The 237,486-nt window shown below is 37.6% G+C and overlaps 3 protein-coding genes across 6 annotated transcripts; all 3 read left to right on the top strand.

The window, feature by feature from the left end:
* Positions 1 to 18,023: 18,023 nt before the first annotated feature.
* negr1 (neuronal growth regulator 1) lies at positions 18,024 to 209,381 on the top strand. 3 transcript variants are annotated; one of them, XM_084426160.1, is made up of 7 exons: positions 18,024 to 18,573; positions 45,105 to 45,343; positions 56,700 to 56,825; positions 68,997 to 69,128; positions 88,690 to 88,810; positions 98,836 to 98,984; positions 209,303 to 209,381. In XM_084426160.1, the coding sequence occupies exons 1-7, from the start codon at positions 18,218 to 18,220 to the stop codon at positions 209,350 to 209,352; spliced, it is 1,173 nt and encodes a 390-aa protein (XP_084282286.1). In that variant the 5' UTR covers positions 18,024 to 18,217; the 3' UTR covers positions 209,353 to 209,381. The 3 variants fall into 3 exon arrangements, with proteins under 3 accessions (XP_084282286.1, XP_084282287.1, XP_084282285.1); XM_084426161.1 differs by lacking the exon at positions 209,303 to 209,381 and adding an exon at positions 208,621 to 209,237; XM_084426159.1 differs by lacking the exon at positions 209,303 to 209,381 and adding an exon at positions 151,474 to 156,427 and having other exon boundaries at positions 18,029 to 18,573.
* Positions 209,382 to 215,790: 6,409 nt separating this feature from the next.
* Positions 215,791 to 223,157, top strand: zranb2 (zinc finger, RAN-binding domain containing 2). 2 transcript variants are annotated; one of them, XM_084424858.1, is made up of 10 exons: positions 215,791 to 216,337; positions 216,878 to 216,930; positions 217,846 to 217,954; positions 219,899 to 219,981; positions 220,096 to 220,172; positions 220,287 to 220,433; positions 220,666 to 220,811; positions 221,307 to 221,372; positions 221,828 to 221,980; positions 222,180 to 223,157. In XM_084424858.1, the coding sequence occupies exons 1-10, from the start codon at positions 216,282 to 216,284 to the stop codon at positions 222,232 to 222,234; spliced, it is 945 nt and encodes a 314-aa protein (XP_084280984.1). In that variant the 5' UTR covers positions 215,791 to 216,281; the 3' UTR covers positions 222,235 to 223,157. The 2 variants fall into 2 exon arrangements, with proteins under 2 accessions (XP_084280984.1, XP_084280983.1); XM_084424857.1 differs by having other exon boundaries at positions 221,828 to 222,212.
* Positions 223,158 to 223,947: 790 nt separating this feature from the next.
* On the top strand, positions 223,948 to 226,585 carry ptger3 (prostaglandin E receptor 3 (subtype EP3)). The gene is made up of 2 exons (XM_084424856.1): positions 223,948 to 224,948; positions 225,878 to 226,585. The coding sequence occupies exons 1-2, from the start codon at positions 224,094 to 224,096 to the stop codon at positions 226,232 to 226,234; spliced, it is 1,212 nt and encodes a 403-aa protein (XP_084280982.1). The 5' UTR covers positions 223,948 to 224,093; the 3' UTR covers positions 226,235 to 226,585.
* The last annotated feature ends 10,901 nt before the right edge of the window (positions 226,586 to 237,486 follow it).

The following is a 237,486-nucleotide window of genomic DNA, read 5'->3' on the forward strand; positions in this document are numbered from 1 at the left end:
ACATGTATCCTTTTCATCACGCTTCTTTGCTGTTGGATGAACCTGAAATAGATGGAGGACATATTTGACCTGGTACTATAATATCTTCACACACACACTGTAGAGAGTTTATTATAACAGACTACTTGTGCTTAGTACGCCAGACAAAAACATTTAAATTCATTTCAGTTAGCAGGTTTCCGCAGTCATGCTGAGATTTCATGATCTTTCATGTTCCTAAATGAGGCTGACTTGTTTTTATCAGCATATCCCCTTTTATTGAACGAAATAAATTTGGTTTGTTTGTACAACTTATTGATCAAATTAGATGTCAGAATCAGGGACATTATTAGTACAGTTTAACGTACCATGTTTTTGAGTTGTTTCAAGAAACTGAATTGAAAATACTAGTGGAAGATCCTTGGGATTTTATTTATTAGATGAACGGATGTGTGTATGAGCACAGATTTATGTTTAGTGTTTTGCCATAAAAATGTCATGTGGTGCAGAACAATACCTGCCTGAGGCTATTGCCACATGCTCTAGAGACTCAAAATGAGTAACTACTCAACACTGGCTTTTTTGAACTGATAATATGTTTATCTTGAAATGCAATGTCACTTTGGATAAAAGTTTATCAAGCAGAATATTCAGGCAAAATCTTAAGTGAATAACTTAAATATCTGTCTGTTCCCCACACAATTCTATTTTAGGGTCACCTTTTTGCAGTTTTATCAGCTTTGGTCCCCCATCCACTTTTGGTTTTATGTAAGAGAGTAGAATGTCTTGTATTGGAATGACCTGAGTAAATGATATCAGAATAAAAAATTGAGCAAACCATTCGTTGAAGCCTCTGAACCCTGTTGAACATAACAACAAACCTGTCAAACATCTGTCATGCATGGAATCTCCGAGAGCTCAACCCAGTTAGTTAGTTACCGAAGGTTAATTAAGCCCCATTAAACAAACTAACCCCTTCTATTGAGGCTTATCAGGAATTAATTATTATAAATCAGCCGTAACAATATAATCAAGGGGATTTGGTCATGGAGAGACTGACATTATCCTCATTTGAAACAATATTAGCAGAATCCAAAAATGATTTGCTGAGGAGAAATGGTTATCAGTTTGTAATTAAAATGAGACGAGAAACAGAATGATTGATTACTCGACGCAGTGACAGAAAAGGTTATGGGAACAGGATCTCTAAAGTAGTCTTTTTATAGCTGGTTAATTTCTAGATGAAACAAGTTAATTCCAGGAATATGTCATCCATCAACTGCACCACGGCTCTGTGAAATATTGTGAAGGCTTGTCACTGGCAATAGGAAGTGACAGTGTTTTAACATCTTTACATTCATTTAGTAAATCCACAATGCATTAGAGATGCATCAGTCATCATCTGCAGGACAGAGCTGCTGTTCATTGCTTTGTTGTGCCTTAAGATGGCACTGTTCACATGTGTTATTACTGTAAATGGTGAAAAAGATCATCTTTATTCTTTATCTTTATCCATGTGATAACAAATCATGGAAAAAGTTTTTTGCAGTGTGCCAATAAATAGTCCGTTTTATGCCAAAAAGGCCCAATAAAACGTCTTAAATTATTGCATAAAACTTTCATGTTTAATTAGCAATTTAATTATTTATGTTTTCTTGGGATAAAGCAAATTTTTTAATAAATTAAAATGTAATAAAACAAAATAATTAATGGCCTGTCAGATCCCTTTAAGGTTATATTCTTGTAAGAGTGCATCTTCAATTATTTAAATATACATTAAAATATGAATATATTGAATATGAAAATCTTTACATTAATGTTCAGTGACTTTTGTAATTATTAGTTTTGTAATATGTTAAGCACTATTTTATGTTATAATGTTTCTCCAAAATATTATTATGGAAGTTTATTATAAAAATGTATTTTAGTAGCTGCAATTTGTTTTCCAATTAGGTAGTAAAATATATAATTCAGGTTTTTCTACATGTCCTCTAGTTACACTGTACGTTTAAAATAATCTGAAACAAATGAGGTAATATTGAATTTGTCTTTCTAATAGCAGGATACTGCTGGGAAAAAAAATTCAGTTTCTGTACATTAACATTCTGACCTAATTAGAAAAGAATCCACGATAAAACATGATCTGCATTGCTGTTGCAGTCCTGTAGGGGGCAGTATCTCATCAGCACTTTGTTTCAGATAGTTTTTCAGTTCCACCCAGAATTGAAGGTTTCACACATTCTATTTTTACACTGCTGAATAATTCAATACAGAGCCATATATGATCAGTGACATTTCCTCTTTTCTAGCAGTCTGACAATGGGGTTGCATCACTTGATCCTCGATGTGGAGTCTAGAAAGTGATATACAGCTGTGAAACTATGAATATCTTTGTTCTAGAACAGAAAATGACATTAATAAATATACACAATGACCTAAAAACCACCCTCGATTTTCAACTTCAACTGATTCTCTGTTTACAGAAAGGATATAATGATGCGAAACGAGGCTGCCATAATAGATTTCTTTGAGCATGCTCTGTAATGGTCTGTTGCCATGCTTCTGAACCCCCACTAGATCAGTGACACAGTATTTCATCATTAAATTCCAATTTAATATGTTCTTTATGGCAAATAAGGACAGGAATATCAAAGAAGGAAATGAACTCTCATAGGAAGAAAAAGAAGTGTTCAAATCACATTTTTGATGCTTACGAAGGCCCTGTATTTCTTTCACTTTGATTGCATTTTGTGGGAACGTTTTATAGGAGTTACTTCAGGAAGTATCGAGGGAGTAATTCTACGCATGAAATCTTGGCTTCTGTTTCGTTCCTGCAAGGGGAAGCCGGGGTGATTCTTAAACTTGTAAAGTGTTGTTGCCATGGTAACGTCACAGTTCATCAAGGTTCCGTGTAATAAAATGAGTCAAAGTTTAAATGGCATTTATGGACAAATGCAATAAGAACATGCTAACATACATGCTGATATTCATCAAAAATGGTAATGAAATCATATTAATACTAAATTTCACCTCTGAAAGATTTTGCCTGTGCTGACACTTTCTAGCCGTTATTCAAGTAAACATTGTTAGTACTGTAATTATTAGGCCTATATCCAGTTCTCCACCAAGAAGTGAGGGGGGAAAAGCAAGCAACATCTGCACTCACATTTTCTAATTGTGCCTGTTACCATTCTCACTATGTGGAGCTCATTTTGGTCAGGAATTCAAATGTGTGTTGGTCGCATCAGGTGAGATACGTCTAAGAAAACGAAATAAGCTTTACCTCCATTACATCAATGCAGTTAGGCTCAAAACTCAATGCTTAGGTCAGTTCTGTGTTCAAGGGCCTCCTCCAGAAAAATAACTGAGTCTACAGCAGCAGTCTTTTGGGAAAAGCCTTCATCTCTTGCCCTGTGGGAAACAATGAAAGCTGAAATGAGACAAAAATCAAAGTAGTCATCTTCCCAGACCTGCTCTTCACTCAAGAGCAGAACGAGTCCTGACAAAAACGATTGAACTGGTAAAAAGTCTTTCTGTATTACTTGAAGTTGTGACTGTCGGATATTTCTGACCTGAAATGAATTACTTTCTAATATTTTTTGGTATTGAGACACTGCAGTGTGCCGACAATAATTAAACCTGGAACATGGGAAGTAACTCAAACCAAGGAAATCAAATTTTAAATCAGATTATTCCAGTTTATGAATCATTCCAGATTCCCCAGAAACAAACCCTCAGAACCACTCAATCTCTTTCTGAAGCCATGTTTCATGGTTTATTTTAAACTTTCAGTTTTTTTTTTTTTTAATAGCTGAGAAGGAAGAGGCAGAGCTTTTCTGGGAATGAAAACAAGTCACTGTCATTTACAAGGATTACTTTCAGCTATAGGCTAATATTGCATTTTTATGTTTGGCAACATGAGCATGAATGTCTGGTATTCAGACATTTGGATATTTTATACAAGTTCAATAAACAAGAAGCTATACAACTAACATTTTACTGACATATTGGCAGTTACCTCATACATTTTTACCCCAAATATATTTCAGTATATGTTCCAGACTAAATGCATGTTTATATCTTAAAATATGTCAGTGCCGTTGTTTTGTCTCAAGATGCACATTAGTAATGTTTTTTTTCTAAGGTATGTTCATAAAAGCTATTTAAATGCTCTAATTGAACTAAGGCCCAATCCTGGCTTAATCTAAGCCCTGTCTGTGAAACCAGGCCATAGAGTCTTAAATCAACACTTAATTAAATTTGAGGGGGTTGAAGAAAATATACCTCATGGGTTCCAACTAAGCAGTAAGCATCAAAATAGATCTATTGAGTTTCTGATTTATTAAAAATATGATTGAATATAAGCTCTCAATTCTATAACTAAAACATATCTCAAACTTTATTACAATGTTCTTATTCATGTCTTCCTGTGCCCCAAGGCTAGGAATTGACATGAATGGCTGTCCATTATAAATGAGCATAGTATGGAAAACTGGGTCAGTGAGTGGAAGGTGAAGGATTCCATACATATTTTGCTCATGTGATGGAATGCCAAAAGAACCATTAAAAATCTATCTATCTATCTATCTATCTATCTATCTATCTATCTATCTATCTATCTATCTATCTATCTATCTATCTATCTATCTATCTATCTATCTATCTATCTATCTATCTATCTATCTATCTATCTATCTAACCACCCACCCACCCACCCACCCATCCGCTTTCTTTATATTCTTAAACTGGAGCCCAAAGCAAATCCTGTATTTTTCTAACATAAGGCATGAGTATCACACCAACCTCTGGCTCTTCTTTCCAGCTGAAAAAGGTACATTTAAAATAGCAGAAAAACACTCATGCCCTACCGTGACCCCGTCCTGTTATAAAGAGATGAAAGAGAGAGAGAGAGAGAGAGAGAGAGAGAGAGAGAAAGAAACGAGGAAGATGGATTAATTACCACAGTCAGTTTCCACTGTCTGTCCAGGGGAGTCTCTATAGGAATGTGGGTCCACCCAGACCCCTGCTGCTCTCTCCATCTGTTCAGCACTGCTCACTCCCTCAACAGTAGGCATATCAAAAGGTGCATCGTTTCTGATGTGCCTTAATTTCAGGGAGAGTAGAGTGTCAAGGATGTGGGGAGGTTGTCTTCTGGCGTCGAGATCAATCATTTCCGTACCATACGCTTTACTGTTGCATCGGTTGCTTTTGCTCATTTATATAATCTTTTCATTTAATGTTTATTTTTTCACAATAGACAGCGTTGGAATGTCTCATACATTTGTAAAGGCTGGATTCAGTCTGTCGTCAATTTAATTTCACCTTCCGCACACAATTCGCAGAAGGGATGAGATCAGGAGATCAACTGTACCAGCGAGCCCTGTAAGGATGTGGGCATTTTCTTTATAAAACGGCATCACAAGTAATTTTCAAGTATTTGCAGAATGTCATTTTAGATGGAAACTTGTGGAGACACCGTGTTACAAATCTGCAGAATCTGAAAATGAGACATTCGAACTGCAGGTGGCCTCCAAAGATGACTGAACGTGGTGACACTACAAGGTGACATATTTCCAGGTCATTGCTTTGATGAAGCAGATAGGGGAAATGAAGGTGTTGATCATAACTACAGCAAAAAAGTTGTTCTCTAAGCGGCTATACTGTATATTGAATACAGTTGGATAAAAAAAAAAAGGAGAGAGATTCAAGTCGTATTGGCAAATGTGCACAAGATGTAGAGCTCATAATCTAACAGCCAATGATGTGTAACGAGCAGACTTTGCTAAAAAAGGATTTTATGACAGCATCTCTATTTATCTCAAGTTAAATGTGATGCTAATTTGGAATTAAATAATTCAATGTGAAGAAAACTATTTGCAGTTTGCCCTTGTGAATCCTCTGTGCTAACTTTTTCAGTATGTACATGATTGATGGACCTCTATGTGCCAGCTGAATGAGAACTTTTGATCATTTGGAACAGAAATAGGAGCATTTGCACACATGAATGATCAAACTAAAAGGAGACCCCCTTCCTTTTTTTACGTACATACACCGGGAGCTAAATGTTTTTCCACATCATTTTAACCTAAATCAGTAGAATAATGAATTTTACAATCCACTGCCTTTTTCCTCTTCCTTCTAACAGTTCCTAGGCGTGTGCTATCATTGACTGGCAAGCAGAAATCTCTTGGGATTACAGTACTTTGTTTAATAAATGTAGCATATAATAGAATCACAATCTATATTGAGATGCACAATATGAAGTATACATCTAGCGGTTTAATATTCATGATCTTCAAGATGATGGTTTTAAATATTTATAATATTTATAATATCGTCGAATATCATCAGTATTCAGAGAAGTAAGTCAGCCGAGCCCCAGCAGTAATCACCTGGCTGAGAGGTTTAGGTTATAACTTTATGATAACAGAATAGGTCATTTAGCAGTTCTTTGTAATTCCCTGTGGTCATTATATGCAATATATTAAAAGGAGCTCTAACCGAAGGTGATGTGGGCTTTGACATAAATGTATTTGAAAAAAAGAGAAAAAATGAACGCAGTTATTGGAGAAGACAGCGAGCAGCTTGAAAAGATTAACAATTTGATGCAGATTCTGTCATAAATAGGACATTGGTAAATTTGTTGTCTTGAATGCAATGTGACCCAGGTTAACACGAGACCTCTGTTGTCACGTTATCTGTGAACCTGCGAACAAACGAATGCAGCTCAGACAACACTAATACATAGAGGAGACGTCAAATGGTATTCTAAAAACAATACCAGGCACGTAAGTAGAGAGTTGACTATGAATTGTGTGCTTGGAATATCAGGCCTTATTATAATGCAGGCAGCAATTCGTGTAAAAAAAAAAGAAAAAAAAAAGAATTACTACTATAGAAGGAGGACAAAAGTACCAAATCAAATCTTATCCCTGGCGCTTGTTTTCATATGAGGGAGGTGTGATCACAAAAAGCATGTTGAATATGAAACATTCAAACCTTCATTCAAAGGCCGTCCCAGAGGGCACATAACTGCCTGTGTCATCTACGAGTATCTTTGAATCGCACTAAGACGCCGAGGTCCCCCTGCAGAGGAAAAAAGAAAACCTGGTTGAAATGCATCAGCTGCATTTAAATGAAGCCAAAGTAAGGAAATCAATTCAGGTGGTAAACTGAATTTACCACATGGAAACACCAGCATACATTTAAATTGGCAAGTAAAAATTCAGTGCATCTCCTGAACCGGCTCAGTGAAGATGAAATGGACTCCAACCGGCTCTTCAACTATAGCACTATATGGCTATTTACTTATGCTCTGCTTGTGTGTCTGCAGATATTGGGTCCTTACCACAGGGACCCCACTGGAATTGGATAGCATTTCTCCTCACACAAACATGTTCACCTCCATTGCGTCTACTCCGCAGTGGCTCGCGGAAATTGTCAGGAACTACAAATAAAAGCTTGTGCTTATGTGGCAAGAGAAGCGGCGGACAAAAACAACATGGGTGGATAAAGAGTTCTCTTGAACGTGAGGTGCGAATCGTCAATGTGCCCACCTTTAAACGGCTTTCAGCATGCCTGGAGGCCTTTTATCTGGCCTGTCTGCCTTGCCCCATCACTTCTCATTATCTTCTGCTGAATATCACAATCTAGCCAATTCCAGACTGAATAAGTTGCTTCCTGCTTTCTCCTAGGGTTTATTTGCCAGTCACAGGAGCGAGAAGGGAAGAGCCTAGATATTGCTGGTCATTTCCTGAACTACTCACAGCCCTCAGATGTATTTTATTTCCCGTTTTAATGAGCCCCTTGACAGCTACCGCTAAAAATGCTTGCAGTGTGAGCTCTGGCTTGGTCACTGTGTATCTCTGTATAAAGTGGAAAGCAAACTTCTAATCAAAGATATGATCTTGCACAGAGAGCTACTTCGTTTTTTTTTAAATCTGTGGACCAATAAGGCCTTATCGATCTGAATTAGGTATTCTGAAATGATCAGGCAGCACAAAAGACCTCTGAAAGTATTTGAAAAGACTGCTGGAGGGCAGTCCTTCTTGTCTTTGAATGTGAGAAGGTCACCACATTCATATGAATATATTGATCTTTGCTAAATGTGTGACATGGCCTCTTTAAATAGCTTCCTCCTCCCTATTCACAGAGTGCCAAAGTTGGTAGAAACGTACAGTAAGACGGTGAATATTCGTTCAAATGCGGTCACTCACATTAGTGAAATTTCCAACCTTATCACACGATAAATGTAAGGTGATTTTGTATTAATTCGTACTATGTGAATCATACAAAAAATGTACAATTATTAGAAAAAAATAGTAAGCATGAAGGTCCACCCCACTCCCCAAACGTAAACAGATTACAAAACTGTGCGAACGAGATCATATGAATGAGATCATGTGATCATATTCGCTTAAATGTAAAATAGTTACGAATTAACATGAGATTGTGTTGAAATTTCAGTGAAATTTTGTAGCAAAAAAAAGGTTAGCTGTCTATTGTAAATAGTGTAGCCTACAGCTCACACAAACCAAGCAGCTTTCTGTATTTTATAATATATATATATATATATATATATATGTATTGATGGAGTTATCTGCCTTTGCAAATTAACTCTTCTGTTGTATTCCACAGTTGGGAGAGGGTGTGCAATTTTCAAAGAGTTTAATTAACGTTACATGTTCATGTTATATATTTGTGTTGCATTTGTGAGTTAATAAACGTAACTGGTTGTGTAAACTTGCCACATTATATCTAAATAACGATAAATCAAACCCTATAGCCCTGGCAAGGCACAGATCTGGCCAAGGTTACAAAAACATTTCTGCTGCACTTAAGGTTCCTAAGAGCACAGTGGCCTCCATAATCCTTAAATGGAAGACGTTTGGGACGACCAGAACCCTTCCTAGAGCTGGCCGTCCGGCCAAACTGAGCTATCGGGGGAGAAGAGCCTTGGTGAGAGAGGTAAAGAAGAACCCAAAGATCACTGTGGCTGAGCTCCAGAGATGCAGTCGGGAGATGGGAGAAAGTTGTAGTAAGTCAACCATCACTGCAGCCTAGACTTGTAGTCAAGACCGCCTAAACCGAGACCAAGACACTACCAAGACCAGAGGGTATCGAGACCAAGACAAGACCAAGACCAAGACCAAGACCAAGTCGAGACCAAGACCGAGACCAAGTTGAGACCGGAGGAAAAAAAAAATAGACTAGTGTTGAAGCTAAAGCAATATGAATTCAAGAAAAGCAGCATACTAGGGTTCAGCCGCAGTTTACATTCAATACATATTAGATGGTATTACTTCAACTACACAGGCAGAACAATACAGAGACAGACCATGTCATGTGTGTGACTGTGAGCTCACTGTAAATGTTTTTGCAGGGTGAGATCAACTATGTGTATAGCAATTGCATGACGGCTGTTACTGCACTATTAGAGAATTGAGACTCCCTTAACTTTTGTGTACTGTTGAGGACTGACATGACTGGTACTGACTGGTTAATCTGACAAAACATCAAACACCTCCAACACCATCTTGCTCCTCCAACAACTGTCTAAAGAATGAGAAATATGTAACCAATTGAAATTATACTTAATGTGTAGATGAAATCGTAACATCAAATTAAAGATACGCAATTATAAACTTGGATTAGGCCTAATGTTTAGTCAACACAACGGAGATATGCAGATGATATTTAAAAGACCATTTATTAGACTAACACCATCTTAAATAATACAATACTGTAATCAAACAACACATACACACACATAGAGAGATATCAAAGACACACATTCATCTAAGCAAATGCCTGCTTATCTCTGCCGATTTCGGAGTCTCCAAATTAATCCATTCTGCAACTTTTAAATACATAATAAAATGTTTAAAAACGAAATTATAGGCTTGAGTGCAGGATCCGAAAGTTGGTCGTTTTGTCGCTATGGTTACACACACACACACACACACACACACACCGTTGGCGGTGCGCTCAAAGTCATCTGTCAGTTGTGCAGTTACCCAAAATCTCCTGAATGAAGTTAAAACCCATCATGTCACTGATATGTGTTTTTTAAATCAAGTGATCAAAGTGCTCGTTGCCGCTGCGATCAGTGGCGCGGATAAAGTGTTTTCTCGTATATTGGGCGCACACGCCGCACTGTCTTCACTCGGACGCGCGCTTCAATCCGTTCCGTTACGGATAATAATGCAACAGAAGCCTCTCCTCAGTGCAAGACACATGAAAGCACACCTGAAGGACTCCAAGATGGTGATAAATAAGATTCTCTGGTCTGATGAGACCAAGATAGAACTTTTTGGCCTTAATTCTAAGCGGTATATGTGGAGAAAACCAGGCACTGCTCATCACCTGTCCAATACAGTCTCAACAGTGAAGCATGGTGGTGGCAGCTCATTGTTGTGTGGGTGTTTTTCAGCTGTAGGGACAGGACGACTGGTTGCAATCGAGGGAAAGATGAATGCGGCCAAGTACAGAGATATCCTGGACGAAAACCTTCTCCAGAGTGCTCTGGACCTCAGACTGGGCCGAAGGTTCACCTTCCAACAAGACAATGACCCTAGGCACACAGCTAAAATAACGAAGGAGTGGCTTCACAACAACTCTGTGACTGTTCTTGAATGGCCCAGCCAGAGCCCTGACTTAAACCCAATTGAGCATCTCTGGAGAGACCTGAAAATGGCTGTCCACCAACGTTTACCATCCAACCTGACAGAACTGGAGAGGATCTGCAAGGAGGAATGGCAGAGGATACCCAAATCCAGGTGTGAAAAACTTGTTGCATCTTTCCCAAAAAGACTCATGGCTGTATTAGATCAAAAGGGTTCTTCTACTAAATACTGAGCAAAGGGTCTGAATACTTAGGACCATGTGATATTTCAGTTTTTCAGACCATTTTTCTGTCAATATGGGGTGCTGTGTGTACAATAATGAGGAAAAAAAATGAACTTAAATGATTTTAGCAAATGGCTGCAATATAACAAAGAGTGAAAAATTAAAGGGGGTCTGAATACTTTCCGTACCCACTGTATACATACACACACACACGCACATATTATATATTTACAGACTTTTATATTAGATGTGATTAATTGTGATTAGGCTAATCGATTTGACAGCGCTAATAAAAATAACATAAAAATTTGAATAAAATGAGTTCTAACATAAGCATACTGAAAGTCTGTGCTTTGTACTCACCAAGACCTTATAGGCTACTCGTTGTTTCAGTATTGTATTAGTATGGACATTCAGCTCAAGGCAATGGATCTAAATTGCATTTAGGCTGAGCTCTGATAAAGCCGTTCTAGGTCTAAGTGCACTGTGGGTAGTCTACCTTTCCACGTGAGAGGGTCAGGCAGATTAAAACCTGCTTTGAAAATCCCAGTCTTCCGCAGCACTATCTGCAGGGGAAACTCAGCCTCTCTGATCACTGGCTTTAAATGAGATGTAAAATTAACTTCCAGTCTGGCATATGAAGGTCAGACTCTTGAAGTGGTTATTTCACTGAAACACTGTCTATTTTCATTGGAAAGATTTCCCTCAGTATGTGTTGTAATTTAGAGAAGGAACCTGACAGTGTAGGTTTCAGCATTTTTTTTTTTTTTTTGTGTTCAAAAAATTGTAGCTAGAGATAACTGATCAACAACAACAACAAAAAACTACAAATGGTTAATAGGAATGAAGTAGAATTCTCTTTTCTTTTCTTTTTTGAAATCAAAAGTCTTCCAAGTTTATACTTTGCAGTCACAAAAGATCCAGTGTATTTGTAAAGTTTTTAATGTTTTAATCAAAGAACTGCAAGACTCCAATTGTGTTTGTGGTGGGCAATATCCTGTTGGCATCCACTGTCACTCTCTTTGATGATGCCAATTGAGCATAATGCAGGATAGAATTTTCTTTTTCATTTTGGCAGAACAATAACTTGTCAGTGTGCATGGATAACTAAATTCATCCCAATCTTCCTCCTGTAGACCATCTCTGTTTACAGAAATGAAGCCTTTTGATGAACATATTAACGTTCTGAATACGTCTTTAAACTACTCTCATTATGCATTAATTATATCTTGCCTGCTATGTCTCCATCTACTAATCAAAAGTGAAAATGTCATCAAAATGCCATCTTGATAATCAAAAAAGTTATATAATTCTTGTTTATCTTAGCTGTATAAACACTAAAAAATAAGTTCATGGTTTTATTGCAGCATTTACAAAGGGCAGAATCCTTTTCCAGAATCCTGAAACTAATATAATTCGACTCAAATAACTTCAGTCCTTCTTGACTTGGTATTTTACAGTTTAAAATTTTGTTATGCATTTATTTGCCAAACAGCATAGGCCCCTATCTACAAAGAATAATACCTGAAATGGATTTCACCAACCACATCAACCAGTCAACATGCAATGTTTAAGAGAAGGTTATCTCTAATGACCCCATTTGTCACTGTTTGATGCATCTTAAAGGTCATTCTTGGATCTTGAGATTAAATGAAGGTATAAATCAAATACTTCAAAGCTTGCAGGCCATGATTTCTACCATGGAAAACATATACTGCTTCTTTGCAAATAACAAATTATTACAAATAATTACATTTTTGTATGTGTGATTATAAACATAACAAGGCTGTAAAAGTGGACTAGACGAGTTTAACTTTTCGATGTGATGGCGTTTAATATCACTGAAAATGTATTTAGCAAATTGTTAGCAACTGCCTTCAAGACACGTAAAAGCTTTAAAAAATCATGAATGGGGTAATATTGATGTTTTTTTATGTCGTAGAGTAAAATGTGAAAGTGTCTTGAGCTTGTGTTCACCACAGACCTTATTTCAGCCATTCAAAAAACCCATTGACTTTGGGACGATGGAACCGGAAGTGCTAAAATGCTTCCGCGTTTTGGCCTACAAAGTGATGTCATACCTGTACCATATATAGGCTATGTGACCTATATAGATGTCCTCAGGGCTGGCACAAGCTCAACTGCCACTCTAGACAAAATACCGTCTTGCCACTTCACACTCACAATTAAACACAATCTTTGAGATTCTGTTTTTCACCCCATTTCGCAACGTTTCATTCTGCAATGTAAAATAAAATAAAAATCAGCACGCAACCACTAGCTGCAAAAAGAATGGGTTTGGGGTGGGCGGGGTGGAGCGGGACTGGCACTATTTTTTTTTTTATTATTTAGATTTAGATTTATAATAACTTATGGGGTGATAACCTTTTGATATACAGTAAGTGTGAAGGGAGTGGATTCTGGAATCCACTGCTGCTTCAATGTATAACTAATGAGTGATTATAATCAAGGTATTAATCAATATTTTTCCTTCTAAATATCAAATGAGTTGGATGACTTCTCTAAGCTTATGAGATTTTTCATTGTCATTACTGAAATGTTCTTTCATGTATTCTCTAATGTCTGTATTTGATATCTGAGAGGTGACTGAGGGTCTGGCCCATGCAGGAATGCAGTAACAGCCTGGCTTCCAGAGATTAAGTATGGACTCGTTTTGTTTGAGAAAGGTCTTCAACGTGTTAAAACATATATCTGTTCTTTTAGCTCACCATGACAACTATAGGTCACAAGGGTCATTGGAACCAATAGTTTGAGTGACCATTTCTTAGTTAAAGCATTTACTTTATGTTCTATACTCTCACTGAGAGCAATAACATGTTATCTGGATGTTTGGGAAGAGTCTCCTGGTTATAGTTAGAGCCCGACCAAATCCAACCTTGAAGAAGCTGTGTGTGTGTGTTAGTATTCTTGGTTACAGGTTAGGGAACAAGTGGCATTATTGGCGATTGACTGACTTGTTTTCTTCGACATGTTGGCGACTAGACACACAGTCTTGTGACCTCGGAGGGACACTCGTACCTAACTCAGGGTCCTGCTGGCAGCCGTACAGACTATGGAGATGTGCTACTGCCCATCAGTCCATGTGTGGAAATGTTTATCTATTTCTTAGCCAATCAGAATCATTCAACCTGAAGCAATGACGTAGTTTAGACCTTGGTGAAGGGTATAACTGCTGTGATCTTTGTAACTGTAAGCGGGACGGCCTACGAACTCCTTGTGAGTCTTGAAGCTGACTTCTGCCTGATGAAACTGCAAACTATCTTCAGTAAAAAATGTCTTGCAATTTATTATAATTCTGACTCTTGTCTTAAATTGACTGCACTTTTAACTCCTGTCTTCATTAATCATATCTAGTCCTTGGGTCTTTAACTGTAAATTTCCTTAACAAGTGCAATAATTCCATACAAATGTCCACAAAATAAATAAAATTAAAAATTAAATATCTCTCTTTCTTGCTGCCCTGTAGTTCGCCTATAGCCACGCGCTTGCCCTGGATGTCCTCTGACTACATAACATCACATTTATTGTTGAGTTCACTGCTTATTCTTGGACTGCTCATGTCAAGCATTTAACCGATGTCATGCAAGTGTGAGGGGGAAAAAAAATCCAGGCCTTCAGCCATGCAGGCTTACTTTTGGGTAGCTAGTGCATGAAGAGATGAAAGTTTCCCTGACTAACACTGTACGTTATTCTTTGAATCGTTCACATTCTTTTAGGGATACAGCTTGTTTAATACACGGGGGTAAAATAATAAGGACTATGGAATCAAAATGTGTTTTTTTGTTTTTTTTTTATAAAGGTTTTGGCAAGACAGCACAAAACAAAAGACCCTGCCACTGAGGTAGAATCCTGGGCGTCATTTATCTTGTCCATTATTTCAGGTGCTGCATTGTGTAAAAGTGTGAAAAGCTCCCATTTCCCTCACATCTTCACAGAACTGTGTTGAGGATGGGGAGTAATAATAATCACAGCTTTCATGCATGAGCAGGTAGACTCAGTTCTGTGTGCTTGAGAGAATTTCAAAAGCCATTCTAGTTATTAAGTGAGAGTTTTGCTGTATTGTTTTGTTGGGAGACTCAAACCTGTTACCTTAGAGACCCTGTTGAGACTGGGGGCAATTGTGACACACCAAATGTCTTCAATCAAAATATAACACTTGCTCTGCAAAGTTCTCTCTCTGTCTGAGAAAAATAGAGTGTGATTAATTCATTCATTTATTCATTTCTACTACAATCTAACAGTTGAATTCAAACGAATATCTTTTCCATCTCTCGGTTGTTGATTAAAAGTTAACATTAACCACACTGTTATTCACTATTTGCAACTAACCGAATCACTGAATCTAAAAATGGAATACCTAAAATATGTAATGAACATTATTTGATTCAAGTAGTTGAATAAAAGCAAAAACAGTCCCTAAAGGTGAAAACTATTCCAAAATATTAATAATGTAAAAGCACTGATATTATTATTTTGCTCTTATTTGAGATACATTGGATTGATATATTTAATTTTTCAAGTTACAGATGGATGTTCCCAAGTACTATAATTGGGCGAGTGCAATATAATCTTATATATGATCAAGTCTAGTTATTTTGGCACACATAAATGTTTCGTATGCCAAAAGATGGCAAGCAGTAGTCTGAGAGTTATGAAGGAAAATATAAAACATTATAATTGGCCCCAGCCTCTCACAGCAGGTGACAAAATACCAACATGATTGCATTTATTTTCTTTTTAACATCTGGTTTATATTTTTCTGTCTCCGTTATTCTCAATAACCCATTAATTCGACATCCCATTGTCAATATTATCAATATAGTTGTTACTTTTCCCCCAAAAAATAAAAAATTGAACTGTATTTAATATGCATGTATTCTTGCCCTATTTAAGGCATGATGCTAGAATTACCTAGTAATGAGTGTTTGGCTTTTGGCAGCATAAATGATTAGCACAGACCAACTATGCCAGTCCAATTTAGATACAGAATGGAATGAAGGGACTTTGGTTGCCATTAACGCTAATGACATTCAGGCAATTATATCCAAACCGTGTCTTTCCCAATTAAAAGGCAAATACGCAACAGGAGCAGGTTCAAAATGCTTTTATCAGAGCCGTTTTACAAATGGCCCAACCATGTCAGTGAGTCAACAGTAAATATATTCCTTATTAGATAAATCCATTAGTCCAATCTATAAAACAAAAGGCATGAATACTCTAAATGTGCTGATAGACGCTGACATGTACCTTAGATCCACATCTAAAAGAGAAACCTTTGGCTCCACTGACACTGAGTGTTGTGCGATTGATTGTACATCGAGTGTATTATTAAAAAGAAAGAAGGCAGTACCACAGAAAGCAGGGAGAGAGCAGTAACAACGAAAATATGTATTTTTAAAAGGAAACAAAAAGAACACCAGCGAGAGGAAAGGAAATCAAAGGAATGGTCATCATCATGAGAAGAAAATGGAAACATTCACTGAGCACACATACACCACAAGAAAAACTATATTCCATTTTAAAGCATGTTTGTGCACCTAGAAGATTATTCAACAACCTGCACATCATCCTCATCAAAGAGAGGCGAATGTGAGCAAGCATACAAGTTGCTGCTGTGCAAAGTGCAGTGTTTCAAATGGCGCCAAATAAAAAAGGAAAAAACTTGCAATGAGTGCAAGAAATTCCCCTAGCTTATTAGTGAAAATGCTGATCTGGACCTCACTTTATGTTTTAAACTATACTAGCTGTATTGTACTCTACTGTGACTCCTAAAACCGAACATGCTCTTCGTCTTAAAGAGAGGCTATAGAGGAAAAGCACTGGCGATTATAGCCTTGAGCAGCATGGGAAAAAAGAAAAATGTAGGTTACTTTAATGAAAGATTTTGTTGTAGCCTATAGCTTCTATTGTGGGAACTGTCGACCATTATTTAGCTGTGAATGATTTTTCCTTCAAGCACTTTTTCCTTTGTTCTAGCAGTGGCTTTCTCAACTGAGGTGCCGCAAGTCTGTAGTGATTGGGTCACGGACAGCAGGGGAAAAATTCTAAGTGAATATAACAAAATGAAAATATATAGACTAATTGTGTGTATTGATTGCCAATAACAAACTAGTTTATCCTCATTTGAAAGGCAGAAAATGCTTCCATATCTTTTGTTGTTGACATACAATGTCATTTAAGACCCAGAAACTACCACTGTAAACTACCACTTCGATGCTTCAAAAGGTTCATAAAGAGATCATAAAACTAATCCATATGAATTGATCGGTTTAGTCCAGATTTTCTGACGAGACTCGATCACTTCATATGATGAACGGATTGAATTTAGTCTTCAGGTTTACGATAGTTTTACAGTCTCTATGAACTTTTTGAAGCGTCAAAGTGGTAGGTGCGTAGGCTGTCAGTTTTCGATGTAAAGCTTTGAACTGACATACTCCAAATTCCCTGAGACACTTCGCATTTGATGGTTTTTAATTGTAATAATTATGTTTCTTCTTTTGTTATCACTTATGCACAGGTTTTATGTTGCGTCTTATGTTGTTAAATGTTCATGTGGTTTACCATGGTGTTTTTTAATTGTGTTCATGGCACTGTGTGCACCTTGTAGTTTTTACCTCAGCTTGTAAAAAAAAAAAAAGTTAAAAAAAACTCTTGTGATGAACTCTACTTTATTTATAGCCCCAGAGTTATTGTGGTTGTTTGTCTGTTTGAAATAAAGGCTTTTGTAGTTTTCAATTGTAAAGTTTACAGGTTGTTCTGTACAAATGTTTACATTTTACTGTATCTTTTACAGAAGTATTCTGGCAACCACAGCCTGCCAGGGTTTTTTTTTTTTTTTTTTTACAGTGTGGGCTTAGCTATTTTTAGTGTTATGTAATATCAATATCATAGGCCTGTATGGAATGTTTCATCTAAGGACATTTTTGTTTCATTTTGAAGCCAAAAACCACGTGCTAAAAAGAGAACCATGAAATACGTCAAGCTATAGCCTACTGATAATGAATAGCAGCCTATTGCAGGGCTGCACGGGCCACTGATGACACAAACAAGACCTGACCCCTGTCATTTTAAATCTCGCCCTTTTCAATGACTCGTTTTCGAGACGTTACACGCAATAGGCTAATCCTAAAACAAAGTGCGTGTTTGCAGGAGGACGTCTTGAGGTTGCAGGACGTTAAACCTCGGGTGGTCAAAACTCACTCTTCTTTTTTTTAAATAGTATTGCCGTATCAAGAATAAGCACCCGCTTAACTGCTCCATCACGAGCTACAGGGAACAGGTTGCCTGGGAAACGGCCGCATGGCAACAGGATCAGAGCCGGGGGGTTGTCTGCTGCTAGCTCTGCTCCCGTTTCCCATTTCCTCACTAGATGGTGTGCAAGCCACTGGAGAGTCGACTTCCTCCCGCGGTCTGGTTCCGATCAAAACAAATCTGGAAAACTACACGGAACGCCATTTCTCGGGGTTTTCGCGGAGGATTAATATATTTTCATCCAGATATTTGTAGCCTATTTGTATTTTTGATAACGGCGCGGATCGTACTCCATTCGGCGGTGATGGACATAATGATTGCAGTGCAGGATGCGTGCGTCTCCGGTCAGTGGCTCACCGCTATAATTCTTAGTCTTTGCTGCTTTTTACCATCGTGTTTGCCCGCAGGACAAACTGTGGACTATGCGTCCAGCGAGAGTGTGGTCAGCAGACAGGGGGACACCGCGCTGCTCAGGTAGGAGACTCAAGTCACTGTAGAAGTGTTCAAACTAAACTTGCCTGGCACCTGCATCGGTCGCTCTGCTCTCAGTTTTGTAAACAACACTCGGCAGATTCCCTCTGTGCCGCTCCGTCACTTTTATTTGGGTCACAATCCCTGCTGGTTCCCATACTGACCAGAGCAGGCTGGGACTATGATGAATTTTTTTTTTTTTTTTTTTTTTACCGAGATAGGCATATACATATATTTTAGTTTGGGAGATGCACTGGCTCAATCATACATATTGAAGTGTAGGGTACAGATTGTCTCTATAAGGGGTTGCATAAGGAGCAGGGGAAGGGGGTAGAGTTTTGTAAACCCCGCCAAGCGGAACACTTTGCACAATTACAATGAAGTCATTCATGATTCCCACCGTCGGAATGAGCCTCGCGGTTGTTTGCGTCCTGGAGAAAAATAAAGATAGAGAAGTTGCACATGATTTTAAATGATGCATTTGAGTCACACGTTGTGATTAAAACATGTTATAATGAAATTTAACCCGTCCACGTTGATTGAAATATTTTTTCATGGGTGTGTCTGACGGTAGCTAATTGATGCAAGTGTCTGACTCTTAAGTTTTTATTTTATTTTTTAAGTTTCATATGTCCATTCTCGTCGTTTGCTGCTTGATATTATGATCTAATTTAAACAAAATGGCTATTCACAATATCAGAAATTGATTGATTCCCCCACTGATCATTGTGCATTTTGCCTTCTTAAGAATTGTTCCAAACGTCGTTCACATATTGCTACAACTGCAAAACCATTTAAAATATTATATGACGTTTTATATGCGTCAGAATATATTTCTGATGTCATTTTGACTCGCTTTGCATATGTATTTTGTCTCCCTTTTTATTTCCAAATATATTTTAGCACACATATTTTTAGCACAGGACCACTAGTGGTGGGAAAAGTGATGGGAAGTCCGATTCATTTCTGCGAATCGGCTCTTTTGAATCAGTTTCATTGAACCTGTTCAAAAAGTCCATTTAGCAATATATATATATATTTTTGTCCATTTAGCAATACTTTATCTAGGCTAAGTTCGTAATCACGTTGTTCACGTCACACTGGCATGGCACGTTGCGCGCGCTAAAACGTTCCAAAAAGTACATGTTGCTCTTTAAAAAACAATTCATTGAAAAGATCCGACTCAAAAGAACAATTGGTTCATAAATTGTTCATAAACCCTTTATAAACACCTTTATCTGATCCATTCGATATTTCAGTTCTTAGGCAGCCTAAAGGTTTTCGTATTATCTGTGTTGATTGTCTCAAGTTTTGGCAAAATAGTTATGGTCCAGCAGCCTTTGTTCACCTCTTGCCATAAAATTGTTTGCTTGGCTTAAGTAAGGGTCAACTTCCTCAATTGGTTAGGCTGTGTTTACAAGGCTATTCATGCATCAGTTGTGCACCTTGCTGTTTTTTCATTTTTTTTTTTTTTCATAAAGCATTGATTGTTATCTTAGATTTTTCGCTTTAACTAAAGTACACCCTAGAATGTTTCTTGTATTGTTGTTACATTTTCAGAAGTGAAGGCACTTATGCCAAGTAATTTCAATGTGACAACATTATTGTATCTCAGAATTGGTTAAAAAAAAAATGCAATGGGAGGCTATTGTGTACTGTGAATAGGGCTGTCATCGTGACTGTCCCAGATGTCCAGAGAATGTCAGTTGGTGGTCTGTGAATGCTTAGTGCCTATACTTTAACCAACATCAGTGCTTCTTGGAGCCGTGGGTTCTGTTCCTGTTCCTTTTCTCCTCAGGCCACACCTCTTACTGTCAGTGCTGATTAATCCCAAGGATGTCACCAAGGATGTGACGTTTTCCCCTATGTTATCTCCTCTGTTTTATTATTGACTTGAACTGCAACTCTCTAAAATATTTAATGGATGTGGTAGAAATATTGCTGTTTTGCTGATGTACAGCTAGTTATTTCAGATGAATTGTATCAATCATGTGGGAGTAGTATAGGCCTTCCGTATTGATAGATCCCATAGATCCCATAAATATATTTACAAGCAACTCTTTTGCTCACAAATTTAATCATGTATTAAGGAGAGTGTTTTGGATTTAAAATGTTAATGACTTCTTAGAGTGGATCTAATCTGTCTTTATCCTTGACATTGTTGTTCTCCTGAGCTAAAGAGCATAAATTATGACTGTGATCTTCCTTAAATGGTTCTTGACTTTGTGCCAATGATCCTACATTTAATATTTGCAATTTGGCTTCAATAATATATTAACATATTCTACAGATATGATACAGCTTAACATCACAATAATCATGCTGTTCTTAAATTAAGTAAATAATAGCTCATGATAATAGATTATTAGCTTCAATATTTATTTTGTCAAGGAGTCAAACTAAATTCTGTGTAGTGGTTCACCGATAGTGTTTTTTTTTTAATGACCGATGCTAATATCTCAGAGAGAAGGGTGGCAGATGGCTGATATATGTGTTTATATTTATTTTATTTATTATTAATAATATAAATGTACTTTCTATTTAACAGTTCTATCTAACAACGTATTAGAAAAAAAACTGTTAAACAGAGACGGCAAACTAATGAAGATGGAGAATGGGAGCGCGGTGCACTCATGTGCTGGCGTTCTCGGCACCGTCAAAATAAAAGTCCCACTTCCGACACATCGGCCGAACAGAAAAAGTTACAAAAATGCCAAATATCGGCCGAGGAGATATCTTGGTCAACCACTAGGCTAATTCTGTGAGGTATTGCATGATGTTTTATTAACACAGTTTGGGAGAAGCGTGTTCAGATAATTAATCTAATCGGCATGGGAGGAGCCCATCCAGTCAACTCAATCAGGAGGTATACAGCAGTTTTTACCGCTGATCTATGACAGTTTTCCAGCATCCCTCCACCACCCCATCTCCTCACTTACTAGTCCTATCCCAAACCTGGGAGGGGGGAGTACTCTGGGTTCGGGCCAAATTCCGAGCTCAGAGCCCTCCCCTCGGAGAGCACGGCAAATATGCATATCCTTTACTCTATCTAATTGTAAGTGTGAACTCGTGAAATGCTGCTCTTGTAATAGAGAGAGCCCTGGATATTAAAGGTGATACAGTTATTAGAAACCAGGCCTTAAAGGAACACTCCACCGTTTTTTGAAATAGGGCTTATTTACCTTCTTTCCTATACATTTAGATAGGTGGGCAAATGCATGTTTGTCTCAGTGCATGCATTGTTTTAGTTTGACAGGGTCGGCCCTAGCTTAGCTTAGCACAATGAATGGAATCCTTTGTTGCCAGCTAGCATGTCATGAGTAAAAGTAATATATAAAATAAAAAAAACCCACCTAATTATTTCTTGTGGCCTGCGTTTTCACAACAAGTACAAATAGTGATGCAGATTAACACTAGGCGATTTCCTATGCAGATATTGACTTGGGACTATATTAGGGGGAAGCACAGGCGAAGCACTGCTACTTGGGTGCAGAGATATCACGCCCAAGTAGCAGTGCTTCGCCTGTGCTTCCCCCTAATATAGTCCTTAATATATAAGTCAATATCTGCATAGGAAATCGCCTAGTGTTAATCTGCATCACTATTTGTACTCGTTGTGAATACGCAGGCCACAAGAAGTAATTAGGTTGGTTTTTTTTATTTTTTATATCACTTTTACTCAGGACATGCTAGCTGGCAACAAAGGATTCCATTCATTATGCTAAGCTAAGCTAGCGCTGACCCTGTCAAACTAAAACAATGCATGCACTGAGACAAAAATGCATTTGCCCACCTATCTAAATGTAGGAAAGAAGGTGAATAAGCCCTATTTCAAAAAACGGTGGAGTGTTCCTTTAACATCAGGTATCTGACAATTACCAGCCACGAATACCAGAAGGCAAGATATAATATTGTAATATTCATGTTTTTTTTTTTTTTCTATGTTGAAGGCACTGAAGGAATGTAGTAAATATGAAAAAATCTAGTTTAGTTGTTACATTGCGACAGAGTAAATGTGTATATGTGTATATGTGTGCATATATGCAACAATTTAATGGAATATTCCTAAAGAAGCCCCCTTTCCCAGTTGTGGGAGAAGTCATGAGTCTATGGATAAAATATGCAGGAAAAAATAGTCATTGCCACCAGATAATGGTTATATTCAAAGCAATTATACCTGAAGCACTTCTGAAAAAAACAGTAGTGCCTTTTAAGTAGATTTAACCTCCCTTCTCCTCAACCTGTCACTGATTTTCATGGCTTTTGATGAAGCAGGCTCACTAGACACCAGATAAGCTTCTTTGTCCCTCAGGTGCTAGACACCCACTCTACTCTCAAACTGGAGAGCATACAGACCTGCGCAGTTCACCTTAACAGTAATCCTATCATCAGTCCTCACCACATTCACTGTTAATATTGAAGGCTCATTTCTCTTTGGCTCCATACTATATGGCTAAGTATTGAGTTTCAGCTGTAGACATCTATCTATCTATCCATCCATCCATCCATTCATCCATCCGTCCGTCCATCATATGTCTAACTGTCTGTCGACAAATGGGTTTAAATGTTTGTAATGTTCTCTGTTCAGCATTAAAAGGAAATTGTCTCTCAATTCAATTGTGCACAGTGCATTGCCTTGGCTGCAGGTTTTTAAATGGAGTCATGTAAGCAAGCCTTAAATTAGTCCCTGTCATTTGCATAATGAATCAATGTGTGTGGATTGCACGTGGCTGTAAATGTTAAGTAGAGCCGAGTAATTGGAGGGACTGCATTGGTAATTATTAGTGAATGGAATACAAAGCAGTGAAGCAGATCAATAGCATTTAGGCTTTCTTTCCCCCTCTGAGAGCTTAATGTGACATATCACTACGTTTGCCAACAAAGAAATCAAAAATTGCTTGATGTAAGGCCATGTTGATTGCAGTTTCCCACAAAAAATGTAATATTCTGGATGATTGGGCCCTTTTATAGGGATTATTTATTTAACAGATTCCTATTTCAGCTACCAAATTGTTGTATTTTGATTTTTGTATTTGGTTTAGCAATCTCAGGTATAAGTACAAGCTTGATAGTCAGTGCAATTTTCCAAGAATGAATTGTATTTATTTTGCAGGCGCTTTTATCTGAAACTACTTCCAGTGTATTCAAGGTAAACTTTTAATCAGCATGTGTGTTTCCTGCAAACCGAACCCATTTAACTTAGTTTCTAGCAGAATACTTTAACAATTTAGCCTGTAAAGCTCCTTAGAGTTCTTGTAGAGTTCAAATGTCTTAAGATTAGAAGGTCATGTTTTAAAATATGTCTGATTGTGTGTTGTTAGCTTTCTGCTAAGAAGATTGGCAAAGCTTCACACTGAGTCTGGTAGTGTTTTAAAATTTTGAATAGCCATTGACCACTTTAGTGTTACATAACAGACCTAGATTTGTCTGGCTGGATGGCTGTTGCGGTTTTACTTTGTTAGTGTCTGTGAAAAGCATAGGGCTGTATCATGTTGAAAACACTAGATCTTCCAGAAACTGTTTTCAAATCTGAATTGACAATGCTATATTCACATTATCAATTTATATATATATATAGCTTAATTTGTTTTACTTGAATCTCTTATCAGATAAAAACATAATTAGCATGTGATTCCAACTAATCAAACAAGCAAAAGTAGATCATGTCGCTGTGTGATTTTTGTCTTCTGGGACTCATTAGGAACAAAAACATCTATTTCACCATTTCAAACAAAGTTCAACCTAACTATACTTTAAATGAACTGTAACCCGCAAGCTTGATCAAAACATCAAAATTGGAAATTTCTCAGAAATTACATGCCTGACACAGGTTTATTCAACAGCCTCTGCAGTGCACGTGACACCTTACCAGCATGACAGTTCTGGACGTTCATAAATTGAACCAATTCTGGGCAGTTATCAGTGGCTAATTTAGTGGACCACAGTCTCAGAGAAGGAATTTGCAAGGTTGTCCAATTAGCAGTGAAAAGTGTTGGGTTGTGAGTGCATGTCAGCAGGGAAGAGAGGGCCAGTGGAGGCGTGTCATCAATCATCTCAACAGCTTTGCCTCTGCATTCTTGGCAGACTGGAGGCCTTGCTCCGACTGGGAATGCCACACCATCATCACTGACTGTCAGCTGCTAAGATGCTCGTCAGTTCTTCCAAACCTTTTTTTTTTTCTTTCATGCGTTGCATATCTCGTATTGTTTTCGCGCTGCTTAATAGGTCGCGTAATGTTGCATTTTCCATTTGTCAGAACCAGAGAGGATTGGCATTATGACACAATATTAGCTGATGGGAAGTGAGCTTATTTATGAAATTAAAGCAGTTGCCTCTTGAGAGATGGCAGCGCCTGGTTTCCTTCAAGAACATGAGAATTTTAATTGCAGCTGTCAAAACCCAACCAACATGAACAATGCCATTTAATTTGTACTAGCTCACTACTTTAACTTTTTGGATCACCCAACTTTTCTTTGTTGTCAGTTCTCTAATGCTTTAAAGGTGTTTGGTACATCTATAAACAGCTTGAGACTCTTTTAAAGGCCATTAATGAAATTGTGCTAAAAGCAGTGTACTCAGACTGCAATTATTAAAGTGCTGTGCTGAGATTATGTTTTAGTCATAAAAACAAACTCACAATGCTTGCCATTTTTCACACATTGTGGATAGTGTAAAAGGCTTCTATTGTGTCAGTTGGATGACACTTGTGTGCTACATGAATTTCTCGGATAATGGGATAGTTCACCCAAAAATGATAATTCTGTCATCGTTTACTCACTCTCATTCCAAACCTGTAAGACTTACATTCTTCTGTGGAACACAAAAGAAGGTAATGTTTCAGTTGTTTTTGTCCGTACAATAGAAGTCATTTTTAGGAATTGCGATTCTACAAGTATTGCGATTCGATACTGCTATTGTGATTTTCTTTTTTTTTCTTTTTTTTTTTCTTTTTAACTGTAAACCATGGGGAAAAGTTGAATACATTTATACATGATGGTGCAGGTCGTATATTCTTTCATGTCTCCATTCTACGTCCGCCATTTTTCACTTTCTCGTGTCCGAGTAAGAGATATGACGTCATGTAATACTCAGCGCCCTCTCAGGACTTTCTCTGGATTTTTTCTACTGGCCCGGCCCCACCACAAAAAATAATAAATAAATAAAATAGGCCTAGTTATTTGTTCCTTGTTTTTGACCCATAACCTTAATAAATAAGGTTGTGACACAAAAACTACTAGCCTAACTAAATTAAATATATTTCAAATGTTGTTAAAGACAAGTAAACTGTCAGTAATAAAATAATCAAATTACGAGCAATAGCACAAATACAATAGAACAAACATACAAATAAAATAAACAGTGCTTTTCATGTTGTCTATAACAGTAATTTTCAGGTAGAGAAAATTAATAATCAAATGTAAAATAACACTGCATAGACTTCACGTTATACATACACTGGAAAAAATGATTCATTGAATTTAATAAAAAAATGTATGGTAAGTGGTTGCACACAATTGATTTTAGCTACATTTAAACAAATGTATTAAGTTTAACTTATTCAATTTTAGTTCAACTTAATGCATTTGTTTAAATGTAGCTTAAATCAATTGTGTGCAACCACTTACCATTAAAAAAAAAAAAGATTAAATTCAACGAATCATATTACCGGTAATCCTTTTTAAGTTACAAAAGTTATTCAGGCAGCAGTGAGTGATTTTTTTTCTTTAACCGTTGCGCTCGAGCCTCATGTCTGTTGCTGCGTCTCGTGCATGACACGACTTTCTAAAAATGTGGCACTCAAGTTAAAATAAGTTCAACTTTAAAAAAAACGCGTCTCAAGACCTTGCGCTTTTCCCCCATTCCACTGCCCACGTCTTTTTTCTGTTTTTCAAAGCAAAACAACTTTCTGTGTGAACCAGCCCTAAGAAGCAGAAATGGCCAAATACGTATTTCCATGCAAAATACAGCTGTACCTTAATTCCAAGTAAGATAACCATCTCATGTGAAAGAGGCCACACATATTAGACACAGGATACCACACTGAGCAGAAAACGGAGAAAAAACACAAATAGCCTGTCTAGCCCACAAATAGACGTACATTTGTCAGAGTAGAAGTAAACTAAATGTCTAGTCTGCATAGAACACATGAATATGAGTATATGATATTAAAAGATGCAATTGACAAAAAGCATAAATGGATCAACACAAGAATAATGTTTGAAAGGATTAATCATAGAAATAACCATAAAAGAATAATCATAATAATCATACGCATATTTTTTTTTCTTTTTTTTTATAAACCACGTTTAATAATATATGATTTTTTATATGAATGACTATGAATGAATATTTTTTACTTTTAAGTTGCATTTGTTTGGTTCTTTGTTAAATCTCAAACAATTATTTTATTTTTATTATTATGAGGTTTGCACAAGAGTTAACTGTAAACTGCAAACATTAAACTTAAATGTCTTTAACTGGAAGTGTTCTGTTAACGCTGCTTAACTATAATTAACAAAACTATATATTCATATATAAAAACTAAATATAAATGTGTTCACAAAATAAACACTAAACTAAAACTAACAAAACCATTAATGAAACTGAAATAACTTTGAAAATGATATTAAAATAAAAACTATTTTAAAAATGCAAAACTATAAGAACCTTGCTTGTGACCTACCAGCGTCAGTTGCATCGCTACAATACCATTCGTAAATCCTCTCATGTGGCCTCATGGGATAGTAAAGTGAAATGCGCACTTCAGAATCTCGCCAGAAGTAGTAAGTCATTCGGGTAGGCCTACTTTTTGTCTACTGAATTCTACTGAATTGGTGATAAACATGATGCAGGGCAACAACTCACTGGGTGATATAGCCTATACAATGCAGTTAGAATGCCCCTAAAAGGTATCAGGGTAATCATGGCCCTGTATGAGTTTTTGTCTCATAGGCCTGTGATGTGATATATCACACAAGTAATAAGCACAATATCGCACAAGTGCTGTTTTTATCCTGAATAGCATGAGTGCAAATGTGATATTGATTGAACAGTTCAATAAATAAGAAGTTAATATTGTGATATACACTCACCTAAAGGATTATTAGGAACACCTGTTCAATTTCTCATTAATGCAATTATCTAATCAACCAATCACATGGCAGTTACTTCAATGCATTTAGGGGTGTGGTTCTGGTCAAGACAATCTCCTGAACTCCAAACTGAATGTCAGAATGGGAAAGAAAGGTGATTTAAGCAATTTTGAGCGTGGCATGGTTGTTGGTGCCAGACGGGCCGGTCTGAGTATTTCACAATCTGCTCAGTTACTGGGATTTTCACGCACAACCATTTCTAGGGTTTACAAAGAATGGTGTGAAAAGGGAAAAACATCCAGTATGCGGCAGTCCTGTGGGCGAAAATGCCTTGTTGATGCTAGAGGTCAGAGGAGAATGGGCCGACTGATTCAAGCTGATAGAAGAGCAACTTTGACTGAAATGACCACTCGTTACAACCGAGGTATGCAGTAAAGCATTTGTGAAGCCACAACACGCACAACCTTGAGGCGGATGGGCTACAACAGCAGAAGACCCCACCGGGTACCACTCATCTCCACTACAAATAGAAAAAAGAGGCTACAATTTGCACAAGCTCACCAAAATTGGACAGTTGAAGACTGGAAAAATGTTGCCTGATCTGATGAGTCTCGATTTCTGTTGAGACATTCAGATGGTAGAGTCAGAATTTGGCGTAAACAGAATGAGAACATGGATCCATCATGCCTTGTTACCACTGTGCAGGCTGGTGGTGGTGGTGTAATGGTGTGGGGGATGTTTTCTTGGCACACTTTAGGCCCCTTAGTGCCAATTGGGCATCGTTTAAATGCCACGGCCTACCTGAGCATTGTTTCTGACCATGGCCATCCCTTTATGACCACCATGTACCCATCCTCTGATGGCTACTTCCAGCAGGATAATGCACCATGTCACAAAGCTCGAATCATTTCAAATTGGTTTCTTGAACATGACAATGAGTTCACTGTACTAAAATGGCCCCCACAGTCACCAGATCTCAACCCAATAGAGCATCTTTGGGATGTGGTGGAACGGGAGCTTCGTGCCCTGGATGTGCATCCCACAAATCTCCATCAACTGCAAGATGTTATCCTATCAATATGGGCCAACATTTCTAAAGAATGCTTTCAGCACCTTGTTGAATCAATGCCACGTAGAATTAAGGCAGTTCTGAAGGCGAAAGGGGGTCAAACACAGTATTAGTATGGTGTTCCTAATAATCCTTTAGGTGAGTGTATTTTGCACACAATATTGTCTGTTTTTGTATCGAAGTTATAATAGTAATAAAAAAGATCTAACAATATGGATTATAAATGCAATATCTTTGTTACTTAATGGAGAAGAGGAGAGAAGCATCCTTAACACAACAGAGCTGGTCACATGTTCTGTTAAATTAAAAATAGAAAAAGACATGATTGGTAGGAAACCATTTACAAGACAGTGAGGTGGCTTTGACAGTTACAGATTTGAAAAACAAAAAGGCGGGAATAAAGAACCCTAAACTCCTAAAGATCATAAAACAGTTTTTTCGGGACGATATGGTTCTAAATAGAACTGCTACTACGTGTAAAGTTTGGCACAACACGAGGGTAAGTTAATGATGACCAAATTTTTATATTCAAGTGGACTGTTCCTTGTTATGTAAATGCCTACCAAGGTGTTTGAACTAGTGTTAGATAGCAGAGGCTATCTAGTGCATGTCCATAGGGTGTGTTGCCATGGTTACTTTGGCTGGGTGTCATTTTCTGTATCGGGAACACAAGTGCTAAGAAGAAACCAGTGACAGTGTCTCTAATGTACATCATGTTGCTCACTGTTTCTTAAAGACATCTTAGCATGGACGCATTTTTAACGGATCTTCCTTTGATTCAGCCTCCCTTCTCTGCAGCATTTCAATTTTCCCCTATTGCAGCATCACAGCACCTATCATAGTCCCTTTAAAGAAAATGGTCCCCCCTGTTGACTCTCATCTAGTATTGAAATGCTCTGCAATTGTTTTCCTATTTGACTGTCAGCATGGTGGAATATTTTCCCCCCTTCTTTGCCACTATGCTATTACAGCGTAGCCGGGTTGTTGTTGAAATGCTTTTGTATGTGAACGCATTAATGTTTTAATCACACTGATTACATTTTAGTGTTTCTAATCCCTTTGCTCTGTAGCTGTATCTGATTAAAGCGTTCTCACATGCACTAGTTACTCGATGAATGTAAGTGTGCTTTCAAATCTCTGTTATGAATCAGAGACCTTTGTGGGACGGACGTTAAGCTGGGCATAATCTCTGCCAAATGGTCTCTGAAAAAGCTTACCCAAGGAGGTTCAGCCCCTGCCAAAAATGCAGCGTTTGTGAGGGTGGAACACTCATTAAATTTCCTTATTCATCTACCTTCCATCCCAGTCAAATGAAGGGGTCTTAACACACACGCCTTCATGTTGTACGTCTTCCTCTTGCTATAAATGGCAACCTAGTACATATCTGTTGGTAGTTTGTTATGTCATGATCCATCAGCGAGGCTGATTTTTCTGACAGTTAGCACCTTCAATACTGGCACAGAAACAACAAAGAACGGGTTTCCTTCACTCGCTGCGTCTTCTTTTGAAGCACTGAGATGATATCTCCCAGCGCAAAGAAAACATCAGGGGTGAATGATCGAGATTTTCTATAGCCTAGTTCTTCCACTACATTAGGTGGCAAAGGGTGTGCTGGCTTGCGAGAAATATGTCACTTAAGGAAGGCGGTGTGCAGAATTAGGTCATGCAAAATATGGCAGGGTCCCAGTGGGCCCTAACAGACATAATTTATCCAGTATTTGTTGTATAGGAATTAAAATTAGGCCCAAAGTTGAGAGACACTTGCCCATCTCTGTTGATTTATGCACATACTGTTAGTCTCAACAGGCGTCGAGTTGTAATACAGTGCTGAACGCTTCTTGTTCACATATGCTGTTTGTCATGTTCGATTCAATTCAGTGATATTTGTATGGCGCTTGTCATAATTCGAATCATTTCAAAGCAGCTTTACAAAGAATTCAATTCAAATCATCCTGAGCAGGACCACTTGTGTATAATCATTGGAATGATAGCTTGTATAATAGCTTTTTAGGGCGTAATTAAAAGGCCTAGCTCTATTTAACTCTATTTAACAACAGACTGTTGCATCTCTTCCACTTTGACAATGTGGCGCTCCGACACTTTTAACCTGGTATCTGAGAGATTGGCACAAACCCTGAGATTATGGAAAAGCTGCACCTTCTAAAGGGAGAAAATGCTGCCTAGTTGAACACACTTGAAACCTGATGATAGTCTGGAGCTACAACAAAATGGCATAAAAGGCTAAATACACAATTTGCGCACCTCAGTTACTAGAATTTATATTGTGTACCTTATACAGAGAAGCCTAAATCTCTTAAATAAGTGTGCAGGTAATGCAAGTCATAGTTTTTAATCATTTTTACTGAGCACTTGTATTATATTGTATTACATTTTTTATCCTTTTAAATATAAATTTACTCTGAAATGGTTAACGTTAACTTAACAACCCTCTACATTGTAAGGAATCACTTTAGAGGCTAAACATAAGTTAAGCACAGATATATTTATCCCATACGACAAGTTTTAATTTAAAATGTTTGTGATTTTAACTTTTTAACTTTAACCGCATCACCTACAGTCCCCGATTATTGTTGTTCAACATTCACTGCACGTTAATTCCTCTTCATGCAACCCCCATTTTGGCAAGGGGGGCATAAATGACATACCCAAAATAAAAAGGCCGCTGCTCAAAAGTCATTCTAGAGACAAAACCAACATATAGGCTAGGCCAAGGCTAGACACAGAACCAACATATATTTAGAAAGCCAACACTTAAGAGTTTACAGTTCAATACTCAGAATTCCTCAGACTGTAATTAATATGGAGATATATAAGCTCAAACATAAAAACAAAAATACAAATATTAGTATGTGGCTGTGTTTTAGCAACTTAGAATGAAGCTGAAGCCACAAGTCTGCTCATGCTTCTGTTTTAATCTGAGGATGTTATCTCTAAAATTATGAATATTATTAAACATTTTCTAAGACTATGTCATGTGTGTTTTTAGAGAAGGCTAATAAAAGGCTAATGAAAAAATGTAAGCTCACTTGCAGTCTATTGTCCGTGTCTGGTGTGGCAAACTGCCCCATTCATGTTTCTATTGTTTTCTCTCGACAAACGTTTCACACCTCTGCCGGGTATGAGACCTAATCTTTATTAGCCTATTCTTTTGTTTTTATTCACCGGCTATTAGCCTTTACTCTGGCATTATGGCTTTCCCATCCACATCGGTTTGATTTCAATATACATTTATCCACTTATTATAAATAGTCTCTCTAGAAAACAAAACAAAAAATGTTCTTAAGAACTTGCAAGAATTCTTTTGACAAAATACATTATGTATAATGGCACCTGTGCAGCAGAAAATACAATTAATAATATGCTTTTACTCAAAACTCACTTTAAACCACCAAGGAGTGTTTGTAATAACTTCTGATTGTGATCTAATGTGGATTTTAGTCATATAATTTTGTTGAAATATGGGTTACACTTCATTTTAAGGTGTCATTGTTACAGTGTAATTATATATTTAAGTACTGAGTAATATTAATTAACTACATGTACTTACTACAGGGTTAGGGTTAATTGCATGTATTTATGCGTAATTTACTGTTACTACATGAAACGTGTAACAAGGACACTGTAAAATAAAGAGTTACAGAAATATGTTATGTATAGCGTTTTATAAGCAGCTAATCGCTACACCTGCTTAGCATATATAATCTAAACATCCGTTATTGATATGAAAATACTCCAAATGGCATGAAAATCACACAGAAATCATATACTGTCGTAATCGTGTGTTTATTAGCTTCTTGTTTCATGTGTAGTAGACATGTGTCTGGGTTTTTTTTTTCGTGCTGAACTACTCATACAGGTGACTTTATTTGACAAATTAAAATTGTGAGGTAACGTAGTTCTGTTTTACTTGGTCAAAACAATCATACTAAAATACATTTTGAGTGTGTTGAAAGTTATGACATTGTTCTGTGCATTAGCTCGGTGGCTGATATGAGACGCTTGTAAGCTAGATAGATATTAGAATAATATATTAATAAAAAAATGGCATGACTTGTCTTGTGTTGCTAAATGGCATGCAATTCATTTTAAAACATTGTATGGTGGAGAAAATGCTGTATTACTGTTTCTACAAATAAAGGTCTTTCTGATTATGCCATGTCACTTGGCAAAATAGTGTTGTTGGATTTAATTTTTGGATACAAACGTTACTCGCTGTACATCAAGAAAAAGAGTATAAGTCTAACTAATAAGATAACAATGATTAGTCTTCTGTCAATAAAGATGTCCAAACAGTTGCTTACCTGTCTGATTAAACTCGTGATATATTAAAGCATCTTTGGTGTTTCCATGGTTTTTACGGAAGTAGAACCGGAAAATTGGGGTAACGCGGATATGACGTCATTGACCCTAATGACTAAATTAGGGAATTAACTTGCGCTCCCGGGGCAGTTCAGCAAAAAGAGGAGGCGTGTTCCAGCGCAAACGTTCCGTGGTGCTATTTTGCAGTTCCAGAGAACAATTCCGCCACAGACCAGGCATTTTCAGTGGCGCGTTCAGATGCTATTTTAAGGGGGCATGCTTGGTCATAATGTAGCGTGTGCAAAACGCGCATACACTTTGCTTCTCTCATCTACACACAGATGCAGCAGTTGCCATTTTTGCAAACCATACATAATTACAAGGAAACATATTCCACATGAGGGAAATCATTGTGGTGTCCATGTGAATTTTATTTTTTTTATAAATCTAGCTTACACATTTACCAAAATTATTATACGCCTGTTTAACCTAAGCTTATTTGGGTGGGTTTCTCCCATCCCCATACAATGTCACTTCTCTGTCTTTTACGGCCCTGACGAGAACGTCGGTCTCCTCGGCTGTGAACCGCTCCTGTCGTGCGTCTGGCAAATCCGCCGTTATAATAGCAAGCCGCCATGGAACAAGCACGCCTGCTTTTAAAGGGAATGTGAGATGATGCTCTGATTGGTTTATTTCACGTTACGCCCAAACCACACCTATGAGTAATGTAGCTACATCAGACCAACCCATTTTAGAGATCCGCCCACAAAGTTATTTGCGTTTCGCGTTTGATACTTGTGTTTTAGATCGTTAAAATAGGGCCCAAGATGTTAAACTAAATTCACACAAGCTGATTTCTCTGGATTTAATCATTGTTGGAAACATTTGGGATAATGTAGGTACACAAGTCAACAAAATATATAACATTGTTCTAGTGGTTTTTTGATGAATTGAATCCAAAATTTGTACATATTGGGCCTTTAAGATTAGATTTTATTCTGTTTATTAAACAGCTTCATACATAGCAGTGGTGCTAGTCATTATAAATTAATTTAATTGTTGAAATCTGGAAGCCATAGAAAGAATACTTTTTTTTTTTTTTATTACAATATATATTTTACATTCATTAAAAAACGTTATATCATCACTAGGCACACAGCAGTCATAAACCATTACAATTCAAGTCTAATTTATTTGTTGAAACCTGGAAGCCATAGATAGAACACTTTTTTTTTTTTTTATTAAACAACATACAATATAAAACAATATGTATAATTAAATTATCCATTTTCTTTTTATTCATTTAAAATGCATTATATGAACATCATAGGTAGGCTATGGCAGTTATAGTCATTACAATTCAAGTCTTATTTTAATTGGCAAACATGAAAGCCAAAGAAAAAAAAAATCAATATTGTTTTATTTTCTTTAGACATTAGACATTATACAATATCACATTATATTACAAACATCTATTATTAAACAGTACAATGCCGTAAATGAGTCATAGCTTTCACAACATTCTCTACTCTACCTTCTCTTATAAAATAATATTTTATCATAGTACAATTTACATAGTTCTCAACAAAAGTATTGTTTAGTGTAAAACATGTTGGGTCCTAAAATGCCTTTTTACGAAGTCTTCAGTTTGTTTTTGGGGTGTACTAGAACAGGTTTTAGTGCTTGATTGTTCAAAAAACATATTTTTTCACATATTTGACATTATTGGAAGCTGTCGTCCGTAAAATGTGCAGCACAGATAGATTTTGGGGTTATAATGTTAAGGAACAGTGTTTACCCACTGTTTATCCACCTTAGGAAGGCAAAACAAAGGGGTTTTGGTCTCTCGCTCAGCTCAACCATCGCCCCCTTTTTTGGCATATCCTGTAGGATTTTTGAAATGAGTCACATTGTGACAATCCGAAGACTTCACGAGATCTGAAAGAAGCGCATTGTAGTCCCAACGAGCCATTTGTTGTAGGCCTAGTTTTTGAAAAGTGTTTTCTGTTAAAGAGAATATCTCCCATTGGAATGGACTTTGAGCTTTGTAACCTTGCAGATCTTTTTTATGCCCAAACAGCAACATTAGGTTATGCCCAAACAGCAACATCAGCTAACTAAAGCTGAAAAAGTGGAAAAACCATAATAGGACCCTTTTAAATAAGCCATTTCCTCAAAAAACGGCCACTGGTCTCCTTCCCTGCAGCGTTAAAAAGGCGTTATGCTTCTTCTTTTTTTTTGCTAACCTCGCAGACTTGTCTTAAAGTGGCTTTGGTTGCATCTTTACTGTGCTCTATTGCCGTTGATATCAATGCAGTGTGCGGGATTAGTGTGGTAACCCCATTCATGTTTTGATTTTAGCAAATAAATACTAATATTCATGAGACCAGCAGCCTATCAGACTCTTATTTCAGAATTATTGTTAGTCTTTTTTACAGAAACATTGAATGACAAATGTCTTGAGCACCAACACCAGCCCATAATTATCTCTCTCTAGTGTGTTGGGCGATCTTCTCCATGTCTTCTGATGTGTATGGAAGCAATAATCGAAATAAAATTTCAAACATAATTTGACAGTTTTATTCAAGCCAACATTGTGTAGGTAAATATAAAGTTTACACTGTTCTTCTCTCAGTTCACCAGCCACTTTCACGTTTTTGGGAAGAAGTGGATGAATATAGGCCTTCCTGTAAATCTGACCGGAATGACATGTAAATTGAGTCCAGGGGCCTCATGTATAAAACTTTCCATAGTTAATTTTAAAAGTGTGAGCGTACACACAAAAGCTAGATTTTGCATACGCACAACAGTTTTCAGATTTATTAAACCCTGTGCACGCCAGAACCTGCGCAACCAGTCAGCTGAAGATTGTGCGTATACATGCATCTCAACCCCGTCTCCTCCCCGAAATAACCATATATGGAGCTTACAATGCCTAGTTTTACTATGCATAATCCTCATTTTACTGGCCAATGGTGATTCTGTTGCCAATGTGTGCTTAAAAGGATTTAAAAAAAAAAAAAATTCAGTTGTAATTTTGACCAAACAGCTTTTTTGCCAAATTGATTCAGAATGTTTTAAAAATCTAGATTTTGTCAATGCACGTTTGTAGTGAACACGGAAAAGTTACAATTATTTCATATGCTCCAATAATTATTGGTAGTTACTAGTAATTGCTGTCTATTGCTAAAACATTTTAAAACATGAAAAATGTCACATTCGGTCAGTTTACTACTACATTGACACTATATATATATATATATATATATATATATATATATATATTTTTTTTTTTAACATCTCTGCACTATCTGCAGTTATGCTTCCATCACAAGTCACAAGGAAGGTTTGAACAACGAATCGAATAACACTCTTTAGGAAACATAATGGCCAAATTAAAAGTGCATTATTAAATCATTGCTATATTTATAATAAGGTTGGCAGTACATTATGGCCCAATTAAATAAGCCTGTGTCTTAATATACAAACCAAAAACTTTTTGTCAGTTTATTAAAAAAAAATAAATAGTTGGATTTCATGATTTCTGTTACATTCAGTTTGGCTACTTTTTTTTTTTTTTACATGTTTTTTATATCCTTTTATGCATCCTGTTCATTTACTTTCATTTTCTATTAATCAAGCTATAATTAATACTGTTAAAGTTTAATTGATAAAGTTTAACTTCTTTCTTAAAATAGTACACAAGCATATTTTGTTCTCTTGTTTTTTTTAAAGTTCAAAAGGTACTGCATAATTGAAATGACCTGCAAAATGTTATATTTAGCACAAAAATATACAATACTCCAGCCAGCCTTAATTATTAGTTTTTTTTTTTTTTAGTTTGTTAGAGAGAGAACAGTATCTCACCATGAAATTAATAGTAATTGGAGCGATGAACTTGTCTTGCATAAAACCAAACTCAGCCAAAATGCCTTTAGGCAAATAGCAATGAATGATTTATTGAGAAAATGTGACATAATTGATGATTGATGATATAGGATTTTGGCAAATTTTAGATTTAATGAAAATATGGCTCACCATAATGCTCTGCTCCCTGACTTAAATGTAAAATGAATAAAACACAAAATACACAAGTCAAACAGAGTAAAGACATATTCAGAACAAATCACGTTGACAGGAGAATATCCTGCAAAAGCTTGTTAGGTGAGTGGAATCTGAACATGATGTAAATCCAAATGGAAACTTTAAATTTGTCCTTTGAGAGGTAACACCGTAATAACCATAACTATTAGCTGTCTGATGGTTTGGACTGAAGCACAGATGGCTAGGGGAGGCTGAGATCCCTAGTGGATTACTTGATGTATTTTTGCCGGTTTTGAATGGGTAATTTTGACACAGGAGATACAGTGTTCATTTGAAATAGCAGATGTTGAGATAATATTGTGCATGCATGTGAAAGTATGTGTATGTGAGTGAGGGAGGTAGAGGTAAATGGTAGTTAGCTGCAATATAATGTGCATTTTACTTCATTTATTAAAACTGTATAAAAAGAACTCTGTCCTTTAGAAATGAGAGCCTATGTGCACTTAGGCAGCATTTTAATAGCTTCTCCACATTCAGTGATCTTCATTAGTTTTGACCATTGTTTGGCATTTGGCAGCCAATAGCCTCTGTTTCCATGTCCACGTACATCCAGATGTAATTATCATCATTTCTCATTGCTAAGGGCACTTATGGGAATGTTGCCAGGTGGTTTTCAACACATTACAGACAATATTATAGCTTGGCTTTGACATTTAATCTGGTGTTGAGAACTTGTGGCACATTGTGAGACAAGATTTGTTGGCTGGGATCAACTTAATCTTATTTTAATCCTTGGTCTTCACAAAAGAGTACCTCTCTTGCTTTAGCTCTTTGGTACACGCAAAATCAACAGTGGGGTCAACAACAGGCAGGCACATATGTCTTATGAAAGAAAAAAAAGACACAAATAGTGTGTGTGTGTGTGTGTGTGTGTGTGTGGGGTGGGGGTGGGGGAATCCTCCTTTGGGGTTTGAGGAGGATGCTGCAATCCCAGTGACATTCTCCGTGCTTGAATCCCTGTGATGTTTGATCTAAATGCTCTTCCCGCTCTTATTGTGGCCGATTCATCTGTGCATGTCTTTGCAATCTTTAAACAAAATGTAACAACATGCTTCGTCTCTGAAACGACTTCTCATTTCGCCTGACATCATCATGATCAGCAGGGAAAAATAACATGTTTCAAATACTGTCTGCTGCTAGCTGCAGCCACCATATGAAACTAGCGTAGCGAACACAGATATGGCTGGAAGGTGCGTTTTCAGCTTTTTCCCTCCCAAAACTCTGTTCCCTATTCCCACTCCCAAACTAGCCTGGATGTGTGCCTGCTGGCTTGAATTGTTCCGCTTTGAAGAAGGAAGAATATCACTGAGTTTGTGGTTTAGTTTGAGGCATTTCACTCCTGAATGCTTCCACAATTTGTGTGTGTGTGTGTGTGTGTGTGTGTGCGCGTGCCGACAAAGATAATATTACTAGCTACTAGTAATTTTTGAACTTGTGGGGACATGTTTTGGTCCCTATGGGGAAAACAGCTTATAAATCATACTAAATTATGTTTTTTGAAAATGTACAAATGTAGAACGTTTTCTGTGAGGGTTGTGTTTAGGGGTAGGGTAATAGGGGATAGAATATAAAACAACTTTTTGTGCAAACTGTATAAAACATTTTTTTTCCAGGATTATTTGAAATAACATATAACATTATAAATGTCTTTACTGTCACATTTGATCAATTTAATGCATCTTGCAAAAAATATGCAAAAAATTACTGACCCCAAACCTTTGAACGGTAGAAGGGAGAAGGAAAATAAACACATTTATTCTGGTAAATGCACTTTTTTTTATATATAAAATGCACATCTTTCTTAAATAAACACATCGTGTGTTCAGAGTTCTTTAAACCTTAATGGAATCCCTCTCAAAGGCTTTGCCAGAAAACATACCTTAAGTGAATCATTCAGCTGGAAAGAGGGATCAGAAGAACAAAAAAAAAAATCTGGGTCAATCTGAAATGAAAAGAAAATCCAGTTTAGATTACAGAAAACACCCCCTGTACTGTAAAAGCAACTGTAATTGGTGGAGCTCAACGTAGTCAGTGTTTAAAGGATATCAGTGTGTTTAACTTATGGTGGCACGATTCTTTAGATGCGTCAAATCCGAAAACGTGCACTTCAAGCCAAAAAAAAAAGACAAAGGCCTCATGAATCTGCTTTTCAGGAAGCATGTTTTGAATCAGAATAAACCAGATGAAGACCTAATCAGTGTTTCACAATGTGTAAAGCCTCTGTGGATTTTGAAGAGATCATGAGATGAAAAATCCCACCAGTGAAGAGGTTTGCCCTTATGAGCTTCATAGAGCAGTGCTTTGAAGGGATGAATAAGGATGATTAAGGGAAATTTCAGGGAGAGAGGAAGAACAAACATGACTTGATTACAGTCTCTTCTCTCTGCTGTTTTGAGACTTTGAGAGCACATGCTTATTTAAATTAGTAACAATGCGAATTGGCCTGGAAATACAAATCTGGATGCAAAATATACAGGGCTGCAGTGGTTTTGGGATAGGGGAGAGTGGGGTAAGATGCGACAGTGGGTAAGCTGGCATTTTTACCATAGACAGCTGCCTGTGATTGAGAGAGATTCATGAAAAAAATATATTTTAAGAGAAGTGAGGTTTTTTTCATGATACAATCTACTTTGCATGTCAAAGTAAATTTTCTACATGGAAGGTAAGATGTCAAAAATAAAATAAAAAAATATATATATCATACATATCACAAATGTAAAACCAGTCAAACCTCGGCTAAAATTAGCCATGAATTGTTAACGAAGGTTATAGTGAGCATATGGTTTAATGATCTTTTAGTTAAAAGGCTTCCTTCCGCATTTCCATTAAATCAATATAGTTGTGCTGGTATTTCTGCACTATAATATCATATTAGGCCTATATTTTTTAAGCATTAGAAGCACAATTCACATTTTATGTAACAGTAACAGTAACATTATTTTAACCCTTTGAACCGATAAGAAGCTAAATAATCTCATTCTGTTTTATTATTGAGTGTTTACTGCATTTTTCAAGTTCAAGTTACAGTATTGTAAGATAAAATAATCTTTAATTATTTATTTTAATTATTTAACTACAAACCAAACTAGCTTGCCCTCTTAATGAGTTATAGTGTGCACACACACAGAAGTCCCACAGAAGTCCAAAGGTTCAAAGACTAGGCTAACACATGCTAGTAGGTGCATAAAATCGCCTTTGAACCTCTTCCACTTGTTTCTTTCAGGTAGCACAAAGGAAATATAGCACACATGGAGGTCCGTACTCTTTCCTTCACAGTATCCTACACCTCAGTGGGAACTACTTACACCTTTGTGTGCAGGTGGTGGGCTTTGTCTGAGTAGATCTTTGCAGTGCTTTAACACCAGCCATCTTGCTTTTTCAGAGGTTAGAATTGGTGATGAAACCTTCACTGTCAGGGATGTAGGGAGTCTGCCTGAGGAGCTTTTACAAGAAGATCAAAGAGTTTAGCTTTTACCAAATAATCAGACAGTTTTTATCAAATAATTTATTAGTGATTGTGGTAGATTCTTCCCTAAACCTAACTATCTGAGGCGTCTCCAAATCGATACCCAATTGACCTTATTAACTGAGGCGTCTCCAAATCGAAACCAATACCTTTATCTGGGGCGTCTCCAAATCGACACCCAATTCCTTAAACTGGGGCGTCTACTAATCGAATACCTTTATACTCTAGCTCTTAAGTCTTCAGTCGACAACTGGCCGAGTCTTACTCTAACTAACTTGCTTCCCTAAACTAGCTTACGTCCTGCGCAGGAATAATCGACAAACAGACTTAAGCAAATGTCCTTCAAATGCTTTAATCACAGCCGGGAGATCTTCCCGAGCAGTTCTCAGGGAATCTCTCCCAAGAAGCAAGGCCGGAGGATCTCCGACAAATTCCATTGAGAATCCCACCAGATAACACGGACACAACAGTTTTTATAGAATCGAGAAAATAAATAAGACTAACATGTCAGCTTCAATATGATTGGTTCAATCATCCTTTTCCTCTGTCACTGGCACAAGCAAACTCTGTTTTTGTGATTACTTATCACAAGGTTTGGGAACTTTTCATCTGTCTAGTTTCACTTCCCCTAATTGTTATTTATACATACACACACACACACACACACACACACACAATCAAAGTTTTCCCAAAGAGTTTGGAAACATTTAAAAGCATATGAATGTCGTTCCTGCAAGAAAAACAAATGTTAGTTGATTAATTAAAGTTGATTAATTAAAAAATCCATCAGTAGATCATTAACATTGCAAATCACACTCTTAAAGGGATAGTTCACTAGGAAATTCAAATTCACTAGGCTTCATGTTAATCAAAACCCTTGTGACTTTCTTTAAAAAAAAATGTTTTTTTGTAATATCTCAAATAGTAGCGAAATAACATGAAACCAATCTGATAATACTGGCATGAAATATGGAAATTGCATAAAATGTTAAAATCATGTCAATCAAAACCCTTGAGACTTTCTTTCTTCAAAATGTTTTTGTAATATCTCAAATAATAGCGAAATAACATGAAAACAATCTGATAATACTGGCATGAAATATGGAAATTACATAAGATGTTAAAAGCCCCTGTGGTGAAAATCAAGTTTTTAATGTTGTTTATGTCTGTGTGATGATTTTAATATGCTTTATGTGCAAATTCAACAGTCAAACCATTGCTTAGTATTTTCTTCTGAAAACTGCAGTGTATCAAAGTCAGTCTCAAAAACGCAGTTTGGAACCAGCCGTTTCCTACCATCACAGACGTGTAACCAGTACCGACAACGTGTGGGGCGGGGTTTTTCCACAGTGAGCACAAGAACACCTTTAAGAAGGGACTGGAAAAACCGGGTACATATAGCAATATAGCTGGTGAATTATGTATGATGTATATTATGATGCTATAATGAACTATATGCCTTTCACAGACTTTCTTAATGTTCAAAGCGTTTCTAAGGATGCTGATATTTAGAAGGCATGTTGTCTGGCGAAAGGAACATGGTTTGTGTAACATTAGCAACACGTAATTAGCTGTTTGATTACGTAGTCAAGCCAAAGGCTAATCATATTAATTACCACTATGTGTCCGACATTGTAGAGAGCGATACATAAAACGCATTACCATTCTGATACATCGATTTGTAGACGACCCTGTATAATTCACTCTTCCATTTCTTCTTCTAAATCATGTTTCCTTTTCAAACATATATGGCAGAATTAAACCAGTATATCCACTTGCTATGTGTAGCGTTTACTACAGTTGACCGAGTAGATCAGGTAGTCTGAGCTGGTGTGATTGATTGAAGGCGGGACTAATTTGCATATTAGGCTAATGGTTCCGTGTATGCTAAATGTAGAAAGGGTGTAGTAGAGTTACATTCAAGCTATTTAAAGGCATGGAGAAATTATTTTCACAGGAAAAAAAATATTTAAATATGTCATTATGATTATCAAAGATGAGTTTTAAGGGATATAATTATTGACTGCAGGGGGATTCCAGAAGAAGAAGAATTATGGCTTTTGTAAGAACAAGTTGAGCATTAACATTTGCCAGACCCTAGGAATGTGCTTAAGTGTGATTTCATGTTCTGCAGTCACTTGTAGATGTGCATGCTTGGTTGAACACTTAATGTGAATTTATGGCTATATACTGTATGCTGTAAGTTTTTATTTATTTGGATAATTATTTATTTAAGTGTAAAAACTGTTGCAGTGTCTCATATCTATTATGATATTAATGCTAATGTGAAGGCTATATCATCTGTATTGAAATGAATTAGTTATGCTTATGAATCTAAGCCTACATAAGTTATACCCTATTATCTGTCATTGAAATTCAGGGATGTGGCATGCAAGCTCTGGGCAAAATATTATCACTAATATTTTAGATGTTTTTTCATACATTTCAGATTTAAGATGGTACTAGGTACTAATAAAAGCAACAATTAATGTTTTAGTTGTTACTTTTATTGGATTTATGATGCTGTACACAGCATGCGATTTGACATTATGAAATGTTTTTAATTTAGGAGGCTGTATTCTAGAAGCAGCAATACATTTTTTAATAAGATCTGCTCTAAATCACATTCTCCAGTGGGCTTTTCTCATGCATAATGGTAACTCAACTGTGTCATCTTGTCTTATCATTGTGTGTACACTTTTTAACAAGCCCAAGTGAAACCAAAGTTAAGTCCCGTTTCATAACATCAGCCTCTTTTTTTTTCTTCTTTTTTTTTTTTTTGTGGCGTGTCCATCACATTTGAGAAATATCCATTCAACTTTGAGGAAGTGCGCTGAGCCCCTCAAGGTACTGACGGATATGTTGACTCCCATCTCACCTGTAACCTCAAGAGTATCCTGTGTGAATAACTCTCATCACTGCTGACAAACAACAAATATGTTAGACGTGCTACCAGATTAAAGTTCCAAGCTGCATCTTTTTTTGTTTGTTTGGTTTACTTTTTCAAAGTCTTGTGTTTGAAGGACAGAACTGTAAATTTGAAGATGTCATGTTTAAATGAATGAGGGCGAGTAATTATGGCAGAATTGAAAGTTTTGGGTGAACTAGCCTGTTAAATATATGCATACCAATCTCTGTTCAGGTTTAGGATAACAGTAAAACAACATACAACATAAGATGATATTAAAAGGATAGGTCCCCCTTCCTCCCCCCACCCCTCAATTATGACTCTCATGTCTTTCCAAGCCTGTGTGACTGACTTTCTTCACAATTTATTTTGGTATATCTTAAATAGTGTATCTCCCAAACATGAAAATAGCCTGATAATACTGCCATGGAATATTGAAATTACATGAGATTTAAAAACATTAAATATTTGTGAGTTGTGTTTTGAAATCAGAACTGTCCATTTGAAGATGTTTAAACACGTACAGAAGATAGAAATCAAAAACAAAACAGGATGACCTTGAAATTAAAAAACAAAAACATGGTTTTTGAGAGAGAAGGAATGTCATGCAACCTGTCCATGTTAGGATCTGCATAATGTGGCTTCTACGAAGTGACAGTTGGATTTGCACCAAAATACTGTTGGTTTTAATTGGGCTGCGTGGCTTTTGACATCAACAGCAAAAGATATGGGAACCACTTTCTCCTTCCTTTAAAAAGTTGATAAGCCTATTTAATTTGCTCTCGTAAATGGATGATTATACACTTAGTTGCATTTTAGTTTGCATTTAGCATCGTTTTTTTTAGAACAGACGTGTGACCCATTTTTGGGTCTCGACCCACCATCTGGGAGCTACTGCTTAAATATTAAATAGTTATTTTGTTGTTGTTGTGTTTGACAGTTTCTTTTGTGCACACCAGGGACTGATGTCGTTTGTATGAATTGCACGTGGTGTTTATTAAACAGTCAGAATGACTTTTCCCACTGTCTAAAATATATATATATATATCTTTTTTTTTTTTATTCTAGTCAGTTTGGAGTGTTACGCGTGGAAAGACGCATTGTGTCTTGTAAATCACGTTCTTGGTCAATATGTTCTGTGTAAATCTGCTATTTCATTCATAGAGCCAGAATTACTAACAGCTTGCTCCAGTGCAAACCCTCTTTTGGCGTTTAAAAACTACTGACAGGATTTACTAAAGATACGCAGTGAAAAACTAGCGCTAAATAGGCGTGGACACAGTTATTTTTTCGGCTGACATTATTGCATATGTAGGCTATTTGTAGGAGTTTCCCTTTCAGATGCAAAATTTATGGGGGGAGAGTTTTTAAATGAATAATGCAAGGTGATTTATTAAGGTTTGTGAATTTCTGCTAGTCAATATACTGGTATTTGCGCCATTATTTAAACCAGACTCTAATTTGTGCTGCTCTTGGTACATTGAGTTGGTCATTATGGAAATGATCTGGCTGATGTTGTAATATCTGTCGCCCAGGTCCTTAGTTTTGAAATGTCTGCCTTCATTCTGATTTCAGATGCTACCTGTTGGATGGGATCTCAAAAGGAGCATGGTTGAACCGTTCCAGTATCATTTACGCAGGGAATGACAAGTGGTCAGGGGATCCTCGTGTGTCCATCGTATCGAATGTGGGGGATAAACATGAATACAGCTTACAGATACAGAAAGTGGATGTAACGGACGAGGGCTTGTACACCTGCTCGATACAGAGTGAACGTAACCTACGCCCAAAGCTCATTCAGTTAATTGTAAAAGGTGAGTGTTTCATCAGATTTCATATCAACCACTTTTTCCATTATGGTTTGCCATGTTTTTCATTGATAAATAACTACTTTAGCGATATATTACTAAACTAGTTTGGTTTTTAGGGGTGAGGGTGGCTTTGAACTGCATTGCATTAACAATATTTTTCCTGTTTGCTGACTATATTTATTAAAAGAATCGATAAATTTGTGTTGAACTTACATCCATATTCATGAAAGTATATTTTGATTTCAAAGGGCCCAAAATGTCAAACAAAATTTTAATTAAAGCTTAGAGTAGTTTTTCATACATGTATGTTTGCAGTCTTACTGAAAATATGGAATGAATGTGTAACTAATGACTATGAAATCATCAAACGTTGGTGAAAACCTTTTACATTTCATTATGTAAATTGGGATTCTAGTTCTACATGTGTGTTCCCCTTTTAAAAAATGTGCCTATAGGCTATAGATAGAAGTTGGAGTGTAGGATGTAGTATGAGATTTTATGTTACGTAATAACATAATGATTAAATACTGCCAAGTTCAAGTGGATCTAAATATACATTTTATGGGGTTTGATTGTTAATTTTTATATGTATTGATGTTTTTTTTTTTTTACGGTGGGCAAATAAGTCAAAAGTAAATTAGACTGTCTTTAGAGGAGTGGCTCCATTTATGGTCCAAATTTATGCTGTAAAAAATGAAAAAATGTTCTCCGTTCTGCTCAGCAGCATAATTACTGATAATGTCCATGTGAAATAAAATTTTACATCATAGTAACCAAACAGTTGATGGGCCCCATTGACTTACATAGTATGGGGGAAAAAATCAATGGGGCCCATCAACTGTTTGGTTACCCATATTCTACAAAATATCTTTTGTGTTCAGCAAAAGAAATCCATTTATACAGGTTTGGAACAACTTGAAGGTGAGTAAATACTGACAGAATTTTCATGAGATGCCACCTGGGATGCTTTTTAATTTCTATTGAAGGAGTTCCCATGTATGCTGGTTCCCATGTTGGCTGCTTTTCCTTTACTATCTGTTCCAACTCTTTCATTTTTTTTAGCTCATTTAAATTGATTACAATTTTAGCTTTATAAAGTAGTTCATATTTAGGCATATAAATATGATATCCATTTTTTCAAATTTTTCATTATTCTTTTGAGCTGTTGTGTAGATATCTGCTTTGTTTATTGGCTTCCCCTCACATTCCAGTCATTAGGAGATAGTTGCATGATGAATATTTGTCTAAATTCTCTGGTAGGCTGTTATTGTGTGTTTCTCCGGCAAAGTAAACTTGGTGTTTATGGTTGACCCCTCAGTAGGAGGTGCTGACTCTCAGCAGTGGCAAATATGCTTATTTTCTATGCGCTCTGTTTTCTAAGTCCACTGTCTATAATTAACTAGAGAAAGATCACTGTAAGGACCCTAACCCTCTTTGAGATAAAGCAAACTAATACGGACCATTCATATCTGAAGATGTGTAGTTAGAGGCTGTAACCTGTAGCCCATCACTGAGTCTCTTCTGTGTAATTATAATCAACAAAATGAATGTCCTTCTTTTTCACTCTCTTAGCCGAGGGCTGTTTCATGATCATGATGGATCTTTTGTCCTTAGAATACATTACTTGCATGTATCTCTGCATGATCTAGGATAATTAATAAGTACTGCTAAGAAAATATACAAGCACTGTTGGGGTAACGACAAAAACTAAAGAGAGAGAGGAGAAACGACAGGAAACACATGATGAACAGCAGTCTTGTAATAGGAATCGGTGAGTGGTAAATTTAATCTCCTGCAGAATTGTATCAAAAATGAAATTGCTAGATTGACTCTTACAGTGGCACAAATCCTAGAACCCCAAATCGTACGTAATGCGATTAAAATGTCTTATTTGTCCTTTAGGAAATTTGAACAGACTGTACTTGCAGGCTCTTCGATATATCTTGATGTATCCTGAACGTTTGTGTGGACGAAACAGTTTTGCTAGGTCATTCTTTCTAGCCGACGGGTCAATACTGGGCATCATCAGAGAATGAGTGTGCTTGTTTGTTTTGTAGGGATCGAATGAGGATAGCCCACACACATTTTTTGGAGAATAATCACCTATCTTCTCCACCACTTAAATCTTAGCCTTGTTTACCAGACAGTACCATTTGTCAAAGTCCTTGGTGAGTCACCATTAAATAGAGCAGTTTGAGACCACCACATTATTCTTTTATAGATGTGCTTAGTTTGTGAATGACAGATAAATGTATTGCTATTCTGCACATAGACCCTATATATCTAACTTAGCTAAATATTAGGAGCGATGGTCTGTTTGTCATCAGCAACCACCATTTTGTTTATTGATCAAGAAGAAGCAAGGCAGCCTGGCATTGCATACTTTCCAGTATAGCGGCAACAGTAAGACTGAATAGAAAGGACTTTACTGTTTCTATACGTTTTGTTCATGACTTCTATGGAAGTGATTCAGTGATCAGTCATGAAATATTGATTGTCTCACATCTAAATTTCAAGGGCTTCTAACCTTATTTAACATCGAAATTCCAAGTCTTTTAAAGTCATACAATAGTTTTGTAGACAAACAGACTGAAATTTAAGACGTTATTCAGAGAACATGATCTCTCCGTGGCCTCTCTCAAATGCCATTCCCTGTTTCACATTGCCAAACTGGTCTGTCATGTTCAGTTACATCAGTGGCTTCAACTTGGCTTGATTGTGTCACTGACATCAAACTAGGGGTCGGTGATATACCAGTCGGCATGATAAACCAAAATAAATTTGTAGAGATTTTGGACTATCGTCTCTATCGCGGTTACGCTGAAGTGACGTTGCTGTGCTGTGCAGTCACGAAAGCTTATCATTTGCATATGTTTTTAAGCAAATGCCTCGTAAACAGTCATTTATGTCTTAAAGGTATTGCGGAGGATTTTCTTTTTCCGGGTGGATCATCAAGACTATTGGTCCTCCTAAGTGTCAATCATTCTGGTGATATGTTTACGTAAGGCCGTCGTACGTGCTCGTGCACACGATTCACACGATGGCGTGCGCTCAAAACATAGGTTGGGCTTCCCACTGATGCCTCAGTCGCGAAGTTTCTACTTGACAGGTAAAGTTTGGCATGCTATTTGGAGAAATCCATTTAAAATCACTGCTAGTAAAAGTTGATGATTAGCTCGTGCATGCTCTCTCGTGCACACGTTTAATAGGCGTTCCCTCTCGGGAGCAGGTAGAGTGTTGCGCATGTGCATTTTTCCAAAAAGTGGAGAGGGCGGTTCTTTTCTAAAATTCGGGGAAATCCTTCGCTTTACCGAATGAAAACAGTTGAGAAAGAAAACACATCTTTAACAGTATACTGGATCCATGTAGTCTTAAAGTGACAGCAGCCTAATATACCTGCTGTCATGTGTGTCATTACTGTTAATCAAACAACAAAAATTAGAAAATCTCTCAATGCTCTTGACTAAATCACTTTTGTAATTTTAATAAGAATAAATGTATATTTAATTTACACAGTAAAAACTATGCAGTGTTTTTTTTTAATACATTTGATTAATTTATACAATTTAAGTTCAAGTTATTTCTAGTGCTTGAAGTTTTCAGGTAAATCTATTGAATTTTTGTCTTTGTTCTATTGTAGATTGGTGTCCTTTTGCTGGTAATTAGTTTCTTTGTTCTTATTTTATCACTGACAGTTTACTTGTCTTCAGTAAGCTTGAGAGTTTTTATTTTATTTATTTTTTATTTTAATTTTTTTACTTATGCTAGTATTAGTTCTTTGTGATATTGAAATTGGTAACAAGACTTGTAAAATTTCAATGGTATAAAAAAAATGTATATCAAAAAAAAAAAAAGATATATATTTTTATTGTGACATTAAATTATCGTAATATAAGATTTTGATCATATCGCCCAGAAGTTCTACACTCAAATTATCTTTGATTTCTTCCTCCCCCACTGAATAGTTCACACTTATGTTTAGAATTTATTGGAATAATTATTGGGCAAAAGATTTTTAACTGAAATTATTGTTATTTTTGCTTCTGCATTATCCAGTAGCATAGTAAATAGTTTTAATTTTTTCAAAGGCTACACAATTTGTTTTATTGTTTCAATATTTTGATCTACTGCTGTTTTGACATTTAAATTTCTGCATTTTTACAATAAAAAAAAAGTATTTACTTTTATAAAACAAATTACAAATAAGGACATCCATGAAAGTAGTTTTAGTCATTTTAGGTCACTTCTGGGTACAGATTTGTCCCCAAAATATGGCTAAGAAGGCGCGCACACACACACACGCGCAAAGTTTTCTATTCATACATTTTAAAATGTAATTTATTTCTGTGATGGCAAAGCTGAATTTTCAGCAGCCATTACTCCAGTCTTCAGTGTCACATGAAATCATGTGAGCCTATCAGAATGAGTACATTTCAATATACATTTATTAGAATGAGTACATTATTATTTATGTGTTTAAAAAAGAAGCAGAAAACAATCAGAATATTGTACCTGGTGGGAAGTGCCCAATGTTAACATTACCTATATTGCCATTACCTATATTATTATACAGTGCTGCAGAGGCCCTTCATAATGCAGAGGGTAACTGCAATGGCCCTATAGTATGTAGTGTTTAATAAACAGCTGTGATACTAAATTCTGCTGAGGTAAAATTGCTGCAGACCCTTATCATGATATACGGGTCTTAATTAATTAATGCAAATTAATGACTTAAAAATCATACAATGTGATTTTCTGGATTTTTGTTTTAGATTCCGTCACTCACAGTTGAAAAGTACCTATGATAAAAAATTACAGACTCCTACATGCTTTGTAAGTGGGAAAACCTGCAAAATCGGCAGTGTATCAAATACTTGTTCTCCCCACTGTATATGGTGGCCTGCATCGTATCATGACATTGTTGCTGATACACAGCCCTAATATTTAGGCATGTATGCATGTATGTGTGCATGCATGCATGCACCGATACCACTTTCTATAAACAATCCAAGACCAATACTTTCATTTTTGGTACTCGCCATTACCGATCACCGATACGATGCCTGTATTTACATTCATTGCATTTAAAATGTTTTCAAATATTGGCCATACCAAAAGAATGTGAATTATATTAGTTGGCTTAATTAGTTTAGCAAATAGATATTTCCTTCAGTTATTTTGTCTTTCATTTAATAGCACTGCGCATATATAGAGATTCTCCAGCAAGGCTCAAATCTAAGGATTTTTTCTACTGGCCAGTAGGCCCAGTGGTTTAAATTTTTACTGACCCAGTAATATCACAATTCTGTAGTCCAATGTAGACACTACTGCAAAAACTATTAGCATAACTGATATAAATTTAAAACATTATTGTGTATACAATTATTCTGAATTGATCAAGCAAAAAACAACACTGGTATCACAATCATTAGTCCTCAGTTTTGCTGGAACATCGTTAAGCTAGGTTAAGATGTTTTGAACTTCATCTAAAATGTCATGAAATATTAAGCCTCATTTTAGATTCTGTACCAGTGAGTCTGCACCTCACAGCAACTCTGCAAAGTCTTTAATGTGAAAGTTGATCCTTTCATGAATACCTAATATTCCTCTCCCTGATATCTCTGTTCATACTGTAAGCACTCTTGCCTATGATACAGTGTGCTGGGGAACAAAGCAGTGTGTCTATGTCAGAATGTTACTTGTATACCTTTTATATTATATTAATATCTTAAGTGAGACATAAATAAATGACGAGGAGAATATTTAGAAATATCATCAGAATATTTTTTTTACTAATTTCATTTAATCAAAGTACTACATTTCAATTAACTCTTCAAATGGACACGTTGTACCAAGAGAGCTCATGTACTGGGTCGTGCACAACCTCACTGTCTCACGTTCCGTGGCATTACCAACTGAAGAAATCCCTGTGGGTTGAGCAGCCTGTCAGAGGGTTTGTGTTTCGTTTCTGTCTATGACAACTAATTAGGGATCTAAGTTGGTTGGTTTTAGCAGCCTTCAGGTTGTATGGGGAATTGGGAACCGCTATGAATGAATGTGAAATCTGGCAGTTTTGCAAGTGTAGCGTATTTCCACTTCCAGCCACATGAGTATATTTAAAATACATGTGCATATTTGTACTACAATATAGTCTCTGGATCAAAATATTCAGTATTCCCTGTAATGGTGTGCATGGATGAATCATAAGGAGTATTCCCAGTATGCACTCTGTTTTAAAACCTGTTACGCTTTCTATTAAGGATGCATCCTAACTGATTTGGAATGCTTTACATTTGCAGCAACTCTGCATCATACAAATAGCAAGACTACAAAAAAAGAGACTAATTTGGTGTTAGCATGTTGCTAGGCTAACAAAATTATACTCTTAGCATAAAAATACATACAGTAGTTCATAAATTATATTTTAGAATATATTCGCTGCCTCAGAGCAATTAGGAAGTTGACTCTCTTGTGAAGAATACCTGTGACGGTGGATTATAATTAGGTTGTTTCTTCTGTTTTTCTTTCCTTTTCTTGTTCTTTTGGTTTACATTATTATCCTAGAAGGCAGCAAAATCATGCTTTCTACCTTTTGGAACAGCCGTAGCATTGGGTTTGCGCCTAGGATTTCTTCAAGTGCTGCCTATGCTGCCTATGTTGGCTCACTAGCTTTTGGAAAAGAGCCGCATAGTGAATCACATTGGACGCTCAGGACACAGAAGTTTATTATTATGTTAAAGTTGTTACTGACCCTCTGCCTTCCTGATCTCACTGTCTCTTTCTAGATAAGTCAGTGTGAGCTTGATGCAGTGAATGTAATGTCCTTCCTAACATTTCGTAACTGAAATCCTAATATATTTTTTTGTCAAGTGATTTATGGCAGGATTTTCAGACTGAAGACCCAACTGCATTTAAACCAACTGTACACATGAAACATACTTTTTTATACATACTGATATGGTTTGATGTGCACAAACCAAACAACTTTAAAAGGTTTACCTTTGTACCCTAAAGGCAGAGGCGGCCTTACCTATGTTTCAACCGTTTCAATTGAAACAGGCCCCGCCCTCCAACAGACCAGCAAAATCCCATTCATTTTCGCTGTAGGATATTGATTTTCAGCCATAATGTCTAAACCATCCAAGGTAGATTGACCACGAGCTACGAGGTTGTGAAACGAACAGCTTTATTCAGTCTAACGTTACCAAAAGTAAGTGACCTCTTTCTTTGGTCCAGCATCTGTAACGTTAACCCTACCGGCGACAGCAGCGGCCGAACCCCCGTCACAGGATGCTAGCCAAAATAAAGATAATCCGTTTTCAACAAACATCAACTTCAAATATCGTTTTTTATTTATTTATGAAGTTCGGTTCAGTGTAAGTCAGACACTTTTTCTTCTTTGCTTTTGTTAAATAATTCAAGTTGAAGGGGATGTTTGAGCGTTTTTTTTTTTTTTTTAAGTAAGCCCAGACAGCTGAAAATATAACGTTAGCCTACTGCGCAAATCAATTAAGCAGTGAAGTTGCCCTGCATGAAAGGGCGAGGCTTATTCCAACGTAAAACGCTGTATAATTGTATAGTTTAAATCAAATATGGTTGGATTATTTCTATGTTGAGCTGCCTGTTCATGAAGCCATTGATGCAAACCAACAGGAATCCTTGCTTTTTCTGCTCTATTATGTTTAAGTTTCATGTGGGTAGGGCCCCATATTAGTTATTGAAACGGGCCCCCAGATGCTTATTAGTGCATATTAGTACCTTAAACGTACATATATTAGTACCTAAAAGGTGCATATCAGTACCTAAATTGTACATATTATTACTTTTACCACCCCAGTAAAAGCTTTTATAGCTTTTTTTTCTGAGAGTTCACTATAAGTTCATGAAAAAAATTTCTTTCCACTGACCAAATGAACTAAAAGCTCTTGTGTGAAAACTCATAAACTCTGCTGGCTTCAACAGTAATAACATACACGTTCATTTTATTATACATCCGTGTTAACTTGTTTTTTCATTATTTTTCCAGCCAGACAACAACTAGATAAGACTGCATCTGATTTCTTTGCCTGTCTCTCCTTGGCTCTTTGCCTATGCTAGTCTGCATCATGACAGGAGCCCACTTTTCCCTCAGCTCTGTAATTGGAATGTGGGCTGGCAGTGTGTGAAGCAATGGGGTCTTGGAATTGGGTGGCAACAGTCAGCCCTGGAGAACCTGTCAGAATTTATAGAAAGGCAAGCCATGTACTCCACTTTATTCAGAGGAAACTCTGCATTTTAATAGCTGTAAGCGTTTCAGTAATTCAAGGTGGCGTCATTAGAGGCTTATTTATTCACTCTGGGGCTGAGAGACAGAAAATGCCTCCCCCATCAGCTGTGGCAGCTCCATCTCAGCGCCTCCCGCCGAGGAGAGGAGGAGGGAGAATTAGAGTTGAATGGGCAAACATGACAATCGTGCAACAGTTAATGAATTAAATGGAAAACAAAGCATCAGGTTGTCTTGAATGGGGCCTTGGGGTAGGGCTTTAGCATTGTCTTGTTTTTCTCTTGTCATCATTACCTTACCAATTGAACAGACATAGTGGAAATAAACAGGTTAAAAATAACTATGGCCAAAAGCATTGAGGGTGACAATCGGAATGGATTCATAGAAGTCAAATTGTGGTTAGACCTTGAGATTAAATAACACGTGCTTTCATTATGAATTTAGTGATAGTTAAAAGAGCATGCTGGGATAGGTTGTTGACCTTTACATCTGTTTATGTTGCCATTTCAGTGGAGTGCCGGGGCATACCAGTCCTCTCGGCTTTTTTAAGCTACTTGAAAATACAGAGAGGTTTTCATTTCATCTGATAATATACTCTGTATTCACAGGTGGTACACACAAGACCAGTAATGAAAGTCAAAACTGTCTCGGGCTGTAATGAGAGATATTCCTTCAGTGCATCAAATCCTCTGGACTTTTTCACTGCCAACTTATAAGCTCAAAAAGCTCAATTGTTTCGACACAATTTTGCTATTATTGCATTGTAATAGTAAAGAAGTGTGTGTGGGGGGGGGACACAATAATAAAAGACTTCAAATCTGATGGTGTGCATTCACAGAGAAAGTTCTAGGATATATGGCAAGATGTTTCTTCGAACATGTTCAGCTTAAAGATCTGCAAAGGCCCCACATCTCATTTAAAGGGCCGGTACCTGACTCCTCAGGCATTGACTAATAGGGTCTTGATCCTGTTGAAGGCAGATATGATCAGTAGACGAATGCAACATTTTCCCTTTGTGCTATCAGTGATTGTGGACATTTGTCAACAGTGGGAGGAAGTTCAAGTAAACCTGCAGTGGAGAGCATGACCGTCAGATCAGTGCTTTCAAACAATGAAACGGTTCATTGGAATTTCAACCATCCATTTAGTGCCAACAGATTACAAAAAACATGATAAGAAAGACTTAAACTGGAGATCAAATTGTGTAGGAGTGAATGATGTTGCTGTTTGTTTGCAAGGTACAAATTCCTGAATGTTTGATTTCCTTTTGGAAGTAGTGGCATTTCATTGAAAACTTGAATGCCCGCTCATTATTTCAGTCCAGTATGTTTTAAAGGCTCTTATTTTGATTCTGTCAGTGTCTTGTTTTCTTCTAATTGATTTCCCCCAGATGAGTATCACTTATTCTATAATAGCGTAATTCATGTATATGTATGTGTATATATATATATATATATATATATATATTGCAGCTGGTTATACATGGATGCAGTGGGGAGGATAACCATTAAGTGACATGTACAATAAAATACAAATTAATTACAATTCAATTTACTGTTTGAGAAAAACAAATAAATATCTCTTGAGAAAGTTCAGCCATTATACATGCATCTCCAGTAAATGCATGGTGTTTAGAATATTATATTGGAGGTAGAGAGGGAAAGGATCAGAACTGGTCTAGTTAAATGCTAAACACTTCAAACAACCTGAATCATAGCCGGACCTCAAAAAAATGAACAAAGGGAATAGCTGATTTTGCAGACTCCTGACAATTTATTGCCTTTTTATGTAGGAAAGCAAAACCAGGAGGTTAGGCATTAATTCATGAACCCCTTGACAACTTACGTGTTTTTTAGAAAGAGTGAAGGCCGTGTGTGATGATAGGTGTAAGGGACTAAGGGTAAAGACTTATTTTTTTAGTTATTCATCTGCCAGAAAACCATCACTTTAATTTTAGCACCAAAATGTTACCTAAGATTCCATGAAGAATTCCAAATCAGATGTTTTATTCAACACATTAAATATTACATATACGTATGTAATATAATGTATTTCCATCACAGGTTTGGTCTTAAATTTCACACAAGGTGGTATTAAAAAGATCTTAAAAGTCTTACATTTAACTTGTTTATATCTGTAGACACCCTGTATTCGAAAATGCTTGACAATACCAATTCATTTCTTCTTTCTTATATTTTTGGGGGGTCCAGTCATACAATTCTGAGAATTATTTTTTGTCAGCATTGTTACTGTATACTTTTTCTGCCTTACAATAAAATATACTGAACAACGAAAAAAAATTATTTAAAAAAGCCTGCACTGTAAAAAAAAAATTGTATTTCATTGAACTCAAAATTGTAAGGCAACCAGTTACTTACTTTTTAAGTTAAACCAACAATATTTTTTTACAGTGTAGATAGTAAAAATAGGGAATACATTAACCTGATGTTGCAATAGTTTTTAGTTTTATTTAACGTTTTATCTTATCAATCTCTTGGCTCATGGACTATGAATACCCTTATTATTTATTTAAATCATATTACCCTTAGGCTTTATAATTGTGAAGTAAGCCTAGGATTTTCACCCTGTCAGAATGAAACCATGGAAGATGATTTTCTGGTCTCCCAATGTCAATAATTATCAAAAACAAGTTGATATTCAAAATGAATGAGTGATCATGGATATATCAGGTGGCGTCTAATGTAAATGGTTGTATCTCCTTAATTAAAATGACAGATTTTCACAGAATTTGACACACATACCATACGTAGAAATCATATTCTGCGGTGGGACCCTTCCAAAACTAAATAGGCTTATCTATTCTAAACTATATGGCTATTTTTAGCCATCAACAATAATTACAATGTTAACAATGTCCAACAAAAAGATTAGAGCAGAACAGTTATTCTTTTAAAATATGAATGGCAGACCTATGACCTTGTTGGGATAAAGTGGTATTGTGTTTGGACCTCTATAATTGCTGTTTGCAGCTATATTGACTCTTGTTGTTGTTTATACTTGACATTCTAGATCCAGGCATTTGGCATTGAGCTCATTTGCAGCTTTGTTTATCTAACTGTTTGTTTTGTTTCACAGTTCCTCCCAAAATCTATGACATTTCATCGGACATTACAGTAAACGAAGGCAGCAATGTTTCACTCATCTGCACAGCCAGTGGGAAACCAGAGCCCAAAATCTTTTGGAGACACATCACCCCATCAGGTGAGTTCAAAGCAGTTACTGTAAAATATGTCACAATAGGGCTTTTCACACCAGGTTCTCGTCGTTGTAAACCTAGTTTCAGACTTAGTCATTTAGAAGCGAGATTAGCAGGGATAGCACCGTTTTTGTGGTGTTAACCCTGCATTGCGGTGTTAAACTATAGTGTGAAATGATGTAGTGTTAGAATGGTACACCAGATGCTTAGCAACAGACAACGAATTGCGTGTCTCATATTCATGTACTTTGAACAGTCTCGGAAACACAGCACATTGAATAAACAGTCGTTTAAGCATTTGAGGAGAAAAATGTCAAATGGTGACAAGAAAATGTAACAACTGGACTGAGGAAGACACTATTTCATTCTTGCCTTTATAGTTTGAAAAGCCCGTTCAGGATAAACTTGGTAGTACAGTCAGCAATATATAATATGAGGATGCACAATGCTAGAGCCTGTATGTAAACATATCGTGTGTAGCATTCATCAAATCTGTGACACTGGCATTGCAATTGGTTTACAATGACCTAGGGTTAACTGTTTAAGTGTGAAACCCCCTAATATGTTAGATAGAATTTCACATCGTTTTTAAAACAGAGTAGAAATGTCTGTCCTGGTTGTTCAATGTGGTGGAGTTTGAGGCTCAGAAGATTATGAAACTAACATGTTTCTGTTCTAAACCCTCCATAACTGAGTTTAGGAAAGGCTTTTAATCAATTATCGCTTTATTTTTCTGTTGCTCTCACAAAGATGTCTTAGTTATCACTCTGCTGCAGCGTAAACAACATGTTGAGGAAGCATCAACCTCATCTTTACCTTTTATAGTTTGTATTCAGCTGTTAAAGCAGAAATTCTGGCACATTTTCAAAGCAAATTGAAAATTCAGTACAACAGCAGTATTTTTGAGTGGTTGTGAATTTTATTGAAGTCGGCTACACTTATCTTTGGACTGCCATATTCATTTCATTCTCCAGTGTATTTTGCGATTGAACTGCTTTTTGAGATTCTGATCAAAAGAATCATAAAACCCACTTCTTACCAAAGGTAGGATACTTCAAATTATAGAAACATAGAAATTCTGTCATAATTTACTCACCCTCAAGTTGCTCCAACCCTGTATTAATTTATTTCTTCTGTTGAACACAAAAGAAGATATTTTGAAGAATGTCAGTAACCAAACAGTTGATAGGCCCCATTGACTTCCATAGTATTTATCACTCTAAAAAATGCTGGGTTGTTTTAACCCAATGTTGGGTCACATATGGACTAACCCAACGTTGGGTTAAAAAATGCAGTTTAAAAATGGACAAATTGCATTTTGGACAAAATCAAAAATAGACAAAAATGCAATAAAAAAAAATGGACAAAAATGCAATAAAAAAATGGACAACTTGCATTGGTTACATTAAAAATGTAACCCAATGGCTGGGTTTGTCCATTTTTAAATTGCATTTTTAACCCAACGTTGGGTTAGTCCATATTTGACCCAACATTGGGTTAAAACAACCCAGCATTTTTTAGAGTGAAGTCAATAGGGCCCTGGGCCTGTTCGGTTACCGACATTCTTCAGAATATCTTCTTTTGTGTTCAGCAGAAGAAAGAAATTCATACAGGTTTGAAGCAACTTGAGGGTGAGTAAAGGATGACAGAATTTTCATTTTTGGGTGAACTATCCCTTTAACTCCATACTCAGACATCTGTCCTGCATATGGTGAACTTTTACTTTTGATCAACAGATTCAGTCTGGCTCAGATGTGACCCTTTGTGAGCCATTTGTCTAAACTATTCTTCTTCTGGCTCATTAACGTCTGGGTGGGAAGAGAGGATGACAATGAGCGAGAGCCAGTGAGAATAGAAACTTTTAAAAAATACTGAAGGTTGTTATTTACTAAAAAGATTAATTTACAATATTTAAACGGCTCAAACAAATATGCATGAAACTGATGGTTGTAAGAAGCTACAAAAATACCTGGAAAAATGCTAAAGGCTCAGCCTTAAAGTAGACATTTTTCCTTTGAACAAGCCAACATTATGTTCAAACTGATATCAGTATCTACCATCAAGTATAACAGTATTTGATGCATATATGGCAACACTGTAGTAATAGTGCAGTTCTGTAATCACAGTAGCTCATGGGCTGTGATTTCCAGTAGTTCTCGAATGACGCTGCAGGAGGCTGAACCTTCAACCCAGAGCCACTAGATTTAATTGCCGAAATACTCTAAATGCAATTAGCCTCATTCGTTTTTGTGTGTGTCATCAGACCTTTGACTTCTGTGCCTCTAATTATTGCTTGGCATATAGTCTTTTCATTGATAAACCTAAGAGTTAATTACTCTTAAAGACCTTTTAAAGACATTATGCGTTGAAGACCTCTTAAAGACCTTTCACTTATAACGATGAACAGCTTTCCATCTGATTCAAAGGTTTGGTCCACAAGAAGTGGTAGTTGACTGAGTGCATTATTATGCTCAAGTATTCACAACGCTTGTAGATTTTAGACTAAAACGTACAAAGATGATGTATTCGCATCATCTAAAATATGAATGTATTTACATATGCACAAATTTAGAAACGTTAGAATTTTACAGTGTGAATCGTTTTATATTATAAATATATTTGTATAGTTACGTTTTACTATGGTATAAATATTTTGATTAATGGAACATTTGAATAAAACACAGAACAGAATGAAACTGTTATAACGAAAGATTACATAATGCATTCATTAAATGTGATGCTATTGAAAAAATGTGTTTAATGTCATTGATTAAATACAATAAAATCGACCTATTAACGCATGAATTCAAAGATTTTTTTAAAGATTTGTCAATTTCTAAAGCTATACATATGCAAAATGTGTACGTTTTAGATGCTGTAAATAAATAACTTGCACTTCAGTTACTAAAACTAGAACCACACTACACGCAAACACTTGCAATCATGTTGGACTGACTTTCAAGTATGCAGCACACTCTCTCCAGCGCTGCAGATTTTGAATGATTACTGAAGAACTTTAAATGAGCACTTCCTTGTCTAAGCTTTAAATCACACTCTGTATTTTAATACTTTCAGTACTCAGGGCATTGAAAATTGCCTTATAGACATGATTTCAAATGCTGTATGCTAGATGATGAAAGTGAGCCCTATATAGGGGTGTATTGAGGCTGCAGGGCGGCCTCATGCTCTTCGTACAGCCTGGCCCAGCACGCTTGATCCCAAACATGCTTTCATAAGCTTTTTCCATTGTGATTTAAGGCCTCGGGATATAAGGAACTCTGACCTTTCAAATAGCTGACTATAACACTTCAGATTTTATTTTTTTTCTCATATGATAAGGCTACAGTGAAGCGTTCAATTGTCCTTTTGTCAATCCTTTGTTCGTGCCTCAGCCTCCAAAAATTGTCTTTACTCTGGTTTATTGTTTCCCGAACAATAGCTCTGTACTCGGCACTGACAGTCTGTCTAAACATCGCCAAATGGTTTCAATACAAAGACCAGCTCTTAAAAAGTGCTCGGACCGATATTCAGCAATTGTTTTGGGGCACTTTGGGACAATGAGGAGGCTATCAGGGTTAAAGTGAGATACGGGGAATGGAAAAGTGGAGGCGGTTCATGTGCATGTGCGTTTTGTGTGTGAGAGAGCCAGAGAGCGAGTATGTGTGGCGGTTGAATGATGGTTGATGGTTCATTGCTGACAACTCAATGAATGCCTGGGGGAAGACTCTCATAATGCAACATTTGGGCTGCCGCAGTGTTCTCTCACAGGTTAAGGGAAGGGATGTACAGAGAACCGCCACCTTAGCCCATAATGTATTCTTCACCAGCGCTCATCATATCAGCAGCAGGCAGACCTTAAGGAAATGTACTTTGTGCTCTCCACACAATGTGGGAAAGTGCTTACTGTGACTGCACTTAACACAGAGCAATGTGGAATCCTAGATTAACCTTGCTATGATTTGGCTAATTTGGCTGGAGTGACATTTCCCAGAGGCTATACGACGAGTCTCTCTTGAGCTTTTCAAATAACTCTCAACATGCACAATTCGGCAGCCAGCCGAGATTGCGGATGATAAGGGGCAAGTTTACATTTGAATACGTTTCTGGCACATAATCAGTGTCTTTTGAGCCTTTAAAATGCTCCAGTGTGTGTGTTTTTATGTAGTATAGCAAACAAGTTGGTTGATGCATCAAAGGTTGATTTCACAAAGGATCCATTCTTTATTAAATGTCACTAAACCTTGGTAATTTCCTCTTTTGGTGTAATCAGTAAGATAAATGATAGTTCATTGTGAAGTCTCTGTTAGGAAAAAGAAAATAAATCACTGAACTAAGGGAATTATGGAGTGAGTTAATCACTGATAATGATCCCTCTGGTTTTTAGCTGGAGGAAGAAATATGGTAGGTTGTAGTCAATGTTTGTTCATTTTGTAAGTTCGCCTCTTACCTGAGAACAGCTGTTTTAATAATGTGACGCATACATTTACTTGCGTTTCCATAGACAGTGAAATGTACAATATTGATGTATTTACAGGACTAAAATGTAAATTATTTTCATATGAAATATATTTCATATTTCATAATATACATTTCATATTTTCATATTATTATAATTATTTAATAGGGTTAGTTCACCCAAAAATTCTTGATTTTTTTTGTCATAAATTACTCACCCTCATGTCGTTCCATACCCGTAAGACCTTTATTCATCTTCAGAACACAAATGAAGATATTTTTGATGAAATCCGAGAGCTTTCTGACCCCCCCATAAACAGCAACGTCATTACCACTTTCAAAGCCCGAAAAGGCAATAAAGACATTGTTAAAATAGTCCATTTGACTACAGTGATTCAAACGTAATGTTATGAAGCGACGAGAATACTTTTTGTATATTATTTTTTTTAATTTAGTTTACATTTTAGTAATTTTGTTTTGTCACATAACATTTATTTAGCTTAAGTTTATTTTATTTTAGTAATATTAGTACTTCAACTTTAGCTTTTTTTCTTTTAGTTGCTAAGGCAACATTATTTTATAGAATTTTTGTTTTTTTACGTTTTCATCTTATATTTTATTTTATTTCAGATTTATTTCAGTTAATGGAAACAATTTTAAATAGTTTTAGTTTAGTTAACAATAACAGATGGATTTTGTTAATCTTTTAAACATTTTACATCTTTGAAAAGCATGCATTATGTCCTGCTTGGCTTACATCTTTAATTTGTGCTCGGTCAAAGGCTATTAGATGTCATGCTAAACAACAGTTTTTATGGTAAAAGAAGCAAACATTCCTTAAGTTTTGGGTGAGCAATCTCATACTATAATGTTTACTTCCTCTGATTTCCTATTTTTCTTTTCGTCTTTGTACATTTGAATATGGGTTGTTTTTGCATGAATACGTTTGATACAATTTATCCTATTTTACAGTCTTTGCCTCTATTCATTTGTAAAGCATTGGGAGCCAAATAGCACCTTGTCAGCTCAGATACACGTCTTTATCAGTTTCTTGATAACCCCAAAGCAAACTATTTTGTTCAATTTTTCAGTTTGTTACCTACTATACAGATGTAATTGTTTTCATGCAACACACAAATATTTATGCAAATTACACAAGGATCGAATAATTTGGTCTTGGAGCTCTTGTATTTCTATTGGTGTTGTACCAGCTAGTCAGAATAATGTTTTTTTTGTGTGAGGAGCAGTTTGAAATGGAAGTTTATGATGGAAGTAATGTCTGATTTGTTAAAAAAAAAAATATATATATATATATATATAATTTGTTTTCAGTCAGATCCTTTCAGTGAATCAGTGATCCAGTTTACAAAACTGATCTGAATGATTCTTTCTTGACTCAGACTGATATTCAGTTAAATTAACTCCAACTTCATTAAACTTTAACAATTTTGTCTCAGCTGTAAAAGGAACACGCCGACTTTTTGGGACTTTAGCTTATTCACCGTATCCCCCAGAGTTAGATAAGTCCATACATACTAGGGATGTCCCGATACCACTTTTTCACTTCCGATACGATACCGATGCCGCAGCTTTGGCTATTTGCCGATACTGATATCAATCCGATATTTTTATTTTATTCTTGAACTAATACTACTAATAATAAAATATATGGACGCACTTTGCTCAATTAGTCACATACAAACATCTTACTCAAATGGAGAACAAATACTTCTCCAGTATATAGTCCACAACAACAGTTGATAATGAAAGACTGCCACCCTTTATTCAAAAGACCTTGAGATATGTTTGGTAATTGTACCTGAATGAATTTTAAATTAATTTGCTATATTTCAAATCAATATATTTGTTTCCTTAAAATTTTAATTAACTTTAATGTTATTCTCATCTGAATTATAAATAATTTATTTCTGTATAAAATAATACTACCATTAAAAACACATTTGATTTTCTTTTTTAAACAATGTAGAATGTATAACTTCAAAATAAACAGATTAGTGCTCTGTTTTAGGACAAGAAATGAAAACCAATGCAATATGATGAATGTCCAAAAGATGAGATAATTTTTGCTTTTAAACAGCGTGTGTGTGTGTGTGTGTGTGTGTGTGTGATTTTGGTTGGGTGACAGTTGTAGGTTACAGTTTGACAAGATTTTACAGTTTGACAAAAGCACAATGTGTTTTACACAAATATAAGTAGGCTAAACACTTTTTGCAGTTTTAATGATGTCCTGTATGAACAAAATGACGGAGTATGTTTTTATGTTTCCACTGTTCGATCGCGCCCGTGCCTCTCTCTCTCTCTCTCTCTGACACACACACACACACACACACACACATTCCAGCATTGCAATCTTGACATCGCAGCCTGTTCATTTTGCTGCGTTCACACCAAACGCGAATAGAGTGTCAAATTCGCGTCTATCGCATCTAGTTCGACGCTTGAACATTGTGAATCCATTCGCGCGTATAATGATAAAGCGAGCGTTTGAAGCGAAATAGACGCGCGTTCAGAGCTAAGGTGGGGCTACAGATTAGGTGTCCCTAAAGAACCCGCATATGTCTATGCGCGTATCTAACAGTAGTTCCGCGTTAAATTAGTTAATGTGCATGCGAGTTTTATTTATTTTTATACCGTGTATTCTCCGTGTAAATCCATGCACCGAACCGTGACACACGTACCGAACGTTCAGTACGAATACACGTACTGTTCCACCCCTAATAGGTATCGGATCATAGGTATCAGATATATTTTTTTTCTCTCCTCCGATATCCGATCTAGCGTTCTGGGCCAGTATCGGCACGATACCGATGCCGTGGATCGGATCGGGACATCCCTAATACATACCCTTCTCATCTCCGTGCGTGCTGTAACTCTGTCTGACGCACCCACCGCTAGCCTAGCTTAGCACAAAGACTGGAGGTAAACGGCTCCAGCTAGCATACTGCTTAAAGCCCTGCACGCGGCAAAAAATCCAGCCCTAACTGAGACCTGGCCCGTGGTGTTCAAGCCCTAATCCGGCCCCAGCCCGAAAACGTCTGCAATTTTTCAGCCCGAACCTGACCTGAGACCAACATCAATATCACTTTAAAGGGACAATGTGTAGCTTTTTAGGTATTTTATTATCTAAAATCAATATTTTTATTCATAAATATGCCCTCAATGGTGCACAAATACCTCTGCCAATGATCAGACTAATCCTCGTAAACGAAGAATTTATTATTTTTATATACATGGGACGGGTAGGTCCACGGAGGCTTCCATGTAGTTCCGCCATCTTGAAAAACTATAATAGCAGAGAGGGACAAAAAGTACTAGGCCAACGCGTTTCCACAACGCGTTTCGTTCAGAACCAGCGTCACGTGACTGAACCCAGCAGAAGCGGAGGCGCAGAGCAGTTGAGAGGCGCTTGTCACTGCACCGGCAAGTTTAAAAGGCTGCACTGCACAGTTATTTATACACCGTTCATTCATACATATGCTGAGTCACAGGATGAGTCCTCGTCGTCGAAAAAGTCCAAAATAGACCGTAAAAGGAAACGTGACCGGAGATTACAAAAACAAGGGTTAATGTCGGGATAGCTAATGCAGGAGAAAGCTTTCAAAAGAGACGCTGAAGTTGCCTGCTTTCTTCTCGACAGGTAAGTCAATGTTACGGTCGTAATTACAAGCTTTTTTTTCATTGCTTGGTTGTGTACTTTATTTTATAGACAGTAGAACATTTATAGTTAAGTTAAACAGGGTCTTTGATGAATAGCAGCTATTGAGTAAAGTAGAGAAGGCGCTGATGATGATGATGATATCTAACAATGCACGTACTTCAAAAAATATAACGAATAAAGAAGGCATTACTACTAATTACCATAGTTAATGTTTTTCACAGTCAGCAATTCATACTGTAACATTCTTTTTTTCGTTGTTTCAAGTTGCAGTTTGTTCACCCGATGGAAACCAGTTCACCCGAAGGAAAACTCGATTAAGTAGAAGACATCCTGTCATAGCTTTTTGGTACATAACGGCTACCGTAGATGCAACACGCATTTGAAAAAGCGAGGCGCTGGAGAGCACTATTCGTTTGAATGCAAAATACAATTTCACCACTAGATGGGAGAAATTCCTACACAATGTCCTTTTAAGCTCTCTCTGACGCACTCTCTCTGATGCACGCTGTCTCTGCTAGACGCACACACATACACACACGCTACTAGGTAAAATTTTATTATAGGCCTCAAACATAACTACCACCACCGACAATTATGCCCACAAATATTAATACAGACTGTCCATTACAGAGAAACATAAGCATGCAGTAGAGAATATTATATAGCCAAATGTGATCCAGCAGTAAATAAAGATTTACCTACCTTTTTTTAATGTTAAGTAACTTTACTGAAGAACAACGTTTCAAAGAACTCTTCGCCAACTGGCTAACGTTAAATAATAATAAAAATATAATAAATGAATGAAAATCCATTGAACTGAGTATAGGCTCATTCACTGTTTATTCGCGAGTGTTGTGAAGAAAAAGAATAGCATCCACTGTTGAAGGCTTCAGGCTCATTGTTTGTTGTGGTAATCAAATCAAAACTCTCTCAAAATGCAGCTTTTCCTGAAGTATTGGGAACTTTTAGTAACTCCCCACGCTCCAACTTCTCCCTGATGCTCTGCAGGTTCAACTGTCACCTAATGCATTGCACGCGCGTCGCGTTACTCACGTAATCTCATATTGCGTTGCATATTTATAATATTATCAATATAACAATATTTCATACAGTAGCCTGCGCTCTGCTCGTATATTATGGGCACGATGAAAGGAGAGAAGCTAAATGAGCCCGAGTCCGACCAAAGCCCGATCTGTAAAAAAATATTTTAAAAAAATGGCCCGACTGCTCCCAATAAGTGTCAAAATAACGCCAACATTTTCCTATTTACATGTTGTGATTTGTATTGTCACAGCGTGTACAAATAACAAGGTCACATGAGACACAGCAATCTTCTAACCGTATACATACTGGGAACTATATTCTCAGAATGCGAAGCACTGCTATTTGGGCAGAGTGATTTGCTCGCAGCACCTGAGAAGCCCCGTGGTGAGGAGCAGAGAGTTCGCTCAGAGTTGGAGTAAATCACTCCGCAGAAGTAGCAGTGCTTCGCCTTCTGAGAATATAGTTCCCAGTATGTATACGGTTAGAAGATTGCTGTGTCTCATGTGACCTTGTTATTCGTACACGCTGTGACTATACAAATCACGACATGTAAATAGGAAAATGTTGGCGTTATTTTGTCACTTATTGGGAGCAGTATGCTAGCTGGAGCCGTTTACCTCCAGTCTTTGTGCTAAGCTAGGCTAGCGGTGGGTGCGTCAGACAAAGTTACAGCACGCACGGAGATGAAAAAGGTATGTATGGACTTATCTAACTCTGGGGGATACGGTGAATAAGCTAAAGTCCCAAAAAGTCGGTTGTTCCTTTAACAGCTCACTGGACAAGGATATCAATGACCCTATCCCAAACCCTAATCAACCTAAATATATATTTTTCATAAATACATTGTTTCCCATTAATTATTAAAATATTTTTAAACTTCTCATAACATAAAAATGTTTTATGCCATTGCTTTGGCAATGCATCTGCTAGACAATCAAATTGATCATAATGATTACGATGTATAGAACATTTGGCAGTTGTCATCTGAAGACCTCAGAGGGGTTGGCGTCATCTCTTCACAGCTAGGCTAGGTGTTGGGTCATCTGAAATCTTTATAAGAGGCTGGATCCAAACTGGAGCTGGGCATCCTCCTGAGGTAGAAATAGAAATGCAAATGGAAAATAATTAGCGTAGCTGCTGTACGTAACATTACAAGCAATAGATAGTCATGCACATTTGATCTGATATAACTGTAGTGCAAGGTAATGCGAATGCTTGGCTAAAGTAATGTGTCTTTATATTAATCTAGATTTAAACTGGGAGGGTTTCTATTTCTGTGTTCCGTAGTTCAGCGATGTTTCTGAGGTGGACAAAACCTGTTTTTGAATATGAAGTTGCTGTCTAATATAACACCCAGGTATTTAACTGTAGTGGATGAAGTAACAGTACATCCTTCTAGATGCAAATTGTAATCTAAGAGATTGTGTGCACAGGTTCTTGGTCCAGTACGTAATAACTCGGGCTTATCCGAATTTAATAGAAGAACACTACTGGTCATCCAATATTTTTATTCTGACACCTGAATGTGTTATTTTGAATCTTTAACACACATTGTCGACTTTGATCATTTAGGGATTTCATATGGTTGTGAGTAAAAAAATTATTGAGAATCCTTGGCATAACAGTGGAAATTACCAAGGGGCGGCATGTTTATTGAAAATAGCAGAGGGCCAAAAACAGACCCTTGCGGCACTCCGAAATTTACTGATGTTAACTTGGATAATTCCCCATTTAAATAAACAAAATGGTAACGTAGGTAGGTACGATCTAAACCACCTTAATGCCTTTCCCTGAATACCAGTGTAATTTTGCAATCGATCTAAGAGTATACTATAGTGTTGAATGCAGCATTAAGATCAAGTAAAACTAGTATTGAGATGAAGCCTTGGTCAAAGGCTAGAAGCAAGTATTTTTTTATTTTAATAAGTGCAGTTTCTGTGCAATGATCATGGGGCTTGAATTCTTACTGAAAATGTTCATAGATATAAAAAAAATTTTTAAGGAGGATCACAATTGAAGTGAAGAAGTGAAGAAATTGACTTTTTTGAAATAGACTTTGAAATATTCAAAACCTTTCTAAAGGGCCAGAGGCCCACCATAGTTTCACAAAATCATGTGGAAAACACTACAGAGCAATCTTATGACTAGTGCATGAACCATTTTAACATGCTTGTTTTTATACCTTCTTTTGTGTCCTTTTTGGAACTTGAAAACTCTGATCCCTATTCATTTTAATTGTATGGAAAAGAGCGACAAAAACACTATACAGGACAGGTTTGGAACAATATGAGGGTGAGTAAATGATGACAAAGTTTTCATGTTTGTCTGAACTATCCGTTTAAAGCTTTTTGATGTCAAATCTTGAATCACTTTGATGCTTTACGAAGCACTTGGTAAAAACACATCCCTCCCAAAGCCTCGCAATTCTCTCTCTCTTTTTTTTGCATCGCTCTCCTTGCTTTTTTTTTATTCTGTGGGTTTTTTGCTGAGTCAAAGGCTCCTCTTCCGTATGCCAGTGCAGGATTTACCTCTCTGTGCCACGAGACAGATTCACCTCACTGTAAAGTAGGGTATAAATAGGTTTCACTGAGGAATATTACCATAAGGTTGGATCCTGGTCTGGGGAACCCTGGGAGGTTTTTAGTCCAATAGAAGCATGGCCGCCTCATGCTGTGCTTTATTGCCTCTCATTACTCAAGGACCTCAAGTCATATTTGTCATATTGGCACAGTTCTGATTTCCTCACAGTATTTGACACCAATAATTTTCCTCCCTGTGTGAATACGGCTCATTGGGGAGATGCTTCCCACTGGATGTCTTGCCAACAAAGCAATTATATGCCTTAAACCTTTTTTTTTTTCTTTTTTTTTCTGGGTGCACTTGGGTTTCTTTTACTGTTGTTTGTACTGTACCTTTAAGCATTTAGCCATGAATTAGTACTTGGTTGTGGAAGAACTCTTCTGAAGGATTGTGCTTGTTTATTTTCTTATGTTCACAGCCAGGAAGTACGAAAGTGGGGAGTATTTAAATATCACAGGCATCACTCGGGATCAAGCAGGGGACTATGAGTGCGGCGCCGAAAACGACATTGCTTCACCTGACACTAAGACCGTGAGAGTCACAGTCAACTGTGAGTACCAAATACTTATTTTGTTTATGTTTGTTTACTGTCAGACAGTGTAGAATCACATGCACAATGACATTGAGTCTTTTCCCCCTCTCTTACTGGAGATACTTACTGGAGCTCTGTTCTGAAACCTAGTGAGGCTGTCAACTGTCTGCTGCATCCTAACTGAAATGGGACATTCTAAGTGACCGATTTGGAAAGCTCTACATGAGCAGAAACTCCATGTATTATAAAATAGCAGAAATCTTGCAAAGCACACAGGAAATGTGCCTCACATTTGATTTAAATGGAGTGTGGTGCTAGCATGTTAATAAGCTAACGGGACAATAACCTAATAAAATCTGTTGGAATAGGCTAGTCTTATTTAATTACACTGAACTATTTTATTGATCCTGAATTCTTTTTTTTTTTAATGATTTAGTTTATAACTTTACCTTTTATTATAATTATAATGGTTGCACTTTATTTTACAGTCCTGTTCCCCATGTGCATACTATGTACTTATAGTAATTGCAATAACTGGGTAATAACTGGTACTAACCCTGAACTTACCCCTAAACCTAACCTTAACCCATGTAGTTACCTTATATCACCCAGTACTTTCTTACACTGTAAGTCCACGTAAGTGCATGTACTGTAAAATAAAGTACAACTATTATTATTTTAATAATATAAGGTCAGACTTTAACTAATTACTTACATCAAAAGATATATAGGTGCAATGTACCTATTGTGTTCATGTTGTATTGCAAAACACTTCTGCTGCTATTGATGTGGAATACGGGTAAGGTTAGGGACAGGTTTGGTGGTATGGTTAGGTTTAAGGGTGAATTAAGGTATAAGGGAAGGGTCAACAGTGTTTTACAGAAATTAATTACAGCTGTAATTACAATCAATGTAAAAACATGTATGTATACAATAATTGCAATGTATTAAGTGATTAATTTAAATATTACTACATAGTAGATAAATAAAGATCATTTAAAGTGGGACCTAATATAATATTCTATATTATTATAATTATGTAATATAATACTATAATATATAATCCACATTTCGGTCATCTGCCATCTTAAATTCCGTTTCAGTTCCTTGTTGTGGCATCTGGCTGCTCACTAGATTTTGAAACAGAGCTACGGTCTTACTTCTGTATCTCCAAGGCCGACTGGGATGGAAATTAGAATAGAATTCGTGGTACTGGAGTTCCTTAATATTTAACGAAAGAATTCCCTTTTTTGTCTGGGATGGAATGATTAATTTTCAGTGAGGAATGGTCTCAGTGTTATACGGAGTCTTCTATTATGCAGGTAATGAGTCTCTCAAAGTGTGAAAAGACAGTAATGATCACTCCAAGCATTAATGAATTATACTGACTTTACCCATCATGCTCATAGTGAGGCTCTGCCTCCCACCATATACAGGGGGAAGGACACTTGACAGTTTCTCTTCCTCCTCTGTTCTCTTTTAAGTCATTTTGTCTCATCTGCGGTCACAGGGATCATTAATCTCTTTGTCTCTGTATATACCATATGCTGAATCATGGCACAGCAAGAGCACATAAATCAGATAGCCCGACACTCACACCAGAATAAATGTGGCGTTCAGACCATCAAACGCCAGCTCCCTTTACTATCATGCAAACACAGACTAATGGGCAGATAACCACTTGGAAATGTCAAGATTTGAGCGGGAATGGCTAGATGACAAGGATGAAGTCATAAGTCATATCACATCTCCTCCCCGTCGATTGTATTGACACTCTCTAATGAGGAGTGAAGCTGAGAAGATAGAGGAACAGATCAGTGCTGAGTCTGCTGCTCCGCAATTTCTTCAGCTTAATGACCATTTTCAATGTACAATTCCTTCATTTTATACCCACTATTTTTTACACTATTCTACATATGCTACATACCGGTTTCTTGGGTTGGATGGTGGCAAGGGGTCAGGGTTTGTTGGGACATTTGAGACATTTTTGTGGTGCCATCATCCAATCACCATTGTCCTGACATTTTCCTGTGGCTCAGGAGAGTTTAGTCACGTGCATTTACACAAATGGATGGCTTTTTCCAGGCATTATAGACCTCCCTGGAACCAAGAGGTTGATGTTTCGGTTGATTCACAGTGATTTACAGTGACATCTAATGGAAGCAGTAACAACTGATCTTGTTCCCTTCGAAACATTTTGCTTTTGAGCAGGAAAAGGGATAGACATAATCCCAATGTATCAATCAAAGCACTTTAACCCACTAGAGCTGGGTAAAGAATTAGCTGGAATGGAGGCACCAATGCTTGATTTAGAAGAGAAGTGTTATCTCACCATTATGTCCCAAAATAAAAGTGAGAAGGATGCGAGAGGACTACTCTGCTAGTGCCCATTCCCTTGCTCAAAGAAATCCTTGATGTGAAATGTGCAGAGCTAATATGTTTTTATTCAACCACTCAACAGTAAAAAGAAGAAAAATCTCTGCATCAGAGTATAGTAATATATGCTGTACGGTATCTGAGGATATAACCAGTGTAATGTGGTGGGCATGGTTTCATTGTGTATTTCCGGTTGTATCATTCTGTATGAATTTAGTTTACCAATTCATCTCAAGTAGGCTAGTTGTAAATAAATAAAAATTGACACAAAATCTGGTAAAAAAAAAAAAAAATTGGTGTAAAATGTTGCATGGCCAGACCTGATGATGTGATATCTGTGACACCTTTCTTTGTATTTGTAGTTTTATTAGCCTAACACGACTGCAGATAGTGTGACTCGACTCTGACATTTCAAGGGTAATCAGTGTAATTAAATACACGCGAAAATAATCCGGTTTGAAAATAATTACAGCTTTTAGGTATGTGCGCTACTGACCTTCAGGTTAATTGCAGATTATGACCACTAATTGAAATAAGCTAATTTATTAGATGAAACCTAATTCTGTGTTTTAATGCATTTAACACATGTATATGTTAGTTGTAACTTCATTGAAGCCACAAGGACTTCTGTAGAAATGTATGAATAGGACGTGTTTACATTTACACCATAATAATATCTAAATGAAGACCTACAGGTCAATGTCAAGAATCTTCTGATAAGTAGACCTGCGGTAAATAATAAAATCCCAACTGACCCATGTGTGACAAACACCTTGAATAATTTACTGTTGTTGTTACTCGTTCCCCAGTGAATCCTCAGATAGTCTTCTGTCAGCATTCTGTGAAAGTCATGTAGATCACTCAGCTGACTGAAATAATGTTAACACTTTAAATGCCCATGATGACCTCCACATGTAACCACTCATGCAAAAAAATATATATATATATATATTTGAAATATATTGTTTCGGTTGGTGTGCCGATTTACTAATTCCTAACATGCTGAAATTCGCCCTCTCGTAAACATTACCCAGACCTGGTGCTCAGTTCCAGCCAAATCAAACATTCACAAAAAAAACAAAACAAAAAAAACCCAAAAAAACAGTTAAAAAAAAAGAAAAGCTGTCTGGTCCCCACAGTGTAGGTGATCTCAGGGTTTACTATCCTTGCAGGGACATTTGGTCCCCACAATGTAATATAAACCTGTATACACACACACACACACATATATATATATATATATATATATGAGAAACAGCTATTGTATTTTAAATTTGTACTGTTTTGATTTGAAATGAGATGTCATGAAACTCATTTTGTCTTGTCTAACTATATGCCACAGCGTTGTCTTATTTTCCTGTTGGAATTCGCACCAGATGTTTAGTTTTAAGTTCCAGTGCCTCTAAAGACATCAAGCTATAGAAATATATAAATAAGACAGATTAGGTGATGTCATGTAGCTCACAGATGTTAGAATGTTTATGCAAAATGCAATTGTTAGAGCTTTCGAGCGGCAATGTAATGCCTTTACTTCATGTGTCATTTTGTCAAGTCACATTTTGAGCTAATGTGTCCTGGAACAACCACTTTGTTCTGCAAATTACGAAGAAAGACAGTCTGTTTACATTCAGATTTCACCTTCCTTAAACCTCCTAGTGTTTTATAGGAATTTGTAGTCAGAGAGGGATTGGTGTTATTGTGTTGCATAAGAGGTTGATTTAAGCTCTATAGCTGCATGAATGATTAGTAGAATATTAATCTTTGATGGCTGTTTTATCTTAAGCTGGTTAAGGTCATATATTTTTATGCATGCAATTTGTTTTGTACATTTTATGCATGATGCTATACATAAAATCTCTGTATAGACTCTATGTATAAAAATTTGCTTCAAACTTTATTTTAGTTAAAATAATCACTCATGAAATCCATTGATTCCATGGAATCAAAATTGACCTTATTTACTACGTTTTTTGTAATTTAATACAATTCTCATTTTATATATATATATAATATCTTATTTTAACTAAAATAAAGCTTGAAGCAAATTGGACGTGTGCAACAATGTGTGAAACTGGTGTCATCAAACCAAACCCCAAAAATAATGACAGGTTCTCAACCACTTCCCTGTCTGCCATTGGTTGACCAAACAGATACACTGTTTAAAAATTAAATAAAAAAAAGTTGCTGCCTTTCATTTTTAAGTACAATCAACTTGGATGTCTAAGTCATTACAACTTAAATTACATTACTCTGACTTAAAAAAATGGTTTGAATCTTGTATAACATAAAAAAGTAGAAAATTGCCTAACTTATTTTGATGAGTTAAAGCAATGTAAAAAATAAAAATATATGTAGTCAAAACTTATTGATCATATAATATTTACAGTGTAGCCCTGCCCTAAACTCACATCACTGGTTGAGGTAATGTTGCTGTGGACCTATTGGAATGTCCAAACTGTCTCCATTCATTGTAATTAGATGGAAAAATCAACCAGGTCTGTAGGCTATACGTAATTGTCCATGTCTCTAAAGCCCCTTTCACACAGCGCGATGATCCCGGCAAATTGCCGGGAAATTGCCAGAACGCCTTCTGTGTGAACGCAAACACGACCCGGGATTGATGCCGGCATCGATGCCGGGTTGGAGACCTAGTAACATTGCCGTGTTCAGTCCCGGAACGCGCGCTGTGTGAACAAAAGCCGTAATAATGCCGTGTCGTAGTGATGACGCTGAAGCCGGGATCGTTCGCCAGCTGATTCTGGAAAATCACTGGCAGTGTGAATGTACCAAAATCAAACAAACCCGGGTCACTTTATCCGTGTATTTTCCGGAATCTCTGTGTGAAAGGGGCTAAATAGATGTGTTTACATGACGGTTTCCTGTTACTGCCTAATGAGGCCAAGAGTCCACTTCTGCACTCTGTGTAAACATAGTCATTTACTAAGAGGTTATAGTGCAGCTTAGACTTCAACTATAATTTGAGGTTATTTAAACAATCTGTGAACAATGTTGCAATTACAGTCCCTTTTTCATACATTCTTTCGATTTTAAATTGGCTGTTCAGCCAGTTGCTTTTGGCCAAACTTGTGTTGTTGCATTTTTCATGCACAAGAAAGCTGTCAGAAAGCAGCTTAATTTTAGCCATTTGCATTTCGAGTTTGTTGCTGAAGTTTCTCAACATGAGGACCAAAGACGTGTCAGTTCTGATAAAGCATGTTGTCATTAAGCCGAGCTGCAGGATAAACTGATCAGAGGCAAAGCAGGTACTATATGTCCAAATCACCAGTTTGAAAAACACAGAACAGGGAAAAAAAGAAGTGCTTGTGATCCAAAGCATACCACCCTATTTGTGAGACATGGCTGTGTGCTATGCCCCAGGCATGTGTGGCTAATTCTGTCTCCATTGACTTTAGTGATGTGATTGCTTATTAATGTAATGTGAGCTGTAATGAAGATGAATGCTGCTAATGCAACCAAGGAGTTTTTCAGAACCCAGTAGACGAATAGTATTGACTCTTGACCAACCAAATCATTCCCTAATCCAGTTGTGCATGCTTTTCACTCGCTGAAGACAACTAAAGATGGCTTTCACATGCCCAAAACAAACTAAATCACCATGGTCCTATGGGCAAGATTTCAGTCACTCATTGAATGCTGGGGATTTACTGCTAAGTATGTAATAATGGGACTTCACTCCAGGGTTTTAGTTATTATATTTAACTAAAACCATAATTTTCATTACTTAAAATAAAATAAACTCCTACTGAAGTAGAATAAAATCTCAAAAAAAGATAAACAAAAAAAATTTATGAAAGTTATACAAATAAAAAATTATTCAAAATATTAATAAAAGCTAGGCTAAAAATTGACATCTTTTTTATATTAATACTCTAATAAATACTCTAATAAAGAAATAAATACTCTTAAATTAAAGCTGTGTCATGTATTTTGTTGGTCTTGTTCATGCTTGCATATCTTTTATTTAGACATTTGTCTTAGTCTTGTTTTCTGGTTTGTCATGTGACTCCCTTGCCCCTCTTGTGATCATGGCTGTGTCTGAAATCGCATACTCTCTTCAGTAGGTGTTTATTTTGAATAAGCAATTACTTCATGACTGCTAAAAAAGTATGTTTCATTTAGTATGAATGTGTGTAGTACAAATGTAATCTGGACGTACTACATTTGCCATGTTGTCAATATCATATGACCTACCAGCGTCAGTTATGTCGCTGCACTGCCATTTATAAATCCTCTCCCGTGGCCTCATGGCATAGTAAAGTGTACATTATATGCACACTTCAGAATCTCGCCGGAAGGCCTTCCGGGTACTTTTTGCCTACTCTTTTATGAGTACTGTGAATTCGGACATACTTCTTTTGTCACATACTGTTTTTCGCCTACTATATAGTAGGGAAGTATGTGATTTCGGATGCAGCCAATGTCTTGTGCTTCCCTTATCTAATGTGTCATGTTCTGATTGGTTTATCGTCTTGATTGTTCACAGGTATTTCTTGTTAGTCATAGGCCCATGTATTTAAGCCCTCATGTTTGCCCTGTTACTTTGTTGGGTATTGAAGTAAGTTGCTGTCTTATGTTTCATGTGTCAGGTCATAGTCTATAGTCAAGGATTATGATTATGGTTTATTAAGTTTTGTGTTTTGTGTATAGTTTGTTTCATGCTTTGGATTTTGGATTTTCACCACATTAAATAAACTGCACTTGGGTTCATTATATCATCGTCCTGTTACAAGCTGACTGTATGCACTTTAGTCTTATGGTGATTGTAGATGGGTCATAACAATAATCAATTGTTTTATTTGCACATGGTCTGTGCTGCTGCAGTGATAAACCATCAACAAAATGGCCCTGTTTGTCCCTTCATGTCCCACATGGCGATGCATTGTGCGCTTTTTTTATTTATTTTTATTTAAACCAATCAATGTCAAGATGCAGCCCATATAGATGATGACGACAGGACGCAAGTACGTCATGTAAAGGTCTTTAGTGCGCTCGCATAATTGAAATGTGAAACCAAACCAAAACTAACCGAATGTATCAATGTTCGGACCTTGGTGCGGATTTTCAGGTGTGAAAACACCTTGAGTGAGCACAGCGCAGGACCAGAGACAGAGAGGGTCGAAGAAAGCAGCGGAGCTTAAGTAGTGTTTTCTCGGAGTTCACTGTGTAGCCTGCTCCCTGAATCATCGCGCTTATTCATTTGTGGATGTTAACTGAATCTGTAAGTCAGCTACACTGTTTATTTCTGAATATTATATTTTATTCTGGTGCACTTAACGTTATCGCTACTGTGTAATAGTAGCCTATGCTATTCTCCAACTAAACATATCCTATTCAATGCGTTCACAGTCTCTTTCACGGCCATCACTTGTAGTAGCCTATTCACAAACTGTTTGCTCAAGCGTAGCGTTTTCTCGGAGTTCACTGTGTAGCCTGCTCCATCAATCGTGTAGTTCAATTTTCCATATTTATTGTATGTCATTATGTCAGTATCAATATTTGCTTTCTACCATTGCAGAAATAAAAATGTCACTGAACTTTTGCTGTGTAATTGTAACAATGAGCACTCAAACACACTGAACCAACAATTACTAAAAACACATACAAAAACTGATTTTGCACGGGCACTTTGCACTAGTATTTAAAAAGTCCCAGCTAGGGTTGGGCCGATAGACGATACCATCGTCCATCGCGATGGGTGACAGACATCACGATGTTTAGCCGGTGTTGTATGGCGATTCAGTTTCTGAATTCAGAATTCATCAGTTTCTCCCGAAATACTTGAAAGTAAGTGGCCAGTGAACTGGGAGAAGAATAGAGTAAACTTTATATACTTACTTATAAACTTTAGATACAGGCGCATGTATCTGATATGAATAAAACACGTCGGCAAATATATTTGAATGGATTGTTATTGCTGCTTCCATAGACACCAACCATTGTGTATTTTACAAACTATAAATGTATTGTTTTGCTATAAATTATGTATTTAAATGTCTGAAACCTAAAATAAAGATTATGTGGTTAAAAACACTGAATAGTTGTGATATGACAAGCGCTGAGTGCGTCCGTCTTTGGCTCAATGCCAGCCATAGCGCGAAAGCACAGTTTGAATCTGGCAGTTTTGTCACGTCACTGTACATTCACTCATTAGTGGTTAGCTGCTGCAGAGCGTGCCAAAATCGAAATTTCTGATGAGATGTAGAGGAAAATATCTAGTGGAAAATGAGAATGTTACGTTACCTCCCTGTCATTGTCCATCGCGATGTTTCACTGTAGACATCGCCCAACCCTAGTCACAGCTTCATCAGGGTTGTCCTGATTTGTATTCACATTATTTGTGGTATTTGTAAATGCAATTAAAGACTTTATCCTGTTACTGGCTTGACATTTTACTCTAATGATTATATTCATTCACGGACACATGCATTTATGATTTGACATATTCATGTCACTGAAAGAATTTCCAACATTTACAGCTGTATTCATTGGGCTGTGCAGTACATTGCAGCCAACCAAGCATAAGCAAAAAGCCAGGCTTGATTTCATGAAACATTGAGATTTATCAGAGAAGAAATGCACTGTTACTTGGCACAGTCCAACAGTGACCCATTATTTTTGTATGATTTGAAGTGTGACTGAAAGTGTAGCAGGTTTCCCAGTCAAGAAACAGCAAATGTAGATATACTAAAATTCCTGAACATTGTAATGCAATGAAAGAGCCTTTATGTCTGCAAGACTGGATAAGAAGGATGTGGAGGAGGCCTTTGGATGGCATTCAGTGTCATTTTACTTCAGTATAAACCTAGAATAAAAACTAGCAAGAAGAAGTCAATCTTAGCAGTTGTCCAGGGCTTACAACAGGCTTTTGAAATCAATGAATGACATTAGTTCTGTTCCAAAACCTACTGAACTGCCTTGCTGCCTACTGCCTACTGCCTACTGCCTACATAAGCAGCAATTGATTTCAATAGTGCTAACTGTTAACATGTTGCTAAGGTAATGGCACAACACTATAATAAGCATAAAATATGATATTTTTAATTACAATGAACGTTTCACCAATATATTTTTTATATTGTGCTGTGTGGTTAAGCACGAAGTAATTTTAAATGGCTGCGTCCGAAAGCTTAAAAATGCTGCCTTCTGAGGATGCATTCCAAGGTAGGAATCCAATGTTAGCTTCACTTCCTGTCTCCCGAGATACCTTCATCTGATCGATTTTTGAAGGCAGCATAGATGTATCCTTTGCTGCTTTTGATGTCCCACTATCCTGTGAGCTCCATTCTGTGACATTTGAGCTAAAAAAATAAAGATGACATCTGAATGTTGCATGTGAGTTTGTGTGTAATGTAAGTATTTTGCCAACGTTTATTTACTTGGTTATCATCAAAGCTCTCTCTATTTTGTAGCATTAAACCATTATGATAGGGCAGCGAGGCAACAAGTCAGCTGCCTATAAGCTTGCAGATGCAGCCGATGTCTGTCTGTAAAGGGGTGGTTGATTATGATTTCACTTTTCAAACTTTAGTTAGTGTGTAATGTTGCTGTTTGAGCATAAACAACATCTGCAAAGTTACAATGCTCAAAGTTCAAAGCAAAGGGAGATATTTGCTTTTAAAGAAATTCCTTTTTAAGGACTACAACAAATGGCTGATAGGGACTACATGACATTCCTCCCGGGTTAGTGAAATCACCAACCCTAGAATTTACATAAACCCCGCCCCCGTGAACGCGATTTATAGATTATCATGACAATATGCTAATCAATGACTAGAAAATAACTACACATAAGCTACATAAATTCATCAACTAACCATACAGAAATGTCCCGTTGCTTCTACATTTTGTCACTTCTTCTTGAGTCTCTCCATAATTGTCTGACTCCGATTTGAACATAAAAGGTTAAACGTTTTTGAAATTTTCAGTACATGTCGGTGTGAGGTAAAAGGACATGAGCTCTTGAAGCTCTGCCCCCTGTGCTGGGACCAGCAGCTCATTTGCATTTAAAGGAACAGACACAAAACGGTGCGTTTTTTTTGCTCACCCTCAAAAAGTGACAATTTTAACATGCTATATAAAATATCTTTGGGGTATTTTGAGCTAAAACTTCACATACACACTCTGGGGACATCAAAGACTTATTTTACATATTGTGAAAACGGCATTATACCACCCCTTTAATGTAATTCTGGCATGCACTGGATGCACATTATTCTTTGTCCTTCGTCATTTTCTGTGATGTAAATGTAGGTTTTGAAACTAGAAGTAACGAAAGGCCTCACTGATTGAACCACTTGCTCCCCGAAACTGCAAACTATGTAACTCTGGCGCACATACTAACAAAAGGCTGTAATACATTTTCATAAATTACTCTATGAATAATGCTTTGATATTATAAGGCTTCACAGATAAATAACTGATTGTCTGGAGTGCCCATCTTCCCTGCACAGTACAATATGGCTCCTATTCTTCAGCATGATAGGCTAAAAGCCCATTTGTCTATTTACATAGATTTGTGACACTGTGGTTAATGATTTCATTCAACTCAATACTTTTCTCCACAGCGCATATTCTCTATGGGGCACACAAAGCCTATGTTCCCTTAGCATGAATGTTATTTATAAGGATTGGATGTGTTAGAGAAAGAACATGATGTTATTCTTGAATTTTAAATGGAAAACTTAATGAATTAATAAATCCTGGCTGCTAAACCCAGTGCTGGCGAACAGAATAGGACAATGAGGTGGAGACAGCAATTGGAGCAGTCTCTCTGTTTATAAGCTGATAAGTCATGGACTGATGATTCCATTCCTTAATTGTGAAGAAAACTCATTTTAGCCTCTGGCTGAAGAGGTGGGTTATTAATTGATCTTGTAATTAAAATAACATGTTATACTTGTTGGGAGGATAAAGGTGCAAGACTATATAAATCATCCCTTCCTCCAAAGCATCTTTGTTACATGTGATAAATTAATTATTGTTGGACTGGAGATGTGCCAGTTAGTCATCCTGTACATCCACCCGACACCAACATCAGTGAACTTTAAAGTCAGACATGCTGTGATGTTATAAAACCTATTAAGAGGAAAAATAATAAACTGGATTACCATGCAGTTTCAGTTAACCCATTAACCTCTGTCTCCAGTGTGATAATACAAAATCCTATTTCACTTTAGATTTGTTTTCCCCTTGAAAGACCAGGTTATACCAAGCCAAGATTTATCCCAACAATATAAATAGTATTCAATAGCAGTCTATTTTGAATTAGTCAACCTGCTTTTTTGTATGTGTCAAATCTGTGCATGAAAGAAAAATCACAAAGGCGCTTAAACCTGGGGAACCTTGTTTGGCATATATTGATGTATTCACTGATTTGTGAGGTGCTGTGTTCACAGGTATTCTCAAACATAATCTCTACCTTGTCATTTTAATTTGCGTTTGTGATCAAGCCGCAACTGGCAAATTTGTCAAACAGTAAGCCCCGCAGCATTCATTTTTCATGCCAACTTTGCTATTTTCAGACCCTCCCATCTGGTACAAGCTTAGAAACTCACCAATGATTTACAGTTGCAATCTTTTGTTATGAAGCCTGTAAATGACTAGGATTGTAGGGCTTTTGTGGTTTTTACACCGTGATTTTACATTAGTGAATGCTAGTATGTGATTGGTATAATGAGAGCTCATTAAAAGACTAATGTAATTGTATCTTGGAAGCTGTGAATAGCTGAATAGCTGTGAGAAGCAGATTCTTGTTATAAAAACAGAAAATGGTCTTTATTCACAATTAGTCAAATGAGAATTTTGTCATTTGGCATAAGTTCTGAATTTATTTACTTATTTATTTTTGACCAAATGTAGTTTGTTTGTTAGTTTTCCCCCCAAAATGTATTCAGTAACTCGCTAAAACATTCACTTCTTTTTTACTATAAAATGTATTTTTGATGTTTGAAATTAGATGACTTGCATGAATTCTGTCCCTCCGGACCCTTTATCACTGCAGTATATGTGCTCAAACGATTTTAATTAATATGAAAAGTTGTGGTTGCAGTTGTGGCTAATGCTTTGTTTTCCTCCCTGGGTAGTTCTTGCTAATGCAGCTTTATAATGAACTGGATCATCCCTCAGTGAGGACAGATGCAGGGGTTTGTTAGATACGAGAAGTTAGCTGTGTGGATATATATCAGAGCCAGCTTCTCTTGTGCTATTAGGCAGCCTGCCAAGGCATGCCAATAGCTTACAATACAGCACAAATCTCAGTGATGAATGACACAGGCAGATACATACCATATCTCACCCTCAGCAGATTTCAGCCGCTCTCAAATCTCTGTTTTTATGTGCAAAACACATAAGCTGAATTAACTTGAAATCCACTTGTGTAACCTCCAATATGGAGGTGTTTTTGCAGATTTGAAGCATGTACACACATAACAGACGCATAGATGTTTCTAGTAAAAGCACTCTTGGATTCTCTCGCGTTGGCTCTATATGCAGAGAATTTTCTGATTCTACCTCTGAATGCCGTATTATAGCATCCAAATCCATTTACAGTAAGCTCACACTGATTAACGGGCCAGAGAAGGTGTGAAATATTGCCGACTACAACCCAACTGAAATGTCAGGTAGTGTGGCAAATGTTTGAAGTGAACAGAGCTAGATATTCTGTTTTCTGTTAAAAAATGAACTTGCCATCACAAATCCGAACACTTTCATACCACCTGACTGACACTGATTTGAATGGCCAAAATTATTTTCTCTGCAGAGACTGGCGGTTCTAAATATGCGTTCGCATAATTAGTTGCTTTTGACACTTGATGCCAAGTTACTACATGTATGTATATGTAACTTGGTATATAAAAACTCTGTATCATGTGCCCAGTTTTCACTATCTAACACCCATTCCTTCCTCTTCTTTTCTTTGAATATCATGTTTCACTCAGACATACTGTACAGGTACATCAGATTATGGGAGTAAAATGGGTTGCGAACAACATTTTTATTTTAAATTATCTGTATTCTCAGCCTTGTCCTTTGGGCTCAGAAGTCATTTGTCCTCGGCTTTGTCATCAGCAATGTGTTCCTTTAATCTCTTATTTTATCTTATCCTTATATTTTATGCTAGCGTGCTTCTGTGATGCTCAAGTTATGTAATGCTCCCTAGGCATTTTCATGGGCTGATGCCTGTACTGTAAATGCATTATCCAGCCAAAGCACAAGATTCATCCATTGCCACTTTTTTGGATCAGACAGACTTCTCTTCCAATATATGCCAAAAAAAATCTGCATTCAAGCAGTGTTGATGTGTCACATTGCTATTTTCATTCCTTCCCAGGAGATTGTGGAATGAAGAAATGATGAGCAGCACAGTATCACAGAACAAAATATCTCAATGCAGTGATTATAGTGATGGATATCCATATTCTTTATACACAGTTCTCACAGCCATGAAAACTTGGCTATTTGAACATTTTGATTTCTTGGCCTGAGTAAAAAAATAAATTATTAACATTTATTTAGTGAATATTATTTAGCCTAATTTAAGTCATTGATCACTAATATACAAATAGGAATCTCTGTTAAAAATTCATTATCTAAAATGAACCATAAAAATAGTGAGTTCCCCTTCGTCAGCTCACTATGACGTGAGTCAGAAGTGATTCTGACGAATGGGGAAAGCTTGCGAGAGCCTATCTACTTTGAGTGAAACTAAACTAGCCAATGCACATTGGCATGCGATAATTGCACCAGCTGCCGTGCACCGTGGCACAAGCATATAATGAGCAGCAGGTGCCTCGCATCCTTGTCTTTTGCTTCAGAGCCAGACGGTGTATGCTGTTCTTATCTCCTGCAAAGATTTTCTGAGTGTCTTCGAGTCTCTGCCAAGAAGAATCCCTGGTTCATGGTGTTGGTGTGACGGCGCTGACAGCGAGGGTCGCGATCTCTCTGCGTCTTCTCTCTCAGCATAAACAGCTGTTTTCACAGCTTTGTTGGTTCGGTGGGCGTGACGATTGAGAGTGAGTGCTCACACCTGGGTTGCAATCCTGGTGTGTAGCCACGGCTATCTCCCTGTGTGTTTCAGCACCTCAGAACACTTCTGAAAGAGCTAACACGATCTGTCTGCGTCTTTTTCAAGATGTAATTCAGATCGTGTGTTTCTGGATGCGGCCAATGTTTGACTCTGGCTGACGGGCATGATCGCTGTATCACGTGCTTGGGCTATAGGCACGCTGAAATGGCGCTCATGGATGACTCATGTTCTCATTGCGGCGTTATGGTCGAGACTCCGTTTCCTCGAAAGAGGTGGAGCCCCTTCGCTTATTCCCCGATCTAGCGCTTCTTCTGCCCAGCAGAAGAGGCCTACTTCGGTTAATAGCCTTGGTGACCTGAGGATCACAGTGAGAGGTAATCTGCTGAGCCAGTCGGCTGGGCCGTACAAGGCAGTCCCAGTCGTTTCTTTTGGAGCTCCACCGGATGATCAAATGTCGGTCGCTGCATCAGAGGGTGAGCTAATGTCCTCTGTGGATGAAGTCCCGGCTTTGGGTGTGACAGCATTGTCCGAGTCAGACCCAGAGCTAACGGCTATGCTTTCCAGAGTCGCCGCAAGTGTCGGGCTCGAGTGGAACCCTCCACCGTGTCCCAAACCTTCGCGGCTGGACGATTGGTATCTCAGGGCGGCCCGTGCTGGTTCTCAGCACCCCGCCCCAGTGCCTTTCTGCCCGAAACCGCTGGTGCCTCTTCCTCCCTCACTACTCTTGATGGCGGAGCAGCAAAGGGTTACGTGGGGATCCCCCCTGTGGAGCGATCTGTGGCGATGCAGCTGTGTCCCAAGACTGTTACCTATGTATATATATCTCGATTATACATATATATATATATATATATATATATATATATATATATATATATATATATATATACTATATATATACTATGTATTCTACAAATTGTATAATATCCAAGGAAAACATGTCTAGGAATTGTGCAGTTAATTCTCATACTGTATTTTCAGTTTTGGAATATGTATCCTCTCCCCAAATTTGTCACTAATAAAACACAATAAAAATTATTTAAAGAAAAGGCTTATATTTACCTTTTAATAGTTTGTTTACATCTACCTTGTAAATATATTTTTTTATTAAAAAGGTTACAATTACAACAACAATTCAAGTGTAATCTTTCTTTGTAAAAACTAAAGTATACATTTTATCATACATATTTCAAAGTTAAGGATTCATTACTTAAATATAGCCTACATTGGAACAAACACATAATAACATATTATTTGATTACTTTATTTTTGACAAAACATACTATATTTAACATATGAGCAAAAATTGGCAAACAAAAGCTTATTTGAGGTGGCAGATATTTTACAGTAAAAATGTATAATCTATCCAAAACTAGTCAACGAAATGTTGTCTTTCATATGTCTGTAACATAGGTATTTCGTTTTTATTATAAGAAATATAAATTCATTTGCAGTTTAATACGTTGCTTATACAAATACATTTTATTTCAACATATTTCAGTCGATTTTTACTCATCTCAGTATAGCAAAACAGTTTGCTAAAAGCGGATCATTCATTCACACACAGAAACGCGATTCAAATTTAAACCGTCTTTTTGCGAGTTGTGGTAAACTCTCTTGGTGAGTTAACTTTGTGGTAAACGGCATCTCTACCGTTCATTCATTCACACACAGAAACACGATTCACTTGAGAATGAAAAAACTTACTACAGTATTCCTCAGCTCAGCTGCATCCGTTGCTCCTCGAAATACCAGCACTTCTGAGGTACATTTTCCATTATTATTATTACGATAGTATTATTCCTCACAGCGCTGCGAGACGGTGTAAACAAGTACAATGATCTGAATAAACTTGATGTGTTTTCTCGAGCTGATATGGGGGCGTTCACAGTTTGCATGGATTGCCTCAGTCATTTGCGTTTGAATAGCGCGCGCTCTCCGTGGGCGGAGTCACATTAAAAATAATGAGCTGAGATGAGAACGACTGACACCTCTCTCTTTTCATACATATTACATAAACTGAGAATATTTGTTTTTTTATATAAATTACTTCATTCAAAAGAAGAGAATTCAAGCTTCATGCCTGTGTGTCTGTATGCCTGTTTGACTGAGTATTCGCTGAGTTATTGTTCATTTTCGGACGCGTTTCAGAATTGACTTCACTGACAGAGAGAAAGCAGAACTCACATCATGTTTATTTTTCTTTATTTGGCAAAAAGCACAACACTTTGTTTTTATTGTGAGTATACACAAAAATAATACACACTTAACAGGATCGATTGATGTATGAAACTGGTTTGTAAGATCAAAGTCAACAGAGTATTTTGAGTCTCGTTTGAACTGATAAGAAAAAAAGCGAGAAAATCACGCCGGCGCGATAGTCGACCCCAGGGGGTTAAAGATCTTGTCACTAAAGACAGTGCTCCTGAATGCCCTGGCTTCCATCAAGAGGGTAGGGGAACTGCAAGCATTTTCGGTCGACGAATCGTGCCTAGAATTCGGGCCGGCCAACTCTCACGTTATCCTGAGACCTCGGCTTGGATATATGCCCAAGGTTCCTACCACTCCCTTCAGGGATCAGGTAGTGAACCTGCAAGCGCTGCCTTCGGAGGAGTCAGATCCAGCCCTAGCTTTTCTCTGTACCGTCCGCTCTTTGCGGTTATACGTGGACAGAACGCAAAGCTTCAGGACCTCAGATCAGCTCTTCATCTGTTACGGAGGCCAGCAGAAGGGAAAGGCTGTCTCCAAGCAGAGGATGGCCCACTGGACAGTGGATGCCATCGCCTTGGCTTACGAAGCCCAAGGCATGCCTTGCCCGTTCGGGTTGCGAGCAAGTGTTGCTTCCTCCTGGGCGCTGGCTCAAGGCACCTCGCTGACAGATATATGTAGAGCTGCAGGCTGGGCGACACCTAATACGTTCGCTAGATTCTATAGCCTCCGTGTAGAGCCGGTATATTCCCGTATACTCGCCCCACAGTGGCCAGTAGCGCGAGGGACCTGTTCTTAGTGTTGGCTTGCAATGCCACGTGGGTTAGCAGAAATGGCTAACCCTGTGAGTTCCTCCGTCACCCCTGCGGCAGTCAGACGTTGCAGAGCGTCTGACAACAGGTCTACAATTGTATGCATTGTGGAACCTGTGTTAGGCTGGGTGTCCATATGTAGTGGTCCCTTCGGCGACCCTATATGTGTATTCCTCCACAATCAGCTCCTCTGCGGACAATCCCATGTCTTTTCTTAGACAGAGCCTGCTCTGTCGTCTCTGCTGGTGTTCTTTCCCCCCTATAACTAGGCTGCAACCACCCCAGAGACTGCCGTATGTCATACAACCCTGCTTGGCTAGTCCATATGTGTAACCGTCACAGTGCCTCTCTCCGGGGTAGGATGTGGCTTCCGCAGCGTTCCCTTCTCCAAGCTTTTCTCCAACTCTTTCCCAGCGTTATCCAATAAGTCACACTGAGTGGGTCTTGCGGAACAGCAGTGACTGACCTTCTCTGCTTAGAGCTCCTACTTCTGCCCAACTCAGGCCAGGAGGCTTAAGCGGAGCACTGGAAGGGCCATCAGCTGTGGCGTTTTGGTAGATATCCCCATTCATCAGAATCACTTCTGACTCACGTCATAGTGAGCTGACGAAGGGGAACGTCTCGGTTATGTATGGTAACCCTCTTTCCCCGAGGAGGGAACGGAGATGTTAGTCACCTCGCCACAGTTGCTGAGCTTCCGCTGTACGGCCGAGTCACAGGTACGGCTCCTCAGCGGAAAAACAAGGATGTGAGGCACCTGCTGCTCATTATATGCTCGCGGCGCGATGCATGGCAGCTGGGGAAATTATCGCATGCCAATGTGCATTGGCTCATTTAGTTACACTCGAAGTAAATTGGCTCTCGCAAGCGATCCCCATTCGTCAGAATCACTTCTGACTTACGTCTCCGTTCCCTCCTCGGCGACCTTTGTTTCCCTCTCATACTTACAGTTTGATGTTTTTTTTTTTTTTTTTTTTTTTTGTAAATTAGTTTTCCCCTAACACTTACTGGTAGATGCTTTGATTTTTTCAAATGTTGCAAATTAGTTTTCCTGATATGTAAAATGAGAAACTCTCACTTTCTTGTACAGTGTAGGGAAGCTCATGACTTCATATTTGTTAAATGATGTGACATATCTGTGTGAAGTAACAATGGAACCCAAAATCTAAGAACATAATTTGTTACTGTTATCACCACAATAGTGGATTTTTTTTTTTTCAGCTCTCAGATAACATGAAACACAGAAGGCCTGGAGAACTTCATACCTTCAACTGTGGGGCTATAGAAGAGAATGTCAAAAATTCAATCAGGAAAAAATTGTCTGAACACAGACCTCAATAACTTGCAGGTGATTTTCAAAGAACGAGTTGCCTGGAATATAAATGTCCCCCACTCAAATTCAGACATAGCAAGTAATTTAACGCTAGCTAGAAAGACATAAGTGGATCACCTGCTTGAAGGGAGTTATTTTCTTTTTTTTATATATATATATATATATCGTGTTCAACTTAGTATTCTGTTCAGGCCTGCTTTATTTGTGTGTATATTAAGTATGGTGTCATTTCTTTCATAGCCGTTTTCTATATGTCCTTTTGAGTTTGATCACATGTCATTCTAGTTGCTTACTCTGTTTACTCATGCTATAAGAAATAATATACAATAAAGGTTTATGTATGATAAACATTTCTTTTTTTCCCACTGAGAGAGGTTATTGCTTCTTGACTAAAAATTCAGCCTGTAGTTAAAGCTTGCTCACCGACGCCGCTAGAGAGATTTACACTGCATTTGTGAACATGAAAGGACCCTCATTTTACATGCACATATTCAGAGAACCTTCCTCAGCTCCACAGCCTTTGAACAGCCATTAAACAATTTATCACTGAGCAGTTAATTTCTTTTCTCTAACCCTTGGGACAAACGGTATTTCTCAGCATTGCACCCATAAGATTTACACGCATTGACCACTCTGAATCTTGTTGCTAATTCATTTCTGCCTCTTTTCACACGACTGTAAATGAAAACTTTGCATTTTTTTGAAGGCATTTCCTCTCAGGCTCGAAGGGTTAGTTTATTTGAGTTTGTTTATGTGTGTTCACTCTTGCCCTAAATCACGTTGGTTTTTATTTTCTTTCTGTAGTTCCTCCAGCAATCCATGAGATGAAAAGTCACGGGGTTCGACCCGGTCAGATTGCCCTGCTGAGATGTGAGGCAGCAGCTGTCCCCTCTCCAGTCTTTGAGTGGTACAAGGGAGAGAAAAGGTAAAACCAAGAGTGATAGACGATAAAATCATTCATTTCATTAGCTTAGCTGTACAGTGATCATTTATCATACAATATGCATGTTAAGTGAGTTTATTTGTGATTCAGAATGCTCACTACGGAGAATAATGATGGTCAAGTCCGCCTTTTGTGGCAAGTGTGCCTTTGCAAAAAGATGTAATATTCTGATCAGTATTCATTTGCAGTCACTACATTTGTTGAATCCACAGAATAATTACTGTACAATCAAACTGTACACCAGTTTTGAGAATTTTGCCTAAGGTTTAATCACTGAAAGTTGATCTAAAGCTGAATTACAGTCTTTAGTAGTGTTAGTTTAATAGCTATGGATCTGCAGCTTATCAAATATTACAAAGTGTCTTATTAAAGAGTCTTAATTTTGAAAGATAGTGACTCTTGGTACAGCATAAGCTCATGAAAATCACTTTTGCAACTTAACCATCATTTTTAACTTTTAATTAAAGTCATACACTTCTGGCAAAAATAGTCTAACTTTCTAAAAGAGCTCTGAGTCAAACGGTAACATTTCAGCAATACAAAAAGATGTCTTGATTGATCAATCGATAATTGTATTATTTTAAGAGTTGGCATAAATAAAATAACAATTTATCCGTCTAAAGTGGTTTTGGAGGACAGTAGGGCACAATTCATTTTCATGCCCAAAAAGTGCTAAAATGAGGACTCTCCAGAAGGAAATACTAGTGTTTACAAGGCATTGAAGGAATAGTTTTAAAGGAGAACTCCGGTCAGTTTTAACATTGAGCTCATTTTTTTGTACATTTGGAGTGCTGTCAGTACAGAGAACAACGACAAAAATCGGTGTTACCTACACCGAGTTATCCTCTTTTTAAAATTTGCACCCTGTTGACTTCAATGGGGCAAGTTTTAAACCTGCTTTTAGGCTCTTAACATCCTTGATGTGTCATTACAAGTGCACAGGTCATGTGAGTGATTCCTTCGGAGTGAACGCGAGTGAATCTCGGAGTGAACTCGATTGTCGAGTTCACGCGCGTGATCATAGGTACTAAACCTATGTGCGTGAACTCGACAATCGACTACTGTGGACTTCGACCGAAAACAAGATGTAAATACAGGTATGTGCGCTGGCTGAATAAACATCATTTTTATTCATATCTTTCACATCTACTGCAGTCAGATTCACTCGCGTTCACTCCGAAGGAATCACTCACATGACCTGTGCACTTGTAATGACACATCAAGGATGTTAAGAGCCTAAAAGCAGGTTTAAAACTTGCCCCATTGAAGTCAACAGGGTGCAAATTTTAAAAATAGAATAACTCGGTGTAGGCAACACCGATTTTTGTCGTTGTTCTCTGCACTGACAGCACTCCAAATGTACAAAAAAATGAGCTCAATGTTAAAATTGACCGGAGTTCTCCTTTAAGTATGCTTTGGTATTGGCTTTGGTTCTATGGAAATGAAATGTTAAATCACATCTTTAACTCTTCAGTTGCCTTGACAGTCTAGTCAACTGTGGACAAGTACATAATGTGACTTTCTTTTTTTGCAATATAATGATGGCTACAGATGGTTAAGTAGATGTAAGAGAGATAAGACCAATCACAATTCAATATGCAAATGAATGCAAGAAAGAATGCCAATCGCAATTAAGTATGCAAATATTCATCACTGCAAGCACACTGAAAAACACTGGCACACTGCTAACTGTTCCAATTTATTGCCTTTTCGACCTTTCTCTGGAAGTGTCAGTGTTTCTTGTTAGGATTTTTGTCATTTTCTGTAAACATTTTGTGGCTGTGCACCAACATTTTTTTCTACTGTATTGTAGATGTGATTAAAAAAAAAATTCTACGTCTCCAATTACTTCACAGTTGGAGATTTTCAGAATTGAATTAAAAATTTCATAAAGTATACTTCTACAAAAACAAAAAATAGAGAGCACACTTAAGGCACAAACTGTGTTTTGTATGGAGTCTAGCTGAATAAATAGCAGAGAATTGTGTAAATTAATAAAAAAGTTTTGAGAAATGATTCTATGATTCACTATAACATTTCAGTGTTTCCCACACATAGACTAATTCGTGGCAGTGCGCCACAGAATCAACACCGGCCGCCACATATTAGGGCTGTCACTTTTTATTCGATATTCGAATATGCATTCGACCATGACGTGAAATATCCGTAATCGAACTATAAATAAACTATTCGGTTTTTAAAGTGCCATGTGTAGTGCATTTTTTACAGTCTATGATTAGACCGTTTGTTTTTTATTTTATTGTTTGCCATCTCATCCCGTAGCGGGTGCTCTAAACGTATTGTAGCGTAGGCCCATGACCAAATCAAGCGAATAATAGCCAATAGCCACCCTGTTTTGAAAATGGAAGATAACGCACAGAACGGCCAGCCTAAGCGGACAATTACGACCCCAACTCATCTAAAAAGTGGTGTCTGGAAATATTTTGGGTTCTACACCGTAGATGGTAAAGTAGCCGTTAAATATAAGGTAGTTTGCCGAATTTGCAAAAAACTGTTTACTTACGCATCCTCGACATCTAATCATCGCGCTCACCTGTCAAGTTACCATCCAAATGAGGCAGCGGAGTCAGAGACACAGCAGATGGCCAGGCGTCCAACATCGTATGACTGCATACTTTCCTGCACAACCGTTCGGCACCTTTTTTTCCATGTAACGTTAGCCTAATTTTGTGATTGGCTATGCATAGTGCATAGTGGCACTTCATATAGATTAAGGTGATAATGTTTGAAACAACAGGTTAAGTCAAAAAAAAAAATTCAGACAGGCTATGGCTTGAGTCCTGTTTATGAAAAAAACGCAAAAAAAAAACGTATCTTCTCTGAAAAGCGTTCCGCACATTCAGCTGAAATAAAAAAACACTTTGAATAAACAAAACAAAAAACTATCCAGTGATTAAATGTTTTCTGTGTTGACACAAATATTGTGCGATGTCCTAAACTGCCGGGATAATCACACAAAGCGTGCCGTGGTCCGCTAATGACACGTCCGATTCCGCGAACTAATGACTCAATTCCATTTAATGAATGGTTAAAACAATTGATCTGTCCAGCACTGAACTCACGTCGAGACGTCTGTATCCGTGTATAACAAATCGGTAACACTTTACTAGTGTTGGGTCCGAGTCCACCTTTGTCGAGTCCGAGTCGAGTCCAAGTCCTTACCAATCAAGTCCGAGTCGAGTCCGGTCGAGTCCACAAAGATTTCAATGATTTGAAACTGACCTTTCACAAAGACTCGCCCCTTGTTACTGTTGCTACGTCCGACAAGCCATTCCACTCTCACTCCACACATCATGTTCTCACACAGTGAAAAATATATTGCGGAGCAAAGAGGATACTGACAATGCGCCAACAGTTTCAAACTAATTTCATTCAAACAATAAATACCATTTTGTGGCACTTCAATTTGTAGCGCCTTAGTTCAAGCAGCATGTGAACTGATCATCTATTTTAGTTATAGCACGAATTAAACATGAATGAACATTAGAACTGCAAAAAGATGTCAATACACACCTTTTGGTTTTGGTTTGGTTTGTTTGTCAGACACACAACCACTGGTCCTCTAGAAGCATGAAAAACAAAACTATTATTTAGATTGTCAATAGTGCTCCCTTTAAGCCACTTACTTACTGCGTTCTGCACTCTCACTAAAACTCTTGTCATAAACTGAAGTTGTCCACACTGCACAGTGAATCTCTTATTTACATTGCGTCTAGACTTTGTTGTTTATGAGGGGATTTGCGAAAAGAGAAAGCTTGCGCTGATTCTGAACATACATTTTGAGCGAATTCTCCTCATGGTGACTAAAACGCCACTGATAGGCCACTGCGTTCATGCGCATCAACTACATGTCTGTGATTGGCTACAATGCTCAATGCTGAAACAACACAATGCAAGTAGTTTCGTTTCATTTTTGAATAATATTGTGTCCTCCAGTGCCCGGACTCGACTGTACTCGGCAAATTTTCACGAGTCCGTGTCAAGTCTGAGTACAAATTCACCCGAGTGCGTGACAAGTCCGAGTTCATTCAAAATTGGAGTTCGAGTTCGAGTACCCCAACTCTACACTTTACAGTAAGGTTCCATTTATTAACCTCTTGTTAACTACTTTAGTTTAGTTAACTAAACTAAAGTTTAGTTAACATTAACTATTGATAAACTGCACTTCTACAGCATTTATTGATCTTTATTAATGTTAATTTCACCATTTACTATTAGCCTACATTATTGAAATCAATAGTTGTATTAGTTAACATTAGTTAGCCTAATGCACTGTGAAGTAACATAAACAAACAATGAACAGCTGTATTTTTATTAACTAAGATTAACAAAGATGAATAAATACAGTAACAAATGTATTGCACATGGTTCATGTTAGTTAGCTTAATACATTAATGTAAACAAATCAAACCAGTGGTAAAATCACAGCTAAAAAAAAAAAAAAAAAAAAGAGGCCAAGAAAGGATGACAGTGTCCGTCGGCCACCACCGAAGACCAGTTCTGACCCAGGAAAAACAAGATGTTTTACCCCTTAGCAAATAAGCGATTGCGCCTTCTTTAGAAAGTTAACTAGTCGCAAGTTTGCGGTAAAATGCAGTTGGGATGTCGAGGTCAAAACACTATATAAGCTGTGAATCAAATAAAACTTATTATAAATAATGTTCTTACACTGAATGTTTGGATTTTGTGAAGGTGTGAATCATTTGTGATTAATATTTAATATAATAAAGTTCTGTGTAACGAATTATTAACGAAGGAATTATTTTGAATCCCAACACCCCCACACCCACACACCCACCCCACCACAAATTGCTTTCTAATCTGTGGGAATCACTGCATTTGATTGTTTACAAACAGCCAAATTAATGAAATGTGATGAAATGAGATCAGAGCTTTGCTCAAAAGAGTCATCTTATATTATTTCCTACTTCTGAATAATGTATACAGTCACGTTAAACTAGAAATGGGTACAAACCTACAGTATGTTAGGAAGATCTGTTATACTATCTTAACCCTACATTTAATTGTATGTTTGTATAACCTCATTACTAGTAAAGAACATTCCAAGTCTTCGCACCAATCAGTGATGACTCAAGTGGTGGTTCTTGAATTTAAATACCAAATTACCCCATTACCCGTCATTTACCCACTCTTGCTGAGTACGATCTGAATCAGCAGTTCACACTGTGCTAATTGTAATTATAGGCTTCACTCGATTTATTCAAATTGAAAAGGAGGCTTATTGGCATTGGGTCTGTACTCTGCTTAATCTAAGGCTTTACATTGAACATTGTAGCTAAACTGAATGGTTTACTGTATTTTTCTGAACTAACGGTAGTGAGGTGCAGGGAAATAGTAAAAGAGAAACCATTCAAGTAATATTGAGCCATTCAAGTAATATTGAGGAAACCAACAGGTATAATGCAGAAAAATCATAAACTACCTTTTAAAACAGATAATCATGAAAAGTGATAATCATATTTTTATGAGGTATATGTATATAAAAATGAAGGTTGTTGGGTCTCGAAATTATGTTCCTTTGTGATGGAAAGCACTTGCGAAATTAAATTGCGACTCCCGAAAACATTCCACTTCCCAGTTGCAATATGTAATTGCTTGTAAGTAGGGATGCACAGATGTATAAAAGAAATTATTTTCACTATCTACCATTGACCGATTGTTTAAAAACATCAGGGCCTATTATATCCTGTCAATCAAAAGGGCGCGGAAAAACGTGTCAGACTGCAACTCATACTGTGGCTGCATCTGAAATCGCATACTTCCCTACTATATAGTAAAACAGTATGTGACAAAAAAAAAAGTATGTCTGAATTCACAGAACTCATAAAAGAGTAGGCAAAAATGACTCGTATGACCTACTACTTCCGGCGAGTGTTCTGAAGTGTGCATATGATGGACTCTTTACTATTTTTTTACTATTTTATGAGGCCACTGGAGAGGATTTATGAATGGCAGTGAAGCGACACAACTGACACTGATAGGTCACATGATAATGACAACATGGCGAATGTAGTACGTCCAGATTACATTTGTACTACACACATTCATAGACAGAACATACTTTTTTAGCAGTCGTGTGAAGTAATTATTTATTCAAAATAAGTTCCTATACTCAAGAGAGTATGCAGTTTCAGTGTGAAGAAAATGTCTTGTGTTAAATTTAGGGCTGTCAAAGTTAACGCGACAATAACACATGAACCGTTAAAAAAACTTTAAAGCAGGCTCTATTTGACCCTGTGAATCACCTGTAGTTTTTCCCAGGGGCGTAGCAGCCATTATAAAAGTGGGGGGGGGGGGGGGGGGGGGGGGGGGGGGGGGGGGGGGGGGGGGGGGGGGGGGGGACAAAAGCTGTATGGTGATGTGACCCTAAGGTGATGTTCATAATAATAAATTCTAGATAGAATAGCAATTGGCATTTTACAGCAGCACCCTAGTGGCAATTTTAGGAACATGCCATGATAGCTTACAGCAACCTATTTTTGTGAAATCATACTCAAAATAAAAAAAATACTGCAGGACTTGGGACTTTCAGACCACTGTGGACATCTATACTTTATTTTTATGAAATAAAGATATTTACAATATTTCAGTTACACTACACTTGAACAATAACTTTTATCTTACTTCTTAACAGTTGAACAAAAAAAGTGTTCAATGAGTATACAGATTACATCTACAGTAATTTTATACAACAGACATTTTATAAAAATATATCAATAAAACCTAAATCAATGTATTTACAAGGTTTTAATATTATTTTGGTCACCCGACGTCGCAACGGAAATTTAACTTATGACATTGTGTGCCTGCTGGGAATAATCTGTTATGTCTCATTTAACAGACGCTTTTATCCAAAGTGACAAGTAGAAGAGCATTTAACACACACTCGGCACAATCCGGTGCGACGTGACGAGGTCCATACGGGTTCTGTTGTCTTACACGTCTTACTGCGTTAAGGCCCTTGCACACTGAGTCCGAAATTTGCGCGTTAAAAAATAAATACGACCTCACGTTATGTCAATCACGCTTATACACTGCCTCCGAAACTTTTTTCCGAAAAAAAAAAAAATCGAATCAGGTTCGATTTTCTGCGTTTTTCGCATCCGTAGCAAGCATTTTGAATGGTGTTTTGACGATTCAGAGCCACCGAATCACGAAAGTGAAAAAACGCATGCAATAATTTCGGACTCAGTATGCAAGGGCCGTAGGTTAAATCATACCAAGGAAACTTTACGCGTGATTCATGTCATCGCGACATACTGTAACACATACTTACAGTGTGTGTTTGAAAAAAGGATATAATCGTCCTCTGCTTTTTTCTAGGGTGCATTGCCAAACAGCAAAGTGACTAAATGAACGAAAATTTGCAAGAGCAAAAAGAGATTTGAAGCTCATGGCCCAAGAGATGATTCGCGCTGTGATTGGCTGAATGTTAGTTCACTCAAGTCTAAGTAACAAATCAGAGAACACGGGCGGAAATATTGGCGCTGGGTCAAAAAAAATGCGGGGGACAGAATCACCTGTTTCTAAAAGTGCAGGGGACATTTTTGATGAAATCCGAGAGCTTTCTGTCACTCCATAGACTGCTCCTCCATGTCAAAAAGTATTCTTGTCGCTTCATAACATTAAGATTGAACCACTGTAGTCACATGGACTATTTTACCAATGTCTTTACTACCTTTCCGGGCCTTGAAAGTGGTAATAACGTTGCAGTCTATGGGGGGACAGAAAGCTCTCGGATTTCATAAAAAATATCTTCATTTGAATTCCGACGATGAACGAAATACTTGCGGGTTTGGATTGAAACGTCAAGAGGGTGAGTAATTAATGAAATTTCATTTTTGGGTGAACGTCAATAAGCTTGTGAACAATGTCACATAACGCTGCATTTACCTCAGGAGAGTTACCAATGTTTACAGTTCGTTAGTTAGCTGTAAAAAACACTAGAGAAGAGCTTATTTATGTTTGAATAATTTTGTCATTAAAGTTTTTATGAAAGCTACTTTATGTGCAACTGAGCTGCATTTCAACAAAATATATTTTCGGTCCTCACAGATAATGTTCCATAGTAAAAAAAAAGATATACATAATAACTGAAAAAGGTGTAGGCTGAAGCCTATGCTTATATATGCCTGCCCTTTATACATAATTATTTAATGAGCATCACTTTCCTCTCTGGATTTGATTCATACAAAATAAACAAACAGTTACCAAAATTTCAGTCAATTTCCAAAATTTACATAAATGAATACAAAGGTGTATATTTGAGTGTATTATATCTGAAAATAAATAGCAGTTGAATATAATGGCTCTTTTGTTCATTTAAACATTAGTATAGTAATCTACTAAATGAGAGGTTTCCATGTAGTATTAGGAGAGAAAATCAAACTATTGGTATTGGCAGATAAATTTAGTATCCGTTCATCTCTACTTGTAAGTAAAAACAGATTGATATATCAGTACAATCTTTTTTGTGTGTATTATGTCCTATAACACTCCGATACAGTGGTAGCAATGGTCTTTTGTTTTAAGAAAAGTTTTTGTTCAAGTAAGTGTCAGCAGGAGACAAGCTATTGGAGAGTGGGGGGACAAAAGGTCAGCACATTTACCTGTGAGAGTAACATGGATGACCCAGAGTCAGGACTCTCAAGAGCAACTGCTGCTGAACTTAAGACCTCGACAAAGCTACAAGCCATGTGCAAATTTTTCTGCTTCTGATTTTCCTTTTGGCAATTCCCTCAGGACCAGGGACAATTGTAACATATTTTTTTACATTTTCCTTCATAACTCACATCCTACCATATACCTGCCATCTTTTGTAAGAAACATTAATATGTGTCAAAAACAGAAGACTTAGACGGGTAACGTGAAAGACATTCACAAGAAATCAGTGTGTTATCATCCTCCATAACAGTGACTCCTCAAAGGAACAGTATTACTTTTTTAAAAAGATTTATCTTTGAAAAGATTTCACCTTTATTTTGTGGGATAATTCCTTTACCTTTTTAGGAATTATTCATGTTTATCCCACATGTTCTGACTTTAATGTCTTTCTGTTTGAGGTTCCACACTGAGAGAAAATAATATTTTAGTCAAATAGTAATAATAACAATAAAACATAGTAACAAATTTAAACATCAAAATAGACAAATGGTTTATATCTACAGTACAGTATGTAAACATATCAGAGTATCTAAGTATACAGTATATGTTTCTTAAGCTGAAATTTGTTTAGTCAATTAATCCCTTTATGTTTAAATATATACTACCATTTAAAAGTTTGGGGTCAGTAAAATTGTAAATGTTTTTGAAAAAAAAACTCGTACGCTCAAAATACAGTAAAATAATACAATTGTGAAATATTATTAAAATGTAAAATGTTTATTTACATATTTAACTTATTAATGTAATGGCTAAGCTAAATTTGGTGTACAAGAAACATTTCTTCTTATTATCAATATTGAAAATGTTCATATTTTTGTGGAAACCGATTTTATTTTATTATTTTTTCGAATCTTTTATAACAATACAAAAGTCTTTACTGTCACTTTTGATCAATGTAATGAATCCTTGTTGATTAAAAGTGTTTTAAAAAATCCCCAAACATTTGAGACACTGAAAATATTAGTAAATAATTTTCACATTTAGAAATTGCTAGTAAATTCTTACAAATCATCACAAAGAAATGGCAAGTAACACATTGGAATAAAGATGCAATTTTGAAGTAGCAATCATTTTTACAGTGTAGGGTTTCTCTTGCACAATTTTAATCAACCATTTTTTTCAGCTCGCTTCAAATACATTTTTAAAAGTACATATATTCCGTGTAGTCTCTCGCCATGTATAAATGAAACGAGAAAGTGCTGTTAAAATAGTTTTTGATGGATGGATTGTTAGCATGTCACACTGCAGCACACCGTTGTCACTGCTTGACATGTCATGTCAACTGATGGTCTTATTTCCAGGATTAACATGGGCCAAGGAATAGACATCAAGAACCTCAACTCCAGATCAGTTCTCACAGTCAAGAACATGACACAGGATCGCTATGGCAACTACACCTGTGTGGCTGTCAACAGGTTGGGAACAGCCAACGCCAGTGTGCCTCTGATTCGTAAGTAACAATCATTACTCTCCCCTGGTTAACTGTTGTCGTGCTGGTAGTTTTCATACATGCTGTTACAGTCGTCGTAGAGCTCCGCCGTTTTCACCCATCTTTAAAACAGATGTTGCAGAGGAAATGTGAGAAGATGGTACTCAAATAGGTCATGATTTGGAGCCTGAAGTTTTTCTGTGAAGCATTTTCAAAGAGCTATCGCTCTTAAAATGAGATGCAACTGCTTTGAGCAGTCTGTTTGAAATGCTTAGTGTTTTTCTGTTTTAGTGGTCGCTGAGTCAATAATAAAAGTGGGCTAACAAGATAAACAAATGAGGAAAAAAAAAACAACAACAAAATATAGTGATAGTCTTAAAAGTGGCAGATGGAAAAGTTGAGTCCCTTGCTTTTAAATGAAGCATATCAAAGGCCCAGCTGAGATGAAAATTCCAGCATCTTTCACGTTCTACTGAAGACCGGCAGTCTGTGATGCGGGAAACCCAGAATAGACCAGAAAGCTGCATCTTCTCCTCCCACCAGAGTTACTTCGTTCTTATTTTCCTCATTGCTAATGAAAAGGAAACCTACCCTACTGTGCTCCTAATGAGAAATGGCAAGCAATTCCTCCACAACACGCACATCTCCACATCTGTAGAGATTGCAAATGCAAGAACTGGTCATCATTGCCTGGGCCTAAATTGCTGTTATAATATTGGTCAATAACTATTGATGAAGCAAAGGTGGATTCAGGGACACATTAATATTTAATGGAGGACCTCAACCTCAGAGACAAGGTGTGGAGTACTAATCAAAGTGCAGTGTTTGATTTTCTCCTCAGCATGAAGAAACCTATCATTTCACTCTATTTTTAGCCTAGTATATGATTTCCTCCCTCATATTTTATACCTAGAATCGATTGAAAGTGTTTCTTAAATTATTCCCACAGATTTGTTTTGTTGTCTCTGCATCCTAGACATGCAGTATCCCTAGCCGACCACTGTAGTCACAGAATTAACTACTTCCCCCCCTATGGAACCGGCTGGGTCATTTACTGTACTGTACGTCTGCCAACATCAAGGTGATTGAGTGCTTTTGGCATCTATAAAGGGTATTTAGCATAGTGAAATGCTCTTTAATAGCAGTTCCCATTAAAGGTCCTCTGTGGCAAGGTGAAAGTAAAAGAGGTAAAGGCCATTATTCCATTTCGCTAGGACGTTTAGGTAGGACTTGCATGTCAAAATTCATTGTTTTGTTTTTTGGGATGAAATGAGGGATTGATTTTGAAATATTTGCTAGCATTTCTTAAAGGGATAGTTCACCCAAAACCAAAACTTTGGTCATCATTTTCTCACCTTAATTTTGTTCCAAACTGTATGCATTTCTTTCTTCTGTGAAAGACAAGATTATTTGTCCCTACAGTAAAACTCAATGTTGTTTTGGACACCAATGACTTTCTTTATAGGGATAAAAACATTAGAAAATTGCTACAAAATGTCTTCTTTTGTATTCTGCTGAAGACAAAATATTTAACAAGTCTGGGATGACATGAGGATGAATGCATAATGACAGAATTTTTGGATGAACTTTCTCCAAAATTAACCCTCAAAACAGGTGTTTTCATTGTCACTATCTGCACTGGCCCAGTTTTCCCACTAAAAGAAAGCTGGCACACTAGTCTCAACTCCATTAGTTCTTTATTGGCCTGAATATTTTATTTCTCATTGTTTTATGCTTCACTTAAAGTGTATGTTTGAATGTAATCCTTAACAGCAGAATTAGAATATTAACTGACATTATGCTTAAGAGATTAAATTTTCATTAAGAAAAAGTGCACTTTCATGAAACGTTGGCGTTGGCATGCACTCTGCTAATGACGTTAGAGTCAGATACACTCAGAGATCGAACCACATGTTTAAAACTGCATTATTTAAGCCTTTCCAATTGCCAAATGACCCCAATATAGCTAATGGCCTTGGTTGCAATAGTCAGAGACAGATTCTCTTCTGTAGATATAAAAAATGCATGTCAAAGCATCACACTCATTCAGTCTTTGTTTTCCCAGTGTCTCAATGGGAATTCATTAGTGTGAAAGATATTAACTCTTAAGGATGTGTTTAGCACTTATTAGTAATTGACTATAATGAAAATAATCTCACAGAATGTTGATATTTAGTGCATACAACTGGGACAAATGATTGCGTGAATTGATAAACAGCCATGAGTTTCTCAGCATCGTGCTATGCTGTCACTGTATAGTAGTTGATATTTTTCCTTCAGTGAGCACACACTCTCAAACGTGACAATGCAAACTTGCGGTTTTGTGAGGTAACAAATGTCTGGCAGTTAGTGTGTCTCTTTTGTTTATTTTCTAAAACCTTCCTGACCATTGTCTACGAACACCAGTTCACTGAACAGTCTCTTTTGGAAAGCATCAATTTAACAAACGGGTGTGTTTTTTATTTTATTTTTTTTATTCTTTTTATGTTGCTTTGAGAAAAATTGGTGATGCGAATTAGATTGACTTGACATTTACGTGGCTCTTTCTCCATTACTTACTGTCATCACATTTGATTGGTCTTTTGACTCCTTTGCACCTGGCATTAAATTGCGTTTTCGGTGATCGGATCACAATCGGATAGCATTTGACCTCATTGAATACACCCAGGACACATTGTGATCGTATCACTGAAACCACATTTTGAATATGGTCAGGGACAGCTATAACTACAGTATGCAAGACAAGTATTGTGAGAAGCATATGTTGTTTGATCATTTTAATATAACATTCATATCACAAAAACGCCTGTGGCAAAAGCTCTTTTTGTCTTACCAAGTGCTGTGTTTTGGCTTCTTGTCTTGTTTTTTATTCTGTTTCACTATGTGGTCTTACGATTTGGTCACCCAATTTAATGAACAATATCCAATGAATTGTTCCACTGCACTACACTTGAAATCTTTCATTTCTCTCCCCAAATCCTTACTCTCTCCTGGTCTGTTTTCATGTGGGTGCTTTAAAACTTTATTTCCCACCCTTTTCTTCACTTCTAATCCCTATTAGCATCCTTTACTCCTGGAATGTTTCAAACGCAGCCAAATGGAATAGACCAAATTACTTTTTTTTTTTTAATCTGCGAGCATTTTGATTTATCCATGTTTCACAAATTTGGTGGATGACAGAAAAAATTGCAGTTAACACAACCTCTCTAATGTAATGCACTGTACAAATGCTGTTCATACTATCCGGATACCATTGATAACGGCAGGTGTAAAAGGGGCCAATGCGTCCTTTATTTTGCGTTTATGAGGGTCTACATATTTTTTTGATATGTAGGTGAACAACCAACTGTTAACTTTGAATTTGCTCTTTTGCTTTCAGTTTGTTGATCTGAAAAGTGTATGTGTAAAAAAAAATTTTTTTCATGTTATGCATATTGATAAATGCAGCATATTTTTATAGAAACAATGAAATGTAAATACATGAACACAGCCAAGCTTTCTCTTGTTATGTCTTACATAACGTAAACAAGTTTGTATGTGTGAGGTAAATGTGTCTTGCACTTTGTCTCAAGCAAGGTATATTGTGAACCTGCTTTTTTTTTATAACTGGTGTGTTTTCCTGTCTGAGCTTTTCTGCAACTCTTTCTTCTACATTTTGCTGTCCCGACTGTAAGGCGCAATGCTGAGAAGCAAAGATTTTGTTGTCCTTAATTGGCAGATTTCGTCTGCTCTGTAATCCAAGCTATCTTTCCCCCCTCATTTTTGCTTATAGCACAGTGTAGGCTTTGCCGAATAATCTCCTCCAACCTGTCATTGGAGTATGACTAAAACACTCATAGCCCGAAGAAGCTCTTAGCCTTTCTTGATAAAGCCTCCACATCTTCAGCTGGCACCAACTAATGGAAGCCTTGTTCATTTGCCATGCCTATCAATCATAACCTCAGTGTCATCTTTTCATATCTCGCCGTTTCTTGTTGTCCCGGTTTTCTTTTACCACTCTTACAGAGTTGTGCCGGATGTTGTTGTCGTGGTTACTATAATGTGACCCTGTCTGAGTGATGGGGTGGAGGCATAAAAAAGGATGAAATGGAAGGTGAACTAGAACAGAAGATATGATGTCAATTTTTTCTCATGAATATCGTTTTTCTCCAGGCTGGGAAACTTGTGCATTCGTCTTGCCATTCAGCCAGCCCTCCTGATCCTATTCTTATTTCCCCATCAATCATATATCAGGTTGCCTTCCCCCACAAGCACCTTTACATGCACTGTAAAGAACCGCCAAATACAGACTGTGCACAGTTTATGCTGATACATTTAAGTGCTGTGTTAAGTGCCCATGGATTATGAATCTGATTGGCTGGTATATGCACCATGTTATTCCAGTTCTTCCGAATAGGCTACATTTCAAACGAACTTATAGACAACACTAATGTAGTCTTACATAGCCAAACCTTTGACTATGACGTAAAGTCTGGTCCACATTGCAACTATTCTGGAGAACACTGGCATGTAAAGTGACTAAACACATTTTTTTTTGTGTGTAAGAGTTCAACGCTGTTTGTAACATTCTCCTTAATAGCTAAAAAAGTTAACCAAAAAAAGCTAAAAATGGAGGCAAATTATGGGATCAGCCTGGTCAAAAATAATGATTATTTCACAGACATAGCTAGAAAATAAGCTCATACAATTCAACTCATGGATATCAAGTTTACTTGCTGCTAAGTGCCTCAAACAAAACTCTGGAATATCTTTCAGTTTTGATGCCAGTAGCTTTGCAAACTTTGGTAAATCCGGTGATTTGATCTTCCTAAAAAGCGCTTATTGTCCCAGCCTTGTAGACTCAACTTTGTGCCCTTAGTCCCAGAAGCTGCATAAAACCAGCCAATCAGATTAGAGCTTGCCAGACAGAGAAAGTGCTTTCCAGTTTTTTTGTGCTTATGCATCAGACAGTCGGTGAACGAAGTGGACTGTGGATTTGCAGTCTGAGGCCGAGACTACAAATGCTATTACATTAACCCATTTTGTTGCTGTTTTCTTGATGCACATACTGTATGAAAGATTAATGTTATACTGCATTTTCTTGTTGAGGTTGCATTTTGTTGTCTTCATTTGCAGTGGTTTTGAAGTCCTAATGAAATTCAGTCCCGTTCTGAAAAGGACAGCTGAACAGATGGACTGACATTTGTCTTTCTCATTGACTTTTATCTTGTATTACAACAGTCATCATTTTGACGTCTCAAAGGGTGCCGCCTCGCCATTTGCACGCTGAATGTGCGGCGAGCAAATCCTTGAAAAATAAGGTGTTTGTGATGCAAAGAGTCTGTTTTGGCTATAAAACACCTCCTGTCCAATCATTAACGGAGACAGCGGTTAAAACCGCCTGGAGAAATAGGCAGTCCTTACGATGCGTCTGACCATGCATGAAAGATAGAAGGTTTAGCCGTTCAAGGATGCAGCCAAAGTTTTTCATCATCAGTATTGTGCAGTGTGCTTTTAAATCAATCATTAAGGGGATGCCGTAAAATAAATGAATTAATGCACAGCACATAGTCTTGTTTTACTCTCAAAATGATCTAATAATGCACAGCAGAGAGCGCTCCACTTGTATCTTGGCAATGTACATTTCTGTGAATTGTATAGAAGCTGGGGGTTTCTCTCTTTGTGCATTTTAAAGGAAAAAAATAAGATGTTATTATAGAATGAAATGCAATTCCTTCCACCACGATGATGTTTTTTTCTTTCTTTTTTTCTTGCAAGTGTCCAGTATACACATCATCAGCTTTTATGTGGATGCAATGCAGGCTACTCCATTGTCCTATACAGTACCTGAAGATTGCACGTCATGCAATACTGTAATATAAAGACTGAGCGCTCCACATGGAAAGAAATCTTACAAATCGCATTAAGGTGTTCATCCAGTATTAACAGAGGGAGAAGAAATCTTTTTATGGAAAAACTGAGAATATAATTAGTAACATGATCTTTGTTTCAGAAGAACCATTGTTTTAGCAAAACTAAAAGATCCATTGTTTTAGCAAAACTAAAACTATTTAGTTGGGATTCTCAACTAAAATTGCAATTTAGGCCAAGTTTGCTAAGAATGAGAAACATTATATTTACATACAAAAATTAACAAAATATTAATGATTAAAATATCTGAAAGGAAGCCTACTTAAGTATCGATACTAAAGATTTAGATGTTTTAAAGAAACAAGGATTTTTTCTGATGCTATGTAGTTATGTAGTTATTTATTTAGTTATCTTAAACTGAAATCTAGGAAAGTCAAAATGAAAAATAATGAAATATTCTACATAAATAGAATTATGATAATCAAAAATTACAACCATCTGTTATCACATAAGTTGTAATTCTAAAGTAAGTGTAGTTCTGTACCAAGGAGACAACAGTGTCAGTGAAGAGCATGCTTGAGGTATGCGTAAGGTAAATATGACTTTTTTTTAATTGTCTCTCAGTTGTAATCAAGCTGTAATATTGTCAAATTATGCATAAAAATAATTGTAATTGTGTGAGTAGGAAGCATAAAATGCTAGCTATGAATGTTGTTGGCCATTTCATAGCAAAAATATCCATTCATCTATTATTTTTTACAACTGCTTGTCCAATTAGCAAAAAACATCAATGCAATTTCTTATAAAGAATAAACTGGGCTTTGAGATGTGGTGGAAATATGTATGGATGGGAGATTATTAATATGAAAGAATTTTCCTGTGGTATATGTATGTATATACACTCTTGGACATATCTACAAAGTAGATAAACTAGCGAAAGTGTGTTTTATGGGATTTTAATTTCTGAAATTCCACAGGGCCAGAAGTAGAAAGTAAAAAGAAACTCCTGGATATACAAACCAAGGATAACCTATATGTATGTGCATGCAATACATCTATGAATAAATAACTCTTTGTTCAAAATCTTTAAAATGTAACTCTTTAGATAAACCTGGTCGTATACCCTTTGATTTACTTTGAAAAGTCAGTTTATTCCCAAAGTGTGCATTGTGCTGTCAGTGGTGATGATTGCTCTAGGTTGCATGTCTGTACACTTAACACAAACGTCATCTGAAAGCGGTAACACACATCGCCTGTGTTTTTGCTTCATACACACACTCTGTCTCAACACTGGCAACGTCTCAACTCAATTTAGCAAAGGGCTTTCCAGAGAGAAGCCTCTGTTGAGGTCATTACACCCCTTAATCACAAAGTCATTCTTACTGTAACGGAGTCACTGTAATGTTGATTTGAACAACAAAAGAGAAAACACGGATCCTTTTTTCCTTCAGTTCATCTCTACTGTCACAAAGGATTTTGGAAGGGAATGATAATTCTTTTGACAAATGTCCAGATGGTTTGTTTGTGTCTTAGTTTGAGTCTTTTCCTTCTTAAAAAGCAAATGACCAGTGTCTGTCATGCAACCACTTGTATGTTGTCATATGTTATTCATTCATTATTCATTAATAAAGGCTCATTAAAGTTGATAAGGCGAGCAGAAGTACACCAAACTATAATAACATATTTGGTTGCTTTCAGTATTTGAATGTCATTGCATGAGATGGCAAACAATTGAACCAAGTGGAAATTTGAAGAAAAAATAACACCAAGACCTTTTTAAGCAATTTCACAAAAGGAAGTTTGCCTGGTTTTAAACTATAATAGAAAGACTGATCAAAATTAAGATACAGAGATTTAGGACAATTTTGGTTGACATAACGGGATAGTTCTTTCACAAAACTGTTTGGTTCTTCAGAATATCTTCTTTTGTGTTCTGCGGAAGAAAGAAAGTCATACCGGTTCGGAACAACATGAGCGTGAGTAAATGATCACAAAATATTCAATAATGGGTAAACTATCCCGTCAGGCTAATGTTTGTGTTTCATTCAACTCCATTTAAACGCAAGTCAACGTGGAAGACTTGAAACGCAAGCACATGCAGAGAGTTTCACCTTTTGATGTGTGCCCAAGCAAGTAGATCTAAACTGATTAATAAACATCTTGGCTCAATACAAATAATACAAACTTCAAAGCTGCATGTTATGCTTTATGCGTTGTTGCAGGAAAGTGGAGTAAATGGTATATTTTAACAATTTAATGTTTATTAGAGATCTATTGTTTATTAGAAGTTTTTTTAAATGCTTGAAATCTTGCTTGAAAATTCATTTTGTGTGTCACTCACTTAATGCGATGAACTACACCTGTGGTAACTCTACAAGGGCATTTGTGTGAACTTAAGGAGAATTCACTTCATACATCCACTAAAAAATTACCTTGAGACCAGCTGGTTAAGAGGAATAACAAAAATGGCTAGGAAATTTGAAGTTGGCCACTTTTGTTTGCAGATGCCACTTGACTTGATATTTTGTATAATGCAATGACATTCACACCTTTTTAAGTGTCCAAATACTTTTGCTTTGCATTCGGCATGGATCCATTTTGTATTTTTTATATTTTACTTGATCATTCAGCAGATGGAAAAAGTGGAAGACAGAGGTGTTTCTGTATATCTCCCCCAGATCTAGACGTTAAGTTTTAATTACCATCAGTTAAGTAACTCGCTGGAAAATATTGAGCATATATGAGATTAAAAATGGTTTGACATTAAAGTCCTGCTTTTAACATTTCCCAAAAAGGGAGCTGAGGCAATTGAGAGAGTATGATATCTATTAATAATATGAAAACTATATTACATCGTCATGATTAAACGACTGTCTGCTAGGTGCAAATTTAATTTCATGTGTTAATTGAACTGAGCTTCATTCCGGTCCATTGAATTGAGTGATGCTTAGAAGCTTCTAATTTGGAGTATCAAAGATCAGCGATCATAATAAGATTTGAAACCGACTCCGTCAAAACCCCTCTGAACATAAAAACCGAACAAGACCTGATTGAACGTTACATTTTGATCAAGATGATCAATCTCAGCAGGGATTTGTTTTATTTTGTGGTGTGAAGGGCCCTTTTATTGCCCGCTGATCACAGAAGCGTTTTCACACCCCTCTCTCCAGTCTTTGCATGTTTTTGTTCTCTTTTCCCTTCTTTTGGGTCTTCATTATGTTAATAATATATAAATGTCCTCTTTTCCCTCTCCTTTTCTTTTCCTGTAGCAATTATTGAACCCACAACAACTAGTGCTGTCTCAAGTCCAGGTCAGTATATGTCACATGCTGTTCGCAGCTCAGTAAGGGATTCGAAATGCTGCACTAACCAAAAATGACCTCTTCCTCATTGCAATTTCTCCTTCTCTCGATTGGCCAGGATGCCTGCTGGCGTTCAGCTTTGTGTGTCGTCACTTTATTTATTTTTCTAGGGCTGTCAATCGGTTGTTGTTGTTGTTTTTATCATATTATTTACATTATGTTGATTAATTCATCACATATGAATGTTTGCTGAGAAAGCAGTTGTAGCCATGATTCAGCTCCTAAAAAAGTAATTTAGTCATTCTAAATATAAATTTCCATTTCCATTAAACAATGCTACAATTTATTAACATATAATGTTTTTGCGTATTTTAATACAACGCTATTTATTAAACCAACACTACCGTTCAAAAGTTTGGGGTCTGTAAGATTTTTTAATGTTTTTGAAATAAGTCTCTTCTGCTCGCCAAGTCTGCATTTATTTGATCAAAATATGAAGTGTAATATTATGAAATATTAGTACAATTTAAAATAACTGTTTTCTATTTTAATATATTTTAAAATATTATTTATTTCTACTATGGTAATGCCTAATTTTCAGCATGTAGTTACTATAGTAAGAACTTTTTATTATGCATAATTACTGAACATGCAACTAGACCAAACCATAATCCTAATAGTAAGTACATGTAGTTAATTAGTATTACTCAGTACTTAAATGTATAATTACACTGTAACAAGGACACCTTAAAATAAATTGTAACCAACTTTTCTTATTATTAACAGTGTTGAAAACCATTGTGCTGATTAATGAAAATTAAACCATGATGTTGTTTTTAGGATTGTTTTTCTTTAATAAACAGAAAGAACAACATTTATTTTAAATACAGTAGAATTCTTTTATATAATAAATGTTTACTTTTGATCAATTTAATGCATCCTTGCTGAATAAAAGTTTAATTTTCTTTAAAAAAAAATCTTTTGAACAGTAGTGTAAATGTATTTCTAGTATGTATTATTATAGGGGCTTTCACACCAGATAGTTCTAGGAACTAGCCACCAGGATGGTTCCCCGAGAACTAATGGTTCCCATAGGAACGTTTTCCTGGTTGCATTCGCACCGCCAGTAGGAACTCTGAAGTGACGTAAGCCGTGCTTGTTGTTGTGATTTTTATATTTATTTCAAACAAACAGTGCTCGCATTCTCCATGTTCATTAGTTTACGATCTGTCTAACATGATATTAGATAGAACTGTTTGTTACACATAGAAAGTACACAGTAATGTAAGTAAAGGTTAAGAAGTCCATCTGTCACTGTTTTCTATGTTCGTAGAGTTAGTTTCTGGAGTAAATATATAGTCTATAATCTGTGTATAATCACAGTTTTTCAAAAAAATGGCGGTTGCCGGTGTTTCGCATGCGTTCGGCCAATCAGCGTACACTAACGTCACGGATAGTTCCTGTAGTGCTGGTTTAGACCCTACTCTGGAGTAGGAGCTAAACTAGTTCCTCCAAAAGGAGTTCCTAGAACTAAAATCATTCCTAGTTCCTGCGGTGCGAACACACCAAAAACTGGGAACTTACGCCAATAGTTCTAGGAACTATGAAAAGGTTGTGAAAGCCCCTTATTTAACATTTTTGGCTGTTTAAATTGTTGACCCTGTCAGTCAAATTCTTGGTTCACTCCGAATGCTCTTACTTTCAGCTCACTCATTGGTTTGCACATTACAAGTTGGTGAGCAGTTTACCCGGATCATTTTGAGTCTGACATGTCCAAAACAGATGGTTCTCGGTTCCATGAGTTGTAGACTCGAGAACCACCTGGATTTGATTCAGTTTTGTGAACCAGTTTAATTGAATCTTTTAAAAGATCCAAATCAAAATAATAGAAAATTAGACATTACTAAAAAGTTTTAAACTTTTTTTTTTTGCATTATTTTCTTTATGCGTTAATCACTTTAAATTAAAACCTGTTAAATTGACAGCCCTAAATTTTCACTTTTTTTCTTTGTGTTTCTTTGTGTATTATTTCTTGAACTTGTGGCATTGCACAGTACAGCACTGACACCCCTCTGAGCGAGCACTGTGGCGTTATGGTGGGCACTGTCATGTGTAGCGCTGGGGCGAGTGGCTTTCCTAAACGCTGACTGCTTCTCTCTGGCTTCCTCATTCTCTGCTTTAGCGCGGCTGCATGAAGGGCAGGATATTGATAATACGCCTCCTCGACATCCCTCTTTTATTTGTTGTCTGCCATTTTCTCTTCTCCTGAGCAGCAACTGATTCCGCCGTCTCTGAACGTCTCTCACTATCTATAGCGTCGCTGTGTTTTCACTGTTGTGCTCCTTACTGAAATCACAGACCATGATATTCTCTGTCTGGGGAAATGTGGAGTGTGTGTGTGTGTGTGTGTGTGTGTGTGTGGGGGGGGGGGGGGGGTGGAGGGGTGGTAAAAATGTGTAGTTCACCCAAAAATGACAATTCTGTCATTATTTACTCACCTTCATGTTGTTTCAAACACATGACATTCTTATAACACAAAAGGAAAAAATTCAAAGAATTGCACTGACCGTTGTTGGATATAAATAACCGGATATCGGATATGCTCATTTCTTCTATTTTCACATTTAGATTACCTTTGCCATTATCGAATGTTCACTTTGTTTTCTTTAAAATCACTCATTTATTTACACTGTGGACACCTTTTGTTTAAACTGGAATGAAATCATCCCAATTGATGAATCCGAACAGTGTTTACGTGTGACAAACGCCATTATGCCATTTCGAATGCATATGCTTAGAACATTCCAGATTCAGTTTTCAATCTGATCAAGTGTTTACATGTACTATTGAACGGATTAGAAAAGGTTTAAACCATCATATACAATCCGAAATGAAATTTTAATCCGATTGAGGTGGTTACATATTACTTTTTTTCCGATTACAGTCGGATTATTAGAGTCTTTGTCAGTTGCCCCCTCAGTTTCAATTTATACCTCCATCGATCCATTATACGATCACACCAAAGTGATTAGAACTTTCAGTGCATCACATGATCAACTGCTCAACTGCTCAATTCAAATGTGCTTTGGCTGGTGCTGATCCAGAAATAAACTAGGTAACTATAGTTTACTCAATTCTTCTCTTAGTTCACTGGCCACCATAGCCGCAGGGACATATTTTATCATGGGGGGTGCTTAGGGCGGGACTTGATGTTGCAGTGCGATGCCATGTTGGAGGATTTAAATAAAATCCTAATATTAAAAAGCCCAAACAACACTTACAAATGAACATACAAATGAATGAGGACAGAGTTATGTGATTAAATAAGTAAAATGTTAAAAACACTGCATTTTCACTACACGTGATAACCTTTCACAGGTGAGAATGCGTTGGCTGATGTTTTATATATTAACTCAATATTACAGGTTTTATTCTATGGTAATGTTTTAATGTTGTGTTAGCTGACGCCTTTGTCTTGTAGTATTGTGCAAAATCATCTGAAGTCTATTGCAGGTATAGATATTCAGACATGCGTCTAACTATGGTTGCTGACAGACAGTTATCTTGCTCTTGAGTGTTTACGGACCGGTGTTTTGAGCATTCCAGTATGCCGGCCGGCCGGCCTGCTTATGTATAGCGGCCCATAGAAACAGCCACTAATGACACATCTATGTACATCAGTGTTCAGAACAACCAGTAGATTCTTCACAATTTCTCCTTTTGTGTTCCACAGAATAAATAAATTCCTTCGGGTTTAGACCAATATGAATGTGAATAAATGATAACAAAGTTTTTATTTTTGGTTGAACTATTCTTTTAAGACATGTCTTTTGAAAGCCAGTGTGAAAATGTAATCTCTAAAATGGGATACATTGCTTCCCCTTATGCTTTCTCTTTAACACATAAACTGACATACACGGACACAATGCACACACTAACAGCGTGTGTGATGTGTTGTATTGCATGGCTGCTCTTAGTAACCACAATGAGTATCATTCAACGTTACAGATCTTAATGCATTTTCATACTCCATTCAGATATGCCACTGTATTAGTAGGTATACCATTTGTATGGAATGGATATAATTAGCCATGGGGTCCTCTCACTGCCAGAGTTTAGACCTTTGCCAGTGTGTAGCCCTTAACTTTCATTTGATGCAACGCTTGCAGAACAAATGACAATTTCATGGTCCACTGCAGTAGCGGCAGTATCAATCGCTGAGATAAACTGTCTCGACGTCCCACTGTTCTTGTTTTGTTCCAAGTTCCAAATTGTATTTCTATCTAGTTAATTTTGTGATGTCCTAGTTGAGCGACTTGGCCGAGAGAGGACAGTTTGAATTCCTCACAACAGGTGCACTACTTATTTGACAAAGACTATAAATGAATTGATAAATGCTAATTATGTTTTGACATCTCTTCACAGGAGGGTTGGATTATGGGTATTCAGAAAGAAGCAATACATACGGTATGCAAATGCAATGATATATAGAAATGTATATGAGTATGCACAAGGGAAGACCGAGGCAATTGGTTTTCAAATGGCTTTCGAGACGAGGGTGTTACATGACTTTTGTATGTTGTAATTTTAATTTATTAATTACAACATTTGTTGATCATTTTGTTTTTCATAATTGTTTTATTGATTATTTTTTCTTTAAAAAGCCTGTAATGGCAGGTTCTATTGTGACAGCTTATTGCCTCTGCTGTAGGGGCATGTTGTCACAAAACAATGGTATTTTTTTATCCTGGCCAAAAATGGTGGGATTTGATTTTCGTGTAATAGCTTTTTTGTAAGAATTTAAGATATGTGTCTGCAAAAAAAATTGGACCCACCTTTGTGTAAAAAGTGTGACTATTAGCCCCAGTCTTCCCTGTATATGTATAAAATTAAAACATTGCTCAATAGCTATTAAATCCATTCTTTACTTTGTATGTGTGAGATATTTCATACTTGCCAGAATGGAAACAGGAGAGGATGTTAGATCTTTGCCGACCAGATGCTTGTCAATACCTATTCATAGTTCCCTTGCATGATTTTGAAACATTTTGGCCTTTCTTTACACATTTACAACTGCGCTAAAAATGGCTATAATTGACTGTGAAAATCAATCCCTACTTCACACACAGTATGCGCTTTTCTCCAAACACACTGCCAACACTTTTGTGTTTCTCTGCATGTTGGCTGAAATAGCAGCTGCATTCAGACATGCTTTTGATTCCACTGAAAACCAACCTGTCTCTTATCGGTAACCATTCTGACAAATAGTTCAGACAGCTTCCACACAAAGTGAGATTTATGAAGCATTTGTGCTATTGGGATTTATTCGTTGAAATAGAGTGTGCTTCATTTTTTTATTTTTTTTATATAGGCCTATATATATATTGAGAGCTCAGGTCACAACACTGAAGTTATGATTTATGTTCCCCTTGATGTTTTGTCACATAGATTGTACTGAAGTTGTTCTTTAGAAGAAAGTGCAACCTTAAATGATTTGACTTTTTGTTTCTATACATTGAGGTACCCTATAGGTATATACAGTATATAATCATAACCTGATTCCTGGTTGGTAGATTAAGCGCTTTTATGATGTGACTTTTACAAAAAAGAAATTCAAGTAAATATCCAAAGTAAAATATTTCAAACAAAAATCCTTTCACAGAGAGCTTTTTGAGAATCTCAATTTGACACTGTCCACATTCAATTGTCTTCTCGTGATCTCATTCTTCATACCTCCAAATTAGCTTAGTTACAGGGCTTTTTTAGAGCATAATCATGTTTAAGAGCATAACTATAGCTCTAATATCCTGCCCAACTGTGTCTCATTCACCATATCAACAAATGAGGTTATTAGTTGGATATCATTAGTTTGACATTGCTTTTTTTTTCTTCCTCTGAGACTCACATTCCTAATTTTTTGTGTCTACAAAACAAAGCAATTACCGCTGTCAGCAGATCAAGATACTAGTTTTTTGGTCTTTCCAGCATCACGAATGAAACTCATTTTTATCTCCAATGTGAACTAATCTGGCAAACGTGATGGAACAGTGTTGTCAGTGTTTTTCTTGTGAACTGTTACAACGCTGCGTTCCGAATCCTTGCAGTAGATTCCAAGCATATGGGAGAACATATGCCAAGCATGCATGGTGCATGAATACTGATTATTATCGCAAACAGGGCCTTTTTGACCAAAATTAGCATCAGCGTGAGAGAGAGAGTTATTGCCCATGGACATGTGCTTGCTTAGAATGGAAATGGTTATAATTAGGTTGTTTACCTCAAATATGTTCTGCAATGAAATTATGAAAATATATTTGTATAATCCATATTTAGTTTTTTTTTTAGTTGTACATGTCTGCATTTTTGTGTCAGGGCTGGGTTTTCAATATAAATGCACTGTGCCATTTTATTTCTGGTTCATATTGAATTTTTATTGCATTAAAATGCTGATGTGCTGTTATAGGCCTTGTCAAAAAGTTTAGCGTGTTCTAGTGTCCTCAAAAGGTTTCTTAACCTGCTTAACCAGCTAATCATCCAGTCAGTCAATGAAGAATACGTCAGCTTTTTTATGGCAAAGATGTTGTTCTTTTTTTTTTTCTTTTTTTTTTTTTTACGAAAACACAAAATGGTGTAGTTGAAGTGGCAAAAGCGTAAAAGATTACATACACTACCATTCAAAAGTTTGGGGTTGTCTTTTATGCTCACCAGTAAGTATTTCATGCTCACCAAGGCTGCATTTATTTAATAAAAAAATACAGTAAAAACAGTCATATTGTGAAATATTGTTACAATTTAAAATAACTGTTTTTCTATTTTAATATATTTTAAAATTTAATTTACTCTTGTGATTGCAAAGCTGAAATTTCAGGAGACATTACTCACCTGATTCTTTAGAAATATATAATGAAAAACATGAAAAACATAATTTCATTATCAATATTGAAAACAGTTGTACTAGCTAAGTAATATTCTTGTGGAAACCCTTTTTCTTTTTTTCAGGATTATTTTTGATGAATATAAAGTGTATTACTGTACTTTAGTGTATAATTTCATGCATCTAGACCTCTTGAGCTCAAATTAATCTAATTTTTTTATTTTTTTATTTGCTTAATTTAATACTCTTAAACTTTCTAAAGACTCTTTATTAACTTAAAAAGTGCCTCTTAAGCACTAAAATCCAAGTCATTTATCCTCCCATTTTATCTATGCCTTGCAGAAATGCGCTATTTTTGTGGAGAGGTCCCACACATTTGGAATCTCCTCTTGTAGTGTTTTATAGTGTGCCAGATTTGACTAGAACCCTTTAAATGAGACTTTCACTTACAGCCATTAAAACATTTTGACAATCTACTCATCCTCATATCATGCGTATGATCACCGACAGGGGGAGGGTGTTGTGAGGTTTTGAGCCAGCTTCTTCTTCAGCTCCGACTTCGCGTGCAGCCGTACACGAGCACAAAACCTCACAACACCCACCCCCTGTCGCGATTGGTTGGAACACTATTTGTTTTGGTTTTGAGTGGTTGGTGAAACCAATTGTTTTTGTGTGCAGATCTCAGAGCCTAGGCTGCCTACAGAGACGCGGTTTTTTGACGGCATATGGGGCGGGTAGCTAGCGGATCGTTAGGAAAGATTAGATGAATGTGATCTTTTTTGGGGGCCTGAAATCACTGATACAACCTTTAATAGAAAGTTCAAAACAACAGCATTTTTTGAAATAGAAAGATATCATGATATAAAAAAGCGACGAAATGTAACGTTGATGTAAACTATATAATTCGCAATATAGTTAGTTTTATCCAAGACTCAGCTTATTGTACAAGGTATAATCTACCCAAAAATGTACATTCTGTCATACCCTGATGTCTTTTCAAACAAAAACATATGTGGCTTCTTTTCAAATAACTTTTTCATACAAAATTGGCTGATGTCAATCTCCTAAAGGACAAATTGTCCAGCATCACATAGTTTATTCCCATGTGTCAATTATTTTGAAAGAAGTGCATAATTTTCATTGTCACTCTGATATAATCCTTTAATGAGAATCAAGTCCAGAGTGTACAAGATTCATATCATGTCAGGTTTGTCAAGATAGTCAGTCATTTCAGTCTAGTGATGTTATCATTTTTCACTACAGGATTTCACTATTTTTCATTAGATTTTCAAGTGTAAGCCCTGGTGTAATTTTATTTTATTGTTTTGGAAAAAAAATGTACACCTCATTTTACAATAATGTTTAGGTTTTTAACCTTAAGCACTGCTTTACATACATATACATATACAGTACACATACATGCATACATACATAGTAAGGATGCATTTAATTGATAGTGACAAAATAATATTTTCAAATAAATGCTGTTCTTTTGAACTTTCTAGGCCTCAAAGAATCCTAAAAGAAAATATATCATGGTTTCCACAAAAATATTAAGCTGCACACATGTTTTTGATCAAATAAATAAAGCCATATAAACAGCAATATATACATACACACACATCAAGTTTTCAAATAAAAATGTGTAATGGTTGGTACGTCCCACATGAAGGGCACAGTATGCTTTTGGCTTGCCATAGAATTGGGTATTATATTTGGTATTAAAATTCACCTTGTTCCTCCAAAGTTCAGTATTAATGAGTTCAGTTTTTTAGCTTACCATAGCTGTCGTTCAGTCTCTATCCTTTTTTATTTGTATAATCTTTCAGGCTTGTGGTCTCCTGGCACTCCGTGAACTCTCTCAGAATGGACCGCATGGAGCATAGTGGCCTATCGGGGAATAATCCTGTTTAGCGATTCTTTCAGGTGCACTTATCAGATTTATGCTGCATCAGGAAGGCTGAGATCAACGGAAGGATAGACCCCTCGTATAGACGTGATGTGGTGCTACCTGACCTTCATTTTGCTTCGTGTTATGAAAAAACGGCACCATTTCTGGTTGTGGATGATAAGCATGTGGCATGTCATAAATCTTTCTTGACCTCTAGATTCTAAACAGGCATGGCTAGAGCAATAATGCTTGTATTCAATATGGTTCAACTGGAGTCTCATGTGTGCTTTTGTGGAAGACATCCCCATTCTAAATGATCCTGTGTTTACATGAGCCCTCGGAATAGCTCAAAAATCAATACTGCACCCTGTTCTGCATACTGATGCGCTCTGCTTTGATCTCGCATTCAGGGGCATACAGTGAATCGCTTTAATTGTACATCACAGAAAAGCCTTCTGCTGTGTTTCACTATGTTGCTCTCTTTTTAGTTCTTATGCACCAATGGATGAACCCCCTGATCAAATTGTGTAGCAGTAATACTCTGTGGAAGATTTCTTGTAAAATCAATGTATCTCAGCCTTAATTATTTTAGTTTCAATGCATATATGCATGTTTTAGAATCAGAATGAGTGAGTTTTGGTTGAAGTTCATCCACACAAGGAATTTGAATTGATAACAGAAACTTGCTGTAATTGCAGGCTGATTAACAGAAGAAAAATATATTTACAGATTATATTAAGTGGTATGTCTACACTGAGTGGTATGTCTACAGAGAGTTGCTATATATAGATTTGTGAAGCAGAGAATGGGTATTTGTAGAGCAGATGGATCTGTACAGCTAGTATGAGTATAAAGATATAGAAATGTCAAATAAAAGTTAAAAATACTGAATTTGCATATCGCACAGATGGACTGGTACAGGTAGCATGTATAAATAGAAATTTACATATTGCACATTAATTGTATCACTCACTAGAGATGTGCCCGAATATTCAGCTGTGCAGGGTTCCAAATTAACACTTGTTGAGCGCCAATTGCAAGTAAAAATTGGCTTTGCAGAGTAAATAAAACAAATTTCTATGCCAGTTTGCTGGTATGTTTTTTTTTTCCTTCTCCAGATCCCCATGTGGTAACACATATGTGAAATATTCAAATTTTTAGGCCACTGTCGTGGAAATATTGAATACAAATATAACCAATTAAATCTGACTTCTTAATACAATACTTCCCTGAAGTATGGTGACGGCGTCCTGTCAAAAAGCTACTATCACTACCTTAATCGCACATGAGCTGTTTCTTTTGTTGTCTTTTGAGTGTAGAATCTTTAGTATTTCTATTCACTACCTCAATCACACATAGATGTTCTGTTGTTGTCTTTTGAGCGTAGAATCTATTTCTCAGCTGCGCAGCATATACCTGACTCAACTCCCAAGTTGCTCTTTGTAGAAATTAAGTTTTATTCACGGCCGGGAGATCACTGGCCACAACAACCAAGTGAGTCTCCTGAATAGAAAGATACTGTACATGTACATTTAAATCATACAGTTGAGTAAAAATCAATGTCACTCAAGTCTTCTTCACTGTGATTTGTTCTGGTGTTTGGTTTGTAATGATCTAAGCTAATCATATGACTGTTAGTTCTACTGTGTTAAGCACTTTTTGGTTAAGTATATATGGCTTTGACCTGAGCATCCTTAGCCTGCATTTCTCTGTACATTTAATGTTGAAAATACCCATTACATAAAATATTTATATCACATTCCTCCCTCTGATCGTTTTTACACGATCACATTCTCAATAAAATGACCTACTTTTGACCTTCATCTTCCCCTACTTAGTTTCTTTCTAAAATTCTCTGACGTCAACATTTCTCTCTGCTCTCTAAATATCAAAGACATTTTTCTCCAACTTAATCATTTGTACACACACACTGTCCTTCTTGCTTGCTTAACACTTCTTAACTTTCTCATTAGTGCATGAATACAAATAGCAGTATATAAAACTACAAGTGCTATGTTAAGCAGAGTAAGTAACAAAGGCATAAAACGAACTTTAGAATTAATCCTAAAAAATGTAGATAATCAAAATTACTTGAATAGAAACTATTGTTGTCACACTAATCAGAATCATTTGCTGGCCCACGGTTGATCTCAGACCCCATGCTTGTCTGGCCGGTCCCACAGATGTCTCAGCATTTTCTTCCTCCAAGATGTTGTGATTTCTTTTCGGCTGGTGTATTTCCTCGATTCAGTTTGCGTGCCGTCAGGTTGGGGAGGTTTGCAGTGCGACACGTGAAATCAGATATCACGCTTGCCATCCTTGATGGCAGTGTTGGTTGTCAGGATGATCTTATGGCCCCAACCACCTTGGACAATGCCACGCCTTCCTCAGGAAGTCTTTGACCCAGATCCACTGTCCTGGCTCGTAGGGATGTTGGGGTTCGTCACCTAAAACCGGCAAAGCAGCTTTCACCTGCGATTGAATATATTTTAAAGTTTTAGTTAAAGACATCATATACTTTCTCAATTGTTCATCGACCGCCGCAAGGTCCTCCTGGGGAGGAGGCTTGATTCCCACTCCCATAGGCCAACCTGTAAAAATGTAATGTGGGCTGAGGTCTGTCCTGGTCCCTTTTTGGGCTCTCATGGCCATCAAGTCTATTTGTTTTTTACAGTCTGATTTGCCCTTTCCACTGAGCCTCCACTTTGTGGATGAGTTTTCAAATTTATTCTCAATCCGCTTGCGAATTTTGTGATTAATTTATTTACAAAATGTGTCACATTATCACTGGACAATCTTTTTGGTACTCCCCATCTTGGGATAACTTTTCCAATTAGAGCTTCTGCTACAGCCGTAGCATCAGGTTTTCTATTTTGTAAACACTCCCCCCACTTTGAAAACATGTCAACAATTACAAGACAGTACATATAACTTCGGCATGGTGTCAACTCGAAGAAATCCATCATGATGTGCTGAAAAGGAAGTTCTTGTGTGGGGTGGCCGGAGTAAGTTTGTGGCTTATTTCGTCTTCCCATGTTATTCGCTGCACAGATGTAACAGTTTTGACAGAGTTTCTCTGCCACAACTGTAAATCATGGGGCCTCCCAGGAAGGTCCAAATTGATCATTCATTGCTAATTGAGATGTGGTCTGCCTCGTAAGACAACTTTGTGAAATTTGGATACAAATGTTTTAGCAGGGAAGGCTTTTTGTTTTTGCATCTTTCCATACCCCATCTTTACATTTTACACCCCCCTCTGACCAACGTTTTCTCTCCTGAACGGTAGCCATATTTTTTCATTTCGATCAACGTTGGTGGGAGCTGAACATAATCGGGCGCCAGAGATGGGAATGCGGTTAACACGATTGGCTGTTGATGTTTAAGTGCAGCATCCTTTGCTGTTCATTGTTGCGCATTTACAGATTTTAATTTCTGAAGAAAGTTGTAGGTTTTTGAGCAATATAATTAATTTTGAATGTGTTGTACAGTCATGAGGATCTCCGTCATCCTCAGTAAGTACTGTAGCAATGTGGATGGATTTAGTATAGTGCACCATTTCAATGTGACACTGGACATTATCAGCAAGACGTTCTGCCAGTGCAGCGAACGGGTAGCAGTTAAATGAGCCGTTCGTGACTGCATTAGCAGAGCATGCACTGCATGTGGAATTAACACAGTTAAAAGGTGGAATGCCACCAAAACCAAACACGCTAAAAGCATTTAAACTCCTTTAAATGCAAATGAGCTGCTGCTCCTGGCATAGAGGGCGGAGCTTCAAGAGCTCATGCCACCTTTTACCTCACACAGACATGCACTGAAAATTTCAAAAACTTTTAGCCTTTTATGTTCAAACTGGAGTCAGAAAGATGGAGAGACTCAAGAAGAAGTGACAACATGTAGACAACATTTCTGAATGGTTAGTTGGTGAATTTATTTAGCTTATGTGTAGTTATCTTCTAGTCATTGATTAGCATAGTCTGTCTTGATAATCTATAAATTGTGTTCCGGGGGCGGGGTTTATGTAAATTTTAGGGTTGGTGATGTCACTAACTCGGGAGGAGTCTTGTGTATTCCCTACCAGCCATTTGTTGTAGTCCTTAAAAAGCTATTTCTTTAAAAGAAAATATCTCCCATTGCTTTGAACTTTGAGCGTTGTAACTTTGCAGATATTGTTTATGCTCAAACAGCAACATTACACACTAACTAAAGTTAGAAAGTGAAATCATATTCAACCACCCCTTTAACAGAGAATGCAGGGTATTGCTGGGCTACCAATAAAATCAAGATCCATTTTTTTCCTTGGTGGTTTTTCTAAATCTGGCAACATTTGTTGATAAGCAGAGATGGATCAAAGGAAATAGTTAAAGCCCAACTATAATACCAGTTTGGTGTAATTTGCATAAAAGCACCTCCGGAATTGAACACTTCAATACCATCCATCCATCCATCCATCTTCTTCCGCTTATCCGGGGCCGGGTCGCAGGGGCAGCAGTCTAAGTAGAGACGCCCAGACTTCCCTCTCCCTAGACACTTCCTCCAGCTCTTCCGGGGGGATGCCGAGGCGTTCTCAGGCCAGCCGGGAGACATAATCCCTCCAGCGTCCGGAACACTTCCCCAGTAGGGCATCCAGGAGGCATCCGTAACAGATGCCCGAGCCACCTCAGCTGGCTCCTCTCGATGTGGAGGAGCAGCGGTTCTACTCTGAGCTCCTCCCGAGTGACTGAGCTCCTCACCCTATCTCTAAGGGAGCACCCAGCCACCCTGCGGAGAAAGCTCATTTTGGCCGCCTGTATCCGGGATCTTGTCCTTTCGGTCATGATCCACAGCTCATGACTATAGGTGAGAGCTTCCATACCATCATTTGAAATAAAAATGATCAATTCCAATTTGGACAATACATCACTAGCCATTAAATTTACAGGGCATGTTCCAGAAACCAGGAAAGAATGGGTCACTTGTTTCAGCTTGTTTGTTACCCTCAACAGCATAGTCAACTTATCAACCAATGGTATGCCAGATGAACTAGGGGTGGGCGATATATCGCATGACATTGTTATGCGCATCTCGTCAGTAAAGCCGGTTCCTTGATTAGTAGTAAATCGCCATCACCTGCTTTCAGATGGAGCGGCATTTACTACACAGAGCCGTAGTTCACTGACAAGCTGAGCCATATCGCATTAATTATCGCAGGCGATACGTCCGTGATAATTAATGCGATATGGCTCAGCTTGTCAGTGAACTGCGGCTCTGTGTAGTAAATGCCGCTCCATCTGAAAGCAGGTGATGGCGATTTTCTACTAATCAAGGAACCGGCTTTACTGACGAGATGAGCATAACAATGTCATGCGATATATCGCCCAGCCCTAAGATGAACCATATGTTGTTTGTTTTAGAGCGGTCTCTGCAGTGATCAAAGGAAACCTGTGTCCACCAAAAAAGTAATGAAAGTCCTTTATCCTATTTATTGTTTCTCACATTTGATGGAAACCAAGAGCTGTTAGGGGAAAGAGGAGATGGTTCTTTTGTGAGGAGTAGATGGGTTCATGTGTGAGATGTTGTTTCCTCTCACTTGGACAATCCTTGGCACAGTATCTTTTTCACCACAGACGCGACATGGTTCTGCAGCAGTTTTCCACTGATATAATGTCCCTTAACAGCCTCCTGGAGATGGCTCACTCTAGTGGTCTTCTTGATGGTTTGTGACCTTCTCTATAGCTGCTTTGTGCGTGATTGCTCCCCAATCAACCTCATTCTGGCACTCATCCTGTTCCAAGCAGTCTGCCACCTTGGAGTGTCAGTTCCATCTGAACCTGCATCAGCATTTATTCTTATATTTCTTGGGTTAAAAAACATCTTCACCAGTTCCACGTACCTCAGTCCATTTCAAACCGAGCTTGTTGCTGAAAATAGCTTCCCAGTCTCGTCCTGTGGGTTTGTATGTGGCATCGATTGTTCTCCGCTGCTCTGATAAACCGTTCCATCCCTTTTTCTGGGTCTGGAAGTGCAGCAGCCTCATTTCGGAGTTAAGTTCCGAGGTTGCTTCACCCATATGGGCCCTCCTTCTCCAGGAAAACTGAAGCTTTAGCAGGTTGAGGGCTTCTTGACTCTCCAGTCTGGCCTTGGATCTTGTTGTTATATTTCTCATCAAGGTTCCTCACTGTGACACCTTTTTATCTGACAGGAATGGATAAAACAAACGTCTCTTTGAATTTTCAATTACAATTTGAAACAATTTGTTTACCTCCCTCCATTGCAATGCCAGTGTCTCATCAGTCTCTGTGTCATTGTCATCAGGTTTAACCTTTTCCTCATCATGGATTGAGCAGAAGGGACATTTGCTTCCTCAGTTGCAGCTGCCTGGACACTTTGATCAGTCAAAATTCTGTAGGGAGGGTGCAATGACTTGTGCAGGCCTTATCTTCCTCTTCCTGTTTTTGCTTTGTAGTTTATACAGCATTATGGGCTGCAGGTTCTGTGGCAGATTTTCTTTGCTGTTTTTGTTGCTCTGCCCCTCTCTCCCACTTGTTGAACAGGATCCAGTCTACCTGCTTTTGCTTCTTCAAAGGCAACTGCTCCAACTGTTTTCTGGTTTCTTCTAGAATTGAAACACTCAGAGAACCGCATGAGTCAAAATACCCTTTTGTCAATTTATGTTCAATTTGTTCATTACTCAAATTCCCACTTTTTTATTATTATTATTTCAAGGGTCCCCTCGATTCTGGGACCGCGTCTGGTTTACCACAGCAATTCCCCATTCTGTTTAAGCAAATCTTCTTTGCAGAAAGGAAAAAGATAGAAACTCACAATTTTTTTTTTTTTCAGAGTGTGAGAGTAAGCAAGTTGTTCTTTGCAAGATGCAAAATAGAAAAATACTCACAATTATAGAATGATTGTGAAATCAAGCAAATTCTGTTTTGCAAAATGTAGAAAAAAAACTTTGCGATACTATTAATTAAAAGCAAGCAAGTTCTTTGCAGAAAAACAGTAGTGATTGTGATATTATTCTTTTTCAGTGCCTCAATGTATTTCCACAATTCTCCTGATTCCTATTTGAGTAGGAATTTGGTTTCTATACAAGTGTAATATTACAATATTTTCTTCAGACTTCAGACATTTAATACAGTATTCATACTCCGTGATGCATCAATATATAAAACAATATTAAACTATAATTTTGTTAATATTTTCTTAGGATACAGGATATTTCTTACTCTATTTAATTCATATAATTTTATTCCTGAGATCTCATTTCTGATTATTATTATTATTATTATTATTATTATTATTATTATTACTATTTCATTCAAACAAAGAGCAAGTTGTAGTCTATCTTACCTTACAAGTTCTTCGAGGCCGTGAAAGGATTTGTCCCTCCTCCGGCGGGTTTTTGGTCAATGTGAGGAAAATTTCTCCTCTTATGATTTTAAATCAATGATAAAAGGGGAAGAAAAACGTCCCGTTCCCACAGATGAAAAGAGGAGATCCTCAGGCCTCGTGACTAGGCTCGCTAAGACTGTCGTGGAAATATTTAATATGAATATAACCAATTAAATCTGACTTCTTAATACAATACTTCCCTGAAGTAGTGACGGTGTCCCGTCAGAAAGCTACTATCACTACCTCAATCACGCATGAGCTGTTCCCTATCAGTCGTTCACGTTCGGCGTAACGTCGACATGACAACATAATTGGGATCAATTCAGGGAGCCCTATCTTCGAATGTCTACAGAACGAGCCAGGTTTTCCATAGGGCGTTTTCCATAGGGATCCCAATTGCGTTGTTACGTCGAACGTGAGCGACTGATAGGGAACGTCTCGGTTACTAATGTAACCCTCGTTTCCTGAAGGAGGGAACGGAAGACGTAACAACGCAATTGGGATCCCTATGGAAAACGCCACGGTTGCTCTTTGTAGAAATGAAGTTTTATTCATGGCCGGGAGATCACTGGCCACAACAACCAAGTGAGTCTCCTGAATAGAAAGATACATGTACATTTAAATCATACAACATGTCCATAATCAATGTGACGAGTTATTTATATGCTCTGATTGGCCACCAAAACAAAAATATGAGAAACGCAATGTTTTAGAATCACAATGTAACAATGTTAAAGGCTCAGGGAAGGAAACGGGAACTGGCAAACGATCAACGCAACTTTAATGACAAGATAAACATAAACAACAAAACAAAAGTAAAGCAGCAGCTCCTCACAGATGACTGCCGCATATAAACATAATAAAACACAACATAATTGTCCCATGCCTGGTCCTATCTCATCTTGCACTGTCATCACTCCCCCTTTTATCCTTCCCGAGCTCCTTCGTGGGACTCGGGACCAGTGTGGCACAGGTGACGCTCATTACCACCGCACTCACTCCGTTCCCACAGCTCTCGGCCCCACCCTGCTTGCTACACACAACTTTTGTGTTTTGCATGTTTTACATGGAGATAGAGAGTTGTTTCATCAGTATTTAGATATAACTCTGGTCTGATTGCTCTATTAGTGCGGTTAATTTGAATAAGTGTGAGTATGAATGCTGCCATCCGAAACCCTGGTGCGCAGACGGAATAAGCAGACGGAAACCTCTGAAAAGGTGGGTCTTGGTTCCCTTCCAAATGAACTCTAGTGCGTTTTGACTAAAATATGAACACAAGACGAACCAAAGGCATCTAAACTAAATGATGTTTTATTAACAAGGTTCGGGAGGAGCACGTTCAGATAATTAACACAAGTGGAGAGCACTCAGCAATCAATGGTAAGAGATGTATATATACTCAGCAGTCTCACCTCATTCCATTGACAGTTTTGCAGCATCCCTCCACCACGCTTCTAGTGCTAAACACTTACATACGGGGGAGTACTCTGGGTTCGGGCCGAACTCCGAGCTCGGAGCCCTCCCTCCGGACAGCACGCCAAACACGCATTAAACTTTACCCCTTCAAATTATATGTAAGTGTGAACTCGTGAACCAAAAACAAGACGTGACGTTACAAGATGCGACCCTAAAAAGGACAGAATGCTTAAGCTTAAGCTACGTTGCCCATTACATTTCGATACATTACAGTCTTTTTGCAGCAGATCTTTGTGTGTGTGCAATGTATCATTTACTTTTTTGATCAAGACCAAAAGGATCAAGACAACCAAACTACAGTACAAGTGTGAACTCCTCCTAAATCGTCAGAGCCCCAGCAAAAGAAATCATAGATTTGTTAATGGAAGTTAGTAGTATGTTATATATATTCCTTAAAACCCTCACTCAAAATTGTTAACAATTTCAGAATACTACAGTTAACTGAGTAGGTGTTGAATCTGAGTGATTTTATTCAGTGACTGATTCAAAGCAATAACTCATCTACTCATCATAACTCAGCTATTCATCCAGAGAAGCGACTCATAAGTGTCATTAGTTTGGGAATTGAATACACTGGTCAGGAGTGTTGTATGTTTGTTTTTATGTGCTGCCCACAAGTACATCTCAATAGAATGAATCTTGCTATTATTTCATGGTACACAGATTTTATTGCATCACATTCAATACAGACTACGATCTCGCATTCGCAACTCAGGTAAAATGTTAAAGTTTTTTTTTTTTTTTTTTTTTTGCTGTTGCACTGACGATTTAGTTGTGTTTGTCACAAATATGAAAGAAAAAAAAAAAACCGCTTAAAACCCCTTTATTACAGGCAAAAATAGGCCTGTATATTAATAGAAAATAATGCAAGATCCATTTTCATGGCCGGTAAACAATATTTATGACAAAACATTTTCTTCCATTGCCAGGTGTTTCAAAAATGTTGATTTTGGACTCTGGTTATGCTTATGTGTGTGTTGTTTTGCCACTAATGTTGCTTTCATCATTTTCCACATGCATAAATTAGAATCTAAGCACACACAAAACTCAACGAACTGTCCTCGCAAAAGTATTCGAGCTTCTGTAAGCCAGAGCTGGTCTTTTTTTTCCTACCTACACTAAACACAAAAACGAAAACATGCATTTTTCATGGGCTAAAATCTTCTACCAGGGGCAAAAATGCACTCTTCCTCTTGTGAAGATTAATCTTTAGCCTTGAGCTCTGTACCCTCTCTGAGATGTCATGTTCCGCCATAAATGGGCAATAGCAAATGATCACTCGCATCCAGTCCATTCTCCTATACTGAATCACCCCCACCTTTCCTTCCCATCTCTCTCTCTCTCCCTCTCCTACGCTCAATTATCTGTGCTTCTCCTACATGCACTCTCGGCCTGATTATCTCACCCACTCTGGGGCTCCTTCACTGGGCTGTCCATTAAATGGTATCCGTAGCTTCTCTCTCCCTTCCCCCCACACACACTAGCACCAGCTCTGCACAAAAGCATCAAGGCCCAAACAAGCGCCTGGATGCAGAGGATGAGCAGGTTAATGTTCAAGTATAAATGCAAAAGTTTTGTACAAAAGAATCAGCAGAGGTAATTTTGCAGTGAAATTTCTCATGCATCCATTCAGTCTAATACCTGAACATTGCATTTTTGGAAGGGCTTCAGAGGAAAATGGATATGCTTGCACATGCTCAGGATTGACAAGATGTTGCATGGAACTTCCTTTGTTTTGACATGCAGTGTCCCATCTCTTCTCTTTCTTATCTCTTAATTCTCCTCCCTCCCTTCCTCTCTGCTCTTGATCTCAAAGAAAAGCTTTTATCTTGTCAGTCCCATTTCAGTCACATCTTGAATATTACCTGTCGTCCTTTCTGTCTGTGTAATACATAATGCCACATACACAGACATGGGTTTTCACTATATATATCCACTACTATATGTGTAAATTTGTATCTATTTAGTTTTTTCCATGGGCACTTTTGCTCCAAATTTATTTGATTGATTGATTGATTGATCGAATGATTGATTTAATAAAATGGCCACCTCCTTTGTCTTGATATATCTAATTTTATAACATTTTATATATCCTAAATAAATAATATGTAAGTATTTTTTTTACACTTGAAAATTGTACATAATTACAACTTGATTGGAAATACAGTACGAACACATAGAAATAGACAGAGTGAGTGAGTGTGTGTGTGTGTGTGTGTGTGTGTGTGTGTGTGTGTGTGTGTGTGTGTGTGTGTGTGTGTGTGTGTGTGTGTGTGTGTGTGTGTGTGTGTGTGTGTGTGTGTGTGTGTGTGTGTGTGTGTGTGTGTAAACTTCATACATCATAATCTTTCATCATAAAGTTTCATAATATTTATCTTCGCTGATGCTGTTGTCTCCTTGGTGGCCAAAAACATGAAAAAAGCTTAATTAGTTGTGGTACAGATGATTCCATGGCTGAGGGACAGTCATAATTTTTGTACAGTGGGGAGAACAAGTATTTGATACACTGCTGATTTTGCAGGTTTTCCCACTTACAAAGCATGTAGAAGTCTGTAATTTTTTATCATAGTACTCTTCAACTGTGAGTGACGGAATCTAAAACAAAAAACCAGAAAATCACATTGTATGATTTTTAAGTAATTAATTTGCATGACATAAGTATTTGATACATCAGAAAAGCAGAACTTAATATCTGGTAAAGAAACCTTTGTTTGCAATTACATAGATCTTACGTTTCCTGTAGTTCTTGACCAGGTTTGCACACACTGCAGCAGGGATTTTGGCCCACTCCTCCATACAGACCTTCTCCAGATCCTTCAGGTTTCGGGGCTGTCGCTGGGCAATACGGACTTTCAGCTCCCTCCAAAGATTTTCTATTGGGTTCAGGTCTGGAGACTGGCTAGGCCACTCCAGGACCTTGAGATGCTTCTTACGGAGCCACTCCTTAGTTGCCCTGGCTGTGTGTTTCGGGTCGTTGTCATGCTGGAAGACCCAGCCACGACCCATCTTCAATGCTCTTACTGATGGAAGGAGGTTGTTGGGCAAGATCTCGCGATACATGGCCCAATCCATCCTCCCCTCAATACGGTGCAGTCGTCCTGTCCCCTTTGCAGAAAAGCGTCCCCAAAGAATAATGTTTCCACCTCCATGCTTCACGGTTGGGATGGTGTTCTTGGGGTTGTAATCAATCTTCTTTTTCCTCCAAGCACGGCGAGTGGAGTTTAGACCAAAAAGCTGTATTTTTGTCTCATCAGACCACATGACCTTCTCCCATTCCTCCTCTGGATCATCCAGATGGTCATTGGCAAACTTCAGACGGGCCTGGACATGTGCTGGCTTGAGCAGGGGGACCTTGTGTGCGCTGCAGGATTTTAATCCATGACGGCGTAGTGTGTTACTAATGGTTTTCTTTGAGACTGTGGTGCCAGCTCTCTTCAGGTCATTGACCAGGTCCTGCCGTGTAGTTCTGGGCTGATCCCTCACCTTCCTCATGATCATTGATGCCCCACGAGGTGAGATGCCCCACTTGCATGGTGCCCCAGACCAAGGGAGATTGACCGTCATCTTGAACTTCTTCCATTTTCTAATAATTGCACCAACAGTTGTTGCCTTCTCACCAAGCTGCTTGCCTATTGTCCTGTAGCCCATCCCAGCCTTGTGCAGGTCTACAATTGTATCCCTGATGTCCTTACACAGCTCTCTGGTCTTGCCATTGTGGAGAGGTTGGAGTCTGTTTGATTGAGTGTGTGGACAGGTGTCTTTTATACAGGTAACGACCTCAAACAGGTACAGTTAATACAGGTAATGAGTGGAGAACAGGAGGGCTTCTTAAAGAAAAACTAACAGATCTGTGAGAGACGGAATTCTTACTGGTTGGTAGGTGATCAAATTTTTTATGGCATGCAATAAAATGCAAATTAATTATTTAAAAATCATACAATGTGATTTTGTGGATTTTTATTTTAGATTCCGTCTCTCACAGTTGAAGTGTACCTATGATAAAAATGACAGACCTCTACATGCTTTGTAAGTAGGAAAACCTGCAAAATCGGCAGTGTATCAAATACTTGTTCTCCCCACTGTATATACATACTTTTTATATAATGAACTGAAATGGTTTGTTTATTTCACATAATTTAAATTAGTGCAGTTTTAAAATGTAATTTATCATGTTGTTTTATGGATTTTAACATTGAAAGAAATGTGATAAATGCATGGAAAATATTTTTCCAAATTGTATTGTTCTTTATAACAAATAGAAAAGCTAAAATATGTTTGTTTTAAAGGTCCCATGACATGCTACATTGTAGGCTTTAATATAGGCCTTAGTGGTCCCTAGTACTGTATCTGAAATCTCTTTCCAAAAATTCAGTCTCGGTGCAGAATTATAGCCACTACAAGCCAGTCCCAGAATGAGCTTCCTTCAGACAGGCCGTTCCGGTGTCTGTAGCTTTAAATGATAATGAGGAGGAGAAAGGCGGCGCAAGGTGGAGGGTGGGTGTGGCCTTGACCATCTTGCGCAACGGTACCATGGCGTGCATGTTTACGTTGGATATAGCAATGGCACGAAGACACGCAGTCTTTCAAGCATTTCAGTTTGACCCAGGATCTGATCCGGATGGAGAAGCAACGGATGAAGAAGTTGCAACTCAGCGGCTCCAGCAGGACGTTTCCGAATGGTTAGTTCATCTGTATTTATCTTATTACAATTACATCAAGCTCTGCGATCTTGAAATGCGGATATCGCGCGCGCCATATAACCAACAGGAAAACGGTTATCCCAATAACAAAGAAGTGTACAACACTCGCGTTACAGTGTGTGTATTCACACACATAAACTGCATAGCTGCATAGCTAATGTTACAGCCACATTCTATGTGCAACAATCTAGGTAACCATAAACAGTAAAGCAACACACTTATATATCATTAGTTAGTTGACTTACTTGTCCGAGGTGTGTAGCTGAGCCAAAGAGAGTGATCCAGACTTTAGTTTCAGACGTTCAGCAAGCCCAGCTCTGTATTGACCCTTCAGTGTTCATTTGTACATCCAATTATTGAGCAATTGTTGATATCTCTCGTGGACAAACTAAAATCGCGCGCGCGTTCCTACTTCCTAGCTCATTTTCTCATGGGCGGAAAATATTCTCTGGGCGGGCAAAGCAGAGACAGGGGAGGTAACATTTCCTCCTTATGACGTCATAAAGAGGAGATTCAAGATCAGCGCGTATGAGCCTCCATTTTCTCAAAGGCAGAGAAAGATAGCAAAAGCTCGATTTACACCGATTGAAATTTCTAGAAACTTGGGGACCATATACAGGCTAGGGGAACTCATATTAATGTTAAAAAACCTCAGAAAGTGAAAATTTCATGTCATGGGACCTTTAAGAAAAGAACGTCTGGTACATAAAAGTGCCTGAAGTTGAAGAAAAACTCATTATTATACCACATGCCTACAGCAATGGTCTGTGTTCCTTCCTTCTCGACATTTGAACGTTATTCAAATTCATACTAACGATGGCTTACTAATTTAAGATGCACATGGGATTGTCTTTAAATGATAATGTCATAGGGAGTGTCATTAGGAAGTTGGTTTTCATTGCTCTTTCATGTGGCTAAGCTAAAGGGGGAAATAATGTTCTTTCAGCGTGATTTCAAGCCGCAAACTAATGGATCTCACTTGGAGGGTGTTTTACATTTTTCTTTTTTCTTTTTTTCTGGAGTGCAAAAACCTCTGATGAGTCAATAACTCTCAATCTGTTTCTCACTGACACAGTTTACAATATGTGTGGAATGGTTTTTATGACATGAGAATGATAGTGTCAGTGGATAGCTCTTTGTTGATGATACAGTAGTTATGCTGTGAAGATGCATAATCGCTCCTGTCATTCTTGCCAGAAAGCATTTTTTGTTCAGCCATCTAAACGCAGCCTGTATTTACCGATCAGAGCTTTTTAACTATACTACGAACAAACGTAATTTTTTTATGCAAAAGATTATTCCTTTAGCCACTAATGGCAATGCCATTCTCAGAGAGAAAAAAATGCTTTCAAGGTTTTGTGGATGAACAATTCACAGTTCTCATGTTAGTGAGGTTAGCAGAGCAGTAAAGTTGCATCATGAAGCTATTGTCCTCCTTAGTTGCATCTGCTCCTCACAGGGGCTCATTAAATTACCATTTCAGCGCATGGAAAATGACAGCTAAAGCGCTGAAGAGCATTTGATTGAAAGGAAATTCTAAACTGACCTCAATGAAAATCCATGAATAAGTCACTTTGTTTTAGGAAATACACAATTGAGTGCCTGCATCCAGTGAAAAAAAACTGTTTTAGATGCAGTAACAAAAAAAAATCCACCGTAGTTCACAAGGCAACTTCTGAGAATTAGGGAAAAATGTATGTGAAAGTAAAAAGCACGATTATTGCAAATAAGCTGCTGTTTAGCCACACTGTGACATTTGTTTGTTTCTAATGTTACTAATGAGCCGTTTTGGTAAAGCAAAGATGATTTATCACAAAGACGTGATATATGTAATATACTAGCTAGATCTAGATCATTCTTCACTGACATGGCTTGCATTAAAATATTCCAGACTGCGTAAACTTTCATTACACAGACTTGTACAGTCTTATTAAAGTCAAACTTCTTTCTAGTCATTATAGTATGAGAATTTCACTCTCCTCTGGAATAATCTCTGGCTAGATTTTTTTTCTTATACCATCCAATTATCTCTGAATCCCAGTGGCAGGTTGTGCTCTCACCTGAATATGGCAAAACCCCTGTCACTCTTCACCTTTTCCCCATCTCTCTCTCTGTCTCTGTCTCTCTCTCTCTCTCTCTGCCAGTTGCCCCACCCACCCCAGCCTTCCCTGCTCACTCACCATTGCAAAACTGAAATCCTGTTCACTTTACCTGAACCACAAACAAGCCTTGTTAAGACATGCTTTACAGCCATGTTGTGCCCAGAATAGATTTCGTTAAAGCAAAAGTTCACCCAAAATTGAAAATTCTTGCATTATTTAGTCACCCTCAAAACCTGAATGAATGAATTTTTTCATTGGTTGTAGTCAAGTCTCCTGTAGATAGTTTCAAAGCAGCTTTACAATGAGAAACAGGAAAATAATAATTCAGTGATGCAAGCATTCAATGATGGAAAAGTTTTTTTTTTCTCCATATAGTGAAAGTTAATGGGGTCCAAACAACACTGGTCCCCACTTACTTTCAGTCACAGACCAACATTTAGTAAAAAAAAAAAAAAGAAAGAGTATTTTTAGCTATTCTATGGTCAGGGGTGATTGGGGGGATGTAAACAAAATTGCATCACAATAAGTGTATTGTGATTGTCACTAACATTTTAGTAACTAAACTGAATTGTATTAGGTTTAGTGACAACATGTTACAATGTTTACATGGTACAATTTCTGGTAAGCTACGCTTTTTTATTATTTCAATTCAATTCAATTATTGTGATTTGATTTAATATTGACTCATTTGGATAAATATTAGGTACACAAGATAGGCGTTAATTTTTCTCAAGAAAAAACAACAACTCCCCTAATGCTGTAAACATACAGAGAGCCTTATCAGCTGGCAGTATTATTTAAGGTTAAAAATAACTCAAAATAAATATAATGCGTTTATTTTATTATAATAACAACTTTATTTAATGATATAAGTAAAAATATAATAAATATGTAATATAGTACACATATTTAGCAAAATACTCTCTATAGCTTTTTTCTCTTCCAACTAACGTGCTATAGCCTATTATGGTCATTAAATGGCTTTCCTCAGGTAAATGTTATGGGACATAATTGTTCTCCAGCTGTTTTATTGACCCCTTTGTTTGATTGATTGGTCGATATTATGTATGAGGAATATACATTTCGGTAAGTTGTGCTGTAGGCCTATCTTTCAACAGTGTTCATCAGGTCACGTGCTGCTAGGGATCTGTCACGTAACATTTACAAGCGCCAAAACGGTATTTATTGTTTGAATTTCATAATAAAATTGACAGAATCTGAGAGCTGAGATTTTTTTTATATCAAAAGTAACCTGCTCTGTCTAGTCTGTCGGTCTCCGTGTCCTCTTTGCTTCGCGATTTTTCTGTGTGTGAGAAAATGGATGTGTGGCGTGAGAGCATGTGAAAAGTGTCAATTGCGTGAGTCTCACGGTGAATGCGTGAGGGTTGGCAGCTCTGCAAAAAAGATACTGAAGAGATGGAAGTACACTTTGAAAGTCTATGCATTTGGCTGTATGCGTACGCTAAGCATTCGTGTCAACGCTGATACTTTGCTTTTTTGCCTTGGAGAACGACAGAAAAATTTATAGATATAGCTAGAATGGCATTTGTACATAATGTACAAATGTACATTTCTGTGAGCACAGCTTCTTTTAAATGTCATGAGCACAGCCTGGCACATATGTTTTTTTAACATGATTATGAAAGTTAATGTAATTTTACAGGCAGCTGTTCCCATTTAAAAGGTGATATGTGTAATTGTTTTGACGTTAAAATATTTTCTCCTATCCCAGCTTAATATGGAAGGACAACTATAAGTAAGCCGTTTATCGGTTGATTTCCTTGAAAAGTGTAAACACTGTGGCATTATCAAAACACTGGCTCAGCCAATGTTGTGAGTTTGGGGCGTGGCTAACTGTTTGACTGACCAATGGCATACATGTGGGTATGTTTTGGTAACCAGTATTTCTGCAACTCTACAAAAGATGATCTTCAACATGCAAATGATATTACCACAATAATACGCTTTAGTAATAAATATTGGAAGATGTTTTGTGTTGTTACAGCTTTTCCACTGTAGTTACTGATCTAATTTCTTCATCAAACCAATCACCTCTCGCTCTTTCTCTCCCTCTCTCTCTCTCTCTCTCTTTTTTTCCATCAGATGGAACTTCTTTAATCAGATCTCTTTAATCACAGATATGAACTTTTATCATCATAAGCTCTAAACATATTTTATTTTTAACTTCAAATTAAGAAATATGCCTTGAGGCCTCTGCACTCCCAAAGGGCTCATCATTTTAATTTTCTAAACACCTCAGATTACATCAAGACTACACGCAGGCATGTAAAAATCTCCTTGGGACGTGTCATTTTCTCTTTCTGTGCTGTGCGAAAGATTAAGGTCAGTTAGCAGTGTGATCTCTTTGACAAGAGATCTGAAGGTGCGATTCCCAAGACCATGTTGCCTCGGAAGTTCCAAACACTTTTTTTGAGGATCCCGCCAGAACGAGACTAGTCAAACAATCGACATTAATAAGTCCCGTCTTACATCCTGTCCACACTAACAACACTAATTTGTATGCGAGGGATTGGCAGACACTTTTGTCTGAGCTGCTTTGAGAAAAGAGGATTAGTGAGTTTGCTCTGCTTTCATTTTTCTAGTGTTTTACTGTTGAAAGACTGGAGGAACTGGAAGAACTCTCTTGCTATATTACATTCCCATTCGAGACACGATACCTGAATTCACCCAAAAATCTATATGGTTTAATATGAACAATTATCATACAGTATTATACATGTTTGGTATCATTTGAAATGTCTCAGTGCGACTGGTACAAAGGTCTCATTCCCACCGAAGTAAACCAAAAAAGGTAATAAAGTGTGGACAGTTTAGAGATATCTTGTTAACTGCTGTGGGTATGCCCCCATGTAAATCAACTCCTGTCCCCAGTAAGTCTGGGATGGTGATTAATGCAAATTCCCACTGTGAACTCATGTTTACATTTGAAAAGAGGTTTCTGCCTAGTATTTAGGGAGATGCTGAAGAAGGCTCGTGGCGATTTGTAGCTCAAATTAGCCCGTGATGCTGAGAGTGGATGTATTTTCTGATGTCAGGTTTGCATCTTTTCTCTTTATTCCAGAGCATTTGATGTTTTGTATTATCTTTGAACTGATTATGAAATTGGCATGCTACATTTACCTGACATAATAAATTGTGTTGACAAGAAATTGACATAAGACTTGCTCTAAAATTGTTTTCCCAAGTAGATGAAATGGAATCGTATGTTACCGCAAAATCTGCGTCAGATTAGTGACGACTAATATTTGGCACTAATTCAAGTGTACCTGGTTTGTAAAGACAGGAAATAGGTTTCCGTTTAGGACAGCAAAATGCTGCTTGACCAACCTAAATTTGGGTGTGTCTTACCTCTGTTTTATGTAATGTTACCCTAGTCAAGTGTACGGGGGAAACCACGGCATGACCAAACCAAAGCTACTATCAGAGAAGTAATGTTGGTCGACGTATATCTGTAGTAGTGGTCATGACCTCTGTCTAAAGAAAACGTTACTTTAATTCATACAACCAAGGGGGCTGTACAAAAATATCTTTGATTGTGTAAGCGTGAATGCGACCATCTCAGGTATATAGCCAATTACCTCTGTTTAGTGACCGAAACTGGCGAGTTTGTGATCGTGAGACCCGTGCTAAACAGAAAAGGCGTGAGGACCTCAAAGCGACATAGTTTCCTAATATGAACGGGTAAAATATAAGTCAAGAGTTAAAAAGAATAACCAAACATTCGCTCACTTTTAATGATGCTCAGATATCATTAAAACCTTTTTCATTTATGGAGTCAGATGAAATAACGAGGTAATACATATGAGAAAATGCATTGCATTTCATTTAATCTTGTTGTGTTGCGTAAAAGGAAAGACAGTAATGTGCAAAAACCTTCCCCGTATTATTGGAGACCGCCATTTGGACCGATAAACGGGCTTACACTGTCACAGAACCTTTTGAGCATTACAGCGTTACCCTGGTGTTTCTCTCTCGTCAAAGTAAAACAGAGGAGTATTAAAACCTTGACTTCCCTCACCAAAGTGTGTTTTGAGGTTCTTGTGGTGGGTGGACTTTTTTATTATTATTTCCTGAGATATGTTTGCTACCCTGGGTTGTTTATTTCTAACGGCTGTACATGTTTCCAATAAGATTAGTTTTTGATGGTGTGTCCTTTCTTTTCTTTGTTGACATTTGGATGATTGAAGTGGGTTTATTCTTTGGATGAATAGCAGGTCTTTTGGAGCACTGAGGCAGAGGTGTCGCTCACTGTCTGGGGAAAGAAGAAGGAAAACAGTTTCGCTTAGGAGACTATTTTACAAACAGATATCAGATATTGTTTGGTGCCAGTATAAACTCGCAATCTATTGATACAAAGAGCGTGGCATTTTGACTGCAGCCGCATTTACACTTTTGGCACCTCCAAGGGTTAATCTCAATCACAGTTATTCAAATAACTATAATTGGATTTTTCAATCATCCTGAGAGAAGAACATCGTTTGTTTTTGTCTTGTATCGGTTTCTTTCGATGTCTTAAATGAAGGACCCTGTGGGTGGTGGGTTTGTTTGGATGCCTCATTCATGCTCTCTCTTCAGCCACAAAGCAATAATATGTAACTATTAGCTGAGTTTTTTCTTCATGGTCATGCCACAAATAAGACCAACGAGAGGCTTTATTGTCTCACAATTAGCTGAATTTCTCTTGACCAGGAAAAAAAAAGTTGAAATGAAGACAGACTTGGAGTTCTTGAAGTGTTAAAGGTATATTTATTTTACGGTTCAGTTTGAAAGAAGGGTAATTTTAGACTGTAAATTAATGTGTGATGAGTGTGAGATTTGGTGTTTTATTCTGCAGGACAAATTATTAGACTTAGTCAATGTTATTTTACAGATCAAGAAAAGATTTTAATCATAAGAAAAGATCTGTGGAAGTACCTCACTTTTTTATTCGATTGTCTTTTTGAGGACAATAAATATTTCAATACTGGTAAATTTCAATATTGGTTTGCATTGAATTAATAATTCAACAATCTTTGTACATTGTAAATGTACAATAAATACAATGTAGCATTAGTATTTCTAATGGTGTTTATATGTATACTATTATTGTATACTGTGTGTGTTGACCTCACATCATTTTCGTGTTCAGAAAGACATATTATTATATTATAAAGAAAGATTTATAATATTTCTTGACTTTGGTATATTTTTATATTTAATTATTCTTAAATATTATTCAAATCACTTTGTGGTTTGACTCATACTTATTTTTATAATTAGTTATGGTGTTACCACTAACAATATAGACCTTATGTCAAATACAGAGACGTGGAAAGTTTAGAGTCAATTTTGAAGCAGCTTTATAAATAGTTACTGCCATTAAAATAAACAGAATTCTTTTTTAAGACAGGATGGCTGAATTTTACACAATAGCCTGACAATCTGACAAGAGAAAGGTGCTGTAGAATACCTAGAAGGTTTACCTTCCTCCGTTTTGAAAGAGCATATTAATTGACAGTGAACCACCACAAAATTGGATTTTCATTATGATGGGAAAACTGACACTTTCAAAAATGCTTGAGAACATTTCATCATTAGCTTTTTGTCAGAAGGCAATTTGGCTGCTCCCTGGAGATTAACAATACCTCAAACACCACAAATCTTATTCATGAACATAACTTATTCGAAGGGCTTTGTCAGCTCCATAATGTGGGAATAAGGCTCTAAGCGGAGAGGAGTGGGACAAGCAGATGAATACTGGAAAAACACTGACTTTACACGTAAGAGAATCTGCTGTAATGATGACTTAAAGGTACTTGTCGCTGTGATCAAGGAGTCAGGGTTTTTCTGGTTAGCATGGCACTCTCAGCCCCTGTTGATAGATGCCATCAAAATCTGTGATTTCTGACAGAATAAAAACAGATACAGAATGGTACCTTACGTTACGATTATGTTACGATGTTATGCAGGGTCAGAAATAAACTTTTCTACTATTTGCCCCCTGGAAGTAATTAATGTAATTTTAAATAGCCTACATAAAGTTTTTATATAATACAATTAAACAATTAAGAACTCATTACAAAGCTGCAATATGACAAATAATTATTGATGATTATTGGCCTTGATTTTAGTGCTGAATATTAATGTCGATTAACGGAATATATTGCAAATGTTTTTGTGGAAAAGGCCACAAATGGGTTTTTTTTGCCCCGGTGGCTTGAATTTGGGGGGGCATTTGTGTCTATTTTGGTGGCATTTTTTTTGCCCCAGTATGGCAGTATCTTGAATTTGTGCTGCATTTTTTTCTTCTTTTTTTTTTCTGTTTCTACTCTATTTCTTTTCTATTTAAAAAAAAAAAAAAAAAAAACTACTATGTGTACTGTGCTAGACTAACTGGAACTTGTCACAGCACTTACATATTGTTGCCCTTTTGTTGGTTTAACTGCTTTTATTGTTCTCCTCATTTGCAAGTTGCTTTGGATTAAAGCAGCTGCTAAATGAAGATAGCATTTTTGTCTGTTTTGGTGGCATTTTTATGTTATATGTTATGTTATGTTACGCTACATTACCTATATGTTATGTTCACATATTTCTAGAAGACTAGGTACTAGCTAAGCAAAAGCTTTTTTTTAAGTATTTTAGTATTTTAAACCTCCTTGGCTGTGATAATCCACGACGAATCATTCTTAACACACATTTTAGTTCTTTCTAAGCGTTCTTTCATGCAAGGTTTATGTACCGCTTGCGAGCTTAAATGTTACTTTCACCCACAGAATTGCCTCGTGTAAAGGGCCTCTGTGTTGTTTCTCGTCTTGATTTTTCCCAGTGGTGGATGTATTTCTGACAGGACTGCAATGTAATTTGCACCGCGGCTGCCAGAGGGGGTCGTAGATAGGGTCAATATCCCAGCCTAATTTGTCAGGAATCATCAAGTAAGGCTGATCAATAATTTTTGACCCCTTCCAGAAAGGCTCAAACACAAAGGTATAAAGCACTTCCTGGCCTGAAGCGATGGGAGTTTGACAGCATCCATATCAAGCTAAAGTGCATGTGTCACTGTGGGGAGTTTGGTATTTATGCAGTGCTGTAAGTCCCACAGATAGTGTCAGAGTGCCTGAAAGGATCGAGCAATGGAAGAAAGGATAGACTGGATTTGACGGTGATAACATTTGAAGGTTTGTGTGCGTGGAAGTGCTTGTTTGTTAGAGTCATTGTAGTTGTTGTAGAGACTGTCTGGTGCTAGCAGTCCTGTCAATCAATATGGGCTACAGGCCCGGCTACATGAATTTTGAATAAAAACAAACAGCTTCAGAAATAGATAACTCTAACGTACCACGTTTCATCTTTCATGAGATACAGCGTCTGAACCAAAAGCTTCCAGAGTCCAAACACCCTAATGGTCCGATATCAGATAAAAACACGAGAAAACCACTAGGCAAATGTTCAGCAAATAATGTAACTTCTAGCTTATCTTGAGCATACAGTTTGTTTGCCTGTGGTAATGGTTTGTTGCATTAGGTGGCTAAAAGCACCATTTCCCCGTCCTGCCTTGCAGCGGTGAGAATTGTTTGCAAAAACCATCCTGAGTGGAGAAGAATAGAAATGAATAATACATATATTAAATAGATTTTTAGTATTGTGCATGTGATCTTTGCACTCTTAGAAGTGCATAACACAACCAGTGCGCTGACTGAATATAGCTTACTCGTGGACACTATGGCTTTCATCCATGTTTTCCCAGGGCTGTGCACAATAGGGTCCTGAGTTTCATCCTCATGTAATTGACTCATATTTCATGTGTTGGAGTTTGAAGTATCTAATGATACGAAAGCAATGATCACAGATAGAGCTTAAAGGGGCTGTTGCTGTTTTTGTACATATGCTAATTAGTGAATCCCCTACCAACAATGCATATGTTAACTTCAGTCTCCATAAATAAAACATACTTTATTATCTGGGCTTAGTGCATGACTGTGCTTATGGAAATTTTATATTGCATATTAAATTCTACACCATTGGTGAAATTATGCTTTATATTACAGTACATGTTGCTTTAAATGTTATGCTGCTTTTATTTTTATAAACAAAAAAAAAATGGTAAAATGGTAGTTGAAATGTCAAGCAGTGACAGGAGTGTCATCTATGACATTACATTTATATAAACTGTTCAAAAGTTTGGGGTCAGCAAGATTTTTTATGTTTTTGAAAGTCTCACCAAGGCTGCATTTATTTGATAAAAAAAAATACAGTAAAAACAGTAATATTGAGAAATAATATTAAAATTTTCAGCAGCCATTACCCCAGTCTTCAGTGTCACATTTTTCTTCAGCTGATTTGGTGCTCATGAAACATTTCTTGTTGTTATTATTGGTGTTGGAAACAGTTGTTCTGCTTAATATTTTAATGGAAACTATGATACTTTAATTTTCATTTGATGAATAGAAAGTTCAAAAGAACAGATTTTTTTTAAATAGTAATCTTTTGTAACATTATAAATGTCTTTGCTGTCACTTGATTATTTTAATGAATCCTTGCTAAATAAAATAATTAATTTAATTTAAAAAGTCATAGGGTAAATCTGTCACAATCACACACACACACACACACACACGCTCGCGCGCACACACACACACTTAATCTAAAACCATTTAATCAACATTTTCTAATTTGTGCATAATTATTTGATTTTGATTTTTTTTTTGACCTCATAATTTTTGTAAACACTACATGGAATATTTGTAGATTTTGTACTTTTAAAAATGGTGAAAAGCTAATGGACATGTTATTTGTAACCAAGTACAGTAGCATATCTATACAGATCTCACAGCATGATTGAGAAGTGAAGATGTATTACAGAGAATCACAGACAGTTGCAGGTTTTTTCATTAGTTGTCTCTAGTTACATGATGAGGAGGGGGAAGAATGGACAAATCGACAGATTATACCAGCACTGGCTGATTCAGCAGCGAAGCCTTGTGTTACTGCTCCAATTCATGGTACTCATTATTTACGCCACCCATGGGATGCTTGTTGATGAAGGAGGCAAAGACACTGAATCTCCCATGTTTACTCCACAACAGATGTGTTTCCTTTTTGTTTTTCCAGAGGATTCTCAAAGAGCTTGATGACGTCTTTAGCACACTGCGATCTAATCAAAACCCAGTAGGCATAATTATGTGCTGGAAATAGTGGCGTTTAAAATGCAGCACAATGATCAATCGATACATTGGGTCAATTACAGGCAATAACTTCACGCTTCCCCGCTCTGAACAGGCAAGGCTGAGGATGAAACGTGCTTTGAGGGGAAAGAATGTTTAGAATCATTGAAATTTCAAAAGTAGACTAGACTGCACATTGTATCACACAAAATATGTCTCTTTTTTAAGAAAGTCTACTGTGCTGAAAAGTGCACCACAAGGGAAGCAAAATTAAATGTCTTTTTGTTGTTTATGCATTGTCTGCCGCAGTCTTGTATCAAAAAGAGTTCCTGTTGTGTTGGTGGTGGTGTTCAGGTGAAGCTCAAGGCCAGAAAGAGACACAGTCGAGTCTTATTCACTACCAGCATGTCAGGTGAACTCCTTCTGTGTACAATATTGAAATGAGCGTTTACTCAGCACAGAATCAGAAATGAGCTAATTTTTATCTCATCAGACCATCACACATAGTGTTAGGCTCTATTTATGATAATGCATTCTTGGGATTTCAAACCCATTATCATTATCACAGCAGAAACATGATAAACATTTGTGAAAAATAAACTCCGTCAGTACCTCAAGTTGCAGCAAGGTGATTAACTCAAAACTGATCAGACAGTTACACAGACACTTGACTTTCTCCAAGTGCTATTCAATTTTGACTCAAAGTGGCAGCTCTTTCACCATGTGTTTGTTCTGTCAATTGCTGTTCACATTGTAATTACAGGCGTAGAGTTTTTATTATATGCACAAAATTATTTATTCTCATTGTTAGAAACTCTTTGTACAGTTTTCTTATTGTTTCTTTCTTTCACTTTCTTTCAAAAAATGCCATGCCACTAAATACCATGTTTTATGGACATGGTATTCTTTGAAGTACCTCGTAAATACCATCATAAATTAATAATAGAGTGATTAAAATTGTAAAGGTCCCATGGCATGAAAATGTCACTTTATGAGGTTTTTTAACATTAATATGAGTTCCCCTAGCCTGCCTATGGTCCCCCAGTGGCTAGAAATGGCGATAGGTGTAAACCAAGCCCTGAGTATCCTGCTCCGCCTTTGAGAAAATGAAAGCTCAGATGGGCCAATCTGGAATCTTCCCTATATGTCGTCATACTGGGAAAGGTTACCTACCCTTTCTCTGCTTTGCCCGCCCAGAGAATTTGGCCCGCCCATGGGTTACGACCATGCGAGCGCGATACTGATTTTTCCTCGAGAGACATCATGGCTTGCAAACGAGCGAAGCAAGGAAGTTGCTCAGTGTTTGGATGTACAAATGAACATAAAAGTCTTTTTTTAGTTCCTTCATCCGAGCCTCTGAAGAACCAGTGGGTTAATTTAATTTTCTCTGGAAATGCGCCGACACAACTTCCCAAAGTTTTGTATGGTAAGTGTCATTTTTAGTCACAATTAGTTGTCAAATGAAGAGACAAAGTCGTTTCCAATTTAGTGGTGAGAATGCTACCTGAGGTATCTGCAAGCAGCAAATATTCTCAGCTTCTGTGGGCATGGTAGCACATTTTCCACAATGGCACCTATCCAAACAGGTAGATGTAATAATGTCAGAGGTCTGACTAATATAGTGGCGTTGGTTAGTGTCCATATATATATATAGACAGAGTGGGCAAGCAGGTGTTGAGTAGAGGTAAATCTTCAGGAGTAAATCATGGGTTATGTGTAACATGACTTCAATATACGTGGACATGGAGGACTTTGTCATTAAAAAATGAGCCAGACTACAGTCTTCTCTAAACTACAAAGATTACTGATATAGATGCTAATACAGCTTTAGAACGATAGCAAATCAGAGCAACATGAAAAGCCAACAACATAGGCTAGTGTTAGCTACATGATAACACCTGTAACAGCATACATACCAACTAAAGTACCGTATCCAGAGACGATATTTTAAACGAACTATTCGGAGATGTCCTGCTGTAGTCGCTGAGTTGCAACTTCTTCAGGTGCTTCTCCATCCGGATCAGATTCTGGGTCAAACTGGAAAGCTTGAACGACTGCGTGTCTACGAGCCATTGCGATACATCCACTGTTAACGTTAGCGCATGGTACCGTGGCCGCAAGCTGGTCAAGGCCACACCCCCACCCTCCACCTTGCCTCGTCTCTCTCCTCCTCATTAGCATTTAAAGCTACAGATACAGAAATGGCGCATCCTAAGGAAAGCTCATTGTGGGAATGGCTTGTAGTGGCTGTAATTCTGCACCAAGGCTGAATTTCAGGAAAGAGACTTCAGATACAGTATTAGGGGACCACTAAGGCCTATATAAAAGCATCCAAAAAGCAGCATGTCATAGGACCTTTAAACAAATGAATTGCATGATATTCTGATTAATTAATCAAATTGTATAACAATGTAATTGAAATAAACATGTGTCTGTGTGAGAAAAGCCACTAAACGGAGGAAATTCAGTGAACTTTAGAAGTGGTTACTGTATCACCACTTGTTTGTTTTATTTGCTTATCATTGAACATGAGCCTATAACTTGCCTACAGTCCACAGCAATCCATATTTGCACGTTCCGTCCATCCTGTTTTTTTTTATTGTTGGTCTACATGCATGAGTCAGATTGGCATCTTTATCTGACATGTCTTGTCTTGCTGTTCAGACTGACTTCTTTGGTCGTGTTAAGTTAAAATTAATTCAGTTTGGAAAAACATGTCTCGAGACCCCTGCGTTCTATTCCATTTTGTTTGCGCTCTTTCCAGCTGTTTTTGAATTCAATAACGGTGTGAACACCCCCTTACTTATTCTGTGCAGCTTAATTATACTAAATTAATGTGTTAAATTGACAGCCCTAATGAATAAATGAAGAAATCTTTCTCTCTTTCTCATACTGTTTCATTGCAAAATTCTGATTTCATGGATAAACAAAAAGAACTTTGTGCATTGCATTTAATTTACCACATAAAGTGGCACCACATTACCAGTACCACATAAAAACCAAAGTATATGAATTAGGGTTGTCAGTCGATTCTTTTTTTAAATCAAATGTACTACATGATATTCATATTAATATAATTCATATTAATAAACCTGATTATATAACAGCATATTGACATACATGATAATATCACATGTATCAATATTACCTTAAAAAAAAAAAAGCAAGACCAACATGAACAGGGTCATACTGTACTCCTAATGTGCTGCTTAATTGTGCTAAATGAATGTATTAAATTAACTACCCTAATAAATATATAAAGCTTTCCTTCCTTTGAGTTAAGGAAAGTTTTCTAACCTCCAAGTACACTCATCGCAATAATGATGCCAACCGGCTCAATGTTTGTGCGAAAGCAAGCCAAGGAAAACAAAACGTTTTTCATGTTTGTTCTATTATGAGGCAGGGAATTAGGTAGTTTATCATATGGAGAGCAGAAACACTGAAAGAGGACTTAAAGGGAATATTTGTCAAATCCAAGATTGGAGATGTGGGATTTACGCCAGTTTGCCAAGGACTCGGCAGAAGCTTAGGCCTGCGTGGAGAGGCTTTCTCTGGAGGCAGTAGAGGGAACAATAGGCCACTGATTGATGGTCAAGGACATTGAACCCTTCTCTCGAAGCCAGAGAAGACTAGCCTCCAGGGAGAAGGGCTGCAGCCAGCCGTCGTCTGTGCAGATTACCTGGAGATATGGCCACCCTCACATAACCGCCAATGAGATGATTGCTTTCATTTAATCATGTAAACTGCTGCCAGTGCTGTGTTAGGGAGTGATGATTCTAAAATTTCACAACAGTACACATCAAAACAGTTGACTTTACGTTTGTTGAATATGGTTTATTTTATTAAATAATAAACCAACATTAATGATGCTAAGGGCCATCAGGTTTGTGCAAAATTCAGACTTTAAGAATTGCCTCTCTTTCAGTTCATGAGTTTGAATTTGAATGAAATTGGTCATGCTTCACAGAAAGTTAAATGGAATTTGAGTTGAAATGACATGATGTGGAATTTGCTAAATTACGTCTCACAGAAAATTAAACATAATGGCATTTTTGAAAAGTTAAGTGTTCTTTCACCCTGGTCCATAAATATGTTTGTCTGTAAGGCCTATAAATCCTTATTGAAACTTTTTTGCAATTGTAAATAATCCAAGACTATTTGACTTATTAATTTAGAGTTGTTTAGATTTAGATTTAGATTTAGATTATTATTATTATTATTATTATTATTATTACAAGTTATAAAGTAAGTGACCTGGTTGCCTTCAAATTTTGAGTTCATTGAAATAAAATAAAAAATTGTTAATCCAATGAAGGAGATTGGTTTAATAAATAAAAACTAAAAATATTATGTTATTTGAACCACGTTATCTAAGTTGATTTGACAAAAGATAAAAAGTTGTGATATCAAATCATGAAAATAATTTCTATTTAAATATATTTTAAAATGTAATTTATTCATTTGATGGTATAGCCGAATTTCCAGCATCATTACTCATTACTTCAGTGTCACATGATCTTTCAGAAATCATTCTAATATAATATACTGATTTTGTGCTCAAGAAACATTTAAAATTAGTATTAATGTTGAAAATGGTTGTGCTGCTTAATCATTTTGGCATAACCATATAACTTTTGGGGGGATTCTTCGGTGAATAGGAAGTTCAAAAGAACATAATTTACTGTATTTAAAATAGAAATCTTTTGTAACATTATAAATGTCTTTACTGTCACTTTTGTTCAGTTGTGTCATGGTGGTTGCAGGAAGGCAAACACAAACGAAGATAAAAAATCCAAAATGACAGGTTTAATGGTAATTCTGGCAAATAGGCAATCAGGTAGCAACACACACTAACCAAGATGGTGAACAGACAAGGAGTGACTGAAAAGAAAGAACTTAAAGAAACACAAACTAGGTAACGAGCAACACAGCTGAACAGAATTAGGCTAACTCATAATGAGGTGTTCATGGTAACTAAGAAATGGCGGGAATACAAACAAAGGAAGGCATGTGACGTGAAAACAAACAATGTCCATGATATCTGAAATAGAACAGACTGTGACATTAGAGAGAAGGAATAGAGGGAAGATGGAGGTGGTTTGGGAGGTGGACAAGGATGTGGCAAGGGGCAGATAGAAGGGGCAGACAGACAGATGGAGGATGACGACCAGGGCGGGACAGAAGGAAGTAGCATCCATTGTGGTAACGTGGGTAGGAGTGGCCAGGTGGAAATGACCTAGAGCTCAGCCATGCCGAATGCCCAAGGTGGAGTCTACGGCAGTAGGAATCTTGATGGTGATGGATTCAGGGCGAGGATCGACGGCGACGCAGACGGAAGTCCGAGGCAGTGATGGTGCCCTGATGACCTGGCGGCCACAACGGAGCTGCAGCGACGACCCCTCGAGGTGGAGATCCAGAGAGCAGAGGATGAGCTGGTGCGACCGAGGGTGGAGGTGGAGCCTGAGGGAGGGTGGAGCTTGCCGAAGCCAAAGGGATGGAGGGCCGCAAAGGACGGCCCGCAAGTCCGTAGCTGAGGCTTGGCAATATCCGACCCAGATGGAGCCGACGGTCCAAGGGAGTCCGGTGAGGCCGAATGCTCGATGGTCGACGCTGTAGTCGAGGGAGGAAGGAGCGTAGGTGCAGGAGCCAGGTCGATGGGTCGAGGCGGGACAGGGCGCAACTAGGCTGGAGGCGGAACCACGGGCTCAAGTGTCCTTGATGGCAATTTGTGGGATTAATAGGACTGATGAAGATTCAGATACAGGTTCAGATTCAGATAAGTTCCAGGGATAAAGGGAATTAATCTCACCACACTCAATTAAACTGTCCAATAAATCCAGCCGGTGCTCAACTCTCAGTGGCGGGAGGGTGAGTGGGGCTCGCTTCCATGCCCTCGAACTCCCCGAGGACTCCCACGGCAATGGACGGCGACGTTAGCTCACACCCCTGGTCGGACTCTCCATGGTGCTTAGGCTCTGGGGCGACGTTATGTTCCGTCTTCCCATCCTCGGGTATAGGCTCACTCGCCGCGGCAGGCGGAAGCTTCCAGTCTGCGGGGGGCTTAGGCGTCGTCGAACGGGGTGGTGACGGGCTGGGCTCTGGGTCTGGCCGGGTTCTGGATCGGGGACCGTATGCACTCCAGACACCTCACGACAGCTTCCCTCCAAGTCAGTCCGGTGGTGTCTGGGAGGTGGATGTGTTGTGGAAGTTCGCCCCGATCCAGAACAGGGTTTTGAGGGTTTCGTCCTCCAGAGAGCAGTTGCTGGCCAAAAAAATACAATTCTTAATAAATGAAAAATAATCAGGGCTTTCCTGAGCCATGACGATAAATGTAGCCCCATCGTCATTACTAGTTCCTGTTTGCTACCTCAAATTCAATTCAAATGTAGGAATTGACTAATCAGAAGCCAGAACCAAACCTATCCATTTTATATTAATACAGTAATAATGGAAACTGTGGAAATAGTCGTATTATAACTGTAACTTGTTTTATCACAGCATAAGAGCGGCACAATGAGGGAGAGTGTTGAATGGAAGGATGAAATTCATTAAGCAGCTTAACGATGGGTCTTGTGCCAGTTAAAAGGAATGGTGGAACTCGAACTAGCAGCTGATTATAGGGTGACAGACCCTCTTTTTATTCTGCACTGTGTCACACCAACAACATTATGCCTTAAAAATCTTAAGCTGTAAACTAAATCAACCAAAACAAGTGCACAATTGAGGACAGAGGAAGAGTCCTCATTTAATTGGAGTCGAGGACATTTTTACATAGGCTTTGAGGAAACTTCTGTCCATGTGTCCTCGGCGATCATTATGAAGGATTATAATACGTGTACTCTTCATAATCATACGAGGCGTTTTGTGTGCTTTAGATAGAGTGTATAACCATGATTTAGACGCGCATGACTGATTACCTCCTGATCCGAAATTAATGAGGAAATTGATGCTCTTGTATCTCAAGATACGGTTAATCCACCGATTGTTTTTTGGTGCGAAATGTCATCTCAGTCTTAATACCTGCACTAACTTCACTCATATGTCTCTGGGACCGCCATGTTGTTGCAAAAGCCACCGCAATAACCCCTTTTCTCACTGTATTTACACACTTTAGACCTAAAGCAGAGTAATCACAAGGAAGCCAGTGTCTGGGTGGGGAGGGTTTGAGTTAATTAAAATGGCAAGTGCAGTAACAACCTGCACTGTCACAACAACAGACTGATTTAGACGCAGTGGGATATTAAACAGCTCCCTAACTCACACAACGCAGCCAGGCAGGTAATATTGGTGCTTTTCTTAATTGCTTCTAGTGCCAGATGATAGGATGTTTCTGGCACGACCCTGAATCATCGCTGACGTTACAGTAGCTATAAGTCCGATGTGGGCGGTGGAAAAAAATATACTGTAGGGACAAAGCCTTTCATCCTTTTCCATTCACAGGCCATATGGCTTTGTTTGTTTTTTGACAAAGGGTGCTTATAGTTAGATACTGCAGCAGGTGCCTATAGCCCAAATGATTCTGTTCCACTGGTAGCGTGCACACTCTGTGGCTCTGGCAAAGGGGCCAATGCAGGATGTGAGCTGTTTCCATGGTTACCAGCTCCACTCTCTCTGCCTAGCAAAAACTGTGTCATTATCCGGTGCTTTGGATGGAGGCAGAATGAAGCCGCAGTGTACAGGGCAGTTCGCTCTTCTCATTTCCTCCCCGGCCTGACCATGCATCTCACGCTCATCATCACAATTTGCATCATTTTCTATCTCATATAGCCATTTCTGATATTCTAGGCTTCCCATTGCACGTGGCTGTAATTTTTTGGTATAATATTTTTAAGCAACACTGGTAATTTAAACCCATAAAAGCTGGAATGGAAGCGACAATGGATGTGCAGCTTTTCATCTGAGCTTTGAGCTCCCATTTTTTGCAATTCGGGAGAGGACTTGTCACAAAGCTATTATTTTATCAACCTTCCATGCACAAACATACTTATTACTGTCAGATGTGCCATTTGATGCTGTCTTATTGTGGTTTTGAATGCGGGAAAACAGTTCCCACAAATTAATCCATATCATAATGACTGTGTATTTGCAAACAACAAAAGCATTGGAAAAATTGCTGGATGTAAAAGAAAGTCAGTAGTTCCAGCCAGGACACATCTTGTGTGCGTGTGTGTGTGTGTGTGTGTGTGTGTGTGTGTGATGTACTAATCTCCTTAGGTAGGCCAGTGTCTGTCATTAACAGAGCTGTGAAATAAAAACTCTCATGAAGATGAATGCCTGTACACTCTCGCACCTGTTCTGAAGCGCCTCTCCTGAGTACTAGACTCAAGTTGTTTTGCTTCGGGGACAGACCTGAAGGCTTTCTGCCATTGAGATCGGTGTTGACTGTGAAAATATGAGCATACCTAACGTCAGCACAGTCATATCACTATTCCTATTGCTCATACTTGGAGATTAAATTTTGCCTCGTACCTTGCTTCGGACATGAATAATACTTTCTTTTTTTTTTTTACTATTGACCATTGAGCAACTGCATAGCAACATACAAAGAACCACACAGAATACCTTAGCAGCTGCATAGCAACTCCCTGGCAACCACCCAGAACAGTGGCGTGCACGGGGGGGCTTGAGCCCCTGCCTCTTTAATCGCTCGTATAAAGTCATATTGCAGTGCTCTCCGAACTGCGGTTTCAACCGAGGGCGACCACCTCATCCATTCCAGCACCTCCCGGAACACAATATCAACCGAGGGGGAACAACCCCCCATCCCCCGGAGCGCAATTTCACCCCTGCCCTAGTGGAGGTCTGTGTACGCCAATGGCATAGCCACATGCAAAGAATCCACTCAGAACATCTTAGCAAAACCTCAGCAACCTACCTTGCAAATACGTAGCAATGTGCCAAAAACCACTTGGAGCACCTAAACAACTGCATAGCAACACCCTGGCAACCACATACTATAGCAATGTGTTAAATATCATTCAAAGTACCTTAGCAACACCTCAGCAACCTCCCAGAACACCCTTGCACCCACATAGCAACATGCCAGTATCCACTTGGTGTACCTTTGTATCTGCGTAGCAATGCCCTGGCAACTACCTAGAACACATAGCAAAGGATACAGCAAGTTGCTAATAACAGAGCATCTTAGCAGCTACATAGCAATTCCCTGGCAACCACCCAGAACACCCTTGATAAGGCATAGCAATATGCTAAGAAATTAAAGTACTTTGGTGACCATCCAAAATACCTTTGCAACCACATAGCAATGTGCCAGTAACGACTAGGTGCACCTTAGCATCTGCATAGCAATGCCCTGGCAACTACCTAGAACACCCTAGCAAAGGATGCAGTAATGTGTAAGAACCACTCAGCACAGCTTAGCAACTGCATAGCAACCACCCAGAACAACCTAGAAGCGTTATGTCAGCAAGTTTTTGCATATATTTTAAAATAAATCTTATGCAAATTTATTTCCTATTAGATAAAACAGATTTGATGTGCTCTAGGCTCAAAGGTAATACTATCAAGTCTTTGAGATGAATTGTTATGCCTTCTTATTTTTAAGTACCCAGCGTGGTTTTAAAACAAGGCGTCTTATTGAAGGACTCCTTCGGGCATCCGAGCTCGTCGTGAGTCTTGATTTGAGAGTGTGAAGGCAGGCAGCGTGAGCTCCGCTCGTATGAAAAGGGAGGAGGTACTGCTTGACTGAGACTATGACTTGCTGCCAGTAGTGAGAGAGAATCTGCTAATCAGCATGTGTCTCTGCTCTGTTGTTTACAGCACCCAACACCGCTCCGTATGGAAGTAAAGGATGCGCTGAAGTCCTGCTGGCCTGCCGGTACCTGATCCTGGCTCTCTCTTCTCTCGTCAGCGTTTACTAGCCCTGAGGACGGCCATACACAATGACTGTAAAGAACCCTTTTGAGCATTTACAGATCCTTTGACATTGCTGATGGCTGGATCCAATCTGGTACAGTGTGTTTGGAAAGCAGCAAGGGATTTTAATCAGCATTGCTTATGTTGGGATGGTAATTTTCTTCTGTGGTGTTTGTCATCATGTATATACATGCGGTTTTAGGGGTTTTGTTTTCTTTCTTTTGTCTTCTTTTCTTTTCTTGATTTCCCACTTTGTGAATCGGCACACATCGTCCCCTTCAAACACTCTCAAATTAGCTAAAATCACGCTTTGGAAAAGTGAGGGTGTGTGACATTAGTGTCTTTGTTATTGAAAAAGGAAAGACACCCTAGTGTGCCACCTTGCTCTCCATGCTGGTACATCATTCACATACCCATAAAGCGGGCAAAGTGTTTAAATAATACGGTTTTTGGTGAGCTCATTTAAATCCAGTGAACCAAGAAACATTGTTTAAGATTACACAAAGGTAGATATATTGAAATTGATATCAAAAGTAATACAATCAAAGGTGAAGTGAACAATTGAAGAGCAGCTTTAGTTTAATACGCTAGTGTGCATGGTTTTTCCACTGACAATGAAATATGATTATTCATTTTCTGGACCAAAACTGCAAGCATACCTCAATGGTTTAGACCTCTAGGCTAGAGACCCCAATTGCATTTAACTGAATTATGCAGAGTAAGATCATAAGCCTTTCTAGTTATTCTAGAAAGACATGATTTAGTTGTTTTACTGCTGGAAAAAAAAATCATAGATTGCACTCTCGAGATTAAAATATGCATGTAGTATGAGATAAATGTACAATTTAAATGTACATCTTGTAAAATTATTTGTGAGCCTAATTGTAAAATTAAAATGAGACGCATACAGTGGCCAAAAGGTTATAAAGTGAATAAATATGTCCCTTCTGCCCTGGGGGTCTTAAAAATCAGAGCTATACTATTAAAAAGGAATAGGAAAATATTCAGTGTTGCATTTGATGCTATATTAAATAAGATATCAAATAACAATAGCGCATAAAAGACATTAAGCAGTTGGCAGCTTGCAAAATAATGTAATGGGCCGATCCCCCGTCCATGCTGGATGGGACAGACAGCAGAAAGTGGGTCATATTTGATGTGCACTTTGATTAAATGAGGAAATTATGGACAGTGTCTAATGGAACTTATCTGATGATGATTCATTGTTGTTGTTGTTTTTTTTTTTTCTTAAGATTGTTTTATGGTTGGATTCATTTGAACAGGATTTTTATAATGAACATATTACCTGCTTTGCTTCTGTCAGTGTGAAATAGTTTTGAATAGGGAAGCAGAAAAAAATGAATATGCACTTCCCTTGTCGGGACAATATGAAACTTACAAGTGTGGATCCAAACATGTGAATTTACAAAATACGTATGCAGTATGGCATAGTTTACAATGTTGTCTTTCATTTTAGATGCCACAGCTGTTGATGATTCTTGTCAAACGAGTAGAAGTTGGAAAAAAGAACCATTTGTAATCAAATAATCTACTTTTAACTCAGAGGGTGTGAACCAGTCATACGGTATAATAGAAAACGAGTCACGTGTGTGTATATTCGAAGAAAGTAGAATTCATTTTATCTTATTGGTAGAGCCAGTGTCTAGGTTTAGTTTAACCTCTACCCTAGTTCCCACACACTTGTTGTATACTAAGATGTGCAGAAATTATAAATGTGCTGCATGTCAAGTTAATATGTATGTTAAGGTGGCCACTTACCATAAATTGATCATTTGAGAACAAAACCAGTTTTCGAGGCTGCTTTGACTTAATGAAATGTGTTCCACACTACTGGACATCACGAGGCCTGTCTGTTGAGCTATGATGAAATGTTCTTTTCATGTGAAAGTCATCACAGAATCGTTTCTGCTCAGTGCGCAATATTGGGTCCTTTCCTATGGACTATATTTAGGCTATTTGGTTAATGCGTGACAAGCTTACATTCTTTTTGTCTATTATTTCTTGCACAAAATACATTTTGAAGGACAGGAAAAGTCATCAGACTATTTCATGTACACTTACAACAGATATATTCTGACATGAGTCTTTATTATGAGGTATCAGACACAGTCTTTCACCTAATGTCCCTTTGCTTATTACAGACCTGAAAGCCTCAAAGATCAAACGGAGGGACGTTTAAATATTCATCGCTGTGTCATCACACCAAGGCCTGGCTCTTGCCGTTGTGATGTAAATAGTAACATTGCACTTGCTTGTCATAACCACAAACCTTCATAATCAGAGATTAATATCAGTAGCTTTGAACAGTAAATACGCTGCATTTCATATCGACGTAAACTTCATTTTGAGTCCACTTTAGAAGCAAGTACTGTATAAAATGTGCCTTTAAAAGTATTAATTGTTATGATCTGTTGCCATTCCATGTCAAACGCCATGTCTAAGCCTCATGCATTTGCCATTCATAACTAGCATACCAGACAAATATCAGTGTTGTGCAGTATTTCTTGCTTCCTATTTGATTCTTTCAGTCCAAACTAATAGCTGATCATTTTTTAAAACGTTTGCCAATTTTGAGTTCTGTAAAGATGTAGAAGTAGCACATGCTCTTTTAATTAATATTGAGAATTAAACATCAACAAAGAGCTCTTTAAAGCATCATTAAAACTGCGTAAGTGGATATCAAGATAAAAAGGCTAAAAAAAAGCAGACAAGAGCCATTCATGCATGCATAATTCTCCTGAAAGTTACAGCCTTTCAAAAGAGTCTGTAAATAACAGGCAAATGTGCTGCAAATTTCCACTCTGAACATCTAATGACTTGATAATCACATTCCTGGACATGCATTAATATTCAATGATGAGTTTCAAAATGGCTCACGTCAGGCAAGCGCTAGTTGTTGACAGATCTCGCATGGTGCCAGTGGTCATGAAAACCCAAAAGACAGATGCTATTTTCGAATGGGTTCAAATTACTGCAAGCAACACAGTAGGCCTATGTTGTGGCCTGAGGAGACCCCTAGAGTTCCAACACCTTCCTGGATCCGTCGCAGTGTGGTATCAGGTAGAAATTTCGATCTTTTTTTTTTATATATATATATATATATAAATCCTATGAGCACATATCAGTATAGAAAAGTTTTCGGTGTTGTGTAACCACACGTGTACAGTCCAAAAAGCCAAACATTTAAGATACTTCATCTCCTATCTTGAGCGGAGCTGCTGGCGAGACAGAATGAGGGTGGTAGGCGGTATTTCAATGATTAAAAACCTGTCAGCTCCATCTCTGTCTTGGCCAGACTCTTTTGAAAGTCGGTTTGAGAGTGCTGTGTGTGCGGTCAGGGGAGGTGATTCTTCTGACCTGGCAGTTAATAAAATTCTTCCTGTGCCTTTGTCAGTTTCTGGAGGATGATTTTGTGGAGTGCTGGAGGGTGCTGCATTAACCAGCTGTGAGCGCTCACTCTCCCAGCAGCACTCTGGCAGGGCTGACAGTAATCTACATAAACCTCTGTCCTTTTCAAAATGCTTGCCAGTAATTGCAGTTTTGCAGTATTCTAATTGACTCCACGGAGCACCGTAAAGAACAAAAACCTATAATCCTTACCGCAGCCCATTTGGTTCGCGGCTATTGTGTTAAACCTTCAAATGATATGAAACTGATGACAAATGAACCGGCCGCCATGACTGTACTTAGCCTGTAGAAACATTCCTTGGCAAAATATTTGTCTGGATAATAAAGTAGCTGCCAAAACAAGAATGAGTGAATTCTAAAGCTTTTTTTTCCTCGCCATGAAGTGTTTTGTCAACCCCCCTCGCTCATTATTTTCACTGAGCTGGAAAATAAGTTAGCCAAGCACTGATGCAGTGGTTTTGATAATGCTAAGGTTTTAACACAGCTGTCTTTTGCTAAGCTCTGTTTGAAACTGGCAATTGAGTCTCATCGGGAGAAGCGTTTACGTAAAAAGCACGGGATCAATTTAGAACGCAAGTCTAGGGTTTTATAAAAACACACTATTCTCTTGAATTCACCGTTATGTCTCATTAGATGTCGGTTGGCCTGGTAATTTGTTGCTAGCTGTTTTGAATGGCATGGGTTATTTGTGTTGGCACCGTTCATATCTTAAGCAGTTATTTTGTGAAGTGGAGTAAGTCCACCAGTGAAACCACCAGTCTACTACTGAGTAATTGAGCACAGACTGAGGACTCCCGCCAGAATGATCCAAATTTACACTAATGCTTTTTAGAAATATTTTGTGAGCTTTGGTTTCTTTTGTATACACGTTTATTTGATTTTGGTATCTTTTATTTTGTTTTGTTCAATTTGGTGTGAAATAGACATTGTAACCATATTGGGATGGCTGTACTTTTATTTCCTCAACTCTTGAAGCTGAAATTTCTGTGATGAGAAATATGAAATGGTCATCTTTACTTACATGTGTATGGAGATACTTTAGCCACCAGGGATATAGTTGTATATTTTAGGCTCTAGATCACTGGAATGACATATATGGCTTTAAGTGGCATTGATATATATTGATATTTGTCAAGAAAAAAAAAGAATCATATACTTTAATTACTTTAAAGCTTACATTGTGTATAGCACGTATGCAAGTTCATTTTCATCATGTTTGATGTAATTTTGTAGCAGTGGTTTGATACTAATAAAGTTGGAAGTTGGTGATGGAACCGTGAAATGTGCTTTACATGATACTTAATGAAATGTTATTTTAAAACACTGTACCTGAAATAGTCATCTGCATATGATATAATTAAGCAAGAACATGAGATGGTGTGTTTTATTGCATATGAAATAAATATGAATAAATTTAAGATAAATAAAATGTATCTATAGACTTGTATGCCAAAATACTACGTCCCACAGTGAACAATAATGCACCTTAATAAAATGCAAGCAACTATTCAAGCACCATATAGACCCTTTAAAGTGCATTTACACCCTGATGCTGGTCTATAGTTAACAATTTCCTCAAATTTTCTCTCTGGCTTTCATAGTTTAGTACTTTCATTCCTCATGCTATAGCAGTATTTTTTCTGTCTTTCATGCTAGCCTTCCTCGTTTGGTTTCTCATCAGGAACATAATGTACTGGGGAGTCTGTTGAAGTTTAAAGAGTTAATCCCTGTCTATTTGAGTTTCCATGTCAGTGGTCCACTACCTGCTACACTAGAGTGCCTCATAGACAGCGTTTCATGTGTGCTTGGAACAAGCTGATCTCCTGCTGCACTAGATGAAAACCCCAAATTGCCAAAAAAAAACAGACCATTCCACAGTGACTACATTTGGTTACATCGTGTACAATTCATGTTTATAGAGTGCATTCTACACACACAAAAAAAAAAAAAACCTTTCACCTTTCGTGGTGAAAAACACACGAGTGAATCATACTCAGAGTTTAGTGGAAATGATTTAGTACTCCGAGTCTGTCAGCCTCCTCCCACATCCCCATGACAGATGTCCACACTGCAGCATATTTATCTTTCATTTGGAGATCAGGCCAGGTCATTTTCAATGGCCCTCTTAAAGCCTCAGTTAATGGCCCACATCACAGTGTTCTTTCAACTTCAAGAAAATGCCTCACTGAATAGAGAACACCAGTTAGAGGAGTTGTAATGCTGCAGTGATTGTGTTTTTGTTTAAAAACAAATTGCACTGTGTTTCAAATTTTGCTGTAGTATTTATATATTTATCTGCTACAAATTAAAGTGCAAATATTCTACTTGATATCCCTTTACTAGGGCAAGTTGTAACACTAAGAGAAAACATATACACCAGTTTAAACTGTGTACATCACAGGTGTCAAACTCAGTTCCTGGAGGGCCACAGCCCTACAGAGTTTTGTTCCAACCCTGCTTCAAAACACACACACCTGCAGTTTTCAAATAAGCCTGAAGACCTTGATTAGCTGATCAGGTGTGTTTAATTAGGGTTGAAGCTAAACTCTGCAGGGCTGTGGCCCTCCAGGAACTGAGTTTGACACCCCTGGTGTACATGAATTGTAAAAAAAAAATATATATACAGTGCTATGCATAAGTTTAGGCAACCATGCTAAAGTTGACTAAAAAGAGGAATAAAAAATCATATTTTGCAAATTTAACTTAATGCCTTATTTTAAAAAATTAGGAAAAATCCAACCTTTAAGGACACCAATTTTCTTTGTGAATGAATAATGTATCGTAAATAAATAAATGTTCTTCCTTAAAAAACAGGGTGCATAAGTTTGGGCACCACTATGTTAAATTCCCATAGAGGCAGGCAGATTTTTATTTTTAAGTATTTTTTTTTTTTTTTTTTTTAGGATACTATGCATCCTGATAAAGTTCCCTTGGCCTTTGGAATTAAAATAGCCCCACATCATCACATAGCCTTCACCATACCTAGAGATTGGCATGGAGTACTTTCCATAAGATCATCTCTCAATGCAAATCAAACTAGCTATTAGGCTAACTGAAATAAAATCATGCCAATCTCTAGGTATAGTGAAGGCTATGTGATGATGTGGGGCTATTTTAATTCCAAAGGCCAAGGGAACTTTATCAGGATGCATAGTATCCTAAAAAAATAAATAAAAAAAATACTTAAAAATAAAAATCTGCCTGCCTCTATGGGAATTTAACATAGTGGTGCCCAAACTTATGCACCCTGTTTTTTAAGGAAGAACATTTATTTATTTACGATACATTATTCATTCACAAAGAAAATTGGTGTCCTTAAAGGTTGGATTTTTCCTAATTTTTTAAAATAAGGCATTAAGTTAAATTTGCAAAATATGATTTTTTATTCCTCTTTTTAGTCAACTTTAGCATGGTTGCCTAAACTTATGCATAGCACTGTATATATATATATATATAATTAAGTTATTAAATGAACTAATTATGATTAAATCAAAATGGTGAAACATAGAAATCACTAATTCAAAAATACTCATGAGAGTGGTGGTCATCATGTGTGACACTGATTTGGCCCCTGTAGCTCATTTCTAATTGGCTAAACTGATGGTGTTGCAACATACTCAGTGTGAAAACAGTCCTCGGTCACCCCTACTAAGTACAGCTCCAAACCTACAGTAGACATAGATCAGTGAAACTCTGCTGTATTTAAAATCAATAATGGACTTATTTGTTTTTTGACATTGAGTATGAAATTGTGTTCAACTCATTGCCTGTGTTCTGTCAGAAGAGGGTGAACAGAGGACTAAAATGCAGAGGATTTTTGAACACAGTTTATTAAATTTTGGTAAAAAAAAAAAAACAACAACAACCTCCAACGTAGTGACCCATATGAACAAAAATGAGAGGAATTGTCTGGGAGCTCCAGCGCTGTCCATACAGTGCTCAGTAGACAGCATAGACTGTGGAGACCACCCGAGATGCAGCGCCCACACAGGACGAGAAACGAGACGAGACCGAGAGAACAGCGAGGGCAACGATCAGCTGTCACTCCTTGTCTAAGCGTCCTGGGCACAGCAACTAGCAGAGGTAAGACATAGATCACACACAGAACAATGCCACAACACATGAGACGAAGCATGAAAAGATCTAAAGACAACAAGGGGAGATTATAAGAGTAGCGGGAACAAGCAACAGGTGAGAGAAATCAGCTTGTGATCTGTGTGCACCCTTGCTGCAAAATCAGCCCTGATTGCTCAGGTCATGAGCTGCAGAAAAAGACAGGACAACAAAACAGGGGAAGCTGATGATGCACCCTGAACCATGACAGTACCACCCACGATATTCTTAAACTGGGGGGTTAATTTGAGATTAATATTCCGCAGACGCCACACAGCGCGAGACCCTCGTCAGATCCTGGTTAGCACGCTTAGCCTGACCATTAGTCTGCGGGTGATACCCGGAGGATAGACTCACAGTCGCTCCCAGCTGTCGACAGAACTCCGTCCAAAACTTAGACACAAATTGGGGACTGTCAGAGACCACATTCATTAGGAGGCCATGAATACGGAAAACGTGATCTAAGGCAACAGTTGCTGTCTCCCTCGTTGAAGGCAATTTGGGGAGGGGAATAAAATGGGCCGCCTTCAAGAACCTGTCCACCACAGTGGTGACTACCATGTTGCCACTAGACGGGTGTAGGCCAGTGACAAAGTCCAGAGCTATGTGCGACCAGGACTGCAAAGGGACAGACAGCGGCTGGAGTAGCCCTGCTGGGGGTCGATTGGAGCTCCTGCCCGCAGCACAAATCGAACAGGTCGACATGAACTGACGAGCCTACATCGCCATGGACGGCCACCAAAACCGCTGCTTGGTTAACATACAAGTATGAGTCGCTCCTGGATGGCAAGCTAGTTTGGATGAGTGGCCCCACTGTTGGATGCTAATTCGGATCGATTCGGGCACAAACAACAGGCACCCCGCGGGAACCATGATGTTGCGCAGTGCCGTGCGGGCTCTGGACTCCACCCCCCAGGTGACCACCGCCACCACCCGATCGGGAGGCAGAATAGTCATAGGGAGGGTTGATCTTGCCTCTGCCTCAAAGATCAGAGACTGATCAGAGACTCAGACCACCCTACTTGGGTGGTAGGAGATGTTAAACCTGAAACAACCAAAAACAGTGCCTAGCGAGAATTTAGCTGTTAAGCGGTGCGGATGTATTCTAGGTTTTTATGATCAGCCCAAAGGAACCGACCATGTGTGAAACTCGCACTTCTTCACCTTGGCGAATAAACGATTCTCAAGCAGCCACTGGAGCACTCACCTGGTGACACTCATTCTGGGTGAAGATCAGGATGTCGTCGAGGTAAACAAATACAAACCGGTCAACCATGTCTCTGAGCATGTCATTGATGAGTGCCTGGAAGACCCCCGGGGAGTTTGGAAGCCTAAAAGGCATGACCAAATATTCAAACTGCCCCGTGGGGGTGTTAAAGGCGGTCAGAAAACAGGGAAAAGCCGATGATGCACCCTGAACCGTGACATGTTTGGGCAATGTAGAAATACTTTTTCTGGCCATAGTTTCCAATGTTATGATTAATGATTAATTCATGTTTAAATTTGTTTGATCTAATGTGTTGGAAAGTCTTCAACCAACCTGATCTCATCAGAATATTATATTGTATTAATTTGTACAATGTCATTTGTATGGAAATTTTGGAATGATGGAATGATTGGAATGATTGAAATGGAATGATTTTTCGAGAAAAATCAAGCATGAAGGTCCATCCCACCCCTAAACATAACCATATTCTGAAGCATAAGCAGCTGGTAACGTACGCATGAGGTCGTACAAATTCATTTTAATTAGCCAGCATTTCGCCAAAAAGTAAAATAGTTATGAACTGCCATGAAAGTATGTTTCTATAAATGTAAATGTTAGCCGAAAAGGTACGTTTATTTGCAGTAATTAATTTATATAATTTGAATATTTTTATTAGAATTTGCAAATATATGTATATATATATATATATATATATATATATATGTATATATATATATATATATATATATATATAAGAAGGCTATATATTAGTGCTGTCAAATCGATTAATTGTGATTAATCGCATCTTAAAATAAAAGCTTGTGTTTTCGTAATATATGTGTTTATATATTTATATATATTATATATATACGTATGTGTGAGTGAGTGTGTATACTGTATATATACACACACACACTTATACACATATACAGTACTGTGCAAAAGTCTTAGGCATGTTAATACCCCCCCTCCCCCCCGATTTTCAAAGATTTATTATAAAAACGGATAATTTTTTCCCAAAAATGCAATAAAATCATGACACTTTTTTTTTTCAAAATGCAATTAATCCACTGAATAAATATAAAAGTTATTTTTTTATCATATTGAAACTGTTGAAATAAGCCATCGCTAAGAAATATCTCCTGAACTTTTTTGACGGCGATCAGCTCACAAAAACTGATTTTGCACGGGCACTTTGCACTGCTCCCTGAATCGACGTGCTTATTCATTTGTGGATGTTAACTGAATCTGTAAATCAGCTATGCTGTTTACTTCTGAATATTATATTTCATTCTGGTGCGCTTAACGTTATCGCTACTGTGTAATAGTAGCCTATGCTATTCACCAACTAAACATATCCTATTCAATGCGTTCACAGTCTCTTTCACGGCCATCATTTGTAGTTGCCTATTCACAAACTGTTTGCTCAAGCATAGCGTTTTCTCGGAGTTCACTTTGTGCTTTCTACCATGCACAAATAAAAATGTCACTGAACTTTTGCTGTGTAATTGTAACAATGAGCACTCAAACACACCAAACCAACAATCACTAAAAACACACTCAAAAACTGATTTTGCACGGGCATTTTGCACTAGTTATAAATAATGACAGAAATAATTAATTATGCTGATTTGACTTGGAGCTTGAAGAAAATGTACTGAAAACAAACCTGAGAAAGTCTCTCGAAAACATCTTTTATTGGTCTCTAAGCACAGAAGATAACACATTCACACAAAAGTTCCACTGGTTTGCACAATTTCCTGATATCTTTGTGTTTCAGCTCTTATCTACAGCTGTCCTCTACTGGAGGTTCTTACAGGGATGTTATTTCTGCAGAGGACTAATAAGATTGAATTGGTGTGAGTTTGCTTCTCGTCGATCTTCTCCATGTGCAGACGGAGGGGGAGAGAGTGGCAGGAGAACACCTGCGAGCGGATTAATGAGGGAGAGACTGCTCTCCGAGCTGCCCATATACTCTCGCTAATTAATCCTGCTGGTCATTAGCACTAACGGTTAGCTTCATTCAAATACCAAGCATTTTATGTTATCTCTATAATGAAACTTGCACAGTAAAACTGCCTTGATTAACATATAGGCTGAAATTATGAGGGCAAAGGTTGCTCTTAAATATACAGTTTACCCCCCAAAAAAAATTCTGACATTATTTATTTATTAGTTTTACCTGATTTACTCTGCTATTCTACACTTCTTGGGGGAAAAACAAAGCTGCATAAAAATTCAGGTAATTCAGTTAACAGAAAAAAAAAAAATGGTCCATATTATAAGTCTTCTAATGCCATATGATAGCTTTGTGTGAGAAAGTGACCAAATTTAAGTCTTTATTCAATTAACTTCACTTCAAGTGAGCCGTTAACTCAAGAACATCTTCAAATGAATCAATGATTCAGTGAGTTGACTTGACAACTGAATCAGAGAAGAAATCATTGCTTTGTGCCTTCCTTTTGAATGAACTGGTTGATATGGTTCACAAATTGGACTGAACGGTTTATCAATGAATTGTTGGACTGATTCATTCATGAATCAGCGTTTACTCAATTATCTAGCTGCTGCAGTTCTCAAATTAACTGTTCACTGTGGGGGAATTTGTCTGTGAACAAATACTTTAAGCTTTGTATAAGCTAACTTTTTGTTACATTTTCAACTTTCTTTAGTGTGTTATGTTGCTGTTTGAGCATTAACATGTCTGCAAAGATACAAAGAAGGGAGTTATTCCAACGCTATCTCACGACCAATTCGTACAAGTTAGTACGAGGTGGCTAATTCGTACGACCACTGTCTAAACCCCAGTGATGGGTAAGTTTAGGGGCTGGGTCAGGAGTAGGTTATTCATACGAATTCATACGAATTGGGTACCTATGTACAAAAATACTAAAATATGTACGATTTAGCAAAAATCGTACGAGTGAGGTCTGAGGGAAACCTATTCTATTAGACCTCAAAAACAAAATCAAGACTTTGTAAAAGGGCATAATATAGCCTCTTTTTGGGGGGTGAACTATCACCACAATTTATAAGGGATTATGGGAGTTATCTGAATGTGAAAAACATGGCTATTTTTGTGAGTGTGCATGTGTGCACATTAGGATTTAAAAGATCTCACCCTGCTACACACAGACACATACACACTTTCTGTCTTTCCCTATATGGTTGCCTTATTGCAACGCTCCTGGCAGATGAGAAGCAACTCCACACAGAAGAGGAAGAATGAGAAAGGACGTGTGAGGGAGAAACTGAAGTGGTGAGGGAGGGAGCCGTCACACAGAGCGCTTCCTAAAATCATGTTACTGTGTCATTATCCCACCTCTGCTCTCTTCCCAGCAATCATATTTGGAGAACATCTTTCAGGAGCTCTCAGTGCCACAACAACTGGTAAGCATGGCTAATGGAAATTTAATCAGTGACAAGAGTGGAGAATCAGTCATAATGCATGTCAAACTGAATGCACCCCGATAAGGAATAACAGAGAGATGCAAATAGTGGTTAAGGGAGGCTTCGCTGACAGACTGAAAATGCCCTCATTCTTCCTGCAGCAAGCGCCGATGGCTGTTTCTTGTTTGTGAGTGTTTTATTTAAAGCCTGATTTATGAATGTTTTTTCATTGATTTTAATGCCACAAAAATGAGCACTCCAGCAAAACCATAAGGCACAAGGATGCAAATAGCCCTGTTTATGTTTTTTCATTATAGCAATAAGAGCAAATCTAATTAGGACGTCAAGATTTTAAGCAGTTATTTCTTGGCTCCTTGTTTGTTTGTTTGGTTTTCATTTTTCATACTTTCTTCAGGCAGAACCTTGTAAGATTAAACCAATAAATGGCTTGCAAAACTTGGGGTTAAATTGACTACACATGACAAAACCTATACAAATCCCTCTTATCCCATTTCAACTTCCCCACTGGTAAACAGAGCGCTATCTTGTTCCACCAAAGAACTGCCATGAGCAAGACGGCGTATAAAACCGCAATCTACAAAGGAACAAAACTGGGATGCTCCACCAGCTCACCACGCATCCTCCGTGCTTCAACTTACCCATGAAACGGATTTCTCAAGGCTAGAAGCATGCAAACACTTCATACGAGTTTCAAATCAAGCTTGCATGATTGGCATTTAACCCTCTCTGTTCTAATGCTTTGGTCCTGTGAGTCGTGGCCTGTATATCCAATAGGTTTCATTTGGACAATAATTTGCAATATGTTAATCGCATTAATGTTGATGTTTGCTTGTAACTTATGTCATGATGTAGTACTGTATATGGATAAAATATATGGATAAAATATATGGATATCAGATGTGTTTAAAGTTTTGGGATATTTCTGCTTTACTGGAGTATTTATGTTAACTTTCTCTATTACTTCAGTTTTGAAAATACAATTAATAAACTCTTTTTTGAGACCCACCCATTTTCAACAGCGAACTGCAAAAAAATCACAGTGTAAATTCGCAATCCAATTCAGTTCCCAAACAGTTCTTTTGAATTGCATATTTTGATCAATTTGATTATTTTGAATCTGAATACCTGTTCACAAAGAACAAGGGCCCGTTCTTCGTACGTCGCTAACTCAGTTAGCTGGATTTGATTGTTGACGATTTAGCATGATCTTGGATTGTTTGGTTCTTCGACGCTCATCCTGGACTTGCTGTCATAGCAACAGGTGCGCAATCTTAAACCTGCTCGGGACTCGGGAGAAGGCTTATTTCATGTTAACAGGATTAGACTGCGGCTTCACAAGATTGTCGTTTACATTATTCATTTGTTGGAAACCCACATTTATTTTCGACTTGTCGGAGTCGGGCTTTAACTACAGCACAAACTGTTTGCATTGCCCTAAGATTATTTGCGAGTGGCTCAATTCCTTTACACTATTGGAGATGCGGAGAACTTGATGGAGAACTTGATGGAAAGTGCTGTCTGTCGTGTCATTCGGAGTTTACCTGGCGCATTTAGGTTTAAAAAACAGTTTTAGGTTTTTTTTCTGGCATTTCGAAGCCACTTAAGACCCAATGTTGTAAAGCAGTTTTTTAAAGCAGTTTTTTTTTAGGCTATCATAATTTTTTATGAAGATCATGCAATCATGACCATGCCGATTACAGTATATGTCACTCAGGCTTCACTAATGTGATTGGTACCAGACCATCAAGGCCTCAATGAAGGGGATTATGTGAACAGAAAGGGGGTTCACAATGTAAATGTGCAGCCCAGTTATTTTTGTGATTCTTAATATTCCAGATTAATAATATTATATCAAATAAAAAAAAGGCAGTTGACTAAAATCTTCCATATCACAAATGTGAAAGCAAAATGGCCAGGATCTGCATGACTTTTCAGAGATTCACATTTATGCACATTATTTGAAAGTGGTAAGGAAAGTTCCACAATTAAATATCAAGCTCACTGTATTACATACACTTATGCTGATCCTAACAGAACTGCATTTTTTCATAGGTGATTATGACATGTTCCTGCCTGCAGACAGGTGTTTTATGACCCCATTCCCTGACCCAAACCAGTTACAATGCAGCTCTAGCCAGGACAAGGGCACACAATGAAATGAACTTTGGCTAACTAAAGGGAAGATTTCAGTGTCTGAAAAGTCTGAGGGTTGCACACCTGACAGGGCCTGTGACATTGTTGCATGTGCCATATTACAACATTGCCCCCCCAAAAAAACACTTTTCATTAAATGTTTAATAAAAGACAAATATGCTTAGTTCCTTGAGTTTTATTTCAATTGTTCTTTGTAAAGAAAAGCCAGTGGTCAAGTGCCTGCAACAAGAGATATTAGACACATGCCTCATGCAACAAATAAAAAGGAAAAGTTGGCTATACACTGCCCACCTGTAGGCCTATGTCTACTCTGTCTGTGCAGACTCTTCTGTAGATGTGGTATCCTGCAACTTATATTGCAGCCATAAAGCATACAAGTATAAATTAAGTAAGTTATTTATGCACTTGCAGCTAGTTCCTCCATATGACAGTTATCTGAGAGGGTTTATTCACTGTCCAGTGCAATGGAAACAAATTGACATTACAAAGTCTTATAGCCTACTTTCTTTCCTTTGGAAAGTTAGAAAATGTCCACTTACTGCACATATTTCAGCCACCACTTTCTTGGGAACAGATACAAGTGTTGGTGTATTATGTAAAAGTGCACAAAAGAGGAAAACACAATGTCATTACAATGAACTACACTCGGGAAAAATGTGATCAATAACTCATAGCAAAATATTTTTACATTAACATAAGTTTATCAGTTTTCACTTTCACAAGTCAAAGCAATTCATCATTACTCAGATTTAACAGTTGAAATGACTATACGGCCTTAATTTAATGCAGCAAAAATGATTTTACAGTGTAGGATCTTTCCTTTTTTTCTCAGCCTTTTTCTTGGTTGCTTTTATAAACAGACAACCATTTATTTAACAGCGCCTTTTATAAAAGAGACTAAACCCCTATAACAAAAAATTACCATTATGTAAAATATTTTTGTACTTCACTTTTATTTGTTCCCATGTTCTAGTGTGCTGACTCTGACATTACAATGAACAAAGTAATTATGCAATTATTAAAATACAAAAATATAGGCTAATAAGTGATAAAAACATCTAACATGGCCACTTCTAACGGATTTAAATTGTCTGCTACTTTTTGCCAGCCCTCTCTCCTGGCTTTTGCAGACTTTGAGGTGTTCCCTGGCGTTTTGATTAAACATTAAAATTCGACTATTAGTTCTTGCTCTGCTGAAGAGAAAAACTGAGCGCGCTCTTTGGCCATGCTGAACAGCCAATAGCAGCGTTGCTGATCAATGTTTCTACTATCGATACATATCCCCTTTCAAACAAACGCATGAACGCGCAATTATCTCACTAACTCAATCCAGCTATACTAATCATATCCGGCAGGTGGGTTCGAAGAACCTAATTAGCCAAATCGTGATTAGCACGATGATAATCATCTTGGATGTGTAATTTGATCTCGGATGTTTTAAGCAACGTACGAAGAATGGGCCCCAAGTTTGAATTATTCATTTCATGAATCACAAACACACACTGGACAACGTATCACTCAACAGATCTCTCAACTTGATGTCATTGGAAAATGTCACTATTTTACGAGGTGACTATTTGGTATGAGTTCATATGATGTGAATCATACAAAGACATACTGTGGCAAGTAGGGCGGGCCGAGAGCCGTGGGAACAGAGTGAGGGCGGTGGCACAAGTGTTAATGAGTGCCACCTGCGCCACACTGCTCTCGAGTCCCATGGAGGAGATCTGGAAGGATAAAAGGACGAGTGACGAGTTGCTTTTTTTGTCGTCAGCAGTCGTTCATGAGGGGCTGCTGCTTTACTTTCGTTTTGTTATATTTATTTTGTGAATAAAGTTATGTTGTCTTCCCTGAACACAAACCTTTGCTACACGTACGTTTTTAGAAAATAAGTTAGAATGAAGCTCAACCCCTAAACATAACCATCACTGTGGTATGGCAGGCCATTTTAGCTTAAAATTTTACAACCGTTACTTGTCGTAATTGCATTTTTACTAGTAAAAATTTTTGTTTGAGATCTTTACAATTCTGTTCTTACTAGTAACAATTACAATTAGAGAGCTCTCTAGTTCATTTATCACTAGTAACAATTATGATTAGAAAGCTCTCTAATTTATTTATTAACAATAGTGATTAGAGAGCTCTCTAATTAATTTATTAATGGTAACAATTATGATTAAAGAGCTCTAAATTAATTTTTACTATTCATATGCCTCCACTGACTTCCATTCAGTTTTACATTTTTTATTAGTAAAAATGCCAATTAGAGAGCTCTACAATTGAATACTTGCTAGTTACAATTACTATCAGAGAGCTTTCTAAACCAATTATTACTGTAAGAATTCCAATTAGAGAGCTCTTTAACCCTTCTGCTCATGTCTTCATCTCACGACTCTCTGCTCTTGGTTTTTCTGGAACTGCCTTATCCTGGTTCACTTCCTACCTGTCTGACCGTCAGCATTACATCTCTATTCGCCAGCTAATTCCACTTCTGCCCCTGTCTCACATGGTGTTCCCCAGGGTTCTGTTCTTGGACCTCTACTCTTCATCATCTACATACTTCCTTTAGGTAACATTATCCGTCATCAGGGGTCAGAGAAACAAGAAGCAAAAGGATATGTTTTAAGGTGAGTTTTGTCATCATTTAATGATGAGAGGTCGCGAATGTGTTGGGGAATAGAATTCTGGAGAGTGGGGGCAGTGATACAAAATGCTCTTCCACCAAACGATGCTTGTGTTATGGGATCAACAACAGACATGTGTCAGAAGAACTGGGGAGTAGGTATGGATGAGATCAGAAATATACAGGTGTGCAAAACCATGGAGTGCTTTGAATGTGATAATTAGTATCTTCTTGTATTGAATATGAAAGCGAACGGGTAGCCAGTGGAGTCTGCGTAGAATAGGAGTTTTGTGGGGAGATTTATTGGTAACACTTTATAATAACTACACACTATTAATCATTAGTTAAGCATTAGAAAACAGTTAATTCATCATTTATAAAGCATTAATAGACATTAATAAGCAATTTATAAATACAGCTATAAATGCTTTATACTTGATTTAAAAGCATATCTATAATGTGTTTAATAATTGTATTTTCATACTTTATTAATGATCAATTTATCATTTCTAAATGAAGTATTGCATTATTTACACACCAGTTATTTAAGAGTTGTCAGTGGTTCATAAGATCACTTAGAAATTGTAAGTAAATGATTAATAAACTATTTAAATGTACATTCATATATCTTATTATTCAGACATATAGTAATAGTTACTTAGTGTGTTAATAAATGCTTTAGTAACATGTATTTCTACTGTAATTCAGGGTTAATTCAGGTAGTTATAAAACATTTAGTAGTTGTTAGTTAACTATTTTTGTGAGCTAATCTAAAGTGAGGACTAGTTATGCCTTGTAAAGCATTTACAAGGGAGATTTAAAGGCTGTTAATATTTATATGTTCTATATCACTGTGTTGTGTTTGTTTCCTTTTTCTGTTTAGAAGATAACTGAGTCTTTAAATCTCCTTTGTAAATGCTTTACAAGAATTTACTACATTTACTTACAATTTCTAAGGGATCTTATGAATCAGCTGGCAACTCCTAAATAACTGCTTTGTAAATAATGCTATACTTTATTTAGAAATGATAAATTGATCATTAATAAAGTATGACAATACAATTATTAAACACATTATAGATACGCTTTTAAATCAAGAATAAAGCATTTATAGCTGTATTTATATACTGCTTATTAATGTTTATTAATGCTTTATAAATGATTAATTAACTGTTTACTAATGCTTAATTAATGATTAATAGTGTGCAGTTATTATAAAGTGTTACCGATTTATTTGTATATGTGAGGACGGACCCTAGTTACGAAGTTCTGAATATATTAGATCTTTATTGTTGTGTTGGGTAAGCCATAGAAAAGATAATTATAGTAGTCAAGCTGTGAAGTGATGAAAGTGTGAACCAGGGTCTTAGCATCACTGACATTTAAAAACGGATGTAAACGAATGATATTACAGAGGTGAAAGAAGACAGACTTAGTAAGTGAGGAAATGTGAGGAAGGAAAGAGAGAAGAATCCAAGATTATACCAAGGTTTTTTAACAGTGGTGGAAGGTTGAACCAAGACTCCAGCAATATTAACATTGTCAACACAGAAACAGGATGTAATTTGAGGTGAACCAACAAGTAGTAGATCTTTTATCTGCGTTGAGTTTGAGGAAATTACTGGTCATCCAAGCATTTATATCATCAATACAAGCTGATATAGAGTTGGTGGGGAAATGAACATTGAGTTGAGAACGGATGTGAAGTTGGGTGTCATCTGCGTAGCTATGGAAAATTAAAGCCATGACTTTATGATCTGATTCATGTTATGTACTGTATGTTATGTTATCTCCATTTATTATGTTACCTATCTCAGTTTATCTGTATTGGGTCTTTGTCGGCTGTCATGTTTATTTGTTATAATATTGTAAAGCGACCAAAAGTTTGCAGAAAGGTGCTATATAAAATAAACATTATTATTATTATTATTCCGCATGTAAGTTTTAAATATTCTAGCTAAGACAAGAGCTAACTCTAGCTGAGTTCATATTATATACATGGTGACGCATCATGCTTGTCACGTGACACAACACAGCAATAGCGCTGTATGACATGACCTTTATAATGATCATATTAGCTGATCTATAATGCGCGATGGGTGCCACCATGTTAGCTCTTATGTAGGAAGCCATGTTTGTTTATATTTTTCTGTATAGTAATACGCAGCCATGTGCCTGTGAACACTGTTTGAGTGAACGTAAATGACAGCCACTTAGCAACCTAAAAACAAACATGGCTGCACACATCAGATGACCATATTTCATTGATATATTGACATTATTGTGCCCTATAAACTTTTGCTGTGGTACTTCTGTAACAATGGAAGTGTCTGTGACATATAAACACATCATGTGCCTGTAAACACTATTTGAGTAGCTTGTTGTGCCACATGTGGGACCGTACCACTCAAGTGGTAATATCATTTTCACTTGTTACAGTTAGATAGCTCTCAATTAAATTTTTATTGGTAAAAATACAATTACAATGAGTAACTCTGGGAGCATTTTAAAGACAAAAGAAAATGTATAGTCTATCACGTATATAAATAATTATATATAGGCCTATAAATCCACACCAAAATGCTAATAATTAAAATATAGCCTTAATATATTTTCATTTTGTATATAATGTTCTTGCCCAGTGTTTCACCACGCTTTCAATAATACCCCTTCATCGGCATCAAAATAGAAGTGTGTTCCTCTTAAAGGGTGTTATATTTGATATCATTCACCATTTACATTAATTTTCTTTGAGTAGCCATTATTACAATTATTCACCTTTAAACTTAATGCAGTCAGCACTGTGGGAGATAAAACAAAGGAAGTTGATTCCTATCCGTTTAATGAGACACCTGAGCTTAAATGTCTATTCCAAGCTTTGTCAGTTCTGAGGGCAATCACTTTCTTTGGAAAGACCTAACAACCAGCTTAAGTACTCTCTGGGGTACATGTACCCCCTGATTGGGAATCACAGCTTTAGCCCGAAAAAAGAGTTTGCAGACTATGCCTGATCTTCATTATAATTAGATGCTACCCCAACTCATAAGGATGGCAAACTATGCTGTGTACATTATCGCACACAAATCATCTGCAGCAAATAGGAAAATGTGGTGTCGAGAAATTGGGAGAAGGGTCTGCACTGTGGCAGAGGAGGAGACCCATTAGGCCCAATCTGGTATTGGCTCCTCCAAACAAAGCTCTTTGATGCAGGGTATGTTTGAGTTCATATTTTTTTTAATTGAGGCTATGGCTGACTGTGTGAGTGTTATCTGCAGTTCAGGAAATTATGTGATGTTGGTGGCAGTACACACACATATGGATTCCCATACTGAGGTCAGTGGCTGGCCAGCAGACAGTGCACAGTGAATGAATCATAACCTGCTATTGGCAGTATTTTAATTGCATGGCCTTATTTGGTTATTAGAGTGACCTTGTATATTTTTCCTGCAATGTGAAAAGCAATGAAGACTTAATTGGTATACCAGTGTGGTTTTATTGAACTTTAAGTGCAATACTATATGATGATGATGGCACCTCTAACAGCTGCTCCAGTTTTGTTGTCGGGGCTAATGGGATCAGCCAATGTCTGGATGTCAGATTAGTCAAAGACAAACGAGCTGTATGTAGGCCTACCTCTACATTAAGACTGTAAGGAGCTGCAAGTTTCTGTTAACATAATCATCAGTGATATCAGTGTATTAATCCACTTTACCAGCTATTTCCAAGCACTTTATTGAAGCCATCCTTTACTACTATATATATATATATATATATATATATATATATATATATATATATATACAGTGAGGAAAATAAGTATTTGAACACCCTGCTATTTTGCAAGTTCTCCCACTTAGAAATCATGGAGGGGTCTGAAATTGTCATCGTAGGTGCATGTCCACTGTGAGAGACATAATCCAAAAAAAAAAAATCCAGAAATCACAATGTATGATTTTTTAACTATTTATTTGTATGATACAGCTGCAAATAAGTATTTGAACACCTGAGAAAATCAATGTTAATATTTGGTACAGTAGCCTTTGTTTGCAATTACAGAGGTCAAACGTTTCCTGTAGTTTTTCACCAGGTTTGCACTCACTGCAGGAGGGATTTTGGCCCACTCCTCCACACAGATCTTCTCTAGATCAGTCAGGTTTCTGGGCTGTCGCTGAGAAACACGGAGTTTGAGCTCCCTCCAAAGATTCTCTATTGGGTTTAGGTCTGGAGACTGGCTAGGCCACGCCAGAACCTTGATATGCTTCTTACAGAGCCACTCCTTGGTTATCCTGGCTGTGTGCTTCGGGTCATTGTCATGTTGGAAGACCCAGCCTCGACCCATCTTCAATGCTCTAACTGAGGGAAGGAGGTTGTTCCCCAAAATCTCGCAATACATGGCCCCGGTCATCCTTTCCTTAATACAGTGCAGTCGCCCTGTCCCATGTGCAGAAAAACACCCCCAAAGCATGATGCTACCACCCCCATGCTTCACAGTTGGGATGGTGTTCTTGGGATGGTACTCATCATTCTTCTTCCTCCAAACACGTTTAGTGGAATTATGACCAGAAAGTTCTATTTTGGTCTCATCTGACCACATGACTTTCTCCCATGACTCCTCTGGATCATCCAAATGGTCATTGGCAAACTTAAGACGGGCCTTGACATGTGCTGGTTTAAGCAGGGGAACCTTCCGTGCCATGCATGATTTCAAACCATGACGTCTTAGTGTATTACCAACAGTAACCTTGGAAACGGTGGTCCCAGCTCTTTTCAGGTCATTGACCAGCTCCTCCCGTGTAGTTCTGGGCTGATTTCTCACCTTTCTTAGGATCATTGAGACCCCACGAGGTGAGATCTTGCATGGAGCCCCAGTCCGAGGGAGATTGACAGTCATGTTTAGCTTCTTCCATTTTCTAATGATTGCTCCAACAGTGGACCTTTTTTCACCAAGCTGCTTGGCAATTTCCCCGTAGCCCTTTCCAGCCTTGTGGAGGTGTACAATTTTGTCTCTAGTGTCTTTGGACAGCTCTTTGGTCTTGGCCATGTTAGTAGTTGGATTCTTACTGATTGTATGGGGTGGACAGGTGTCTTTATGCAGCTAACGACCTCAAACAGGTGCATCTAAATAAGGATAATAAATGGAGTGGAGGTGGACATTTTAAAGGCAGACTAACAGGTCTTTGAGGGTCAGAATTCTAACTGATAGACAGGTGTTCAAATACTTATTTGCAGCTGTATCATACAAATAAATAGTTAAAAAATCATATATTGTGATTTCTGGATATTTTTTTTTAGATTATGTCTCTCACAGTGGACATGCACCTACGATGACAATTTCAGACCCCTCCATGATTTCCAAGTGGGAGAACTTGCAAAATAGCAGGGTGTTCAAATACTTATTTTCCTCACTGTATATATACGCCAGGGATGGGCAACTTTGGTCATGATGAGGGCCAGCATTTTTTCTCCTTTATACTAAGGGGCCAGATTACTAATCCGCACTCACACATTTTACATCATTTTACTCAATTTCCTCTACTGAGGGAACCAGTGTACAATTAATGCAATGTGTTTTTAAAGAGTTTACTAACTATAAAACTTGTGCAATTATGCTAATTCAAATGGGCAACTTCATTGTCAGTTAACAAGCAAATGTAAACATCCCAACTGCATTGTCTGTAAAATTTGCAACAAACAAATTAACAAATGCCCTATTTTTCATTAGTAGCTTATAGAGAACATTCTCAACCCACACTCAGAGAACAGTTTAAAAAAAAAATAGTTATTAAAAAATCAATGTATTAAAAATAGTAATAAAAAATACTGAATATAAGAACAATTCGGTGCATACATTTCCATACCAGACCACCCCCAAAACACATTTACCGTTCAGTTCAGACAACATTCCCACTATCAAAAAGTCTCAAAATGAGAAACTGCTGGTGTCCAACTGAATCAATGTCAATCTGAAAGTTTGTACAGCCAACTTGGAGTATCTGAAAGAGAGTGTCATCTGTCAGCCTGTTTCTCTCTTTTGATTTGATGTGCTTCATTGTTAAGAAACTACTTTCACAGATAATAAGTGTTAGCTGCCAAACATGCTTAGCATTAACAGTGCAGATTTCTTTGAGGAAGGGAAAACGGGACCCAGGAAGCAGTTTCCAAAATTCAAGCCTCGTTGTGACATGCCTGAAAAAAGGGGTCTGACTGAAGAGTTGTAGCTGCATCTCTCAAGGCTGCTCATTGACAGCCACGGTCAGCGGGTCTGCGATGAGGTCTGTGCGAGGCTGCATGACATGAAGGTCCTGGAATTAAATTTTTAATTGCTCTTGGTGACTTTTTGATTTCTTTTCTGTACTTGGTAAAAAACTTCGCATCTCCTCGCTCGTTCATAAGCGCTTAGAGGTCTGAAACAATCTGAGACGGTCCTAGTTGTAACTGTGTGTTCAGATTATTCAGATGCACGGTCATATCTGTGAGGAAAGCCATGATGCAACTAAATTCTGGATCCCGTGGTTTGCTGCAGTAAGCGCTTGTGTCTGATTTGATATTGTCCTCCAAAAATACAGGAATTTCAATGTGCAGTGCAAAGAATCTTTCCAGATACTTCCCACGGCTCATCCATCTGATGTCAGTGTGCATCAGTAAATGCCCATAAGCAGCACTGACATAATCAAAAAAGACTTTCGTCACTTCATTCATGAAATGGCTGAAGTCCAGAATCTTCCTACACAGGGCCTACTGTAACAAAGAAAATTACGGATCACGTCACGTAACGAAATAAAAAATAAGCCAACTAACCTGATGTAGTGCAGTAGTGGACAGTTAATGCCACTCTTCTGAAGAAGCCCAGCGAATCCAGATTATATGTTTATGGAATTGCTGATGCTCCATCAGTAACAATAGCGGACAATTTAGCAAAGACTCATTTACTACATTCTCAACAGCTTTGAAAATATCCTCTCTACCTTCATCGTGCCATGTAATGAAGCCAACTCTAACAACTCCTCTTGAACATCAAAGTCCTCGCAAAGATCAGGAGCTGACTGACATCTGTCACAACTGTGCTTTCATCATGTACATATAAGCATGCTGTAAAGTATTTGCAATTGTTAATTGCATGTTTAAGCTTTTCTTGGACTTGACATTGAATGTCAGAAATTTGACTGAACAATTGAACAATTGTTACTATTCGGTGGGACAAAGTCTTGTCTCCAAATGGTTTAGTCATCTCAATCGCATATTGCTTTACAATTTCGCCCTCTAATAACGTCTTTTCCGCTTTCACAGGCACAAGTGAAACCGCATAAGATGCCTTTCTTGCAACCGTTTTGTTGACACTGTATTTTACCTTATAAGAGCGATTTTGAAAGATACTGCGGGCTGCCAGTTGTCCATCCCTGATATACACTCACTGGCCACTTTATTAGGTACACCTGTTCAACTGCTCGTTAATGCAAATATCCAATCAATCACATGGCAACAACTCATGGTCAAGACAATCTGCTGAAGTGGATGGGGAAGAAAGGTGATTTAAGAGACTTTGAACATGGCAGACAGGCTGATCTACTGGGATTTCCAAGCACAACCATCTCTAGGGTATCAGAGAATGGTCTGAAAAAAAGTGATAATATCCAGTAAGTGGCAGTTCTTGGGTGAAAATGCCGTGTTGAGAATGGCCAGACTGGTTCGAGCTGATAGAAAGGCAACAGTAACTCAAATAACCACTTGTTACAACAGAGGTTTGTAGAAGAGGATCTCTGAACTCACAACACGTCAAACCTTGAAGCAGATGGGCTACAGCAGCAGAAGACACACCGGGTGCCACTCCTGTCAGTTAAGAACAGGAAAACTGAGGCTACAATTCACATGGGCTCACCAAAAGTGGAAAATAGAACATTGGAAAAAATGGAGGCATCATGGAACTGCAGCTGTAAAATCAGCAAGCTGCTATCATGTCAATATGGACCAAAATCTGTGAGGAATGTTTCCAGCACGTTGTTGAATCAATGCCACAAAGAAGTTCTGAAGGCAAAAGTGGATCCAACCTATTGGCAAGGTGTACCTAATAAAGTGTACGTTCAAAAGCTTGTGGCCAGTAGTTTTTTGTTTTTGTTTTGTTTGTTTCAAGAAATGTATACTTTTTTCAGCAAGAATAAATTAAAATAGAAAACAGTTATTTTAAATAGTTTTTAATGTTATTATTTGATTAAAACTATGGATTTTAATGAAAAATGATTACCCTTTAACATAAGGTACATTAGTTAATGCATTAACTAATATTAACTAACAATTAGCAAAACATTTGTAACAGTATTTATTAATCTTCTTTGTTAATATTAGTTGATAAACAAACCTGTTAATTGTTAGTTCATGTTAGCTCAGATCAATTAAATAATAGTAACAACTAAAAACATTTTATTTTTTATAATGCATTAAATGTTTAAATTAGCATTAACTAAGATTAATAAATGCTTTAGAAGTATTTTTCATGATAACTTTCATGATAGTGTTCTTACTCTTACTGACTCAGAAACAAAAGTGTGTATATTGATAAAAAAAAACTTATCAGAATTTACTTCTTTTTGTTTTTACACTTTCATCACACTGAAAATCAAAAGCTGGCTCAAACTGAATTTAGGATTACCCAGGCAGCCACTTAAACCTGCTTCGTGATAATGTGTTTGAATATATACCAAAAGAGTTTCAACCCTGCACTCTACACTGAAATGAGCCTCAATTTCAGGTTGATTATGTCTCTTCTCTTGATATATGCAGAATCTTCCCATGTAGTCACCGTATGGCCATTGAGCAGGGATGCCCTCCACATTAAAAGTAATTCACACTTCAACTTCAGTCAAGCACCATCAGCGGCTAAAACCCTGGATTGCCTGTGAATAAAATCATAGTCATGACAGCTGTGCAAAATGTCGCCTCAGAAACATTAAGCGGTATTCATAATTCTTTCAAACAAGTGCACTGCTTACAGATTCAGAATATGTTTAACTCAGCTCTGTGAACTGTCAGCGGCTGGATTGCAACAGATCCACGATGTTCAGTTGTGTGTGGAAATGGGACAGTATTAAACAACACAATATTATAAGGTATTTAAAGGGGTATTTTTTACATTAAGGATTATGGAGTCTGGATCAAACCAAATGTATCCCTCACTGTGACTTAATCTAGGTTTGTTCAATAAAGGTAACATGGTATTTTCCAACATAATCTTCTGGCCTTTTGTTTAACCACAGTCTCCGAGGAGAAGGTCATAGGATAAATCTGATAGTTCCTGAGAGGCTCTGATCACTGGCATTTTTTAGCTGATAACTTGAGCCATAAATGCCATGTGAATCACTCAGGAGAAGCTGGGAAATGTATATTATATTATATTGTATACATTCTATTATATTATATTATATTATATTATTTTATCCAGCCAAAACTTGACTCTTTGGTTTCCACATCACCAAAGAGCATATTGCATTAAATTACATGTTGCATAAAAGTGATCTTAGTGAGATAAAGCAACTAGAAGTCTCTAACGTGGAGAATACCTATTTAGAATCAAATGCTCTCTTCAGAAGCGACTGTTGATGTTATTTCCCAGGTATAGTTGTTTCAGGGAGTATCACACACTGTCATTAGCACTAATGGAGCTGTCACACTGACTGCAAAAGTGGCCCTGAAGTCAGTAGGCTGTTCAATGCATACCTCTAAGGCCTGTCTGACTTTTATTGTCTATTTTGTTGCTGACATACAATTACTTACCGACTTCCCGTCAAGAGATGTGTACATGTTTACAGAATTGCGTCTGTGGTGTCACGATAGCATCAATAATCTATAGTTGCTTTCTTTCCCCCCCAAAAAGCTACAACAGCTTGTTTTCTCATGGATTTGCCAACCTTTCCTTCAACACACACAGACAAACTGTTTTTTTCTTTATTTCTTTACATTTCCTACCTTCTGGCACTAATCTAATTTCATCCTCAATGCAGACCAAATTGATTTATGTCAACAATATGGATGGGGATTCTCCAGTCATAATCTTGCTCTCGTTCTGGGGAAAACTCAAGGTTTCCCTTATTCCAGGAAGTCTTGTAACAGATTTGATTCATAACTTGGCTCATCTGATTTGCCAACATGCACTCATTTATCTCCCTTTATTAATATAAGGGCAGAGATATGGCCAGTTTGACACTGAAATATTTAAATAAGATGAATATCCCAGCAACCCATAGTGACTTGAACATTATTCAGCTAGAAACAATCACTCCCATACGGAAGTCCTGCTGGAATAAGCTAAAATGAATGTTTTTTTGTTTGTTTTTTGTACCAACATATGTTTTTTTGTTCTGAAAAACGTATTTGTGAAATAATCTTGTTGATCACATGAAGCTCTTCATCTAGAAATGTATTGTGCTTTTGCTGTGATTTTGTGTTTGCTTCAAAACTATTATAGGTAGTTTAATAATCAACATACCCCATTAAGTGTAAACAAAAGGTCAAACTTTTTTGTCTTTGGAAATCAATAGTTCAATCAAAAAGGTTAAATAGCTTATTTGTAGCCTAGACTTTAAGGTATGGGCCTGTACAAAAATTGAAATATTCAGCGGAGTAAAATGTGACAATTAGCCCCCACCCCTGTCTCCTTCACTATATGAGGTAAATGTGTAAGAACATAAATTCTCAACGCTTTAAATCATTATAAGGATGTAGAGAATTTAAATTAGCCAGCATAATAAATATGCCTGATAAAATATGCTCAGTTTCTCAGTCTCAAGACTTGAGACTAACATTTCAATCAAGCCTTCAGGGACATCTGCCATCCGTTTCAGCAACAGTGCAAAAAAAATAAAAAATAAAAATAAAAAAAATAAACATTTTTGTTAATTTATTTCAGGAATGTCCCCAGGGAGACCTGAAAATGACTACATTTCCTCTTTGCTAACAAAGGCTCTGTATATTGAAAAGTCATCCATTTCAATGGCTTTATTTTCCCAGTGTTAACTCAGGCCATCCGTATGCAGGAAAACACTCTGCGAAATAAATGTCACACTTTAATGAAAGATAAAGGCTTAAAGTAGTGAAACAATAAGATCCATCATTGTGACAGATGAGAGACAGAGAGATTAACATTCTTCGCCAAGAGATTACATCACAATGAATGAACCCACAGTGGTGTTTTGTTTTGTTATTTTCCTGCTGCTGCTGCACAATAAAAATGTGTGTAGGGACCAGTGCATACAGAAAAGAGTTTAGAGCAAGTTCCATCACATAACAGACATTGATTTGTGGTGAGTTCAATACCGTTATCATTTTTCTCTATTTAATCTCAGTCTGGAGTGGCCGATAGACATCTGAAGCACTTTCAAACAAATCCGAATGTATCCTCTCATCTCTATGGATATTTCCCAAGGTCATCGTTCCTCAGACGCCACCCAGCATTTCCGAAAACACCTGCTGTTGAAAATATTAATGCAGCCACACTATAATAAAAGTACATTCAAATCTGCTGTCCATTCTTATTCAGTATAGTAATGGGTTTGACTTATCTTTGTGAAACCATACCACCTGATCCAATTACTCACTGAAACCCTGCTATTCCTTTTTATCCAACCGCATTGTGAAGGACTAAACCCTGTGTTTATTAAAAAATATATATATATTATATATATTCATATACAGTGGGGAGAACAAGTATTTGATACACTGCCGATTTTGCAGGTTTTCCTACTTACAAAGCATGTAGAGGTCTGTAATTTTTATCATAGGTACACTTCAACTGTGAGAGACGGAAAATCCAGAAAATCACACTGTATGATTTTTAAATAATTCATTTGCATTTTATTGCATGACATAAGTATTTGATCACCTACCAACCAATAAGAATTCCGACTCTCACAGACCTGTTAGTTTTTCTTTAAGAAGCCCTCCTGTTCTCCACTCATTACCTGTATTAACTGCATCTGTTTGAACTCGTTACCTGTATAAAAGACACCTGTCCACACACTCAATCAAACAGACTCTAACCTCTCCACAATGGCCAAGACCAGAGAGCTGTGTAAGGACATCAGGGATACAATTGTAGACCTGCACAAGGCTGGGATGGGCTACAGGACAATAGGCAAGCAGCTTGGTGAGAAGGCAACAACTGTTGGCGCAATTATTAGAAAATGGAAGAAGTTCAAGATGACGGTCAATCTCCCTCGGTCTGGGGCACCATGCAAGTGGGGCATCTCACCTCGTGGGACATCAATGATCATGAGGAAGATGAGGGATCAGCCCAGAACTACACGGCAAGACCTGGTCAATGACCTGAAGAGAGCTGGGACCACAGTCTCAAAGAAAACCATTAGTAACACACTACGCCGTCATGGATTAAAATCCTGCAGCGCACACAAGGTCCCCCTGCTCAAGCCAGCACATGTCCAGGCCCGTCTGAAGTTTGCCAATGACCATCTGGATGATCCAGAGGAGGAATTGGAGAAGGTCATGTGGTCTGATGAGACAGAAATATAACTTTTTGGTCTAAACTCCACTCGCCATGTTTGGATGAAGAAGAAGGATGAGTACAACCTCAAGAGCACCATCCCAACCGTGAAGCATGGAGGTGGAAACATCATTCTTTGGGGATGTTTTTCTGCAAAGGGGACAGGACGACTGCACCGTATTGAGGGGAGGATGGATGGGGCCATGTATCGCGAGATCTTGGCCAACAACCTCCTTCCCTCAGTCAGAGCATTGAAGATGGGTCGTGGCTGGGTCTTCCAGCATGACAACGACCCGAAACACACAGCCAGGGCAACTAAGGAGTGGCTCCGTAAGAAGCATCTCAAGGTCCTGGAGTGGCCTAGCCAGTCTCCAGACCTGAACCCAATAGAAAATCTTTGGAGGGAGCTGAAAGTCTGTATTGCCCAGCGACAGCCCCGAAACCTGAAGGATCTGGAGAAGGTCTGTATGGAGGAGTGGGCCAAAATCCCTGCTGCAGTGTGTGCAAACCTGGTCAAGAACTACAGGAAACGTATGATCTCTGTAATTGCTACTAAGTATTAAGTTCTGATTTTCTGATGTATCAAATACTTATGTCATGCAATAAAATGCAAATTAATTACTTAAAATCATACAATGTGATTTTCTGGATTTTTGTTTTAGATTCCGTCACTCACAGTTGAAGAGTACCTATGATAAAAATTACAGACTTCTGCATGCTTTGTAAGTGGGAAAACCTTACCAAACCTTGGGAGTGTATCAAATACTTGTTATCCCCACTGTATATATATATATATATATATATATATACACCAGTCTGAATGCAAAATCGAGCACGGACGACGGCGACTATCCTAATATTCTCACTGCATCATCTGGACTATAAATGATACTTATGGGAATAAATTGGATTTCAGCTCTGCTAACACAAATGAGAAATAATTAATTTGCATGCACATATTTTCCACAATTTACATAGTTTGTGTAGACATTACGTCAGATACGCAAGGTCTGTCTAGCCTTAATTTTAATATAAGCAAAAACAATAAGAAAACATGCAGAGGTAGTATAGCGGGAATAAATCAGTGCACAAGGTGATGATCAAACATACAACACTTCCTGAAATAGACTGTTTATCTCAGCAAGCTTCTGCATGCTGCCCTCAGAGGTAAAGCCTGGCACTTAAATCAGACCATATGTATATTATGTAACTGATGTTATGGTCTTAAAATTCACTTTATCCTGTGACTCTAACTGCTCTAGCCCATATGCTTACTCAGCATGGATGAGTCATTATTCTTCAACCTCCATTATCATGAAAAGAGGATTTGCGGTTGCATTCGTTGAATGTGTGTTTCATCTCAGGCACTACTAGGCACTTTTCACGAAGAGAGCTGAAAAAATGACTTGACTTGATTTTTCTTTTCTTTCTTTTTTCTTTTTTAAAACAAATGGTCAGATAATGGGGTGCCTAACCTTCAGAAAATGATCGTCAACCTCAGGAGATTAAACTAAATATTATATGAGGTGTTTTATTTTCTATTAATTTTAAATGTTTGCCACATTGGCAACACTGTTATAAAAATTTGTGACTACAGTCTAAATACAGTCTTTATCTGGTTACCTGGTTGATCCAAACTGATTTCAAAGATGAAGCCATGCAGGTGTGAACAGGTGAATTGATACTTGCAATACTGACATTATAAAGATAATCTATCTTCATATGAATATTGAAATATTGTTTTCTAGACTAAATGTTTTAATTAGGCAGTTTATTACTTATTTAGCATGAACATTGAACATTCATAATCATAAGACATCTCTCATTCAAGCAGGAAAGTGGATTGAGTAATGGCAGAGAAACATCTGGAGTTATTTCTCATAAATAAAAGCAAAGTTAAATGAGATTTATTATTATGGGTTTATGAGATGATTGTAAGTTAACTGACACTGAAATTTATTGTTGTTAATGATAAACAATAACAGTAGTCTGATAATTTGCAGTTAATTATATGTTGCTATTATTAGCAATGTTATCCTCAATTTAACAAATGTATTGACATTAGCAATATTAGCCTTGATTGTTAGTTAGTAAAAATATACAATTAAACAAATACTATGTAAAATTTATTTCCTTTATAGACACTACATTAATTTGGAGATTAATTGTTTAAATACTGTATATGTATGATTAGAAATTTTAATATAAAGTGTGATTAATCGTGATTATTCACAGAAATGTTTACAAAGAATTAGTTAAAACTATTTAATCTCTTAATTTTACATAATACACTGTTTTGTCAGTTCAACTTAGAAAATTAACTTTATGGGGTGACATCTAAAATAACTTTCCACCTTAATGTAAACATACCACTCAAAAATGAATTCCTTACTTAATTTAGCTGAAGGAATTTTTACACACAGTATAATTTAGTTCATTAAAAATAAATCAGTTTTGTTAAGCCAACACAATTTAATTTACATAGTTATGTTTACCTTAACTTCATTACATTAGTTTAAAAAAAAAATTATGTTGGACCAAACAATTTTTTTAAATTAATTTACTGAAACTTAATTTGCAAACAAGTAGTGTCATCCATCATTATACACACAATGTATAAAATGAACCACTAAAAAAGACTGGTGTCAGTGCTGACATTAGCATAGAACACTGAGTTTCCACAAGCGCTACTCTTCAGCACAATGATAACCACAAAATTCAATAACATAAACAACTCTAAATGTCCAACATAACTGAACATCAAACATTAACATAAACTACCAACTTATTTCCCTTTACTGAAAAATAATACTTAAACAACTTAAATACTTTAATAACATTTAATCCCTAAATTTGATCTCCTAATGCACTGTAAAAAAAATCTAACCTCCCTAACTCAAAAATGTCGAGTGACTGATAACATCTACATTTTTCAATTGGCCCAAGTGAAATTCTGTAAATTATAAAATTAAATTTACAGAATTTCACTTGGGCCAATTGAAAATTTTTGATGTCACTAGAAAATTTTGAGTTAGGGAGGTTAGAATTTTTTTACAGTGTGCTGTCCCTTGCAAAGCATGCTGGGAACTACAGATCCACTGACCAGTTAGTTTAACACAAATTAAATAATACACTTCACTTTCAAATACGGTTGATTGAACACAATAAATTAAGTTGTGACAAAATTAAAAGTTAAATTGTGTTCCTTTAGCACATTTTAGTTAATTAAACAGAACAAGAGGCAATAAAATAATGTTTTGAGTGTATATTTGTTTTATAATGTCAATGTCTTTGATGCAACATAATGTGTATAATAACCTCAAATCACAATTTCACAATGAAGCAAAATTTTGTTTTGTAGGTAGAATCAGGAAGAAATACACATGTTCCCTTTTTACAGTGTACATAATAGTTTACCAAACATTTTATAGATTTCACAAAAAATAAATAAAAGGAAAAACATGGTATTTATTTTTGTTTTTATAAAGGTCAAAGGATAGCAGTGTATTATATCTGTGGAAAGTGCTATAGCTGCGATTTAGATCTAGTGAAATGTATTAAAAATAGCTGAGACAAAGATCTTGAAAAGATACAACTGTATACAGTTTGTGCATCTTCACTAATGGCGTTCTTCATGTATTCTAGGAGGATAAGCAAATCTGTTCTACCCTACAAATGAACTCTCTCTAAAAATGCCTTTATCCCCTTGAGGAAATAAGCATGCTAAACATGATTTAATTTCAGTTGGTGCTATTGTTGTGGCCTCTCTTAACTGAAATGATATAGACAGTGCTCTTCACCTTTCAAGACATTGCCCATCTAGAATCTTCCGACAGAGAGTCAAGCCCTAAGGCTAACACGCCATCACTAAACAAGCCAAAACTTCATTCCCCTTTCCGGCTGACTCTTGTCCTTTCTTCCATTTTTCACAGCTGTGCCATCTCAACATCACAGAACTTGACATTTGCACAGGTAATATAATGAGACCTGTTCCTATTATTTGGAAACTAATGCATTTTGAGCTTGGGCTATTTTTCACTTGACATTTACATACATTAATACCTGATTAGCTCTCGTTTTCAATGCCAGCTTGCATTTTGAGCCCGTATGGAAATAGCATTTTAATTTTTGCGATGCTTCTACATTCTTTTTTTGAATTACTCCAGCACTAAATCAAATGCAAAGAGTTTACAGCATGAGTATTTAGAAGGTTCTTGCAGGGGGAGATTAGCTTTGCCGAATTACAGATCAAGCAATCTGAACCCTGATCTCTGTTTATGAGCTAGCAGCGCTTTATGTCTGATGTTTTTTAAGATGGAGGGCTGATAGTGATCAGATTCTTACTCTGTCATGCTGGCTCTTAAAAACATCAAGGCCATATCAGTTATCATATCACCTCATATTTTTAAAAGCAATTTAATTTCATAAGAAGTGCGTCAGCGCTGCATTTTTGTCAGATCTGTGCTAAATTCCTTCATTCTTGTGTCTCGCGAACGATATAACGTAATGTTTGCCAAATGGTTTAAGAAAAGCATCTTCTATTGGCATCTGTCAAAGTTAGTTAAATGTCAGGCTCTTCGGTGACATTTCCATTTTTTACACTTCTTCAATAACATTGTGCAAATATTTTATCTATCTGGATCAATTAGCCTTCAAACCCAAGTACCTACAAGACACAAGTGCACCTTGATTGATAGTTGAATACATTTTCAACAATCTCTCAGGCAACTAATCCAATCAAATGTATTATTTTCCTCTTTGTATGAGCCCAATGCACAGATCTTTTTTAATTAGTCAGTAATTGGTGCTTAATGTGTTGTGGTAAGAGAGCCATTGAGCATAGATTCCATTGTGCATGAATGAATAACGCCATTGCTCCGTCAGACTTGTGACAGGCAGTCGGCTTGGTCAAGAGAGTTAAAAGCATGTTTGTATGCCAATCGTCTGTACATAAGCCTGGCTTGTAATCAGGTGGAATCTAATTAACCTTTTCTCCGATTGCTAAAGTGACTCTCATGACAAAGGCTTTCAGAGGATACTCACAGACAACCGTGTGGCCACTTTTGAACTGTGAAGGTCCCGGTGAAGTATCTGAGGGTTGTGTAACGTATATGAGCCAGTGACTGTTAAATCTCTCGCCACTTGGAAACAGTGGTGAGTGAAAATCATTGACTTAAATGCTAATTTACTGCTTCAAATGATTAATTCGCCTCACGGACGGAGCGTAGAGACACTCTGCGGTCATCAGTCATGCTTAGTTCTTTTAGTCAGTCTGAGTTTATCTACACAAACAACTTGTAATGACATTTAATGGAATAGAATAATGCTGGCGTAAGAGGAGTATTCTTGATCCAATTCAACTGATTCGCTTCATAAGTATAGATTATTGCTTGTAAATGCCTGCTTTGTGATATCCCCTTATTCATATTCGCAATAACTGGGGCAAATTCTCAAAGCCTACGATAATGATTTGAACATGAGAAGAGGATAATGACGGCCTGTGGCACATGATTTGACTACCTTAGAGTGATTTCCTTTAATAAGAGGCAAATCTGTGTTCCTCACTTCCAATCTGTCTCGAACATAGATGACCTGTCGAATCTCTCAGATTCCGCAGTCTGACAATATAATTTATACCTTGGAACGGTAATTTCTTCAATGCATTTGCGAGTCTGAAACACAAATTACAAGCAGGCGTGCGATTAACTCCAATCACAAGCACTTGTGCTAGGCCATCTGAAGTAAAAATCCTTCCCTCGGTAATCAAACCAAATAACCTCCTACACGACACAATAGGCACCTCCTTGCTTTCGTTAACCCTAAACAGTGAAGAAATGGCAGGTGAAATCTAAATGCGCTAACTAGTCATTAGCATACGCTGAGGGTGAATTTGCAAAGCCTCTCTTGTGTGCTGTTGATTCGCCTGCTCCATCTGCCCGCTTCCGTCTCAGCTGCTTTAATGGCTGTATAAAAGTATGAAAAAGAGCACAGTGACAGTTCCAAAGTAGATCCCCCACCCTTCTTCCCCCCTCAGAGCGATTAAAGAGCGAATGTGAGGTGGTGACAGCTCTGGCTTTTGATCATGTTGCCTGTCAGTGGAGTGTTGACTGGTGGGGAGTCTGGCCAGGTAGTAGTCTTATAAAGGGGCAAATCGTGAGGCAAGGAGAAAAAAGGACTGTGGCAAATCAATGCTTTCAGTTCGTTGAGTGTGAAGACAATGGATACTCTCTGAGTTTTGGTTTATGTTTAGCCGGATTTTATTCATTTAGCTAATATTCAGCACATTCTAACATCCGGGTTGAAAGGCAGTGTAATGCAATGTATAATGGTATATATTGTTTGTCGCACGGGTTCGGAATACCTAGTAGTTGTGTTCGGTTTCATGAATTGGAAGACATAAATCATACCTAATCCTTTCATAATATGTGACACTAAGCTGAGAAAGTAAATACAAATGAGAGGATGTAGCCAGCATGGGTGGCTGCTGGATTCAGGTACTCATTATAATATCAATGTGAAAGGAAATTCAATGTGGTAATAAAAAGTAGACAGAGAAAAATAATAGTATTCCAGAATGAATAATTGATGTGTGCTACAAAGATACTGTAATGCTTTTACTTTTACAAAAAAAAAAAAAAAAACAGGTCTGCACTATGGGCTAAACTGCAGAAACAGATTGGTAAACCAAATAATTTATGTGACATTGAGGCTATTCATTGTCTTATTATTAATAACTTTTTTGTCCGCATACAATATGTGAGAATAACATACTCTGAGCTATGCGAAGTGTGCATGACATGTAATGAATAATTACACATCTAATTTTTGAATATCAGTGACTGTTCTGATAGCAGAAAACAGTGCTATGCTAATAATGCAATTCAACTAACCATATGATAATGCTGAGATACTGTACAATAGCAAAAGAAAGAAAGAAAACATGCTTCATTTCTTTTTGTTGTTGACCAATCAAACTCTACAACAAGGGTCTTCAACCGGGGGTCTTCAGCGGTAGCCTACTGCAGGGGGTCCGCCAATTAATGTTTGATCACAAATATTTTTTTGTTAAACGTGGGTAAAAAAAAACAAAAAAAAACATCACAAAGTAAAATTTTAATATAAGCACCCTAGAACGAAAGCAAGACCACCCATAAGTTGATACTGTAATAATATAATATTATTGGCGAAACTCTCCGTTGAATTTTGGAGTTTGCGCTATGGAGAACGTAAAATGTTCCTGTTTACAGCATTTTTTGCAGCGGTGAGAAATGTAGCCAATCACAGACATGTTTGTTGATCTCTTGAACGTAATGGCCAATCAGAGGTGTTTAAGTTAGAATCCAGTCACCTCTCACCAGAATCCTCTTATTAACAAAGAAAGACACGATGTAAGAGATTCATTATCAGTGTAGACAACGTTACTGATTTTAATGGAACGTTGTGAGATCGTGAACTGAGATGAATGACGGCTTAGTTGTGATTGTAAAGTGAGCGGTGTTTCGTGCTTTCTAGGCTGTATATAGCTACTAATCCATTGAATACAAGTACAGTGTTGGGGAAAGTTACTTTTAAAAGTAATGCATTACAATATTGCATTACTCCCTGAAAAAGTAATTTACATAGTTACTTTTTATGAAAAATTTTTGCGTTACTTTTTCTTATCTGGGCTGGGTCTTATCTTTATAAGCTGAATTTATAAAGATATATCCTATGAAAACATTTCAAGGTTTACATACAACGTCAGGTGAGAGCTCTTTAGTGCTCTTGCCTGAAAAAAATCCTAATTTCATCTCTTATCATTTTGAAGAAAGCGGCCAAACAAAATTATACCTATAATTATACACAAAAGCTCAGATGTAAAATGCAGGACTCCTATTCTGACTGCTTTTTCATCCCATTCATTTGGGGTTCTTTTCATGCAATCTGCAGAAATCAGCTAATGTGTCTGGGATTCACCTTTTCTTTCACAGAGGTTGAGAAAACCTCCATATAAAATGGGGAGGAAAAAGTCTCCTGCCATGTCTAAACTAGCTAAAAGCATGTATTTAATGTGTTTAATTTCCTTCTGAAATGAAAGAAAGTGAGAGGTCTCCAAAGGTCACACTTGTTTTCGCAATTTTCAAAGAGATTAAAACTATGTCACTTATTGTACTAAAACTCTATTATATTACGCCATCATTGCAACACCTCATTAATCTCAAGCATTACGCTCTCTATAAATGCGAGATGTTGTGCTGTTAGAGCATCTTTACCGCAGCACAAGGTACTTTACAACTCTCGTCTGAACATGTTCCCCATAACTATCAAGGCATGAAAGAGACAATAAACCTGCACATCACAAGTTGAATGAAGATGATAAAACACCACTGTTTAGTGTGTGATGGGATTTAAAAATTGCATTCTGACACAAGCCCCTTTGTTCTCTGGTGGGTAATTAGAAAGTGTGCAGTACAGTCGCGCAAATTAAAAAATAAATAAATAAATGAAGGGTAGAAGCTTGGCATGATTCCCCAGGGCATCCATTAAAGGATGTTTTCTTGAATTGAGGTTAGGTGCATTGATCTCTGTCGAGACTGGCGAAGCTGGGAGTTAGCGTTCCTGGCTGCAAGCATGACTCATTTCATACATTATTCCAATTAAAGTGCTATGAATCATGGCCTCTTGGGCTGGGAATGCACCAAACTCATCACAATGGCCCCTGTCACTTTCCGGTCTCGTATTAGAAAGAAAAGACAGTTGAGTATATTAAAATGAGCAGAAAGAAAAATGCTTTCCCTATTCTTTTTTAAAACATCTTTGTCATCTTATCATATCTCACCACACAAAAATGTCCTCTTGGATTTTGTACAAGCATCAGCTTTGTCTTGATGGATGGTATTCTGTGTAAAACAGACATGTAATTTGTAATGTGTGATGCAACAAGGTTATTTAGCTAGTAATACTATGTGCAATGTGGTGTGTTGCTGTAACAACAGTCGGTTATTAGGTGAAGGACATTCAAGACTGATTCTCAAGCTATTCATGGAGATATCATTCATCTTTTTTCAGTTAGTTACAAATTATATAATCCGAGGCATTTGTATATATTTGTCTCTAAAACAAATGATTGCCTCGTGGAGGACTCAACCTGGTTAAAATCAATTGCTTTTATGGCATATTTTCAACACTACGCCAAATATATGCCAATTTCACAGAAAACTGCCTTGGCTAGCATTTATTTACAGAAAACCGGAGCACCTGTCCTCTGGAGATAAGTGCCAATATTTTTGTATTTTTTTTATCCTTAAGCATTTGTAAAACATGTCAGACTACATTTTTCTATTTTCTTCTGTGTAGTTAAACAAACTATTTGCCCTTTCACCCTTGCGTTTCTTATCTTTTAGTGAAATATGATGACTGAATATGGACACTTCGCTCTCAGAGAGTTTGTCCATTTTTAAATTCATGATCATTAACCCGAACACTTTTGCAGCAGCTGCTACTAAATATATCCTGGTATGATATCAAGCATCAATTTGATAAGTGATCTCATTTAAATATTAAAGAATGTAAATATGACTGACAAAGCCTATTGCAGTGGATATGAAATAAAAAATATAAAAAGACTGACACCAAGCAAGCCTTCATTTACCCAATTGTTATATAATAAATAAAAAAGCAAATTGGCTAAAATGAAGACTACCTTAGTGTCAAAAGTTCATATATATAGGCCTATATACAGTGCCCTCCACTAATATTGGCACCTTTGGTAAATATGAACAAAGGCGGCTGTGGAAATAATTTTAAATCAAATTTTTTAAATCACAAAATCCTAACATTTCATTGAAGTAAAACACTTAAAAGTGGGGGGAAACTCACATTATGTAATAAATGTTTTTCTTCATGTTGGCCACAATTATTGGCATCTTTTCCCCAAGATAACAGCTCTTGAGTCCTCTTCTATAATGCCTGATAAGTTTGGAGAACACCTGACAAGAGATCAGAGACAATTTCTCCATATAGAATCTCTCCAGATCCTTCAGATTCCCAGCAAATTGGCGCTTCTTCTCTTCAGTTCTTCATCCCACTCATTTTATATGGGGTTCAGGTGACTGGGATGGTCATGGCAGAAGCTTCATTTTGTGCTCAGTGACACATTTTTTGTGTTGATTTGTTTGTTTTGGATCATTGTCCTGAATGGAAGATCTATCCACGGCCCATTATAAGATTTCTAGCAGAAGCTGTCAGGTTTTGATTTTTTTATCTGTTGGTATTTGTTAGAATCCATGATGCCATGTATCTGAACAAGATGTCCACCTCCAGCAAAAAAATAGGACCTCATCATTAAAGATCCAGCAGTATATTGGGGTAGGATCCATCTGGTAGCTCTTTTTTTAGTTTCATCGGACCATAGAAGCAGGTCGCTTTTGAAGTTCCAGTCCGAGTTTGAGTGATTTTTCTTGAAATCCTACCAAACAACATGTGGTGATGTAGGTAGGCTACTATTTGATTTAAAAAAAAAAAATCTTTAGGCTTTCTGACGCCAAGACTCAACAAATTTTCTGAAATTCATCATCTGTGATCTTTGGAGATTCTTTGGCCTCTCAAACTCTCCTCCTCACCGGACATTAGAACGTTATAGACACATATCCTCTTCCAGGTAGATTCGTAACATCTTTAGTTGATTGGAATTATTGCCCTGATGGGATTGGGGATTTTCAATGCTCTAGCTATTTTCTTACAGCCACTTTCTATTTTGTGAAGCTCAACAATATTTTGCTGCACATCAGAACTATATTCTTTGTTTTTACTCATCACAATGAGTAAATGATTAAGGATGATTAAGGGAATTTGGCCTTTGTGTTTCCTCATATTTACTTCTGTGGAACAGGAAGTCATGGCTAGACAATTTCATGCTCCTAGTCACCCTGGTGTGCTAAAAAATAAAAATAAAAAAAACTTAAATATTAATAGGAATATACTTCAGAGATATCTTACTCATAAGAATTTCTAGTGGTGCCAAGAATTGTGCCGGAGAAAAACATTTATTTCATAATGTGAGTTTTCCCCCACTTTCAAATGTTTTACTTTAATGAAATTTTAAAGTAAAACATGTTTTTTGTGAATTTTGTTAATGAATTTTGTGAATTTTGTTAATGAAATATCAAAAGGATAATATATAATTATTTAGAGAGAGAGAGAGAGAGAATGAATGGTTTGAAAGCTGTCAATTTTGTCTTCCTCTAAGACGTGCTAATCAGACAGCCACAGTAGTATGTGCAAAAAAAATCCATGACATTTAAAATGCTAGTTTTAGTGCTCTGGTGCTGTAATTTTGCCATCCAGACCACTCTAACACTGATTAAATACACTAACAGTGAACAGAAACCTGAATACCACATTGTAATTATTTTTATTTAGCCTGGTTAAAGTGTGGGATATATTTTATTTTAATTTAGCATTTCCATTCAGTTATAGTTTCCTTTATTCTACGGCATTAAAACCTGGCACATCGTTACTCACAAAAAAACTCTGCAAATATTTACACCAAGTATATTTACATAGTAATTTGTAAGACTAAAAATACTGGTTGAGGCCCGGTCTATGGACCTCCCCCATGCGGCCTCACTTCCTCTCGGAAAACAACTAGGAACTCACACAAGAACATGGTTTAATGTGAATGTTTATCATTGACTGTTATGTTTTTGGTGTCATTTGAAATTTCTCAAAGTGAGTGGTACAGATATCTCATATCCAGATAGATAAAATAAAAGGTAATAAGGTTTATAGAAGTTTAGAGAAAACTGGTTCAGAGCCATTTGAGGGTGGTCTCCCCCATCCCCCATGTCACCTGGTCAAACAGGATAAAAGAAGGTGTTCGCCCTCTCTCTGGGCTCTTCTTTGCTGGACGTGAATGGAATAGGTGGTCTTTCTCTCTCTCTCTCTCTCTCTCTCTATCTATCTCAGGTAGGCTACAAGCTGGGTAAGCTGTTTTTTTTTACACAGGCACTAGCGTATGCATACAGACGAACACGTAGCCTTTCAATGTAGCCTATTCTCGATTTATAGCGTGCGCGAGCAGGTGGTTGACACAAAATTAGCAATTTTTTCCAGAAGTTATGACCGATAAAAATGTGCGTTCACGCCATGTTGTGATTACCATAATTACTTGTAAAAAGCGTTCACGTTGCTGCAGATTCATTTAGGCGTTGATTGTGTTCCCATAGAAATGCATAATTCCCAGTCTGAGGACATATACAGCTCCGAATTAGACGTCACCTAGAGACTATGGTCATTACGACATGTCTTGAATGTAGCTAGTATCTAGGTTTATTTTTGAAGGTCAGTTTTTCTATTGGTACATACCTTGGCTATAAAAAACATATTGAACATTTCCATCATTATTGCCCATGAAAACAGACAGAGTTAATTTAACACAGGTTAACATTTTGTGAAAACATTCCTCAATAGCAGAGAATGTTGTCATACTTAATGGGGTAAGTTGTCACAGTGCTATTAAACTGCCTATTGTAGGCTTTTCAGCTAAACAGAAACAGTAAAACAATCATGAAACAAAACAAAACTCAAATATCAGAAATATCAAACTAAAGATCTCGTAATCACTATAAATGTGTTAATATTATGAATAAACGTGTGTGTTACCAATTTCAATCATTTCAGAATGATTAGAATTTTAAGCCTATAGATGATTCCATTTGTCTTGGGTTAGAAGGGTCACTGTATTTTGCATGCAAAATTGGAGATTCTCCTACAACACATCATCTGAGAAAATCTCAAGGGTATATTTATGCATTCCAAAATGCAAATGGCCTCCGCTAATTTAGTAGAACTGAAGATTATTCGACATGGCTGTAATTTTGTGAGCTCATCTCATCAGATAAAACTCTCTTTTTTTAAGGTAACGGGACAAAATACATTTTGCTAACAAGCTATTTATAAATGCTCTTTGCCAGGTCTCAATGGTGGCAAGTGTTCCTTACAGTTCCTCACATCTATCGATTGTCTGGCTGACGAAGACATCAAGATCAGGGTGTCTGAGGAGGCCATCCTGTTTTCTGTCAGTGTAAGCAGGTCTTTGCATTCTCAGCCAGTGCTCATGTGTGTGCAAGTTCCCTAATGATGCCCCGCTCCTGTCACACAAACATTTAAAACAAACCTCTCTGAGCAAAGGAGTGCAACTCAACATAGCTGCTCTTCTCATCTCTGATTGGCCCTTCTGCTGTTACTTGGGGAGAAACTAAATGTCATGGCCGAAAGGTGGAGAATAAATGATACAGAGGTGTCAGGAGCACCTGCACTCCAAAAGAACCTTCAAATTGTCCACAGGGATACCAACGATTTATTTGCCAAGGCATGTTTCACCACGGTTTCTTTTTTCATTCCACATTTTTATTAATAAGAGGATAACAGCTCCCATATGATGCCTTAGAACTGTTTAACCATTTGAATAATTTCAGTGGCAGAATTTTTGAATTCATCACCCAAACTGCCTTTCTGTTTTAATTATCCACTCAAGGACCTTGCAACCAGGCTATCTAATAAAATTCACAATGGATCTCTAAAGGACGACAATCCATTTTAATCCTACATGTAATTAAGACCAGGGGTTATGGGGTCAGAGCTGTTGTTGACAGGCAGAGAGAAAGCCATTTCAGCACAGCTTCCTATGCAAAGTTTATGTGTCATGCTATCACACACACACACACACAAATCAGACCAAGAATCAAATCAAATAGTAAATTATCATGTTTTTATATACTATTTCAGACACACAAAATCTGTTGAACAATACAACCATGACACTACTGTGAGCAATTAGGACATGCTGCTGCTGTATAATATAATGTACATAAATTACTCGTAGCAGATCTATACAGGTGGAGCTGGGGAAGGTGGAGGGTTTCTGAAAGTGCGCTGCACTGCTAAGGCAAATGCTAACCAGTATTTGAAGGTTGAGCAGCGAGCTCATTGGCTACTGATACAGCAGGAACCAATCAGCTGTGCCCTATAGAGAATATGATTGCAAGCATTTGAGTTAAGGACCTGTTAAAGTCCAGAACTTTGTATTTAGTTGAATGTCTTAAGTGGACCATCGAAATAAGGTGTAACCATCAATTGTGTAAAAAGAGATCTCAGTGGATGTTCATGTCCACGTATTTATTTATTCAGACTGTTTATTTTTGCGATAATTGACTGTATATTATGCTTTAATATAAGTTATAACTAAGGGCATTTAAAGCAGACAAAAACAGTATTTTCTGTGTAGCCTATTTGTTATTGCCTCCTGTGCTGTGTTGTGTAGATCAGAGAGAGAGTTGAACAAAAAAATAAGACAGTACAGTTATGTATAATTATTTCCATTGATCATCTCTATTTCAAAATTCATCGAAAAGCCATTAGTTTGAAAAAAATCTCTCTTCCCATTTCTCTCCATTCTTCAGCGCTCCCTTTAAGGAGCCATGGTTTGTATCCTAGCAACAAGGCTCACACTCTCATAGATCTGCAGTGTCTGTGGCAAAGGGTGTGCATAGTTACCATCTCATTTCACTGACATGTCACTAGCATGCTTATAAAATACAGCTCCCAAAAAAAACTTATCCTTGCACTCTACTAGTCAAAAATTGTCCAGTTGCTCAAAGATTGTAAGTAATTGGTCAAAACATTTTTTTATCTTTTTCAGATGCTCTTACTAACTTTTTTATTTCATAGAATGCATTGTTCTGTTTAAAATATTTTGTAATAACGCAATAAAATATCGCTTTTGTGAATTAAGGGAACTGAAATAATACATAATAAGTAATCATTATAGGGCGGCTGCCAGATATAATGAATATGAAAATATCGCTCTAGAGAGTATTAATCCTGAAATTGTTTCTCCCAGAAAAATCCCATAACCACAATCAAAATTAATTATGGGATTGATGAATGATTTGTACAAATAAGAAATTCATTCACTCAGTAGTTATCAAGAGTGGCATAGAAGGTCCTCTGTTGCCGTTTCAATAAGATAAATCATATTGTGAAATAGTTCTCTGTGGTTTCCACCAACAAATGAGTTTTCAGACAACCACGCAGCACTCGAAGAAAAGCCCATCAGGCCATGCGGTGTAACGGCAAACCCTTCCAGGCATGGAGCTGACCCTTCACTGCTGGCTTTTGTGTTCACACTCCTGTCGAACTCACCGGGGAAGAAAGACCAGGTCAGTCTGACAGTGCAAATGACACTTCAGTCTCTGTTGATTGCAACAGTGAAAGAACGTTTCAAGGATTAATGATGTCTCCCAGTGAGACAGGAGTAGCCTAGTTTAGAATATGGAGTGGAAAAATCATGGTCAGTCTCATTCATGTTTTGCATTACTAAGAAAAAAGTAGTTAAAAAAAATCAGGCTTGGGCTAAAATTTGATAGTAAACGTTTATAAATTGACTCCTTTTCAATTCATAAGTCAGAATTTGGATTTGCCACACCTCGCATCATGTGGAATTAAAGGGATAGTTCATCCAAAAATGAACATTCTGTCATCATTTACTCACCCTAATATCGTTTAAAACCCATATGACTTTTTCTTCCTCTGTGGAACACAAAAGGATAATTGTACTGGTTGCTCTTATTTCCCATGGGGGCGGAAGCTTTCAAGCCTCCAAAAAGGACTCAAAAGCACCATGAAAGGGTCCATAAGACTCTTGCTCTATATCCCAAGCCTTCTGGAGGCTAAATTTACTGAATTGTAATTCAAATAAATCTTTTATGCCTGCTTCAGTTTGTTTGGCTCTGCAAATTTGAAGAACTGAGGGGTAAATTAAAGCATTCTTCGAAATGATGTGTTTGTCCTTGTGAAAGTTCATTTATGAAAATGCCCCATATGTTGTGTGTATATGGTGACATTTTTCCAACTGAGAAATTAAATGTTTTACAATTTTGCATAAAATGTTTGCTACATCATATCAAAGTTTTGGAATTTAAACAGCATTTTAGGATGTGTTCACACTCTACAGGTTTGGTTCGATTAAAAATCTGGTCTGGTGCGATTGCTCTGTAAGCAGAGGCGGACAGAGTACACAGCTTCATTACTTGAGTAAAAGTACAGATACCCCTTGGTAAATTTTACTCAAGTACAAGTAAAAGTACTACAGTCGGTTGTCTACTTAAGTAAAAGTACTAAAGTACTTGTTTTTAAAAGTACTTGAGTATCAAGAGTACAAGAGTACATTTTCTAAATATTGCATTACTGCTGCCACAGTGCTTACATTGGTAAACACAGCAAACACCTGAAGCGAAAACTATCATTAACTTGTTCAGAAAATTGAAATAGTCTGGCGAGGTGGGTCCACGGGTTGGCACATTCCCAGGATGGACCTGCTGCGTCTTCATCCATTGTTTCGTCCATGGTTTCGTCTCTTATCTAAATCTGACCATGGAGTTGACTTTGGCGGAAAGCTGAAGGTGACTGCTGATAGGCTGTCCCAATCAGTGGCGCCTGCACAATCCAATCACGTTTGAGAGGGAAACAACATAATTTTTTTTTTTTTTTACACATTTTTAGAAGAAGTAACGGGTACTCACGGTTATGGATAGAAATGTAGTGGAGTAAAGAGTACAATATTTGCCTCTCAAATGTACTTGAGTAAAGTCATGAGTACTCCCCAAAAATGATACTCGAGTAAAGTACAGATCCCTCAAAATTGTACTTAAGTACTGTACTCAAGTAAATGTACTCCGTTACTGTCCGGCTCTGTCTGTAAGTGCGGTTTGATTAAGTGTGAGCACTGCTGCGCACTGAATAAGCAGACTGAAACAGCTGAAAAGATGGGTTTCTGTCCTCTTTCAAACAAACTCTGGTGTGATTCGACTGAAATATGAACGCAACACGGACAAAGACGTCTAAACGAACCAAAAAGAGGACGTGATGTCACAAGATGCGACCCAAAAGGACCGAATGCTTAAGCATACCTGTTTTTTCTTGTTATAGGAGCTACGTGGCCCATTACAATTTTAAGCTCTTCAGGAATTCTCATCTGGTCAAAATACCATCATGTACGCACATACAACGAGTGCATTTTGCCCAGAACACAGCATCGGTTTGGATGTTCAGTAAAGTCTTCTTTGTTTTATTTTTTCTTTAGGTTTGGTCTTAAGAATGAGAGTGTGAATGCTAAGCGAACCAGGACTTTTTTTTTTTTTTTTTGGTTCGGACCAAAAGAGCCAAAAGAGCCAAGAGAACTGAACTACAAGTGTAAACACACTTAATCTCAATTCAATTCTTAAAGGTATGTTATTTTGAATATGGTATAATACTGTAAATATGGTGATCCTTCAGCACCATTGTAACCTATACATAAGAGTACTGTGGTATTACAGTAGGTACTGCAAGCAATATGAGGTTAGGTTCGTTTTAGAAATAGCCCTTTTGTGACATTGTCCTGTATACTTTATTCCTTTTTTTTTTAAATATAAAACAGGCGGTTTACCTAGGGCGAAACCAACCATTTGTAGCATGTTGCAGTGGCAAAATACCAAAGCAGCAATTGACCTCCTTATTGGATTTGTTCTTTGTTTGTGCAAAAGGCTTTGTTTAATCCTGCATATTTTTCTCTTTCATCGTTGTGTTTGCAATGACATGAGGCACCATGTTTTTCTTGAGCACAAACAATTATTTGCGGGTTTCTGGTTTTATGTTTTTCTTACCACGCAATCATGACTAATATGGCTAGTAACTTTAGGACTGACTTCATAGCATTTATATTTAGAGCATAATTAGCATTTCCAACACTTGTTTTTAGCATTAAAGCTTTCAGATGCATTGTGAAAGACAATGTTATTGTAGCAAACAAAGAAATACAATCACCTTAAACTACCTTCTGGCTGTTTTGAATGTAGTGGGTGGTGTTCTCTGCAAGAACTAACTGTTGCTATTTATATATTGTTTGTAAGTGTTGTTTCAGTCATAATCTTGTCTAAGCTTACATACAGTAGACGTTATCATTTAATTGTTTTTATTTCTATTGTCAGTTACAAAATAATATTGGTTATTAACTCATTGTGTCAATGGTTTCAGGAAGAAAATGGATTTGTGAAGACTGAATCAGTATCCTAGTGTTTGAATTACGCTGTGTGAAGCAGTGTGCGACTAGGGCAGGAAACAGCTGCCCTCCCTCTGGCTTCATTGATCTGAAATTTCACCCCTAGATTGAAGAGCAACTTTTATTATTTAGTTTTAATTACCCCCTCAACCCTCACTCTCACAGGTTAGTGTAGAGACATAATCCCCCAGAGGGTCAGCAGCCAACTGGAGCTCCCGGGACCCGCACATACTGACTGTGAAGGACAGCGAAATAGACCTGTCAGGCACGGCTTAAAGCTTGCCAAAAGCTCTGAAAGAAGGAGGAATAGTAGAGAATGAATGTGAACCGGGTGCTTGAGATTATACAGTGCTCATTCCGTGAGTGAACGAAAGCATTTGACAACGGATCAAGTTTATCTGATGTATGTAGGTGATGGTACTTCAGCTATGAAGACAACAGTGCCACTTCCTGGCTTTCCATTCCTCCAGGTATACCCTTTCAGAGACACAGGCTAGTAAATGATCTAATGGAGTACAATTATAACTCTGGAATTATGCATCCATTAGTGGATGAAATGGCTATTTGAATTTAATTTATAAGAGAGACGTTAAGATCATTACCGCCTCCTTTTTACACACCGGGGCCAATTTCGCCATTGCTCAAACACCCGCTGCTGCCTTATTTACTCTTTCAGCCTCCTTTCATAGACTCTTGAGGAATAAAAAGACACAAATAATTCCCCGAACATTAGTGACCGAGTACTGCGGTGCCTTGTGATCGTAATTGTAGACATTTTTAAGCAGGACATACACAGGGTGCATCTCTTTCATAAATCAGAGCTTTGCCAGTTTATTAGATTATGATTTTAAGGAATTTGTTCATTTGAATCGAAGGGTGTGATCCTTGCGATGTACAGCCGTTGTGTTATTAAATTGCACATTTGCTGCTTGTTTTGTAGCAGGCTTTATCCCCATGACAGAAATCTAGGGAAAGTATTAAAGGGTGGAGAGAGAAAAATAGCTGCACACAATCCTGGCTGCATCTCCAAGCAGTAATAATTTGGCAATAATAGGCAATTCATTGCTTCATTCTTTGATGTATTTCCGACTTAATAATCTAAAAGCAAGGCTGAACCTCAAAGGATTTTACAGACCGCATAGAAAAGCCAGCTTTTTATGGCTGCCTACTCATATCAGCAAGCTCTCTTTGTTTCCTTCCCTGACAAAAAAGATCATATTGAATTCAATTATAGCCAACCTCCATGGCCAAAGTTGGCTGTTTACTTGTGGCTCAATAATACCGCCGCACACTCACATTGTCCATCTGATTAAAAATGTCAGCGGAGTCTCATAAGTGACAGATGGACTTAGATATTGTTCCTGGATATTTTTAGTGCAGAAACAGGTGTGTGTTTCCAGGGAGCACTGCGAGATTCGGTCTTGGTCTGTTAGCAATGAGAGGCGCTCGTGAGTGACCGGAGCCTTGCCCCCCTTGTCGAAAACAGGATGGTGTCCGCCGGTCATTTTTGTCAGAGAGCAGCCTGATTTGCCAGCCGTGATTGTCGAAAGCTGCTGTCGACACAAGTGTGAGGTGTTATGGAGGCACCAATCAGGCTGACAGATCTGAGCGTGGTGAGGGAACTGCCTGAGCTCATTTTCAAACATCAGGAGAATGAGCAGACAAGAGGGTGTCTTTGACTTTGCCAAACCCCTCAGTGAGGTGAAACGGCTTTGCGACTGAAGTGTTTCTGAAGCCCCCTGAAGACCTTTTCCATCTGTTCCCCCCGGCCTCTCTACTCCCACTTGTCATTCACAGAGTAAACAAACAATCTAGAGCTTATTTATCCTAGACACTGCAGGCCACCAGATACCAAAATCTTACACTGCCTCCATGCCATTTCATCGGCCTGTAAGGAGTCCCAGATCAATGACAGACACGGATTTCATAGATCCATGTGGTGAAAGTGAGTCTTTAAGTCTTCCAAAGATACATCATGAATATTCCAACAGATTTTTAAGCCAAGTAAATTTGAATACATTGCCAACAATAATAATTTTTTGTTTTTAAATCACTGGCTGTCAAATTTTGTTGCAATTTATTACTTATTTAAAAAAAATATATATATATATATATAAATATAATTAATATTTTTTTTATAATATCATTATTATTGTACATACCATTCAAAGAAATTAATACTTTTATTTATCAAGGATGCATTCAATTGTTCAAAAAGGGACAGTAAAGACATTTATAATGTTACAAAATATTTCTATTTCAAATAAAAGGTGTTCTTTTAAACTTTCTATTCTGAAAAAGAAATGTATCCAAAATAAAGCATATTCATGTTCAGCTTTGCCATCACAGGAATAAATGACATTTTAAAATATATCAAACTAGAAAACTGTTTTTTAAATTGTAATGATATTTCACGCTATGACTGTTTTTACTGTATTTTTGATCAGAAAAACAATGCATGACGCCCCTAGTCATCCACATGGTAACCCTTGTAGCCTGAAAAAGAGAATACAATTTCAGATTTATCTGTCAGAAGTGTGAGAGAGCGTGAAGAGTTTGAATTTAACAGGCCTTTGGTTGTGTTTTAATATAGATGTGCAAGTGTAGTCGCACCGTCTACCTTAGGCAAATGTTTCTATTCTAGAAAACTGTTGTCACAGTATGTTCAGAGATGGAATTAAAGGTTTTCATATAGGCAATTTCTAATCTCATTTAATGTATATAGTATATGATTGTCCTGCATGATTGGTATTATTAAAGTTCAATGTAAAATGGCTTTTCAGTTATTATGATGATGAATCTTAAAGACATTGTTAGAAAAAAAAAAAAAAGGCAGTGTGTTCAAGAAGGAAGGATAGCAACCATGCATTAGGCAATTACTTGAAATCAATTGGATGTAAATTGAAAAAGAAAAGCTTGTTTCCACACACCGGTTCCTTGTAATTTCCTGTCTGTCTGTCTATATATTAGTTGATTTGTGGTTCAGCACCTCAGCGCATCACATGTTGTTGTGAAATTCTCCACCATCTGAGTCGACTCCCACCCACAGTCTCGCAGTCTCACTCTTAAATCCTTTCACTAATATTTGTTTTTTGTGATCCCTGCATCCTCTCCCCCCTCAGGCCACTGCCAATCCTCTAGCACTTCATCAAGGATTGATATCAACACTCAATTGGTACTTGGAGAGGTGTGCTTGTAGGATAGTGAAGCAGTGCCTTAAGGACTCCACAGCTGAAAGTATAGAGAAAGCCTGAGGGGGTTTCAGTACATCTGTAAAACATGTTTCTATCTGAGCTTAGAAGATCATCAGGGACAATGATTGGCCAAGATTACACAAAACCTGCTTGTTCTTCATAGGCTGGAATCTTGTAAAACCATAGGTGGGAGTTGTTATTGTATTCTTGTGTAAAATGAAGGGCAAGATCAAAAACAAACATGCAAGCATATATTCAGCTCGCTGTGATATTTCCAGCAGATCAGCGTCTTGTTTTTCCGAAACAGAGTCTGCTGTCCTTAATCATAAGGAGAGCTTGCTGACAAAAACAGATGCTATCCAGACAAAAAGATGACCTAGTCATTTCACTGTAGGAATGGGGATGCACTTGTTTTGGGAAATCCGTTTTGAAAATGTGGAGCATCAGAAGGGGACGGATAATCTCAGATTATTTCCACATGGATTGCTTGAAGTGCAAGCAGTCAAATCTGCAGATTGAACTGAAGCACAAACATTATTGTGAAGGAATACCCCTTGGAACGTGGCCTAGACTCTATCCCATTCCAAAGTGCTTAAGGAAAAATGAGTTCACAAATACTTAGACTTCACTTTCATTGCCCCTCACTTAATTTATTCGCTGCTTTTTGCAGAGTAAGCAAAAAAAACTATGCCATCCATTTTAAACACAAACAGTTTGGCATCACTGCGCTACAATATCACATGAGCAGACATGCTGTTGTACTAAATATCAGACACATCAATGCTGATATTTCAGTGGAAAAAACTAACTGTTACTGATTTTATACAACTATTCAATAAATAGTAAATTAATATTGAGAAGCTTACATAGGTGCAGTTACTTTCTCTGTTCTTGCTCTGCAAATGAAAATAGTTTCATTCAAAGCCAAAGCACATTCAAACGCTCTGCATCTCAGAGCGACACACACACATATGTGGTGTTGCTTAAAGAATCATTTGAGTGAATGATTCAATCACTCACTTATAAACACATTCTCTCTGAGTAGGTACTTAGTAAAGTGTCCATTAGATGCACACTTCATAATCTCGCTGAAAGTAGTAGGTCATCCGGGTACTTTCTTTGCCTTCTGTTTTATGAATACTGGGACTCTCCTAATCTTTCACACACTTTTTTTCCGCCTACTATATAGTAGGGAAGTAGGTATGTTCGGATTCAGCCGTTCAATTGTTCAGCTCCAAAATGAATCAGTGTTTTTGAATAAATTGGTTCACTCGCACTTGCCGCCACCCAATTGTAACTTGTAGAAAGAGTGACTGAAAAAATCCCTATCACTAATGCCCAGACTTACAGTTTTTCTTGAATGTGCAAACACAAGCAAGCAGAGTGATAACCTACAAACGAAACTTAATGTACAAGCTATTAAACTGTTTTATTAAATATCATCGCTCTTGGAAAGCTAACCTTGGCCAATCAGATGAGACCGGTTCTATTGACTAAATTATTAATTTCTTGACATCAAGGGAGGCAACGGCATCAATGAAAAGCTCCTGTCAAACTAGATGAGTTCGAATCACTTTTGAGCGACACCACAGGAAGCACCGAGGCTCTTGTAGCTGACACAATCATTTGAAAACTTGAGCGTGACATCCTCATCAAAGGATAGAGCTCTCAGTATTGGCATGAGAGACTCTTCCGTTTGTTTTATTATGTTTTTATGTCTTCTTATCACAGAAACAGACATGCACCAAGAGCCAACGCCCTGCTCATCCTGAAAAAAAGGCATTTTTTTGCTCCAAGACAGTATCTCTCAGAGTCACCAGGTATATATGTGGTAGCCCCGATAGCTTTGTTGTTGCTGGGAGTTCTTTACCATGGTGACGGCATGTCAACTGTTCCTCTCTGCACTAAGGCACTTGGGGCAGAGAGCATTCATGAGGTCTTTTTTTTTCTCTTATGAAGTGAGCATGACAACAAAAGAGAAATGGTTTGCCATTAGAACAGGGTGAGAAGTGGGTCACTGAACTATTATACTGAGGTTGGTGCACAATCTGGGATGAGTGAACTCATTCTGTTGCACCGAGAGATAGCAACATATTTATATTTTGTCTTAAAAAGCATTAGTGTAATTTACCCGTCTAACAAAAGTCACTGAACAACTTCATAAAATAAAGACCCACATACATTGTAGCTCACATTCTGCTGAAACCCTTTTTTAAAAATAGCAGTCACAATTATATTGTTTCACAAGAATCTTTTCAACAGAATGACTGGCATGACAGAGCTGAATGTAAATAGTGCATTAAGATTGATGTCATCATCATCAAACCTGCTTAGGATAGAGCGTTTGTGTGTGTCATTCTCAAATTAACTCTCACACATTATCAAATAATATATTAAAGCTTAGTTGGAGATGAAAAGGGGTGGTTCCCCAGTAGAGAGGGGATGATCAATACTGGGTGCATCAATAGTGCCCCCTAGTGAAACCATTTATTTATTTAGCTTTTGGATTTGGGCCTGCATCTGTTAAAAGGGAAATTCTATAATTTACTCACCCTCTTCTAAAGACCTCTTCTTTCATTATTTCTATGGAACATAAAACCTGAATTTTTTAAGAATATCTTGGACATTAAGACTCACAAGCTCCAAAATGACCAAAAGAATTATCATAAAAGTGGTCCAAATTAATAACATTCCAGGTCTTCTGCAGTCATTCCAATGTTTTGTGTGAAAGACTGAAAATCTGACTCTAAAAATCCTTCTTTTGAGTAAAATCTTTTCAATGAATCACTCAATTCAAACATTTGAGTCATTCATGGATTGGATGATCTGGTTCTCAAGTTCAGCTCGATGATCCAGTTACAATGACTAAGAAATAACTGGAAAATGATCAGTAAATTATTTCAATTTAGGTTTGTTCATCACTCAAAGCTATTATACGACCCAAATAAATACTTTAAATGTAGAGCATGATTCATATGGACTTATTTTATTGTTCCTTTGAATTATTTTTGAAGCCTATAATCTCCACCCCCCATAATTGTAAAAGAGTGATCAGCACAGATAAAGTAAGTCATACAGGTTTGGGATTTAAAAATGTTTTGTATGAATTAATCATTTCATTTAAAATTTTGGTCAAATTCCCAGTATTAACTATTAACTACGACTTTTGCCTCAATAAACTCAAGAATATGGTCATGCAGAATAAGTTAATATGTGCTTTATAAGTACTAATAAACAGCCAATATCCTAGTAATATGCATGTTAATAAGCAGTTAATAGTTAATAGTGAGAATTGGACCCTAAACTAAAGTGTTACCAAAAGTTGTTGTTTTTTTTTGTTTTTTTTATTGCAAACAGTGAACTTTAAATGGAGGCTAGAGAGTAAAACCTATCCCATGAGGTTCATTAAGTCAGGATGTTATTGGTATCTGTGGGTTTTGATGATTTCCATCATCACCTCGAGCAGTCACTCTAATGGAACGTGGGTGGAAGGGTTCGTCATCAAAAACGACCTTGCGTGCTCATTACACGTTGCACCACAGACTGTGTGACTGAAGGTCTGAAGACACTTTCTGGTTTAGAAAGAGGAATTAATTTTTCCAGCGGGGGAGTTTTGTCATGCAGAAGAAAACCTCAAAGCAAGACACAAAACTGCAACTTCCAACACGGTTGCTGCAACACAGTCTTCATTGATTTTTAAATGAGACAAAAAGCATGTGCTTTCTGCTTTCTGAACTTGCCTTTGAATAAAACACCCATTCTACTAATGACAAGAATTGCTTCTTATGAAAAGAATGTCTTTGAATTTTAAAAGGGTTCCTATTAAGAACTTTACTGTAGAAGATGTTACTGAGGATAAATGCATAATACAGTTTTATGCAAAAGTTTGGCCATCCCTGATAATTTCAGTTTATAATCTGCTGGGCTTTCGAAGCAGCAACTTCATTTGGATATAATTTATACCTAGATTTCAGTTCTGAAATAACATTTATTGAATCAACAGAAACAACACAGTGTGAGTCATAACAAAAACTGACAGGTCCAAAAATGTGGGCACCCCAATGGAATTACCACATCAATATTTAGTAGAGCCTCCTTTTGCTGAAATAATAGCCTGTAGTCGCGTCTTATAGCCAATGATAAGTCCCTGAATTCTGGCTGCAGGAATTTTGGACCATTCTTCCTTGCAAAATGTCTCCAGTTCAGTCAGGTTTGATGGTGTCCGAGTGTCATATCACTCCATAGATTTTCGTTGATGTTCAAATCTGGGGACTGTGATGCCCATTCTAAAACATTGTATCTGTGTCTGTGCATGAATTCCTTGGTAGATTTGGAACAATGCTTTGGATCATTGTCCTACTGAAAAAACCAACCCCGGCGTAACTTCAACCTCTTGACTGATTCTTGAACATTGTTCTTAAGAATCTGCTGAATCCATGCGACCCTCAACTTTTCCAAGGTTTCCAGTACCTGTGCTTGCCACAGAGCCCCATAGCATGATGGACCCTCCACCAAATTTGACAGTAGGGAGTAGGTTCTTCTCCTGGAACGCTGTGTTATTTTTCCAACCAAACAAAGCGCTTCTGGTTGTGACCAAATAACTCTATCTTAGTTTCATCTGTCCACAGCACATTATTCCAAAATATTTCTGGCTTGTCCAGGCATGTTGCATGCCTCAAACGACTCTGCTTGTTGGCAGTACTCAGAAAAGGCTTTTTCCGCTGTAAGGCGGGTGCCACCTGGGCTACCCCTTTAGAAGACAAAGGCTCTCCAGAGAATTAACACTTGAACTCTCTCTTGCATATGTAACAGCAACATCCGAGACACACCACAGAGTGCATCTCACACCTCACTTTTACAGTCTCACCATCGCCCCCTGCTTCCCCTCTTCTCCTCCTCACTTAAAGCTCACTAAAAACCTGTGCAATGTTAAATGTACAAAAAGTAACTTTACATGTTTAGTATCATTTAAAGTGTCTCAGTGCGCCTGGTAAAATGGTCTCATTCTCCCAGCCATAATGAAAAGCTAAAATAAGTTATAAAATATGAGCGATGTGGTAGATCCCTCACCCAGATCCTCCATTCAAACTACCTCCTGTATGTAAAACAAGAACCCATTCAATTCTGATCTCACAGTTGTGAACCCCTCAATAGGGGACCAAAATCTAATTATAATGACCATTTGGTAAGCATATTGAATTATGGGTGTATAAGGAAAATGGGCAAAAGTTTCAGGGAGTCTGTAGGTAGACTTCCCACACGATCGCTGTGTGTAGTTTTTCGTTGCCAGGTAAATATTTCTATAATTCCTAGATTTCCGAATTGTTGTTATTTGATTGACCGATGATTTTATTCTATAAATTGGATTTTGAATTATTGGTCTATTACCTGGTCAATAAATTGTAAACATGTGATTTTATTCTGACTGACTCTGAATTTGTTTTTCCCAAGTAGATTGATTTGAATGTTCCCGCAAGTTTTGTGTCTGATTAGTGTCGACTAATATTTGGCATCAATTCAAGTGTACTTGGTTTGCAAAGACAAGAAGTGAATTTCCGTTTAGAACAGCAAATGCTGCTTGACCAATCTAAATTTGGGTGTGTCTTACCTCTGTTTTAATTTAATGTTACTTTAGATAAGTGTACGTGGGAAACCAGGGCATGGCCAATTCAAAGCTATTATAAGAGAAGTAATGTTGGTTAAATCTGTAATAGTGGTCATACCTCTACTGAAGTAAAAACGTTAAGTTAAATTAAAGTGTATGCAATTCCATGGGGGCTATACCAAAGTATCTTTGATTGTGTAAACGTGAATGTGACCGATCTCAGCATTTACCTCTGTTTGGTGACCAAAACTGATGAGCTTGTGTACGTGAGACCCACAGAAGACGTGAGGACCTCTGAGCGACATAGTTTCCTAATCTGGAACGGCTAAAATATACTTATAAAGAGTTAAAAAGAATAACCAAACGTTCACTCACTTTTAATGATGCTCAGATATCATTAAAACCTTTTTCATTTATGGAGTCAGATGAAATAACGAGGCAATACATATGAGAAAATGTATTTCATTTAATCTTGTTGTGTTGCGTAAAAGGAAAGACAGTAACGCCCAGAAACCTTCCCCGTATTGTTGGAGACCGCCATTTGGACAACCTATTTTTCACATTTGATTTACTGCTACACTAAGAAGTTTTGTCTGTAAAACATCACATTATCCAGCTTTCTCTAGAAACTGAAAGGCATATTCACTACGATCTTTTTTTAAAAAGACAGAGCAAATTATCATGCAACCTCAGAGGGGTGCCCAACCTTGTGCATAAAACTGTATATTAATACATAATAAATATTTTAGATACCATACTGTGGCGAGCAGGACGAGGCAGAGGGCCGTGAGAGAGCGGCGCGAGGCCGGTGGCGTGATTAAAGATGAGCGACACCTGCACGACGCACCGGTCTCGTATCTCTCACGGAGGAGCGGAAGCATAAAAGGAGGAGCGACGACAGTGGAGAGCAAGAGAGGACCAGGCCCGGACTTGTGATGTGTTTTGTTTTATTATATGTGACAGCAGTCGTCCGTGAGGGGCTGCTGTCTTTTACCTTACTTTCGTTTTGTATTTGTTTTATTTTTGGTATTAAAATGTGTGTTAACGTTCGCCGGTTCCCGCCTTCTTCTTCCCACAACATCTAACCTCGTTACACATACATTCTAACATTTTGAAGTTTTTAAGTTATTTGGATGTTGCTGAAAATATCAAACTGTTTTAAAATATGATCTTCTTTTTTTTTTCAAACTAAATGCATTTATGAGCATCATAATCATATTTTGAATCTCCTTCCTGAATCTATTCCTTCCATTTTTGCTTCCAACTGCATTCGAATAATTGATTTTACTTTACTGCTGATGATACTGATGCATTGTACAAAAATCCATGGCAGCTTTTATGTACAAGATGAATAAAGACATGATTCTGGATGGGTGATGACATGTTCTTTACTTCCATGTAACCATGTATGTGTCATCCCTCTTTACCTAGAGCTGCAAATCACAGGAAAAATGACCTTTACATTACAACCTGCCATTTGAAGATTGCCTTCCCCCAACTCATCTGGTTGCTTTGATCAAGGTAACTTACGTTTCAGACGTCCGTGTAAACATAGCTATCTAATTCCTAACAAAGACTGCTCTACACTGCACATGTCGGGACAAACATGTCTGTATACACATGCACTGACAAGCAAGGAGGCACCCACGGGTCGTGCAAGGTGCATGCTGGGATATCAAGTGTTGAATAGATGCATTATCTAAAGATTATTCACAAGAGTCACAGAAGTACCATTATCGTATTAGTTGATAATTAATTAGTACAGAATTAAGCATTTCCTTAAGATGCAAGAACTGGATGATGCTGAATATTGGTGATGCTTGATTCATCGTCTTTTATTGTTCGCTAGTTTTGTTCAATAACCGGTGTGAAATCAGGATAAAGAGGGTACTCGTGTCTACAACTTAATTTGCATCCAAACATGTCCATATACAGTATTTCTGGCTTTCCATACAACCTCGTAGTAATGGAAAGTCTCATTTATTTCTAAGAATCTGTTCATCCGAACAGTTAAAAAAATCCATTCAGTGATTCTTTAAGCAATTGAGATGAGTCATTGACTCAACAACCACTCAGAATGATTCACTAACTGGTTCAAATGATTAATTCAATAGATCAGTCTCAAAAGAACAGTTTGTTGACAATTTGGGCATCACTTCAATCTTGCCCCTCTCTCTCTCTCTCTCTCTCTCTCTTAATAATAATGTAATAGTCATTCTTCTGACTCAACTTGATTCAACATTCAACCAGTTTAACCATTCAAGATTTGCTCTTGCCTGTGTTGATCCACCAACTGGACCAGCACTAAACCAGTGTGGTCCAGCATGGGAATTCATGGCCTATAGACTTGTCAGAAGGATATGTGTCAGTGCATACATGCAGTAATGGCATTGATGCTGTTAACCACACAGAAGGCATTGTGTATGTGTCATGTGTCCTTCACGTCCAGGAGCTACAGAGAATGTGTAGAGGGCAGAAGATCTCTTAACAACAGCTGTATAAGATGACAAGGAACAGAACACTGATGGCTCTATCGAGCCAGCTGTCCCTCAAAATCTTCCAGCATCAATCACACTGATGCGCTGTTATATATCCTCCACCGCGGCGTCTTCAGGGGTCAACGCGCTCAACTGCACCAGCGGTGCTTTATCCTGCTTAGTAAGGCTAACGTAATGTTTTCACTGTTTAACAGTCTACAAAATTGATGATGTTATCGCTAAGAAGCAATTGGGTATCGCTCTCAGGGAATATTAATTAGATATATGAAGATATTTATCAAAAGTTTAAAAAGTGTTTTAATTCTGTGATTTTCTTCAAAGCAATTACCCGACACTATCCAAGTATGATATCGATAAGCATCTTGGTTGTTGAATGTATTAACTCTATGGGTGTCTTGCATTCAAAGCAGGAGTGAAGGATTTATTCTACCAACACAGAGGAATCAATTTGCTGCCAGATTCATCCATTACGTTAATATGTTCAAGTGGTCATTTGGTCTTCAGTAGCGATAGCATACAAGGAGGAGACTGGCAGGCTGACGCCAGTGCTGGATAACCAGACCGTTGTCTGCCTCCATGCCCCATCCGCAGGGTAAAAGCTGCTGGATACGGGGGAAGGTGGCTTAACTGTCTCCAATTTAACGCCTCATTATGCAAATTGATCATCTCAATTGACCATCACTCTGATAATGGCAGGGCCAGACTGCAGGGGAGTTGAGATATTCCTCCAGAAAACATCAGTTAAATGTCCTGAGAGCTAAAAATAAGATTTGGATGTGAATTGAAGGAGACACTCTAGATGGTTTTCAATGGGGCATGACTATGCAGAGTGGCAATGAAGCTAAGAGTTACCTCAGTGACCTGATGGTCAGACACCCTGAAATGTCAACTGTAATTTGGTTTTAAAGGACAGCTATGACAGAAACTCAGCAGCACGTTACTACGGCACGTCTCAGGGGTGAGTTAGATGTTGCCACTCTTAAAACGGTGTTTGGTGTTAACCTGTTGCTGCAAATTAAGATGATGTGCAAATAACGATTATTTGCATGCCATTGCAAGCACCGTGTGGATGAGCTGGCTCAGTCAGGGCTTAATTGCATTGATTGGGCTGGCCAGCTCTTCCTAATCTAGGATTATTATGATACATTAACAGCTGTGACTTGTTGTTTACAAGGCATTTATCAAGTGTTGTCAGTATAATGGGACAAATTCCTACCTATCACGTTTATCACTGACTGAATCAGCCCTGTCAGATCCAGATGACGAACCAATCTGGGAAAAAGGCTAAATGGGAGCCTTCAGACGATGCTACTTGACCTTAAAAATATCCATTTTAAATTAGGAAAACAATCAAATTGTTTGTCCTATTTGACTGAAGCGAGACAATGATTTTATGTATGGTTTACATAATTGATGAGGGCGCATGCACTGAACTGACTGTTCAATATATAATGTGCGGTACAGAAAGTAATTCAGGTTAATGTGCTCGCTGAACCTTACATGCCAAAATGGACTGTGGGTTTGTACTTGAAGGGTTCAGGAAAGACATATAATGTTGCCATGTTCCTCATGCAAAATGACAGTAAATTAATTTGAGACGACTATACTGTTGCTAAATGACACTAGCCTCTGAGTGTCGGTGTAATATTCCTTATCAGTGAATCATTTAACTGAACACTCCTGAGGATTTGACAAACATATGTTGCTCTAGACGGAGAAAGAGAAGAGAGCGATGGATGAAGAGAGAAGGAGAGAAGGAGGTTGCGATGAGTCAGTGTGTTTTCCCCCTAGTTGTCTGAGTGAGGATGCTTCATATTCCACCGTATCGATTTCCGCTTCTTTTTGAAGTGGTTCCCGAAAGTGAATCATTCCAATTACACAAGAACTTGTGTGACAGTTCTGACAGAAACATTTGAATTATGACTGCAGTCGATCCATTGGCCTTGTTTGGGAACGAGGGGTTTGGATATTGCATTTTGCTCGGTCTCGCTGGCACGAGGGCACATGTTGTCATTGGAGATTGCCTTTCAATCTGTAAAATGCTTTATCTGTGCAACACTAGATCTGATTGTAGAACAATAGCTTTATACAGGTGGGAGCGTTCTTTTCACATTATATTTTTCTAGCCATCAAGTGGGGATAGATTTTACAGGGGATAGATTTGATGAAAAAAAAATTTCATGAAAAGGGGTTGTAGTTTCATAGAGATGTGATGTGATTGACTTTTAATATAACAGAAAATCAAGTTTAGCGAAACAAATGTTCATCAAAACCCTTTCTTTTCATTATAATGAAAGTAAATAAGGACTAGGGCTGTTAAGCTCCAAAATGACCCCAAAAAAACACTATAAAAATAGCACATACTTGCCCACAAGTGTTCTGAGGCCATACGATAGTGATTTACACACCAAAATGTTGTTGTTTTTTTAGTCCATCAGTTTTCACAAGACTGGCCTGAATGATTCATTCATGATTCAGACTGATCCGATTCAAATGTTAGATTCAATATTTCAATATAACAGTGAAGGAGAAGAGGGGTTGTCTTGATTGAATAAAGATTTACATACATTTAATAGCACTTCTGCATCCTTTTTGAAGCTCGAAGAGAGCTCAAGTCCCTGTTAATTGTAAGTAAATAAAATAATGACATAAATAAATCACAAAAGTTGCATTTTTTAGGTGAACTATTTCTTTGTGTCCTCATCACGCCCTGTTTTTGAATATGATATCTTAATGAATGGTTTCTCACCTTTTTTTTTTACTTCACCCTCCCTGAATGATTACTGTTATGACATGGGACAGGCCATTTTCTCACCTCACAAGCATCACTTTAAAGCAGGATGTTATGCGATGTCACTTTACGTTACACTGTACATAACATTATTATCCGTTCAGCTTTCGAGCATGAGGTCACCTCTGAGAAGAGAAATGAAGACATGATAGCACTCATCTAGATGAGAATATTTATCTAGTGTCGCTGTCCTCCCTCCGACTTATTCAACGTACAAAAATCCATTGCAATGGAGCCCCACTGCGGATGACCTTCTGAATGAGAAGTGCTCCCATGCATTGACAATGAATATGCATTAGAGAGATTACAATGAGGTGACAAGGCAGGAGCTCTCATCCAAATACCAGCACAGCTGGCAGCCAGCTTTCCTGAGCTACTCCTCACCTCTTACATAAGAGCACAGCAAGCTGACAACAACTCACCATCCGTTCATGCAAACCAAAAGATCTCTGTCGCTGTTCTCGCCTGTCTCGCTTTTGATTCGACAAGAGCGGCTGCAAGAACAACTTCCTTGCACAAGGAAGGAAATCATTGTATTAGTGCGTGGGGGAATACAAGCTTCTGTTATTAGCTCATTATGATGAAGTGTCAAAGTAACAACTCTCTTCCTATCAGGAAAAGCTTCCACCATCTGTCAGACCCTGAAATCCCAGGTGGCTTCATATAGGGATTCAAACCTCTGTTGGTTGCCCTTCACTGTCAAAAAAGCACCTGAGTGGAACATCCCAAGGATGACCAAGCACTGGACGGTGACATTTGCAAGCCCAAAAACTAATTTGCACCCATGATCGATTATTGCTGTTAGATGTTGTATCAATGATTGCTTATAAGTGCGAGGTGAGAGGAGGCATGAGGATGCCGAGAAGTGTTGCAGGACTATTTTGAATAGTAAAAATATATAAATAAATAAATCCACTCACAGAAGAGTGTTCTTTCTCATGATTCTACTGATAAAGAAATGTATTATTCATAAAGTTCTTGTTTTCATTTCAATGAGCTCCTGCTGAAATGTGTATTTGTATTTTTATGCACATACACAAACATGGTAGAAGGGAAGGCTAATCTTAATATATTTACATAACCTTTCTTGGCTGACACTGTTTTATCAAAGTCAATTTGATAAAAAGGTGCAAGCTAAAAAGCATAAATGTAAAATAAAATCTTTGTCATTTACATCACTCTTCAATATTTAACATTTTTATGTAACATTCATCAAAAGACTGTCCATCCAAAAATGTGTTTATGCAAATGGTCACGGCAAAATGTGGGCATCAGATATTTTTAAACACCTCTACTTGAAAAACAATGTGGGCACCCTGACTCATAAGCAATGCACCAGCTGTGCGAGAGACCTCTGAAACAGTGTGAGTTTGGCAGAGAATGGAGGACAGGCTTAGCTTGGTGAGCACCAACAAGGATGGGTCCTATCTAAGTCCCTGCAGGACTGAGAACTCGCAGTGGGAGGAATGTCTCAGCTCCATCTGGCCCAGCAACGAGTGTGCCTTCATGCCGAACCGAACCAAGGTCTGCAAAATGTTGGCACAACGTGTGAGGCATTGCATAAGGATAACATTTGAAAGGAAAGATTCAGAGATATGTCACCATATGTCTGTGGAAATCTGCATGTTCCTCACATATGGCAATGGCATGTAGGTCTGTGATTTTTACTCTTTTCGGTGATGCATGTGTAAATGTTAGCATGGGAACAAGCCTGTAGTGAGTACAGACATTGCTGCCAAATGTAGCCTAGCAGGCTGTTGTGTGGTGAACACAATCTGCCATCTAGTGGACAAATTTAAAGCACAAGTGCGAAAGTTAAAACAAATAGATAGAAGATTTAACCTGAATATTTTTTGAATATATTATATACCTTTGAATTTTGTGGATAGGAAAAATAAACATTTTTGCATTTGTTGTAGGCCTATCTGGTGAATGCAGGTAAAGTGGGCCGATTTTTGCTAAAATTGTAATTTAGATAGCCTGGGGTTTTTTTCTTTTCATTATTACTTTTGTTAACTTTAAGGTCCAGCTATAATATTTTTAATTTGAATACAGTTATAACCCGTTATTTGCAAGGTATAACAATTAAAACTTTTTGAGATCATGCACTCAAGACACATTTCTTTTCAGGTGATAAAAATAATCCCGTATCTTAATAAATAAATAAAATAATAATAATAAATTAAAACCATGATTTATTAACACACATTATCAAACATACACATTCAACAACATATTTAACAAACCCAAAAGCAATTCATCAGTAATTCCTCAATACATGTACAATTCAAAACAACTGTGTAAAATGCAAACAACTGATAGATAGATAGATAGATAGATAGATAGATAGATAGATAGATAGATAGATAGATAGATAGATAGATAGATAGACTAACTTTTTCTGGCAGCTAGCGCTAATGGTGTCAATAAAGTTAACTGAATAGCCTACCGAATAATACCATTAACGTGTTGAATTTGCATTTGAGTAAAATATTTTTCCAGTTTGTTATTATATTTTTATTCTAATTGTATAATTATTTATGAAACTCTCTACAAAAATAAATGGCTAAAATGAAATCATGAAAATGATTCATGCAGGGAATTAAAACGAATGTGTAGTGTCTATTTTTGGCAATCAGTAGGCCTGTCATCTGTTTGATCTGTCTCGCGTTGGCTAGTTTAGACAAATGCATTTCTTTTAGAAATAGATCGAAGTTCATAGCACGTATGAAATGCGTAAGGTTGTGCTGGACTGGTGCATGTGAAGTTTGTGGCTGTGGTTCAAAACCTAGCAAGTCGCCTACGAAGGCAGCATCCTTTGGTGTCTGGAATCCGCCTGTCGTGTCCTATTTTTTACAGTCTATGGTCGTGTCCAAAATTTGCGAAGGGAAGCAGCCAATTAGATTTGAGACGCAACCCATGTGTGTCTTTCGGTGTAGCAGCAAACGAATTCTCGCATAATATAACTTACGCTCTTTCACACTCTGAATCTGAAAAGTGTTGGTTTTGCCGTTCGTTTAATGTTGAAACGCGGTAGTGTTGGTGTATTAAACACATATTGATTCTCATAAGGTGGTCATTTCTTTGAAGCATTGTGGCGGGGGCAACTGAGAGGACGAACATGTCCGGGAAGAGTTTTCGCGTTAGCGACGGGGACTGGATCTGTCCCGATAAAAAGTAAGACTTGATGCATAGTGGTTTATTAAAAAGCCTAATGATGAATATGTTTGCAGTTCTTTAAAGGCAAAACTTGTGCGAAATCAATGTTGGACGAGGGAAGCCCACATGCTACTGTTAGCATAGCTTCTGTTAGCTTTAGCGCGCGTTTGTAGTGTGTGAATGGGCCTGTAAACGCCATTAAAAGCGTAATTTCACAAATTTAAAGGGTAAACTCATTTCTTTCCTCTAAAACACTGGTAATCAAATGGTTTTTTAGCGTTGCACACTCAAAATTCTTTGGTAAACATTAACAATTAGCTAGTCAGATATGTGCGCAAGTCTGCTTACTAACTGCCATTATATACCTTCATTAGAAAATGCAGTGCCATTTGGGCTAACGTTAATTAACTTAAATAAATAAATGTGTGCACCACTAGTGTGTCTCACTATTGTTTGAAAGTGTCAGTGAGGTAGCTTGTACATTGTGTGTATGAATGTTGATTGGTGTTTATAATATCTTATTGAGACCTAACCAGTTTTATCTTTGTAACATCTAAGGTGTGGAAATGTCAACTTTGCTAGAAGAACGAGCTGTAACAGATGTGGCAGGGGTAAGTGAATTATACTACCGTGTGTATAGACGTGTGTCATACAGGGAGTATCAATACATTGTGTTTTAATGCTTAAAGTTCTTTCCTAAAGGGGTAGGCTAGTTCACCCAAAAATTATGTCACCCTCATGTTGTTTAACTCACCCTCATGTTGTTCCACATCCTTAAGACTTCTGTTCATCTTCTAAACACAAATTAACTTATTTTTAAGGAAATCTGAGAGATTTTTGTTCCTACATTTAAAGTCTATTCAGCTTAAACTCTGACGGTTCAACGAATTCATAAAGAGATTGTAAAAGGAATCCAAATTCACTGTTCATCTGGTTTATTAAAAGTCCTAAAGGAATAGTTCACATAACAATAACAATTCTGTCATCATTTACTCACCCTCAAGTTATTTCAAACCTGTATGAATTTCTTTGCTCTGCTTAACACAAAGGAATATATTTTGAAGAATGTCGATAACCAAACAGTTGATAGGCTCCATTGACTTCCATAGTATTTTTTTCCTACTATGGAAGTCAATGGGGCCCATCAACTGTCTGGTTATCGACATTCTTCAAAATAACTTATTCTGTGTTCAGCAGAAGGAAGAAATTCATACAGGTTTGAAACAACATGATGGTGTGTTAATGATGACAGAATTTTCATTTTTAAATGAACTATTCCTTTAATAAAATGTCTTTGTCATTTATTTTATGATCTCCTTATAAATGTTTGAGCTGTCAGAGTTTGGGGTAAATAGACTTTTTAATGGAGGAATGAATCTCTTTGATTTCATTAAACATGTCTTAATTTGTGTTTCGAAAATGAAAGACTTGATTCGACATAAGTGAGTAACAGAATTTTCACTTTTGAGTGAACTATCCCTTTAATATGATTAGTCTAAACTAATTAGTCAATGCTCTTTAAACAGAAAAGACAACTGAAGCAAAGATGATGAAAGCAGGGGGGACAGAGATTGGAAAGACCCTCGCTGAGAAGAGCAGAGGTCTCTTCAGTGCAAACGACTGGCAGTGCAAAACGTGGGTATTGCTATAAAATTATACTTCCAATGTGTATATTAGATGTGATAGTAAAGTAAACCATTACTTCCACCTCCTTCATATTTTACTTCTCATTTGAACCACACACTGTTCAATCTGCTTAATGAAGCAGAATAAATGTACACAGTGTAATGATATCTTGTCAGTTCACTTAAAAATGTTGAAGTAAAAAATTTGTGAACATGTCACTTTTGTATCCCTCAAAAAAGCTTTTTGTGTAATGCTGCTCTGGTTTTATCCAGTTTTTTATTTTTTTTATTGAAGCTGTGGATGGGCAGTTCTAGTCCTGAAAGGCCGTTGTTCTGCGGACTTAGCCTCAATCAAACTAAATCAAACACTCCTGTGAAATTCAAACCAAATGCTGCCTTCAAGTGCACCTTGGAAACTCGTACTTCCGAGTCGAGCGTCATTCATTCAATTTGGAAACAACATGGAAATAGCCTAAACAAAATAATTATATTCTGGACAATAAACCCAAATAACTGTATCTGAGTTTAAAATAAAAATATACATTTTTTGTCACTTAATTATTCATGGGCATGGCATCACAACAAAAATGTTGTTACATAAAGCATACTGTGAAAGTTTAGTGATTAACTTTAAACCAGACTTGCTTTCAGCTCACTGGTCTCTATATATAGATTACAGATGTATATATTTTATGTTATAGATCAGTGTTTCTGCCATATGCTTATAAAAGTCACAAAGGCCCTGTTTACACCTGGTATTAAGATCCATTTTGGTCAATCATATTACAAGTGGACGACTCTAAATACAGGTGTAAATGGGGTGTAAAAGTAGACAAACTTTCGTAGTGTAAACACTCACGTGGTCGAGTGCGTTCGAACAGCCTCAAAAAACCACCTCCTCTCTGCCTACTGACCTAATGTGTAAACATTATGGGAAGCGCGCTAACCAGAGGGGATTTAAACTTTAGCCCTATTCGCACTGGATTAGTATTATCTGGGGACCTCGTGTGATTTAGAAATTACCCCACCACATCTGAATTTCGTGTGGCGTATTCACACAGGATAAGCGAAGCCTGTGATTTTACTCGAATTTACTGACTTATCCCCCCGGATGTGATGTCAGTAGGCTATTGCCTGGAAATGTCTTGTCGTTATAGGTCTAGCTTTATGATGTATCATAAACAGAATAATGTTCCTCACCGCATGCTGCTATACATGTCATACATGTCATCCATCTCCATCTAATCATTCTTTTTGTTTTTGCTCTTCTGATGATTTTCAGCCTTCTCTTTCTGCAAATTGTATAGTTGTGGTGTAGGTATAGCGATATGACCCAGCACCCAAAATACTATCAAAACACTCCACCGCAGCCTCCATTCTTCGCGAAAGATGGATAAAAAGGCGCACAGGAAACAAAAACCTTGAAAAAATGATATACGACCCCGCCAAATTACAGACATGGCTGATTCGCACGGGATTAAGATCACTGAAAACCTCTGCGATTATTACAAATGACTAGAGGTCACCAGGTAATACTAATCCAGTGCGAATAGGGCTTAAGTCGGCTGAAGACCCAAGTTTGGTTTGAAGATGAAAAATGAACCAAGCATAATGTTCTCTTACCATTCCTGATTTCTTACACACACACACACTCACAGCATTCAGCACGGTCTTGTGGCTTTCAGAACAGAAACTAAAGGATCACTACTTGTGATCCGATTGACCAAAACGCATCTTAATACCAGGTGTAAACAGGGCCAAAGTCTTCAGTATTATTTGAAAATCACTGGCAGGTGTGTATGATTTGGCATGGAGCTAAACTCTGCAGAACAGTGGCCCTCCAGGACCAGAAATCGCTGGTTTATGTTCCCAAATCCAACCCATATTGGACTATAAGCTATTTGTGAATTGCAGTTATTAATTTCTAAACTTGTTCTTGTTTGTTTAAATCTAGGTGTGGCAATGTAAACTGGGCCAGAAGATCAGAGTGCAACATGTGTAACACTCCTAAATATGCCAAACTGGAGGAAAGGACAGGTATGCTCTGTCTGTTCAAAATAGAATGCTAGTGTAATTTATTGCATATTGACGGAATTTTTTTTGCCATCATTTTTGGTTAATGCCATACGCTTGATGCACGTCTCTTAACAGGATACGGTGGAGGTTTCAACGAGAGAGAGAACTTAGTCTACAATGAGCGAGAGGAGTCTGATGGCGAGTACGATGAGGTCAGTAGGGATTTTTCTTTTTCAGTCTACAGAGATGAGTAGTTCTTGTTATTAATTAAGAACAGATTTATGTAATTTTTCGTCATTTAAATATTTTGTCGGTCTTCTGGACAGTTTGGGCGCATAAAAAAGAAGTATCGTGGGAAAAGTAAGAAGGACACTGAAAAGAAAGAGGAACCAAAAAAAGAAGATAAAAAAGATGATGGTGACGATGATGAGGAAGACGAAGATGAAGGAGATCTTTCAAAATACAAACTTGATGTAAGTGAATTGTTAGTGGTCTTATACTTTTATTTGCGTTTTGAAACTAATTTGTTTAGCTATATTGACCACACTATCAAATTATTTACTTGTAAAAGTACTGCAGTCATACAGATAGGATTTGAATAACAAATTGTAATAGGCTGCAGTGTGAACAAATCCTTGGATCTTTAGCAGATATATGAAACTACTGTCACAGTTTTTGATGTGCTTTTAATTTTTACACTATTAGGATGATGACGATGATGATGAAGAAGAAGAAGATGCAGATTTGTCCAAGTACGATTTGGATGCTAGTGATGAGAAGAAAGGGAGTCCCTCGGGCTCCTCGCGCTCATCTTCTCGCTCGTCCAGTTCAAGTTCCCGGTCTAGGTCCAGGTAAAAGGGTACAGGTCAAGGGTAACTCCAGGCAAATGTCAGTATCAGCTCAAATCTTTATTCAAATCTTATCGTATTAATCTGTTTTAATGTTTAATTTCTTTTTCTTTCCTTTTTGCTTCCTTTTAGTATTTGTAAAAAATATATTTTGTCTTTTTCAACTGCATTTTTGATTCTGACATGATAGTATAAAACTTGATGCTATTTGGCGAAAACAATCATGTAAATTCAATGCTCTACAATTTTAAGTAATTCATGCCATTAACACAACTTGAAAAGGGTTGAAAGATTAAACAAAATGTCTTTATGCACAAAAAGACCTTTTATGCAAACCTCTATGATATATTTTGTCTGAAAAATGTCAAAGCTGATCTTTCCTTTTTTAAACACTTGTCATTTGATAGTGACTGTTCTTGGGTTTTCATCAGAATATCTTCAACTTTCAGAAAAATTGGAAATTTGTGGTGTGTTTTTGTTGATGCCCGTGTTTTGCAGATCCCGGTCCAGGAGCTCATCCAGTTCCCGATCTCGATCTCGCTCTCGCTCCAGGTCCAAATCCAGGTGAATGAGGTCACATGCACTCTCCAGGAGAGAGAGTGTGTGTATGAATAGCCAGTGGCTGTAGTGAACTTAAACAGAAGTCGACTTTTGATCTCTGTTAATAAGATGAGGGAGCTGTGGGGAGCAGTGAAATGTATCTTCTTTGGGCTTTTTTGCACAGGATTTTTTTACTTTTTGCTCAATTTATCTGATTACACTGTGACATCTGACAGGCAATTAGAGCTTCAAGTTGTTCTGAAACTCTTGATGGGTTCTGCTTTGTTCTTTTGAAAAGTTCAGCTGGTCAGACCTGCAGCTTTGGTCTTTTTCAGAAGTTGTAGTATTTACTGTAGTACTTAGAGGGCTGTGGATGGATGTTTTCCTCCCATTTCAGTCTCTTTGGTAGTGTTATTATAGTAATCTGTATAGCGATATTTGTTGACCTCATGTGAATGCTTATTTATCCCCTTTGAAAGATCCAGCTCCAGATCAGGAAAGGGCTCTGCTTCCTCAAAGAAGAGGTCTCGTTCCCCTTCATCATCGCCTGAGGGAGGGCAGAAGAGGAGTCGTTCCAGGTCCTCCTCTGGTGGCCGCAAAAAAAGACGCTCACGATCGCACTCGTCTGAAAGGTTTGGTGTAACACATGGTGTCCTGGATACCAGGCGTCCTTCTGCATTATACACAGGGCTCAGTGCTAATACAGTACATGATTGAAACGAATGTGCTTTTCTCTGTACAAAACTTTATTCTTTGTTTTGATATCAAGAGCCAAATCACTTAATCAGTCATGGTCCTTCTCCTTGTCTCTTTCTTTCTATCTCTCTTTAGGCGCAGAGACTCATCTGGATCGTCCCACTCTGGCTCAAGCTCAAAACAGAAATGATTAACAAAAGAAACAAATCTTTCTAAAACTGCATGTTGTTTTTTCCTACTCCAGTTTTGTTTTGTTTTGTTTTTTGTGCTATTGCAACTACCCAACTGTTTGAGTTCACATTGATTTCCATGGAAAAAAAAAAAACTATGGCACGTTCACATAACCTCTTCTCAAAAAAATTCTGGGGTGGGTTTTTTGTTTCGTTTTTTTACATCTAGCCAAATCTTTCAACAGCATAACTCAAGGTGTAAAGTCTATAGCGTAAGTGGGTTTACAGAGAAACAAGTCTGTGACTGTATAAATGGCACATATCTCCTGGACATCAAATTATGTACATTTATATGGCAGAAGTAGTTTTATCCATCCATTGTCAGACATTACTGCAGTCCAAATAACCAGTTTATTAAGAAAAAGTTTGTTGATTTAAAAAAAGATACTCATCAGATGCTGGTTTTGTAGATCTTTTGTGATGTAAAACACTTAGCAAGAAATATTGGTGGTTTAAACATTATTTAATCATGTCAGCAATGCCAGCATCTGAAAGTTAAAAAGTGATTTTCCTCTGAGGCATAACATTGCCTTGTCTAATTGTGTGCGTTAAAGGTAAGTATGTTTTTTATACTTGTAGAGATTTATTTTCTTCTGGTAAGACAGATGAAATGCAAAATTTGTTTGTCCTTTTTTTTTGTCTTAATTTTGAGATTCATCACTTGTAGAATTAAGAAACGTTTTAAAGTGCACAAAACTCAAATTACTTGTATCGTAAATTACTGGTTATGTTTTTTCTTCCGTGGTAAAATCAAATTTGGAACATGTAATCTGAAATATTCAACCATCCCCACCCCTTCTGACATGAAATATGAAAATGTTTTACTGTTCATTAACATGATTTGACAGTGTAATCAACATGAATAAACACTTGTTAATCTGAATCTCTTGTTTGCACTGTTTTTGTCTTTCCATGTTTATTGTATTGGGAGATGTGATGAGAATTTTTCTCTCCCCAAAATGTCTGCCTCCCCCTTATTTAACTCACAGAGGCATAGGCTACCACGCTGCTACTTATGGGACATTTTAGTGATGTTTGTGAAATTACACATTAATTTAAGTTTTTCGCTTTATGTCCTTGTCTATTTTATATAATTTTTTTATTATGAGTCTGTATGAATTATTGTTAACGATCAAAATACACCTACACTGCGGGTTGCACATTATAACGACGAGTTGCTGAGAATCGTTTCTCGTGCGCTAGATGGCACTTGTTGCGTTCAAACGCATCAGTGAGCTGGTGGTGCAGGGAATCATTGTCGAATTACACATTCAACAGTGAGGTTTTATTCCCGTTTAGAGATTTGCCTATCACCAAAGTTAATTGTATTTTGTTTTGTTTTTTAATTGAGCGATCGTTAAACCTAAAATCTCCTTGAGAAATTTCAAAGAAGGTCACCCACTGAAAGTTTGTGTAGGCTAATTCACATTCTCGCTACAAACGCTTGTTTAACTACATTTGGTCATACAGAAACGAATGTGTTCCCTCGGCTTTGGTTGAGGGCCAAATTTACTTTTTTCCGACACACACCGTCACCGAACAGCAGAACAAAATCTTACTGAATTCGCATTTGGAACTGAGCAACACGTGTAGCTTATATAGGCTATATTAAAACAGTATTGTTGAAGTAAATATATTCTTGGTGGAACTTGCACTTCTGTTGTCTTTTTCAGCATATTTTACATTTCCATAAGGGTCCCGCCTCTGTGTTTATAGCGCGCGCTCGGACAGCAGAGCGCACAAAGTGAGACGGACTTCACTGAGCACTCTACCTGTTTCAAAGGGCTATTGTGGCCATGAACACGCTCCCTGAAAAAGGATGACATCCAAATGTCAGTCTTCAGATGTCTTGCCACAAAACCTGACTGCTGGAACCATGACGTGGGAGAAGAACGTCTCCAAATCTTCGCAGGACAGAACGGGCAACGGCGCCAGCTGTGGCTCAGTGTCCGTGTTTTTCCCCATCGTAATGATGATCACTGGAATGGTCGGAAACTCTCTCGCTATGCTGCTAGTTTCTAGTGCATACAGAAAAAAGGAAAACAAAAGGAAGAAATCCTTTTTGCTTTGCATCGGCTCGTTGGCGTTAACTGATCTTTTCGGCCAACTGCTTACAAGTCCGATTGTCATTGCTGTGTACAGAGCAGATCTGAAATGGAAACGCGTGGACCCATCGGGAACTCTGTGCGCCTTCTTCGGGGTGTGCATGACCACTTTTGGCTTGTGTCCTCTCTTTTTAGCCAGTGCCATGGCCATTGAAAGGGCCTTGGCCATCACTGCTCCTCACTGGTACTCACATTACATGAAAACCAGTGTGACCAAGCAGGTTCTGGTCATCATTTGGTGTCTAGTTTTGATCTTTGCCTTATTGCCCATTGCTGGGGTTGGGCAGTACACTTTGCAGTGGCCAGGCTCTTGGTGCTTCATAAGTACAGGTGACAAGGACATAACGGGAAATACGTTTTTTGCCACGACCTTTGCGGTATTGGGGATATTTTCTTTACTGGTTACTTTGTCTTGTAATGTTATGACCATTCGCGCATTGGTTACACGTTGCAAAACGAAGCCAAGCTCGACCCAGTCGTCCAAGCAATGGGAAAGGTTAACAACAGAGACTGTTATTCAGTTGATGGGCATTATGTGTGTCCTGTTGACTTGCTGGTCACCTCTACTGGTATGTATCATATCAGCCTTTGCCAGACACACTTACTGTAGATATCAGATGAAAGCTTGCAGTGTCATTCCTGCTCGAACTTTAATGTACCCTGCAACAAAAAGCCTCAATTGATATTGGATAAAACAGAATATATGAATTTCTAGGGTGAACTCCATAGGTATTTACTAGTACTGTACTTGTTCAATGTAAAAAAAATATATGATCATCATTTGAGATTAGTTACTGTTTACCCTGTGAATTCTATCCAAAGAGTTGCTGTTATGATTTGACATTCTGCAAAAATGTCAGTTTTTCCTTATGTAATTTCATAACTAGGCCCACACAGAATATGCAATTTTTTTTTTTTTGTAGAATGGGTTGAATATGTTATGGCCAATAGTAATAAATTGCAGATATTGAAATTCAATACAATTTTGCCTACATTTTTTTTTTTTTTTTTAAGTAACACCCAACACTAATTAGCCATTTTAACAAGACATCACAATGTTATTATATACAGTATTTTGAGATCTAATAAAGATTACATTTAGCACTGTTAAGTGAGCGTTATTTGACGGCAAAGTTCATTTAAATGTAAAATTAGGGGAATCAGATTACTGCACAATTAAATATCCAATTTCAGTCAATACATATCCAATATCAACTGATAGTGATTATTATTTAAAAAATGACAAATATCCATAAAACAGCATTTTCTGAAACTAAGAGTACTGAACATTTATTGGTAACTAAAACATAAAAAAAATAGCAAAAATATTTAATGAACAAACCTGCAGGGGTGTAAAACTTTGTGAATGACTGGCATACAGAATTACAGAAATCTGCTGAGCAGTCTTTGGAAGTCTATAAGCACAAAGAATTTGTCTACATTTTTTTAATCAGTCATATAATATGCCCATTTTGGTGTGTCTCCTCCCATTCTGCAGGTCCTTATGTTGAAGATGATCTCGACCCACACATCCTCCCATCAGTGCAGTTCTGCTGCTACATCTCTCTTACCCCAGGACTTACAGATGGACTGTAATTTCTTTCTCACAGCCATACGTCTGGCCTCGCTCAATCAGATTCTAGATCCGTGGGTTTACTTGCTCCTGAGAGAGATTCTCTTGAGGAAGTTCTGCCAGGTGGCCAGCGCAGTATCCAAGTGCTCACTGGACGCGCCGAAGGAAACCCAGAGACCTCTAGATGCCCTAAATAAAAAGGCCATTCAGAATGATAATGTTCACAAACAGTCCCTGAACATGGAGAACAGTAACTTGAATGGAGGCCAAGAGGAACAGTGACAGTTGTGCAAAAACTGAATAGGAATAAAACAAGGAATAAAATGACAAAGGGTAATACCCCATGATCAGAAAAATGATGAGATGGAAACTTTCTGTGGATTGGTGCATTGATGTAGGTTGATGTCATCAGCATTCTACCACGCAAACCCATCACTTTTTTGTGTCACTGTCACAGCCAACACATTTATTTTGTCTCTCAGTGACCTTTGAAGTGAAACAAAATGGCAAGACCTTAAAATAATGACATATGCAGGGTTCCCACTGACATACAAGGTAAAACCAAAAAATACACAAGTTAAGATGAATTTTTTTAGTGGTGCATTACCATTTATGTTCAGCTCGTAATAATTTAATAGAAAAAATATATATTTTAAATAAAAACAATGGAAACAAATTGTTAAAAAGATCCAACACTATCTCACGACCAATTCGTACGAATTCGTACGAATGATAAAAAGTTGGCGAATTCGTACGAATTCGTACGACCTCACTCGTACGAATTTGTACGATTTGTCTAAACCCACGTGATGGGTAGGTTTAGGGGCGGGGTCAGGGGTAGGTCATTCGTATGAATTCATACGAATTGGGCAATTCGTAAAATATGTAAGATTTTACAAAAATCTTACTAATTCGTACGAGTGAGGTCGTATGAATTCGTACGAATTAGCCACCTCGTAGAATTTGTACGTTTTCCCGTGAGATCAGGTTGAAAGATCTGGGGATCCTGCATACAACAGCAATATTGGCCAATTAGATTTAGTTTGCCGGCTCCCATGGAGACTGTTTATTTTAAACTACATTCAGTACATTATACTTTTATTCACATGCCAAGTGCAAGAAAAAAAAAAAGGAATATTTCTTGATGCTTATTTATGATATGTAACATTTCAGAGCTGCTTAATTTGCAGTAAAGTGCTGAATGGTCTCAAATACCTCCTGCTTTGCATATTTTCACTCATTTTAAAGCCTCTTACAAACACTCTAAACTTTTATTTCGTTTTATTTTGTGCATTTCTCAATGCCAAGCCTGCAGAGCTCTTTTTGAGGTTGATAGCCATGAACGTGGATATGTTTAATTGAATTCCATGCTTGAATTTTTCAGTTGGATTCCTTAGTGAAGTTATAATGCGAATGGCTCTAATTCAATAGTGTGCTGAGATGCTTCTGGCCTTAGAACAGCTTCTTTTCAGTGTTAATTTTAATAGCCAGCCCTCATTTTTTGATGCACAGAGTGCCTCAAGGTACTGCATCTTTTATGCGCAATATTCTTCATAACATCCGTTGTGATCATAACCAAAAGCCTTTCAAATTCAAATGGAAAGCAATTTCAACATATGATGCTGAGTCATTCATGGAAATTGCTTTTTATACCAGTCGTAAAGAGGCCATTAAAGATTTGTTCTTTCCATATTTTGCATCCTTTAAGTGGTACGTTGTGTAACATTTGAGGTAGGTTGACTTTGTGAAAGATATTGAATGAGCAGTTTCATATTACACTTGGCTGATAAGATGGCACGCAGTAATTTTTGTTTCTGGTATTTTAATTGAACATGCATACATTATTGACAAGGATGATTGAAGCTGTTCTTCTAATTGGGCCCTTCAGTTTCACATCTGTAATCATGCATCATACTGAGTGTGACAGGACATCATCTTAGCATATTATATATGTGCAGTTGGTTATTGTCATAGAGAGGACCCATGGATCATTAGTTATGCTAAACAGCAGATTATATTCATGGCACATGCAAATACATTTGTGATGTATTAAACAATATTAGAAGTAAAAAGGCCAATTTTAAGCTTTTATTCAAAGAATAATTACGATCTGTAATTTGTTAAAGGAAAATATTGTCAAAAGAATTCTCCCAGTTTTTATAAAGCTCTGCCTTTGTGCCTCAAATTCTTTGAAACCAGCTTAAATCTCCAGAACACTGAAAATGTTTGCAGTTATGCTTTTACACCCTATATAAAACGAGCGAGGAAGATGCTAAAGCAGTATCTGGGGAAAAGGGAGAGGAAATGTAATTGATTTCATAGACCTCTGACCTCTATAAAATACATCAATGTGAAGAGGTGGCATGATCAGAAAATAAATTTGGTTTCCACCAAAAAGAGCTTTCGGCAAATCCAAATAATAACCTTGTGTGAAAACCCTGATTACTGATTGCTCTGGAAATGTTATGGTATTTGCAGGAGTGGATATTTGTCAATGGGAGATGAAATACTTTTTGTAAATGGATTTAACATGTGACACATGCTCTCAGGCAGTGATTACAGAGTAAAATTAATGAATCTGACATGGGACTTTATTAATAGTGAAATGAACGTGGCTCCGGCTGCACTGTCAGATGCGATTAACTTGCCGTTGTGCACTTGGGTAGCTGCTGAATGGGGAAATGGAAAATAGTATGACATAATTATATGCATAAATTAAAAGTCCAAATGCAGGTCTGCAATCAGCTCGCTTGTGCATTGAGCTGATCAACAAGGTCTGGCTTGTGACCATTCAGTGCTTTCTGCGTATGAATGTAACTGTTTCCTATAGATTCTTATCATATATCCAACATCAAAACTGTTCAGAACATTGTATTTATGTTGTCAAAGGCATCTAATCAGATTTTCTTTCATATAGAAAGGTTTATTTATATCACCCACTTAAACCCATTTGGCTTTCTTTCTTTCTAGAGAGCTTTTAATGTTTAAGAAATCAAAAGCAAACTAAAAGTAAAAAAAAAAGTAAAAAAAACACACACATTATGTTCATCAAAGACATCTAACGTATGTCTTCAGAATAAATATATAAATAATGGAAAATTTGTGATGCATGATGCTTTTGAGTCCCTCTTCTTTGTAAATGCATGGGGGGGGGGGGGGGGGGGTGAATGGGGAATGAATGAATGGGATTCCATTCATTCATTTTCCAAACCGCTTGTCCTACACTGTAAAACATTTTGTTGGTTTAACTTAAAAAAAGTGAGTTACCTGGTTGCCTTAAAATTTTGAGTTCTTTGAAATGAAAAATTTGCGTTAAAACAATAGATATTATTTTAAAACTCAAAATATTATGTTAACTGAACCACATTAATTACCTAAGTTGATTTTTCAAAAGAAAAAAGTTGAGATAAAAAAATTATGTTTTTACAGTGTATGTAAACATGAGTAAAAAATGCACCTGTAAATGTACCACATGAGAAAGAAAGTCATGTCATTATTGTATTATCTAATGCAGACACATTTTTAAGTGTGATTAAGTGTAGTTCTTGGGGCTACTGTAAGTGGATCTACAGAACACAAGATGAACCATTGATTTATCTGTAATCATAATTCATTGTATATGTGCAGGTAATAAGAGCTGCCAGGTTTGTTTGCATGTGAAGCCACCAGCAAATCATTTTGGCTCATAGCCCACCTGTGAATGTCCTAATGCCAGATGCCAAATCACGAATGCCACGAAGTGTGGCAAGTCTGCATTAAAAACAACAGGGTTTCATGAATGTATTACGAGTTTTGCATTTATTTATGTTGTAAGACAATGACAGCTCTGGCTGTGAACCCGGAGTCCCGGAGCTGTACACGCTAAGCTTGTATCAACAGATGGTCGTGGTGCTGCTTGTGTGTTTTTGATAAGAGATGTTTGCATATTCTTGCAACTGTTTGATATGTCTGCTAACTGCTCTGATGTGCTTGCCTTGTAATTGTGCCTCTAAAGTGTATCATTATTTGATTCTGTACTGCCTGTGTTTTCCATTCACTGGGATGGACTGTGTTTCATGCCATTATCATAATTTAATTGGGAAGGGGGTTTGGCATATACCAAAGTGTTTCTGTAATAGTTAGCACCCCCATCCACATTTTGCACAATAACCATAACTAGGAGTCGTTTGACATGGTTGCAACATTTTCCATCAATTGTGTTGCTGAGGAATTATTTCAAATTATTATTTTGTTCAGGAACTTGTTCAAATCGTTGTATTCTCATAATACATCTAGTATATAACCAGGTGCCGTTTCTTTATTGATACATGAATAATCATTTAGTTTTTATTTGGCTATATGGGAGATGGCTTTGTCATTTCCAATCCATCTATATATTCTCTAGTTGTCACTGGTGATTGTCGTTTGAACCTTTATGGATCCGCCATCAAATTGATAAGTTTAATTATCAAGTGTTGTGAGAAAAGGCTATAAATCTCCACTTCCAACATCCTCACACGCAACATAGCCTACTAGCCGAGACACCTTCTTTATGTGTACAGATGTGACGTAATGACGCAAAGATTTGCTCGAATTTCCCATGGAAATCCACCTGTACCACTGTAATTAAAATCATTATTATGAGCTTACCGTTTTGAGTAGGCAGATAGTTCTGAACACTGGCTGGTTATGTATTTGCTCAAAATTGTATTTGCCACAAAAGTTACGGACTGCAGCTTTAAGAAATGTACTTTTGCTGTGGTTAAATAAATGTTCAGTGATATCTTCCAAAGACTTTTTAATTTGGCCAATTTTTTTCTTTATATAGAGTTGAAATGGCAACTAAGTTAAACTCACCCCTATTATAATTAAACTTGGAGAGCTTCTTTATTGCACAATGCACCTTTCTTAACCCTTTCATGCATAGTGGTCACTACAGTGGACAGCTATTAAAAAAGCATTTTCTTGAATTTGCACGGGTTTTGATGGCATAGTTGCACATCAACCTCTTCAGTGGACCCTGGTGCATCATCCTATACATTGCAACCAAGTGGCAAGCCGTTGTGTTTCGAATTTTTCCTCCTCCAAACCAAGATGGCCAATGGTCAGTCAGAAATGCCAAGTTGCTCCAGAAAATCCACCCATTCCTTCTATCCTAGGAGACTCTTGTAGGTAAAAAAAAAAATATTGCAGCATCAAGCAATATCTAATGAGTCCTATCACAGTTACATTTTCCAAGTTTTGATTTTAGATTGGGAGAATCATCTGTCCACTATAGTGGACCTCATGCATCAATGGCTATATTTCAGCTACAGTTCATACTTATACTGTGAATATTGTTTATGAAAATACTTAATCTGCAGTGACTTTTTTTGACTGTAAATAAATCTATTTGTATTATTAAAATGTAATTTTCATTGACATCAAAAAAAGTTATGTGATTACATAATGTATGTGACTTGTAATGCATTACTTTACTTGTTAGATCAAAAGGTAATCTGATTTCGTAATGCACGTTATTGTAAAGCGTTTCTTTACTCGTAACATCAAAAAGTAATCTGATTACATAATGCATGTTACTTGTAATGCGTTTCTTTACTCGTAACATCAAAAAGTAATCTGATTACATAAAGCATGTTACTTGTAATGCGTTTCTTTACTCGTAACATCAAAAAGTAATCTGATTACATAATGCATGTTACTTGTAATGCGTTTCTTTACTCGTAACATCAAAAAGTAATCTGATTACATAATGCATGTTACTTGTAATGCGTTTCTTCACTCGTAACATCACAAAGTAATCTGATTATGTAATGCATGTTACTTATACATTACTTAACTTGTAACATTAAAAAAATCTGATTATGTAATGCATGCTACTTGTAGTGCGTTTCTTTACTCGTAACATCAAAAAGTAATCTGATTACGTAATGCACATTACTTGTAATTAATTACTTTACTTGTTAGATCAAAAAAGTAATCTGAATGCGTTATGCATGTTACTTGTAATGCGTTACCCCCAACACTGCTCATTTCAGATGAGATTGAAAAAAAACGTATCGCTAGGTTTTCTCAGAGGAGGGCTATGCTAGAAATGTGTCCCTCTTGAACATAATCAGAATTACCAGCTAATAAGGGTAAATTGACATACTCTGGTACACTGGAGGGAGCATCTGAGTGGTTTCCACAGTTGTACTTTGACAGGCTGTAGAAAATTCTGATGGAATCACGTCCTCATGTTCTGATATCAAAGATACGCAAAGTGCAACTTGTATGAAGTTCAATTGAATATTTCGCATTTATATTTTTTGTATGTATTTTATAGTTTTCAGATGATTTGATATAATTTTATTGATTAGTTTGTTAAATACAAATACTTTATCTGTTTGATTATTGTATTATGCTTAATACAGTATCTCTTTAGTTTAAACCATAAACGCATGCTGTCCACTCAAGTGGACATCTGAAAATCTCTTTGAAAAATGTGTAAAAAAAAAAAAAAAAAAAAATCCACCCTTGTTTTTCTTGCCCTTAGAGCAATTCACGAGTTCACATGTTAATGAAATCTGATGTAAAATTAAAATGCGTATTTGGCTTGCTGTCCGGGGGGAGGGCTTCGAGCTCGGAATTCAGCCCGACCCCAGAGTACTCCCCCCTATAAATGTATAGATCATAGGTATCTATGAGCAGACCCAGCCGAATGTGAGCTGATGGGGTGGTGGCGGGATGCTGAGAAATTAGGTAAGGGAAGGCTTTATTTATACTGGCTATTTCTTGTGCTGATTGGATGATTACCTGAACATGCTCCTCCCGAACTTTATTAAAACTTCATTAAAAACACATAGGAAAAAAAAATCCTGACTGAGGTTATCATAATTCATGCATGAAAGGGTTCAAATTAAGCCTAAAATCTGTTTTATTATCACTAGTAGTAAGGATAGTATGAGCACTGTATAATATCAGTCTTTAAATGCAAGATATTTAAAGTGTACCTAAAGTATACTTGCAATAATTCCACTTTAGCACAATGAAATATACTTAAGTATATCTTAAGTTGGACCTCAGCACTATTCCAGGATAACAAAAGTGCATTAAATACAAAATTAGTTGTTAGCAGACTTTAAGACTATATTAATTTAGTATACCAAAAGTACAATTGCAGGGTATTAAGTATAAATATGTAAATTTAGTTTTAGTATACTTGGCATAAAATAAATGTAATTCAAATACATGTTTGTATATTTGTCATTAGGGTATAAAAAACTCAAATTGAGTGGCATAACTCATTGGATTTGCATGTCATATATATGGGGCCATTAACAGAGAATGTGTTTATGCGTTAAAAAGTGAGATGCCGCACTATAATGTCCAACTGTGTACACAGTGCTGAAGAATAGGAAAGAAGGCAGGGTTTCGAGATGTGTTTTTAAAAGTTTTCAAAACGCCGCTCTCATGCATGAGACACTGAACAAGCAGTCAAAGAACCAGCCCTTATTCCCTTTTAATTGTTGTATTCATGACAGTTCATTTAAATGGACCAAAACTGAACCTTCTGTCATCATTTACTCACCCTCATGTCTTTCTTGACATTCAGCTAGAAAATGATTTTGGTGTTTCGTGCAAGAAAGAAAGTCATATGGGTTTCAAAAGACATGAGGGTAAGTAAATAATGACATATTTACTCAAGAGTTCACACATATTTATATACTATTTATGGTTTGTTCTTTCTGGGCTTTTTCTTCATAGCTGTTTACATTTGCCCTGAGAGCATTTTCCATTAATTACAGAATTGTAATTAGAATCAGCTTTGTTATCAGAATTGTTGTCTTTTGTCTCAGTGTTGAGTTTGCCATTGCTTATCATTAATCTTGTCTCTAATAGCTGAAATATGTGGATGTAATTTAAAAATGTAAAAATTCAAAATGTTGAATGCTTTTCAAAAATGTTCACATTATTTGTTGATTATTTTGTAATTTTAACTTGATCCAGAGAGATACATCTCTACAGGTATCATAGAGACATTATGTGATCCTTTTGAAAAGGGAACAAAAAGAGTGACTGACTGCATCACAAGATAACAGACCAAGAGGCTGTTCGTTCAATCCATTAGTGGCTGTACTGAAGATCTATTTCAATACTGCACAACTGGCTAATGTGCATAATGGCTGTCTGGCTGTCGTTCTCTCTGCGGCTGTACCTGTGCCAAGATGTCTGCCAGAAATCAATAAGAAGATTCCTCAATTTTCAAATTAAAGTTTGCCAGCAGCCATATCACCCTGTAGCCTAAGACTGGTTGCCCACTAAAGCTAAGCAGAGCTGAGCCTGGTTAATATCTGGATGGGAGACCTCCTGGGAAAACCAGGTTGCTGCTGGTTGCCCAGTGTAGTGATCGGGACACTATACCGTCAAAGAGCACCGTGAGACATTAAACCGAGGTCCTGACTCTCTGTGGTCATTACAAATCCCAGGATGTCCTTCGAAAAAGAGTAGGGGTGTAACCCCGGCATCCTGGCCAAATTTGCCCCTTGGCCTCTGTCCATCATGGCCTCCTAATCAACCCCATATACTGATTGGCTTCATCACTGTCTCCTCTCCACCAATAAGCTGGTGTGAGGTGGGCGTTCTGGCGCAGTATGGCTGCCGTTGCATCATCCAGGTGGATGCTGCACATTGGTGATGGTTGAGGAGATTCCCCCTTCCATGTAAAGCGGACTGTTCCAATGTTCGACCCAGATCTCTCCAAGTGGTACTCACTACAGAGTCAAATGATCCTCCTCTCTGGAGCTCCAATGGGGTGGGATTAGTCCAGCTCCTCCTCTCTGGAGCTTTAAGGGGATGGAGGGATTGAGTTGTGGGTAGGGTTAGGGTGTGGTTGGATATTCTAGCTCCACCCATTAGGCCCAAATTACATTCGCTCCTCCTCGCTGGAGCTCTAGTTTTTGAGTAATTATTTTTGTTTGTGAAAACTTTGTTTTGTCACACCTGTGGTGTGAGGTGTGTTAATTGAATTTCCTCGGAAGAACATTGGGGCCACACCTATCTCGAATCTTAAAGGGACACTGTCAGGGACCAAGGCAGTGAGGCAAGAGGACACAGGAGACTGTTTTCAAAAAAAAGGGGGTTTTATTACCCAAAATATTGAAAAGTTACATAAAGACCAAAATTAAGAACTAGGCCTTAAAAAGAGGTCAACAAAAAATAACTAAATATAAGCTCAAATACATAGACTCATAACCCAAAGTTAACTGAACAAAACTGACCTCCCACAAAGACACAGAAGGGAGCTTATATAAGGGCTTGACAAAACCAAATAACATAGAAGGGGTAAACAAACTAACACTTGAGAACTCAAAAGCTAACTAAGGACAAAATCCCCCCAGCACATGGTGAGACATGGTATGGCCTAACGAGCTGGCTCCCGGATATAGGTCTCCTCAGCCCTTAGCCACTCCTTTCGCCCAACCAGGAAGGGACCGCCCCCAACAGGTCCAGGTAACTCAACACAAAGAAACATGTGATTAGTGCACTCCCTGTAAATCAATGTAAAGGTACAGCAAAATAAACCAAATCAAAAAACTGTATTGTGTTTGTTATTTAAATATCATAATTTAGATGGCTGTAAATAAAAGCAACCAACTAAAGAAATGAAATAAAACGATAATCAACTGCTCAGAACTGAGGCGATATTACCCTGTGTGGCCGTAGCCATCACACACTCCCCCCCTTCAGGACTCTCGCTGGTACAGCGAGACAGGTAGTCAGCTGTCTGGTTCTCTTTGCCCGGGATGTGTTGGATGCTGAAGCGGAATGGTTGTAGGGCCAGGTACCACCGGGTGATTCTTCCATTGGTGTCCTTCATCCTCTCCATCCACTGCAGTGCTTTATGGTCGGTCTCCAGTGTGAACTCTCTACCCAGAAGGTAGTAACGGAAGGAGTCCAGGGCCCACTTGATAGCCAGTCCCTCTTTTTCCACGGTCGAATAACGGACCTCCCTGGGAAACAGCTTTCTGCTGATGTAAGCAACAGGATGACGGTTCTCAGGGGGCCCCTGAAGAAGCACAGCGCCCAGACCCCTGTCGGACGCATCAGTCTGCACAAAGAAATGGTCGTTAAAGTTTGGACCATACAAAACTGGTTGCTTACTCATTGATTGCCGGATATCATGGAAAGATGCCACGGCCTCCTCTGTCCACTGGATCTGATTGGGGCTCCGGGACCCGGTCAAGTCTGAGAGCAGAGCCGCCCTGGTGGAAAACTGTGGAATGAAGCGACGATAGAAGCCTGCCATGCCCAAAAAGGATCTGAGTTGCTTCCTTGTTTGGGGTAACGGACATGACTCAATGGCTTGGATCTTACTAACCTGTGGCTGTATCATCCCATTCCCAATGATATGACCCAGGTACTCAGTCTCAGATGCAGCAAAGGCACACTTTGCAGGATTTACGGTCAGCCCAGCAGCGTGAAGACAGCCCAAGACGGTACACAGATGTTCCAGATGTTGCTCCCAACTGTCACTATACAGAACTATATCATCAAGATAGGCTGCCGCAAATGCAGAGGAATCACGAAGCACCTGGTCCATCAGCCTCTGGAAATTTGCTGGCGCTCCATGAAGGCCAAATGGGAGCACCGTGAAATGGAATAGGCCCCATGGAGTCCGAAAAGCAGTCAGCTCTCTGGATCGCTCAGTTAGTGGTACTTGCCAGTACCCTTTGCTAAGATCTAATGTGGTCAGGAATTTTGCCTTTCCCAGACGTTCAAGCAGGTCGTCAATCCTTGGTGTTGGATAGGAGTCAAACTGAGAAACTGAGTTCAAGTACCTGAAATCAATACAGAATCTTATGCTACCATCCTTTTTCGGTACAAGGACCACCGGGTTGCACCATTCACTCTTTGAAGCCTCTATGATACCCTGGGACAGCATGAGATCCACCTCCTCCTTCAGTGCAGTCAACAGGCGCTCAGGGATCCTGTAACTGAGTCGTCTCACAGAAGCACCTTCTTTAAGGACAATATCATGTTCAACAAGGTCAGTCCTCCCCGGGTGCTCTCGGAACACTTCAAGATTACAGATGGCTCTCACCTGCTGCTGTCTGTCTTCAGAGAGATGACTGAGATCGAAGTCCACTGGAACACCTTCAGAAGGTAAGTATTGCTCATCCACTTCCTCCTCTTCCAGAATGCTTCTGACGAGCATAACCTCCGTTTTCTTTTCAGGTCGTTGCACCCATTCCTTCAGGAGGTTCACATGCAATACTTTATTGGAACGTGACTGACCTGTGGTCAATATCCTATAGGTGGTAGGCCCAAGTTTCTTCTGGACCTCAAATGGTCCTTGCCACTTTGCCAAAAGCTTGTTGTCGTCACTAGGGAGAAGCACTAGTACCTTCTGTCCAGGGCTGAAGGATCTCTGGCGGGCTGACCGATCGTACCAGGACTTCTGCTGTTTCTGGGCCTCTGCCATGTGTGACTGGGCAAGCTCGCTCATTTTCTCCAATCGGTCTCTCATCTGCACCACATAGGATACCACATTAACAGAATCCCCTCTCCCCTGG

Source organism: Rutilus rutilus (assembly GCF_951802725.1).
Source record: "Rutilus rutilus genome assembly, chromosome: 12".
Lineage (NCBI taxonomy): Eukaryota > Metazoa > Chordata > Actinopteri > Cypriniformes > Leuciscidae > Rutilus > Rutilus rutilus.

Excerpts from the sequence above, each read along its gene's own strand:
- negr1 (XM_084426159.1), top strand. The coding sequence starts at position 18,218 with ATGGTGTGCAAGCCACTGGAGAGTCGACTTCCTCCCGCGGTCTGGTTC. Across the intron at positions 88,811-98,835 it reads TGGTACAAGGGAGAGAAAAG|GATTAACATGGGCCAAGGAA; the intron begins GTAAAACCAAGA and ends TCTTATTTCCAG. Across the intron at positions 98,985-151,473 it reads CGCCAGTGTGCCTCTGATTC|CACCCAACACCGCTCCGTAT; the intron begins GTAAGTAACAAT and ends TGTTGTTTACAG.
- zranb2 (XM_084424857.1), top strand. The coding sequence starts at position 216,282 with ATGTCCGGGAAGAGTTTTCGCGTTAGCGACGGGGACTGGATCTGTCCC. Across the intron at positions 216,931-217,845 it reads CTGTAACAGATGTGGCAGGG|AAAAGACAACTGAAGCAAAG; the intron begins GTAAGTGAATTA and ends CTCTTTAAACAG. Across the intron at positions 221,373-221,827 it reads CGCTCCAGGTCCAAATCCAG|ATCCAGCTCCAGATCAGGAA; the intron begins GTGAATGAGGTC and ends CCCCTTTGAAAG.
- ptger3 (XM_084424856.1), top strand. The coding sequence starts at position 224,094 with ATGACATCCAAATGTCAGTCTTCAGATGTCTTGCCACAAAACCTGACT. Across the intron at positions 224,949-225,877 it reads CTTGCTGGTCACCTCTACTG|GTCCTTATGTTGAAGATGAT; the intron begins GTATGTATCATA and ends CCCATTCTGCAG.